At 38.6% G+C, this 288,358-nt stretch overlaps 1 protein-coding gene across 9 annotated transcripts; it reads left to right on the top strand.

The window, feature by feature from the left end:
- The first annotated feature begins 39,449 nt into the window (after nt 1-39,449).
- ATP6V1H (ATPase H+ transporting V1 subunit H) lies at nt 39,450-169,186 on the top strand. 9 transcript variants are annotated; one of them, XM_070631639.1, is made up of 14 exons: nt 39,450-39,877; nt 41,128-41,275; nt 49,602-49,704; nt 57,436-57,525; nt 60,388-60,501; nt 62,941-63,045; nt 66,187-66,240; nt 78,944-79,041; nt 83,887-84,079; nt 99,040-99,218; nt 101,749-101,874; nt 126,373-126,474; nt 139,554-139,667; nt 168,832-169,186. In XM_070631639.1, the coding sequence occupies exons 2-14, from the start codon at nt 41,163-41,165 to the stop codon at nt 168,890-168,892; spliced, it is 1,452 nt and encodes a 483-aa protein (XP_070487740.1). In that variant the 5' UTR covers nt 39,450-39,877; nt 41,128-41,162; the 3' UTR covers nt 168,893-169,186. The 9 variants fall into 9 exon arrangements, 6 of the variants coding, with proteins under 6 accessions (XP_070487740.1, XP_070487739.1, XP_070487742.1 ...); XM_070631638.1 differs by having other exon boundaries at nt 39,487-39,769; XM_070631640.1 differs by having other exon boundaries at nt 39,547-40,041.
- Nucleotides 169,187-288,358: the final 119,172 nt, after the last annotated feature.

Below are 288,358 nucleotides of genomic sequence, written 5' to 3' on the forward strand. Positions count from 1 at the left end.
TCTATCTTTGAGCTCACTAACTCTCTTCTGTAAGGTCTGCTCTATTTCAAATACTTTTTACTTTATTTTTCATTTCATTAATTATGTTCTTCATCTCCAGAATTTTCGTTTGTTTGTTTGTTTGTTTTTTAGAGTTTCAATCTCTTTTGTGAAGTATTCTTTCTCTTCATTAATTTTATTCCTGACCTCTTTGAGCTGTCTTTCTCAGTTTTCTTGTAACTTGAGTTTCTTCATGACAGCTCTTTTGAATTCTCAGTTAGATTGTAATCTTCTGTGACTTAAAGTTTGGTTTCTGGAGAGTTGTCATTTTCTTTCTATTCTGCAGTGTTACTGTAGTTCTCTGTGGTGCTTGATGAGTTGATCCTCTGCTGGCAAATTTGTTATAGTAAACACCTTTCTTCTTTTGGTAAGGCTTTGGGTACTTTGATTCTGAGCTGCTTCTGATTGTTTTTGAGAGCTGCTCTTTTAACTCTCCACTGCCTCTGCAAGGGGCATCATCAGTGCCCTTGTTGTACTGCTTGTGCCTTTGAGGTTGCTGGTGCCTTGCTACTTACAATGTTTGCTGCAGTCTTGGGTGTTGCTGCTGGGGTCACCAGGCTGCAAGCACTCCTGCTTCTCTGAGGTTGCCTGGGTCTCATGTCCCCCACTTGCTCTCAGTGAGCTCTCCACAGGCTCAAGTATTGCTGCCCCATGCACCACCTGCACTTCTGCACCTGGGTTTTCTGGGAGTGCTGGCAGCATCGCTGCTAGGGCCTAGGGACTTGTATGTAGCCCTCACTGCTGGTAGAGCTGGTGTCAGGGGTGCTGCCACTGGGGGCTTGGTCACAGGTTCTGCTGTGGCTCCTAAAGCCTCAGGTTGCAGGTGCCGCCTGCCACTTCAGATGTATAGATGCATGGACCTCTTAGGCATTCTGGTGTGCTGTGCAGGGAGTCCTTTGCTGGTCAATGGATGTCCCACAGGGTTGTAACTTAGAGGGTAGAGACAAAGGGAACAACTCATTCTGCCATGATGCGACATCACCCTCCATCCATTCTTTTAATAACTTTTAAAGTGGATTTGTAGCTAGGGCTTGTGTGGAGGTGTCACATGGAAATGTATAATGAAGCAACGATAATGAGGAAGGTGGGGCTAGGAACAGAAGTGGAGTAGATCAGATATGAGGGCTACTTAGGCAACATGTATGTCTTGGGCAGGGAAACACTCACAGGCTGTCTGCTCTGTTCTTGCAGAGATAATTGGGCCCTCTGCCTTCCTGCTGGTATCGCTAATCAAGAGGTGAGGCTTTATTTGAACATATCCATACATTTATTTAAATTATATCCAAAACTGAACTCTTGATTTTCCCCTCCAAACTTTCTCCTCCTGCAGTCTTTGTCATCTTAGTAAATGGCAACTTGATTATTTTTGTCCAGGTCAAATATGTCGGAGTATCCCTGACTCCTTTCTTTCTTTCATACTCTTTAGTCAAATCCAACTGCTTCTCATATTTGCAGTTATCAACATGTGTTATAGGCTGAACTGGGTCTGCCCAAAATTTGTATGTTGAAGTTTTAACACTGCTACCTCAGAATATGACCTTATTTAGAAATAGGATTATTGCAGATGTAATGAGTTAAGATGAGGTCATGCTGGAGTAGGGTGGGCCTCTAGTCCAGGATGACAGATGTCCTCATATAAAGAGGAAATTTGGACACAGACATGTACACAGAGAGAATGCCATATGAAAATGAAGGCAGAGCTCAGGGTGATACATCTACAGGCTAAGGAATGCCAAAGATTGACAGCAAACCACTAGAATCTGGGAAGAGGCATGGAACAGATTCTCCCCCAGAAGGAATTCGGCCACAAGACTGAGACATAGAACCCTGCCTGAGTTTCCAGCCTGCTTGACCTGCTCTGCAGATTTCAAATCAAGACCAAAACATCAACTTTTACCTGAATTTCCAAACTACTGGCTTTCCCTACAGATTTTAGACTTACCAGCCTCGACAACTGTTTAAGTCAATTCCCTAAAATCAATCAATCTCTCTTGCTCTGTCTTCCACGTATATATCCTATTGGTTCTGGTTCTCTGGGGAACCCTGACTAATACACCTTGGATCTTATCATCTTTCACCTGGACTATTAGAATAGCCCCCTAACTGGTATTTCTACTTCTCCTTTGCCCCATTCTCCATCATAGTCTAGTCTCAATACTGAAGCCAGAATCATCCTTTAAAATGTGGGTCAAATTATGTCACTCTGCAACTCCAAACTTTCTCTTGGCTTCTTATTTCAGAGTAAAATCCAAAGTGCTTATACTAGCCTTCAAGGCACTACATGAATGGTCCCACCCTACCCCTAAGACCTCCTCTTCCTATACAGCTATCCCTGCAATACTGGTTTTCCATAGCACCCATTACCATCTGACATACCGTATACTCACTTGTTTATTTGTATGTTATAAGTAGTAACTTCTTTTTTGTTCATTGCTCTATCAATAGTGCCTATGGCAGTGCTTGACCCTTAGCAAACTGCTCAATAATTATTTGTTGGACAAATGAATTAAAAAACAAATTCAAATATTATTAGTTATAAAAAGGAATGGAATTCTGATATATGATACAACATGGAGGAACCTTGAAAACATTATGCTAAGTGAAAGAAGCCGGACACAAAAGGACAAATATTATATGATTCCATTTATATGAGGTACCCAAAATAGGAAAATTCATACAGATAAGAAGCAGAATAGTGGTTACCAGGGGCTAGGGAGAGGATAATGGGGTGTTATTGTTTAATGGATACAGTGTTTGGGTTGATGAAAAAGTCCTGGAAATGGATAGTGGTGATGCTTCCACAACCTTGTGAATATCTTTAATGCCACTGAATTACGCACTTAAAAATGGCAAATTTTAAATGATTTATATTTTACCACAATTTAAAAAAACACTAAAAACTCTTCAAGGTGTGAGCTGAGAGGAACCTGAGAAAGTGCACCAAGTGGGGAAGGACAGCTGAGTTAATCACTCCTGATTCTGCCACAGAGAATTCTCCTATCTCCTGGGGATTCTCTCACTTTTATTTCTGCTGCCACCAACTAAAAGTGTTTGCAAGATAGACCTTGCTAATCCTCATTCTATTCCCAGAATTTAGTGGAACAAAGTTTGTGATATGGGGAAGCGGAAGCAGAACAGCTGAAGCAGGCACCAGACCAAGAAGGATCTTGTAAGGTGCTCATTTATTCATTCTTTCAACAAACAGTTATTACGTGTCCCTTAAATACCAGGCACTGTCCAAGATGCTCTGGATTCAAAGTGAGTGAGGAAAGAAAATGACCTGTCCTCATACTGTGGTGAATGAGGAAGAGTCTATAAGAGTCTATGTAGACTGAATAGGGCAAGCAAGTCATGGTAAGCATTTTGGATTTTACTTTAAAAGCAGTGAGAAGTCACTGAAAGGTTTTAAGCAAGAGAGCAATAAGATCTGATTCATACATAAATGTGTTTTTGCCTATGTGAGGAAGATTGGCCCTGAGCTAACACCTGTTGCCAATCTTCCTCTTTTTGCTTGAGGAAGATTGATGCTGAGCTAACATTTGTGCCAATTGTCCTCTATTTTATGTGGGATGCTGCCACAGTATGGCTTGACAAGAGGTGCTAGGTCTGCGCCCAGGATCCGAATCTGTGAGCCCTGGGCCACTGAAGAAGAGGGTATGAACTTAACCACTATGCTGCCGAGACAGCCCCTGATTTATAACTTTTAAAGACCCCTTTGACCACTTTGTAATGGAATGAACTGGAAAGGGGGTGAGGGTGGGAATAGTGAAACAGGAGGCTTTGCACTGGTCCAGGTAAGAGAAGATGATGACTTGGACAGGTAATGGGAATAAAACAGAGAGAAATGGACTGATTTGAGATACATCTTAGAATTAATGGGACTTCAGGTGGATTGAATGTACAGTCAGAGAAAAAGGGATCAAAGATAATTCCTAGGTTTTCTGACAAGCAGTTGGGTGGCTTGCTGAAATGAGGAAGACGGGGGAAGGAAATCAGGAATCCTGGTAAACTCATTTTTTAGACGCCTATGAATCATTCAAATGAAGATGTCAAGTAGGCTGTTGTAAAAGAGCCATCAGCTCAGGGTAGAGTTCTGGGTGGGAGTCTAGGAGATGTAAATTTCAGAGTCATTAGCACAAAATGGTATCGAGACCTATTGGAATTGGGTAAGATCCCTAGAAACAGAAGAAAAGATAACAAGATGGAATCAACTTAAGGAGTTTGAACCATGTCCAGATGGGAATGAGGAGCCAATGACAAAATTTAATGAGAGAGTTAACATGATCAGGTTTGTATTTTGGAAAGATCTTTCGGTCCTCTGGCATTACTTGGAGGCAAGCATGACTGGAAAGAGGGGACCAGGGAGAGGCTGTTGCATTAATATTTTGGGACATGATACTGACTTGTTCTAGGAGGGCATTAAATGAGATGGAGATAACTAAATGAACAGAGCAAGAGATAATTTTGAATAGTGTGGACAAAACTTGGGGATTGATTAGTGGTATGAAGTGAGGATAAGAGCAAGGTCAAGGGTTATTCCTCTAAATTTCTATTTCAAAACTGGGTAGATGATGGTACCATTTTACTGAGATAGAGAACTTAGGAGAAGAAGAGTTTGGGGAAAGGTAAAGACATATTGCTAATTTTGAACTGCCTGTTAGACATTTGAATCTAGATGCTTAGTAGACATTTGTATATTCATATCCACATGTGAAGTCATGATGTCACTGCAGGAGTCATCAACCCATAAGCTGTCTCAAAGCCATCGACACAGCCAAGATTAGCCAGGGAGAATGAGTCAAATGGGAAGAGAAAAGGGCCAAGGATGAAAACCTAGGGAATTTCCAATGTTTCAGGGCTAATAAAGGGAGAGGAATTTGCAAAAGAGACTAAAAAAGAGCAGCCAGAGAAACAGAAGGAAAACAAGATAAAAGGGACATTGTCTATTACATTCCAGACACCAGTCATATATGTCATTTATTCCTTTTAATAGCCCTGGATGCAGGTATTAGTCTCATCTTCACTTTACAGAAGACCGTATTGAGACTCAGAAAGGTGAAATAATTTGGCGAGACTCTTATCTAGAAAATAGCAGAACAAGTTTGAAGGAATTTAAGCAAAACCCTGGGCTATCTGATTTCTACCATTTGATCTTTAGTAAAAGGAATGAAGTGTGTATGAGCGTCCACATATGTTAGTATATACATAGAGCATCTCTAGGAGGACACAAAGAAGCTGGTAAGGGCGAAGAGAAAGGAGATGGGTGACTGATGCGACGGAGACTTACTCTCTACACTTACTTACATTGGTGTGCACTTTCATGCTCTGTATTATCATAATAAAGAGTCTGTAATAAAGAGTTTGATGCCATTTTTTTTTACACTTGACTGTTGACAGCTTTCAGTCCCCACTACTCTTGTTCCCCTTCTGCCCCACATCTGGGCAAGCTGCTAAGAAAGCCTAAATACTCTCTCTTTTGGCACCTGTGGGAAGTTCAAACCATGCAAGTCCTGGCCTTTGCAGAGGTGAACCCTCGACTTAGCCCCCACTCTCTTTTCTCTGCTCTCTCAAGCTATTTTTGGACCTGTGTGCCTCCTGCCCTGCTCTCCTCAGCGGGCCTCATGATGTGAATAATAAACTTCTCTATGCTCTCTCTTTTTTTTTTTTGAGGAAGATTAGCCTTGAGCTAACTACTGCCAGTCCTCCTCTTTTTGCTGAGGAAGACTGTCCCTGAGCTAACATCCGTGCCCATCTTCCTCTACTTTATATGTGGGACGCCTACCACAGCATGGCTTTGCGAAACGGTGCCATGTCTGCACCTGGGATCCGAACTAGCGAACCTGGGGCAGCTGAGAAGCAGAATGTGCGAACTTAACCGCTGGGCCACTGGGCCGGCCCCTATGCTCTCTTGATGTATGTGTGGCCTCATTGTTCTGGATACTCAAAACAAATTTTGGGTAGGAGGGGTCCATCCTGCCTATGTTAGGGTGACCACAACAATTATATTGGTTCACAACTGTAAGGCTGTACTAGTCTAATTTTGAATATTCTAATTCAAAAATGTAAATTAACTAAAACATTTTTAAATGGTAAGAATAAAAAGGGTCCATGTGCCAAAGTCTTTAAGATTTCAAGATCTACCTGAGTTTTCTCCACCATCTTTCTTATTTGTTACCTCAGTAAAAAGGCGGAAAAAGAAAACAAAACTAGACTAAAATCTGTGCTTTTTCTTCTGTAATATTCTATATCTCCAGAGGTCAGAAAGGGAATTGTTATTGCACAAAACATCAAAAAATTGAAAAGAAAAACTCAAAACTCATTTTTGAAGCTTTAATGATGTTTTCCTGAGATCTCCAGCTCTATAAAAATTGCATTTGTCCAGACTACTATAATTTTCTTTTATCATGGACGCTTACAATTCAAAAAATTTTGTGTGTATGTAAGTATATATGTATTTACACACATATATATATTTTCATCAGGCAAGCTATTCGTAGGGAATATAGGCAGTACCCTAACAAAATACCCACTATATTTTGCATACTTATTTTTATCGTAAAAGTAATTGACTTTTTTACCCTGATGTACAGACATTTACAAAATGTTCTCATACATGTTAGTTCACTGATCACTGCCCCCTGACCCGCAGCTATTTAATGAGGAAACTGCAGACCAGTGAGATTAGATGATTTCTGTTAGGACTAGTAAGGAGCAGAACTGGGCCACCAACCTGAGGGCTCTGTGCCCAGTTGTGGTTGACTGTGATACTTTCTGACACAAATCCAGGGGACGTGGTCATTATTTACTGATGCCAATGACAGTAATTGATGACAGTGATACTGTTGACACATATTCTCCGAATATCTATGCTAGTTTCTAGTTGTAATTCAGTACCTTCGGCCACATTAATTCTCTTAGACCAAAATTCCAATTTCTCATTCTTCTCACACTCAGCAAGAAATGAGAATTCCAGGACTAGTTATGCTCCCAAACCTCCACTGGAAGTTGAGTTACTGACTAGAACTCTATAGGTACTGGGTCAGTTAATCACATGGCTGCTAGTTCTCCACTTTCCTTAGTAAATTGGTTAGTTCTCTGAGGTCCTAAAAGAATAATACAACTTATATAATAGCCTGATTTATCTAAAACTAAGGAAGAGCATTTTAGGCAGTAACAGAGAAGCCCTGACATTTTAGATAGTTGGGAATACACACCAAAGTGAAGGCTTTAGGAGAATCCGCCTCATAGAATGTCAGACACCTTTGGTAAATTAAATCCATGGAGTCCAGAATATTGTTATTCTGAAATGAAATGCAATATAGTTGAAACTCTGTATAATTTCTGAAGTTTCTATTTAATTATTTTTTCCAAGAAAGCTTTTAATCTGAGTGCAGCAAAGCTTTCCAAAAAGATTGACAGTCTAGTCTAATATAATTGTAAATCATACATTTTTCACTTCATATACAGTTTCTCTTAAGGAGATATAGAACGGATCAACAGGGTTCATATTGTAATATTTCGTCCTAAGGCTTGTCAAGGATTGACGTAGTAACTATGAGAAATGAAAAACCCTTTCATCAAAATCCTAAGAGCTGGTGGAGGCAAATGCAAGTTTGAAAAACACAAGCATGAGAAATGCAGGGGTTGGAGATGCTCACAATAATCAAAATCTCTTTCTTAAGTTGTATATGTATAAAGGTCTCCAACACTGCTGTCATTTGAAACCTAACATTTTCCCTGGGCTCTGTTGCTCTCCTCTGGTGCCTAATGAAATGAAGGCAGAAGGCTGGCAAAGCACAGAGCTGTGGAAAAGCCATGGATAGAGGAAGGGGTGGCCGAGTCAGGAGATGGAGCCCCTCCCACCAGTTTCCTTTGTGGCTTGGGGTAAGTCTGCACTCACCTGGCTGCAGTTTCCTTTTCTGCTTAAAGAGGAATATAGTGAAGGTGGTCCCTAGGGCTTCTAACAGAGCTGACTTCTGGGTTCAATGTGGCGCCCATTCTCTGACACATAATTACTCTCCATTGCCCTTTCTTGAGAACTCCCCAGCTGCCACCCCATACACAAACACACACACACACACACCAACCCCAATCCCAAACTCTGGCCCTACCTTAAAGCAGAGAAGCAGAGCAGAATCCACAGAGAGAGCTCTAGAGCCAGTAGCCTTCCCAAACAGCCACTTAGCAACATCCCCCTGTGACTTCCCCAGCTGCTTAATTAAATTAACCAGCCTCCTAAACAGGTCCCGCCTTGCAGCCTACACAGTGCCTCTGTCCACTCTAACCTGGTCCCCACCCTGCAGATGAATGATCTTTCTAAAAGCAAATGTGATCATGCTACTTCCCTCCCTCTAACCGCTCAGCAGCCCCTCATTTCTCTACAGGACTTAATGTGGTGTATAAGGCCTTCCATGATTTGTCCGTCTGTACTCTTTACTTACCCATCTTTCTCACTATTCCTTTGTACTCAAAGCTCCAATCGTATTAAGGTTCCTTCAGTTCCTAAAATCCTCTTGTTCATTCTCATTCCTGGCATTTTGTATAACTGCTCCCTCTGCCTGAATCACACCCCTTTCCCAATCTGCTCCTCTTCTTTCCCAGGGCAATCTCCTACTTAGCCTTCAAGCCTCACCTGCGATGCCATTTCCTTCGGGAAGCTCCCCCAGGTTGGGTGAGCTGTGTGTTGGCTTCCTCCTATAGCACACCTGTGCTATACTGTGATAGTCTCTTTCTCTATTAGACTCTAAGCCCTGTGAGGGTCAGCACTTTGCCTTATTCAGACCTGTCTCTCAAAAACCTAAAGCCGTACTTTACACTTCACTAGAGACATTATGAGTATTCAATCAATATTGTTAAATGAATGGACTTGGAAATGACATGATCTGGAGCTGAAAATTGTTGAAGCTGGGTAATGGGTACATAGCATTTTATTATGTCATTTTTCTCTGCTTTTATGTATATTTGACTTCTTCTGTAATAAAAAGTTTTTAAAAGACATAATTTTTAACTTCTAAACAGTGTCTCTTATCACTTTTTAAATTGCAATAGACAAGAAATGGTGGGATAGACGCTGCCACAATTCCATGTGCAAGCCTCCAGGGTATGAGGTTATTAAAACAGTTGTTCAGAAAGGGCCTGCTGCAAAAGGGAACGTGAACAGGTCTTCCCTGAGGAGCCTTCACTCCATTTTTCCCCATCGTCCTGGGCCAGATCCACCACTTTCACACTGGTGGAGCGCAAAAATCAACAAACAAGATGACAAGAACAAGGGAAGACATTGTTCTGTCCAAAGTGGGCAATCTGTGACAGGGCTCAGGATGGCTGCACGGGCTTTGTAGCTTTTCCAGCGGTTCCTAATAAACCAGGCTTTGTGGAGCCTCACTGGGCCGTGCGGGGCCCTGTCCTTCTAAGGCTTTCTCCCTGTTCTGGCCTGGCTGCCGGAGAACTTGTTAGCGGTCATTGATTTCCTTGAGTTGGACTCAACTGAATTGGATTGCTTTGCTTTGCATTTTAAAAGGGGTGTTTTTCTTGAGGAAGCTGGAGGTTGGCACTGAATTGAAATTACACATTTGTGGAGCACTCAGGATTCATAACTATCATTAATTTTCTTCAGGGCACGTGAGACATTTGGCTGAAGAAATATTATAACAACGACCTTAGCTTAAAGAGGTCACCCACATGGTGGGAATGAAGTTAAGGAAATAATGCATTTCTTTCTACTAATCAATCAGCTAATCAACATTGACTGTGCCCTTATCATGTGTCCAGTAGGTGTCAGGGCCCACCTGTAGATGGAAATAACAGGTTAACAACTATTGTGGGAGAAACTGGCTACAAACAAGCACGTGAGTTCCGGGGGTTCCCCAGGGCAGCAGCACAGGATTAATGAGAAGCCTGGCCCATGAATATAGATTGTTTTTTTAAAATTCTAAGTATCTGATTTAAAAAAGGCCTAATAAAATTAATGTGACAGGTATTATTGTCTTGATTTTATAAATGACAAAACCAAAACTCAGAGAATTAAACCCAATTTGGACCTGAATTCAAACACCAGTTCTTACCATTCCAAAGACATTGCTTTTATGTCATCATACTGCCTGGTGGCAGTTTGTACTTGGGTACACCAAAAGGATGCACAGAACTGAACTTTCTCAGTTGAGATAAAGGGTGTCTTCAAGCAATCAGACTTTGGTTAGTTACAACCAAGCTTCAAGTTTTACTAGTTTGAAATCCTGCAATGCTTGAATTTCCACCAGATGTCACCATTTACCATTCTTCACTCCCCTCAGGCCGACTTTTACAAAGTGTTAGGAAAGAAGAGCCCATCTTGCTCTTGGGCTCCTCAGAGTGGTTATTGCATCTGGGCATGTGGTGGAGGGCTGTGTGCCAAGAGGAAGCAGCTGAGCTCTGAATCCTGATTCTGTGGCAAGGAATTTGAAAATGTCGTGAGCCCTCTACTGTTCTGATTTCCTAAAACCCAAAGGCATTCTTTTTTTTTTCTCCCCCTTGTGATTTCATGTATCTAAAACACAGCCCATTTCCGATGCACAAGCCAAGCAGAGTTATAACCTGGCCTTTGGCCAGGGCTGCAGAGAAAAAAAAGAGGTTTCGAAGTGAAGGGAGGATGCCAGGAATGCCTCGGCTTCTCTGTAATCAACAATAGAAGCCAGTGCCAGATGGGCTGGGCTTTGGAACAGCCTGGAGTGTGGCTGCTGAGGAGGGGCCAGAAATAGCCCCAAACACCAGGTCTCCCTCCTGCTCGGATTTTATATGTCCCAAATTACATTATTGGGAGTTCATTCTTGTGGACTTATTATTAGCAATCCCTATAGATTTTGTGAGTAGGCACAATATATTAATTCAGTTATATCTAAGCGCAAATGAATTTGAACTTTATTTTTTTCGTAATGGGGACCAGTCCAGAAGGAGAGAATGAGGTGCCTAGGGTATGCCCGGAGATGTTGGGGAAGGGTCTAAGGTGATGGGTAGAGGAGAGAGAGGGAGGCGGACTTCTCCTATCTCTCAACGTGGCCCAGGCTCGTGGACACAGTGCCTGGGAGACCTACGTTTGCTTCCTGTTCCTCACACTCTTCATCTTGCCTACCTCTAGTACTGTAAAGAATGCATGTGAAATAATGATTGGCTCCCAATAGCCTGGACTCCCCCACGGGCCAACAAATGGTGGAAGATGCCTGGCTTTCTTCTCCAAAACTGCAACTCTGGGCAAGGAGAAGCTTACGGATCTTAATGACACTATTAAGTTGTTAAAAATAGTCAGTTTACAGCTAGTTTTAAGAAAAGACAAAAGCAGGAAAAAGGAAACAGTGGTACCTGGCTTTATTTGCTTATCATATGCTTATTTTTCAATCCAGCAAACTTATTCTGCAACACAACTGTCTTCATAATTAAGTGCATGTCCTCCTTGGGTGGTGCTGATGGTAATAAAGCTCTTTCTTCCACTGAAAACCTCAAAAAATATATTCCTCAGAACATGTGATCTCCTGGGCAAATGGCCACAGAAGAAAGTCTTATCTAAATGGGACAAAATCTAACTTGAGAAGCAGAGAGAGCAGATTTATTGTAGAATTGGGAAATGTGGTGTGAAATCGGTAATATCAAATGCTTTGATCATTTCTTTGTAGTAATGTTTTACATATTCTATTTGGTCATATTTTGCTTAACTATTTTTACACAGCCTCGAGCAACCTTTACTTATAACTTAGAGATAAAAATATTCACGTCAGTGTGTCTGGATTATCAGACGACCCACATTGCATCAATCTGGCTTGACTCAAGAGAACAGAAAGGGTCACACAAAAACATTGCAGTCACCCGTGTCCTCTGGGGGAGGTGGATGTATCTGGTGACTCTAGACTCTAGTTACTGTGGGGCCCATGCACAGATCTTTGCTAGATAGGGAATAAACAGAGGTAATGTGTGGATTTATGTCTGGGCTGTGATTATAAAGCTTGTGAGTGATAGATGTAAAAATGCCAGGACTTGAACATCTAGATCAGGCTGCTCCTTTGAGTATTGTAGTTGCTTTGGGAGGCACATAGGCTGGTTCAAAGTTGCAGTCACTCAAAACCTGTGTTGGACAACTCCTTTAATTATCGCACAATCTACAGGATGGCCAGGGCTGATTGACCCAGGGGTAGGTACCAGACCCATAGTGGGCCAGATTCTCTCTCCTGGGCATTGGAAATGAGAACCTGGGGATGTAATGATGGGAGGATGTTTGTTGGTGCTGAACTGTCTTCCTAGCATCTCCTACAGACTCCCGGGCTCAGGTTCCCGAGCTGCCAGGCTTCTGCCTTGCTGCTGTTTTCTTTAATCTTCTAATCACACGCAATTTGAAATGGCATTTACAAAAAGATGTTGAGACTACGCTTATGCTATTTTAGTTCATTTGAAAATGAATCCTTACGATTTTTAGTGTTGAGAATTAAAAATCGTATAAGCAAAAATATTTTTATGGGAAAACACATTTGGTTAGATCATTGATGTCAAATTAAATTACTTATGGAGTCTGCAATTTGGGATTCATTCTTGAATATATTCCAATTGTCACTACCTGATGTAAACTATTATCTTTCAACATATTTGCTTCATCTTAAAATTCCTTTTCTCAGTCATTTTAAATGCAGTAACTGTAAAACCATTCTATAGAAGTTTCTAAAATAAGCTCTTGAATTATACAAGCCTAATCTGAATTGCTTTTACTCACAGAATGGAAAGAAATGGTTCATTCAGAGCCTCTAACAACAACTTTACTATCTAAGGTTCCCAGGAAAGTTCATCTACAACTTTAACTTGCAAGAAGGCAAAACTTTAATGTAAACTTTCTAGGACGTTTGCAGTGATTTGATGGTTTTGTGAGGGCTGCCTTGATTTTGGCAGGAAAGCCAACATAATTTTGTGAGATCTTTTCAACAGTGGAAATGAGACTTTAATATATTTTTTCATAACCATTAATTTAAAATCTGAGAGTTATAAATTTCACGAAAAAAAAAATCAGATGGCACACCAAGGCTGACCAGGACTTTTACAGTGTGTTTTTTAGACTTCCAGACAGGATCTTTTGCCACTTTTAAAGATCTTTCTAAAAGGCCAAGGTCAATTGTGATAACCAGTGAATGTCAGAAGCACATACTAGCAGCTCCCACTGTGGTACATAAATAGAATATGGAAAGCTGTATTTTTGTGTTTATGTTGGCCTCTGAAAACATAATCCAGGGGTGAAAACTCAATCTTTAACGTAAAACTCTGAAAGACAATTATTTAAATATTTAAAAAATTGGCAAACATGACCAAAACCTGTATTTAAAAGTTTTTATGTAAAACTTTGAAGAGTGAGACTGATGTGGATCTTCTTTGTATACTGTTACCTTCAGAGTAGCAAAATCTTTACTTCCCCTGTGGAAAGTGAAGACGCTCACATTGAGGTTTAGTAAGCAAACACTTGGATTTTTTACATGATATGCCCACTGAAGGACTAAAAAAGTCACATTTTTCTCAGAAGGTTCACTTTGTGATAGTTAATGAAAAATAATTAATGACTGAATTCTTTAACTTCAGAGGATTGACTTTTTCAAGTCAATTGGAAAGCACAGCTGTACGTTATATATTCCTTATGTATGTGTATATATTTATACGTATCTTTTAAAGATATACATTCTTTTCTGAAGTATAAAGGATGCTTTACTCTTTTTTTTCTTTTTGGTAGTCATCCGAGTTTTCTAAAAGAAATTAGAGCTCAGGGCTGAGTGGAGGGTGTGGTGGGGCCTGTAAGTCCTGCTCAGTACCTTGGTCTTCTCCACCTCCTCTCCAGCCTCCTTTGCAATTAGATTGGCTTTGTACTTGGCTCTGGTTAATAAATGTGAACATGAGTGGAAGCAATGGGGTTCACCTCCCATGGAGGGGGTTAAGCTTAAGGTACGCCTTTCCTGCTCTCCCTTTCCTGAATATGCCTCCAGAGCGAGCTCAGATTCACAATATGTCAGAGCCACAAGATGGAAGCAACCCTAGTCCTGAGGTCACTGCTTAAAAGAGAATAGCCTGACCTACCTCACACTGTGGCGTGAGTGAAAAATATGCTTTTATTTGCAAGCCGCTGAGATCCTAGGGGTTTATTTGATACTGCAGTGTGAGCTCGCCCTCCTGACTGATACAGATGGGTTGTCTGAAGTGGGCTACCTATACTGAAGACCTAATATTTGGTGTCTGGTGTTTTCGTCAGTCAAGGTGAAACATACTTGTTATTCATGAAAATATCATTTATTTCTTAAATTTTATAAAGATTATATGAGAGATTTTGGTGGTTGATTTTTGCCATTCACTTTTAAATTGATCACCATTTCATTTATTATTTTGAAAGGCATTCGCTGGTATCTCAATGCTTCATCAAGTTTAAAGAGAGTCCAAATTACCTATATAAGCAAAACTCTGAGACAATAACAATACCCTTCATGACAAGCTGAAATACTATTTGACTTTATTTTAGTTTTGCTCTGAGTGTTACACAATAGTCCTGGATTCTGTTAGCTAGTAATTCTGTGACTGAGTAATTGAAGAAGTTTTTTCACCTTTCTAGAGACTGCACCCACAGACTTCTTTACGGTCCCCATCAAAGGAAGACAATGAGCACATAGCTCATTGAGAAGTCAAGTCCCTGAGTCTGGAGCCTGGTGAGCCAGACTACCTTTGGGTTAACAACAGCTATACTCCCTTTGCCCCATCTGGAAATGCCCTGCAATAGGTACTGGAGGATTGCCAATTAACATGTGTGGGCTCACTAAGGAAGATGTAATCATGACAGACTTCCAAATGAGCCTTTTCCAAAAGAGGCTTGTGAACATCTCAAGTGCTAAACTAACTACTACAGAAGTCTTTTCAGAGGGGCTTTGAAAGATAAGGACGAACTTTGTACTTCTCAGTGAACCTTCTCTTTCACAAATGGAGGCAGGATATAATAATTTTTTCTTCTGAATACATTAATATTAAGATATTAGATACCAGAAGCATAATTCCTTTCTTACTAAGATATTCTTCCTTTCTTCTTTCCTCTATTCTTTTTCATCACACAAAAGCTCCATCATCTTTGTAGCTACCCTTTGGGTAGCTCAAGAGACCACACATCTAGAACAGGAGAGCACTTAGAACCTGCATTCTTAGAGGGGCAGTGACATTGGAATGCTATGAAAAATAATTTTGTGGAAACAACTTTCTAGTCTAAGCTTTGACCACTTTTATTACTGAGAAAGAATGCAAACACGTGTATACATACATTACATACGTATCTATATTGATCAATTGATAGATAAATAGGTAGATGTTTGGCTTTTACAGTGTGTCTGTAAAGCTTTCTCTCTTTCATGAAATCCTGCCATTTTTGACAACATGGATGGACCTTGAGTGTGTTATGCTAAGTGAAATAAGTCAGATGGAGAAAGACAAATACCACACGATTTCACTCATATGCTGAAGATAAACAAGCAAATACATAGACACAGAGAACAAGTTGGTTATCAGAGGCGAAGGGGGATGGGAGGAGGGGGAATGAGGTAAAGGGGCACACATGTATGGTGACAGATGGCAACTAGACTTTTGTTGGTGAACATGATACAGTCTATACAGAAGTTGAAATATAATGATGTAGACCTGAAATTTACATAATGTTACAAACCATTGTTACTTCAATAAAAATAAATAAATAAAATGTGTACTGCAAAAAATGCTTTCTCTCAATCTCATGTCTATCACTTAGGAAGAATGACTGGCCCAGGGTGCACCCTGCCTCCCACTTGCACTCTTTGCCCTGAGTGAAAGGAAGTAAAAATCTTTGTAGAGAAAAAAATTCTGAGTGCATGAGTTTGTATGTGTGCGCATGTGCACACATGTGTGTGTAGGTATTAATTTATTTTGTAGTAAATTAGTGGCCCATGTTGGGGTACTTTGGGCAGAATGCACAGGGAAAACACTATTAAGAAGGTGAGCTTCAAATCCAGAAAATTATAGCCTGCTTTCTAAATCACTGTCAGAAGCAATCGAATTAGTGATAAAATCAGTGTCAGAAAAATCTAGGTTCAAAGCACCCTCAGCTGACTTCACATTTGTAACTAACAGTGTTTACAAACTTGTTTTCTCATCTCTAAAATGTGTCTAGTGACATCAATGCTACTGACCTAGTGAAATTGGTTAAGGATCCAAATGGAAAGAAAAACTGAAAGAACTATAACAATAAATACAGGCAAATGTTGTGTTGGTATCATTAGTCTAACCTGCCTGGAGGTTTTTTTTAAACTCTTTGTTTTGAAATAATTATAGACTCACAGGAAGTTCAAAAAAAACAAATGTGCAGGGTGATCGCATGCACTCTTCACTCAGTTTCCCCCAGTGGAAAATTCATAAGACTGGTACAATACCAAAATTAGGAAACTGACATTGATACAACTCAAAGAGTTTATTCAGATTCCACAAGTTTCACATGCAGCTCTATGCAATTTTATCACATGTCTAGGTTTGTGTAACCACCATGGAAATCAGGATAAAGAGCTGTTCCATCACCATAAGGCTCCCTAGTACCACCCGTTTGCAGCTACATCCATCACCCTCTCTCTATCCTAATCTTTGGCACCACTAATCTGTTCTCCATCTCTCTCATTTTATTCCAAGAACGTTATATAAATGGAATCATACACTATGTGACCTTTTGGGACTGGCTTTTTTCTTTCTGAATCATTCCCTTGAGATATATCCAAGGAATAGATATCAATAGTTCATTCCTTTTGTGTATCAATAGTTCACTTCTTTTATTTGCTTCATAGTATTCCACAGCATGGATGTACAACGCTTTGCTTAATCATTCATCTCTTGAAGGACTTTTGGGTTGGTTTGAGTTTTTGGCTGTTATGAATAAAGCTGCTATGAACATTAGCACACAGAGTTTGCGTGAACGTAGGCTTTCATTTCTCTGGGATAAATGCCCAATAGTGAAATTGCTGGGCCATAGGATAGCTGCATGTTTGGTTTTGTAAGAAACCGCCAAATTGTTTCCTGACTGGCTGTAACATTTTGCATTCCTACCAGCAATGTATGGGTGATTTAGTTGCTCTACATCCTTGCCAGCATTGGTTTTGTCACTGTTTTTCATTTAGCCATTCTGATAGGTGTGTAGTGATATTGCAGTGTGCTTTTAATTTTCATTTCCCTAATGGCTATTGATGTTGACCATCTTTTCATGGGTTTGTTTGCCATTTGTATGTGTTCTTTGATGAAATTTCTGTTCATGTTTTTGCCCGTATTCTTAATTGGATTGTTTGTTTTTTACTCTTGAGTTTTGAGAGTTCTTTATGTATTCTAGATACAAAGCTTTTGTCAGCTATGGGTTTGCACATGTTTTTTCAAAGTCTCTATCTTATCTTTTTAAATAGGGTCTTTGGCAGAGCAAAAGTTTTTATTTTTGATGAGGCTCAATTTATCAATTTTTCCTTTATGGATTATGCTTTTGATGTCTAAGAACTCTGTCTAGGCTTAGGTTGCAGAGAGTTTCCGTCATTCTTTTCTAAAAGTTTTATAGTTTTCATATTGCTGTACATTTGAGGCCAGGGTCCATTTTGGTTTAATTTTTGTACGTGGCGTTAGGCTTAGGTTGAGGATTTTGGAGGGTTATATCCTGGGGCCTGGACCTCTAGACACATGGTAGTCCATGTTCTCCCTGTCTGCTTCCCTATGTTCCTAGACATTATTTCACATGTACCTTAAATTTCACCTCTTTCACTTTTTTATTAGGACTTTTTCAGTTGTTTTACTTCATATTGATTATATTCTATCCCTAATTTCTTACTGCCTTACTGATTGAAAGAATGTAATTACATAGATATCCTCTATTATTGACATGTCATACCAATAATATGATAATATGTATGATGATAATATGTTGATATGTTTGTCTTTCTCAATATATTGTCAGTCTGTAGAGAGGGAGGAGCATAACTTTCTCTTTCTCAAAATCAAGTTTAAGGTTTTGCAGATAGCAAGGACTCAATGACATTTGTAGAATTGAAACCAGTTGAGTTCTGTTTTGCTTACATTTTCTAGAAGAGGGATATGTGCATCTATATTCAGATGAAATATGAAAAGATCTTTCAAAAAGACAAAAGTTAATGGAGAGGCCAGTAGCATCCTAAATGGATCACTCCTGACTGCTCACACTGCTGCTGTACAGGTTGGAGCCTGTTTACTGGGGTTAACGTGTTCAGGATGGCGGCTTGCATTGCCCAGCGTCAGCAGTGCCTTCGATTCCAGGATGCTGTGGGAGGGTGTACTGCTGATTCTTAAATACCTTTGCAATTCATTTGCCTATGATTCTGCTTAAAGCATACTCTCAAGACAGTTTCTTTGAAATTATATGTGTGTGCACCTGCTATATATATATATATATATATGTGTATATATATATATGTATATATATATATGTATATATATATATATATATATATGTACACACACACACACAACATATGTATGCTGTTGTTGCTGTCTGTTTCCTCAGAGGAGCCTCCAAATTCTACCTTCTAGAAATCTCTTTTGCGTGTGTTGCCTACATTTAGATTCCCATTAATTAAGGACTTCTGGCCACGATATCCCGTTTCTTTCTAGTTTCCTAAAGACCTAGTGCTTAGGTGATAATAGGGGGTGTGGAATTTCATGTATTATTTGTTCTCGTATCTCTCAAAGCTTAGAAACAAAGCTCAGTACATTTCTACAGAAAAAGCCTCCTAATGACTTGGTTTTTTAAATTTTTCTTTGCCTTGTACCAATTGGTTAAAATGACATCAGGGAAAAGGTAGATCCAGAGAATTAAATAGAGAGACTACAAATAAATAATGATTATTATCAGGATACAAGCTGTGGCACAGGGAGAAATGAAATTTCTGGTGTTACAGTGGTTGGACAGGTTTGCTGTACTATGATTTTAATTCTAAGCTCTGCTCATTATTTGTCAGACATTAACACATGCCCATCCCCCCCACAGCAAATAACCTTTTAAGAGATGGTTCTATTAATAGTTAAGAGGATTTACAGACTTAAACTCTACTTTTTGTAAAGATACACACAACACCGAGCTGCAAAATTGTCACTCTTTGGGGAAATGATGTTATCTAGCTTAGGAAATCTACCTTAGGAAACTATGAATTTAGGAAAAACACCCTTTAACTCCTTAATGTTCTTACGTTTCTGTATTAGCTTAACAATTTTTTTCTCCAGCAACTTTTATATAAAGCAGTCTATAATTTTTCTTTCATTATTATATGGGATGTAATCTTTATATCAGAGAAAAACATTCAAGGGTTATTAGCGATAGCCACAAAAATCTATGTCTAGGTTTTCTGCTTTTTAAAGCATTACCTCCTGAAACAAACAAAAATAAATAAATGGTCATTTGTCTTGGTAAAGGGAAGCTGTTTAGGTTGGAGGAAACTAGACATAGCAGGTAATTATCATCAAGGTTCTAGTTTTTCTCTTGGGGTTGGTTTGAAAACATTTTTGATATATCATCAACAAGATAAAGTGAGCAATGGCAGTAAAGCTTGCTTATGGTTTAATTCTTTCTGGATAAACCCTTTCCTTGTCAAGAAATTATCATGGCTTGTGGAGATTGTCTTACCTTGAGATCATGCACAACCTTGGTGCCGCCTTCATTTTCCATGGTTTGGTGAATGTTTGCATCATATCCCTCAGCCCGAGGCAGGGGCAGAAATTGCTTCCACACAGACGGCTTGGAGCAATGTGTCTGGAGACACTCTGGGCTGTCTTGGGATAGCTGGGGCATGTTTTTACAGTAAGGGCTCCAAATGAGTCCTGTGGCCTGATTTTAACTAGCTCCGGGTCCACTCTATTTCTCTTTGTTTGGCTGATGCTGGGCCGTCTCTCATTCTGCTGAGGACCTCCCTGGAAAGTTATACTAATGGAAGCAAAAGGATTATCTGTTTTCTGGATCAGCAGCTTATCCTCAGATCTTTAGTGTTCTATTCCAGGTAGAGCCTCCTATCCTTAATGTCTAGGTATCTTATGACTGCCCTCTACAGGTAGCAATGTATTCTAATTCAATTTAATCCTAAATCAAAAATGAAAGAAGTTATTCAAGTGATGTATTGCTTGGTATATAATGATAAAAGAAGTAGATTGCTTGGCAAAATTCTGTATTAGTAGTTATGTGATAGGGAATAGTGCTTGACATCTTGGACTACGCAATCGAGAGGCAGATGGTCCCCTAATCTATCTAGGTTTCTTAAAAGGTCATTTTAGCAGCAGTCAGCTTTGTAGCTAGAAACGTATGCTAAACTCATACCCAGACTTAAGCCCGAGGATTATTACACTTTTTATTTATCTCATGCAGAATGAATTAAAGTGTTTTCTTATGAGGTAATTAGTTATCTAATGATAAAGTCAAGAATTGGCTTCTAACATCATACTTCATACTTGTAAAGTGCTTTATAAATATAGGATTATTAAACAGAATGTGAAAAGGTGGAACATAATATCTTTCTCTCAAGAGGTATCTAATACCCAAGTAGCCTCTCCTGGGTCTGAGGGTGCACAGAGGTAAGGGCCCCAGGTGTGTTCCTGGAGACCATGAACTGGAGAAGTTTCCTTTTATAAAATGATACCAGGCACCCCAAATTGATCTACAAAACACACACAAGCCTTATCAACCCTAGCTCCCTTTTTTTGCAGAAATTGACAAGTAGATTCTAAAATTCATGTGAGATTGTGAGGGACCCAGAATATTCAAAACAATCTCATAAAACAAGAACAAAGTTCAAGGATTCACACTTCTCAATTTTAAAACTTACTACAAAGCTACAGTAATTAAGATTGTGGTGCTTGCATAGGACAGACATATAAATCAATGGAAGAGAATTGGGAGTCCAGAAATAAATCCATATATTTATGGTCAGCTGATTTTCAACAAGATGCCAAGGCAATTCAATAGGGGAAGGAGTTGTCTTTTCAGCAAATAGAGCTGGAACAACCGGATAGCCACAGGCATAAAAATTAAGTCGCACGTCTACCTCTTACCACATAGGAAAATTAACTCAAAATGAATCATAGACCTAAATGTAAGAGCCAAAACTTCTAAAACTCTTAGAAGAAGACATGGGGGTAAATGTGACCTTGGATTAGGCAAAACCTTCTTAGATACAATACCAAAAGCAGAAGTGACTAAAGAAAAAATAGGTAAACTGGATTTCATCAAAATTAAAAACTTTTGTTCTTCAAACAACATCATCAAGAAAGTGAAAAGACAACCACTAAACAGGAGAAAATATTATAATCATATATACGTAATAAGGGATTTGTACCCAAAATGTATAAAGAGCTCTTACAACTAAAAACAAAACAAAAAAACTACTAAAAATGAGTGAGATGTCTAAATAGATATTTTCCAAATGGCCAATACAAACGGCCAATAAGCATGTGAAAAGATGCTCAACATCATTAGGGAAAGGCAAATCAAAATCATAATGGGATACCACTTCATACTCAGTAGGTTGGCTTGAATCAAAAGGACAGGCAATAACAAGTGTTAGTGAGTATGTGGAGAAATTGGGACTCTCATACAAAGCTGGTGGAAATGTAAAACATTGCAACCACTTTGGAAAACAGTTTGGCAATTCGTCAAAATGTTCAACATAGAGTTACCATATGATCCAGCAATTCCCTCTTACATATCTATCAAGGTAAGAGAAGTGAAACATCTGTTCACACAAAGACCTGTGCACAAATGTTCAACAACTGGAAAAAATCCACATACTCATCAACTGGTGAATAGATAGACAAAGTGAGGTATATCCATACAATGGAATACTATTCAGCAACAAAATGGAATGAAATTCTGACACATGCTACCACATGGATGAACCTTGAAAGCATTACGCTAAGTGAGAGAAGCCAGTTACAAAAATCCACATATTGTATGATTCCATTTATAAGAAATTGTCCAGAATAGACAAATTTTTAGATACAGAAAGTACATTGGCAGTTGCCTAGGGCAGGAGGGTTTGTGGAGAGATGGAGAATGACTACTAATGAGTAAGACGTTTCTTTTCAGGGTGATGAAAATGTTATGAAACTGATTGCAGTGATGGTTGCACAACCCTGGGAATATACTAAAAATCATTAAATTGTACGTGTTAAATGGGTGAATTGTATAGGATGTGAATTATATCTCAATAAAGCTGCTACATTTTAATAAAAAGAGAGGCAACTTCCTCAAGTGACCAAATGTTTCAGGGCAGGGCAACAAATCTCTTGACAGTTAAAAAAACATGGTCCCCAGAGGCACTTGAGTGAGGAGATGGTTGAACTATTACTGTCTGAGGGTCTAGGGACCTGGTGTTTGGTTCTAGACTCTTAGAATGAAAACAGAAAGGTGGTATTAGTAGCCTCAAATTGACCTGTGTGATTTTTGGAGCTGGAAGGGACTATCAAGATAGTCTCATCCTCCTGCCCATTTTATCATCTTCATTTTGTGAATATGGAAACTTGCGGGAAATGTTAGGTGATACGTCTGAGGGCTACATATAGCAGTTTGCTTGGTTCCAGCCTCCACATCTCCCTATACTAGGGCCAGAGCTACATCCTACTCTGCAAACCAAACTGTTTGTGTTTCCCTTTTTCTTTAGGGATGTCATTTAGGTTCACCAGCCTTTTTCTCTTGCTCCCACTTTCACTTTTGCACCTTCTATTCTGTTGTTAAATCTTGGAGGAAATATTTCATTTGAACATTTGTTAAATTCTCTCTAGCACCTTCCTCATATCTGTAAAGATTCTCTGTTTTGGAAATTTCTTTCTACTTAAAAACTATTTCTATGAATATTCTTTCATCTTCTTAGATTTAATTTTTTAATGACTTTGAGTAAGTCTGCTAATAAGATGTTTTGTACTCAGTGCTGGCAGGATCCTAGAAACATTGTTTTTTCATATTTGAGGGGGGTGTGTGTGTGTGTTTGTGTGTAGTGGCACAGTTGCATTGATTGGCCTTCCCCGGCATTCTATGTAAACCAATTTTCGTGAAGATTACAGTAAGAGGAGTTTGTATGAGAAAATAATTTTACAATTTGCCAAAAGTTCAGTAAAGCACTTATGACAAATACATATATTTATTTTGCATTATTTCAAGTAAAAGGACATTTCCTAAAGGGTCAGTGTAACAGGCAGAACTGAGAGAACTCTGTGTAACAAGCATAAACATCTCAGAGTGTAGTGGCGGAGGTAGGTTAAGGGACCACTAATCTATAAAACTTGGTTACTATGAACCTGATTACTAACTCATGACAGTGATAGAAAACAAATGGATTGACAGCCAATTGAGTAGAGTGTTAATGGAGTCAAAGTATCAAGACACTCAGCCTTGCAAAGCCCAGCTAACATTCTTCTCTTAGGCAAAGGAAGCTGAAGACAGGCAGATCCAGAGAATGAAATCCTTACAGAGGCCCATCTCAGACAGTGAGGGAAGACCAAGACAAGGGAGGTTTCCGTCCAAGACTGCACCAGTAGTCACAGCTCGGATTGTGGATCAAAGCATTTGCTTTACTGATGGGATAGGCGGTCTCTGTTGTGTGTCATGGATCCTTGTTTTTCCTCCACCACTGACTGTTGAAAGTGTTGGTCGTAGAAGCATCTCATAACCGTGGATTGACAGCCTTAAAGACCTGCACGTGGACCAGACCAAAAGGATTGCAAAACACCAAATGACCCTTGGCATTTAGCCAATGCAGTAACTAGAAAAGGCTCTGGGTTGTCTTCTTTTAGAATGAGTACATTTTAAATTTCATGTAGATGTGTTAAGAGTGTGTGTGTGTGTGTGTGTGTGTGTGTGTGTGTAAATGCCAGACTGTCAAGAGGCGAATGTAGTGGACCTCTTTTTTCTTGTCAGCATTCGTGTCTTCTTTTTCTAATAGCAGAACTCTAGTTTTCCTTTTTTTTTTAAAGATTGGCACCTGAGCTAACGTCTGTTGCCAATCTTCGTTGTTTTTTTTTCTTTTTTCTTCTTCTCCCCATAAGCCCCCCAATGCATAGTTGTATATTCCAGTTGTGAGTTGTGAGTGCCTCTGGTTGTGCTGTGTGGGACACCACCTCAGCATGGCCTGATGAGTGGTGCAATGTCTGTGCCCAGGATCCAAACCAGTGAAACTCTGGGCTGCTGAAGCAGAGCCCGCAAACTTAACCACTTGGCCATGGGGCCGGCCCCTCTAGTTTTCTTTAGGGAAATACGTCTATCCCATTCTCAGTCCCTGTGATTTGGATAGAGCTGATTTTGCCTCCAGCTCCAGGTCTGTGAACACAACCCAGGCCTGGCCAATTAGTGAATTCCATCCTTCTCAAAGTCAAGTATGTGTTCGATTAAAGTCAGCCCTAGGACTTTTGCTAAAACTGTTTGAAAAGCCGTGTTTGTTTTCCACTGGGGTTACTAACTGGTAGAATATAAGTCTGGCACCACTGACGTATGTCTTTGCCAATGCTGCCTAAGAATGAAATCAGCTTATTGTGAACAAGAGTCAAAAAGCAGGCAGAGAGAAAGACAGATTTCTGACGTCATTTGAGTAATTCACTGTTCCTGAAGATCTACTCATAGACTCTTCATTTACATGGTTCAATGACTTCTTTAAAAATAAAAAAAATATTATTTTGACAATATTATTACTATTTGCTTAAGCTAGCTTAATCTATTTCCTTTCACTTGCAGAATATACAAAGGGCTTATTATAGTGCCCAGCACATAATAAACTCTTGCTAAATGGTAGCTATTATTATTATTATTTTGGCTATGGTAACTGTATTAGTTACCTGTTGTTGCATAACAAATACTCCAAAATTTAGTGGATTAAGAGAACAACAATTATTATCTGACAGTAACAGGAATCGGCCAGTTTAGCTGCATCCTCTGGCTCAGGGTCTCTCATAAGGCTACCATCAAGATGTTGGTAGGGGCTGCATCTCAAGCTTGACTGGGGAAGGATCTACTTCTCGGCTCACTTGCACAGTTGTTGCCAGGATTTAGTTCTTCAAAAGCTGTGGGACTAAGGACATGAATTCCTCACTGGTTGCTGACTGGAGGCTGCCCTTAGTTCCTGCCACATCAGCCTCTCTCTGGGGCAGCTCACAACCTGACAGCTTTGCTTCATCACAGTGAACAAGTGAGAAGAACCAGAGAGAATGTGAGCAAAACAGAAGTCACAGTCTTTTGTAACCTGATCTCAGAAGTGACAGCCCCTCCCTTTTGCTGTATTCTGTTCCTTAGAAGAAAGTCAGTAGGTCTAGCCCACATTCAAGGAGAGAGGATTACATAAGGGCATGAATTATTGGGAGGTGGGGATCATTAAGAGCCATTTTAGAAGCCGTCTACTACAGTGACCATATTTTTAAAATTTCAAATTGTGGGAGATTTTCCTTATGGGGCCACTGGTGCAGTGTAATAAAGTTAACCTACCTGGAAAATCCTGAAGCTTGGTTGCCATAAGAATTTAGGACACTGGTACAGTGTGGAAGTGAAATCTTGTGTGATTGGTGTTAGACCTGCTTTGGCAATACCAATGCAATCAGAGGCTGTTAGGATAGTTGGTTAGAGTACTTTGTAAAGGCATCATGGTATCACTACTCAGAGCTAGTGTTAGGCCAAAGTGGGTCAGCTTCTTGCAAATGCCTGTTGTATGAAAGACAATGGAAAAACCATTCTTCCATTAAACTAATAATTTATTCAGTGAGCTGCAAAAACTTCTTAAAGTCCTTGTACAACTGAAGGTAGGCTGGTAGCATAATCTTCACTAAGAGGCAGTACTCTTTTCATGATAAATCCTCTTTTACAATAGGATTTCCTTTGACTAGAACTTTATTTCTATGGGCAAATGTAAGTTCAGTTCACAGCTGGAAATAAAAGATTGGAAGTGATGATGTTTATAACATTTCATACGTTTCAGACTTGAGAAATTCCTTTGAAATTTCATAATTTTTCCACCTCTGATCACTTCTAAGTGGTATATGTTTCCCAAACATATAATATGATCCTATTCTAATGAAAAAACTGTGAAAGATATGGGATATTGACTTAATTTGATAAATATATTAATTTTTACTATTGTTTTTCTCCTGTCAATACAGTTTTATCTTATTTCCATTGTGTCATTTGTAAATAGCAAATCTTTAATTATGAAGAAATTACAAAACAGCTCAGAGGACATCTTGCATGTGCTGTAACATATAATTAGGCCAGTTGAGGTCTCTGATAGACGTGTTGAAGAAATAATGTAAGCACCAGGAAGTACCTGCCTCTTCTCTTCTCCCTAATACCAGATAGATATCTGGTAATGCCATGATGCTTGGAAAAAGCCATCCTAAGCAATTTGTGGCACAGCCCCCTTTCTGCTCACTGCCTCCTTCCTGAGTTTGTTTCATGCCTCTGTGCCTCTCTGAAAAGAGGATGCTTCCTGAAACCAGATGAAACCTGCCACATAATGACAGGTCTGAGTCTGGGGAGGTACAGGCAAGGTGATGTGCAGAGCAGGACTGATCACCAGCTTTGCTCAGTTATGCAGAGAAACATGCTCTGCATTTTACTTGCCATGAAGTAAACTATTTCATCTTAAAAATGACAACGTTTTTAAGTGGATCAAGAGTAGAAAGAAGGAAAGGAACTCATTCAGAGTCTAAGAATCATTGTTTGTCTGTTTTGCTTGGAATGCCCTTTGCCTGTTGCTCAATGTGCCTGCCTTGCTTAGGACTAGTACAAGTGTCAGTCCTTAAATGGAGCCCTTTGACTGGTCAGCTCCCTCCTCTCTGTGAGCAGCAGTATCAGCTTCCTCTTCCGGGGGCGTAGAGTAGTTTTTGATGCAGCTCTGTTATTGCACTTGCTGAAATTATCCGACTGCATTTGTGGTCCTCAACTTGACTCTGCGCAACTCCAAAGAAACCCCTTCCAAAGAAAAAGTATTGGGATGCTCAACAAATGTGTCTCCAACTGAATGAGAGACAGGCATTAAATACGCTTGCTCTTGGGGCCACCCGATGGTGTAGCGGTTAAGTGCACGCGTTCCACTTCTTGGCGGCCTGGGGTTTGCCGGCCGGGATCCCGGGCACGGACATGGCACCGCTTAGCAAAAGCCATGCTGTGGTAGGCGTCCCACATATAAAGTAGAGGAAGATGGGCATGGATGTTAGCTCAGGGCCAGTCTTCCTCAGCAAAAAGAGGAGGATTGGCAGTAGTTAGCTCAGGGCTAATCTTCCTCAAAAAAAAAAACAAAACAAAAAGAGGAAAAAAAAAATATTGCTCTTGTGTTTTGTACCTGCTCACAGGGGTTTTAGTCTCTATTGTCAGTGATGTTTATTCATACTTTTGTGTGGTAGTGTGATTGAGTGGCTTCATTTGTGTTGTGTAATAGTCTGCTTGGACTGCCATAACAAAATACCATAGACTGTGGCTTTACCAACACAAATTTATTTTCTCACAGTTCTGGAGGTTAGAAGTCTGAGAATGGGGTGCCAGCATAGTCAGGTTCTGGTGAGAGCTCTTTTCCTGGCTTGCAGACACCCACCTTCTTGCTGTGTCCTCGTATGGTTTTTCCTCGGTGCTTGTGCATGTTGAGAGAGAGGGCTCTCTGTCTCTGGTGTCTCTTCTCATAAGGGTACTAGTCCTCAGGGCCCACTCTCACGACCTCATCTAACCCTAATTACCTTCTACAGGCCCAGTTTCCAACTACCATCACATTGGGCTTTAGGGCTTCAACACATGAATTTTGAGAGCAACACAAACATTCAGATAATAACGTTAAAAGATCAACTAAGGCACATTAAAAATTTCAAGAGTTCAGTTGAGCAAACATCAATCCTAATTGGGCAGCACCAAAATCAAAGTGCTGTGTTGACAGGAGGTGGGGAAGCGGTTTTTTTAGAGCAGATGTGGAAGCAAAGCAAGGAAATTACTTGATTGGCTATAGCTTAAGCAGTCACCTAATTTGGGAAAGGTTAGTTAGCTGTTTGTGATTGTTTTAGTTTCATTTTCTAGGATACAAGTGCATTTGCAGGAATAGATCCTGTGTTACATAGGCGACCAAGGCATTAGAGCCATCTCAGTTTAATGGCCTCCTTAGTTAATTATTTTAAGAGTTACCCTTTTGGGCCATCCTCTCGTACATGAGAGACTGACCAAAAATTTGGCACTAGTGCCACTCTCAGTCACCCTCATGGTTAAGTTGTTCTTGTCTCACTGTGAAAGTCACAGGTCATGATGTCAGGTTTGTTGAAGGTTTCTGCTGTTCATCTCATTATTCATCTTGTTTCTGTTTCTGTGAGCTCAGTGAAGCCATCTGATGTACTGCTGATGGCTATGAACATACATTAAAGACACGTGAGAGACCCTATTTTTAAGTAGAGATAACATAAAACATAATTATTGTTGAAAAGTTCATTTAACTTCTACTTACATATATTTAATTCACTTGTTCTTAACAATTACATTTAGGTTACTTGCGAAAATTTCACAAGACTTTAAACAGCTAACCATCATCTCAAGTTATTTTTCTTGCTGAAATGTTTTGTAACCGCTGTAACATGAGCTTATTTGACTAGTAAACCTAGGTAGAATTAAAGTTATATGTCTGCATCAAATTTAATGTTGATAATTCTGAAGATACGCCTGTTTTAATTAAACCAATGAACTTAGGCTAGCTTTTATTTACCAAGGATTATCCCAGGTCATATGAACTTGAAGAACATTGGGTTAATTTCCATATTTATGAGAGAATATTTAATTTATGTAAGTGCTTATTTTTCTTTCAGCCAGTTAAATAGACCTCTTCTACAAATTAATTTTGTCAATGCCACCTGGAGGTAGAAAAATCACACATCTGTAACATACATACATAGACACACATAAGCATATAGAGAGACAGTTCTAAAATTTTAGCCATGAGACAGGCATGATAATACAAAACTCACTAGTTTAAAAAAGAATAGTTGGATTCAAATTGAGTTTCTGGCAGCTGGAATAAGTTAAGATTACTCACTTAGATGACTAAAGATTTTTACTAATATTTGTGGAGAAAACTTTAAAATTTTTCTCATTTGCTTTTTGTAAGAAAACTTTAAAAGAGGCAATGTGTAATTCACTTTGTCTCTTAGAAGCTTCTGTGTACCAATCAAAGGATGCATTCCATTATTTTGGAGAAGTTTGGGACCCCTTTTTCTCAGGGCATTTTGTAAATGAATAAGCTTATCTAGGTTAAAAGTCCCCCACTGTGGCCACTGTAATTGGCCAATGTAATTGGGTTGGTACACATCCCCTTTGCCTGTTAGAAAACAGTCTGTTTGTGAACCGGTGCGCCTACATCGGTTTGGGCCAATGAGACATTGGGAGAGGATTGTGTGAGATTTCTGAACAAGAGGCTTTTCTGCTTTTAAGACTGAGCCATTGGAAGCCAACTTCTTTTGTCAGATGTAAATGAGGAAGTATGTAGCCTTGATTGCTCTTGGTAGCCATCTTACAACCATGAGGAACCTTTCAGTGAAGATGACAGAGAGGAGATTCAGCAAGAATCTGGGATTTTGATGCCATTGTTGAATGGTTGAATCAACCAACCCTGAAGTTGGCCCTAACTCTGCAGCATTCCTCTTCTGTGAGCTAATAAATTTCCTTAGTATTTAAGCCAGTTTGTGTTACATTATCAGTTACCTGCAGCCTAAATAATATATCGGGGTTCTAATCTACATATTGCTCATGACAAATATCTTTTGAGACTATAGAAATAGTGCCTTTCAGAGTCATTATTGATAGTGAATGTGCACAAAATGTTAGCATGTTGGTAGCTAGGTCCCTGCTGCCATCTGTTCACTGTGGATCAATCCAGATAGGTGATATTGTTTTGTTGTTCTTCATTCATCAATTTCGTAAACAAATTTAGCCGAATGAGAATACCCTGGGATAAGTAAGCTCTGAGGGTTGCCTGAAGAAATATGGCACATTTCCATCCTACATCTCCAAACCTCTAGCTGCAGATATTGAAGAACGTTGTTAGCATGCTCAGTAGTATGAGGTTCCTAAGCCAACCCTGACTAAGGCAGGCAGTATCTGAAGATCCTCCGCTCTATCAGTGTTTGGGAAACAGACATGATCTGGCTTTCCTGGGCTCAGTACCTGGTGTCCCATGATGTGTTCCATGGTGATATTTGCAGCTAATTGAGTGCTGATTGCCCTTGCCCTATCCTTTCTTGGTTTCTATCCTTTCCCTTCCTGCTGCTGAGGTTGCAACATGCCTCATGGCAAGAAGAGGTTGTCAATGGATCATATTGTGATACAATGATCTACTACATGCCTCTTTCCCATAAGTCATCTTTTTCACTCCCCAGTGTTTGACATGGTTTCTGACACATAGTTGATGCTAAATAAGACATTAAATAAACTAAAGGTTGAAATTTTCTTTCCCCCTAACAATATTGTAAGTGCTTTGAGGGCTGAGACCATCCCTTATTCGACATTGCATCCCCAGTGCCTAACATATTCTGACACATAGAAAAATCTCTAAAATATGTGTTGAATAAATGCATGAAATGTGTTTCTGTGTAAACTTTGATAGCAGTATCATATAAAAATATAGAAAAATGCATAAGTTTTAGATTAAGTAACAACTGAATGATACAGATAGTAAGTGTTATAGGTAGGTCATGGGCTTGGCCCTGATTGACGGGTGAAGGTGATTAAGCACAGGAGAGCCAAGAAGGCATTCCTGGTATGGGGAGAGAGGTAGAGTGAAAGAGAGAATACAGAACCCGTCAGGTCTAATAAGCATATGATAACAATTGGACTGTAACACAAAGGAAGTGAAAGGAGATAAGCTTTGTAGGGAGTTGTTGGGCCCATGTTGCAGGAGACATTGAATAGACCGGGAAGTCTGAGTTTTGTTCTACAGGCAACAGGCAGGAATGCCTATTCTTCAGCAGTGTTTGTGTCCTAATCTCCTCTTCTTATAAGGACACCAGTTATATTGGATTAGGACTCACCCTAATGTTCTCACTTTACCTTAATCACCTCTGTAAAGACTTTACCTCCAAATATAGTCACATTCTGAGGTACTAGGGATTGGGACTTCAACATATGAATTTTAATGGCAGACACAGTTCGGCCCATAACAAGAGCCATGTAAGTCAATTTAACATCAGTGGTTTAACTTGTTATTTCTGAGTTTTCAAAGTATTTTCCCACAGAATAAAAATAAATTCAATTCTTTTCTTTTTAATCTCTTCCTCTCAGTATCTGTACTCTTGACAGATTGATATTGTCATTTAGATACTTTCAGATTCAATTTACAAGAAAGGTATGGTAGAATAGGATTTCTTACTATCCCCTCTCAGCTTTACAATTCAATAAGATCAGTGTTTTCAACTATTTGTTAAAATGACAGCTTATTATATCTCTCTTTTATATGTGTAAATCAATATTTTATTATGATCAACATATTTTAAATTGAATTCCTTGATTTTTATCAAGTTTAATTTCTGGTTAATTCGTTAAAATATGAAAATTGCCCATGGTACTCTCACCCATTCTGGTTTATTACTTCCTTTACTTTGACCAAAAATATACATACACAACATGCAGCAGTTTGAATAATTCCTAAATCTACCAACAACATTTGACTCTTTTGTGTAAAATGGCATAAAAAATTCATTTTTATGATATTTTAAAATGTGATATTTAAAAAGTACTTTGAAGATGAAGACACGCATTGGGGCCCTGAGCCCTAGGCCCTTTTCCACCATCAGAGCTAGCAGGATAATTAGAGGAAGTGTGTTGGGGGTGAGTGGGTGAAAGCCCCTGTTTATCTAAATGCCTCAGGAAAAAATTCTGCATGAATAAAGTGAAAAACATCTTGATTTCTGCACTTGGTTTACTTTGAAACCTGGTCTGTGAATAAATACATTTAATCGATGGTAGTGACAAATCATATTCATAAAATTTTAGGGAGATAATAGGCCAGGTAGTAGCTTCTTAAAGCATAAAAGAGATGTTACAAGATTGGTTGTTGGAATTCAGTCTTACCAAGCAAGTTAAATGAGTGGCTCTTTGATCATGTATAAAGACCATTGTTAACTCCAGCCTTTAAAAAATTCTATAAAACTATAATAATCGTCCAGTACTGCCCTGAAACTTCTGCCACCAAGGCCAAGAGTGATCTCCTAGTTACTTACTATTTTGGGCCCTTTTCTGCCCTCCTTTCACTTGATGTGGCTGTGGCATCTGACATGGTAAATCAGTCCCTCTGTTTTGAAACTCTCTCCCCTTAATGTCAGTATCCAATAGATTTTTTTTCCTACCTATCTGGAAACTTCTTTTCATTATTCTTTTCCTTCTTCCTGACTCATAAATAGTATGTCCCCTAGGATTCTCCTTTCAGCTGATTTTGCCTTCAATTCCTACCCTTTCAGCTGTCTGCATTTATTCTCAAGACTTGAACTTCATCTTCCACACTGATGATACTCAAATCATATCTCCTGTCCAGATGTCCATCCTGAACTCTAGAAAGATTGATTTAACTGATTCCTTGCCATGTCCACTTGGTTGTTCCATAGGAATTTCAGACTCAACATGTCCATATTACTGGCGCCAACAGGTCCATTTTATTAAGACTTCCAGGGCAGCTTCCAGAAAATAGAGACCAGTTTTATTCAAATATATTTTGCTAACCTCTTGATGCTGGTAGGCATCAGAGAGAATAGGTTGTGTCCTGCTTTCAAACTGACTTATAGAAAGAAACTTTACATGGATATTATGGATCAACTTCTGGGCATATTACACTATACATTCCAATTTCATCCTATTTCAGCTTCATTCACACAGCAACCCACATCCCATAACTAAGTTATTAACAAAAATGATAAGAAGGGAGGATTTTGATATTTGGTTTTTCAGATATATAGTTAAAATCCTCATCTTTTTCTCTGAAATTCTTGACATCTCATGATTTATGATATTATGTTGTTTAAATTCCAGAATTCTACATCCGTTCTTTGTCTTCAAGGCACCCACCATGACATGAATTGCTAGGGGATTTCCTTCAACATCAGAGGCACTGAAGTATACATTTTATATCTCAATAGTGGAAACTAGTTTCCTCATAAGTGTGGACTAAAAATAATGATGACATGGGAAAATGCAGGATGCTGGAGGAGGAAGAGAGCCATTTTAAGATGAAAGAAACTGAATACATTTTGATGAAAGCTTAGCTTATCATTTACCTCTTGGATTGAAAATAAAGTAGGAAATATTTTTCTGATTTTTTTAAAATAACATAATTCTGTTTCAATTTTTGGGAATTTATTAGCCTATGACCCATTTCTGCTTCTACTTTTTCTATGAAAGCTTTTTCTTTTCGATTTGCTTTCAAAAGGAAACATAGACTTCTGCTTCTGGCCAAGAAAGAATGACTGGATGAATTTACCTTCCCAGCTGAAACAACTAAAAATTCAACTAAGTATACAGAAAAAACAGCACTCAAGATATTGGATGTCAGCAATCAAGGGAATGACAGGAAACAAGTGAAGTGAGCCCTACTGATGACTTAGCTTACTGCTTTGGGGAAGTTTCCAGGCTCTGGCTAAGGGGCAGGAACCCAGGTGGAGACTGGTGGTCTCCTAGATGTGAGGAGATGGAGCAAGGAGTCTGGAGGGGCCAAGGCAAGTAGAGTTCACAGGGCAGAGTACTGGAGAGGAAGAGCTGCACAGTGAGAGAGCTTGGAGAGTTTCAGAGGGTCCCCCTCAAGTGTTCAGCTGAGTATTGATCAGTGAACTCATGTAAGGAGACTAATCAAGGCTGGGGAAAGAACCACCAAAGGATTAGAGAAAATAATCCTTGGAGCTCACAAAGTGCTGGGGATAGCACCTGTTCTCAAAGCCCAGGGTGGGAATATTTACAATTCACAAGGCACTGGCTGTTCCGAACTCAGAAGGGTTTTGCTTCAGTATTGGGAAAATTAACCCTAGATTACACATTGCTTTGGTCCTGCTTAACAAGGTTTAAAAGCAAGACCTAAAAGGATTAAACTGTGGGTAACAAAAGTGTGTCCCAGAACAAAACTCAAAAATATTTATGGGAGTAAAAGAATATCCCAGCACCCAAGAAGGTAAAATTCACCATTTCTGGCATTTAATAAAAAATTACCAGATGTTCAAAGAACCAGGAATATATGACTCATAATAATGAGATAAACCAATCCATTGAAACTGACCCCAAAATGACATTGATGTTTACATTAGTAGAAAAGGACATTAAAAGAGGTATTACAACTGTATTCTATGTATTCAAGAAGCTAGAGGAAAAGTGAAACATATTAAGTAGACACATGGAAGATATAAAAAAAGACTCAAATTGAACTTCTAGAGATGAAAAATTCACTTGATGGGATTACTGGCAGATTAGATGTTGCAAAATAAAACACTAGTACACTTGAAGACATAACAAAAGAAATTATCCAAAATAAAACAGAAATTAAAAAACTGAAAAATCAAATACAGCATCAGTGAGCTATGGGACAACTTCAAGCAGTCAAATGCATGTGAATTCAGAGTCCCCAGTGGAGAGGAGGGGGGGAGGACATAAAAACATTAGAAGAAATAATGACCAAAATTTTTCCACACTTAATGAAAACTATAAATTTTCAGATGCAAGAATCTCAATGAAAGCAAAGCCCAAGAAACATGAAGAAAATGATACCAAGACATGTTGTAATTAAATTGCTCAAATCAATGATAAAGAGAAAATCTTAAAAGTATCCAGAGAAAACAAGGTATTTTAATAAGAGAAGATCAAAGCTAGGAATAATAGCAGATCTCTCATCAGGAACAATGTAACTATAAGACAGTGGAGAAACTAAAAGAGAAAAAGAAAAAATCAACCCAGAATTGAAGTACTGAAAAAAAAAGTACTATCAACTAGAATAATTTACCCAGTGAAAACAGCATTCAAGAATGAAGGCAAAATAAAGCTGTTTTCAGACATACAAAAACTACAAGAATTAATCACCAACAGATCTGAGCCAAAATAAATGTTGAGGGCAGTCCTTCACACAGAAGGAAAATGATAATCAAATTCCCACATCTGGTTATACACAAAGGAATGAAGAACACTGAAAATGGTAACTATGAGGACAGATAGAAGGACTTAAAAAATTATTATTATTATTATTTTTGAGGAAGATTAGCCCTGAGCTAACTACTGCCAATCTTCCTCTTTTTGCTGAGGAAGACTGGCCCTGAGCTAACATCCATACCCATCTTCCTCTATTTTATACGTGGGACACCTACCACAGCATGGCTTTTGCCAAGTGGTGCCATGTCCGCACCTGGGAACCAAACCAGTGAACCCTGGGCTGCCGAGAAGCGGAATGTGCAAACTTAACTGCTGCGCCACCAGGCCAGCCCTAAAAAATTATTTAATTCTCATCAAAAGATGAGAGTTTGTTTCAAGCAAAAATAATAACAATGTATTCTGGGGTTTATAAGTATGTTATGAAGAAAATAGTAAAGATCAGAGTGGAAAGCAGTGAAATAGAAAACAAAAATCAAATGGAAGAAAAAAAATCAATAAAATCAAAAGCTGATTCCTTGAGACTAAGAAAATTGATAAACCTCTAGCCAGAAGGATCAACAGAAAAAGAGAGAAGACACTACTGATGCAAGAAAAATTTAAAATACTCAGGTGTATGAGGAAGATATTCTGGTTTAAACTTGATTTAGACTGAATTTTATTTTAACGAGAGCAGCCTGACTTATGGCCTGACAAGCATACATTGTACATCTGCTTTAAGTCACTGTCCCATAGCAAAGTGTGCATTCTTTGAAGACAGGGATGAATGCTTCCCTTCCTCGGATGTCAATACAAGTACTCTTTTGAAGATAACTTTTTCTTTCCAGGAACCAGGGTCAAGTTGACCTGCTGTGTATGTGCTAAACTGCAGCAAAATATCTCCTCAAGACCTTAGAAAAATGTATCCCTGTCATGCTTGATGTATGTTCTTTGTTGTGAAATGGTATATAATTATGCTGTAAACCATGCTTCTCCAGATTGCTTTCTCCCTTTGTGGAGACTGCCTTCCTAGCTCAAGTAAAATCACCTTCTCTTTCCTACTTATAGAATGGTTATTTGTTATTTGTGTTGATGCTACTAATTACCAACCTCAAGAATGAGAGAGGTAACCTCAGCACTAATTCTACAGATATTAAATAGATAATCGGGACTATTATGAGCAACTTTATGCTGATAAATTAGATGGTTTAGATGAAATGAACAAATTCCTTGAAAGACACAAACGATTAAAGTTTACTTAAGAAAAAATAGATTGCCTAAATAGCCTTATATCTATTAAAGAAATTGAAACTATAATAAAAAACCTCACAGAAAAACTTCAGGACTACGTGACTTTACTGGTGAATTGTGTCTTCAGTTTTCAAAGTAATACATGGTGATTAAAAAGAATGCAGTTATAGAGAATTATTTAAAGTAAAAATCAAAAGTCAGCATATCACATCCCACTCCCCACAGTTATCCATTTTTTGAAAGTACTTTAATGTGTATCATTACAGATTTTTATGTTATGTACACACACACACATATAAAATCTAGTTAAACAACATAAGTGATATTATTATGTACATATTACCTGAGCTTGCTTTTCTCATTTAACACAGTACAAATATCTTCTTGTGTCAGAACTCAAAGCTCTATATAAATTCTTTTTGAATAGCTGCATAATACTTCAATGCATGATATTGTATTACTTTCTCCATTCCTCTGTTGATGGAATAAATTTGGGTTGTGTTACGGACTGAATGTCTGTGTTCCCTCAAAATTTGTACGTGAAAGCCCCAGCGTCCAATGTAACTGTATTTGGAGATAAGGCCTTTAGGGATGTAATTAAAACTAAGTGAGGTCATAAGGGTGGAGCCCTGATTCAACAGGATTACTGTCCTTACAAGAAGAGAAAGGAGAGAGCTCGCCTGAGCATGCTCTCTCTCCACCACGTAAGGACACAGTGAGAAGGTGGCCATTTGCAAGCCTGGAAGAGAGGCTACACCAGGAACTGAAATGGCCAGCACTTTGATCTCAGACTTCCACCCTCCAGAACTGTAAGAAATAAATTTCTGTTGTTTACCACCCAGTCTCTGGTATTTTGTTATGGCAGCCTGAATTGACAAATAGAAATTGCCTTCTGTTTTTGTTTTGCAAGTATAAAAAACATCGCACTGAAATTCCTTGTACATTTGTCTTTGCACACTCATGCTAATAGGTTTATAGCAGATATTCCTGGAAGTCTGATTACTTGGTTATGGAGTGTGCACATTTAATATTTGGGTAGATACTTATGTTATTTTTTTGGCAGCACCTAGCTCTGTATTCAGATGCTCCACAAGGATACCATCCTCTAATAGGAAGGCCACCTCTCCACTACAGCCTAGAATCTGCCTTCCTATTTGGAATGACAGTCAGATAGAGACAGTCATCCACCCACTTTATCCACAGGAGCACTACTGACATTTTCAGCTGGAAAATGCCTTGTGTGTGGTATTGTGATGGTGTCCCTACCCAAAATTTATCATCTTTGGTTCCTGGGCACCAAACGCCAAGTAGCATTCCATCCCTAGTCACTGCAATACCCCCAAAAGTCTCATACAGTTTCAAAGACCCCCGATAGAGTAACTTCCCCACTCCTATAACCTCCAAAACATGTATCAAGTTTAAAAATATTTTAGTTAAAGGGAACAGTTTTGTGACCCATAGGTTTGTCACCAATGAGTTATCTTACTAAGCTATTATTGAGGATAGCATCTGCAACCTTTTTTCGATTCTAATTCCAACTATTTTTTGGTAACTAAGTCCTTCATTGATTTAGGTACAATTTCACATATACTTGGACGCAACCCATGGCGTCAATTTTATTAAAGAAAAATTTCAAATAAATAGAACAATATAAAGAATATCTATGCATCCATTACTCAGGATTAAAAGATGAACATTTTGCAATAGTAGAGCTCTTTCAAAAATTTTACTTTAGAACTATAACATAGATATCATGGAGGGCCCCTTTGTATCTTTACTCAGCCACTTACATTAACCTAGTGTGTATCTTTCCCTCTATATTTGTGATAGGCAGAATAACGGTCCCCCAAAGATGTCCATTATCTAACCTCTGCCATCTGTGAGTATGTCAACTTACATGGCAAAAGGGAACTAAGGTTGCACATATGATTAAGGTGAAGGACCTTGAAATGGGGAGAGTTGCTAGGATTATCCAGGTAGGGCTAATCTAATCACATGAGCCCATAAAATCAGAGCGTCCTTCCGAGTTGTGGTCAGTGAGAGAGATGTGACTATGGAAGAAGGTTCAAAGAGATGTGATGTTGCTGACTTTGAAGATGGCGGAAGGGGGTCACGAGCCAAGGATTTGGGGAGCCTCTGGAAACTGGAGAAGGCAAGGAAATGGATTCTACTCTAGAGCCTTCAAAAGGAACTTAGCCCTGCGAAATAGCCCAGGGAGACCCATGTCAGACTTCTGACCTAGAGAAAGTAAGATAATGAATTTGTCTTGGTTTAAGCCAGAAAATATGTGGTAATTTACAGAAGCAGTAGAAAAACAATACAATATTATATACTGTTACTGTATGTGTTTATTCATAATCAACGTATAATAATGGTTTTGATTTTTAAAACTTGGCCTAAATTTGACATTTGTAGTAGAAATGTATTGGTTATACTTATAAATCCCTTTCAGTCCTGATTAAAACAAACGTTATTATGCCTACTGACCACTAGTTGCCGTGTAGCATTACTCATTATCTTAAGACAAAGACGGTAACCGAGCTTGGACTGGGAAAACGTGGGCTCAAGAAAGGGTTGCCAGATAAACGTACAAGGTGCTTTGTTAAATCTGAATTTTAGATAAACATGAATAGTTTCTTTTAGTATAACTGCAAATATTTCATGGAACACGTTATTTGCTAAATCTGTAAACCCAGGGCAAGGTAACTTTTGTGACCCACGTCTCAGCACCAGTTTCGTACTTAAAATCGGAATAAGAACTCCTGCTTTATTGAGCTGTTAAATCCAAGTGAAAGTCAATCTCTTTATAAGTACTAAACTTTTCAAAACAATGAGGGTTAAGACAAAAGAGTTTGGACCGGGCTCTCTGCCTATGGCTGGGGCCCTGGGCCGCCCCCAGGCGGGGGGCAGGGTTTCGAGATGTGGGGTCCACATGCCAGCCCCGCTCTGCTCTCTTTCCTGAGGGGCCAGCCAGGGCGCGAGCTCTGAGTCCCTAAAGAGAGCCTATATCGTCGGTCGCAAAGACTCCAGCTACCCACTCGGCACACGCCCCTTCTGAGCGCAACGCCCCTCGGCGGGCTGTTTGGGACTCTTCCGGCTTCCGGCTTCCGCCTTCCGGGCGGTCACGTGCCTCTGGTCACGTGACGGGCGCTCCTGTCATTCTGCGGCGGCCCGGCTTCCTTCTGCCTCTGCCGCCCTCAACGTCTCCTCGGTGGGGAAGGTCTTCACTTCCCAGCGCCCGGGTCTCCAGCCGCCGCTTGGGCCTCCGGACCGGGCAGGAGACGCCGACTCGGCTCTGACCAGGCGCCCCAGCCCGGCGGTGGCCCTGACGCTCCGGACCGCCGCAGCTCCCCGCCGCCTCTGGTGCGTTGTAGGGCCCCGAAGGTTCGCGAAGTCAGGCCGCGCTCCGCTTGTGTTGTCTTCGGCACCAGCCCGCGTGAGGCCACGCCTGCGGTTTCTCCAGCTTCCCTGGTGCGTGCCGGTTTCTCGGCGCTCTGCCCCTCCTGCCCTCCTCCGGTTCCGGGTTCCCAGATTCTTCCCTTCGGGCCTCGACTGGGTTTACGAGATTGCAGAGCCTGCCCCGCAGGGGCCAGGACGGGAGAGGGACGGGCAGGGGAGAGGAGGACAGATCGAGGGTATGCTTTCTTCAGGCTTAGGCCACGGCCCTGGCCTGCTGGAGGTTCGAGTTGTTCAGGGACCCAGGTCACTGCCCCGGGACATCTTCATCTACACCGCTGGGGCTGAGCCTGCTTGGTTCCAGGGTTCCAGCTTGGCCCGGACGGAGCCTGTTTCTGCCTGGGCCCTGCCAGTCCGCTTCGCTCTTGTTTGTTTAGGCAGCAAATCCTCAGATGTAGAGATTAAGTTCCAGACTGACGAAGGTCATTGGGATCCTGGGGTAGAATTTTGCGTATGGTTTTTAACTTCTTTGAGGCATAACTTTGAATTTATATTTTGTGAAAAGGAACCTGTATTTTGTGTCGTGATAAAATGAGGCTTAAACTATTATCTGTTAGTTTAGGAGTGAGAATTACTTAAAAGCTCATTATTGTAGGTTCTTGTCTACAGACCAGACTCCCATTGTTGGCTGTACCTAAATTGTAATTGGTATTTGTTTCAAAAATTTCTCCCAAAATTGACTTTGAAAATACTGTGAACTTTGGTTGAAAAAAGAAAGCTCTGTCTTCTTAGAAATTACGGTGTCACTTTGGTTGGGCATTTTAATTTGAGTAATTTTAGAAAGGAGTTTTACATTTTTCATATGTCACTTCAAAATGATGCTGAGTAAATGTAAATAAAATAATTGGTCCGACTTGTCTTATACAGGTTCTTATTTTTTCTCTTTCGGAAGAGGAAAGTTGATTCCAGTTGTATACATTTAAAATACTTTACTATTTTGTATACCTGTTCTATTGAAACATGATTTCTGATGGCAATCTTAAATGGTTACTTTAAAAATCTTACTGCAATATTAGTGCCAATAATTTAAAAACCTTTCCTGGAAAAGTAGAAACCTATAGAGAACATTTTTATGGAGCAGTGCATAATTGAGCAAGATTTGAAACATAGTGATATTGATATTTACTGTTTAGGAGATTTAATATTTGAGTTGAATGCGTGGAGAGATTAAGGCGATAATGATGATATTAATAATAATAATAGTAGTAGTTGTTAAGAAATAATAACACCTGGTATTCTGGTTTTACCTTGCATCAAAATTGAAGATCTGTTGAGTAACATTCAAGACCCTAAAGTTTAGATGACCAAAATGGATATCCGGGGTGCAGTGGATGCTGCTGTTCCAACCAACATCATTGCTGCCAAGGCTGCAGAAGTTCGTGCGAACAAAGTGAACTGGCAGTCCTATCTTCAGTAAGTATTGATTTGCAGTGAATCATGGATAATCATGTGCTTTTGCATCAGACTTTTTCATGGTCATGCTTCTATGAGAGAAATGTGGAAAAAGACTTAAATGTGGAAGAAAACACTTCCTCCTTAGAGTAATTAGCTGTCATAGGATGACAGTGTAGTGTGGCGGAAACAGCTTGGGCTGTGGGCTGTGGGCTTTGGAGGGCAGAAAAGGATAGTGTACAAAGCCTGCCCGACTGGCTCAGTGTGCCTAGATGATCAGCGTGGGGACAGATGGCGTTGCAGAATGGCTCTTACTGCTAGTAGAAAGTGTAGATATTTGAGTTTCAAGACCTGGGTTTGGATTCTGGTTCTTCTTTCTACTAAGTAGGCAAGTCCCTTAACTTCTCTCAGGTTCATTAAAGTAAGTGTGAAGTGAGGATACATATCCCACAGGATTGTTGCTGAAATAATGTATTTAAAGTGTTAGCACAGTTGAATACAAGCAGTCGTATGTTGAATACACTGTGAATAAATTTTAGTTCTTTCTCCTTCCTTCTTCTTGTATCAGGATTTAGCATGCTGGTGTTCTGTATTTATCTGTAAAGTAAGTGTTCACTTATTCTTGACCATATTTTATCATATTGACTGTACTTCCTATTTGTTTATTTTGGTATATTTATAGCAGTGAATTATTAAGGAAATTCAGTTCAGATTTGCATATACATTTTGAAAAACAAATTGAGGATCCTTAGTTTTATATATGGCAGTTTGTTTTAAGAGGAATATGCAGTGCAGAAAAATGCTCCTTTTGTTTCTGTTAATTTAGTCAGTTATCAAACATTCATTGACCACCTTCCAAGTCTGAAGCATTTTTCCAGGCCTTGGGGCTACAAAAATATAAACTCATAATCGAGTAGGAAAGTCAGATGTATAAACAGATCATTTTAATTCAGTATAACTGTGATAGTAGAAAGGTACAGAGAAGGATGAGTGCACAGAAAAAGGCCAGCTGCTCCTACCTCCAGGAAGTTTTTCTGAAGGGGATGTTTCCTGAACTGCGTTTTAAAGGATGAGTGGTATTTAAACATGTGACAAGAAGGGAAAACTTTCCAAGTAGAACAGACTGTGAGCAAAGGCAGGGAATTAAAGACAGCATGCTGGGTGGGGAATAATGCATGTTTTGGAGGCAGCCAGTGGGAGAGCTGAGGCTGGAGAGGCAGCCATGAGCCAGTTGTGAAGGCCCTGGGCGCCAGTGGAAGGAGTTTGAACTTGATCCTATCAGTCAGTGCTTTTACAGATGTTTCTTAAGCTGTGAAACCCGTGGTTCATGTGAAGTCTGGTAAGGAAGCTCAGCAGGTAAAACAGATGAAAATGATATAGTCAAGTGGAGGTAGGAGTGTTTGTCTTGCAACCCTCTTTTGAGACCATTCACCATCCTCTTTAGGATTCTGGGAGCCCAGTTTTTCTTTTTTTTTAAAAACCGCTGTCTTGAGGTATGATTGACATACACAAAGCTGTACCTATTTAAGGTATACAACTTGATGAGTTTGGAAGTAAGTGTACACTCATGAAGCCATCACTACAATCTATGCTGTAAACATATTCGTCACCTCCAAAAGTGTCCTCTCCTTTCTTTATTTTATTTTACTTTATTTTGTGATAAGAACCCTTAATGTAAGGTCTACCCTCTTAGCAAATTTTTAAGCAGACAATACAGTACTGTTAACTATATGCCTTATGACGTGCACTAGCTTTATAGGACTTAATTCATCTTGTCTAACTGAAACTTTAAATCCTCTGACTAACACCTCCTCATTTCTCCCTCCCCCCAACCCCTGGCAACCACTATTGTGCTCTCTGCTTTCATGAGTTTGACTCTTTTAGATTCTTCATATAAGTAGGATCATGTAATGTTTGTTCTTTTGTGTCTGGCTCATTTCACTTAGCAAAATGTCCTCCAGGTTCATCCATGTTGTTGCAAATGGCAAGATTTCCTTCTTTTTTCACGATGAATAATATTCCATTTTATGTAAATATCACATTATCCATTTATCTGTTCACAGATGCTTAGGTTGTTTCCATTTCTTGGCTACTGTGAATAATGCTGCAGTAAGTGTTGGAATGCAGCTGTCTCTTTGAGATTCTGATTTCTTTTCCTTTGGATATATACCCAGAATTGGGATTTCTGGATCATATGGTAGTTCTATTTTTAATTTTTTGAGGAGCCTCCACACTGTTTTCCGTAATGGCTTCACCACTTTACATTCCCACCAACAGTGTGCAAAAAGATTCCCTTTTCTGCACATCCTCACCAACACTTTTTATCTTTTGTTTTTTGATAATAGCCGTCCTAACAGGTGTGAGGTGATATTTCATTGTAGTTTTGATTTGCATTTTCCTCACTATTAGTGATATTGGGCACCTTTTTACATACCTGTCGGCCATTTGTATGTCTGTGGAGAAATGTCTATTCGGATCCTTTGCCCATTTTTAATTGGGTTATTTGTTTTTTGCTGTTGAGTTGTAGGAGTTCCTTATATACTTTGGATATTAATCCTTTATCAGATATATGGTTTCCAGATATTTTCTTCCATACTGTAGGTTGCCTTTTCACCTTGTTGATTGTTCCCCTTGCTGTGCAGAAGCTTTTTAGTTTGATATAATCTCATTTGTCTGATTTTGCTTTTGTTGCCTGTGCTTTGGTATCATATGCAAGAAATCATTGCTAAGGCCAATGTTAAGAAGGTTTCACTGTGTTTTCTTATAAGAGTTTTACACTTTCAGGTCTTATGTTTAAGTCTGTAATCCATTTTGAGTGGATTATCGTGCATGGTATAAGACAAGGGTCCAGTTTCATTGTTTTGCATGTTGTTGTGCAGTTTTCCAAAAGCATTTATTGAAGAGACTATCTTTTCCCCATTGTGTGTTTTTGTCATCCTTTTTGAAGATCAGTTGATGGTATATGTGAGAGTTTGTTTCCGAGCTCAAGGAGCACATTTTTAAAATTACTGTTGTGGGTGTTGGAAACTACTGACGTTTGTAGATGGGAGTTAAATGATCGGTTCCATCTTTTGGTTGGCTTGCTCTGCCGACAGTGTACAGGGGGGATTTGTGGGTAACAAACCTAGAGCTAGGCAGAGGCTGTGGCAGTATTTGAGGATGTCGGAATGGAGACAGTTGGATAGATTTGAGAAAAGTCTTAGTGACTGATTTGCTGTGTGGGGGCAAAGAAGAATCTAGGATGACTTCTGAATTCCCACTTTAAGGGGCTGGATTGTTGTGGGCCCACTGACTCAAGGGCAGAGGAGCAGGGACTTTCTGATGTTTTCTCTGTTCATTTATATCTGTGTAACTGTTTAAATCCCCCGTGAAATTAGGGTTTCGACTCTGTTTCCTAATTTTAGTTCAGAGTGTGTTTAGACTAGAGGACAAGTACTGTCGTGTTTATGAAGCCTAAACCTGTTTATAGTCTAAATGTGGTAACACTGTTATTGATCATAAGGCACTGACTGACTGGAAGAAGCTCTCCAGCATTGGCATTTGGAACATTTGCAGTTACAGGGAGATTTTTAATTCCTTTCTCTTCTGTTCCTCCTGTTCTAGGGCCTCCATACTGCATAAATTGTATTCTTCCTTTTTCCTATTCTGTCCTTTTTTCTGTTGTTCATTGTACCAATTTCTTTTATAAAACCCCTCTACTGTGTAGGTCTGTGCACACATGTTCACCAAATGCTAACTGTGTGCCTGGCGTTGAGCCTGTTGTGGAGACACTAGTGGGTAGGAAATGTGCGTCCCCTAAAAGAGCTAGCAGATTGTTGGAGGCTGGCGTGACACCTGAATTGTCAGTGAATCTTGTATCACATCACATACTGATAAAACCTGTGAAACAGTCCCCCAAGGTCAAAAGGCCATTATACTTTATCCTTCACAAATTAATGTGTTATTATGAAAATACAATATTTTAAGAATCTGTTTATATTTGATTAAACTGTTTTTTAATAACTCATATAGACAGTACATAAATGAACAGGCGTGGCTATATTCCAGTCAAACTGGAATCCAGTAAAACTATATACTGAGGATATAAGAATCGTAAAATAACATCCTTTCTCTTGAGTTTAAAGTTTAATGAGGAAACAAACTTTTAAGTAAAAAATTAAGTAATAAATTGTGGTAAGCATTAAAGTGCAGATATATGCAAAGTTTTTCTCAGATGAGAAAAGGAGGGAGCAAACATTGGGAACATCTTCACAGGACACGTAAGGATACAGGTAGGCGTTGTCCATGCAGAGGAGCTGGGGGCTGTGGTGAAGGAAGCTCCAGGCGGGGAGCTGAGACATGGAAGAACATGCAGTACTTGGGGAGCTTCAGGTAGTTGGGTGTGAGCCACCCCTGCTGCTGCAGGCCAATTTGTGGCACCTTCATTCACCACTTTTGTAGACCAAAAACCGAGGAGTCATCTTGACTCTTCTCTTTCTCTTACAATCCTTATCTAGTCTGTTAACAAGTTCTGTTAAACTCTACATCCAAAATACTTCCCAATCTGTCCACTTCCCTCTGGTTCCACTGCTGCTAACCTACGGCAAGCTATCCTCATCTCTCATAGTCTCTTCTTACAGCCTCTTTCCTGGTGTCTCTGCTTTCACTGTTCCCCCATGGGAGCAGTTCTTTCCATAGCTGCGACAGTCATTTCAAAACTGTAAATCAGATCACACCACCCTGCTCACAACCATCTAGCTACTCTGCCCTTCTGGGTCTTTCTGATACAGCAAGCTTATTGCTACCCCAAGCTCCTTGGACTTACACTGCTGTCTCTCTGCAAATTCTCCCCTTAAATCATTTGGCACATTAACTCGCTTCATTCAGGTGTCTGTGCAGGCAACCTCAGAAAGGCCTTCTCTGTAATCCAACTAAAATATGTCCTTTCCTCTGTTGTCACTTTCTAGCTCCTTACCCAGCTTCAGTTTTTTTGGTAGCATTTACAGTCCTGTCATTATGATGTTATTTTTAAAAAAATCATTTATTTTTATATTTGTGTATTTTCTCTTCTCCCCACTGGAATGCAAGCTCAAAGAGGGGTGTCTCATTCATTCATTGATGTGTCACCTATTCTTAAAGGTCCCTGGCACACAGTAGGTCCCCAATTAATATGGGCTGATTAAATCATGAATGAGTAGAGTACTTTTTGGGAAGTGGTGGAGAGGAGTGTTTGGAAAAGGAAGTAACGTAATACTTGGTAAGTATCATACTATTTCCCATTGTTTTCATTGCAATACTGTGACTTAAGCTTTTCTGTCCTTATTTTAAAGATGAGGAGATAGCTGTTCAGATAGGTTAAGTAATATCTATATGCTCATATAGGTTTTAATTAGTCAATTGATTAAAAAGATTTTTATTGAATGCCTCTGCCTAAGTGCTAGGTAGAACTGCCATTTAAGTCACAGCCTGACCGATATGAAACGAGTAATATGATGAGATGTGTGCTTGAGAAAGCTATCTCGTAGGTAAGAGGGGTGTGGAGGGGGGTTGGATGGGAAACTGGAAAACCTGTTGGTGGATTGTTACTGTAGGACTGAGCTACTCCAGAGGCAGGGAAGTTGAGAGGAGGGTGATATTAGGTGGACGAATTGTTAAGACTGGTGTGTGATTGATTGTGGGCCGTTAGAGAAGAGACCAAAATCCCTAACCTCCTAGATTATGGGACTGTCGAAGGAAGACTCAGAGACAAAAGAATTTAAACAATGAAAGAAAAAGTTACTTGGAACAAACGCAAGGGTGTCAGACTTCAGGAGGAATGGCTTGCCAGGTAAAAAAACACAATTATTTGAATGGAAAAGAAAGCTGCAGAATTCTAAGATTACCAAGTGTAACCTTTGTTGTATGCTTTCTTCATGGTGGAAAAACTGTGACTTTTCCACATGATTATCCTATTTACAAAGGTTATGACATGCTTACTACACTTCTGCATAGCAAAATTTGGGGGTTAAATTGTTTTAGCTAGGGAGTCCAGATTTATGAAAAAAAGATTTCATTTGTTTTGGGATCAGAACCAGACAGAATGACCTTGTTATCCTGGTTTAGCCCTGCGTGCAGAGTGCATTTTCTCCTGACTGGTATGTGAAGTGCTTAGCTGCAGTTGAAACGGGGCAGAGTGTCCATTTTTGCTTCCATTGTCCCATTACCCAGGCTGGGGATGGAGTGTTTGGGGATATACATTAATGATCTCAGTTCTGCTCCTGTGGGGTCTGGAGTGCCTCCATGATCTGTGGGAGGAGAGGACCCCTACACACATGAGAGTGGGGACTGTGGGAGCTAACTTACCAGTGGAGAGGGTAGAAGAGAGCTCTCAGGGAGAACCACAGAGAAGGAGATGAAGAGCACCGCCCACAGAACCTGAGGCACAGGGAAGGAGATGAGGAGTAGGTGAGAGCACCGAAGAGAAGTGGCCTGAAGGGGACGAGAAGAATTTGGAAGCTAAGGAAGAGAGAGAGTGTTAAGAAATGCCTACATTGTCTCTTCCCTCGGAGATCTAGAAAGACAAGTACTGAAAATTCTCCTTTGGGTTGTTAAGGAAGGGATCCTTGGAAAAAGTGTGTGAGAATAGTTTAAAAAAAAAAAAAAGCAATGTTAAAAAAAAAAGCGTATATGAAAACAAAGTTACAGTGCTTAAAACTGTGGAACTGATACAAGATAGAACAGTGGATTACAAAATCCAAAAGTAGATTAGAAGTATCTAGAAAAACTTGGTATGTAGTAATAGTATATATAAAACGCAGAAGGGATAAAGTAAAACGCTGAGATTTTGAATACGTAAAAGTTGAAATCTTCTTTGGAGGAAGGTGGGGTTGTGGGTAGGTGTGGCAGGGAATGTGAAAGTTCAGCTCCCGTGTCTTGGGGAGGGGATGGCTCTGAGTACCTTGCCTTCTCAGCCTCTCCTGTGCGCTCAGGGAAAGCTGTCCTCTTTGGGAATTTGCCTGAACCCTGGCTGGGCTCTTTCCCTTCCATGTCGTGTGTTCCTCACTCCATCTGTGGTCTCTCCTGTGAGCACTTCCTTCATAAATCACCTGTATACCAATCCTCATCTCAAGGCCTGCCACTGGGAACCTGATCCAAGACAGCTCTGAGAAGGGACCATACTTCTGTAATGATGCATAGTGGGAAAGCTGCTTCAGATTCAATGTTTTCCTGGTTTTACCAGCTTCTCACCCAAAGGGGAAGGGGGTGGATGGGGAAGGGCAGCTTCTTAAAATACTGAGTTAAGAAAATATATTGATGCTGTTTGAATGACAAAGCATATTTTTTTCAGTGCATTTTTCAAAGCATGTTTTTATTTTCAACTTTCATTTACTCTGTGCTTATATACACCAAGTGCTTTTTCTTATATTTTTTCTCATAACCACTCAGTGGAATAGGCCAGGTAGTATTATAATTGCCATTTTATTGGTGTGGAAAATAGCTATCAGAGGGATAGTGACCTGTCAAAGTTTCACAACTGGAGTTGAAACTCCTCCTCATGTTAATTCTCATTGTATACTTTTCCCACCATAATGATGGTCTGAAAGAGTTGATGTGTATCCTGAAGTGCTCAGTCTCACACTGTTCTAGTGACAGGTCTTTTCACAAGGAAGGGTCCGACAGGAGGTTTGCTGTGATGGATGAGTCCTTTTTGAGTGGAGCAGTTGGGAAGTCAAGCCAGGTAGAAAGGGAAGGTACAGGTTCAGTTGTGATGATGCTGAATTTGATATGTGAAATTCACACAGGATAGTGTGGGGTGTTTGCTGAGAGGATGGGAGATCAGGATGGAGAGTTTATTTTCTCAGAGAGGGGGTGGATCACATTTTTATGAGTGGAGGGTAAGAATATGCTGGAGAAAATCATCATAGAAATTCATATAAAGTGGGTTTGGTCTTGATGGTTTAGAAAGCCAAGTAAATTGTCTTGGCAGGGGGAATAAAGGAGAGACTTCAGATAGTGCTAAGAGATGACTTTTTATTCAGTGCTTACTTGGGCCAGGCACTGCGCTAACCATCTTATGTGAATTACTTATTTTCTTATGTTCTTATTTTCTTTGTTTTACTTATATGTGAATTATTTAATTTCTTCCTCAGTTCAACCCATTAAAGGCAATATGGTTATTCCCATTTTGGAGATAAATTAACTTAGGTCCAGAGAGGGCGCATGATCAGTGAGTGGTGAAGCTAAGCTTTCACCTCAGGTCCGTCTGATAATAGGACTTGTGTGTCAACCCTAGAGTTGTGTGTCAACTACCACAGAGAGAGGAGAAAGACTGGGAATCTCTATATCACTTCCTCACAGTGGCTGTTCAACTCTTATTCTTACCTTCTAGGGGGCAGATGATTTCTGCTGAGGATTGTGAATTCATTCAAAGGTTTGAAATGAAAAGAAGTCCTGAAGAGAAGCAAGAGATGCTTCAAACTGAAGGCACTCAGGTGATCGATATAAACATATGTCATGAACACCTTCCTGTATCATTAAAAACTCTAGAAAAAATTTTTAATGGCTATGTGATATTCCCTTGTAGGTATGCATCATAAGTTCAGAATCTTTTTTTATTTGAAATCATTTGACTAATTTCCAGTTTTCTTTGTTAATTTTGGATAAAACGTTTTATCGAATGTGTTTATTTCTCCCTCCTTTTCTGCATTTCTGAAAATTCTTTTAGATTAGATTCCTAGAAGGGAAATTACTATTTGAAAGTATATGGTGTTTTTTTTTTTTCATAGATATTAAGATTGTTTTTATTTTAATATTACCAAGAAGCACTGAGATTATTGTAATTCCTCCAAAACATAGAATAAAAACAAGATAAATTACAAACTTAGAAAATGTTACAGAAATTTGGAAAATATAGTCTATATGACATATTACGAATGCCATAAGAATAATTGCATTTACAATAGGCCCACTGACACTGAAAAATGATTGCTATTTATGTGTTTATTAATGATCCACTTAGCTATATAAAATAGGATTGTCCTTTGACATTGCCTCACAGGCAAATTACAGTATATAACTAGTTCATTTTTATCTTCAGCAAAGCCCCAAAAACTAAATGTTCATGAAAAATAAATCAGTTAAAAAATTGAATTACATTTATAAAGTCTATGAGATGTGAGACCAATGTATTTAGCCTACTCAGATTTTCTGGAGACAAAATAATCACTTTTCATGAATAAGAACATTATCCAAAATATTATTTCTGTATTTTTGTGTGGCATATGAAAACATACAACAAAACATAGAGTAAAAACTTCCAGACCTGTACAAACATTTTCATTGAAACTCTCTTGCCAATCTAATTCTTTTTTAAAATTTTTATTTATTTATTCATTTTGGAGAGGAAGGTTGGCCCTAAGCTAACACGTGTTACCAGTCTTCCTTTCTTTGCTTGAGGAAGATTGTTGCTGAGCTAACACCTATGCCCACCTTCCTCTCTTTTATGTGGGATGCCGCCACAGTACCAGGTACACACCTGGGATCTGGGCCTGCGAACCCCAGGCCGCTGAAATGGAGCACACATACTTAACCACTATGCCACCAGGCTGGCCCAGATGATCTAATTCTTTTTTTTTTTTTTTTTATTATTATTTTTTTATTGAGTTATTGATAGGTTACAATCTTGTGAAATTTCAATTGTACATTAATGTGTGTCAGTCATGTTGTAGGTGCACCACTTCACCCTTTGTGCCCACCCCCCACCCCACCTTTCCCCTGGTATCCACTAAACTGTTCTTGGTCCATAGTTTTAAATTCCTCATATGAGTGGAGTCATACACAGATTATCTTTCTCTCGCTGGCTTATTTCACTTAACATAATTCTCTCAAGGTCCATCCATGTTATTGCAAATGGAATGATTTTGTTCTGTTTTGCAGCTGAGTAGTATTCCATTGTATATATATACCACAACTTCTTTATCCATTCGTCTGTTGATGGGCACTTAGGTTGCTTCCACGTCTTGGCTATTGTAAACAGTGCTGCAATAAACATTGGGGTGCACAGGACTTTTGGGATTGCTGACTTCAGGCTCTTTGGATAAATACGCAGTAGTGGGATGGCTGGATCCTATGGTAGTTCTATTTTTAGTTTTTTGAGGAATCTCCATACTGTTTTCCATAGTGGCTGCACCAGTTTGCATTCCCACCAGCAGTGTATGAGGGTTCCTTTTTCTCCGCAACCTCTCCAACATTTGTTGCTATTAGTTTTAGATATTTTTGTCATTCTAACGGGTGTAAGGTGATATCTTAGTGTAGTTTTGATTTGCATTTCCCTGATGATCAGCGATGATGAGCATCTTTTCATGTGCCTATTGGCCATCCGTATATCTTCCTTGGAGAAATGTCTGTTCATGTCTCCAGCCCATTTTTTGATTGGGTTGTTTGATGTTTTGTGGTTGAGTTGTGAGAGTTCTTTATATATTATGGATATTAAGCCTTTGTCAGATGTATGACTTGCAAATATTTTTTCCCAGTTAGTGGGTTGTTTTTTTGTTTCAATCCTATTTTCATTTGCCTTGAAGAAGCTCTTTAATCAGATGAGGTCCCATTTGTTTATTCTTTCTATTGTTTCCCTTCTCTGAGAAGGCATGGTGTCCGAAAAGATCCTTTTAATACTGATGTCAAAGAGTGTACTGCCTACGTTTTCTTCCAGAAGCCTTATGGTTTCAGGTCTCACCTTTAGGTCTTTGATCCATTTTGAGTTTATTTTGGTGAATGGTGAAAAAGAATGGTCGATTTTCATTCTTTTACATGTGGCTTTCCAGTTTGCCCAGCACCATTTGTTGAAAAGACTTTCTTTTCTCCATTGTATGCCCTCAGCTCCTTTGTCAAAGATAAGCTGTCCATAGATGTGTGGTTTTATTTCTGGGCTTTCAATTCTGTTCCATTGATCTGTGCACCTGCTTTTGTACCAGTCCCATGCTGTTTTGATTACTGTAGCTTTGTAGTATGTTTTGAAGTCAGGGATTGTGATGCCTCCCGTTTTGTTCTTTTTTCTCAGGATTGCTTTGGAAATTCGGGGTCTTTTCTTGCCCCATATGAATTTTAGGATTCTTTGTTCTAATTCTGTAAAGAATGTCATTGGGATTCTGATTGGGATGGCGTTGAATCTGTAGATTGCTTTAGGTAGAATGGACATTTTAACTATGTTTATTCTTCCAATCCATGTACATGGAATGTCTTTCCATCTCCTTATGTCGTCATCCAATTCTCTCAGAAATGCCTTGTAATTTTCATTATATAGGTCCTTCACTTCCTTAGTTAAATTTACCCCAAGGTATTTTATTCTTTTTGTTGCGATTGTGAATGGTATTGTATTCTTGAGTTCTTTTTCTGTTGGTTCATTACTGGAGTATAGAAATGCTACTGATTTATGCAAATTGATTTTATACCCTGCAACTTTGCTGTAGTTGTTGATTACTTCTAACAGTTTTCCAATGGATTCTTTGAGATTTTCTATATATAAGATCATGTCGTCTGCAAACAGCGAGAGTTTCACTTCTTCCCTCCCTATTTGGATTCCTTTTATTCCTTTTTCTTGCCTGATTGCTCTGGCCAGGACCTCCAGTACTATGTTAAATAAGAGTGGTGATACAGGGCATCCTTGTGTCGTTCCTGTTTTCAGGGGGATGGGGTTCAGTTTTTGCCCATTGAGTATGATGTTGGCTATGGGTTTGTCGTATATGGCCTTTATTATGTTGAGGTAGTTTCCTTCTATGCCCATTTTGTTCAGAGTTTTTATCATAAATGGCTGTTGGATCTTGTCAAATGCCTTCTCTGCATCTATTGAGATGATGATGTGGTTTTTATTCCTCAGTTTGTTGATGTAGTGTATCACGTTGATTGATTTGCGGATGTTGAACCATCCCTGTGTCCCTGGTATGAATCCCACCTGATCCTGATGTATGATTCTGTTGATGAATTGCTGAATTCTGGTTGCCAAAATTTTGTTGAGAATTTTTGCATCTATGTTCATCAGTGATATTGGCCTGTAGTTCTCTTTTTTCGTGGTGTCCTTGTCAGCGTGATGTTGGCCTCATAGAATGTGTTAGGAAGTGTTCCATCTTCCCTAATTTTTTGGAATAGCTTGAAAAGGATGGGTATTAAATCTTCTCTGAAAGTTTGGTAGAATTCCCCAGGAAAGCCATCTGGTCCTGGGGTGTTATTCTTTGGGATGTTTTTGATTGCTGTTTCAATCTCTTTCCTTGTGATTGGTCTGTTCAAATTGTCTGCCTCTTCTTGAGTGAGCTTTGGGAGACTGTAGGAGTCCAAGAATTTATCCATTTCCTCTAGGTTATCCATTCTGTTGGCATATAGTTTTTTGTAGTATTCTCTTATAATCTGTTGTATTTCTGCAGAGTCTGTTGTTATTTCTCCTCTTTCATTTCTGATTTTGTTTATTTGAGCTTTCTCCCTTTTTTTCTTTGTAAGTCTGGCTAGTGGTTTGTCAATTTTATTTATCTTCTCAAAAAACCAGCTCTTTGTCTCATTGATCCTTTCTACTGCCTTTTTCGTTTCAATAGTATTTATTTCTGCTCTGATTTTTATTATTTCTCTCCTTCTGCTGACTTTGGGCTTCATTTGTTCTTTTTTCTCTAGTTCAGTTAGGTGGAGTTTAAGGTTGCTTATTTGGGATTTTTCTTGTTTGTTAAGATATGCCTGTATTGCGATGAATTTTCCTCTTAATACAGCTTTTGCTGTATCCCATATGAGTTGGTATGGCATGCTATCATTTTCATTTGTTTCCAGGTTTTTTTTTATTTCTTCTTTAATTTCTTCAATGATCCATTGCTTGTTCAGTAGTGTGTTGTTTAGTCTCCACATCTTTGTGCCTTTCTCAACTTTCTTCTTGTAATTAATTTCTAGCCTTATAGCACTATGATCTGAGAAGATGCTTGTTATTATTTCAATTTTTTTCAATTTGTAGAGACTTGCCTTGTTTCCCAACATATGGTCTATCCTAGAGAATGTTCCATGTGCACTTGAGAAGAATGTGTATTCAGCTCCTTCAGGGTGGAGTGATCTATATATGTCTGTTAAGTCCAATTGTTTTAGTTTTTCATTCAGCTCCACTATTTCCTTGTTGATTTTCTGTCTGGATGATCTGTCCATTGATGTGAGTGGGGTGTTGAGGTCCCCTACTATTATTGTGTTGTTTTTAACATCTTCCTTTAGGTCTGTTAATAGTTGCTTTATGAATCTTGGTGCTCCTGTGTTGGGTGCATAGATATTTATAAGCGTTATTTCTTCTTGATGAAGTGTCCCTTTCATCATTATATATTGTCCCTCTGTGTCTCTCTTTCCCTGTCTTATTTTGAAATCCACTTAGTCTGATATGAGAATTGCAACACCTGCCTTTTTTTCCTTGCTATTTGCTTGAAGTATTGTCCTCCACCCCTTCACCCTGAGTCTGTGTTTGTCCTTGGGGCTGAGGTGTGTTTCCTGGAGGCAACAAATTGTTGGATCTTGTTCTTTAATCCATTTTGCCACTCTGTGTCTTTTTATTGGAGAGTTCAATCCATTCACATTGAGAGTGATTATTGATGCATGTGGACTTAATGCTGTCAATCTGTCGCTCATTATCTTGTTTTCCTGTGTTTCTTTTCCTGTGTGCTTTAGACTACCCATTTAATACTGCAATTTCTTATGCTGGGTTTCTTAGATTTTTCCTTATCTATGATATGTGACTCTGTTCTGTACTTTATTTTAGTGTCTACCTTGAAGTTTGTATTTAGAATCTCGTGTATAATATAGTCTATTCTCTGGTGGTCTCTTACTTACTCGACCAGTACTGATTTAGACCCTTTGCTCTTCCCCTCCTAAATAATTATTTTCATTTTTTATTCCAAATCGTCTTATTAATTTGTAGTTAGAGTGCTAAGATCGTCCTTGTTTTGGTAGTTTCCTTATTTTTACCCTAATGCTATAGTTGAATATTTGCTATCCTGTTCTGGTTCTATCCATTGGTCTCCCTAGTCTTTGGCTTGTGTCCCCTTTCTCCCTTTTTTCTTTTTTCAAGTATGAGAGTGTTCTTGAGGATTTCTTGTAATGGAGGGCTTTTAGTTACAAATTCCCTTAACTTTTGTTTGTCTGGAAAAGATTTAATTTCTCCCTCATATCTGAAGGAAATTCTTGCTGGATAGAGTATTCTTGGCTGAAGGTTTTTATCCTTTAAGGCTTTGAATATATCACTCCATTCTCTCCTAGCTTGTAGGGTTTCTGTAGAGAAATCCACTGACAGTCTGATAGGGGCTCCTTTATAGGTTATTCTCTTTTTTTTCCTTACTTCCCTGAGTATTCTTTCCTTATCATTCCTATTTGCCAACTTTACTATTATGTGCCTTGCGGTGGGTCTTTTTACATTGACAAATCTAGGAGATCTAAAACCCTCCTCTACACACATTTCTCCGTTGATCCCTAGATTTGGGAAGTTCTCTTCAATAATTTTGTTAAGCACACTTTCTGCTCCATTTTCCTTTTCCATATTCTCGGGAATTCCTATGATCCTTATGTTCTTACTCCTCATTGAATCCATTATCTCTCGGAGATTTTCCTCATTTTTTTAAATTCTTAGTTCTCTTTCTTCCGCTGTCTGGCGCCATTCAGCCTGTCTGTCCTCGATTATGCTGATTTGCTCCTCTATGTTGTCTACATGGGCATTCAGGGAATCCGTATTCTGTTTTATCTGGTCCATTGTGTTTTTCATCTCAAGTAATTCTGTTTGATTCTTCTTTGTGATTTCAATCTCTTTTGTGAAGTAACTCCAGAACTCGGCTTGTTTCTCTATCTTTCTCTCTACCTCATTGAGTTTTTTGATTATAGCTGCTCTGAATTTATTATCACTTAGTTTACCTAATTCCAAGTCCTCAGGACTTAATTCTGTGTTTTTATTGTTTTCCTTCTGGTCTGGGGCTTTTATAAATTGCTGGATGGTAGAGGAGCGGTTTTTTCTCATGGTGGTAGAATTCAGTTGCAGTTACAGCCTGTCACCACTAGGTGGGGGTCGAGAGCGGCGTGTTAGCTCTCCGCCTTGGGGCAAGATGGCTGCGCCCACTGGCTTTGCTGTGGGGGAGGGGCTGTTACTCACACCCGCTGTCTGGGTTCAGATCAGTTCTGTTCTCTGGTCTCCCAAGGCCCTTGATTTATAGGGTCCCGGTGGACGGAAGCTTTCCCCCCGTCAGCGGGTCTCCACTGAATCAGCGGCAGGAGTCCTGGATGATCCCCTGTTGCACGGCCCCTCCCCCGCTCCTTCCCGACCCGCGCCGCAGCGATCGCAGACTCTAGGGGAGGGAGCGATGTTCTCTCCTACCGTTCCGGCGCCTCCAAAGGTGTAAAGCTAGGTTTATGATCTCCTCCTTCTTGGTATTGTAGGTCTCTAACGAGCTGGCATTATGTTTATTCTTTGAAATTCAGTTCTTCCAATCTTTTGTTGTATTTTGGAGGGGAGAGAATCCTGGGTTAGCTCACCCTGCCATTTTGCTCCACCCTTCTCCAGTATATGATGTTTTTAAAGTTGCTTAACTTTCTTTTAGAAATTTTTTTCCACTTTGTATTCTCATTAGAATAAGATGCAATTCTGCTTTCCATCAGATTTTCTGATATGGGGTCATGATTGGCTAAAAGAGCCCATATACAACTCAATCTGATTCTCAGCAGTCCTGGGAAATTGGGGAAGAAACATTATTGGCTCCAGTTTTTGTTGAATCCCAGAGCGACTGTCACGTAGTTGATAAGTTGTGGAATGGGGACAGCAAAGCCTTGGGATTCCAGTCCGCAGTACTCTTGTTGGTCTAGTGTTCTGCTTCCCAGTAAATGCAGGAAAACAATTCAAAACCGATAATAAGTTTTGATTGTCTGTATAACTTAATTTTTATGTCGTCATGAGTAGTCAAGAGTTGATAGTAGCTAGGTCTATTTGAAAGTAGTAAACATTTTGAAATTGATCACCAAAAGTGATCAAATATCTGATGCAAGTCATAGCATGGTCCTCCCATATTTCATCACTATATTTGTAAAAGGTGTACATTTTCCATAATTGAAATCTGTTGGTTAATAGCGTTTGTATCCTAATTTGTGCAAGAGAAATAATATTTTACTGATATTCCATTAAAATGTTGTATTTGCAGTTGATAACAATAATTAACATTAATTTCATTTTTTTCTAGTGTGCCAAAACATTTATAAACCTGATGACTCATATCTCCAAAGAACAGACAGTTCAGTATATACTAACTATGGTTGATGATATGTTGCAGGTAGGTTTATTCTTTACTTAATACATTTAGTGACTTTTTGTGTCCTACACAGTAACAGCATTTTTGTCAGGTTTCACTTAAAGCATTGCTTCTCTTTAGAGTGTAATAATATATTTTTCTTCATTATGTGGATTGTAATTTGCTAATAGTGATAAAAATGGGAATGTCCACACACAGACTGTTTTCTTTTTATCAGTGTGTCAACTAATCAATCTGTATTTTTTCCACAATACCTCGGAATTCTTTGTTGAACACCAGCAACTTTTGGTGAATCATTTGGGCTTTCTGGATGCTCTGGGTACTGATAGATGATATGGCTCCTTCTGTTTCAGTCATTCAGCAGGTTTCAGAGCCCCTGTGTTCCAGGCCAGTGCCATGCACTTGGGGGTTCACTGCTGAATTTAGGCGAGGTGCTTGCGCTCAAAAGTCTTGTCTCTCTGGGGAACATTTCGCTTATCATCTAAGACTTTTCCAGTTGCATAAAGTTTCTATTTACTGTTAAACGCAGAGGGGCCTCCTTTATTCACAATTTTTTATTTTACACTAGAGTATAATCTAGAGTTAGATTGTTGGTATATAGAGCAGTTCTTGTTGAAACAGGCTGTCTGGCTGCTAAATCCAATGTCTGTCTCCATGTCTTAGGAGACTTGAAGAAAAGTGTCAGTCTGGTTGCTTGGGGGGCATTGTTCTGTCAGTTTACAAGGAAAAACATTTATTCATGGCCTTCTGTGTGCCAAATACAGTGCTAATTATTACTGAGGATACAAAGGTTAGGAAGAATGGTGCTGTCTACTTAGGGGCCATCATATCATTTACAGGAATGTAGTGATTTTGCTGTGTGAGTAAGGATAATATCCTGCCTGGGCTGATGGAAGCCTGTCTGAGAATGATCTTGGTCTTAGCACTTTTTCCTTTAAAAAAGTAAAGTTAAGAAAAATGGGGAGTCTTGTGGTCTGCCTTGATTATCCTAGTTATTATATGGGACTACACCTAGAATGAGGAGGCTATGAGTTGGCATGCAAATCTTGGTTTTATTTATATGTAAACATACACACAATACACACAACACAAATATCCTCAATTTTTATACACACCCACATATCTGTAAATTAAAAACCATGCGTTCACACTCTCTCCAGTGTCATTTCAGCTCAACACCACAGAGTTCATTGTAGTCTCCCTTTTCCATATTTGTAACTGTCTTGTGATAGTGAGATTGTGAGCTCCTCTTAGCCTCTATTTACTTGTTTGTTTTTCCTTATGATACAAAGAAAGTGGTGTCAGCATTGCTGACCCTACAACCATGAACACAGCCCTTTACTCGGAGCTCAGTGTTCATTTGCAGTGCTTGCTCTTCAACTGAGGGGAGCTGGTCAGACCATTATGTTCATGTTTTTCTCAGAGTGCTTATATTATTTTTCTTGAAATACAGTTAGATTCATTTGTTTTGTTTGTATTATACACTAGGTTTTTTTCCTCATCCTTGTTGATTTTATTTTATTATTTTTGATTATGTAAAAGATTAACATCCTTCCAGAAGTCAAAACTATACAGTAAGGTATACTCAGAGAAATTTTAACCCCCATCCGATCCCTTGAACCCTATTTCTACCCACCTCTTATAGATAACCAGTATCATAGATTTGTGGTTTATTCTTCTTGTTTTTCTTTTTGCAAAAATAGGCAGGTTCATGTGTATTTTCTTATTTCCCCCTCTTTTATATAAAATATATACTCTGAGAAGAAGGACTTTATCCACATTCTCTTGAAGATTTGTAACTTGGGTACCTGGGACAATAATGGCTGGAGGTTTGTTTTTAAGCAGGAATTGAAACCGCAACAGACTAGTTGAGGAAGGTGGATTTTAAATTTATTTAAAACATATGAAATAGTTTCTGCTTTTTCTGTATGTAGAGTACTTTGTTCATTTATGCGTTCAACGAGAATAACAGTTTTAACTTTGGAAATAATCCGCCAGTGGAGTTAATGATGGTCAACCTGAATTTTGAGTCCTTGGCTAAAGTTATTATCACAACTGTTTCAATTGTTATTCTAAACTATAATGATTCGTTATGTAAGGAGATGACAGTCTATTCCTCAAACAGGTGACTGTTAGCATAGACCAAAATTAAAACCAGTGTATTTAAAAAGAATTAAATGTTGATATGAAAATTAAAATTATTGTTTATATTGTTGTACTTTTACCAAATATTGCTATTTAGCAACCATATTCACTTAGTGAACCAGAAAGTGGATTTCAGCCAGTGATATGCAGAGAACTTTAGGTGAGAGGTAGAGCTTGCATGATTTGAACTAATAATTAATTGTTCCTCAAATCCTCTATCTACCTGTTAGTGTGATATGCTGTTTTTTTGCTGTCTTTACCTGCCCTGATTTTTCTATCATAATATGCTAGGAGTAACCTTGAACATTTGAGGTTTGTCAAATTTCCTCTTTCCCTTGCTTGCTTGTAAGTAGCTTGATGTGCTTCCTGTTGATCCTTCCTTCCAGAGCTAATGTGTGATCTTTCCGCCCCTCCTGGTATTTTTCAGGCTGAGAAGTGGTGTAACTTAGAGTGTTACATCTTGCAGGGCTGGGATCTGCTATCTTGGTTCGCTTAGTTTAAACTAATCATAATAATTAAAGGTGATTTTATTTTTAAAATACCTATCCCTGCCCCCATCCCCACCCTCTGTCTCATAGTAATAATGACACAGAGACAGATCTCATACACACTGGAAAAAGAAAACATATTGATTGATGCAACATAAAATGAAAGGTTGAGAAGCAGTGCACAATTGTTACATGTTTTAGGAAAATGCATTCCAATTAGTGATATTTCTTTCTTTCTTTTTTTTTTTAGGAAAATCACCAGCGTGTTAGCATTTTCTTTGACTATGCTAAACGTAGCAAGAACACTGCCTGGTCCTACTTTCTGCCAATGTTGAATCGCCAGGATCTCTTTACTGTTCATATGGTAAATTTTGAATTGATCAAATTTCTGATTTAGGGAGGGAACACACCCAGGCCATTTTAGACTTGGTAACCCCCAGTTCCCGGAGGAGTAACTGTTGTGATGTTAACTTTTCAAAGCAGTGTTTTTGGTGTTTAGTAACGTGGGGATTTTGGGAAGTCAGAGGAGGTAGGGTTGCTCTGATACAAAGTCTTACAGAGTATCTGATGAGTTCATCAGCATAAAGCCTTTGGTAAATTCACACATGCAAGCTGCTTTTGATTGTCTATGATAGGATTAACCATATTTTACAATAGAAATTAAATATTGCTTTGAAGCAGCTACTGTGTTTAATTTTTATTTTAATAAGTATTTACTTAATTGCTTTTTAATACCTTAAATAGACTCCTGTCCTGTTTTAAGCTTAGCCTGAAAGGCTATCTTTGGAAGTCTTAACACTGAACAGTTTTTATAGAGTATGAAGAAGGTATGAGAGGATGGTTGAGACAATAAATCTTTGTTCATGCATTTTCTGTTCGCAGTGTGGAGTAGGCTGCATGGGGGGAGCTCCTGAGGCTGCTCATTTCAGTAGATGTCTTTAAATTTTTCAAATCAAAAACCATTGTTAGTGAAACATTTTTGAGTATGTGTGCTCTCTCTCTTTCGCCATATATATCTATATTCATTTATGTACTAGTGTATTCACATAGTGTATATATTTATAAAAAGAGAAATGAAAAACTAAACTGTGTAAAATAAACTCATGAAATAAGCTGTGTTTTAAAACCCAATAATGTATTTTCTTCTTTCAAATTGGAAAGGCTTGTTTTCACTGTCTGGATACATAGTTTAAATGTCTTCCTAATTTTGATGGTTTTGAAATAAAATTGACATATATTAAAGACCAAATATGCAGTTAGGGTAAGACTCATCATTATTAATTGTGTAGCCAAATCTATGTTTTAATTTCCTTATGATTTCAGTTACTTTTGGCTAATCTTTCAAATTTTGAGAGCCAGATTATCATTGGTTTACCATGTGCTGATGAAGAGCTTATGCTAGGAGTGGAAACATCAAGTCTCATGGTCCTTTGTCTTTTCCAGTTTGCTTATGCTTACGTTGCTGATGGTGTTTTCAATCCCTGGTTTCCTTACAGGAATCCTTTCAAGTCATCTGTCTATTTTGTGGAGGTTAGATCAGCTTAAACTAGATAATATATCTGTAAACTCACTTAGATGGGCACATGAAAATGTCCATATATCACAACTCAGTGAGTGAGTCATAGTGCTGCTCTTAGCCCTCCGTGGTGTAGAATTCCAAGTATGCCATGACACTTGAGTGCCTGACATACTGACCTTGAAAGTGTGCCTCTGTCACCTGGCCCAGCTCTATCTAAGTATAAGAACAAACATCAGCCACCAGCACAGGAATTATTTTTGGGTTGGCTAACCTCAGCCTTCTGTATTCTACTTGGATTAATTATTGCTGAATAGTTGGAGGTTTGAACCACTGACTTGCTTTCAGAAAGTACTGAAAGAATAGTAAATTGGGTTTGTTTGTGGAGAAATAGTATTTTATACTATGTATCTTGTGTGTGTGTATATATATTTGTCCAGATTTATTAGGTATAATTGACAAATAAAATTGTAAGGTATTTAAAGTGTACAGTGTGATGATTTGATATATGTATACTTATACTGCCTATTTAATAAAAAAACTCATTAGTTTTACAGCTTGAAGAAAATTGAGAAATCTTTGAGGAGAAAAGGGTATTTGTTCATATCGAGAGAGATGGCTATTTAATAACCAAGATATATTTTATACCAAGATACAGATTTTTAAGTGTGAGAACTGTCAAGGGGCTGGGAGTGAGTGAGGTAGTGGCTGGTAGTTTATTGTGGAGATTGCTCAGAACTCTGGCAAGTAAAAGTCTGCCTCTAAGAAAGATTTTTGTCTTCTTTTGTTTTTTGCTGGTCTTACGATGAATCTCAATCTTACTTTTCTTTCTGTTGAGCAAGATTGTCACTGAGCTAACATCTGTACCAGTCTTCCTCTATTTTATATGTGGGACGCCACCACAGCATGGCTTGAGGAGCAGTGTGTAGGTCTGCGCCTGGGATCTGAACCCGTGCATCCTGGGTTACCAAAGCAGAGTGCATGAACTTAATCACTACACCACCGGGCCAGCCCCCTAATCTTAACTTTTGAAACTCAAAATGATAAGGGAATGTCATGAAATTCTTAAAACACAACTAATTTATCTCACTTTAATTGAAATGTTTAAAAATGCATTTTGACCGTATTTCAAAATATGTCTTGAAAAATGAAATGTAAACTATTATTTTTGGAGGAGTTGAGTGTTAAAAAATCATGCAGTAAAATGATTACAAGTCCTGGTTTTTAAGGTATGTGATGTGATTTTTAGGATCAATGTAGTATTCAAATGTATTTCTTATTTTTCAGGCAGCAAGAATTATTGCCAAGTTAGCAGCTTGGGGAAAAGAATTGATGGAAGGCAGTGACTTAAATTACTATTTCAATTGGATAAAAACTCAACTGAGTTCACAGGTAAAAGACATTTCTTTTAGTGTCTTTGAAACGAATATAACAGCCATGTTCTCTTGAGCTATTTATGGTGATTATGTGAAATTACAAAAAAAGTTACATTAAAGTAATGCCATTTTGCACTTGATAAATAACCAAACTACTTTTAGGTATGATAATGCGCTTCACTTTTTCTCTCTTTGCTGGCTTCAACTCAAACCTTTCTGTCTTTCTGCCATTTGGGATTTTCCATTCATGCTTTTCAGTGGGCAGGGAGTGTCTTCCTTCCATGTGGCTGCCAGGATCACATAGGTTGGAGAATTGAAAGGAACCGCACAACTCCGAAGAGCAGACTCGTGTCAGCCCTACGAGAAAGGGACAGGAGCGCTGCGGCAGGGCACGGAGTGCAGGCAGGCTTCAGTGCTCAGACACTTGGAGGTGTAGCTCCCGTGTCTGCCTTGGGACTCTGAACCACTGAGATTTGTGTGAGAAATTTTGGTTTTGGGGGCTCCAAAAGTTTCCAGTGGGATCTTTTATGCCCTTCTGGTCACATAACCAGACCTCACTTTCTAACCAGTTACACCAATAAACAAAATGGCGTTAGCTGCTGTCAGAGGAGTTTCAAACTGAAAACAGCACATTATAGATTATTGGTCAAGCCATTTATCCTTATTTTGGCCAAGAGTCTGTACCAGGCTTCTAGGTGCCCCTAGGTAAGCCTGGAGCTGCGAGTCCAGCTGTGGGATAACTGTGTCACATAGTGGCTCCTTCTAAGGATTTTGCTGTATCATTGTGGGATTGAACATTTAGGCTTAAGGTTAAATATGAAGCCTGCTTGTTGGTCTTTTTGGTCGCTTTCAGGCCTCTTTAGCTCTGCTTCTCCATGGAGGAAAATAGCTTGCTGGTTTAATGGTTGGAAAGATGGCAAGATTTCTGTTTTTGTCTTCATGGTTCCCTAGAACAGGGCAAAAGACTGGACGTTTATGATAGCCCAGTGGAGTGTTTGTTTCTTTTAGGCTTCCAGTGACTAAGTATTAGGTAGTAAGAGGGAGACTTGGTGGGAATGACCTTCAGAAAAGGAGTGAAGTGAAGGTGGGTGGGAGAAGAGTATTCTGGGGGAGAAAGGGTAGAAGAGACTGAGATTTTGGTGTGGGATGGGGGTGACATGGAGGAATGGGACCAGGAGAAGTAATATTGGTAGTTACTGTGTTGTCAATGTTAGATTACAAATAAATGTCTACTTGAAATACATTTTTGGAAAGTTGTAATTTAGATTTCAGATGACTTTGTTATGTAAATAGATTTTAATTTGAAGCATAAGAGAGACACATGACATTTCTACTTAGATTTATTTTTTTGTCTTATTGCCTGTGTTTGTGGGGGAAGCCTAATTGCCTTTTATATTTGGATAAGGACATTTTGGTGTATCTTGAGCAAAATTATTTTTTTTATCAATAGCATAAATTTTAACACTTTTTGGCTTAGGTTTTAAAAGTATTTTTATAAGTGCCACAAATTTGCATATTTTACTGAGTTTGTGAGATATTTCAGAATCAGGATATCTAGAACATGAAAAACAGGTGTGTGAAGATGAGATTTTAGATTTCTAAATGTGTATCATTTAGGATCAAATGCTTAGTTAAATAGGTAACATTCCCTTTTCTTTTCTGTTTCGAAATTAGTTCTTCCTTTGAACAAATTTCATTCTGCTTTAGTGTTAGCTTTATTGTATAGTGGTAATGAGGCTCTGTTGTAGCTGGATTCATACCGTGAAAATTGGTAGGAAAGATTTTATACTTGTAGTTTGCCACTAACGTTTTGGGTTGTTTCATCTTAGACTTTTCCTCATAGGAATAACATTTATATTGTGCCTCACATGTGATTTGTCGCTTTGGGAATGATTGACTATGGTCGTAACCTTGTCCAGCAGTTGGGGGCAATATTTCTGTCATCACTAGTGAAGGTGAATATTTCAGTGTCTAGAACAGTGGTCATTAGAATTGAGCTTCTTGATGTTAGATAAATGCTCTTAAGGACTTTTCTCTACCTTTCTAGTGCCCTTTTGATCACTGAGTCTTTGGCTTTGTTTAGCTATGGTATGGCATTTCTGCTTTGAGGTTCTTCTGACACAGGATATCTTTTCAGGGTGCCCAGGCCCAGTCTGGCTTTGCTTCTCGGAGTTGGGTCACTGCTTCTGCTGGGCTCTGGATTGCACTGTCTGTCTCGCTGTGGGAAGACACTTTCTTCCATAGCCTTTTATCAGGATTAAATCACAGACTTCTTGTTAAAGAATGAAACAGAGGATTATTTGGGATTTTATTTGCTACTTTGCTTAAACGTCACATGATAGCGCTGTATCTGGAATTTCCGGTCTCCTTTTCTCTGTCATAAATATTTTCTCCCTTAGAAAAAGGACCACAATTCTGTGATTCTAATGAAAATAAACTTTCAAAAGTCCAAGTTAGCTGCAAGTTTGAATCTTTTGTTCTTTGACTTGGAGTGACATTTAGGAGCCTTTTTTGATAGTTAAAGTGTTGTACTTGGGTTATAGGGGCTCATGCCTGACACTTAGATAATAGCTATTGAAAAAAACAGAATAAAAATTTCCTTTCAGAAATTCTTTATCACTTTTCTCTTGCATATTCAGCCTCTGACTTTCTATCTTAAATTTTCTTTGGTCATTTCTATAGAACACGTGAGATTTTGATTTTAATTGTAACTTGTTAGCATTGTTATGGGTAACCAAATTTTAAGTTCCATGTAGTATCTTCCCATCCTCAGGCACCTATTTCAAAAGCTTTGTCGCAGAATATAGTGTAGATGGTTCCATGTAAGACAGTCATCTTATTGGAGAAACAATGCAGTAAGTAAATCCTGAGACTTGGATAGTTGCACCAGCCTCACTTATGAAATGTAACTGGAGCTTAGTATTCAGTTTATTATTGTTCCATTTTTAATAATTTATTGATTAAGATAATATCTGGAAGAGTGTAATGATATTTAGAATATTTCATATCATCCCTATGCTTTTTATTAATTGATGATACTCCATTAAGTAGGATTAGGAAAAAAATTATAAAATTTGCTTAGCTCCCTTTCGTAGGCTGATAAATTAGGATAAAGTTAAAAACAAAACTAAGTAATAAGTTATTTATTTTGTAATAGAAACTGCGTGGTAGCGGTGTTGCTGTTGAAACAGGAACAGTCTCTTCAAGTGATGTAAGTACATTCCTTCTTAATTCACTGGCCTCCTAATACCCTGAAAATAAGTTATTTTGAGTAATAGACCTTTAAAATTTTGGAGATGTTTACAAGTTCCCCAAATGTAAATCCGTGGATTTGGTATCACCTCCAGTGAGGTTAATGGTATTGTACAAACTACGTATGAATAGATGTGGTCCGCAGTGATGACTTTTTCTCTTGGTAGGCATGAGCCTTGCTCTCCCCTGTTGCTCTTCATCCCGGCCACTTTGTCTCAGAGCTGAGAATCAAAGCAAAAGTCTGAATTCAGGTGTACAACTGGAGCAAATAATCACCAAGTTACTCTCTAAGCTTCAGTTTGATAAACTACTATCTGTCTAACAGATACATGAATACTGTGTCAGGCAGTTGAAAACAGTTCGGTTACCTGATGGTGCTAAAACTCATTGCTTGCACTGTGTTGCTCAAGGCTTTATGTGGGGCTACTTGGTGGCCAGAAACACCCCCCTCCCTTTTTTGGTCAGTTTCTCCCCACATTTTTGTCGGACTGAAAGATTAAAGGTTAAAACTAATCATGTCTCCCCAAGTTCCTTTCTTAGATTTATCTTGCCCATTTGAGAATAGTTTAACTTTGTTAAATAGCTCAAGAACTAACAGTAAGTTTGGACAAGTAAAGGTTGTCATGATTGGAGCCAGTTGAGAGAAAGGGAACAAAAAAAGAAATGTAGGTGAGGTGCATCTAGCTTCATTTGTTGGAAATATCTCTGGGAAACTGGAAAGCATAGTTAGAGGATAGTGTCTACAACCTGCCTGCAGCACACCTAAATGAAGCTCTGTAGAATCCATTTAATGTCTGTATTGGTTACCAGTACCTCCATAATCTGCATGGAACATACCTGTCTGTATGCCCTGAATCTAGATGGCAGCAGAACTCATTTTCAAAGCCAAGAGCCAGGCTTCTCTTGAGGCATCGGTTGGAGGAATTGACAAACTGTGTTAGGCTAGAAAATGGCTATTAGTCTTCTGAAATGTAGTCAAAACAAGGCGTGTAGAACTAGATGAGCTATCTTGGGACCCAGTAGGGGAAGGAGGTGGTGGCTTAGGGGTCTAGATACTCAACCATAAGCGGATGTTTAAACTAGGAATGTTTATTTTATGTGACTTGAGTTTCTACCAGTTTGACATTTTGAAAAATTGTTTATTTCTTATATTTGACTTATTGGTAAATTTTTTAAAAGATATTTTCAGAATCATACGTTTTATAAACTTAATTAACTGGTTGTTAAAGTGTTTGTAAGTTATTAAAACTTGCATAATGAGGTGCAAGCTCTGGTGACATGACATTCTTATTTTGCTCCCTTCTGTCCACTGTATTGGAAAAGCGAAACTGATTAATTGAATTGGCGGTGCGTTAGTTAGAGTGGTTTATCTGGTAGACTCATACATACACAATCAAAACAGAATGTGCATCTGGGGTAATTGTGAGTGAGGGACAGATGGCCTTTGGTTTCCCACCCTATTCCCTTTAATGCCCTTCAAACCTGAACATACTTTCTGTCTCTTCCTGAGGGTTGTTACTTTTTCAGATGGCTAATAACTTGGAAAGCAGACTTTAGTAAGTTGAGAGTAGGATGTTTGCCGTCCCTCTGATACTTATATTTTAATAGGGGAATCTGAATTGGTAACTCATATTTATTGAGCACTTACCCTGTGCCTGGCACTGTTTTGCTCTTTTTCCATTTACATCTCCTTGAATATTCACACTCCCTCCTTAACAGCAGTCTTACTATGAGCCATATTTTATGAATAAAAGCAATGAGCCCAAGCAGAAAGGCACACCAGCTTGCCCAAGGTGATACAGCTAATGAGTGGCAAAAACCCCAAAGAAATGAATTGCTTATTAAGAGAATTACTGTTGAGGCAACTGAACTGGGATTGGATCTTTAGGCATTCCCAAAGTTGCATAGCCTACTCAGACTTAGAAATATTGATATTGTATCTTAAAATCCCTAAAGGATTTTAAAACCTAAAGGTTTTCAGAGAGCATAGAAAAGCAGTTTGGTAAACTGCATTACATGGTATTGCCACTGGATGTCAGTATAAAACAAACAAAAGTTTTACACTGCAAACTGAGAAATAAACATGATCCGACAGGCTTAACTTTTAAAATGGCTGTGGAAACATCATAATATGTTATGAGTGGATCATTACAAACATTTTTATTTAAATGACATTACACAAATGGAATTTCCTTAAAATGCATTACATTGTCTGCCTAAATATGAAAATAATAAATGACATCGAGTTATGTGGGTTTACCTTAAACTGTTCCTTTCTTTACTGGCTGTCAAATGTGAATTATCAACCTTCTGTTCTTCTAAGGAAGCTGCACAGCCTTGGAAGTTGATTCTTGTGCTGATGCCCTTTCAAAAAGAGGAATACTGTGCTCTCTCACGAACTTTGGAGGATTTAGAAAGAATCTGGGGATTTTTTGTTTCTTTCTTTGGTTTCTTTTTCCTCTGCTCAGCTTTGTTTTTACATATGTGTAGGGGAACAAGGTGAACTCCTAGCTCTTGCACTTGACCGTGTCCTGTTCTTTGGTTATTTTTGTTGTAGATCCAGTCCAGCATTAGTTATTGCTGGATGAACGTTGTTTCACTGACAGTAAGTAGCTTAAGTTGGCAGGCTCTCCTGTTGCTTATTTTATCTTGCATTTAATGTTCTGGAGCAGTTCTGTCCTATGGAGCTTTCCATGATGATGGAAATGTTCTGTATATCTATACTGTCTGTCCTGGTAGCCATTAGCTACATGTGGCTGTTGAACACTTGCACTTGTGAATTTTCAGTTTTATTTAGTTTTTTCTTTTTTTAAGGATTGGCACCTGGGCTAACAACTGTTGCCGATTTTTTTTTTTTTTCTGCTTTATCTCCCCAAATCCCCCTGTACACAGTTGTATATCTTAGTTGCCGGTCCTTCTAGTTGTGGGATGTGGGATGCCGCCTCAACATGGCCTGATGAGCGGTGCCATGTCCGTGTCCAGGATCCAAACCCTGGGCCCCCACAGCAGAGCGTGCGAACTTAACCACTCAGCCACAGAGCCGGCCCCTTTTTTTTTTTAAAGATTTTATTTTTTTTTCCTTTTTCTCTCCAAAGCCCCCCAGTACATAGCTGTATATTCTTCGTTGTGGGTCCCTCCAGTTGTGGCATGTGGGACGCTGCCCCAGTGTGGCCCGATGAGCAGTGCCATGTCCGCGCCCGGGACCTGAACCAACGAAACACTGGGCCGCCTGCAGTGGAGCGTGCGAACCAAACCACTCGGCCATGGGGCCAGCCCCTTAGTTTTTTTTTATAGGTTTATCGAAATATATTTCATATACCATAAAATCCATCCATTTACAGTTCAGTAGGTTTTAGACTATTTACAGAGCTGTGCAACCATTACCATAATCTAATTTTATACCATTTTTAACACTTCAAAAAGAAACCCTGTACACATTACCAGTCATTCACCATCCCTGCTGCCTGTTCCCAACCTCTGGCAACCACTAATCTATGTTGTCTCAGAATTTGCCTTTTCTGACCATTTCATATGAATGAATCATATAATATGTGGTTGTCCGTGACTGGCTTCTTTCATTTAGCATTTCATTTAGCAAAACATTTCATTAATGTTCTCAAGATTCATCCATGTTTTAGCATTTTAGAATAAAAGAAAAGCGTTAGCCTATTTGGCTTTTTGTCAGATTCCATAAATTATTTTCTGTGACGTTCTAATATCCGTGTTAATATGAGGTTAGTTTTACTGCCTTGGCTTTGTTTTTAATTTAATGCTATAGTTATGTGGCACTTTCCAGTCTTCCAGAAGAAGTGGAATACTTTAATGATTTAGTTCCTTACTACTTTGTGATAAGTACATCAAAAGTGCTGCCCCAGGAGCAGAAATGAGTGGGCTGATATATAATTATATAGTTCAGGCCTGTTATTTAACTGGAGTCTGCTGTAGCTGGTGAGCTGGAAAGTCTGTGAGGACTCAAAAGTAATTCAGTCAATTACATGTCTTTGTGCAAGTTTCAAGAGCATTGCTATTTACCTAAGGTAATTCTTAAATGATTTTTATCGTTCAATTTCCTTTTATCTTTTTATTACAAAATTAGTACATTTTAAACTTTGGAGATCATTAAAATATAGGCACAGAATGAATGTTAAGAAAAGGAGGAAGGATAAGAATCTATTAGTTTTGTTTTTCTGATCAGATTTTTGTAAGGATTGCCTGCAGGTATATTCTGGCAATGCAAAGGAAAATTAAATGATAAATTTCAGTACAAGACTTTCTTTTACAGATCATTTTCAAAGTTTAGCACTGGTAACAATAAGCTACTAACATTATGCATTAGATGTGTTCTTGGAAGTTGTATACAAAGCCATAATTTATAAAGTAAATCCTATTTTCTCAGGTCCACAGTAATTTTCCCTTGTAGTAAAGACTCCCAGTAGTCATGCAATTGAATTATATGACTAAGCAAATTAGATTGAAAGGAATACTTGAAGGAGATTTATAAATTTATAAGTTAATAGTGAAATTACTTTTGTGGTAAGACAAGTCTAAAACTAAATTATCTTAGGTTATTTAGGTATTAATTTAATCTAGGTATTTTATGAGTATTGGCTAGAGGATCTCTTTTAATAAGCCCACTTCAAGAGAATTCTTGGGCTATATGTATTTCAGTTCCTGAATATGAGATAATAATAATAACAATAGTACACCTTACAATTGTTTGTGCTTTATGATTTGAGTTTAGATTTTAGTAGCAGATTTTTTTTTTTTTAATTTGGTAGGGCTGGTGTTATTTTCCTTTATTGATGAGAAAATTTTGAAGAGTTTAAGTGATTTACCAGATAATTTGGCAAAGCTTCTGATTGTAAAAACCTTTCTTCCTTCCTCCCTCTCTTCCTTTCTTTAGTCTTTTTTTCCTTCATGTCATAACTTACATAAAGTACACAAATTTTAAATGTTCAGCTGAATGAATTTATAGTCATGTGTCCTCCTTCTCAATACTTTCCTTCACCTCAACTCCCACAAAGGTTATCATTATTATGGCATCTCTTACCAAAGACTTGTTTTGCCTCATCTTGAACTCCACGTAAGTGGAATCATATACAGTAGGAACGCCTATGTGTCTGAATTCTCTTGCACAGTATTGTGTGAGATTCATTCATACTGCATTTAACAGTAATTCATTCTTTTTATTGCTATGTAGTAATCTAGTAAATGAATATTACCCATTCTCTTATTGGTGGATATTTGGGTTACTTCTAGTTTTTGGCCACTGTTAATAATCTTGCTTGAACATTCTTGTATATAACTTTGGGTGGATATAATCACTTACATCAGGAGCACTGAATTCTAGAATGGAATTCCTGGGTTATAGGGTATACGTAAATTTAGTTTTAGTAGATATTGCCCATCAGTTTTTAAACTGATTTATGTATCCATCAATAAAGTATGAGAATTCCAGTTGTTCAAGTTCTCTAATGCTACTTGGTATTGTCTTGTTATTTTTTAAAGTGAACGTCTATGATGGAAGCAAAAATCACACATACGTTTGTGCACACTCACTTTTTACTTCTATAAGGAAAGATTCATTTGATAGCTGTGAAACGTTAAATGCTTTTGCGACTATTAATCAGCAATCCTCCATTTCATGTAAAACTGGGTTCTGGAATTTATTTTAGTCAATTTTGTGTTTGAAAAGCTCAACTTTGTGCTTCCCTGATATCTCTGTACTGTGCGTTTTCACCGTCTATGGGACAGATGCTCTTTCCTGCAGTGCAGACTTGTTTTTTCAAGCGCCCATGATTCCAAAATTTAGGTGAATTTTATCTTTAGTCTTTCTCATTTAGTTTGTACTTAAATTCCAGCATTGTGGAGATGAATATTGAAAATTTGTAAACATTTTTATAACATTAGTTTTACTTTGGTACAATATCACTGACGTTTTTATGCTTCTCTTTTGTTGCTGACTTTATAATTCCTCAGTTCTTTTTTTCGATGAGGAAGATTGCCCCTGAGCTAACATCTGTGTCAGTCTTCCTCTATTTTTGTATGTGGGATACTGCCACAGTGTGGCTTGATGAGCAGTGTGTAGGTCCATGCCCAGAATCCGAACCTGTGAACCCTGGGCTGAAGTGGAGCGTGTGAACTTAACCACTGTGCCACCAGGCTGGTCCCTGATTTCTCAGTTCTTGAATTCTTTGTATTTCTGCAGAATGTGGATCTCTGAGACCATATTCACCAGGAAAGTGAATTCTTTCAGTTGCGATTTTCCCTGTGATGTGATTATTCCACCATAATGTAGGAGAGTTTGCATTTTCAACAACATTGGAAAATTTATCTAAATGGTATTCTCTTAAATGTGTTGAGGAGTAAAGGTAGTTTTTGTCTACTGGTGAGCTTTGCTGCAATGAGTGTGTATTGTGGCTGGTTCTCAGCCCAGGATGTCTGGCGCACAAAGAACTCTAGCTTGACATGAAGAGAGTGGACTCCTGGTGCCAGTCCAAGATTAATTCACTATTTTAATTTCAACAAATTATATCAGCTTTTTAAGCCTTGGATTCCTCATCTGAAAAAATGGATATCATAATATTTCCCTTTTATTTTTAATTTTAATTTTCTGTTTGAAGGTACTTTGAAAAATACATATTAATAAATTGTCTTTATAAAAAACGTTCTTTTTTTCTTTTTTGACAGTTTTTTGGTTAGTTGTGAGGGTTAAAAGATCCATTTTTATTATTGAAAAAAACAGAAAAACTTTACATCAAAGAACTGTGGTTAAATGACGTTTAAACAAATAGTATTCAGGAAACAATACAAATGAGTCAGACATTGTTTTGTGTGATGTATTTTTGTTGTCAGTCCAAATATAGGTCATTTTTTGTCACCACCTAAATGAATTACTTTAGCAATTTAAATGGAACTATTAATCTGGCTAAATGAGTTCTTTTACTATAAATATTTTCTAGTAAAATAGGATGACATAAGGTGCAGCCAAAATTTATTAGCAATTTATATTAGTTCTCAAATTGAGATGACTTAATTGACTAGTATTTTGTTTTTAATTTATGTAAGATCCATAATTACCAAACAGATTTAGTCTTGGCTTGAAAAAGGAGTAGGATATTAGTGCTATGTTATATGTATTTCTGCAGTATTAAGTATTATCAGTATAAAAATTTTGGTCACACTTTTAATATTGAATCTTATCTATTAGAGCCCCATTCATTTGGAACTAGTGTAACATATTGAAGTTTGTTTGTGTTTCTTTTTGTTCATTCATTCAAGAAATATTTATTGAGTGCCTGATAAGTACAGGGCATGGTGCTGAAAGCATATATCGCTCAACAAGGTAGGCATGACTCCTGCCTGCATAGGGCTGCATTGTGTTGGGGGAGGACAGCATTACACAATTATTACACACTTCTGTTATCTTAGTACACTTGTGGCAACACTTGTAACAGAGAATCACAGTCTTCTGAGTGTACAATGAGAGGATCTCATCTGGGGCCAGGTTCATTCAGGCTTTCCTGAGACAGTGGAGGGATGAGGCCTGCGCCTCAGGTAGAGGGAAGTGTGTGTGGAGAGCCAGGGCAGAGGGGGAATGCAGGCATGGCGAGAGTGGGGAGATGGGACAGGCAGGCAGGCCCAGAGCGTGCAAGGCCTTTGACATCACTTAGGATTTCAAATATTTTTCTTCGCAATGGGAAGTCACTGAAGACTATTGAGAAGAGGAGTCACATGGTAAAGAGCAGCCATGGGAAACACGGTAGTATTTGCATGTGCGTGGCACCTTACTGTGTATTTTGAAATGACCTGATCCATTAAATCCATCTGCCTTCCTTCAGCGTAAGCTCTTTTCCCCTCCATTGCCACATGGCTTGCTTTCTTCCTTCCTCAGGGTTCTGTATTTGTCCTCTCAGCAGTGAGGCCCTCCCCAAAGATCCTGTTTAATAGAGGGCCTTTGTCTCCCTCTCTGCATTTCCTACTTCCCTTTCTTATGTTAATTTTACTGCATGCAACTTGTCAGGCTCTGTTATGCTCTATAATTTACTTGCGCTTTATGTTCATTTCCTCTTCCTGCATTAGACAAAGCTCCCTGATAGTAGGGACTGAGCTCTCTTTTGTTCATAGTTGTGTGCCTGGTGCATGAACTATGTCTTGCACATAGTAGACACTCAATAAATATTCGTTGATGATATTGAGTACAGGTTTGGATAGCCTTTTTGGGAACTAGTTGAGAACTGAGAATAGTTTCTGACAGTGCAGGCAATCTAAGGTGGTAGCTGTCAGGCAGGTTCCTAGCACTGAAAGGACAAATGGGCTGCTTCATCTTTGGTTGGATTCTAATCTAAGTACCATATATTTGAAAATAAAGGGGAGTCCCTTCTGCATACCTGATAATATAACCAACCTAATAAACATTGTTGAATTAAGGAATCCTTAAAAATTGAGGGCACCATGGATTTAAAATCTTTATTTAAGTTGTTGACAATGCGATAGATCACTATGTATAACATTTATTAAATGAAAAAAGAAAATTACGAATGAAAGTTACAGTATAATCTCATTTGTATTTTCCAAAAAAAGACATGGAAAATTTCTGCAGTGTTACACAGAAATCTACTAATAGTGGTTATATCTTAGGAGTGGTACTGAGGGGTGATGAGAGTGGCTTTATTTTATGCTGTTCTATGCTGATTGGGTATTTTGTCATAAATGTGTCCAAAGCATCTCATGTAAAATTCAGGGCAATAAAAATCATGTACCCAAATATTAATAACGCTCCGTGCTACTTGTCAAGTCATACTTCTAGTTTATAACTGTTCTTAACACCCAGAAGCTGATCATAAAGGCACCCTCCTTGAGAGTTCTGAGCATAGGAGTCAGGGAGACTCAGGGAGAGGTCACCTGGGACAGGCAAGGCTCTGGTACAGTTCTGAGGGAAGGCACAGTGATTCTCTTCCTTTTTTGATTCTTTCTTGTGACATTTCTCTTTGGAGGGAGCAATGTTCACCTCAAATACTACCTCATCAGTTTGGTGGTTCTTGCTGTTGTCCTGTAAGACAGACTATTTCTCTGCCTTTCAGTTCTTGTTCATTTTGCCTTTCTTTGAAATTTTGTGAGATTTCAGGATTTTCTATAAGCAATTATACCTATTTCAAGAATACTTTTCAAATGTCATAATGTCTGTTAGTAGAATAGGAAATTCTAGCAAAAAGAAAAAGAAGGCTTGGTGTTTGCATTGTATAATATGGAGGGTAGTAGTACAGTTCTATATTATTATCATGGAAGTCAGTTTAAGAGAAATGATAATATGGAATTTGGGGGGGCTTCCATATCTCTTGTCCTTTTTTTTTTTAAACAATGTCTTGCTAGGCAGAAACAAAAATGACTTTGCTTGGATGAAATATATCTTAAAATTGCAGGTTCTACTTTTTTTCTTCTAAAGCCAAATGGCAAAATAGGAAAAAAATAGGACCAAGTGGAATGTGTCGACGAAAATAGTCTGCAACCAATCTATAAATGAAAATTTGGGTGAGTTTATTCTGAGCTAAAATCTGAGGACCATGGCCCAGGGCCTTTCTTCCTGAAGGAAGTAAAGGGCACCAAAGATGTGAGGTATACAGAGTGGTTATATACCCACAAACAGGGTGCTTTACATATGATTGAAATGTCCCTCCCGCAATAGTCACAAGATTGCCCTGTCGGCACAGTGCTTGATGGACACAGCAGGTAGTGGGTCTGCTATCTCAGAGGGCGTAGCAGGAGGCATGTCTATTTTCTCGAGCTGGGTGGTCACAGGTGAGCGCAGCAGTCAGTTCCTAGCCTAAGGAAAGATGCTTAATCCTTAAGGAAATGCCAATGTTGGGAGGGGGAGGGAAGTTGCGCCTTTATCTCAAGGGCCTTTGTTCTTGCCATAGGGAATGTCTAAAGCAGATATACAGTGCCTGCTCAACGGCCACGGTCAGGCCCTTTTGGAAAAACAAGGTCAGGCTGAATTGGGTTTACACCAAATGGCTTCCTCATATACTCCAGTATATCCTCTTGCTTGCCATTTCTATTTGTCAAATGAATATTCAATTATTTATTTAGCAAACACACATTTTAAAAGTTCTGTTATTTACCAGGGACTCTGCTTAGCTGTTAACATTTTAAAAAGACTCATCTTTTGCTCTCTGGTCTAATGGGGATGATTGATATACACATACACACACAAAGGGCAAGAATAGAGAGTTATATGTGGCACCATGGAAGTGGTTAATTCCATCTGAAGAAATCAGAATATAGTAGTAGATGCAGCAGCAAACATTTGTTGAATATCATATAAGAGGCACCATTGAAAACTCTTTCATACATTAACTAATGAAATTATCCGCACACCCCATGGGATTTGTCGTGTTATCCCCAGTTTGTAGCTCATTCAAGGTTACATAGCTCGTAAATGGCTGAGTGTGGCAGGCTGGTTCCAGAGCCTTTGTTCTTAACCATTATGCTATACTAGGTGCCTTTTTTTCATGGTGGAGGAGTTAACTTTGATCTAAGACTTGGAGCAGGTGAGTCAATTCAGATGGAGAGGAGAATGGGGAAAGAGCTTTCCAGTAACTAGTTGGAGATAGAGGTCTGATTCTCAGGTGAAAGTAACTATTGGAACTGGCAATTTCAGGTTACTGGTAATCCTAGCATTTGCCATGATAGTGGGGTGATAAAATATAAGAGAGCTAAAAATTTGGCAATAATTCTTTCAAGAAACCTTCATGTATTGAGAGGAAGAACAATGTAAGTAAAAGATAAGGAAGTGATACAATTTACTTTGTTTAATTGAAAGCAATAATTGAATTGTTTACCAGTATTACCTTCACTGTGTACTTGGAAAGTAATTTTTGGAGTGGTATTTGGACTGCCTCATAGTCTATAGTAGGAAGGAGTACAGTTTTAGAACCAGAATCTTTTATATGCTCATTTTTTTTTTTGAGGAAGTTTAGCTCTGAGCTAATGTCTGCCGCCAATCTTCCTATTTTTGCTGAGGAAGATTGGCCCTGAGCTAACATCTGTGCCCATCTTCCTCTATTTTATGTGGGACGCCTGCCACAGCATGCCTTGATAAGCAGTGCATAAGTCTGCACTTGGGATCTGAACCGGCGAACCCCGGGTTGCCGAAGCAGAACGTGTGAACTTATCCGCTGCCCCACCAGGCTGGTCCTTATATGTTCATTTTTGATGTGAATCCTGACACTATAAATAACAACAAAGAATCCATATTTGAAATGTTTCATGTATTTCAACATAGTATGGTAAATGGACACAGGAAAAAAAGACAGTGAAACAAGAAATTTTTGCACTGAGAGGGAATTGATAAATGGAAGAGGAGAGAGTGCCCTAAGTTACCTTTTTTTCACTATATGTGGAAACATTAGGCTGTCTCTCTAAACAGCAAAGATGGAATTCCTCTTTCACAAAACATTATTCCCTGCTGACTTAGTTGGAAAAATACTATTTTTTCCCATTATGGAAGATTGTTTTAGAGCTGAAAATTCACTATTTTTTTGTCATTAATTTCTGCTAATGTTTTGAGTTTTCAGGCAAATTACATTACTGGATATATTGTGCTTTTGGGCAACTATGTTCACTACTTTCTAGGTAAAATATGAGATAACCTTTTCTTGATAACTTTTGATTGTCCCACCAGATGTACTTATATCATTGAGTTTGTATTTGAGTGCCTGGAATTTCTTTGAAGTGTTAGATTTTTAACAAATTTTGTTTAAATTAAAATGTAGAGCTTAGTAGCGTCATTTATATTAGGTTTTGTGAATTTGTATAACATCTGTGATTCTCCTTTTTTCTCTTTCTTTTTTTGTTTGCATGTTCTTTAAGGCTAAGGAAATTTCCTCTTGTCTTTGCATTTCTTATAGATGTAAGGCTCATGGTAAATATTTAGAGAAGAGCCCACGCCAGGTGTTGCTACCAGCTTTGCTAAAATGGAGGAGCCTCCTGCCTCCTGGGGATATTATTCCTGCTTATTTCAAGTTTCAGATTTAACCACAATTTCTCTAAGATAGTGCTATTGAACTGATATTTTAAAAAATCAGAGAGTCTTTTTCAAGTGTTTAGTTAGGCTTTTTATATGCTCTATAGTTTTTTTAAAGTTCCCATTTATTGTTAACAAACTGTCTAGCTGTATGCTAAATGAATTATTTTACTAAATCATGACAATACTCCTTCGGGGTGCTTGGGGGTGCTATTCTCATTAAGGATAAGGAAACTGAGTATTGGACAGCTTCAGTAACTTGCCCCAAATCATTAAAATACAGGCCTGTCTCAAAGCATACACTTTTCTCTTTTTAATTTTATTGTTGTTCTTTGACATTTCGGTACTTATGAAGAGCAGTATTCTGTCTATATAATTAGTTTGTTCTTTGATATCTCTAACTGTGTGTGTTAAATAGTCTTGAACTGTGATGTTTAATTTGGCAGAGAAAATCAGCTTCATTTCTAAGAGATAGAAAAGAAGAAATGAAGATTGACTTTTGAAAAAATATTAGGGACTTTTGGATGTTCTGATGATAAGAAACTCTAGTGTAAAAAATCCAGACTTTTCATATATGTGTGATCTCATGGCTTTAAATGCTTTCCAGCTTTAAAACCTTGTGCTTCTTCTCATGTAGAGCTCTCAGTATGTGCAGTGTGTTGCTGGGTGTCTGCAGCTGATGCTTCGGGTCAATGAGTACCGCTTTGCCTGGGTAGAAGCGGATGGGGTAAACTGGTGAGTGCCCTTTTACTTTTCGTGGAAAACGTTTAATAGTATCTCTCCTTGACATTTTCAAAGAAATTAATACATTTAATTACCTAAAAGAAGTATTTCTTTTTTTTATGTCTATTTAACAATGGATTATGCTGACCTTTATAGAAGTATAACTGCCAAATGGAATGTTTCCCCTTTCCCTCACTTCCTCTGTGCTATTATAAGAGGTTAAGGACTCCTAAAAGCCTAATGCTTGATAGAACAAATTCTACATACTCAGAAAAACAATTATAAAAATATCTTGTAGTAAATGCAGGCAAAAATCAACGAGAAAAGGTCTTATCCAGAGAAGAGTGAATATAAACCATTTTTTGTTAAGCTATGTAATTAGCCCATTCTTTGTGGGGTCCTAATTTGCAGGTCCAGAAACTTTGAGGAGCTGCCTTCTCAGGTTAACAAATGTATTTGTACAAACAGCCCCCCAAACCCCAAAACAAAGGAAATCCTCTTTTACTACCAGAAGGCCAATTTATTTATTCATAATGAGTGATCTCACTGCCTTGAAACTAAATACTCTTTTCAGTTAGTGAAGACATCATTTCTTTGTTGGAAAATCTATACAGGAAGCTAGTTTATCAACAGAAGGTTGCTTGGCGAGCAAGGCTTCGCATGAAGAGGACTTGGTTAAATGATCTTGCTGCTGTATCATCAGACCCTATTAGGCTGACACATCCAGCTCCAGGGTAGGGATATTCCTGCCAAAGGGACCAAATAGCTTAGATCTTCTCAGCCAGTATTTGCATGCAATTTCTCTGGGTAGGTTACTTCTGCAAATTGGTGTTCTTAGGAATTTTATTTGAATTGTCATGAATTAATAACCATTAACTCAATAAATTAGTAATCTTGTATTAGTATGCAAAATTTCAATCTGTTTATACTTATTTAACCCTCCATATGTTAGGAAAAATAGTCATCACGATTTGCTATCTGGACCCTTTGTAAAATATATGTTTAGGGGCTGGCCCAGTGGAGCAGCAGTTAAGTGCGCATGTTCCGTTTCGGTGGCCCGGGGTTCCCTGGTTAGGATCCCGGGTGCGGACATGGCACCACTTGGCACGCCATGCTGTGGTAGGCATCCCACATATAAAGTAGAGGAAGATGGGCATGGATGTTAGCTCAGGACCAGTCTTCCTCAGTGAAAAGAGGAGGATTGGCAGCAGTTAGCTCAGGGCTAATCTTCCTCAAAAAAAAAAAAAATATATATATATATATATATTTATTTAGTCATTTTATGAATAGTTAATAGAATTAAGAATAAAGAGATGTTGAAAAACAACCATTAGAAATTTTAATGTTTTTACATAGCAAACCTTTTTGTAGTAAGTGAATTTTGATGCACAAACATCATAAAAGATGAAAGAAAATCATCGCATGTTCTTTTAGCAAAATGGGATGGTCGAGGTTTTTGTTGCAAAATATTGTATTGAAATCTTTCATGTTGAGTGGCTAACCAGCTGAGAATACCGTATTTCCTTTTTGTCCTTAGAAATATATTGCTCACTCATTGATTCTTTAGTTTCAGAAAATACATTTATGATATAGTCATCTGAAGACTCACAGTTGATTTTACTTATGTTACCAGTTTCACCATCGTTATTACAGAATAGAATGCTGTCTATCTCTTTGCTTTCAACTTCTGGTTCATCTAGTAAATCTGAAACACCTTCTTCAGGTAATTGCCATTATGGGTGGAAAATAAAAAGTTCTGAATTCTCAGCTGTGTTCACACTGTGTTGGGAGACTCAGCAGGACACCGGAGACTCAGCATGTAGTTGTTCTCATGGCTGAGATTTATTTCAGAGACAGAGTGGGGGATACACAGCTGGATCATGAGGGCAAAGACACAGGCTGAGTTTAGAGGAATCGGTTTGAGGCTTCTTTATCAATCCATTTGAGCCATCCTTATCATTTAGGAACAGCTTTGTGTCAGTGTAGGGAACTGTTTACTGGTCAAGTTTCCAGAAACCAGCCAAGGGCCAGCTTTGCAAGCAGACCTTTCTAAGGATAGCTGTCACAGGACTGTAATGTTAACTCTCTTCTGCACAGAAATCAAAAGGTAGACTACAAAGATGGTATTTCCAGTCTTTTTACCTTCTTAAAGAATGATGCAATACTTTGGGCAATACAATAAGAAAAGATAATTATTTTACTATTATATTGTCTTCCTAGTAGATTCCATCATTCTCTAATTTGCTTATAATTTTAGTCTTTAGTTTTTTTTAGCATAGTTGGAAATAATGAATGAGTAATGATGGAATAATATCTAGGATGATGAAATAGTGTAATTCTTCAAATTATAGGTAACATAAAATCACTAAGATCCCATGATGTATCTTAGTTTCATAAATGGGTCTAATAGGCCTGTATGGAAATTGTAAAATAAATTGAATTTTATTCTATTATACAAAAAGTAGATTTTTTTTTTGTTCTTTAGAAGACCTGTAAGAGAGAATGAAAGTCATCAAACAGCAGTTTTTACAAGTAGTTATAATTGCTCAAAAAATAAACTCCAATGGGGCCGGCCCCATGGCGGAGTGGTTAAGTTCGCACAGGTGGCCCAGTGTTTCGTCAGTTCGAATCCTGGGCGCGGACATGGTACTGCTCATCAGGCCATGCTGAGGCGGCGTCCCACATGCTACAACTAGAACGACCCACAACTAAGAATATACAACTATGTACCGGGGAGCTTTGGGGAGAAAAAGGAAAAAATAAAATCTTAAAAAAATAAAATAAATAAACTCAAATACTAAAATTTGGCCCCGTGGACCCTAATGCTATACGGAGGCTAACCAAATACTGCTGTTCTAATTACTGGCACTTAGTGTTTTGGAGGACAGTAAGCAATATTAACTATTCAATTTATTCAAATTTGAAACTCTTAAACTTCTCTACAGTGTTCATCAGTGTTGACCACTCCTTCTTTCAAAGCCTTTCTGTCTTGGTTTCAGCAACAGTGTATTGGCTCTGAGCGTTCCTTACCCTCTCTGGTTATTTGAAAATTTTTATTTAAACAGAGATAATTTAATATGAAGAGCTTTTAACTAGGTATAAATGTGTTAACTAGGTTTCTGGAAACAAACAAAAGGACTCTCAAATGTCAGAGAGGTAGCAAGTGCAGTACTACCCTAAAGCTGGGGAGCAAAGGTACGAAAGTTGGAATTACTAAAATTACTAAATTACATGCTTCAAGGAGGGGCTGCGTGAGACTGAAATACAGACCATAGAGGGGGGAGTACTGCTCATCTGGGGCTTGTGTCCCTGAGCTCAGAGGAAGTGTCTCACAGGTCAGGGGCCCAGACCCCTGGTGCTGGTGTCTCTGAGGGTTGCAGTGAAGCTTGTTGCAAAATGAATTCAGCTAATGCCACGGGAAAGAACGGTGCTGCTGGGGCAAAGAAATGTTGCCGGAGTGATGCTTACAGGACCAGGAAGCCAGCAGGAGAAAGTCCCTTCTTCCTCCATCCTTGCAGTCAGCCTCAAGCACCTCCTATTGGCAGAGCCAGCTCGTAAAGCAGAATTGTGGCTTCAAGTCTCAGCCACAGCATCACAAAGCAAAGTGCAGAAGGCTTACCTTAGTACCTGGAACAATCAGAGAGCGAAAGAAAACCAGGTACTAGAATATTCATAGTATAAAATTACATGATTTTACAGCTGTTGAAATAATGGCATCAGTATTAAATAAAAGCAAGTCTTACATAACAACCCAAAATAGAAAAGACTTAAAGGAGAAATCATGAATGAAAAAATTAAAGGTAATTCAGCAAATTTATAACTGTGTATAAATCACAAAAATGGAGAAATGGCACAAATACAAGCCTTCCACTAAGTTAGTAGTTATAGATTGTAAAATTAGATTTAAAAATTTATTTTTATTAATAGACTTTTATTTTTTAGAGCAGTTTTAGGTCTACAGAAAAATTGAAAGTCTAGAGAGTTCCATATACACCTGCCCTGCCATAGTTTCCCTGTTATTAACATCTTACATTAGTGTGGTACATTTTTTTCAATTAATGCACCAATATTGATATAGTCTTATTAATTAAGGTCTGTAGTTTGCATTAGGCTTTACTCTTTGCGTCGTATGTTCTGTGGGTTTTGAGACTCCTCTACCCCTCTGGTAATTTTTAATGGTCTAATTGATGGTTTCTGTCTTCTGTTGTTTGAATGTAGGCATTCCCCGGGGAAATTTCCTCGGTGCTCTTCCTTGGTGTAACCAGTTTTATTTGCATATAGCTTTCCCAGTTTCCTTATCAGTAAAATGGGAGGCTGAACTAGGAGCTTCTCAGGTTCTAACCCCCAAATTCAATGATTGGCTGTGCCAGACTCATTATAGGTTTTTTCCAAACCTATCCTTCTTTTCTCTGAGTTTGTTAAATATCTTTAAAGCTATAACTGATGCTTTTGATCATCCAGACTCAAAATCTTCATATAACATCTGACTTCATCAAGGTGTACATCCATTGTGTGACCAAGTCCTGTTGATTTTACCCTCTTCAGTGTCTGTCAGATTCCTCTTACACTCCCTCTGCCTCATTGCCTGTCTGGTTCCCTTTCTCATTGCTTCCCTGCAGCAAATGCTGCTGCTTGCTGAAGTCCTGTGACTTTTCGCAAGATACTTAAGTGAAACTGTGCTGGAAATGGCCCTTTATGAGTAGGGATCTAGCTTGCTTGTTATTTCTTGTGGAAAAGAAACTGAGAACATAATTCAGAAAGACTTGTTCTATTAGTGTAAAAAGAATAATCAGTTATTTCTTTCTTGTTGCACTGTCATACATGTTAAATGTTTTCTTAACGTGTGTTCCTTTTCAGCATAATGGGAGTTTTGAGTAACAAGTGTGGCTTTCAACTCCAGTATCAAATGATTTTTTCAATATGGCTCCTGGCATTCAGTCCTCAAATGTGTGAACACCTGCGGCGCTATAATATCATTCCCGTTCTGTCTGATATCCTTCAAGAATCTGTCAAAGAGAAAGTGACAAGAATCATTCTTGCAGCATTCCGTGTAAGTGTTTTGTGGAGTTTTTTTTTTTTTTTTTTTTTAATACTATTTTTTTTTTTTTAAGATTTTATTTTTTTTTTCCTTTTTCTCCCCAAAGCCCCCCAGTACATAGTTGTATATTCTTCGTTGTGGGTCCTTCTAGTTGTGTCATGTGGGACGCTGCCTCAGCGTGGTTTGATGAGCAGTGCCATGTCCGCGCCCAGGATTCGAACCAACGAAACACTGGGCCGCCTGCAGCGGAGCGCGCCAACTTAACCACTCGGCCACGGGGCCAGCCCCTTGTGGAGTTTTTTAATGGTGTGTGTGTGTGTGCGCGTGAGGCATTTTCACTGTGGAGTATATTTGAGGGCTTTTTAGCAGGTGAGAAAAAGTTGCTTGTTCACTATGTAGTTATGAAACTGTGAAGTCTTGCTGAACAGAATCAAATATCACTAATCTGTATTTATGGCCTGGGGGAGTAGGACCGGGGGGAGGAAATCATTTAAGTGGATGAAATGTATGATTTACAGAATGTGTGGAAGGAGATATAATTGTATTTCGTTCAGTTAGCGGAAGTCCCTTTTTGTTGTAGTGTGTTCCAAGAGACTGTTACTGAAGTTCTTCTCTTAAGGAGCCCTTATGTTAGTGTAGTGTTGTATTTCAGATTCTGGATCTACTGACTAGCAGTATATTTCTGAGGCAATATAAAGATCTGTAATTATTTTGAGCTGTAAAGTTATTTTATTAGGATATTAGAATTTTGGTGATTATCTAAGTCACCTTCTGCACTTGAACAGATAAGAGAATTGAAGACAGCAGGGGAGCCAAGGTAGAATCTGAATCCTAGGTCTTCTGGCTGTCAGGCAATTGTAACACAGAAAGAATGTGTTGTTAATTGGTTACCCAGAGCCAGTGTATTTGCTGTAACAATTGTCTGTTGATAATTTTGTTGGTTGCCTTAGCATTTAAATGGGCTTCTGAGGGATGGCTTGGCTGACCTGGTGTCTTTGGAGGATGCTGCCCAAGAGCAATAGCAGTGGGCATATCTCATAGAGTGCTCACCACAGCCCTATAACATGGCAGTTATTATTGTTATTGTTAGTATATTGATATCATTAGTATTAGTATTGGTCTTCTCATTTTACAGATGGGGATACTGAGACAGAGAGGCCACATTGCTGGGTAGGTGGTAGACATGCAGATCTTTTATTGGCTTCAGAATCTGCTTTTAACCACAATTTGTTCTTATGCTCCCTTTAAATAAACAACAACAAATCAAAAATACAAAGTAGTACAGATGTATTGCAAAAATTTAAATAGCATAGACATCACATTTGCCAAATATAGATGCTAACATTTTTTGGATTTTTTCTAAGCATTTAGAGATAAATAGGTGTGTAATTTTGTTTTGTATTTAAAAATAAAAATGGCATCATATTATAAATACTGTTTTATAACTTTATTCTTAGCAATATATAATGAGTATGTTTCATTTTCGTATCTGTAGGTCTTCAGTGTTCTTTTTAATGGTTATATTCTACTGTGTTGATGTGAAGTAGTTTATTTAGCCAGTGTCCTATTGATGGGCATGTGAGGTGTTTCCAATTTCTTTTACGTGTGTTTGCCCACTTCAGTGAGTATTTCTGTCAGATGTAGTTCCAGAGATGGAATTGCTGAGTCAAAGAATATACTATTTTGCAAAATATATCTATTTTGTTAGATAATATCAAATCACCTTTCAGAAATGTGCAAGTTTACATTTCCATCAACAGTATATTGGAGGTGCATGTTTTTCTATTCTTTCACTTTCATTTAATAATATCTTTCTTTTAATTACAAAAAATGAGGTGAAAAATGAAATCGTTTTAGATTTGCATTCTGTTACTAATGAATGAAGCTGAGCATTTTTATCAGCCATTTATATGCCTCCTATAAATTGCTTATTCATAGCGCTTATCACGTTTTAAACTTTAAAATTTGATATGTATAAACTCTTTTCTAGATGTTTGTAGTTAATAATAGTAACTAATGTTTATTTAGAGCTTATTCTGTGTCAGGCACTGTTCTAATTGCTTTAAATGTGTTACGAGTTTAATCTCCCAAGAACTCCATGTGATGGGTGTTAGGCCACAAAAGGTTAAGTATTTTGCCAAAATAGCCAGGAAGCAGCAGAGCAGGAATTCAGACTTGGGCGTATGACTCATGGTCTTAATCATTGTGCTAACCTGTCTTTGATACCAAGAATAATAAATATTATAATTGATTGAGTGATTTTCATACATTGCCTTATTTAATCTTCATGATTATCCAATAGTGTCTATTATTATTTTTATTTTAGAGCTGAGGAAACAAAGACTTGGAGAGTAATTCCTTAGTAAGCGATAGGATTGGAATTTCAGTGAGATCTACCTGGCTTCAAAGCCATCCTCTTAACCACTCTGCCATCTCCTTTTTCTCAGTACATTTTCTCAGGAACCTTAAGAGTGGCATTAAAAGGTTGGCAAACTGTGAAAAGGAGAGCCCTAAGTCATGTGAGTGAGGAACTCAGATTCCTTTGCTGAGGATACCAGCTGAAAGGATTCAACTCCATTTTTTTTCTAGCTGCCTAACAACGGTTGAATGAGTAATGAAAGGCACTGAGAAGAGAGGTTCAGAGTAAATTCTGTTGTAAGAGTGGAAAGTGAAATGAAAGTCCAAGTTGCTAGATATGATAAATGCCAGTCAGCTGTTGACCAAATGTTGCTCTATGCATTAGATTTGCTTTTAATTATCCTTATTTACACAAAGTAACATTCTTTTTCATGTAAAAGTTGTTCTGTGGCCCTTGAGAAGGTTACTTTTAGGAAATAGGTAAATGTGGTACCTCCCTATTGCTCTGCTTCGCCATATTGTCTCTGCCATTAGTTTTTCTAGCAAACTGTGCACGTGAGCTGTCAAGGTAAATTTCAGTCTAGTCCAGATAAAGTAATAATCAATTCTTAAATCAAAGTAGCAGATTTAGCAGAGTAGTTGTGTTAATGAGACTCTGCTCTGAAGTATTTTAGTAGCTAAACTGAATGCATTTTTTTCTTCTACTTAAGTGTTTCATTATTTATATTCTTATTCATTTAGTAAGGATGAAAAATTCTAGAAATAGGATCTTCAGACAGTCTCCTTTTATTGCTAGAGCTCAATTTAATTCACAAACCAGTTTGGAGTCACCTTTATATTCCAGGCATTATGCTAATTGTTAGGAAACACAAATGCCTAAGATATAGCTTGACGTTGGAGGGCTTGTATTTCAGTGAAGACAGAATTTGTAAATAAATAATGTCAGTGCAATGAAATGATAAGCAATGTGCAAGAGTAAAAGTAATATGAAAGAGGTGGAGGGTAATAAGAGGGGATTTTAGGAAAAGCTCCAGAGAGGAGAAGGCTTGAAGAGGTTTTTGAAGGATACGTGGGAGTGATTTAGAACTAAGGTGGAGAGAGATTAATAAATGTTAACAAGTGAAGAAAGGACTTTGTAGAATTGTCAGTAATTTGTTCTTGTATGATTGATTATTGCTTCCACCCCCACCCCCTGAGTGAATGTAAAGGGAATAAATGGAGCACGTAAATCTGGCTCTTGAAGATACAGTCTTGGTATTTGTGGCCATTTGCTTTCTGAAGGAACAGACTTGCTCTGTAAAATGGAGCTTTACTTTGCTGATTGTTATTACCATTCTGGGCGATAAGCTTGTGGGGCCAACACAGATCTTTCAGCTATCCTGTTATTAACTCACCCTAACTTGTATTCATAATCACAGACATCACTCACCAAAGCCCAGTGCCTTCCAATAAGACTGTCAGATCTACTTTTCTATTGTGCACTGTGCCTACTCTGATGGAGCATGAATATGAGCTGATTCCTCTTTTAAATTTTATTCACTATGGTTGAATATGTATTACATCTTTTCAACTTGATATTTTTATTTTCTGAAAGCTTAAAGTTCCTCTAGTTTATTTGTCTTTGTCTTGAGTTTCTCTTATCTTTCTGTCTTTCTGTCTTACTGTAATCACAGGAGCCTTTATTTTATTAAAGTCTTCTATTCCAAATTAAGTGCTTATCCTTTAAGAAATGAAAATGGTTTGATCTTCTTATTTGTAAAATAATATGGTCTTATGGTTAAAAAATAAGGTACATAGAAAAATATTAAGAAAAAAGTATAAATTAAACATAATTTTGTTCTTAGATATGGAAGCCTGTTGGTATTCTAATACCTATAATTTATAATCTTTGTTCCCTTTCTGTATGGGGGATCAACTCTGGATGAATTACAGTGGGCACTGAAAAGCTAAATAGTTAGCAGGAGTCTCTGAATTCTTGTCTCTTCACAATTTGGTCAGATCATGCCTGGCATCAGTTACTATCAGGAGTGTGTGCACTCAGGTTGGTAGTGTGTGTGCCTGGCATGCACAGAGGAAGTCCGGTTCACTGTGCTCTTGGGCTGGCCTCTGTGCCTTTGGCAAGTTGCTTAGCCTCTCGATTTGCTCATGTGTCTGATGAGAGTAATATCATCTGTTTTAAGTCCATGATTGGACTTAATATATACTCATATGATAATGCCTTTTAAGAAAATAAATTTGGGCTAAATGAATACTTGGCACATAGTAGGCCATCAGTAAGTATTTGAGACTATATGAGAGACTGAACAAAAATACTGAAATAAAAGTAGAAAAACCTTCTATGGGAGTAGGGTGGTGGTATTGAATTTACTGATATATATATATATATATATATATATATATATATATACATACATTTTTTTTTTTTTCTTTTGGTGAGGAAGATCAGCCCTGAGCTAACTACTGCCAATCCTCCTCTTTTTGCTGAGGAAGACTGGCCCTGAGTTAACATCCATGCTCATCTTCCTCCACTTTATGTGTGGGACGCCTACCACAGCATGGCTTTTGCCAGGCAGTGCCATGTCCACACCCAGGATCCAAACCAGCAAACCCCTGGCTGTGGAAAAGTGGAACATGCTAACTTAACCACTGCACCACTGGGCTGGCCCCTACTGATATATTTTTATTGGTTTCTTTATTGACTGAATTAAATTCCTTTTCAGATTTTTGGCTGCTTTGTTTGGTTCCCATATTTAAAATTATCATGATAAAATTCCATGACAGAATATCTACTTGCTTGGAGCTACATAAATTCTACATTGAGAACGAACTTGCCTCAAAGTCTCTTACATCTAGTTTTCATATGTATGTTAAGATATTGATGTATTAGAAGTTTATTAAAATAATCCATTTAGGGGCCAGTCTGGAGGTGTAGTGGTTAAGTTCTCACTCTCCGCTTCAGTGGCCTGGAGTTTGTAGGTTCAGATTCTGGGTGCAGACCTACATACTGCTCATCAAGCCCTGCTGTGGTGGCATCCCATGTACAAAATAGAGGAAGATTGACACAGATGTTAGCTCAGCAACAATCTTTCTCAAGTAAAAAGAGGAAGATGGTCAACAGATGTTACCTCAGGGCCAGTCTTCCTCACCAAAAAATAAATAAGTAAATAAAATTCATTCAACAAAACGCATTCCAGAAAGCAGTACTACAGAGAGAGTGTCCCTGTTTTCTGTTAGTATGTGGACCTTGTTCTAAATTGGAAGCTGTTCATAAAGTTGGCATGAAAACTCTTTTCAGAAGATAAGAAATATTTTATAATCACTAAACTGTTAGGAAAGGTAATCACTCTTGACTCAATGTCTTTGCAATTAGATTATCCTGTTACTGAACCAGGTTCGTTTTTGCCTGTCGCCCAGAAAGTGAAACACCGAGACGAGGAGATTGCAGCAGAGACAGAGTTTAATCACAAAGCAGCCAAGTGAGGAAACAGGAGAACAAGTCTCAAATCTACCTCCCCGAAAATGGGGACTCAGGGATATTTATGGGGTAAGGGGGCAGAGTGGTCTGCAGTGTGGAGATAGGTGGTTGGAAGTGAGGTTGGAAGCGTAGTCAGACTTTGTGCCCCTTCATAGGACACACGTTCACAAAATGGTAGCGTTAGCATGATCTGAAGGTGGAGTTTTTAGCCTCTCGACATCTAAAAGTCACTTATTGGACATCTGTGTGGGCCCAGTTGATGGGTTGGTGGTCTCAACTGGCCTGAAGTGGACAAGGGGTTCTGGTTCTTGAAAAACAGATCAAACCCCCATTACATGGGGACCCAGGCTCCAGGGAGATGTTATCTATAGGAACTTAGTGGGAGTCGGGTAGCATAGTGCCTAAGCAGCACAGTTAACAGTGGGCGGGTGAACAACTGAAAGCTATAATCAGTAAAAGGAAAAGAAAAAGGAAAAAAAATTAAGTTACAAGCTACTTAATCATCAATGGCTAACTGTTTCCCAGTTTCAATCCTGGGAAGATGTCTTGGATTATTATTGTTTTTTTTCTTTTTTTCTTTTACTTCTGGGAAATAGAAAGCTCAACAGTTGCCTAAGTAATTAACATGAAAGTGAATAGTATCTTTTCAATATATATCAACTGTAGAGGAGGAAGACATTTCCTTTACCCTCTGAGTTCTTCTGGCTGAGCTACATGTTAGATTGACATGAGACAGAATAACAGGAGAAAATCAAACAAAGCTTTATAACATGTGTACATGGGAGAGACTTAGGAGAACTGAGCAACTCGCCTAAATGGTGGAGGCTCTCATCTTAAATACTGTCTTCAGTAAAGACAAAGGAGGATGTTGGGGATGGTGGTTTGGGGCTTCAAAGGGGAGGAAGGCAGTTCACATGGAAATGGAAAAGCAAATGTTTGGTAAGTAGAACTTTGATAAGAGTAGCCTTAGCAAGGATCCTCCCAGTCTACCAGATACCCAGAGTTATCTGTGGCGATAGCTTGTCCTGGGGACTGGCCTTTATTTTAAATTTCTTTTAGGCAGTTAGGGGGAAGGTGAAAGTTTCTTTCAGAGTCTTTTGTTCTTAAAAATCATCAAGGCAAGGCAAAGAGACACATTTTGGGGTGACCAATTCTGATCCCCCACACTACCTACCGTTTTCTCTATGTTAGTTATATTTTTTAAGTTAAAATATCTATTTTCCCAAATGTTGAAGATTGTAAACATTTATCATAAAATTATTTCTTTTGATAATTTGTTAATAAGGTAACTTATTTGTCTGCGGTAAAGTATAAGTGTGGCAAAGAGAGCTTCTACTGAAGTCAGGGTCTTATTTTAGCTGCTCTGTTGTTTCAAAGAATATTTCTCTACACTTTTATCTTTTTTCCTCAATTTTGATCAGCTTACATGGTTTTTTATAAGTATTATTTAGGTAATATATTAAGTGCTGTGAGTTTCTAGGAAGAAATCAGATACTAGTAATTTATAGTGATGGATTGAGATTTAATCTAAGGCTCAGCGTAAGATGCTTTAAGCATGATTTATATCCTTGCTATTCTGAGCTTCCTGCAGACCTTGCTTAGTATTTTGTCCTGCCTAGTTCCTTCTCCGTCCTATTGATTTTCATTTTAGATCATTGTTATGTAAAATAAAAGGATCATTGGATATATTGTTATATAATATATCAATTATATTATAAATATATTGTTATATAATAGAAGAGAGGTGTTAGTTGATATTGGTTGAATCTTACCTTTGAGCTCTTTCCTCCCCCTTAACTCTCTCCCCTCTTTTTCCTTTTCCTCTTTCTCTTCCTTCTTCTCCCCACCTCATTTGTGGATTATCTGTTCACTTATCAATGTATCAGATGTTTACTGATGATCAATTATGTGACAGGCAATGCGTTAGTTACTGAGGGTATGGAAGGATGAATATGACAAGATACTTTTTCACAGGGACTCTGTATTTTATTTAAATTTTTGTCTTTGATGGAGTGACTTCATGAAGTGGTCAGGAAGAATGTTTACAATATGCAAAGCTCAAAAAGTCAGAAGAAGCTTAGAGCCAGACTGAGATTCTTAGTTTTCCTTTTGACCTGATTTGGGAGGTCTCCAGATTGATTATCTACTTTTTATAGAAATTTGAGAAGTACAGTAGTATAGCTCTTTTCTAATTTTCCTTCACTATGTGTATGAGAAAGAGTGTAGGCTCTGGAGTGGACAGATCTGGGTGTGAATTCCAGCACTCAATTGTTGGGAGAGTAGCTTGAACTCTCATAGCTAATTTCTCCATCTGTGAAAGGTGGTTAGTAATACCTAACTCCTTCAAGATTGGGCAAGGATGCAATGAGCTAATAGGTGAAGTGCCTGGGGATAGTAAATATTCAATCTGTATTTATTTCCCTGCCTTTTCTCTCCATAGAATAATAGCAGTTTGCCTCTTAAATCTCCTACCTCTGTAAATTGCATTCTTGCTAAGTTAATTTGAACCTAAGCAAAGATCCAGTGCTGCTCTCTTTGATTCTGAAGAGGCAGCATGAATATTTTATTAATATTTAGCAAGATTTAAAAATCTTGTTCAAACTTTATTAACAGTTTCAATTGTTTACCCACAATGCATGGAAAATATGCTAATTTTTGGACGTGTGTTATCTCATTTGGATTTCAGGTTATTTAAAATAGACCCAATCTCTTGGAAGGAATATTAGTTTTTTGGACTCTCCTGTGCTAAATTTGGGACAATACAATCATTAGGTTGAAAATCAGAAGAGGGCTGAAAACCAGAAGAATGTCTTTTAGATATCCACAACTTTGATGTACAAAACTGAGTTAAAATTGAGCCATTGGTAAGGATATGGTAAAGCCATTTCATTTAAACCATCAAAAGGGGAGAAAAAAGTGTCCTTTATCATTCTGTAATTCCTATAACTTTTAAAAAAGATTTGAGTGACGAAGTTGTTTGAGAATAGTTATATAGGTTTTTTCCTACATCGTGAAACTCAGGAAGGAAATTTTTATGCTGAAGACTTGAGGAAGCTTGCTGAGCTACTGTGAGCTGAAGAAATCTAGCAGCTGCTAATTATTTTTTTTCCATTTGGCTGGATGAATTTTATTTTTGAAAATGTCACTCTCACTTATTCATAACAGGTGCTGAACTCCAGGTCTCTGTAAATGTTATTCTATTGGTTAAACTGATTTGTCAATCTGTAGTTCTTGAAATAAATTAGAATGTTTTGAGGCTGTGACTGAGAAAGACATTGAAGATCATATTTGTTGTCTAGAATTTTACATCTGTTGTGAGTTTTATTTCTCTTTTTGGCTCTGCTTCATCAAGAGCCTACATAATATGTCACGTGATAAGATAAATTATATTTTTATAACTGTGTGGTTTTTAGCAGAAAGGCTTAGAAAGAAATACCGCCAACTTGAATTTGGATTTTTATTAGCTATATTAATCATGATCTTTAATTCACACCCACACACATAGACACACTCAGACATGCACATATGTACATCTTCCTCTGCAGGCTGTTCATAGTCATAACCTTTTCAAAGAGGCCTGCTCTAGTTTGAGTGTATGGGGACTGTTTTGCCCACTGCTTTGGCATAGAAGTATTGCTACCAAGAAATTTTATTCCTAAATCTATCCCTCATTCCTTATTTCAGGAATTTATCTGTCTTGCTCATTAGATACTAGGTGTGGATGAGCTCTGGTAAGACTGAGACATTTTTCATCTTGGGATGAGTCCTTTCATACAGTGCTGCCTCAGAAGTGGTTTGCATGTCAGTGCGTTGCTGGGAACTGTTGGTTAGCAGCCTGCAAGGAAAAGTACAGAAAGTGAGAGTATTTAATTTAGCATTTAATTTAGAAACTTAGAGAAATCTGACAGAATATTGTGTGTCTGTTGAATTTAATAATATAAAATTTGAGCTTGTATTTTGCATGTCTTTAAGTGCATTTTTCCAGAAATTCATTTTAATTGTATCTTATAAAAGTATTTGTTCACAACTGATTGGAAATTTAAAAACAAACAAAACTAGTCTTTGCCACAGATGGTTTGAGAAGCACTCCTTTAATATATATTTTACAAGGGTAGCAGTTTTGGTGAAGGAAAGATCTGAAATATCACTGGATTCCACTTTGTTCTCAGTAAAGTCAAGATCCCTCCACTCCATTACTTGGACAAAGGCCAAAGTGATACTCACACCTGTAATTTTGTTGAAACAAAGATGCTGTTGAGTTTGAGGCTTCAAAGAGTACCAGATTATCTACCAGATTATCTGGGTTTGTTTCTGGCAAATTCAGTTTCTTAAGTTCTTTCATAACCTTTTCATTCTTCATAATGGGATGGAGAGATGAAATTAAAACATGTTTTGAAGGAAAAATAGAGGAGACCTTGATTTGACATAGGGTTGAAGAAAAGGAGAGAATCAAATATGACTAAGTTTTGAAGTGCTCTTATCTTGGAGAATTGAGAGGAGTGGTGGTTTTAGAAGAATACCGTAGAGCTGTTCTATGTTAGTTGTATTGACTGTGTTGAGCGTATAATTGAGAACTTTAGTTATGATGATGTCTTAAATATGAAGTTTAACTCTCCAGTCAACAAATAAATTGTGAAAATAACAAAAGACCATATGAACAAAAGAGCTTTGATGTGTTTCTGAAGTTAGAAGAGATAGTAGTAAGAAAAGTAACTGGAAAAGGTAACAGAGAAAATTTTATAGAATAGTAAGTAAAATCTCACAAAAGCAAAAGAAGAGGGAAGAGTCTCATAAAAGGAGAGGTTGTCAGAATTTAGGGCTCCCCACAGTTTAAGGTCTTCAGTTGAATTCCATTATGGTCAGAGAACATTTTCTATATGGTTTCAATTCTTTGAAATTTGAGGCTTGTTTGATGGCTCCTCTTATGGTCTATCATGCTGAATGTACCATGTGCACTTTTAAAAGAATGTAATGTGTATTTTGCAGTTGTATAGTGTTCTATAAATGTCAGTTAAGTCAGGGTGGTTGATGATGTCATTCAGATCCTCTGTGTACTGATTTTTTGTTTAGTGGTTCTGTCAACTGCCAAGAGAGAAAGTTGTTAAAATCTCCAGCTGTTGTTGTGGATTTGTCCGTTTCTCCCTTCAGTTCTGCAAATTTTTGTTCATGTATTTTGAAGCTCTGTTATTAATACATTTATATGTGTTACATTTTCCTGAGGAACTGACCTTGAATCATTGTGAAATATCCTTCTTTATTATTGGTAACATTCTGTCTTGATAGCTACTTTATTTGAAATTAATGTAGACATGCCAGCTTTCTTATGCTTATGGTTTTCCATCTTTTAGTTTCAACTTATCTGTGTCTTATATTTAAAGTTTGGGTTTTTTTTAGACAAACGTATACTTGGGTCTTGAATTTTTATCTATTCTAATAATCTCTGCCTCTTAACTGGAGTGTTTAGTTCACTGTCGTTTAAAGTAATTATTGGTGTGGTAGGATTTAAGTCTACCATTTTACTGTTTGTTTTCTGTTTGTCTCATCTGTTTTTTGTTCTTCTGTTCCTGCCTTCTCTTAGGTTAATCCTTTTTCAAATTTCATTTTAGTTTTTCTATTGGCTTTTTAACTGTTCTTTTTTGTAGTGTTTTATTTCTTAGAGGTTGTTTCGGTGTTACAAGATGCATACCTAACTGTTTCCATTATTCTTAAAGTTAATATTGTGGGGCTGGCCCTGTGGCCGAGTGGTTAAGTTCACGCGCTCCGCCGCAGGCGGCCCAGTGTTTCATTAGTTCGGATCCTGGGCGCGGACATGGCGCTGCTCATCGAGCCACACTGGGGCAGCGTCTCACATGCCACAACTAGAGGAACCCACAACGAAGAATACACAACTATGTCCCGGGGGGCTTTGGGGAGAAAAAGGAAAAAATAAAATCTTTAAAAAAAAAAAAAAAGTTAATATTGTATTATGTAAAATGTAAGAACCTGCAATCATATAGGTCTGTTTCCCCTTTTTTATGCTAGAGTTATCATATTATTATATAATATTTACATTTGTTATATACACTATAATACAGTGTTTTAACTCTTCTTTTAAACAGTCTTATTTATATTATGGAAATTGAGGGAAAAATAGTCTTTTATATTTATCCAACTATTTACCAAGTCTGCGGTTCTTTCTTTCCTTGAAGATTCAGCTTTTCATTTGGGCAGTGTCATTTCCCATGATGTGCAGAATTTCCTTTAGCCCAGGGGTAAGCAAACTATGGTAGCCCGTAGGCCAAATCCGGCCCACCACCACCTGTCTTTGTAAATAAAGCTTTGTTGGAATGCTGCTGTGCTCATTTGTTTATGTATTTTGTATGGCTGCTTTTGCCCTATAATGGCAGAATTGAATAGCTATGATAAAACTTCAAAGCCTAAAATATTTACTATTTGGATCTTTTTGGAAAAAGTTTGCCACCCCTGCTTTAGCATATCTTCTACTTCATGTCTTCTGGTGACCAATTATCTTAGTTTTCAATATCTAAAAAGTTTTATTTTACTTTTATTCTTTTCTTTTAATTGAGATGTAATTGACATATAACATTATATTAGTTTCACATGTATAAAATAATGATTCGATATTTGTATGTATTGTGAAATGATCACCACCACAAGTCTAGTTAAGGTCCATCCCCATACACAGTTATAAAATTTTCTTTCTTGTGATGAGAACTTTTAATATTTAGCAACTTTCAGATATAGAATACAGTATTATTAACTACAGTCAACATGCTGTACATTACATCCCAGGACTTATTTGTTTCATAAGTGGAAGTTTGTACCTTTTGATCATCCTCAACCATTTTTCCCACTGGCCCCCCTCCCACCTCTGGCAACCTCCAATCTGTTCTCTGTATTTATGAGGTATTTTTAAATTAATTTTTTTTCCAGGTCCCACATATAAGTGAGATCATATGGTATTTGTCTTTCTCTGTCTGACTTATTTCACTTAGCATAATGCTCAAGGTCCGTCCGTATTTTTGCAAATGGCAAGATTTCCTTCTTTTTTATGGCTAAATAATATTTGAGAGAGAGAGTGTGTGTGTGTGTCTGTGTCTGCGTGCACTGGCGCACGTGTGTATCCCATTTTCTTTATCCATTCTTCTCTTGGTGGACAATTAGGTTGTTTCCATTTCTTGGCTATTGTGAATAATGTTGCAATAATCATGGGAGTTCAGATATCTCTTTGGTATCCTGTTTTCACTTCCTTTGGATAAATACCCAGAAATGGAATTGCCGGATCATATGGTAGTTCTACTTTTAATTTTGTGAGGAAACTGCATGTTGTTTTCCATAATGGCTACACCAATTTACATTCCCAGGAACGAAGCACCAGTGTTCCTTTTCTCCACAACCTCACTTATCTTTGTTTTTTGATAATAGCCTTCCTAATAGGTGTGAGGTGATACTTCATTGTGTTTTTAATTTGCATTTCCCTGATGATTAGTGATGTCGAGCTCATTTTCATGTACATGTTGGCCATTTGTATCTTGTCTTTGGAAAAATGTTCATTCCAATCCTTTGCCCATTTTTTAATCAGCTTGTTTGGTTTTTTGTTACTAAGTTTTTTATATATGAGTTCTTTATATATTTTGGATATTAACTGCTTATCAGATATATGGTTTGCAAATATTTTCTCCCATAGGATGCCTTTTCATTTTGTTTATTGTTTCTTTTGCTGTGCAGAAGTGTTTTAGTATGATGTAGTGCTGCTTGTTGATTTTTGCTTTTGTTGCCTGTGCTTTTGGTGTCATATCCATAAAATCGTTGCCGTGACCAATGTCAAGGAGCTTTTTCCTTATGTTTTCTTCTAGGCATTTGACAGTTTCACATCTTATATTTAAATATTTAATCCATTTTGAGTTAATTTTTATGAATGTTGTAAGATAGGGATCCAATTTCATTTTTCTGCATATGTTTATGGAGTTTTCCTAATGCCATTTGTTGAAGAGACTATCGTTTCCCCATTGAGTATTCTTGGCTCGCTTGTCAACTATTAGTTGATGGTATATGTAGGGGTTTGTATTTGGGCTCTCCGTTCTGTTCCATTGGACTGTATCAATTTTATGTCAGTACTATACTGTTTTGATTATTATAGCTTTGTAGTTCATTTTGAAATCAGAAAGTGTAATGTCTCCAGCTTTGTTCTTCTTTCTCAAGATTACTTTGGCTGTTAGAGGTGTTTTGTGGTTCCATGCAAATTTTAGGATTGCTTTTTCTATTTCTATGAAAAATGCCACTGAAATTTTGATAGCGATTGATCTCACTAATTTCCACATGCTAAGCTAAATCTCCTGTGTTTATTTAGCATAATTATTAAGAATATAGCTTGTTTGGAAAAATAAATAAGAAGTCTCAAATTTTGGTGCAGTTCATTTGGAAATAATTGTTATTACAGGATTTTTCCTGGGGGGAGGGGCATTTGACAACTTGGTCAAGGTAGCTTTCTTGAGAGCTTGTTTGTTCTTGTCCTTGGACCTGAGCATGGTCCTTGCTCAGAACTATTGGTTAATTTAATGAGCAGTTTATCTTTATAAATACTTAGATTCCTTGGCTGTTTTCATAAGATGTCTTGAAAATAGAAAAATCACAGAAGAAAGTTAGGGAATTTGCCAGAATGTGAGAAAATTGTTCTGATAATTGTTCAAGCAAGAGAGTTTTTATTGCTGTCCTTTGTGCGCTTATAGGTTGATTGGAGGGAGAAAAAGATGACTGGAAACTAGAGAGAGACTTGAAGAAACATTCTTTCCTAGCATCCCAAGTGCTCTAGGTGGCCAGTGAATGGAGACTTTGCTGTGGTGTGTTCACGAGCAGGGCTGTGAGAAAGGATTGTGATGGATTTAATTGTAAACATGTTCACTATTTTGAGGCTTGTCTGGGTCAATAATTTAAAATGGTTAGTAAGCCAGTAAGTAAGCAAGCAATCAGAAGTACGCTTTCTCAGAAAGAAGCAAGGGTTTACAGTGCAGTCATCCACTTCATGGGGATAGTTAACCTGAGAATAAGAGGAGGAGAAGGGTGTAAAAGGAAGTTCAGAGGTCTGAGAACTTCACATAACAAATTACATAGTTTCTCATTATGTGTTTGTCTAATCCAGAACTTTTTAGAAAAATCAACTGAAAGAGAAACTCGCCAAGAGTATGCTCTGGCTATGATTCAGTGCAAAGTTCTGAAACAGTTGGAGAACTTGGAACAGCAGAAATACGATGATGAAGATATCAGTGAAGATATAAAATTTCTTTTGGAAAAACTTGGTGAGAGTGTCCAGGATCTTAGGTATGTTATTCTTTTTATTTCTCACACAGTGGGTACATTGGGCCTTGTTTGATTTGCCTAGTATTATAAGGAAATCTAAATCTGTTATTAACTATGAACTCAAAAGATTTCGCTAACACATTATGTCTTCTATTACAAATTAGGGAATATGGGAAAACTGGCTCATCACCATGGCAACAGTTGGGCAGAGCTGTGTGTTCTCTCTTCTCTTTTGGAGAGATTCCCACTGTTCTCTGTTGTCTAAAACCTGCCTGGCTGTACTCCCACAGGATGTTGGCACTGCCCGGGAACCCCTTGAGAGTCTCCTTCTGGTTCAGAATCTTTTTAAAGCAGCAGTGGTTGTTAATTTGGGGAGGAAGTTTACCCATATATGGAAAGAGCATTTTTTTTCCTGCTCTTTTGAAGTCTATTGGCATTATTTATTTTTTATATTAAAAATTATGCAAGTGGTATAGATGCAGTGAAGGAAAAAAAAACCCCTTACACACTACAGAGGGGACTCCATGCCACTTTCCCCATCTTCCCTGCTTAGTCTCACCCCTTTCTGGTTTCTTGTGTTTGCTTCCAAAAAAGCTGCCTGGCCCCTCGCCCCCTGTGCATGCACATGCGCCTGCACACACGCACAAAGACACACGAGGTCTGTTTAATAATATCTTGATGATCTTTCCCATTAAAGCATGTGTTTTTTTTTTAATTGCTGATATATTTTTAAAAGAGAGTTACTCTCTAGAAATGGATCTTGCTCTGTGGGTAGATTGGAGTTGAGAGTGAGACTGCCTCTTTGAATTGTTTGGCTACTTTCTCCACATGTGGCCTTGAATAAGCTTCTTGACATTTTAAAGTCTTAGTTTTCCGTTTGGTAAAACAGCAATAAAAATTCTGATGGATTTGTTGTGAGGTTTTAAGTGTCTAGCAAATGTCTTCAGTGTTGGTTGTGTTTTAGATATGTATTTACCACATAATTCAGTGCAGTGTGTAATCCCAAGGTCCAAAAGCTTTTATAGAGGTGAGAGGTATCACCCATATCAGTGGTTTGTAATGGAGTTTTGTGGAGGGAAGCAAATGGTCTTTTTCTCTCTCTAATTTTAAATATGAATAAATTGATTATAATAATAGGCCAGCAATAGGCTTACAGTTTTTAGAAATTCTATTTTATTATGTTTATTTAAAAAATATCTTTAGTTCTTCTGCAATAATGATTTAAGACCCTTTTTAAAAATGAATACGATTAGTGATAGCTTTCTAAAGTATTTAGTCTACGTTAGCCAATTATTATTACTTACTGATTTTTCATGTTTAATTTGGTAACTTGAAAAATACTGCTATTTACATAAAGCTTATAGGGTGATAGGTGCTCTTGAAAAAGATTTGTCTCTTTTTTTGCTGTTACATGTTTAGAATATTAATGTTAAACAATACATGTTTACTTCTTATACTAACTGGCCTTATATTAAAATAAATTACTCTTGATTCAACAGGACACTCGGATCAACTTAACCAGTAATTCCTGGTTATACTAAATTATCAATCAGTATTAAATGGCTACTACTTTTTAAAATTTTTGCTTGAAAGAAAGTCCAAGCATGTCCTGTCACTGTGTTTGTCTACAGGCTAATTACATTAAAAATTTAAAATATGAGGTTTTGACTAATTAAGTTACTTGATACATAGTGAATGATATTTGAATTAAAGTGCATTGCAATTTGCTACATGTACGGGGTTTTTGTTTTTAATTTATAATGAGTTAATTCAGTTAATGAACTCCCTTTACACTGTTGGTAATCACATTTTACAATATTGTACCAATATGTGTGGGGTTTTTTTTCTTTCCTGAGGAAGATGCACACTGAGCTAACATCTGTTGCCTATCTTCCTTTTTTTGCTGAGGAAGATTTGCCGTGAGCTAGCGTCTGTTGCTAGTCTTTCTCTGTTTTGCATGTGAGCTGCTGCCACAGCTTGGCCACTGACAGATGAGTGATGTAGGTTCGTGCCTGGGAACCGAACCTGGGCCGCCAGAGTGGAGCATGCCAAACTTAACCACTAGGCCACTGTGGCTGGTCTCCAATATGTGTTTTTGTTTTTGTCATGCAATATTGTAGTTTATGACATTTATAGTATCATAGTATTAGAATATACTGTTTTGTTTATGTTAAAATAATATACTAATTTACATTAATGTATCTAGTGGTCTGGCAAATATGAGATATTTTAAGTGACACGGTATAAACTCTGCTAGATTATCAGATATTACGTATATAGTAGGGTAAGGATTTTGAAAGCAAGTGCTCCTTTTAATATCTCATAATGAACATTCCGATTTTACAGGCATATTGTCCTTTGTACCCTGAGTAAATTTCACGTGATTTATTAAAGATTTAAGCTGTTTACACTTGTTTAGTGTTCGTTTGTTAATGTGTAAAGGATTTTCAGTCTTTGTAGTTAAATCATTAATGAAGATATTTTATTTTGCTTAATTTTGGAGTATCTTTCAGATTCTTATAAACTGTGAACTCTTTAAAAAATTTTATAGCTCATTTGATGAATACAGTTCAGAACTTAAATCTGGAAGATTGGAATGGAGTCCTGTGCACAAATCTGAGAAATTTTGGAGAGAAAATGCTGTGAGGTTAAATGAGAAGAATTATGAGCTCTTGAAGTAAGTTTTCAGTTCCAGTTTACACTTTAATACCTGTTGTTCCAAATCCTCACAAACATGTTTTCATCGCTGTTTTTAGAATTTTAGGTATTCCGTAGTTTCAGTTTGTATTTTCTTGCTCACTAATGTGGTTGAATACTTTTTCTTGTGCTTATCGGCCTTTTGGATATCATTTTTTTTTCCCAGGAGAAATGCCTGTTCAAGTATACATATTTTTCATTTTATAAGGGTTCTGTATGTATTTTGAATATGAATTCTTTGTCGTATGTATTCATTACAGCCCTTTTCTCCTACTCTGTCACATGCTGTTTTACTCTTTACTTTTAATGTAGCTCAGTTTGTTGATCTTTTCCTTTATGACTAATGCTTTTTTTGTGTCATAATTAAGAAGTTTTTTCCCTATCCAAGGTCATGAAGATATATTTCTGTGTTATCTGCTAGAACCTTTATTGTTGAACATCTTACATTTAGGTCTCCATTCCATCTGGAATTGGTTTTTTGGTAAGGTATAAAGTAGGGGTGAAGGTTCATTCTTTTCATTACTTGGATGTCTAATTGAACCAGCACCATTTATTGAAAGTAACGCATTCCAACTGCTTTGCAGGGTTCCTTTTGTCATAATAGGATGACCAAATATGTGCAAGTGTCACTCTTTCTTTCTTTTTTATTGAGATATAAATCATATATCACACAATTCGCCCATTGAAAGTGTACAAATTGGTGGTTTTTAGTATGTTTGCAAATATGTATAACCATCGACCCAGTCAATTTTAAAACATTTTTGTCACTTGAAAAAGAAACCCTGTATCCGTTAGCTGTCACGTTTCTATCCATTTATCTACCCAGTCCTAAGCAACCACTAATTTGCTTTCTGTCTCTAGAGGTTTGCTTATTAGAAAATTTCATATAAATGGAATCATATAACATTTGTCCTCTTGTGACTGGCTTCTTTCATTTACCATAATGTGTTCAAGTTTCATTCATGTTGTAGCATTTATCAGTACTTTATTCCTTTTTATGGTCAAATAATATTCCAGTATATGGATATATCACATTTTATTCATCTACTCATCAGTTGATAGACATTGGGTTATTATGAAAAATGCCAGTAATAAACATTTGTGTATAAGTTATTGTGTGGACATATGTTTTTATTTCTCTTGCTTGGGTAGATATCTAGGAGTAGAATTGTTGAATCATGTGGTAACTCTATGTTTAACCATTTGAAAAACTGCTAGACTGTTTTCCAAAATGGCTGTAGAATTTTATATTTCCACCAGCAGTGTGTGAGGGTCTGATTCCTCCACATCCTTGTCAACACTTGTTATTGTCTGACTTTTTGGTTCTAGCCATCTTATGAGTGTGAGGTGGTATCTCATGTGGTTTTTATTTTTGTTTCCTTGATGGCTAATGATGTTAAATATCTTTTCATATGCTTATTAGCCATTTTACATCTTTTTTGGAGAAATGTCTGTTTAGATTCTTGGTTCATTTTTCAATTGGATTGTCTTTTTATTATATAGGTGTAAGAGTTTTTTATATATTTTGGTTACAAGTGCCTGATCAGATATATGATTTGCAAATATTATCTCCCAGTTTTTGGGTTATCTTCTCACTTTCTTATAGCGTCCTTTAAAGCAAAAACATTTTAAAATTTTGTTGCAATCCAATTTATTTTTTCTTTGGTTCCCCATGCTTTTGGTGTCATACCTAAGAATCCATTGCCAAAATGAAACCTATGAAGAATTAATCCTATGCGTCCTGTAATATTTTTATCGTTTTAGTATTAGGTCTTTGATCCATTTTGAGTTAATTTTTTATATGATGTGAGGTAAGGGTCGAACTTCATTCTTTTGCATGTGGCTATCCAGTTGTCCCAGTAATATTTGTTGAAAAGACTATTTTTTCCCCATTGAATCATCTTGGCATTCTTTTGAAAATCAGTTGACTGTAGACATGTGGGTTTACTTCTGGATCTTCAGTTCTGTTCTATTGGTCTGTATGACTATTCTGATACCAGTACTACACTGTTTTGATTACTGTTGCATGTTTGGAAATGCAGAAGCATGAGTCTTTCATTTTCTTCTTTTTTTTTTGAGCATATCTTAATTTATTTAATCAGTCCCTTAATGATGGATATTTAATATTGTTGCCACATTTTGCTGTTACAAACAATGTGAGAATCACACATCTTACCATAACTTTTAACATTAATAGACTTTAATTTTTAAAATAATTTTAGGTTTACAGAAGAATTGAGAGGAAAGTACAGAGAGTTCTCATATACCCTCTCTTCCCCTACCAGGCACAGCTTTCCTTATTTTTAATGTCTTTCATTACTGTGGTACATTTGTTACGATTGATGAACCAATATTTATACTTTATTTTTAACTGAAGTCCATAGTTTACATTAGGGTTGATGCTCTCTGTTGTACAGTTGATTGTGTTATAAGTTCTGTGGGTTTTGACAAATGCAAAATGCCACATATCCTCCATTACAGTGTCGTACAGTTTCACTGCCCTAAAAATTCCCTATGTTCTACCTCTATCATTTCTCTCTTCCTCCTCCTTTCTCTGAACTCCTGGCAACCACTGATCTTTTTACTGCCTCTGTAGTTTTTCTTTTTCCAGAATGTCTTATAATTAGAATCAAACAGTATATAACCTTTCAGACTGGCTTCTTTCCCTTAGCAAATGCATGTAGGGTTCCTCTATGTTTTTTTGTGCCTTGATAGCTCATTTCTTTTTATTTCTGAATATCTCATTGTATGGATAGTTTGTTTATCCATTGAAGGACATTTTGGTTGCTTCAAAGTTTTGGCAATTATAAATAAAGTTGCCATAAACATCTGTGTACAGGACATGAGTTTTCAGGTCATTTGAGTAAATACCAAGAGAGCATGATTGCTGATTGTATGGTAACACTATGTTTACTTTTCTAAGAAACTGACAAACTGTCTTCCCAAGTGACTGTATTGTTTTGCATTCCTGCCTGTGATGAATGAGAGTGCCTCTTGCTCTACATCTTTGTTAGCATTTGGTGTTGTCTGTGTTCAGGATTTTGGCCATTCTGATAGGTGTGTAGTGGTATCTCATTGTTGTATTAATTTACAGTTCCCTAATGACATGATGTTGATCATCTTTTCATATGCTTATTTGCCATCTGTCTATCTTCTTTGATGAGGTATCTGTTCAGGTCTTTTAACAATTTTAAATTTAGTTGTATGTTTTATTATTGTTGAGTTTTAAGAGTGCTTTGTATGTTGTAGATAGAAGTCCTTTATCAGATAGGTGCTTTGCAAATATTTTCTCCCTGTCTCTGGGCTTGTCTTTCCATTCTCTTCACATAGAGAGCAGAAGTTTTTAATTTTAATGAAGTGCAGCTTATCAGTGTTTTCTTTCATGGATTGTGCCGTGTTGTTGTATGTAAAAAGTCATCGCCATAACCGAGGTTGCCTAGATTTTCTCCTGTTATTATTTCTGGAAGTTTTATAGTTTTGTGTTTTTCATTTAGATCTATGATTTATTTTGAATTTATTTTTGTGGAGGATGTAAAGTCTGTATCTAGATTTACTTTTTTGCTGTGTGGATATCCAGTTTTTCCAGCACCATTTATTTGAAAAGACTTTGCTCCATTGTATAGCTTTTGCTCCTTTGTCAAAGATTAGTTGCCTGTATTTCTATTGTCTGTTTCTGGGCTCTCAATTCTGTTCCGTTGATCTGTTTGGCTATTCTTTCACCAATACCATACTCTGTTAATTACTGTAGCCTTATAAGTAAGTCTTGAAGTCAGATAGTGTCGGTCCTCTGACTTTGTTCTTCTGCAGTATTGGGTTGACTATTTCAGATCTTTTGTTTCTCCGTATAAACTTCAGAATTAGCTTGTCAATATCCACAAAATAACTTGTTGGGATTTTGGTTGGGATTCCATTGAATCTGTAGATCAAGTTGAGAAGAACTGACAACTTGATAATATTGAGTCTTCCTATTCATGAACATGGAATCTCTCTCCATTTATTTAGTTCTACTTTGATTTCTTTCATCAGAGTTTTGTATTTTTCCTCATATAGATCTATTCTGTTAGATTTATATCTAGATATTTCATTTTTGGGGGGTGCTAAGTAAATGATATTATGTTCTAAATTTCAAGTTCTCTTGTTCATTGCTGGTATATAGGAAAATGATTGACTTTTTGTATGTTAACCATGTATCCTGCAACCTTGCTATAATTGCTTATTAATTCCAGGAGTTTTTTAATTGATTTTTTTGAATTTTCTACTTAGACCATGGTGTCATCTGCAAATAAAGACAGTTTTATTTTTTCTTCCGAATCAATACTCCTTTTATTTTTTTTTCTTGTCTTGTTGCATCAATGAGTACTTCCAATATGATGTTGAAAAAAAGAGGTGAAGGAACATCCTTACCTTGTTTCTGATCTTATCAGGAAAGCTTCTAGTTTATCACCAGTGAATATATTAACTGTTGGTTTTTTGTAAATATTCTTTATGAAGTTGAGTAAGTTCCATCTATTCTTAGTTTGCAGAGAGTTTTTGTCACTGATGGGTGTTGAATTTTGTTGAATGATTCCTCTGTATCTCTTGATAGGATCATGTGATTTTTTATTCTTGGCCTGCTGATGTGATGGGTTACATTCATATATTCTCACATCTTGTACCTGCAATAAATCTGACTTGGTTGTAGTACATAATTCTTTTCATACATTGTTAGATTTGATTTCCTAATATTTTGTTGAGGATTTTTGCACCTGTTTTCATGAGAGAGATTATCTATAATTTTCCTTTCTTGTGATGTCTTTATTTGATTTTGGGTGTTACAGTAATGCTGCCTTTATAGAATGTGTTAGGAAGTGTTCTCCTGCTTCTATTTCCTGGAAGAAATTGTAGAGAATTAGTATCATTTCCTCCTTAAATGTTTCGTATAATTTACTACTGAGACCATCTGGGCCATTTGCTTTCTGTTTTGGAAGGTTATTAATTATTGATCCAATTTCTTTGACAGATATATACCTCTTCAGATGATGTTTCTCCTTGAGTGAGCACCTTGAGGCCCTCCAAATGGCTGGGCTTCTAGGAGTTTTTATCTTTCAAGCTAGTCCTTGCTCAGTTTCCAGCAATTAGTCAATTACCCTTTAAGTGTTTTCTTTTACTTGATGGGTCTAGCAGCCGCCTCTGCTCCCAATGAGCTCTGAGTCTGTATTTGTTTGTCTCTTTAGCTTGTGGGATGGTGGTTTGCACTGGGACCTCAGTTCTCTGTTGGATCTAAAAAGAGGTGTTGATTTTCAGTTTGTTTAGCTTTTTCTTCTTGTGAGGACAAGAGTGATGACTTCTAAGCTCTTTATGTGTTGAATTGGAAACTGGAAGCCTGTTTTTCTTTTTCAAGATGGTTTTGGCTGTTCTGGGTCGCTTGCCATTTCATATGAATTTTAGAATCAACTTGTTAAATTCTACAAAGAAGCCAGTTGGGATTCTATTAGGGATTGTGACAGAAGCTGTAAATCAATTTGGGGAGTATTGCCATCTTAATATTTAGTATTCAGATCCATGAACATGGGGTGCTTTCCTATTTATTTAGATTATGTTTAATTTCTTTTTAGCAGTGTTTTGTGGTTTTCAGAGTATATGTTTTGCATTTTTTGCCACATTTATTTCTAAATATTTTCTTTTCATGCCATTGTAAATGGAACTGTTTTCTTAACTTCATTTTCAATTGTTCATTGCAAGTTTATAGAAATACAATTGATTTTTGTATATTGCTCTTGTATTCTGAAATCTTAGCTCTTTTTATTAGTTTTAATAGTTTTTCTTTAGTGGATTCCTTTTCATTTTCTATATACAAAATCATGTCATCTGTTAATAGAGAGTTGTACGTCTTACTTTCCAATCTGGATGCCTTCTGTTTCTTTTTCTTGCCTAATTACCCTGCCTAGAATCTCTACTATGCAAATTCTTCCTGAATTCTTTATTCTGTTCCGTAATTTACTTGTCTGTTCTAGCTCCAATACTACATTATGTTAATTGCTGTACTTTATAGTAAGTCTTGGTATCTGATAGCATAAGCACTCCAAATTTGTTCCTCCAAGGTGTCTTGGTGCCTTTTGGCTCTGTGGATTTCTGTATGTATTTTAGAATAAACTTGTTAACAGTTCTGGTACAATTTCGGTTGGGATTGAATCTATAGTTCAGTATAGGGGGAATTGGTATTTTTAAAATTTGAGGTTCTCCAATCCATGAACATGGTGTATCCTTCCATTTATATAGGATTTCCTTCAGATAATGTTATGGTCTTACCCATCTTTCATTATATTTTTTCCTATGTATTTGGTTTTTTTGGCATTCCTATAGATTATGCCATTTGAAGTTTTTTGTTTTCTATTTCAGCCTCAGTAGAACTTTTTGTGATGAAAGAAATAGTTTATGTTTGTGCTGTTCAGTACAGTAGGCAGTGGCTAAAGAGCACTTGAAATGTTGCTGGTGCGACAGAGAAACTGAACTTTTAGTTTACAGGCATACCTTGGAGACACTGCCGATTTGGTTTCAGACCTCCGCAATAAAGTGAATATTGCAATAAAGTGAATCATACCAATTTTTTGGTTTCCTAGTGCATCTAAAAGTTATGTTTACACTGTACTGTGTCATTTAAGTGTGCAATAGCATTGTCTCTGAAAAAACAATATACATACCTTAATTAAAAAATACTTTACTGCTAAAAATGCTACTACCATCTGAACCTTCAGTGAGTTGTAATCTTTTTGCCAGTCTAGGGTCTTGCCTTGATATTGATGGCTGCTGACTGATCAGGGTGGTGGTTGCTGGAGGTTGGGGAGGCTGTGGCAATTTCTTAAAATAAGACAGTAATGAAGTTTGCCGTATTGATTGACTCTTCCTGTCACAAACAATTCCTCTGTGGCATGTGATGCTGTTTGATGACATTTTACCTGTGGTAGAACTTTCAAAGTTGGAGTCAATCCTCTCAGACCCTGCCACTGCTTCATCATCAACTAAGTTTATGTAATATTCTAAATCCTTTGTTGTCATTTCAACAATCTTTACAGCATCTTTATCAAGAATAGATTCCATTTCAAGAAGCCTCTTTCTTTGCTCATTCACAGGAGGCAACTCCTCAGCCATTAAATTTTTATTATGAGATTGCACCGTTTCAGTCACATCTTCAGGCTCCACTTCTAATTCTAGTTCTCTTGCTATTTCTACCACATCTGCAGTTACTTCCGTCACTGAAGTCTTGAACCCCTCAAAGTCAATCATGAAGGTTGGAATCAACTTCTTCCAAACTCCTGTTATTGTTGATTTTTTCTTTTTTTTGCAGGGAAGGATTCGCCCTGAGCTAACATCTGTTGTCAATCTTGCTCTTTTTTTTTCTTCTCCTCAAAGTTCCAGTGCATGGTTGTATATCCTGTTTTAATTCCTTCTAGTTCTTCTATATGAGCCACCACCACAGCATGGCAACTGACAGACGGGTGGTGTGGTTCTGTGACCGGGAAACCAACCTGGGCCACTGAAGCAGAGAGAGTGGAACTTTAACCACTAGACCATCAGGGCTGGCTCTGTTGATATTTTGACCTCTTTCCATGAATCACGAATGTTCTTAATGGTATTTATAGTGGTGAATCCTTTCCGGAAGGTTTTCAATTTACTTTGCCCAGATCCATCAGAGCAGTCACTATCTATGGCAGCTGTAGCCTTATGAAATGTATTTCTTAAATAATAAGACTTGAAAGTTGAATTACTCCTTGCTCCATGAGCTTCAGAATGGATGTTGTGTTAGCAGGCATGAAAACAACATCAGTCTCATTGTACATCTCCATCAGAGCTCTTGGGTGACCAGGTATATTGCCAATGAGCAGTCGTATTTTGAAATGAATTTTTTTTCTGGGTGGTAGGTCTCAACAGTGGGCTTAAAATATTCTGTAAATTATGTTATAAGCAGATGTGCTGTCATCTAGCCTTTGTTGTTCCATCTATAGAGCACAGGCAGAGTAGATTTAGCATAATTCTTAAGGGCCTCATGATTTTCAGAATGGTAAATGAACATTGGCTCCAATTTAAAGTCACCGGCTGCATTACTCCCTAACAAGAGAGTCAGCCTGTCCTTTGAAGCCTTGAAGCCAGGCATTGACTTCTCCTCTCTAGCCATTAAAGTCCTAGACAGCATCTTCCAATATCAGGCTGTTTTGTCTACATTGAAAATCTGTTGTTTAGTATAGTCGCCTTCATTAAGTATCTTAGCTAGATCTTCTAGATAACTTGCCTCAGCTTCTACATCAACATTTGCTGCTTTACCTTGCACTTTTATGTTATGGAGACGGCTTCTTTCCTTAAACCCCATGAACCAGGGCCGGCCTGGTGGCGCAGCGGTTAAGTGTGCACACTCCGCTTTGGCGGCCCGGGGTTCGCCAGTTCGGATCCCGGGTGTGGACATGGCACCGCTTGTCAAGCCATGCTGTGGTAGGCGTCCCACATATAAAGTAGAGGAAGATGGGCACTGATGTTAGCTCAGGGCCACGCTTCCTCAGCAAAAAGAGGAGGACTGGCAGTAGTTAGCTCAGGGCTAATCTTCCTCAAAAAAAAAAGAAAGAAAAAACAGACCCATGAACCAACCTCTGCTAGCTTCAAACTTTTCTTCTGCAGCTGCCTCACCTCTCTCACCCTTCATAGAATTGAAGAGAGTTAGGGGCCTTGTTCTGAATTAGGCTTTGACTTAAAGGAATGTTATGGCTCGTTTGGTCTTCTATCTAGACCACTAAAGCTTTCTCTGTATCAGCCATAAGTCTGTTTCACGTTCATATCATTCATGTGTTCACCGGAGTAGCACTTTTAATTTCCTTCAGGAATTTTTCCTTTGCATTTCCAACATGGCTAACTGTTTGGCCTAAAAGGCTTAGCTTTGAGCCTATTTTGGCTTTCAGCATGCCTTCCTTGATAAGCTTAATCATTTCTAGCTTTTGATTTTGATTTAAAGTGATAGATGTGTGACTCTTCCTTTCACTCGAACACTTTAAAGGCCATTGTAGGGTTAGTATTGGCCTATATTTAATATTGCAGTGTCTCAGGGAATAGGAGACCTGAAGATTGGGAGAGAGATGGGGGAATGACTGGTTGGTGGAGCGGTTAGAACATACGCAGCATTCATTGATTAAGTTCACAGTGTTATATGGGCGTGCTTTGTGGCTCCCCCAAACAACTACAATAGTAACATCAAAGATCACAGATCACTATAACAAGTATAATAATGAAAAAGTTTGAAATATTGCGAGAATTATCAAAATGTGACACAGAACATGATGTAATCTACACAGAATTCGAAATATGTTACGATGTACACCTGAAAAGAAAACAACAAAATGTGACACAGAGAGATGAAGTGAGCAAATGCTGTTGGAAAAATGGCACTGATAGACTTGCTCCATGCAGGATTGCCACAAATATAATTTATAAAAAATGCAATATCTGAGAATTGCAATAAAGAGAGGCACAATAAAGCAAAGTGTGCCTGTAATTTAATTTCAGTCAATTTAACTTTAAGTAGCTCATCTGGCTAGTGGTCAGCATTATTGGACAGCAGTGTGAGTCAGCTTTACAGAAATACTGATAGAAACAGTTCTGTGTTGCAAATCAGGTTGCCACTCAACTTCCCTCACTGCCAGCTTGGTATTTGTTTTCTCAAGTTAGTTAACATTTGTTCCTGTGACTTTCCACTTCAGTATCTTTTACTGTTGATAAATTTTCCATATTGTCCTTTCTTCAGGGTTTGTGATTTAAAAAGAAGAAAATCCTTTTACTGTCATTTTTTACAGTGGGAGGATTTTTACTGTCATGTTAATGAAGTATCTAAAAGGAACAGAGGAGATATATACGTGTGTCCAATAAGCATTTTTAGGCAGGTTTATTTCTGTTGTTTAGACTTTATTTTCTATGTATTATAAAAAATGATACATTTGTTTCACTTAAAGTGTGGTAAACCAAAGTGAGTGGTGGATAGGTATTGGCAGGCCTGATGGAGAATAGATGAGGGAGAAAGAGTGGATTATCTTTTCAGCATTGTTTTGCCACTTTGAGTTTTCAACATCAAAAAAAGAGCTCAAATAATGTTTTTTAAATCTAGTCTTTGGAAAAGTTGAATATAATGGAGCATTTTACAAATTATTACTGAAGCATTACGTGTATTTTTATGATGATACACTTCAAGAGCTTTTTGAAGTACATGTTCTGTTTTCTGGCATTAGGTTTTAATTTTTGTGGTTTCCTTCATAGGACTCCGTTTTTCCATTGTGTGACCCTTCATGATTTTTCTGATTAACCAGAAACAATGACATGTAGCGCTTCAGTTTTATTTTGTGCTTCTGTAATGAGAAATTTGAAGTCATTGTTTGTCTTTGGTTTTTATTCTTATAAATTATCTGCATGGGGACAATTGACAGGAGGGACATACTAATGCTACCCTTCAAACTAGCTGATAAAATAGGTACAGATGATCTTTATTTGTCCTATTAAAAAAAAACAGTGTGTACTTGCTGCCTTTTTATTTGTGGAGAACTGCACTTACGTCAGACTCTAACCTATTTTCCAGGTAATTCTAAACTTAGCAAGTGTGTGATATAAGTTCATTTTTTCCTCTATCACTTTTAATAGTATTTAGAAAATACTCCATAATTTTGTATGTTTCAACTTTGCAATAAGTATGTATTTTGAATAAGGAGATATTCTGAAATACAAGAAGCCATGCAGATTGTAATTCAAGAGAAAAGCAAAAGCTCAGGGAGCAAGCAAGTTTATAAAACTGAGGAAAAACATCGTGAAATATATAATAGCAGATTTGTAGAGTGATTATTTAGAATAATAATGGAAATTCTGTTTTGGATTTGAATAGACACTTTCCAAGATTACGTTTCTAGCAAATGTCAGGGTCAGAATTCACATTTGGTCTAACTCCAAATCTGTGACGTGTTTCTGTCTCGATCCCAGGGACTCTGACAGAGTCTGGGCTTGTGGTTAATGTGGTGATGGAGATTCAGATTATGATTGAGGAAGCCCTTGTTGCCTTGACAACTGTATTTGGAGGTGACTTGGAGGGAGCTCTCCCTTTGCTTACCACAAGAATCTCTTTTTTTGAACCTATTCTTTTGAACATTTTTATTGATGATTTGAATATAGAAACAGAAAGCTTGCTTAGCAGATTTACAGATTCTAGGGTAGAAGGTCTGTGATTCAGCATTTCCATAAGTTTCCAAGTGATATTGATATTGCTGGTCTGCAGACATAATTTTGAGTATCAAGGGTCGCAGCCAAGTGGAGAAAGGCTTGGGTCACTGAATATGGTTAAAGGCAGGCATTGGCAAACTTTTCTGTAAAGTCCCAGAATGAAAACATTTTTGGCTTTGTGAGCCATTCAGACTGTCACGTCTACTCACCTGTGTCCTTGTAGTGCCAAAGCAGCCATGGACAATAAGTAAACTAATGAGTGTGGCTGTATTCCAATAAAAGTTTATTTATAAAAGTGGTGGCTGCCAGGTTTGGACTTCAGCTGTAATTTGCTGACCTTTGTTTTAAGGTATTCAGAACAAATATTCTGTTACACTTTTAAGAAATCTTCATTAATGTCATGTTCTTATTATTTCATAAAATAATTTCTTAATAAAATTTCAAAATAATAAAAATGACATCAAAGTAATTTATTTTCTTGAAGTCATAATGGTTTATAACATCGTGAAATTTCAGGTATGCATTATTATTTATCAGTTTCTGTATAGGCTACATCATGCTTACTGTCAATAGTCTAATTTTTATCCATCACCATATATATGTGCCCCTTTACCCCTTTTGCTCACCCCATAACCGCCTTCCCCTCTGGTAACCACTAATCTGTTCTCTTTGTCCATGTGTTTGGTTATCTTCCACATACGAATGAAACCTTGTGGTGTTTGTCTTTCTCTGTCTGGCTTATTTTGCTTAACATAATACCCTCAAGGTCCATCCGTATTGTTGCAAATGGGATGATTTTGTCTTTTTTATGGCTGAGTAGTATTCCATTGTAGATATCTACCACATCTTCTTTATCCATTCATCAGTGGATGGGCACTTGGGTTGCTTCCACATCTTGGCTATTGTGAGTAATGCTTCAGTGAACATAAGGGTGCATAAATCTCTTTGGATTGTTGATTTCAAGTTCTTTGGATAAATACCCAGTAGTGGGACAGCTGGATTGTATGGTATTTCTATTTTTCAATTTTTTGAGACTGTCCCTATTGTTTTCTGTAGTGGCTGCACCAGTTTGCATTCCCATCATCAGTGTATGAGGCTTCCCTTTTCTCCCTATCCTTTCCAACATTTATTAATTTTTGTCTTGGTAATTATAGCCATTCTGACTGGGTAAGGTGATATCTCATTGTAGTTTTGATTTGAATTTCTCTGATAATTAGTGATGTTGAACATCTTTTCATGTGTCTGTTGGCCATCTGTATATCTTCTTTAGAAAAATGTCTGTTCATATTCTCGGCCCATTTTTGATTTGGTGGTTTTTTTTATTGTTGAGTTGTATGAGATCTTTATATATTTTGGATATTAACCCCTTTTCGGATATATGATTTGCAAATATTTTCTCCCAGTTGGTGGGTTGTCTTTTGACTTTGTTCATGATTTCCTTTGCCTTGCAGAAGCTTTTTAGTCTGATATAGCCCCATTTGTTAAATTTTTCTTTTGTTTCCCTTACCTACTCAGACATGGTATTTGAAAAGATGCTGCTAAGACTGAGGTCAAAGAGTGTACTGTCTATATTTTCTTCTAGGCATTTATAGTTTCAGGTCTTACATTCAAGTCTTTAATCCATCTTGAGTTAATTTTTGTGTATGGCAAAAGGCAGTGGTCTACTTTCATTCTTTTGCATGTAGCTGTCCAGTTTTCCCAACACCACTTTTTGAAGAGACTTGCCTTTCTCCATTGTATGTCTGTGGCTCCTTTGTCGAAGATTACCTGACCATAGATGTGTGGTTTTATTTCTGGGCTTTCAATTCTGTTCCATTGATCTGCATGTCTTTTTTCTGCCAGTTGAAGTTTTGTAGCAGCCCCACGTTAAGCAAGTCTATTAGCGCCATTTTTCCAACAGCATTTGTTCACTTCATATCTCTCGGTCATGTTTTGGTAATTCTTATAATATTTCAAAATCCTTTATTATTATTATTATTATTATTATATTTCTTATGGTGATCTGTGATCATGATCTTTGATGTTACTGTTCTTGCTGTTTTAAGTCACCATGATCCGTGTCCATATAAGACGGCAAACTTAATTGATAAATGTTGTGTGTGTTCTGACTGCTCTACCAATCCACTGTGCTGCTATTTCTCTTCTCTCTCCTCTGGCCTCTCTATTCCCTGGGACACAACAAAATTGCAGTTATGCCAATTACTTATCCTACAGTGGCCTTTTAAGTGTTCAAGTGAAAGGAAGAGTCAATTGATGTGGCAAACTTCATTGTTGTCTTATTTTATGAAATTGCCACAGCCACCCCAGCCTTTGGAAACCACCACCCTGATCAGTCAGCAGCCATCATTGTCAAGACAAGATCCTCCACCAGCAAAAAGATATGACTCATTGAAGGCTCAGATGATGGTTATCATTTTTTAGCAATAAAGTTTTTTTTTTAAATTTCAGGTGTTCATCATTTTTCAACTTCTGTATAGACTACTTCCTGTTCACCACCAAAAATCTAGTTTCTATTTGTCACCATACAAATGTCCCCTTTACCCCTTCCACATTCCCCCTTTTCCTCTTCCCCTCTGGTAACCACTAGTCTGTTTACTGTATCTATGTGTTTGTTTGTTCTGTTTTGTTTTTTTTTTGTCTTCCACATACGAGTGAAATCATACAGTATTTGTCTTTCTCATTCTGACTCATTTTACTTAGCATTAATACCCTCAAGTTCCATCCGTATTGACACAAATGGCGAGACTTCATCTTTTTTATGTTTGAGTAGTATTCCGTTTGTGTGTGTGTGTGTGTGTGTGTGTGAGTGTGAGTGTTTACACATATATATACCACATCTTTACCCATCATCTGTCGGTGGGCACTTGGCTATTGTAAATAGTGTTGCAGTGAACATAGGAGTGCATGTATCTAACAAGAAATAATAGGTGTTGGTAAGGATGTAGAGAAAAGAGAATCCTCGTGTACTGTCGGTGGGAATGTAAATTGGCACAGCCACTATAGAAAACAGTATGGAGATTAACCATAAAATTAGAAATAGAACTACTATATGATTTAGCTGTTCCACTTCTGAGTATTTATACAAAGAATATGAAAACAATAAAGTATTTTTTAATTATGGTATGTGCATTGTTTCTTTTTAGAAATAATGCTATTGCACACTTAATAGACTACAGTATAGTGTAAACATAACTTTTATGTGCACTGGGAAACCAGGTTAATGTGACTCACTTAATTGTGATATTACCTTTATTGCAGTGGCCTGGAACCAAACCTGCGGTATCTCCAAAGGATGCCTGTAGTTTGAAATCTTAAAAATATGAACGTATGGGAGATTGAATGTATTTCTTGTTTTTTCTTAGTGGACTTTCATGTGCTTGAATGAACTGCCATCAGGATGCCATTGTGCTTTGTGTGGGCTGCAGTCAGCAGATAGTCGTTCAAATCTAAGTTTAAACATTTGTTGTGTCCTTAGGCCGCTTCTGTAACTTCTCTGGGTGTTATTTCCTCATTTATGGGTTGTTGTGAGGAATGTATTTACACAGAGTTTGAAACATTCATGTGTATAATAAATGCTTATTCCTTTCTCATCTGTTATTTGGAAATGCAGATTTCCTGGTTAGTCTGAAAGATTAAAGGTGTGTAATAACTTCCTAATGAAATGATTCTTTTGTTGACAACAAGATTCTTCATTGGTGCTTCCTGTTACTTAATAAAGGTTAGCTGTTTGATAGGCTGAGAAAGTGATAGAAAAAAGTAGGTAGATTTACATGAAACCACACTCTTAAGGGACTTTACCAAATAAATGCACTCCAGAAACTAAGCAAGCTTCTTAGATTCATGAGATTTTGAACAAAGTAGAGTTTTACTATGTTTTTTTTTTTCTTATTGAGTTCATAATAGTTTACGTCATTGTGAAGTTTCAGTTGTATGTTATTTCTTGGCTGTCACCACTTAGGTGCTCCCTTTCACACCTTGTGTCCACCCCCCACCACCTTCCCCTGGTAACCACTGAACTATTTTCTTTTTCCATGTGTTTGTTTATATTCCACATATAAGTGAAATCATATGGTGTTTGTCGTGCTCAGTCTGGCTTATTTCGCTTCTCATAATACCCTCCAGGTCCATCCATGTTGTTGCAAATGGGATGATTTTGTCTTTTTTATGGCTGAGTAGTATTCCATTGTATATATATATACCACATCTTCTTTATCCAATCATCGGTCGATGGGCACTTGGATTGTTTTCATGTCTTGGCTATTGTGAATAGTGCTACAATGAACATAGGGGTACATATGTTACTTTGGATTGTTGATTTCAAGTTGTTGGGGTAGATACCCAGTAGTGGGGTAGCTAGGTTATATGGCAGTTCTAGTTTTAGTTTTTTGAGGAATCTGCGTGTTGTTTTCCATAGTGGCCACACCAGTTTACATTCCCATCAGCAGTGTATGAGCATTCCTTTTTCTCCACATCCTCTCCAACATTTGTCGTTTTTCTCTTGGTAATTATAACCATTCTGACTGGTGTAAGGTGATATCTCATTGTAGCTTTGATTTGCATTTCCCTAATAATTAGTGATGTTGAACATCTTTTCATCTGTTGGCCATCTACATAGCTGCCTTGGAAAAATGTCAGTTCATATCCTCTGCCCATTTTTTGATTGGGTGGTTTGGTTTTTTTGGTTGAGTTGTATGAGTTCTTTATATACTTTGGAGATCAACCCTTTGTCTGATAAATGACTTGCAAATATTTTCTCCCAGTTGGTGGGTTGTCTTTCTGTTTTGTTCATAGTTTCCTTTGCTTTGCAGAAGATTTTTTGTCTGATGTAGTCTCATTTATTAACTTTTTCTTCTGTTTCCCTTACCTAAGTAGACATGGTATTCGAAAAGATGTGGCTAAAACCAATGTCAAAGAATATACTGCCTATATTTTCTTCTAGGATTTTTATGGTTTCAGACCTTACATTCAAATCTTTACTCCATTTAGAGTTAATTTTTGTGTATGGTGCAAGATAATGGTCTACTTTCATTCTTTTGCATGTAGCTGTCCAGTTTTCCCAGCGCCATTTATTGAAGAGACTTTCCTTTCTCCATTGTGTGTTCGTGGCTCCTTTGTCAAAGATTAACTGACCATAGATGTGTGGTTTTATTTCTGGGCTTTCAATTCTCATCCATTGATCTGTTTGTCTGTTTTTGTGCCAGAACCATGCTGTTTTGATTACTATAGCTTTGTAGTATGTTTTGAAATAAGAGGTTGTGATGCCTCCAGCTTTGTTCTTTTTTCTCAGGATTGCTCAGGGTCTTTTCTTGTGCCATATAAATTTTTGGATTCTTTGTTCTATTTCTGTGAAGAATGTCATTGAGATTCTGATTGGGATTGCATTGAATTTGTAGATTGCTTTAGGTAGTGTAGACATTTTAACTATGTTTATTCTTCCGATGCGTGAACATGGAATATTTTTCCATTTCTTTATGTCTTCTTCAGTTTCTTTCAATAATGTCGTATTGTTTTCAGTGCACAGGTCTTTCACTTCTTTGATTAAGTTGATCCCCAGGTATTTTATTCTTTTTTGTTGTGATTGTAAATAGGATTGTATTCTTGATTTCTTTTTCTTGCTGGTTCATTGTTAGTATATAGGAATGCAACTGGCTTTTTAAAAATTGATTTTGTACCTTGAAACTTTGCTGTATTTGTTGATTATTTCTGATAGTTTTCTGGTGGATTCTTTAGGGTTTTCTGTATATAGAATCATATCATCTGCAAATAGCAAAAGTTTCACTTCTTCCTTTCCTTTTATTTCTTCTTCTTGCCTAATTGCTCTGGCCAATACCTCCAGTTGTATGTTGAATAGGAGTGGCGAGAGTGGGTACCATTGTCTTGTTCCTGTTCTCAGAGGGATGGCTTTCAGTTTTTCACTATTAAGTATGATGTTGGCTGTGGGTTTATCATATATGGCCTTTTTTGTGTTGAGGTACTTTCCTTCACTACCCATTTTGTTGAGAGTTTTTTTTTTTTTTTATCATAAATGGATGTTGGCTCTTGTCAAATGCTTTCTCTATATCTATTGAGATGATCATGTGATTCTTATTCCTCATTCTGTTAATGTGGTGTATCACATTGATTGATTTGCAGATGTTGAACCTCTCCTGTGTCCCTGGAGTAAATCCCACTTGATCGTGGTTTATGATTCTTTTAATGCTATATTAAGTTTACCCATGTTTTGTCGAGGATTTTTTGCATCTAAGTTCATCAGTGATATTGGCCTGTAGTTTTCGTTCTTCATCGTGTCCTTGTCTGGTTTTGGTGTCAGGATAATGTTGGCCTCATAGAATGTGTTAGGAAGTGTTCCATCTTCTTCAGTTTTTCAGAATAGTTCGAGGAGAATGAGTATTAAATCTTCTTTGAATGTTTGGTAGAATTCTCCAGAGACGCCATCTGGTCCTGGACTTTTGTTTTTTGGGATGCTTTTGAATACTGTTTCAATCTCTGTATTTGTGATTGGTCTATTCAGATTGTCTATTTTGTCTTGATTCAATTTTGGGAGGTTGTATGAGTCTAGGCATTCATCCATTTCTTCTAGGTTATCGAATTTGTGGGCATATAGTTTTTCATAGTATTCTCTTATAATCCGTTGTATTTCTGTGGTATCCGTTGTAATTTCTCTTCTTTCATTTCTAATTTTTTTTATTTGAGCCTTCTCTTTTTTTTCTTGATCTGTCTGGCTAAGGTTTGTCAATTTTGTTTATCTTCTCAAAGAACCAGCTCTTTGTTTCATTAATCCCTTCTAGTGTTTTTTTAGTCTCTATTTCACTCTTTCTGCTCTGATTTTTATTATTTCCCTCCTTCTGCTGACTTCAGGCTTTGTCTGTTCTTTTTCTAGCTCTGTTAGGTGTATTTTAAGATTTGAGATTTTTCTTATTTGAGATTTTTCTTGCTTGTTGAGGTGGGCCTGTATTGCTATGAATTTCCCTCTTATGACCACTTTTGCTGTATCCCATAAGAGTTGGTATGTTGTATTTTCATTTTTGTTTGTCTCCAGATATTTTTTAACTTCCCCTTTGATTTCTTCAGTGATCCAGTGGTTGTTGAATAGCATATTGTTTAGTCTCCACATATCTCTGACTTTCCCAGTTTTGTTCTTGTGGTTGATTTCTAACTTCATAGCATTGTGGTCAGAAAAGATGGCTGGGATGATTTCAATCTTCTTAAATTTATGGAGGCTTGCCTTGTTACCCAAAATATGGTCTATCTTTGAGAATGTTCCATGGGCACTTGAGGAGAATGTATATTCTGCTGTTTTTGGATGGAATGCTCTATGCTTGTCTATTAAGTCCATCTGGTCAAGTGTTTCATTTAAAGCTGCTATTTCTTTGTTGGCTTTTTGTCTGGATGATCTGTCCATTGAAGTACGTGTGGTGTTGAGGTCCCCTACTATTATTGTCTTGCTGTTAATTTCTACCTTTAGGTCTGTTAATAATTGCCTTATGTCCTTTGGTACCCTTGTGTTAGGTGCACGTATAGTAGTAAGTGTTATGACCTCTTGGTGGAATGTCCCTTTTATCATTAATATACTGCCCTTCTGTCTCTCATTGTCTTTTTTAACTTGAAGTCTGCTTTTCCTGATAAAAGTATGGCAACACCTGCTTTGTTTTGTTGGCCATTAGCTTAGAGTGTTGTCTTCCATCCCTTCACTCTAAGCCTATATTTGTCTTTGGAGCTGACGTGCATTCCCTGCATCTCAGGGAGCATATTGTTGTGTCTTTTTTTTAAACCAGCCAGCTGCTCTGTGTCTTCTGATTGGAGAATTCAATCCATTTACATTTAGAGTGATTATTCTTATATGAGGGCTTACTGCTGCCATTTTATCTCTTGTTTTCTGGTTGTTCTGTGTTTCCACTGTTTCTTTTCCTTTGTTTTTCTGACTGCCATTTCATTTTGGTGGTTTTCTGAGGGGGATTTCCCCATTTTCTCTCTTTTGTGAATTCTGGCTCTGCACTGATTTTTTGTTTAATAGTTACTGTGAGGATTGTATGAAAGATGTCGGAGATGAGATAGTCCGTTTTCTTATATCCTCTTATGTCCATTAACCTAAGCAGGCTCCTTCCCTCTTCTCTCGCCTTCTGAGTAATTCCTGTTACAAATTGTTCTGTTTTTATTTTGTGAGTTTGCGGCTAAGTTCAAGAGTTTATCATTACTTTTGATTCTTTCTTTCCCTTTCTCTTTTAAGTTGTAATTGAGTCTTTCCCTCCCTGTTGTGGTAGAGAGCTGCAGGTTTCTGATCATGTCTGTTTATTTGTCTCCTTGCTCAGAGCTTTGTAGACCATTGCCTTTTTGTTGCCAGTGTGAGGGTATCTTCAGCTGTTTCTTGTAGGAGATGTCTAGTGGCGATGGGCTCCCTCAGGTTTTGTTTATCTGGGAAAGCTTTTATTGCTCCATTGTATCCGAAGGAAAATTTTATGGGTAGAGTATTCTTGGCTGAAAGTTTTTGTCTTTCAGTATTTTGAATATATCATTCCATTCTCTCCTAGGCTGTAGGATTTCTGCTGAGAAATCCTCTGAAAGCCTGATAGGATTTCCTTTGTAGGTTATTTTCTTCTGCCTTTCTGCTCCTAATATCTTTTCTTTATCATTAACTTTTGCCATTTTAACTATTATATGCCTTGGAGAATGTCTTTTTAGCATTGATGAAGTGTTGGGCATTCTACTAGCTTCATTTATCTGTAAATCTGAAATCATCCCCAGGTTTGGGAATTTCCCAGCAATTATTTCTTTGAACAAGCTCTCTGCTCCTTTCTCCCCTTCTTCTTCTTCTGGAGAAGAATACCTATAATCCTTATGTTGCTTTTCATAATTGAGTCAGATATTTCTCGAAGAATCCTTCTTTTTTTAAATCTTAGTTTTGTCTCCTCCTTCACCTGTAGAATTTCTACGTTTGTATCCTCTGGAAGACTAATTCTTTCCTCTGTGAGATCAGTTCTGATTCTTAATGATTCTGGATTTTTTTTATCTCATTAATTGTGTTTTTCATATCCAGGATTTCTGTTTGATTTTTTTTTTTATAGTTTAAATCTCTTTAGTGAAAAGATTCATTTTATTGCTGAGCTCCTTGAATTGTCTTTCCATGTTTTCTTCTAAGTTGTTGAGTTTCCTTATGGTGGCTATTTTGAATTCTCTGTCATTTAGAGTCTATATTTCTGTGCCTTCAGTTTTGGTGTCTGGAGACTTGTCATTTTCCTTCTTGTATGAATTGTTGCTGCAGTTTCTCATGGTGTTTGATGACCTAATCTGTTGTTGGGGCATTTGTGGTATTCTTAAGATGCAGATTCCACCTGTTACTGCTAGGGGGAAGCAGGAGCAGAGTTTCTGGCCCCACCCCATCTCTTGGAAGCTGTGGGAGTATTATGGGTGCTTGCCCCAGTCTAGGGTGTCTTCAGACACTTATGTGGACTGTCCTTGGCAAGCAGGACTTCCTTGCTGGGCTAGGGCCACTGTTTTGCACTTCAGGGGCACTCTGAGCTCTCCCTCCCCACCAGAAAGTGATCACCAGTGGGCTAAAAGCTGATGCTGCCTCTTCCCACAGCCACCCAGGACACGTTCCCTCTTTGGGGGCTCAACAGCACTATGGCTGCTCGTGCACTGGCCTGGGGAGCATTTGCCCCACCATGTAGATCTGCTGCCGTCTGTTTATGGTTCACAGAGCCGCTGTGCTTGGTGGGTAGAGCTTCCTCTCTGGTACCTGAGCTAGGGCTGCTCCTTGGCACCACAGGGGCTCAGTGGGCTCCCCCTGCCCACCAGGAAAGTGAACCTGAGTGAGCTCAAAGCTGCTGTACCTCTTCCCACAGCCACCCGGGACATGTTCCCTCTTTGGGGCTCAGTAGCACTGTGAGCGCTCACACACGCACCTGGGCAGTCTTTGCCCCAGCATGTAGATCTGCTGCAGTCTCTGTTATGGTCCACTGTGCTTGGCCAGCAGGGCTTCCTCAACGGGACCCAAGCTAGGGCTGCTCCTTGGCATCACAGGGGCATTGTGGGCTCCCCTTCCCCAGGGGGAGAGCAAACACAAGCACGGGCTAAGGGTTACCATTGCCTCCTCCTACAGTCACTCCAGTGTGTGTTCCCACTTTCTGGGCACTTGCACCAGGCTGAAAAGTGTTTGTGTGCATGCACAGGGCTACTAGGGGAGAGCAGGGCATGCTCACCTATCTCTGCCACTTCCCGCGAGGCCAGTCCATCCACCCTCAGATGCATAGCTGCGTGCGTCTCTCAGGTGTCCTCTTGTGCTGTGTGGGCTTCCTCCATTGGTCAGTGAATGTCCATGTAGTTGTAGTTCAAAAGGGAGAGAGACAAAGGGAACAGGTAACTCTGTCATGTTGCTGACGTCACTCCAAGTTTTACTACTCTTAAGCATTTACTTTAATGCAAATGATATGAGCAAAGATAGTTGTGATTCAAGTTGTTTTCTAATAAAGATTTTAAGAAATAAGATTTATATTTTGTGAATGAATAGTTTGTATGTAAACAGATAACCAAATGATTTTAAAACTTTTTTGTTTTAGATATTTTAAACTTAAGTTTTCAACTTAAATTTAAACTTAATTTTAAATTAACAATATTAAAGCATAGTAACTCTTAAGCATCTTGGTAAAATTAGGTAAATTTTTCTTTTAATGTGTGTGTGCGTGTATTGCTAACGCTTTGTATTCTAAGTTGTATCAAATAGCCTGGGCCAAGTCATTCAGGCACTCTTGAAGGCATACAGAAGTAAAGTGAAAAGGTTTCTTCACTGCTGTTCTATCTCATACTCCTTCCTAGCAGTGACCAGAGTCAGCAGGTGATACAGTGTCCAGTGTTCTTTTGTTCATGGACGTACCTGTACCTGCGTCTTTGTATGGTCATGTGTTGTTTAACAATGGGGATAGGTTCTGAGAAGTGCGTTGTTAGGTGATTTCGTCATTGTGCGAACATTATAGACTGTGCTTACACAAACCTAGATAGTGTAGCCTACTGCATACCTAGGCTTATTTGGTATTAATCCGTTGGGACCACCATCATAAATGTAGTCTGTTGTTGAGCAAAGTGTCATTATGCAGCATATGACTGTTGGGAGTTATTTATACATGTCACCACATATGCGTGTCACCATACTAAAGGTTAGTTTGTGACTTATGTTTTTCACTTACTATGGATTGGGGTCTCTTAAAATGACTTAGTCTTTTCTTTTGTATTTAGCCACTTTATTTCACTGAGCCTCAGTTTACTTCTCTGTAAAACAGGATGAACTAATAATCCTAATATTAGGGATTAGATAAAATGGTGGATGTGAAACTGCTTTGTACACAAAGTTATCATTGTTGCAGAGGAAAAAAGCAGGCGCTGCCAGTATGGAAGAAGAAATCAGAGAAAAGCCTAACCTCTTATATGGTTTCCATCCTCTGACCTTTTTCTCTTAGTCTTTTTTTAAGATAGTGTACACTGACATCTTTGTGGAAATATGAAAATATTTCTGTATGGTAGATTCCTAGAAATAGAATTGCTGGGTCAAAAGGTCTGTGTATTTTAAATTCCACTAGGAGCTGTCAAAATTGTTTTTCCCAACTGGCATCACCATTTTACACTTTATTTATTCATGTTTTTCAACTAGTGTTTATTGAGCATCTATTATATGATCAGTATTGTCGTAGATGTTGCAGATATAGCAGCAAATAAAAATTCTTATTCTCATTAAGCTTACATTGTACAGTCATGCACTGCATAATGACGTTTTGGTCAGCAACAGAATGCATATATGATGGTGGTCCCATAAGATTAGTACCATACAGCCTGGATGTGTAGTAGGCTGTGCTGTCCAGGTTTCTGTAAGTACGTTCTATGATGTTCTCACAGTGACAAAATTACCTAGTGATGAATTTTCTAGAACATATCCTTGTTGTTAAGTGATACATGACTGTATTTGGGAAAGAAAGACTAAGCAAATAGTCAAGTAAATATAATATAATGGCTGGTGGTGATTAGTACTGTGAAGAAAAATAGATCAGGAGGAGGGGATAGAGAAATGTTGAGGGAGGTACTATCTTAGGGTGATCAGAGGCTCTTAAGCAATAGGTGACATTTGAGCTGAGAACTGAATAAAATATATTTTCTCGGTATTCTACTGGGTTTGGTTAGCTAATTCTTTAAGGTGTTTATATATCTATGTCTAAGTAAGTGGCTATTGCTGGCATATTAGCAATTTTTTTATATGTTAGTCTTCTACTTGCTCATTTTTAAAAACCACTTAGTCTGATTGGTTATCATAGTTAGGCTCTGGTTGCAGAATGAGTTGAGAAGTTTTCCATCTATTTCTGTGCCCTTGAGCAGTTTAAATAACACAGGAATTACCTATGCCTTGAATGATCTCCATTTGCGCTCATATGGAAGGCAGTCCTTTCCCAGCTGATTGGATTCTGAGCACTGTAGTTCCCCTTTCCCTTCACTCCCAAGGATACGTGCACCCCTATGTAAGACGCCCTCTCTCCCTGGAGGTCCTTGAGGAGGCGGAAATCTGTGGTCATGGCTCCAGGCTCCCAGCAGAGGGGAGCCTTCTCTGCTGTTGGTGGTTGGCTCTTCTTCTCAGAAGTACCCGCTAGACTCCAGCAGTAGTTTTGCTCAGCTTGTATGTTGCTCTGGAAAAACTATTAGGGGGTTAGGGGAGTCAGGATTGTGAATTTTGGCTGCCACCTTCTCAGAAACATTCACTTGCTGTTATGGATTTAGTTATATTTATAAAGTATATGTTCAAATCTTTGTGAGAGTTGGAGCAAGAGAGAGGAGAGATGCATGTGCTCAGTGCTCAGGCTCCATCTTGATCACAGCTGAAAGTAATTTTTCCTAATACTAACAAAAGGCTTACAAATGATTTATTTTCAAAATGTCATTAGCAAAGATCCGCCGGTAGTTGTATATTAAAATAACATTTACCCACATTCTAGTTGTCTTTCTTGAGAGGGAAAGAGAGGAAGTCCCTGATATTTTGAGAATTGTGTGTGGTATACGTTGTGAATCTGAAAGTAACCTGTTTTTTTATATATATATATATATATATATATAAAGGTTTTAAAACTGCTAATGTGTAATCTATTATGTGTGATAGTGAAATCTGTAGAAAATATGATTATATTTATAAACATCTGTGGTCAGGAAGATATCTGTATTATACCTGTGCTCTGTTGTGCCCTGTAGTAGAGTTAGAAATCAATCTCTCTTTGGATTAAATTTATTTCAGAATTTTGACAAAACTTCTGGAGGTGTCAGATGATCCACAAGTCTTAGCTGTTGCTGCTCATGATGTTGGAGAATATGTGCGGCATTATCCACGAGGCAAACGGTGAGAGAAAAGCCATTAATTTCACTTGGGTTTCCTGAAACATTCAACATAGAGTCCTAACTAATGTACTTATCTAAAATAGAGTAGTTTAGCCGAGGAGCTGATGGAGTAAGCAAAATCAAGATTACCATAATACTGAGAATTATGATAAACCTAATTGAAAGTGGGTAGTATAAAAATATAAGTACACTTGTATAATACTATTGTGTTGTAGCCACCAGAGATCACAATAGAAATTTCATGTTCAGGATTTTCTTTGGTTTGTATGATTTAATTCAATAGCCATTTTGTGAGCATTGGTTATTTTTCAACTACTATTTCTAGTTACAGAGGTGAATTAGACATTGCTTTTACGTGGAATGGGCTGGTCAACTTAGTATCTAATGAATTCCTGAAGCAGACTTTAATGAGAAGTCTTTCCTGGTCCATATATGATCTAAATATCCAAAACTATCTGCAAGAGCCTTTAAACTCTTGTAACCATTCCTGCCAACTTATGGTAGTGAGGTAGCATTTTTTAATTTAGTAGCAGTGAAGAACAAGAAAAGAAGGTGATAAAGTGTAGAACTTGACCTATGTATGACTCAAGCATTCTGTTCTAGATACCTTGGTAAAACATCAGAAACAAAATAATTCCTATAATTGACATGAAAGAGTTATCAGTAATTTAAACTGTAATTAAATTTTTTGAGTATTGATTAATCTTTTAAAATGATTATTTCGAATTGTTAGTCTGCAAACTCACTGAAGACCTATTCAGTTTGAGAAATACTCCTATGGAGGGAGATATGGAAATCACTTCACAGAGAGAAAACACTGCCTTTTTTCAAGAAGTTTCAAAGAGAAGGGGAGTTTTCAAGGGACTATGTCATTACGAGAAATAATTTGAAAATATACCTCAAAGGAGAAGTAGGAGATTGCAGAGGCCTTGAGTTACTCGGAGATATACTAGTGAGGGATGTCAGAATAAAGAATGAATATACTGGTCCATGGGTCTATATACACCGCTGGAAGAACAAAGAAAAGGAGTAGCATGGCCAGAGTTTCAGGCAAAAAAAAACCTTTTAGGTAGTGTTTTGTGCTGAGGACTGATTGCAGTGGATGATGCAGTGATCGGTAATCTGAAGAAGGTAAAGCACTGTGTGAGAGATAATCCATAATGGGGGACAGCAGGGAAGAGAGAAAGGAAAGGATGTGGCAGCAGAGCTGGGTTATGTAAAGGCATAAAAGGCTTCTGATTAAGCAGTAGATAATGGTGTAAACAGAGTATTCAGAAGATACATTTGAAACTTTAGCTGGTTCCTGATGTCATTAACAAGTCAGTACTGGGAGAAGGTAAGTTCTTAAATAAGCTTTTCACTTTTATCATTTCAGAATTAAGGTATTTTATCTAGATTTGCTTTTAGCTTCCTTTCCCAGAAGAACTGTAAATAAAGCCCAGCTATATATCTAAGAAGGATTTATCTATCATCGATCTGTCTGTTTTGCATGTTAAATACGTCTTGGATGGGTTAGGGACCTTGGCTATTAGCTATATTTATATGAAAGTAAACTTTGTCTTTGTTTTATATAAAAATCTTCAATTCCTCCATAATAAAATAGGCTCTTTTTTGAATGGTATTAATGTTAGATGGTTCTTGATACTACAGTGTCAAGAACTACAAAGTCCTTAGCTTTTATCCTACTTACAAGTTAGCAAGTATACCTGCCATAGTTCCAGGGATGCTGGTAGAGGCATGAGACTCCTTGGTCAGAGACAAATGATAGTTTGTCACTTATAGGAGTAGCAGTAGCAAGAATATTAGCATTTTGTGCTGGTTCCTCAAGTCTCAATTTCCACAGGAAAACATGAAGAGAGCCAAAATGAGCCCTGTATGGAGTGCAGAAGAAGAACCCTAAACTTAGGGAACTCGAATCTCTCATAATAGGCAGTAAGCATGCCTGCCCTTTGCTCCTAAGCAGACACATCCCTTTGAAAAGGGCATTCAGTGCCTCAATATGAAAAAAGTACAGAAATGTGAGAGAAAAGTCTCCCCACGCAGAAAACCCTCAATTCTGTACTAACTTGCCTTCTGGCAAGTCTACCTATAAATATGTCACTCCACTGGTCACTCTGATTCACCTGGGTGACGCAGGCTGGAATCAAATCTATTCAATCTGTCTCATATGTCATTTAATTAAGGCTACTACCTACAAGACTCCAAGCACCAGTTTAAGCCAGCCTACAGTACTGACCTTATCCATGACCCCCAAGGTCCTGGACCTAACCAGCTGAACAAATGCCATACAGCATCAGGGTCTACTTAGAAATCCAACGGTTTTCCCCTTACATTTCCCCTCAGCCACTCCATGTGGCAGACAAATGTCACTCAGCTGGTGGCATAGACAAATAGGACAATCCCTCCTACAACAAGGACTAGACTCAATTATTTGATCTGAACTGGACTCCTAATGTTTACCATCCATCTGGGAAACCACACTGAAGGCACTGTCAACTTGTTGCCCCCCAAATGGTGAGTATCTCACTTGAGTGGCCCAACAGTTATAAACACTTTCTTTCCAGGGGCACCGTGAGAACCCTTGGTATTGTACTTCTTGTATGAAGGCCAGGCATTAACTTGCTTTGCTCCCCAAAACCACAATAATTTGCACCTTAGGAGTGGTCATAAGAGGCTTTTGAGTATTTAAGGAAACACTACCAGTAGATCGTGCAGCCCTCAGATGTGTGTGGAGATCTCTACAAAAGGAGCTACCTTGCTAATTCAGTGTAGCTTTCCAGAAAGAAGTGTTCAGTGACACCACTTTAACCCTGGAAGATACTCAAGTCAGCTTCAACTCACTGGCCAGCGTTTGTTATGGATGATAGAATTGCCCCAGACTTCCTTCTGCGGCCAAGGAGGAATCTGTACATTCTTTGTGTATCCATCTGTACCTGGATCAATGCCACAATACACAATTAGGACAAAGAAGGTATCTAGAACAGAATGCTTGAGTCATACATAGGTCAAGTTCTACACTTAATCACCTTCTTTTCTTGTTCTTCATTGCTACTAAATTAGAAAATGGCTAACTCACTACCATAAGTTGGCAGGAATGGCTACAAGAGTTTAAAGGCTCTTGCAGATAGTTTTGGATATTTAGATCATATATGGACCAGGAAAGACTTCTCATTAAAGTCTGCTTCAGGAATTCATTAGACACTAAGTTGACCAGCCCATTCCGTGTAAAAGCAAGAAAAGTGAATATTGCCACTTGTGAGACATAGGGATAAAGATTCCCAATCTACTCCGTGGTTGTGTTCAGCCACATAAAAGTATTTCTTTAAATTCAGTTGTAATTTGTGGATGTAGTTTTTAACTATAGTCTTCATTATTTTTTTCCTCTATGAATAAAATAAAAACATTAAGATTTGGAAAAAGTTCAAACTTGCAGTGGGGCTGGTCTGGTGGTGTAGCAGTTAAGTTCACGCACTCTACTTTGGCAGCCCGTGGCCGCTGGTTTGGATCCTGGGCATGGATCTACACACTGCTTATCAAACCAGGCTGTGGCAGGCGTCCCACAGATGAAATAGAGGAAGATGGGTACAGATGTTAGCTCAGGGCCAATCTTCCTCAGGAAAAAGGAGGATTGGCAGCGGATGTTAGCTCAAGGCTAATCTTCCTCCACACACAAACACACACACACGCACACACACAGACAAGTCAAACTTTCAGTGATGTATCCATTTCATCACAATTCAGTCATCCTAAAAAATTATTTTGGTATCTCAAATTTGATGTTGATGTTTGGAACTGGAGATATTTTAAGTGATATTTTTAACCTATTCAATCAAGATAATGACTATATTGCTAAGTTGCTTAAAATAATAGAATCTTTACTGGCATTATCAGTAGAAGTGCTGTCTAATGTATCATATACTGATAAAGCCAGGAATGAACATTTTCTACTATTTAAAGTAAAATTAATGCCAGTAAAGAAATTAAGTTCCTTCCCAAAAGAAAAAAATGGCATGCTTCTGATTGGAAAGGCAGTCTTATACTCCCTATGCCTTTCCTCACGCAGCACTCACTGCTTGCAACTTGATCATATTCATACTTCTATTTCTTTCAACACTGAGAATATTAGTAGGCTTGTTATTGAGTTCCAATTCATTAGTGCAATCTCTTTATCCACGTAGCAGTAACTCTCCCTACTGCACATAACTAGTCGTCTGTCAGTACTGAGTCCAGCAAACTTCTTGTCCAGATTCTGCGCTCCAAAGATAACAAGCGTATCTCCTCCATACATGCACAGTACATAGGCTGATATGTAATGGGCACTACAGATGTCAGTACAGAATCACGCAGGTTAAGTGTACAGACTAAACTTGCCTGCTTAGGTTCAGATCCCAGCTCTGCCACCTAGTAAACTGTGTGATCTTGGGCATGTCACTTAACCTCTCTGTCCCTCAGTTTCCTCATCTGTAAATATGAGGACTAAATGAGTTAATATGTAACGACTTACTTAGAACAGCACATGGCACATGGTAGAAAGCGCTATTTAGGTGTTTGATAAACCAATTAAATGAGTAATTTTGTCCAACTGTTAAGTGAAGTATCTGCTATCCTATATGATAGCAATTACTCCTCTTCACTGTATGTTTTTGATATCATGATTTTTAACATTACTTAATAAAGAAATTTGGCTTTCTCTAAGAACATAATGTTTGTCATCAACTTTGTGGTGGACTTTTTTCTTTTTACAAGTTTCTCGGGAGTAGAATAATTTGTACTCACCATCGCACAGCGGGAGTGTCAGAAGAAAAAAGAGTGTTATCTCTTTCTGAGTTTTGTCCCTTTGTCCATCTCAAACAGTAAAATTTTTCAATTGACAAGATTTCATATCAAAAATGTACTGGAAACCACAGGTGATTGTATTGCTGGTCCAGTGATAACCTTTTAACTAGTAAATATATTTCCTATCATTTTCCTTCGTCACACTCAGATTTGTCTCACCATGCACATTTACATACGATGTTCAAAATGGAGTCCTGTTCAATATAGCTTTACATATTTGTTGTTATTTCAGGACTTCTTGTGCAGTTCAAAGAAACACTTTTGATCCAATAACCTGTTTTTGTGAATTCTGGTGGAGAGCGTAACACAACAGAGATTGTCCCCCCAAACTGCAGATTTAATAGCTATCCTCAATAAATACAAATAACAATGAAATAAACTATCCAGATAAATTTACACTACCAACTCTCCTGGCCAATTCAGTTCTTGTAAAGGACCAATAACCTTTAAGATTGTAATACGATTTCCAAAAAACAAACACAACTTATTCGTCTTACTTTTCAAATATATACTGTGTATGTGAATAAAACTGTTCCATTACTTTGTCCTCAGAAAGCACAAAATCACCATGGACCTGACAGATGCCCAGAAATCACACTTTGATGACTAGTGCCCAACACTCATCCCTGAGGGAATGTGCCCCCTTTGTATACATGACTCTGGCACAAATGGTGTAGTGAGCATTGTTCTAACCATCAAAACATTGCAACAGCAATATCCAAGCCACTTCAAACTTTCATAGGGCTTGTGCAACTGCAAAACCCTCTCTTTTCCTGGAATGCCATAGTGAACATTTATTTTTTGTTTTTTTTAAAAGAGTACAACATCTAAACTGCCTTCCTGTATTTGAAGAATTCCGCACCTTACCAGGCATGTGCTCCCTCCCACTGTAGAAGATAAAAATGTCAGCAGTTCACTTTCCTAATCTCCTTTACATCTAGCCACATGCTCATGGCCTAAGCTCAGCAAATTAGATATACTTGCCGCAGTCTTCCAACAGGAATGAGTGTTGGAGGGAAGCGGGGTAGCAGGCATTCCCTTCAGGCAGCAGCGATGGCCAGGCTCCGTGAGGAGGGTAGGCAGTAGCACCTGGTATCTGGGTGTGAGCAGAGTAAACTCAGGGTCAAGAGCTTAGTCATAACAGCACCCTTGCTGGGCTCGCTTGGTAGCTTGATTTTGGTTGCGATTCAGCCTGGGTAGCCTTTGAGTGTAAGGTTCCCCAGCCTTCCAAGCTATAGTTGCTTTTCAGTGCATTCTTTTGCTGCTTTAATCAGGCATTCATGTTTCTGTTTCTGCAACTAAAAATACTGATGTAAAAGATTCCTCTCTTTTTAATCTGGCAAACCAGTATACTGCCGTTAAAACACAAATGTCCAGTTTTCAGTGCGTCTGTGGTGTTCTGTATGTCTCTCATTGTATAGTGTGTACAGTGATAACCTGTTGGTCTGTTTCCCCCACTAGACTTGAACTCTCAAAAAGAAGAACTGTATCTGACTAGGCATAGTGTTTACTACAAAGTAGAGCATAATAAATGCTGAGAGAAAGAGCTACCAAAAGAACTTATGCTTGTTCTCTTAAAATGCAGACTTTTATATGAGGTAAATATCTTTTTTTGCCCTTGTATAAAGCCTAGCGTAGCACACGCAAATAAAAATTGATAAATTGCTTTGATAATGGCACAAACCTTGTATCAACCAAACTCAATAAATTTCTCTTTTCTAAATTATAGTTATGAAAAGTAACAAATGTTCATTATGGAAAACTTGAAAAATACGGAAAAAACTAATGAAGAAAAAACACCTGTAGTACTGCAACCTTACAACTATAAAAAAATACCAGTTTAATTATTTTCATCTTTGTTCCTCAATATATATATATTTTTTCTTCCAAAACTGTGATCATATGATATTTCCTATTTTGTCTCCTTTTTAAAATTAATTTCTCATGGGTATTTCTCATCTACAAATTTTTAAAAATATAATTTAATGCTACCTATAGAGAAATGTATTCCAGTTTACTCAAGTCTTATTTTGGATATTTGATGTGTTCCCAATTTTTCATTATTATGAAAACAGAATGAAAGTCTTTGCAAACATTTCCGATTGTTTTCTTTTTGCCAGTCCCCTGAAGTAGATTTAATGAGATAAAGTATATAAGTACTTTTGAGAGTTTTAAAACGTCAAATGTGTACCAGTTCAGACTCCTACCAGTGGGAGGTGAGAATAGTGTCTTTGCTGTCCTCTCAGCAGTGCTGTCATTTCTTTTTAACTTCTCACAGGGGAGAAATGGCACCTGATATTTTTAATTTATATTTTGATTACTGACATGATTTATTAGGAATATTAGCTGCTGTATTTAATATAAACATTTTTAAAGTTTGCTGTTTATATTATTATGCTCATAAGATTTTTATCATACGTAAGTTTCTGTTGCTGTATAGTGAAATACATTCACTGGTCCTTAATGTTTTATTGAGCATCTACTATCTCCTAGGCACCATTCTGAGTATTGCCCCATGGAGCTCAGATTTCAGTGAAAACATTTGTGATTTCTTCCACTACTTTTATGCTTAGAAAGATTTTTCCCAGTTTGAAATCTGGTAAATATTCTCATAAGTTATTATTTTTGTTTTTAAAAATGTTAATGGCCTTCTTTCTAATTAGAAGTGGAACAAAATAGACGTGATTTCTGTGCTCATTGCTGTGCTCAAGTGCTTATAGATTCTGAAGGGTATATTGCTACATAGATATAAAAGTATCTACTTTCCTATAAATGGAATCTTACTTGCAGCTTACATTTTTAGCAATATGTCGTGGAATCTTAATGTGTTAAAGTGTGATATAATTTCATTAGCTGTGAATATAGTGCTAAACAATAGAATCTTTATCAGGATATTTTATGTAACTATATTTTGTATTATATTATAGAACTATATTAAGAGGGAAAAAGACCTTTAGAACCAACAAAAATAGTGCTGTGCTTTTTAAGATATTTAAAGTTTACTCTAAAATTACATTTCTCTGTTTCACCAGCTGGTACCATTCCTTAAATGTTCTTACCAGTATTGAGCTTGTTAATCATGTATTATAATATTCCAAGTCTTTAAAGCTTAACATGCTATTGACTCAACTTATTTTGAAATATGTTTAGCAAAGTTTTCCCTATGAGACAATAGCTAATAAAGCACTCGAATCTAGTTCTAAAGTGAATCATCCAAATGGCTTGTCTTTTTAATGATATCTTGTCTTACTTAATATGCCAACTGGGAAGATTCTTTTCTCACTATTTTTTCAAGTATTCATGATTTTGGACATCTGTATAATCTGAAAGTAATTGGCGGGTTCAATTGCTTCTTAAATTTAGAAGACAGGAAGTCGGTTTATTTTATGGCAGAGAGTGTCAGCGCAGTGGAGATTGTCCATTCCTCTTTGAGACCTGATGGAATCTCTGGAGTGGAGGGCAGAAACCTGTATAGTTTGAAAATGAATGCATAATAAATTATTAAAAGCAAAGCTTAAAAATGTTCTTGGTTGGTGATAATATGAGAAAATACTGTCGGGGCAATGGTTTAAAATGTCAAAAACACAACATTCTGGAAGGCTAGGCAGTAATTTGTTGTGAGGATTACATGAAGTAAATATGAAGCACTTAGTATAGTTGTTCAACATGTAGAGAAGTGTTACTATTATTATTATTATAGATGGGCGGTGATCTTTGTTTTTTAAATTGGTCATATTTTACGCACATATGGCAGCTTTCTGAGGTTATACCTCCTCATACACAGTTGATCCTCATTATTTATGGATTCTAGATTTGTGAATTTGCCTTTTTGTTAAAGTTTATTTTCTAAGCACTGCATCACTACTTGTGCTTTTGCAATCATTTGTGGGTATGTTCAGAGCGAAGTTGGAGTCACCTGATGCGCACCACATTCCCAGCTGAGGTCAAATGAGGCAATGCTCTGCCTTCTTGTTTTAGCTCTTGTACTATAAACGTGTTCCTTATGTGATCTATTTAGTGCCGTGTTGTTTGCATTTTTGTGTATTTTATTGGTGAGGTCACTGTTTAAAATGGCCTCCAAGCATAATGCTAAAGTGCTGTTTAGTGTCCTAAGCACAAGAAGGCTGTGATTGCCTTAGGGAGAAGATGTGTGTATTAGATGAGTTTGCTTCAGGCGTGAGTTATAGTGCTGTTGGCTGTGAGTTCAGTGTTAATGAATCAGTAGTATACATTAAATAAGGTGTCTAAACAGAAACACACATAAAACAAGGTTATGTATTGGTTAATGAAAATGTGGCCAGAGGCTGCAGGAACTTAATGCTGTGTTTCCTCTGGGAGTTTCAGTATTCACTAAATCTTTGTTCATGATGACTGTATAAAACATAACTACCGTGAATAATGAGAATCAACTGCATTTCCCTGTATGGGAGGTATCCAGAAGGGGCCCAATAAATAATTCCCCTCTTGCTTGCCTGAATTCCAAAGTTTTTTGAGAAACATGACAACAGAGGTAACAGATGGAGGCCAAAATAGAATCTTTACTGAGAAAGCTGATATTGGAGAATGTGGTGTGTGTCCAGTAGACAGATGGCCTTCCTAATACTGAACCCCAGAACTGGACTAACCCATTAGTCCCAGGTAGCACTGGACCAATGTGGAAGATAAAGGAAGGGGTGGATCTGTGCATACGGGATTCCTGCTTCCAAACTCACCAGTCACAGAAATCCCCTCTGACAGGAGTAAGCCAGGGCAGGGGGAGACAGCAGAGTTACCCTAAACAGCAGGGGTAAGAAGCCAGCCCTGCCAACTCTCTCAAAGTAGCTCATACACCCTAATATCAGATTGGTCAGTTGAATAAGAAGTTTGTGGTGAAATAAGAATGACTTTATATTTGTTCCCCAAAATCCCTGTAAAATTTCTTCAGTGATCATAATCTTTCTGTGCCTCTGGATGAAAACCTAGGTGGGCCTCATTACTTTTCTCCTCACTCTAGATAACAGTCCCATGGTTATTTGAATCACAAAAGGGGTTTAGTCCACCACATTTATGGCCCTTCTCACTACTTTTTCAAAAGTAGGATTTCTCTCCCTACTATCCCTGATGCCTCCACAAGGGAGGGCCTGTGATCATGTCGCTTCCTGGCTCTGCTTCCCTGAGCGCAGCCCCTGAGACCTCAGTCTCCCTGAGGCTGGTGAATGGGGACAAAGGAGGTGATGGGGAGAAGCAGGGTGTTTCTCACTTGCTGTTGGTGGCATTATGTGCTCTACCCTGGTGGATGTGTGAGGCTGCTAATTTCTCTTAAGAGCGCTTTTTGGGGTTCATCGGAGGCACCTTTTCTGGGCCATCCAACTGCAGCACCCGTAGGTTGAGGTGAGCCATTTCTTGTGTTTCATCTGGCTCGTGGTGGCTCTCAAAGTCCTTTGCCCCCCAGGCTCTGGAAATGTAGGCTGATCTGGACACAGCCCCCTCTCCCTTGCTGCTACAGGTTGCTGTGACCTCTCAGGCTTATGCCACGCTCAGCCACCAGGCCACTGCTCTCCCAACTGCAGGGAGTACACACTGTCTCTGTGTTTGGTTCCCTTGACATGGGGTTAGAAGCCATCACCACCTTTTTCTTGTCTATGGGGCAGAGACCTACAGCGTGGCCCAGTGCACTCCACAGAACACTCACAGGTCATCCTTACCCTCCCTGAATCCTTTAATATTTGAAATAGAGGTCCCTAAGGGGATTAGGAATTGTTAGAGTTCTTTGTAAATTCTGCATGCGATGTTCTCTCACAGATTCACTTTGGTGTCTGATTATCTGTTGATTTGGTGTCTTGGTTGAAACTGAGGCAGGAGGAGTTCCATATTATTATCCTGTTATATATATGTATAAATATCAGTTTCAAAAAACTAGCATGGTTACAAAGATGTTAGGGAAACTGATGTTTAGTTAAATAATTCATCAGTTTGGGCAGATCAGTATCTCCTAGTGTGGCAATGGATAATTCTAAGCACATCTGAGAATAAGGCATAGTGGACCTTTGACTTTCTTTTTCCTGAATATTACTACTGATTTGTATAGTTTTCTTTTAAACCTTTATTCTTTCTCATTTCTCCCTATGGCCATCCTAGGCTACTCACAACTCTTAAAAGAGTTAATAATGGAAAGTGCTAAAACAAGTATCTGGCAGATAGTAGGTGCTTTGTAAATGTTTACTATTGTTGTTATTTAGAATTCCAGTAATAGTGTGCTACAACAGTTGAGGGAGAGTTATCCTCAGGCAGTTTTGCTGTAGTAAAGGTCTATCTTTTTTGAAGTCTTACTTATCCTTTAACGATATTTTGACAAAAAGAGAAACTAGATGATAATAGATATTGTTGTTAATATAGTACATATTAATATAATATAATAATGTAATTAATAGATATTTGATGAGTGCCTTCTGTCTTGAGTCCTGGGAACATAGGGTAAGCAAAACTATGCACTATTTGGCCCTCATGGATCTTCTTCTATAGTAATAAAGACAAATTTAATATTTTTAAAATAATTATTCAGATAAAAAATTACAACTCAGGTGAATACAATGAAGGAGAGATACATAATGCCATGGAAGGGGCATATTAGGGGGATTAATGTAATGTGGGTAGAGAGAAGCCTTCCCTAAGGAAGTGACAATTGAGTCAAGATCTGAAAGATGAATAGAAGTTACCTACATGAGGAGGAATGGGAATCTTCTAGGAGAGAAAACCGCATGTGCCATGATCCTGTGGCTGGAGGACCTGAAAGAAGGCCAGTGGAGTCCGAGTGCAGAGAACATGGGCTGTGTGACTGTGCTCTGTGAAGCTGGACAGGGGCTTCCAGTGAGACTGTGAAGGGCCTGGTCAGCCATTGTTTTATGCAGGGAAAGAGCTATTCAGAGTTGGGGAAAGATCACTTTGACTACAGTGAGAGAAATGGATTGAAGGGGAGCGGCCCCTGTATCCTCAGCACCATCATCATCTAAGCAGTAGACATCGGCTTACCATACTGCAGAGACATGGGGTTTATGTCCTTTAGTCTTCACTGCAGCACCATAAATGAGGCGTCCTTGTTATTCTCATTTGGCAGAAAGGAATTTACTTGATTAAATGACTTACCTAATGTAACATATCTGATAAGGAGCAGAGCTGATATATTAGATAAGGTAATGTTTTCAAGCACAGTGCCTGGCTCATAACAAGCTCTCAGTTAATACTTGGTTATAATTATACTGTGCTTGTTTTTACTCAGTTTATTTTTTAAAAAAGATGCTTCAAAAGATAAAGTATAAACAGCTACACAGGTCAAAGCCTCTCTCTCACCCCAGACTCCATCCATCCATCTGCGAGGTTGTCTTCAACCGACAAAAGCCGTCTTGTATTAAGGTGTCACTTGTCACTGACTATGGTAGTGATATCGCCCATCAGACAGTACAGATCAGAGAATCCACACTACTGTGCTGGAGTTGAGACTCCACAGCTCTGTTCACAGCCACACCCTTGCAGAGGAACACAGAGCCTCTTTCCATTCACGAAGCAAATAGCCGTTTTCACTTTACTTTTGCATCTGTAGTAACTGAATTTTTCAGGGTTTTGGAGGGTGCAGTGTTAGTTGTCAGCTACCTCGATGCTCTTGACATAGGAATTTTCTTCTTTGTGTCACTGCCCAGGAGGTCGTGTGGCATATTCCATCATTACAAGAAAAGGCAGATATCTTAAAAATTAATAGTTTTTTTCAGAAAATTAACGTGGTTTCTGTTGGGTACCTTTTAACCCTGTGTTCCTTGCTATCTGCATTCTAGCACTTATGTGTCTCACAGCACGGCAACTGGTGGACTTAATATTAATCTGATATTATTACAGATGTTAGATGGTGTTCAATATACTGATTTTAAGTAAGCCAGAAATACTGGTAATAAAGAAGTTAATACTTGACTGCCTAAAAAACTATCATCTAGAATAGTACAACAGTCTATGAGCTCTCCAGGTAGATAAAATTTGCCTTATTAGGAAATGAGAATAACAATTGGATTTATCATTAGGAATTCAAAAGAGAAAATATTTGAATACTTAAATCTGTGATTTTGAGAAAATGATATAAAAAAGACGTGTTGGTTTACTTACCTATATTGTAACTTTTCTTTTTAAAATCTGTTGGCACTCTGGAAGTTAGGCTTTCTGCTAACAGCATGAGTTTGAAAGTAATTGCAGTATCTTCTTAAAGTGGTTTCTCTTCTGCAGGGTTATTGAACAGCTTGGTGGGAAGCAGCTGGTGATGAACCACATGCACCACGAAGACCAGCAGGTTCGCTACAATGCTCTTCTGGCTGTGCAGAAGCTCATGGTGCACAACTGGTATGTGCCAGCTTTTTCTTGCTGCCCACACAGTGAATTGTGAGATCTCACTTGCCCATTCCAAAAGTTCTTATGTAAATGCTCTGATGAATGATAGTTTTTTAAATCAGTGATTTAGATTAAGTGTCTAGAAATACACTTTAGCAATTCAGAGCAATGACATGATTAAAAAAAAAAACCCAACTGTGTTAATGTTCTGAGGAAATGTGTATTCAAAGTACTAATATCAAAAACAACTTCAAAAGTAACTAAAAGGACTCTTATGACAGAAGTGAATCAGTCTTTTTTGGAGTTGAGTGGAATCCAGTTGGGCTACTGATTAGAGAGAGTACAATTTTGCAAGGTTTAACTATTCAGCATATGATGAACCTGAATTGATGTTACCAGTTCACATGAAATCACTAAAAGCTGATTGATCAATGAATATTCAACTCTCAGATTTCATTCATTATAGCCTTTTGCTTTTGAAATAACCAAAGTCATGTTTTTCTCTCATTGTTTTTATTTTTTAAATAAGAATTATTGACCTTTTTGTGCCCACTTAAAACAAGATAAATTAGAGAGTAACTACTTAGATATAATGGTGAGCCATTGTGTACCTGATAGAACAAACAAGGAGTACCTTTGCCATGACCGTTCTTAGCTATAGGTTGGACGCTCAGTGCTTTCAGCACTCTTCTGAACAGTTCGAATGCCTCTCTATTCCCCACCCTTTGGAAGGATGCTCTGATCTTGGACTGTTTTTTCTAAGGCGTGTGAACAAATATACATTGTCTCTAAATGACAGTAATGCTACCAGTACTTCCAAAGAATTAATTGTGCATTAGAATGCACATTTGAAAGATGTGGGCAGATAGAGTATAGGAGACTAACCAGGAGTGCTGCTCTGGCGTTATATATTAAATATTATGATCTTGCCGCTTAAACACTTTTCTCATAAATACTGACATTTATGCATTCTTTCAGCAACTACTTTTTGAGCACTTACTTTGTTACCCTGTTAGGTTAAGTGCTAGGCTATAGATGATGAAAGTGGGTACAGCTTTACATGGGATGATTAGAGAAGGACTCTCTGAGTAGGGGACAACAGCCAAGCTGAGACAGTAATGATAAGGAACCAATTGTACAGCTCAAGCATTGGGGTAAGCATTTCAGGTAGAAGGAGTGAGAGGGTAAAAGAACATGAAGCGGGAATGAGCCTATCTTCTTTACTTATTTGGATGTGACAATTGAGGGTGCCGGTGCTGTTGGCACCAAGGCCAGGGATGCTGCTACACATCCTACAATGCACAGACAGTGCTTAAAACGAAGAACTGTCCTGCCCAATATGTCAATAGTGCCAAGGTTGAGAAACTCTAATTTGAAGGACGATATGAGGCCAGCATGAAAAAAACACAGGTGAGGAGAGGTTGACAGGGATCCGATCATGTAGGGTCTTGTAGGCTGTTATTTGACTCTTATAAGGTGTGTTGAAAACCATTGAAAGATTTTTAAACAGGGGAATGGCAAGATTTCATTTACATGTTAAAAAGATTGTCTAGGCTACTCTCTGGAGAATGGATTGTACAGGGGTAAGTGTGAAAGCAAGAAAACTGTTTTAGTTAGGTTCTCATTGTGGTCTAGAGTAGAGGTGGTTAGTGGCTTGGACTAGAACAATAAAAGTTGAGATAACAAGTAGGTAGACTTGGAGTAAATTTCAGAGCTAGTGCTGGCAGCACTTGATGGACTGAAAATGTTTCTATTTTTTTCATATCTGCAGTGCAAGAAGTATAGGATCAAAGCAGAAGCACTCAAAAATGGTTTTTATCTATTTAGTAGGAAGAAAAAGCTTTCGTGACTATCAGTAAATATAGAATACTCCACTGGATTTCTCTCCTTGTTTCACTTTACCCTGAGTCACATTTGTCAACATAAGTGAATTATTTAGAATTTTTTTATCTCTTGGTTTATGTCTCTTTCATGAAATTAGTTTAAAGACTGTTGGCATTTAATAGAGTTCAAGGCTGTTGCAACCAGTGAGCTTGTATTTCCCAGATCTTTTTCTCAAGTTTCTGTGAAGCAGTTTTATTTCTCCTTTTTGTTGAAATTAGGGTTGCTGAAGTATAATTCTTGTGTTGTTAAGAAACAATTTCATTTTCATAGTTCTTTCTCCTGAAGAATTTGTTGTTGGGTTTAGTTTTTTTTAATGTATATTTCTGATGTGAAAGAAAAGGTGGATATGAAATAGGATGTTGACCTTTTCCCTTTGTCAGTGGAGAACATTTTTTGGTTGAGAACTTTTCTTGTTCAAAAGATATGCATTGAGGATGAAACATTTAAAATTTGAATTTTTTTCCTTCAATTTAGGAACTTGATTTAGTCTCATAGTATATTTTTCAATGATTACAAAAGGAAAAGTACAAATCTTTATAGCCAGAAACTGGTGTATTTGTTCTTTATCACTGACTAGCTAATGAGATAATATCTTTCCCTTCTCTCTAATTTTGTGCCAAGCTATTTTAACTTTAATCTTTTAATTATGATAAATCTCCTTTGATGGAGAAGCTCAGTGTCAGTATTTTCCTATACTTCCTATTTTATAAAGGAATTTTCATATCAAGAAAGATTAGAATTCACATGTGATCTATTTATTTTGTTGTGACATATATATTTCTATGGCTCTCTGTGCCAGAGAATGAAAATTGCTCAAGTAATAGCTATTTATTTCAACATCAGATTAATATGAGACCAAATAGAATACTATTTGGAAAGTAAATCTTCTGCAAAATTGTTCCCAAATGTAAATGGATTTTGAATCAGTATTGTTATGCAGGTAACCAAGTTGTCTTTATTAAATCATCCTGGCAAAGACTGCCTTTCCACTTATCTAAAATAGAGGCTTTTTTTTTTTTTTAACCTAAAATATGGTACTGGTGTTTTAAAGTTGTTTCACACCAAATAAAAACATGAAAAACAGTTGACTTTGTTTCCTCATAGCATTTGTTTTTTTTTATTTAATTAAAATGAATTTTTATAAATGATGTACTTCAGTACTACACAGTGAAATAAATTAGTTGAAAATAATTAAAACATAATCGTGGCTAAAAGTAGAATAAAAGTCTGCTTGAGTGACAACAGCAGCTAAAGCTTTTCATGACAATTTTGCACGTTATCTGTAGTCATTGTTTTGCTCCTAGGCCCTGCTTTCAGATTTCCAGCAAACTCCTGATGTTCTTTTACTTTTTGACCATACATGATTTTTAGATTTTTGGTATTGCATTATTTCTAGGTTTCTGTTTTTTAGACTAAATCAGAATTTTGGATATAGTGAAGTTAACATTTATTTTTTACGGCAGGGAATATATTTTTTTGTTTTGCGTATAAATTTAAAATTACGTTTTAAGTGTAAATTGGATACTTACGAAATCATAGAACTGGGCTGTCTGTGGATCTTGATTTTGATTCTGCTTTAGGGAATTAAATATTACATTTCTTGATAATGTAAATATGGGTTTATCTCTGGTTTCTGTAACATAGAGTATAGAGTTATATATCGTGTGAAAATACTTAATTCTTTTTCATGGTTTTATGATTGATTTCAAAAATTATTTCCATGAATTGCAGGTCTTAGAGTAGCTAGTGTTTCTCCGCTTCCACTTAACATCTGTATTTACAAGGAATAATGGATTACGAATAACCCTAACTGATGTTGATGGGGAGGGATGGGCAGCAGAATAGAGTTGCTAGGGAGGGCGGGGATGGTTGGCACACACTGGTGTCCCCTCAGTTCAGGAGGCTTCAAGCAGGTCAGTCCTATTCCCAGCCCTTCTAAATGACATGCACAGCTCTCTGATCTCCCTGTACCCACTATGCATTCCAGGCACGTCCCTTGTTCTTTTGGGCAGTGCTGAATTTTTAGATTAATAAATTTGGCAAAATATGTACACAATGACAATTTACTCTAGAGAACTTTTATATATCCCCTCAATTTATACTTGATAATTTAACATCATCAAATGTCATCATTTTTCTCCTACAGAATGATTTTAAATATTATCAGCCTCTAATTCAGAAGCAACAATATGTGCGTATGGACAGCTCAGGACTTCAGGAAAGAGACACTGAATTTTGTAGGTAGAGGATCTCGTGTAGAATTTTCTATTTGTTTCTAAATTCTTTTACAACTTTTTTCAAACAGAATAATAAGTTATAAGAGTGTTACTCTCTCTAGATCTTTTATGTGTAGGTAAATAATATAACAGTGAAGAACTCGCCAAGCCACGGGTGTGAGTGATACTGCTTTGTTCTCTGATGTTTATATCTGTTCAGGATATTTTAGTTATTCTCTAAGTACATAGCCATATATACAGTGATTAAGATGGTTACTTGGGAACTGAATGGAAAAAAACCTTTTTGTAAACTTTAACCTTTCAGGATTAATAATCATGTTACTAAAACATTATATTTAATTTTTAATAAACATGCAACATTTCCAGATTTAAATTTTCAAGAATTAATTTATAAAACTGTGGTCTTTCTTGGGGTGCCTAGAATTTTCCATATTATTCTTATGATATTTTTAGTGGAGGAATCTTTGAAAATGTCTTTAATATTGTATGTAGTCTGTATTTTTCAAAAACAAATATAAATGGTTTAAAAAAATATCAATTCCAGGTAAAGAGGAATTCTTTATAGGTCTTGTGTCATTATCAATGGATCAACTCACAGTCTCCCACTTCTGCTTTGCTAGTTAGAGATGTTTTGAGACTGTACTAGCTTATTGTATTTCTGGACACTATCACTTAATTACAATTGATTTGGAAATGTCAGCATAACATAGATTTTAGAGGGTGTTGCAAAGTACTAGCCTAAATAAGCATTTGGAAGAGGTGGATAATAGGCATTTTGACAGTAAAGAAAATAAAACCACTGATGAATAATAGAGTCTATGTACTTTATAATAAAAAAAAAATCAAATGCCGATTTCACACATAGATGCATGTGACTAAGGTATAAATATCTGTGGATCAAGTTCTTGTTGTGGTTTTGTTTGATTAGGCTCAGCTTCTTAGACAAACAGATGGCTGAATTGGGTTTTGAAGGATCAGGTAAGCATAGACAAAAGAAAAGTCTTGTCTAGTAAGGAGAGGCAGAGAAAAATGAATTGACTTCCTTTGCTTTTAAATGCTTTCTCTTCTTTCCCTTTCGGTGGGTGGGACAGTTACGTTTGTGGTCACTTGAATATTTCATTTCATGGGCTTCTTTTGTGTGTGTGTGTGTGTGTGTGTGTGTGTGTCTGTGTTTCAAATAATCAAATAAACCTCAATAGAATCGAGTATGCAAAAATTAATTGAATAAAGATTAAGCAAACTATATTTACTCATCTAAGAAATTTAATGGTTTTTGAGTTATTTTCTTAGTTTCCTTTTATGTATGTCACCCAGATGTTACATCTTGATAGGGGAAAAAAATCTCAGGGGTACCAGAAATGAATTGACAATTTTTGTCTCCACTGAATATTTGAGGAATTGACTAAAAAAAAAAAAAATCATGATAAGCCTGTCATCTTAAGAAAGACACGTTTTGATGCAGGGATGGTTCAACATCCACAAATCTATCAACGTGATACACCACATTAACAAACTGAAGAATAAAAATCACGTGATCATCTCAATAGATGTAGAGAGAGCGTTTGACAAGATACAGCATCAGTTTATGATAAAAACTCTAGATAAAATGGGTATAGAAGGAAAATACCTCAACATAATAAAGTTCATATATGACAAACGCACAGCAAATATCATTCTCAATGGAGAAAGGCTGAAAGCTATGCCTCTAAGAACAGGAACCAGATAAGGATGCCCACTGTCACCACTCTTTTTTAACATAGTATTGGAAGTCCTAGCCAGAGCAATCAGGCAAGAAAAAGAAATAAAAGGGATCCATATTGGAAAAGAAGAAGTGAAACTGTCACTCTTTGCAGATGACATGATTTTATATATATGGAAAACCCTAAAGAATCCACTAAAAAACTTTGATAAATAATAAATGAATACAGTCACGTCACAGGATACAAAATCAACATACAAAAATCGGTTGTGTTTCTATACACTAACAACAAAGTAGCAGGAAGAGAAATTAAGAATACAATCCCATTTACAATTGCAACAAAAAGAATAAAATACCTAGGAATAAATTTAGCCAAAGAGGTGAAAGATCTGTACAACAAAAACTATAAAACGTTGTTGAAAGAAATCGAAGAAGACACAAAGAAATGGAAAGATGTTCTGGGCTCTTGGACTGGCAGAATTAACATCGTTAAAATGTCCATACTTCCTAAAGCAATCTGTAGATTCAATGCAATCCCTTTCAAAGTTCCAACAACATCTTTCACTGAAATAGAATAAAGAATCCTAAAATTTATGTGGAACAACAAAAGACCCCGAATAGCCAAAGGATTCCTGAGAAAAAAGAACAAAGCTGGAGGTATCACACTCCCTAATTTCAAAATATACTACAAAGCCATAGTAACCAAAACAGCATGGTACTGGCACAAAAACAGACACACAGATCAATGGAACAGAAGCAAGATGCCAGAAATAAACCCACACATTTATGGATGGCTAATATGCAACCAGGGAGCTGAGAGCATACGATGGAGAAAGGAGAGTCTCTTCAATAAATGGTGTTGGGAAAACTGGACAGCCACATGCAAAAGAATGAAAGTAGATCATTACCTTACACCATGCGCAAAAGTCAACTCAAAATAGATTAAAGACTTGGATGTAAGACCAGAAACCATGAAACTTCTAGAAGAAAGCATAGGTAGTACGCTTTTTGGCATAGGTCTGAGCAGCATATTTTCATGTACCACGTCTGACCAGGCAAGGGAAACAAAAGAAAAAATGAACAAATGGGACTACATCAAACTAAAAAGCTTCTGCAGAGCAAAGGAATCCATCAACAAAACGAAAAGACAACCTAACAATTGAGAGAAGATATTTGCAAACCGTCTATCAATAAGGGGTTAATATCCAAAATATACAAAGAACTCATACATCTCAACAACAAAAAAGCCAACAACCCAATTAAAAAATGGGCAAAAGATCTGAACAGACATTTCTCCAAAGAAGATATACAGATGGCCAACAGGCACATGAAAAGATGCTCAACATTATTAGCTATCAGGGAAATGCAAATCAAAACTACAATGAGGTATCACCTCACTCCGGTCAGAATGGCTATAATTAACAAGATGGGAAACAACAAATGTTGGAGAGGATGTGGAGAGAAGGGAATCCTCATACACTGCTGGTGGGAGTGCAAACTTGTGCAGCCACTGTGGCAAGCAATATGGAGTATCCTTGGAAAATTAAGAATAGCTATACCATATGATTCAGCTATCCCACTGCTGGGTTTTTATCCAAAGAACTTGAAAACACAAATTTATAAAGATACATGCACCCCTATATTCATTGTAGCATTATTCACAATAGCCAAAACTTGGAGGCAATCTAGGTGCCCATCAAGGGACGAATGGATAAAGATGATGTGGTATATCTACACAATGGAATACTACTCAGCCATAAGAAATGCTGAAATCTGGCCATTTGTGACAACATGCATGGACCTTGAGGATTTTATGCTAAGTGAAATAAGTCAGAGGGAGAAAGTCAAATACCGTATGATCTCACCCCATAAGTGGAAAATAAAAACGACAAACAAACACATAACAACGGCGATTGGATTGGTGGTTACCATATGGGAAGTGAGGAGTGGGGAGGGCAAAAGGGATGATTAGGCTCATACATAAGGGGATGGACTATAATTAGTTTTTGGGTGGTGATCATAATGTAATCACAGAATTTGAAATATATTATGATGTACATCTGAAAGCTATATAATGTTATAATCCAGTGTTACTGCAATAAAATTAAAAAAATAAAGATAATTGAATTTTAATTAAATTTACATTTTAAAAGAATTATGCAATGATACAGTAGGTACCGACCCTAAATTTAAACCCACTTGTATGAAGTAAATGAAGTTTATCACCAGTCCTTACTTATATTTGTAAAAATGAATTTAGTAAAAAAGTACCAAAATGTTAGTACAAGGGCCAGAGGTTTTCCTAAAATACTGTATATCTTATATGTACACAGCATCAAAGCTCTAGAACACTTCCTTGTACTTCTCATATCTTCAGAAACTTTTTGCCTCACTTTCCTTAAGAGTTAGGTGTTTGCAGATGCCTGAAACAAAAGCAGTTTCTTGGATGACAGTTTTTCCTACCTTGCTAAACCAGAAGTATCTTACGAGAAAACATTTTAGTGTTTGGTTCAAAAACTGTGCTGCTCCATTTGTATCCAGTTAATTTCCCAGTCTAGGGAATGTTTACTTTTATCTCTTGGATTAGCCCTCCCATCTCTAATTTAGGCATGGGCAGGAATACTGAGTAAATACTTGATTATGTGCTGAAATAGATCTGAAGTAGAAAATAAAGGCATAGTGCATAGGTTCAGTGCAGCGTCATGAGGGCTATGACGGAAGTGTGAATAGGTGTCATATGAGCTTGGGAACTATGCCTCATCCACTCTGGGCCTTCAAAAGGGATTTCCTGAAGTGACACTTGGACTAAGTCTTAAGCATCAAGAGGAGTTGGTTGGTGAAGAAGAGGTGAGAGTCTAGGAAGGACTTCTAGGCACAGGCACCCTGTGAGCATGCTGTATGTGGGAGACCGCAGCAGTGTCACCACAACTGAAATTTGGGAGTCTGGGAGTAGCTGAACTAATGCTAAAAGGCTACCTTCCAAGTCATGGTCACTGTCTTAGTGTTTCAGGAAAATGTAATATAATCACAGTAATCTGAATACCAATTTACTTCTTTTAGGATTTTTTTTTCAGTAAGGGATTTAGCTTTCTCAAATAACGTGAACTGTACGTGTTGGCAAGTCCAGAGCTGGTACAGCAGCTCAACAAAGTCATAAAAGAACCAGGATCCTTCAGCCTTCCTGCTCCCCTATCCTTAGGATGTAGTCTTCATCCTTCTGGTTGCAATGGAAAAGAGAAGTGTGAAAAGGAAAGTGTTTTCTTTTTTTTAACTTATTAATTGGGAAGAATTTCAACTACTGAAAAGTTGCAAGAACAATACAGTGAACTAGTATTCTTTCCACCTAGATTCATTAGTTGTTGACATTTTGCCACATTTGTGTGTTCTCTCTCTCTCTCTCAACTATTTGAAACTATGTGGCAGACATTATGACCTTTCAACCCTAAGTACTTCAGCACATATCTCCTAAGAACAGGGAAGTTTTCTTATATAACCATGGTACACGATGCAGTACTATAATATATAACTCATATTCAAATTTCCCTGTCTGTTGTTGTACTGTTGTCTGTAGCAAATGTTTTTTGTCCAATCCAGGATCATACATTGCATTTATTTATCGTGTCTCTTTAGTCTCCTTTAAATAGAACAGTTTTTGATCTTTCTTAACGTTGATATTTTTAAAGACTACAGGCCAGTTCCTTTGTAGAATGTCCCTCAATTTCAGTTCATCTGATGTTTCTTCCTAATTAGATTCAGGATGTTCATTTTTGGCAGGAACACCATGGAAGTGATGTCATGTCCTTCTCAGTGTTTCTGTCAGGAAGCTCTTGAGTCAGTCTGCCCTATTACTGGTGGTGGTAACTTTGATCACCTGCTTAAAGTGATATCCGTTAGGTTTCTCCACTGAAGTGAACTGTTTACCCCTTCATAATGAGTAAGTAGTCTGTGTGGAGGGGTTTTGAGATTGTAAATATTTGATGAGTTTCCCAACAAACTTTCACTCATTTTTTAGCATCCATTGGTGTTTCTTGCCTGAGTCAGTTATTACTATATTATTGATTGATTGATGGATCGATTGAGGAAGATTAGCCCTGAGCTAACATCCGCCCCCAGTCCTCCTCTTTTTGCTGAGGAAGACTGGCCCTGAGCTAACATCTGTGCCCATCTTCCTCTATTTTCTATGTGGGATGCCTGCCACAGCATGACCTAACACGTGGTGCGTCTGTCCGTCTGCACCTGGGATCTGAACCGGGGAACCCCGGGCTGCCAAAGCGGAATGTGCGAACTTAAGTGCTGTGCCACCAGGCCAGCCCCAGTTATTACTATAAAGATGCAAAATATCTTTTGGGATTTTGTTTTTCATTGGTATAGTGCATTTTGAGTCAGCAGTCTCTGTTCATCAGTGCATAGGAAATGGAAGTTTAAGAAGGGATAATACCGCAGTCAGTAATGAATCTTGTCTGGGTTGTGTTGGGATACTAGAGGAGGAAGAGAGAATGGACAGGCATTTTGCATTTCAGAAATTAGCTCTCCTTAGCCAGTAAGAATTTTATTTCCATTTCTTCTTTCCTCCTAGCACCTAAGTACTATTCGATAAGTTTCACTTCAGGTAGTGATCTTGAGAGAAATGTGACTCAATATCAGCTTCCTGTCTCAGTTGTGAGTGTCTTAAAATGACGTGTCTTTGATCTCTTCTGGAGTGTTTTTTATGACAGACGTTATAAAGCTATTAGAAAAATACCTCCTAACCATGCTTTTCGTTAGAAGTTAGTACTAGAGGTTTTATTTGGTAAACCAAGAGTGAGTTTTCTCCAACATTAATATAATTTTAAGAAAGTTAATCATAAGGTATTTAGATTACTGTAGACATTTGCTTTCTTCAGTCATTAGACATATAATTGAATGAGTTGTCTTATTTGATAAGGCAATTATATGTCCATGGTTAGTAAATGTTAGTAAAATAGCGTAATGTTAAATAGTAGTAAATAGTAGTAAAATAGCAAAATGTTAGTAAAATAGCATAATTTTGAGACTCTACTTTTTTCATTTGCCTAAATTTGTTCTGCCTACATAAGAAAATTGTGTGTGTATACATATATACATACACACAGCTATTTTCTAAGATATTTTTTGCATATTCTGCATGTGCAAATATATCCAGTTTATCACGTTTTGACAACCTACAACAATTTTACTATTTTTCTCTCGAGAAGTATGTTAAGTAAGAATATATGTTCCAATTTATTAACTTAAATTTTTGGTAAAACTGAAGGGATAGTAAAAATTTATCCTTAAGTGATAATTAATAAAAAATCTTCGCCATTTTTTTATAGATTGTCAGTAGATCCTACACATTTAAATAGAAGCTGCACAAGAACTAACGTAGGTGATAAATTTATAGAAACAAATTAACCACTAGATGGTTCTACCAGAACAAAACAGGAATGTAATTGGTTCGATCAGTGAAAGAATACCTTAGTAAACTAAGGTCTGAGCAGTTTTTGTGTGTTATTTTCACCAGAAATGGTTTGTTCATGACAAACAAAATCCTGCTCAAGTTTGTTTAAAGGTAAGAAGCTATATTAAAAAGATATCAGGGTAGCTCACAGAATCTAATCCTAGGTGAAGTTCACACAGTTCCACTGAAACTGGGAACCAGAAAGCTGGCAGAAGCAGGGCAGCAACTTTTTCCATCTCCTTTTTCTTTTCTCCACATGGTTTCTCGTGTATGCAGCCTGTCTGCTTAGTTCTTTTCCATAGACTGCCTTTTCTGCTCAAGACCCTGTCATGACAGCAGCAGGCTAAACCTCAGTTTCTTTGTGATTTTCCGGTTGAGCTTTCTACGTTCTGCTGGCTCAGTTTGGGTATGTCCTTCCAAATTCCTGGGCATGGGAAGTTGTCTTGCTTCCTGCTGGGCCTGTTCTTTGGTCACTCATTTCTCCTTTACTTGACGAAAGAGGAACAGAATTTGAGTGGCAGTGAGGAGTTGACTTTTTTGGACACACTCAATTTGATGTCTCTGTATTATATCCAAGGAGAATTCCAAAAGATAGAAATATAGGTTTGGAGTACAGGAGCAAGCTGTAAGCTAGAGTGATAGATCTAAAGTAATCAACAGAGAAAGGTTTGAAGTCATGACAATGGATGAGATGACCCCATAAAAGTATGTGTAGAACAGGGTCTCTTCGCCTAGGAGATGTTTGGATTAACTCCCTGAAATTGTGTGCAAAAATGTGTGTATCATTATTTTCTGTGAGGAGGGACCATCCTTTTCATCAAATTCTTAAAGTGGTCTGTGATCCACGAAAGGTTAGGAACCGCGGTTAGGGAATGAGGCAAAAACATTTAAGGGGCCAACAGGAAAAGAGTAGATTTTGTACAAGGAGGGTGAAGGTGAGTGAAAGACTGATTCTAAGGAGAAATGGCTGGAAAATGAGGAGTAAACCAGGAACATATGCTATTGGGGAAGCAAAAGGAAAGGGGTATATTTCAAGAAGGACTGAGTAAGTGTTAAGCAGTGTAAAATATAGCTGAGAGGATGAGGAAGAGGACTGAAAGTGTAGCTTGGATGTGGCAGCAAAATTCCATTGGTGACCTGGGCCAGGACCCTTCGCAGCCACAGGAGGCAGGTTGCAGCAGGCTGAGGATGGTGAAAAAGTAAGGAAAGTTAGTGCCGTCATCCCCTTCTAGAACCTTCGTTAGGAGAGGGAGAAGAAAGGATAGTGCTTAGTGTGGGGCCTGAGGTAGAGATTGGATTTTTGTTGTCATCATTTGTTTAAATAGACTCCAGAAGAAAGTTGGAGGGAGAGAAATTGAAGATTGAAGAGCCAGGTGATTAATGGAGGGAAGGCCCTGAGGAAGCAGGATGGCGTTGTTATTTAGGGAAAAGTAAGTAGGTAGTGATTGTCTGCTATTAACTGTGTAGACAGACTTCCCTGGCAAATATCCCTTCTATTGATGACATTAAAACTCTGTTGTCTGGACTAGTTTAGCAAATAAATATTCATTGAAATAAATTGGTAAATTGAGGAGGATAGGTATCCAATTTATGCTGAATACGTTTTCCTCATAGCTAAAGATTTAACTTTTTATGTTCCAGACTTTTAATTTGAGGGTGGTGGTGTGGTTAGATAGTGGTTAGGAAGCAATACAGTTCTTTAAAAATGTTCAGAGTATTTCCCACTCTTTATCAATTACTGAATGTGCTAGAGATAGCAGATGGAAGTGGAGTGGAACAATCCTATTCCAGATCATGAGAGGGAAGAGAATTAACATAGAGGCACTAGCCAGCAACATACAGTACCTTTTTCATCTTTATACATCTCTGCAAGATAGATGTTACTGTTCTCATTTTTATAAATATGAAGTCCAGTGCATAAGAGTGGTTAAGTAATTGCCCAAGTTCTCCTATTTATGGGAGTTAGATTTGAATGTGGGTCTGTGTAACCCCAAATTCCACACTATCATACTATTCAGTAAGGCGTACTTGAGGCCTAGTGGCAGTACAGTTGCCCATTACACGTACACAATTTGAGTTCTTCTTAACAAGATGCTTGTGGGGGCTTTGTGCTGGCATTCAGATGGCACTGCTGTGCAGCTCGTCCATCTCCTCCTATCTCTTCTCTGCTTGCTTTCATTGTCAGTATCTGTTGCTTACTGTCCTGATCATTCTTTTTCATTTTTCTCCCCAAGTCCTTGCCCTTTCTGTCTCAATTGCAGCTACCACATCTGCAGTTTGCTGAATGATTTAATTTTTTGAATCTCTTCTCTCCTTTTGTTCCTCCCACACTCTGGCTTTTGTGCAGAAAGGCTGGCTATGTATAGATCTTCCCCAGCAATCAGACGCTTCTTTCCTACAAACAGGAACTGATGGATTGGCCCCAGTAGGCTGATTGCCTGACTTTCCCTTCTTTTTGCTTCATTTAATCACTGCCTGCTGCTCCTGGCTCTTTGTTGATGAAAAGAGAGATCTTTCCACCCCCGTTTCCCAACTTGACTTTAGGTTTACAGTGATGATTCTGTTGCCCCTGAAAGGAAAAGTGACTTACCTCCTAGGTGTTAAGAAAATGAACGTCTAAGGAAACTTAACTCTGCCTAACTCCTTAGCCCTAAGTTAAGCATCTTCCCAAATCTTTTCAGGAATAGACATAATATGAGTTGTAAGTATTTTAATATGGTAAATATAGCTTTCATCATAGCATTCAAGTTTCACAGGTTAAATTAATATTATTTGCTTCTTTTTTGGGTGTCTTGGCTTTTTAAGTCATGTGAGTGATTTCTTTCTCAGTTAATCACTTTGCTGTTAGACCCATTTAATGGTGAAGTCAAGAAAATGAATTATATAACTTACATTAAATATAGTAGTTTAAGATACTAAAAAACATATATTAAACCTGTATTAAATGCCATTAAAATTTTTTTTAAAGTAGCGATTTATAACCTGGCAATTTCAAGACCTGTTTTTTCTTCCTCCAAGTACCTACGTGTATTTGGAATTATCTATGTTTTGTTATTTATCAGCATACATTTAAAAAAAACACCTCTTTGTCATTTGTAATCTCTTTGAAGTAATATTTCTCATACTTCTCTTATGGTCTTTTTTTATGTCTTGGGATTTCAAGAATACAGAAGTTATTTGTTGGATGATAGCAGAATATGTTAGTTGTTTAGGCCTCTGTTCTTTAAGTAATATCCTAAAGTTCCTCTTGGTGGCATGGTAGAATAGTATCTATTCAGAATTCAGTAGCCGTGATTTACTTTAACCTTGTTGCTTTGTTATCTCTGTAGAAATAAAATATTTTGAGTACCTTGGATTTAAAATATTAAATATATACTTTAAGAAAATTGGGACTGTAAGAATAGGCTTCTTATATTGTGACAAATAGAGACAAATTAGTTTCCTGAAATAAATTTTTAAATTGAAACTTTAGAACAAATAATAGAGCCTCCCAATTTGGAGAAAATTGCAAAAAGAAATTATCTTGCCTTAATATTGCGTTAAATTAGATCAAATATGATAAATTATAGGCATATAATCAAGGTTGATTATTGAATATAAAAGAAAATGTATAGCTTTGTCTATAGAACAGAATATTTACTGTCGTCAAAAATGTTGGCATAGCTCTAGAAAAATAGATAATTATTGGAGCAGCTGCTATTACATTTTTTACTTGGATGATCTTTGGCATAGTTTTGAGTATAAGTTGTGGTCTAAAATGTTTAAAACAGAATTTTGATTTACCCTACATTTTGCTAATTAAAAGTTTCACCGTGTGTTTTCTCCATTAATGATTTCTTTTCAGTGGTCAGTGGTCTTCAGATGAACTTCCTCATAGGTTATGCTTTTAGAAATGTCATTAACATTAATTTAAAACACAGAATTCCTTCCAAAGGATAATATAAAAGCAAGTTATCTGTTACATGTAATCTGTTGTATGAACTTAAATCTGCTATATATACTCTTATGTATTAAAATTATAAATAATAGATTTGATTTTGATTCTTAGGTTTTTGGAACCCATATGACCTACCTCCATTGGCATAGATAATTGAAGAAGCTGTGATTATGTTTGGGGTTCATGTTCTTTTAAAAGCCGTTCTTCCTTTAAGAGTTTTAGAAAAGTTATTTGTAATCCTTTGAATATTAATATTTGCTAATTCTTATGTCAGGCATTACCAAAAATTTTTATGTTTTGATGTTTGAAATGTTGAAGAAATTAGAATCATTAAAATAGTTATGCCACTTTTATTGATTTATTAACTGAAAAAATAGCTAGCTGTAGATTTTATCTAAATGAAATTCATTTTAATTTGAAAGCTAGTTTTTGACAGAGTAGGTTGGTGATGATAATTGGTAGGTCCATTAATCATGTATTTTAAAATTCGTATTGGACTTACAAATTTAAACAAAGCTAACTTTACTGGTTATCTTCTTGGGGGAAAAGCTAGACTGTTCATTGAATAGTAAGTATTTAATGCCACTCCTGTACTGTGTGAGTCATGTCGGCCATTCTGTGGTGGAGTGTGGCAAGCACAGGCTTCATTGTAATACTGTGGGAAAGGTCTATGCAGCCAGTGGAGAGTAGGTCCAGTCTAGGCTGGGGAAGGTTCTAGGCAGAGGGGATGTAGCAGCTGTTAACAGATTAGGAGTTAGCCAGTAAAGGAAGAGACGGGGAGCTGGGGGGTGGGGGGTAGATTCCAGTGAGAGAGCTATGTATGCAAACACGTCAAGGGCAGAGAGATCCTGACGCACTTGGGGAACTACCAGTAGTTCCAGACAGCTGGAGTCTGGTTCTGAAGCTAAAAATAAAGTTGGAGACGTAAGCAGTGGCCAGATCATAAAAAACCATCTTTTCCGTGCTGAAGAGTTTGAACTCTTTCCTGAAGACTGGAAAACTTCAGAGGGATAGTAAAAATAATAACAGTGTCATTTTAGGAAGATTATTTTAGAGACAGTGGGGACTAGTGGTTTTGGAGGGGTAAGACTGGAGGAAAAAGTGCCAGTAAGGAGACCTCAGATTCAATCCAGGCCATGCATTATGAGGATGCCCATTTAGTAAGGCAGGATCAGGGGTTAAAGAGGAGAGAATCTGTAAAGCCTGGAGACAAGTTGAATGTGGAGGAAAAATAAAAGACAAGAGGCTGGTGACTCCCAAGGTTTATAATTGATATTGTTAATTACTAAACAAAATCAGACAAACCTAAAACCTCTTATCTCCTTGTATGTAGTGTTACAAATTTGCATAATCTTCTTTATTCTTTAAATAGCTTTGAGACTCATTTCAGGTGATTATGAATTCATGTTGGAAGAACAACTACCCACATGCTTTGTTTTATTTTAGTTTTTGCATATCTTGTGGGGGAAATGATTCTCTAAAGAATAATTTTGTAGGCTAGGAGATCTTTTAAGCTTAATTATAAAGCTGATTTAATTGGCTTTCCGCTACATATCATTAAAACATTGAACTTGCCTTCTAAAATACTGTTTCTTCACTGTGGATTTTGTTGAGCATTCTTGTGTTATAAGCAGACTCTAATTTAAAATAATTTTTAATTTTGTTTGAGCATTCTGGTATTAATGAACTGGCTTAGATTATGAAATACTTGATAGGTTTAACTGCAGACATCTTTGTCTCTCCTGGTATTTCAGTACATTTTCCTGTAGGAGAAAAATGTATCCTTTTTCAGATTCTAACTTCCCTGTAGGATTCTTCAATTAGTTTTCATTTGACAGTTATTGAGCTCATAGAATATGCCAGGCGTTGATCTAAATACTGAAAGAAGATAAATCAGACACCCTCTCTGCTCTCATGCACTTAAAAGTGTTACATTCTAAATATAATTCAAGGAAAAAGAGTCTATAATAAGCCTTAAATGTGGGCTTTGCTTACATCCTATCTTCATAACTAATATAAAATAAACTTTCTTCTTAAAAGTTCTTATAACAACACAGACATTTCTCCCACACTGCACATTGCATAACTAGATTTGTATGTAATGCAGTCATTTAGAGGCATACTCTGCATTGTGCAGATTGCTTTTGGTTGTAACTATTTGCTGACCAGGAACTAGCATTTAAAAGGAAAAGGACAGACTTCTGGTTTCTGGTTCTGCATATTTGTGTATATTTCTATATAAGTGAAATGAATGACAGCAATCATTCAAGGGACGGGAAGAAGGAATTAGGATTATTTGGTTATTATAAGGTACCACACTACCCGTAAAGTGGTATAGTGTTATTTGAAAGTGGATGTGGATTAATTATAAATGTATATTACAAACTCTAGGGCAGCCACTAAAAAAAGTAAAAAAGAGAAGTATAACTGATATGCTAAGAAAGGAGAGAAAATAGAATCATATAAAATGCTCAATTAAAACCATAAAAGGCAGAAAAAATAGAAGACAAAAATAGGAGCAAAAAACAAGGGTAATACATAGAAAACAATAATGAATGTGGTAGATATTAATCTCACTATATCAGTAATCACTCTGAATGTCAATGGTCTTAACTGCAGCAATTAAAAGACAGATTGTCAGAGTGGACCAGAAAACCTGACCCAACTATATGTTTTCTATAAGAAACCCACTTTAAATGTAAAGGCACATATAGATTAAAAGTAAATGGATGGAGAAAAATATCCCATGCTAACAGTAATAAGAAAGGAGAAATAGGTATATTAATTTCAGATAAGGCAGACTTCAAAGTAAGGAAAGTTTATAAGGGATAAAGAAGGACATTACATAACAATAAAGGGGTAAGTTTTCCAAGAAAACGTAACAGTTCTTAACATGTATACACCCAACAACAGAACATCAAACTATGTGAGGCAGGAACTGATATAAGTGTAAGGAGAAAAAGATGAGTCCACTATCATAGTTGGATACTTCAACACCCCTCTCTCAGAAACGGACAGATCCAGCAGGCAGAAAATCAGTAAGGACATAGTTGAACTCAACAACAGCATCAATAAACTGGATATAGTTGATGTCTATAGAGTACTTCATCCAACAACAACAGAATACACATTTCTGTCAAGCTCACATGGAACATTCACCAAGATAAACCACATTCTGGGCCATAAAACCCACCTTAACAAATTTGAAAGAATGGAAATAATGCAATGTCTGCTCTCAGACCACAATGGAATTAAACTAGAAATGGAAAATCCCTAAATATATGGGGATTAAACAACACACTTCTAAATAACATGAGTCAAAGAAGAAATCTCAAGAGAAATTAAAAAATATTTTGACCTAAATGAAAATGAAAACATAACTTACCAAGATTTGTGGGATACAGTGAAAGCAGTGCCTAGAGGGAAATTTGTAGCAGCAAATGCATGTGTTAGAAAAGAAGATAGCTCAAAAATCAATAATGTAAGTTTCTAACTTAGGGAATAGAAGAAGAAGAGCAAATTAAATCCAAAGTAAGCCGAAGAAAGGAAATAATAAAAAATCAAGGAAATTAAAAACAGGAAATCAATAGAGAAAATCAATGAAACCAAAAGCTGATTCTTTGAAAAAAATCAATAATATTGATAAGCCTCTAGCCAGGCTAACTAAGGGAAAAAGAGAAGACACAAATTGCTAATGAAATGAAAGAGGAGACATTACTACTGATCCCATGGAAATTAAAAGGATAATAAAGGAGTGCTATAAACAACTCTCTGCCCACAAATTTGATAACTTGGGTGAAATGGGTTGATTCCTTGAAAGACGCAATTTGCCAAAATGTACACCAGAAAAAATAGACAACCTGAATAGGCCTATATCTTTTAAAGAAATTGAATCAATAATTAATAGCCTTCCAAGCAGAAAGCACCAGGTCCAGATGAGTTTCCTGTTGAATTCTACCAAACATTTAAGGAAGAAATTAGACAAATTCTCTACAATCTCTTTCAGAGGATGGAAGCAGAGGGAATACTTCCTAACTCATTCTCTGAGGCCAGTGTTACCCTAATACCGAAGCCAGACAAAAGACATTACAAGAAAAGTAGAGACAATATATCTGATGAACATAGACACAGAAATCCTCAAGAAAATATTAGCAAATCAAATCCAACAATTATAAAAAGAAATATACTCCACAACCAAGTGAGATTTATCCTAGATCTGAAAGGCTGGTTCAGTATTTGAAAGTCAATTAATGTAACCCACATCAGCAGTTTTAAAAGAATAATCACATGATCATATCAATAGATGCAGAAAAAGCATTCAACAAAATCCGATACCCATTCATGATAAAAGCTCTTGGTAAACTAGGAATAGAGGAGAACTTTCTCAACTTAATAAAGAATATCTATAAAAAGAAACTTACAGCTGGGGCCGGCCTGGTGACAGTGGTTAAGTTCGTGTGCTCCACTTTGGTGGCCCGGGGTTCGTGGGTTTGGATCCCGGGTGCAGACCTACACACCACTCATCAAGCCATGATGTGGTCGTGTCCCACATACAGTATAGAAGAAGATTGGCACAGATATTAGCAACAGTCTTCCTCAAGCAAAAAGAAGATTGGCAACAGGGGTTAGCTCAGGGCCAATCTTCCTTACCAAAAACAAAACAAACCTGTGGCTAACATCATACTTAATGGTGAGAAACTGGAAGGTTTCCCACTAAGATCAAGTACAAAGCAAAGATGTCCCCTGTCACAACTCCTTTTCAACATTGTACTAGAAGTCCTTGCTAATGCAGTAAGCCAAGGAAAGGAAATAAAAGGTATACAGATTGTCTGTCTTTTTTCACAGATGGCATATCGTCTATGTAGAAAATCCTAAAGAACTGAACAAAAAAACCCTCCTGGAACTAATAAGTGATTACAACAAGGCTGCAAGGTACAAGATTAATCCACAAAAGTCAGTCGCTTTCCTGTATACCAATAATGAACAGGTGGCATGTGAAATTAAAAACACAATACCATTTATATTAGCACCCCTAAAAATGAGATTCTTAAGTATAAATCTAACACATTTTTTATGTATAAGATCTATATGAGGAAAACGACTAAACTTTGTTAGTGAAATCAAAGAACTGAATATATGGAGAGAGATTTCACATTCATGGATAGGTAGACTCAATACTGTCAAGATGTCAGTTCTTCTCAATTTGATGTATAAATTCAATGCATTCCTATCAAAATCCCAGCAAATTACTGATACTAAAGTTTATATGGAGAGGCAAAAGACTCAGAATATTGGGGCTGGCCCCATGGCCAAGTGGTTAAGTTCGCGCACTCCGCTGTGGCGGCCCAGGGTTTCGCTGGTTCGGATCCTGGGCGCGGATAGGGCACCGCTCATCAGGCCACGTTGAGGCAGCATCCCACATGCCACAAGTAGAAGGACCCACAACTAAAATATACAGCTATGTACTGGGGGAATTTGGGGAGAAAAAGCAGAAAGAAAAAAAATAGATTGGCAACAGTTGTTAGCTCAGGTGGCAATCTTTAAAAAAAAAGAAAAAAGACACAGAATAGCCAACATAATATTGAAGGAGAAGGAGAGGACTGATACTATTTGACTTCAAGATTTATTATGAAGCTACAGTAACGAAGACTGTGTGATGCTGGTGAAAGAATAGACAAATGGATCAATGGAACTCTAGAATAGAGAACCCAGAAAAATAGATTCCCATAAATATAGTCAACTGATGTTTGACAAAGGAACAAGGCAATAAAGTGGAGTAAAGATAGTCTTTTCAGCAAATTCTACTGGACATCTGCATTACAAAAAATGAATCAGACATAGACCTTAAACCTTTCATAAAAATTAACTCAAAATGAATCTCAGACCTAAATGTAAAAAACACAAAACTATAAAGCTCCTAGAAGATGACATAGGAGAATACCTCAATGACATTGTTGGTGCCTTTTTAGATAACAACACCAAGGCATGATCCATGAAAGAAATAATTGAGAAGTTGGACTTGATTAAAATTTTAAAAATCTACTTTGTGAAAGACAGTGTCAGGAGAGTTGGAAGACAAGCCACAAACTGGGAGAAAATATTTACAGAAGTCAACGTTTGATAAAGCGCTGTTATCCAAAATATGCAGAACTTAACAATAAAAGAACAACCTGCATTAAAAATGGGCAAAAGACCTGAACACACACCTCACTGAAGAAGATATACTGATGGTAAGTATATGAAAAGATGCTCCACCATCATATGTCATCAAGGAAATGAAAATTAAAGCAAAATGAGATAGTACTACACACCTATTAGATTAACCAAAATCTGGAACACTAACAACTCCAAATGCTAACAAAGGTGTGGAGCAGCAGGCACTCTCATTCACTGCTACTTGGAATGCAAATGGTACAGCCACTTTGGAAGACAGTTTGATGGTTTCTTATAAACTAAACATATTCTTACCATATGATCCAGCAATTGCGCACCTTGGTATTTACCCAAAGGGATTGAAAACTTATCTCCACACAAAAACCTGCACGTGAATGTTTATAGCAGCCTTATTCATAATTGCCAAATCTTGGAAGCTACCAGTGATGTCCTTCAGGAAGTGAATAGGTAAACTGTGGTCCATCCAGACAAATGGAATATTATTCAGCACTAAAAAGAAATGAACTATCAAGCCATGAAAAGGCATGGAAAAGGCATGGAGTTACCTTAAATATTACTAAGTGAAAGAAGCCCATCTGAAAAGCTACATACTATGTGATTCCAACTATATGACATCTGGAAGAGGCAAAACTATGGAGACAGTAAAAAGATCAGTTGTTGTGGGGAGGGGGATTAATAGGTGGAGCACAGAGGGTTTTTAGGGCAGTGAAAATACTCTGTGTGATATTATAATGGTGGATATGCAGTCATGCACTGCATAGCAACGTTTTGGTCAGTGACAGACTACATATACAAAAGTGGTCCCATAAGATTATATATATATATAGCCTAGGTGTGTAATAGAGTATGCAATCTAAGTTTAAGTACACTCTGTGATGTTTGCACAGTGACAAAATCACCCAATGACGCATTTCTCAGAATGTATCCCCCGTGTAAAGTGATGAGTGACTGTATGTCATTATAAATTTGTCCACATCCATAGAATGGACAAGACCAAGAGTGAACCCTAAGGTAAACTGTGGCCTTTGGGTGATTATGATGTGTCAGTGTAGGTTCTTTCTTGATAACAAATATACCGCTCTGATCTGAGATGTGGATAATGGGGGAAGCTGTGCATGTGTTAGGGCTGGATATATATGGGAAATCCTTGGTACTTTCCTCTCAATTTTATTGTGAACCTAAAACTGCTCTAAAAAAAAAAAAATCATAAAAAAAAAGATAAAAGGAAAAGGAACACTTGCTGCCAACCCTGACAGTTTGAGTGGCTCAGTGCACTGCATATCATAACCATACATTAGAAAAATGATAAAGAGTGTAGGACACTGCTGATCTAATGATAAAGCTGAATGATTCCTGAATACGAGCTAGAGAAAAAGAAATGCTGGATTTGGCTAGTGATATTTAGATTTTATAGCTAGTTTAAAAAGATTTGATTGTTGGAATTACTGTAGGAAAAAATAACTTTGTTATTGTGAATTTTGCCTGAATTGCTTTTATAATAAACTTTAATGCAATTGCTTTTAAAATGTACGTTTTTGTTTGTTAGGACCAGAACTCACATAAATAGATTCTACCTTTAGAATCACTGACCTCTTTAGTTTTTTGTTTTTTAAAAAAATTCTGTGGATCACTTCTTTAGGCATATTGCTATTCTGTTTATCTTTGAATTTAGATGCTATTATAAAATGAAAGGGCTAGTGATTCTGAAAGCATATTTGAGAAAATAAATTGAGGAGTCACACTGTGGTGTTCTTAAGCTCTTTATTCTCATATCTACACAATAATATATCTTCAGCTAGTGGGATGTAGAATAATGTACTATGAGGCAGTACTATATAGTGATTAAGACTTTGAGTTTTAAAATCAGAAAGACTTGGGTACAAATACCCTCTCTGCCACTAGCTAGTTATCCTAACATTGCAGCATGTTATTTGCCGTTGCTAAACTCCAGTTTCTTGTCTATAAAATGGGGGTTAACTGTAGCTTTTATGGATATTATTATGAAGAGTAAATAAAATGTATGTCACACAGTTAGTGCAGTCCTTAGTAAATAGCAGGCCCCAAAACGTGGTACACGTTGTGATGTTGATCACTAGCTTTCCTAGGCTGAGATTTTAAAGTATTGTGGAAACAATTTGTATGTACTTACTTTTGGAATTTACATGTTTCTGTAAAGTAGGTGCAGGGGAGGGAGGCTGTGATTTTTACACAGTTCATTTGTTTCACAGGAAAATCAGTTCATAAAATTTGCTTTGTGCGTAATATTCAAAATCATGATAAAAGCTGGAGGATTAACTTAATTTATGACTAAACTATAGTGAGTTAGCATTAAAGAAAGCAAGACTATGTAAAATATTTAAAATTTATTTTTCTCTTTACCAAATAGAAGTCTGTATTGTAAAGAAGTATATGCTTATTTTGAAAAATGAATTGTTTTTGTACATTCCGAGAAGAAGATTTCAGTTATGATTTATATTATACCCACTTGTTTTCCAAAATAGGATAGTTACCATTAAGGAAATATAATTATGATTCAGTTGTAGTTTTAGTAATTAATATGGTGAACTCAAGGAAAGATGTAGGATATAAAATTCTAAGTCCATTATAATTTTAGTTATGAAAATTTTACACACTGAAAGGAGACTAGAGAAAATAATACAAAAATGATAGTAACAGTGGGTTTTCTCCTGAGCTTTTTGGCAGCAAAATGTGTTTGTCAGCAGAAAATTCACTTTTTTCCTGGCATTAAATATATAGGTGAAGTCACCATGTGGTTTCTGGTGCTAAATTATATAACTGAAGTTACCATGTGCTTAAATTATATAGGTGAAGGTAGCATGTTGAATGATAGCAGAGTCAGTGTCTTTAACTAGAGTTTTAAAGAGAGGATAAAAATGTTTGACTATTTAAACAACTGTAAATATAGTGAAGGTTTGGCACTTAATTGTAGTACGGTAAAGGCCTTTCTGTTGTTCTAGGAGTTAATACGGGCCAGGTAAATGCTGCCTGGTGCCCTAGCTTCTACCAGCATAGAATCTAGATAGCTAACATCATCTTCAAATCACCTCTTTCGAACCTCAGCTTTCTTGGGAACTGGAGAGCAGTTTTTCAATATTATCATAGATCCTGAAGTGTAGCTCTTTGATGGCTGTTGACAAGAGAATGAAACAGGTATTTCTTAATCACATGTAAACTGATTCTCAGCATGTGACAGGATCTCTTTTGGGAGCTGTTTTGTACTGGGAGTTTTTAAAAGGAGATCGGGTCTTCAGACTGCCCCCTTTCTCAGTTTCAGAGATGTTGGAATCCGAAATGATTTAAGTTATGGATGAACTTAAAGATGAGAAAATATTACAGGTCTCAAATTTTGCTGCTTAAGTCATAGAAGCAAAGATTTAATGTCAAATCCTGTGGATTGCTGGTACAAATTGGGCACTTTTTGAGTGAATTATAAGTTGCATTTTTATTGCTGTGTTGGTCTTCATGTGGAGAGAGAACAACTGACTCAATACTCAGATTAATTTGTTTAAAATAACTTTCTTGAATCCTTTGTTATAGATGCATTATAATCCCTTGAAGTAAAATTCATCATTTTTTTTCTTTTACCTGACAGTAATGTAACCTTCACCTGAAGAAATTATTCACACCCTCTCATTATTTTCTAGTGTATAAAAATAGGAGCAGTATCTGCTTTCTGCACCTTTCTGGGCTCTTACTGGAGGCCAGGCAGCCTGACAGTAGAGAGAGAATAGGATCTGAGCCCTCGCCAGCTTTGCTCACTTTGCTCCTGAGGAAGTTACTGAAGTTTTCCCAGGCCCCATTCCCTCTCCTGTAAGTCGAGTTGATAACACCCACCTCACCGGGAAGCTGTAAAGATAAGAGGATAATGCGTGAGCCTACCTGTCCTCAGTTTCCACCATGGCTTGTAGTGAAGTGTGGAACGTAGCCTCCATTCTGTGTTCCCAGTCCCATATACTTCGTGTAGGACTTCCCTATGGCTAGGGTCACAGAGAATTCAGAGGTAGACCTATGTGAGTCTTGGGAATGTTTTAATTGACTGCATGTTGCCATTTGACATCATGGGAGCAGACTATAGCATTTAACGAGCCAAATTCAAAGGAGTAGATTTTTCCCAAAGCTTTGTATAGGCTAGATCCTCTTTCTATAATACAGTGTCTTCTTCAGTTGAGCCTTGGTTCAGCTCCCTCTGATATTTAGCAACCCACATGCCCATAGCAAACATACCAATTTCAAGTAAGCCTGAGGAGGACATTTGGTTCTTCTTTCCAGGGTCCCATGGTGGGCTCTTCTTCTGTTAGATTTTTGGCATTTTGTGACCTCTACAATACCTCAAGTTAGGCTCACAAAGTTCCATCTGGGGCTCTTGAAGTGCAGGTTCTCAGGTGAACCCTTTACATCTGTATGTGTCCTTGTTCTTCACTTAAATCCTAAATTGCATACACCTTAGTTGGCAGGCAGAGGAAAGGAGGCCCTGAGTTTTCTACAGGCCAGGCACTGAGGTCATGAAGAAGAAGTGATGACTCAGGGCCGCCTTGTATGTAGGAAAAAATGAGAGTATAGTGGAGGATGTTATCCATAATAGACCAGGAAAACAAAGGTGCAGGAGACGGGTGGGGAGGAAGGTATGGTTGTGAGTGTTTTTAAATTCTCTGCCGGAACAGCTCACTGTGGCTCTGTTTTAATTTCCTCCTACTTTGACCCTGCTTCAGCAGTGTCTCTTTGTGAAGAAATTCCCCACCTCTAAGTGTTCACTGTTGTCCCCTCAATATTAGTTAATCTGGTGCGGGAAGTGAACTCCCCTTCCTGTCTCTGAAAGGCGTGGAGCAGGTGGGAGCCTCTGTGTGTGACCCAATCCACCAGGACACTTGCTGGTCACTTAGTGGTTCATAGCACTGAGCTCAGGGATGCTTTACCACATTCTCTCCACTGTTGTCTTAGAAACTTAGACTTTGTACATGGTCCTCGACATCGGCCCATTATTTAAAGAACTGAAGTTTATTATATTTGGAAGGTGGCATGGTGTCTTTGAGTACACTTTTTAAATGTTTTCTAAGGAATAACTCTTGAGGGGGAGGAAAAACAGGTTTCCTGTACCCTTCTGAGTTCTTAGCTGACACCCTGTAATAAAAGACAGATTAACAAGAGAAAAACAGTTTATTAACATGTGTACCTCAGGTACCCATGAGAGATAGCCATGAAAAAATGGGTGACTCAAAGAGGTAGCTTTAGAATTTAGGCTAAAATTCTATCTTAATAGGGAAAAGGGAAGGGGATATAGGCCTCTTAGGGGAGACTAAGTAATTTTTAGGAAAGATGGATTGGCCTTTAGAAGAATAGATGGGAGAAAGGATAGTTTGTGACCAAGTTCTGGGTGTGGTACGGACTTCTAGTCTCTTCTCTTGTGGTAAGAGTCAATCCTTCCTAGTTGATGAAACTCCCAGGGAAGGGATTTATCATAATTGAGTTCTTTTTGGAGGATCTATCTTGAGATAGATAAGGAGTTCAGAGAAAGCTTCTCCCTGCATTTGCCATGTTTTAGGTGCCTACAGCTCAAAACAGTATGCCAAAGTGGCATATTTTGGGGTGGCACGTTCTGCTACCCTTTATATTAAACAGTCTAACATTCCAAATTGGAACATTTGAAGGCTCTCTTGAAATGAAGCATATGTAATTTCAGGCTTAATTCCTTAGGTGTATGTAGGAAAAAAATATATATAATATGGAAATTTTGTGATGAATATTATCTTCCACTCCTCTCCCCCACCCCCAACAAAACAAAACATAACAAAGCTCTCCAGTCACAAATACTCCCTGGTTGCATGCTTCCCCAGAGAGGCAGCATTGATTGTGACTATGAACTCTTGTTTTTTCCTGTCTAATAAAATTTATAGGATGGCTTCCCTTTTGGTCTTTGCATAAATTCGACAGAACTATTTACTTGCTGTTCGTTGCAAATAAGATCCCCGTTGTCTAAAGTATATCAGAGTAGTTCCTAGTTAACACAAGAATATATTATAAGCTTTAATATGACACCCAAAATTAATGAGTCAGTGATAAAAACTTTCCTACAAGGATTTACAAAAAGACCATAAACCATTTTCATGCCATGGGAAATTTCAGTCCATCTCACAGTGTTTTATTTTTTTAAATTTTTAAATTTTTTTTTTTGAGGAAGATTAGCCCTGAGCCAACTACTGCCAATCCTCCTCTTTTTGCTTAGGAAGACTGGCCCTGAGCTAATATCCGTGCCCATCTTCCTCTACTTTATACGTGGGATGCCTACCACAGCATGGCTTTTGCCAAGCGGTGCTGTGTCCGCACCTGGGATCCCGAACCAGTGAACCCTGGGTCACCGAGAAGTGGAACGTGCGAACTTAACTGCTGTGCCACTGAGCCAGCCCCACAGTGTTTTTTAAATTATAGTTCACCTTTGGAAGCCTTTGGGAGCATGCCTGACACCTCACCTACACTAGTTCCCAGAAGTCCCTCTCTTTCTTATTCTGAATGCTTCTTTCTTTTCTCAGTCTTGCTTCATGTCTTTGATAGCTTTGGACTAAGGCTGTGATAGAAAAGGGGAGAGCAGGGCAGTAAAACACTCAGATCGTCCCTGTCCCCTTCTTCTGTACTTCTGTGGAGAAAGGCAGGGTCACACTTACCAGTAGACACTGGTGGTACCCAAAGGTAGTTTCCTGGAGGTGCTCAGACAAGGAGAGGTTGAATGGCCAGTTGAGGAGAGGAGGGGATGACAGTGACCCCGTGTGCCCACTACTCGTCCCAGGCCAGGTGCCTTCACACTCAGTGCCTGCATGAGGCCTTCTGTTAACGTTTTGAAATGTCCTCACCCCACAACTTCTGGAGCCAACACATCCGTGAAGTGGTGGAGCTGGAATGTAAACCAGTGTCTTTATTCCAAAACTATGCTTTTTCCTTTTCTAGGAACCTTTTAATATTCTTTTAAAAAATCTCTTTTTCTTGTCCTTATTAGGTAGTTCAGAAACAAAAGCTTGGGCAAGCCCTTCACAGGAAAATGGAAAAAAAGATTGTTTTCTGTCCTGGAATTAATAGTGATACCTGTATGTAATTTAGAGCTAAGTATACACATATCGTGGGTGCTTGTTCGATTTATTTTCTGAAGGAGAATGTGATCTAAAAAGTTGAGAGACCACTGCTTTAAGCCACAGTTGGCCCATCTAGAAAGTGTGAGTACTGCTTGTGTCCTCTCAGCTCTTGTCATTGTTCTGTGGATTCGGTCCCAGTGCTCAGTAAGTGCTCCGTGACAGGCAGCTCCCGTGCAGGCTTGTGATGGGATGCGGGTTTCAGTGATTTGTTCTCATGTGCTCTCCTGTTCCTCCCTAGGTATAGGCTCTTGTATTCTCGACCATCGAGAAATTTGTTTTCCGTATATCAGTCCGCTTATCGGACTCATACTCAAGTCGATTTTTGAATGTGTTCGATTGCAGAAGTGGTAGCAGCAGTAAACCTGACTTTCAGCTAAACAGGAAAGTTGGCATTGCCTTGTAATTGTGCGCAGAATTACCAGTTTGCCTGTGTAGTGACTCGTTTGTGTAAGGTAAATAGAGTGTTTAAAATTCATACAGTACAGGTACTTTTGAAATTTGGAAAAGATTAGTTTTCTCGGGCTATTTCATTAATTTTTAGATATTAACGTAAGTACAGATGATAGCGTATGTTGTGCTGTGATTTTGAAAGAGATTCTTTGTCATTGAAATTCTAACTTACCTTGTCATGTTATTCCTGTCTTTTAGGGAATATCTTGGCAAACAGCTCCAATCTGAGCAACCCCAGACTGCTGCTGCCCGGAGCTGAGCTGTGCTCGCTGCCCGCACCGCCGACCTTCCCTTCCCCTGCCGTGGAACAGCTGGAGCGGGAATCTCAGTATTTGGGGTCAAGAACAAATAATTTTTCATTTTACTTGTAATTTTCTTCTGTTGTGTAGCTTTTCCCAATGCTGTTTCCCTATAAAAGTGTTACCCATTATGTTGTATAAAAGTAGGTGCTTTCTGTGTCTAAGGAAAATGTTAGTTACATGTACTGCTGGTGATTTCTGTATTTATTGTTCTCTGCAAATGGATACAGTTATTAAAGGAGTCTCACTCCAAATATGTTTTTCTTTTCACTTGTTCCTTACTTGGACTTTAACAAAAATCACCTATTGTCCCAATCAAATTGGGAAAATTGTTGCAAAGTAGTGAATGGTTTCATTTTGTATAACCTTGTAGCTGTAAAGTAGCTATCAGTGACAGTCATTCTGGTGGAAATGCTAGTGCTTTAATTCTCAAGAAGTGCTTTCCTACATGGGAAGCAATACTCCCTTGTCCTCATGTTTTAATTATTATCCCATATATTAAAATGATCTCCAGGCACCTTTTTGCTCTTTAAATCTTTACCTTCAGTTTGCATAATTTATAACAATTACAAAAGCAATCTTTCATTGTTTCTTTTCCAATGTTTTTGATTAAGATTCAGTGATTAGATTCTCCTAAAAACTTAATACCACTTACATGTTCAATTAAACCTTAAAATCTAAGAAGTAGACCTATAAATTTGACAAAATCTAAGTAGTTAACTCTTAGCAGTCCAATCAGGCACACATTTAGTAGGACAAATTCTGTTAAGCATTTTTAAGCACTTAAAACACAGCCTAAATAAAGAGCACAATAATTACAGAATGTTACTCTACCTATGTAAATACAACTTACTCATAATCATCAACATTGTAGGATTGAATAATTTCTTCATTTTCTCTCAACTCATTTTTATGTATTTCTCTTTTAAAATCCTTTTATGTCTCACTGACCATCAGTCTGTTCTCAATTTGTTAGAAATAATTTCACTGAAGGTTGAAATATATTAGAAAAAACTTGGTATAGAATTTAGGTATTGTTTTATTGGATTTCTTGTTGAGGGCGCAATAGGTTCTACAAAGTTTGGCAGGAAACCCAAGTAAATAAACCAATTTCTAAAATATCATCCATTAATCATTTATAATAAAATTCACCTGAGCAGGTGTGCACAGTAATTTTACCGAAGAAACAACTTCCAATTTTCAGATCTTGAGACCCACATTGGCAATCACATTAATGGGAAAATGAAATCGTATCTTGCTTTTTTTCAAAACTCCTTTTTTGGGTCTTGTTGACTGTGATACTTTAAAAGATGTGTGAAAAGGGCCTTCCCATTGGCAGGTAAAATTTGCTCCCACACGTTGCATCTGGCCAGTCACAAATACCAGAGTTATATATGTATTTATATAATATATTCTTTCCTTATATTTAGCCACATCAGAGTAGTTGAGGTTAATTTTCATATAATTAAAATTTAAATAATTTTGCAACTTACAGCTGGCAAATCTTGGGAAGCAAAGAGCCAAGTTTTGATGCTTTTGATTTATTTGATAATTGCTTAGAAGATTCTCTTATTCTCATGCTTTTACCTTTGAAAATAGAGAAGACTCGAGACTAAATTTTGAAACCACTCAAAGTTAGTATGTGTCAAAGTTACTTTTCAAATCTGAACCTTGTGATGAAATCACTTTTTGGTTTGAAATTTCTCTCTTGTTTTGTTGTACAAAATGTTCTGTTCTGGTTCAGAGCTGTGGCTCCTTTAACTTTCTGAACAAGTTTCCAATGGGAGAAATAATTGGAAAGAAGAATGAGCTGCAAAGAATGTTATGTTACTTCAACATTTATGGAAATCTGACACCAAGTTCACATTGTCTTTCAGTTCTTAAAAGAGAAAGAGTGTTGGTTACTCTTCCAAAAATAGTGAAGAAGTGAAAGAAACACTTCTCTGATTGAAGGAATACTGGTTCTAGAAGCTTTACTTTCCAGTAATTATCTATGCCTTTGTCCTTTTCCCCTCTCAAAGAAAGAAACTTGGTTAGAAGAACCAATGTACAAAGATTATTGAATAGCAGTGTACCATTGGTAGAAATAAAATATTTGCAATAATAGCACAGAGGTTGCAGGGGGGAAGAAATGCAATTATACTCTTGTAAGGTTCTTACATGATAACGCATTAATGTAAAGTAGACTATCATAAATTAAGAATGCATGTTTAATTCCCTACAGTAACCACTAAAACAGTAGACTGAAACTAAGTGTAGCTAAAGAACTATTAGTGAAGGTAAAGTTGAATAGTAAAAAGACTTGATTAACCCAAAAGAGGTCAAGAGAGGAGAAACAAAGAAGAGAGAGGACACAACAAATAAACAGCAAGAAAATAGACTCAACCTGACAGTTACTATAACTGCATCCATGGAAGGGGTCTGAGACTCTCTCTGTTATACATCCAGAATTTTAACCCTTCAGCGCTGCCACCTCCAGGAAACCCATTGCTTCCAGTTCCCAACGTTTGGGGAGAGCGGGTGTTCTGGAGGGTGAAGCGGCTTGTTCCTATCTCCTTCCCCCATCTACCCCTTTGCAGGCCGTTAGGAGAGTAGAAAAGCAGAAATCTGTCAGTTACCATTCTTCCCTCAGCTCTGCAGCTTCCAAAATTTTCTTGATGACATCTGCTGTCATCTACTCTTCTGTTCTCTTTTTCCTTGTGGTTTTACTCCTTTTGATTTGTTTTTTGTTTACTCCTTTTTTATCTTTTGTAGCCTTTCTAGTGGGGTCAGGGAGAAAGCAGAGAGAAATGTGTGTTTAGTTCATTGTGTTTAAAAACCTGAAGTCCCCAAAGTGGTATTTTTAATCGAAGTTAGTGTGTAAGGTCAATTTTGGAATAAGCCTAGATTAAATTTGGGAAGAAGGGGGCAGATGTGCCAGGGTGTATGGACTCAGAGTTGGAAGGATTTTAGAGGCTGTCTAATAAAGTATTCTAACAATACTTAACATCTGGAGTTGTGAGAATTAAAATTAGTATGTGTAAAGGATTGAAAATACCATAATCATTATGTGTATTTTATGTAACATGTTGGACAGATGGTATTCTGCCTCTCCTTATTTACACCAGTGACAGGCAACCTGTTTTATTGCAAGCAGCTCTAGTTAGAATGTTTTCTCACTTTCAGCCAGGATCAGTTTCTAGTAATTTTCAAAATTTGGGCCAGGTTCTACCTTTGGAATGACACAGAAAAAGTGATATCCTTAAGAATCTACTTTCTTTTAAAAGGTTTATTCTAAAACAATACTTCTTTATTTTTGTCATTTAAAATGTTTCTATTTGAATGCTCAACATTTGAGGTCTCATTTTAACACAGAAAGGTGAAGCGAGTGTGTTGTGCGGTGTGTTGATCAGCCATGCGGCTGTGACCCTCCTCCCCCTGCAGCCTCGACGTCAGGAGGAACGTCTGGGGAAATGATTGCAGAAGTGAGGTTTTGACTTGATTGGTTGTCACAAACCACTTTAAAACAAGACATTTGCATGTGTTCCATGTGGTCCTCTGAGGGTCTGCACTCTGAAGAGAGTAGCCACGCCCTTAATCGTGCAGAAGGAGTGGAGTAGACTGGGGCTTTGTGCAGAGATGTTGGCTTGCTGGTTCTCTGTGACCCTCTGCACTAGGACATTTGGCTGGACCCGGGATCAGAGCCTGACCCACAGCAGAGCATGAGGTGGCTGGTCACTGTCTCCGGTGGCCCAGACCAGGTGTGGGGCCCAGGGGGATACTCACGGCTGACCCAGACCTCTCTTTTGAGACTTACGCATGTAAGACTTAGATGAAAGTAAGAGGCAGTGAGATGATACAAATGAAAGAGATGCCTAGAGAGATCAAGAGGCAGTAAAAACACTCAGCAAAAATCTATGAGGCAGAGAGGAGAAGCATGGAGAGGTGAGTTGAGTAACAGCCGAGTGGGAGCAGCACGAGGGTAGAAAGGAGCCCAGTCATCAGCCTGGCAGAAGATAGGCGTGGACCAGAGCTGACTGCAGACCTGAGTGCTGCCTGAGCTTCTGTGGAGGCTGTCTCCTACCTTCCCTGCTTCTCAGGGTGTCCTTACCTGTTCCCACTGACCAGGTTAACCTGAGCATTCCTTTGGAAGGAGCCTGAAACACACACTGGAAGACGCACACACTGTCTTTTGTGTGGACTTAATCCACACTAGATGGAGAAGAGGTGCTGCAGTCAGGTTTGCGTGATGGAGGATGGGACAAGTTTGTCTGGGGAAACCAGATTTTTGTCACTTGCAAATGCAAGGATCAGGATGGTTTTTAAGGAGAATGAACTTTGCAGGGTCACAGTAGAAAGAAGTCAAAACTCTTCCTTGCTTTCAAAGGAGGTGTTTTCCCTAGTCAATCCATCCTTCGGTCTACATGTCCATCCATCTATCCATTCACCCAACCTCCATCTGAATCTTATCAAGGTCCTGTTTATTGCTACTGAGACCTAAATGTTTCTGAGAATTTGCAGTGATTGTGGAGATGGACTTATTGGCCTCTGTTCTCAGATTTATGAGGAGGTGGAATTTCTAACTTAACTCCTGAATACAGAGCTTTCTCCCAGTGAATGTTCAGTCTACCATGTCTCATGGAAGACACTGTTGCAGTGGCTTCCAGTTCCCTCTCTCTAAGAACTCTCCCAAACCCCTACCCCAGCAAAGGAGCCTGGCCTCAAGTGGGCCCTCCACATTCCTGTCACCCTGCCCACAGTGACCCAGCTCCTGTGGTAATCCTTCCCGGGGACCCTGGCGTTGAGATTCATTCAGAGATGTCCAGTTAGTCTCTGCAGCGTAATAGACTCAGGGGCTAATTTATTCTGATACAGTAATATTCTTTATTTTAATGTAATTTCACACATACAGAAAAATACCAAGAATAGTACCAAGAGCTCTTTATGTCTCTTCTCAAGTTCATGCTGGCTTGATTATTGATATTTTAAAATACACTGTAATATCTGGTACTGGTGGGTGAGTCTCTGTTGCTTTTTCCTCCAAACACTTCTTAGTTTTTTTGTGGGGTTTTTTGCAGTTTATTTTTCTAGATGAGATTTGAATAATTTCTTCAGGTTTCAGAAGATTCCATTGAGATTTTGATGTAATTTATTTTAATCTATACATTAATTTGGAAAGACTCTTACAGGACTAGCTTTTCCCATCCAAAAAACAGAATCTCTCTCCATTTAGTCAATGTTCCTAAAGTTATTGTAACTTCAACATATAGATCCCACAAATTTTGTTAGTTATTTCTGCCTGTTCTTTTACTTTTGTTGTTGTGAAAAGGATTTTCTCCCATTGTATGTTCTAACCACTATTGTTAGTATATGGGAACATTATTTCTAAATAATGTTTATAAATAATTATCCTGTGTCTAGTAACTTTACCATATTCTTACTAACTTTAACAACCCTTCAGTCTCATATTTTTTTCTGGGTATATAATCACATATCCTACAACTAATGACAATTTTCTTTCCTTCTTTCTAATAGCCGTGCGGGCCCTCTCTGTTCCTGGAGAGATCTAGATTAAGTATAAACTCTCCCTCATACTATCAATTAGATATTATCAAATTTCTTTACCTTTCAGCTTTGTTATCTGTACAGTAGAAAAATGATAGTACCTGCTTCATGGAGTTATCTGGGCTAAAGGAGAAGATGCGTGAGCCTGTGTGTCATAAGCACTTAAAATGCTCCTTATTAGTCATTGGTTGGAACTCACAGGGTGGTGCTACTTAATAGGTATCCTTCGTGGGTCTTAATGGTTAAGATGATGCCCCCAGTGTTTGAGTCTTACGCAAGATTCACCTATTGGTCTGAGACGATTACCATGCTAAGGAGAGAGACATCTGTTCCTGACCTACTCCACGTTTTCCCTCAATCAGTGGCGGATGCTGAATTTTGTCAATGCATTTGTGGCATCTGTTGGTATAATCCCATGGAAATTTGTATTTGACCTATGGATGTGAATCTCCCCAGATCACCCCCAAATTAATCCATGGATTTCTTCATGGTAAGATATCTTTATAGTTCTGGAATAAAAAATGCCATTTGGTCATGGCAAATTATTGTTTCCTTATACCAGTAAATTCCATTCATGTTTTAAAATTCTTAATCTGTTATTTAGCTTAGTAGCAATTCTCCTCAGCTTTGCCTGGCTGCATATTTAATAATTATAACTTCATGTCCTCATCCAAATTGTTGATGAAAGTGTTGACCAAATCATGACCAGCTGTAGAACCTGGAAATAGATTGAAGGAACCCAAAATTCCGTAGAGCCTCAGTTCTATGGTTGATGGCTCCGTATTGTACAGTTCATTAACTGGAAGGCCATAGTGAATAGAATTGGAATTTTTGGTTTATTTGAACAACTTTGGCCTGCAAAGTATTTAGTGTTGAGCAATGAAGTCTGGTCTTACGTAGACCTTACATAGATGTGTTCTTTCAGATGCTCTTGGCTGCAAGCAATAAAAACTTGACTCAAACTATCTTAAAATCAATGACTACATCCCACACGAGAACCCCAGGGAGCTCCCGTTCAGGGCTCACTCAGCTACACCCTCGGCTGTGCGTCTGCTTACTTTGGGCCTACTCCCCAGGCTTCACACCAGACTCTCCAGTAGTCTCATTCTTTTCCTAGAAGCACCTAGCAGACATCCCCTTGCTTCTCATGACCGATGGCAGGACAGTGGAGTTAACTGGGATGACCTTCCTTGCTTTACAGCCCTGCCTTTCCCTAAACAAAACGAGGCTTCCATCACTGTAGGCTTTCAAATAAGACTGTCTAAATAAAAAGCATTCCTTCAAAAACCATTCTCTTAGCATATAAATATTGGAGCCATATTCATATATAAAGATCCCATTTTACAAAAAGCCAGTTTAATAAAATTGTTCTGAGAGTAAGATGTCTGAGTGACTCTTCATATACAAATGATTATGTGGTTTTTATTGGTGCATTTAAATTTTGAAAGTAAGAAATAAGTCCCCTAAACTCCTGCTTGCTTATCTTTTTTCCTACCAAGCTGCTGCTAAATACGTATTACTATCAAGCAATGAATATGATCATATGCTAAGCACCATGCTGAGCCTGAACAGGAAAACTCAAACAAGAAGGCTGGAACTTACTGTCCAAAACTCGTGAAGCTGAAGTATGACATGTTTAGCCTCACAAAATACCAGGCACATACATAGTTTTTTTCTTAACAAAATTACTTCATTCCCCAATGATAAGATATAGGAAAAAGGCCATAAAAGATGACTTTCATGAGTATCAGTTGGCACCTAGGTGGGCTTCCTGCCAGAAGTGCCTTGCTTAGAGCTCAGGGGAGGTGTTAAAACTGGCTCCCAGAGTGGAGCTGGGGGCTGCCGAGTCCACACGTTCTGGGTGAGCCTGGGGCTGCTGTGCTCTGTGCCAACAACCTGTGAAGAAAGTGGGCACGGGGTTTGTCGACAGCTGATGACTACTGGGGCCATTTCTTCATCCTGTACTTTGACATTTGAGGCTGGGTTCAGTGTCAGCAGTGGCTTCCTGAAATGGGCCCCAGCATCAGAAACCTTCCTACTTCACTGTGCCAAAGACCAAGTGGCATATAAAGAAATTCAGAAAGCACAATCATTTTGTGTAAGAAAATTACAGGGAGGATAAATAATATGTGGAAAGTTAAGAATCTCCAAAAAGACAATGCTAAGTATAGATTAAGAGGCACTGACCAAACTTAGCTCTTCAGAGTTGGGGGCACCCACTCAGCTAGAGATGTTAGGTTGGCTTCAGAAATGAAATCATGTTTTTCTTTTTCTGTTTATGCAATATAACATTACTCTCCGCATTTAAATACTATATACACCAGTCTCAAGTTTGGTTTTGTTTTGTGTCAGTACTTGGGTGGATAGTGGGGTGCCTTGAACTTCATGCTCCATGCTGAACTTTCTGTGACTCCCCCGACTATACACATGCATCTGGCGCCTGCTGATTCCTCTCTCTGGAACACTCCTGGGCTCCCAGTCCTGTCCCTCCTTCATTTTTGCAGGACTGTCCCTTCCAAGACAGAGGCTGTAAAAAGCCCATAGTGGTTTCTCTCTCTCTCTTCCCTCACCTTGGCAACCAAAAAGGCTCCATGTTCCAGCCTTTAGAAATGCGAGCTAAAATGGGGGTCTGGAAGAGGACCCAAGGGGACAGGTGGCCTTTAGGGAGATTACAGTCTTTGTGAAAAGAGGCTGTCACATAGGGCAGGTGAAAGGGTCCCTCAGCTGGTTCCCTCCCCCAAAGTGAAGTTAGACAAGGCTGCAAAGTTTATGGGTGCTGGAGGAAGGGAACACTTTCATTTCCCATTTGGATGTCCCCTGAACTGCTCCACTAGCTGATCTGCCATTTTGCTAGGAGACCTGGGAAAAGGGCTTGATGAGAATAGGTGGTAGGCTGGCCAAGTAGAAAGCGGAGCCAGGATCTCCCTCAGGATAAGGGAGTCCAGGCTGTGGAGGCAGGTGAGATAGAGGCTGAAGGTTTGCTGGAGATTACCTCAGTGCTGGAAAAGTAGGTGGACACAAAAGCAGGTAGAGAATTTTGGGGTGATGCCACCAGGTGGGCCAGCTGAAAGACACGTGACATCTTGCAAGAGAGCCCTTATATGAGGGGCTGCTGAGGATTCAACTGTCAGTGGGTGTTGTTGGGGACCCATCCTCACCAGTTCTACAGACGATGAACTGATTTCAGGCAATTATAGTCAATAAAAACATAGCAGCTGTCTCATCCTCACCATGTTCTTGCTTATATAATGGATTAGCAGTTATCACTAACTCAGCAAACTCTATATGAGCAGAATCATGTAGGGAAATACTACTTTTCACCCTTTTCCTCCTCTTTCCAACAACAAAAGGGCAAACATTTGAAAGCGTTGTGTGTGAGAGAGACAGCAGAACATCTCTGCATTCCCACTGCTCCATTGCGCTTAGGAGGAAGAGAGTGCTGGAGAGAAGGGAGGGAAATTTTAATTGACTAGGAGATTGACATGTTGACCAGGTTGTTTCAATAATTAAAAGTAACTTAAAAGTAAAAGAGCATACTGAAAGCCCAGTAAGGGAAATAATTTGAGAGGAAGGGAGACTTTGGTGGAGAAAATTAATGTAGGAACAGTTTCTGGAAAAATAATATCATCTTATGTGTGTATTTCAATAGAGTTCCTCAATGAAACCAATTACTTATCTATCCATCTACTTATCTATATGTTTGTTTATCTGTTTATTCAATGTTCTCCACACTAGATTGTAAGAATCATGAGACTGGAGATCAAGTCAATTTTATTCACTCAAATATATCTAAATCCTGACCAACATCTGTACTAAGTGAAGCTTGACAAATATTTGCTGTATGGATGTTATGGTATTCTCCTCTGGAGCTATCATGTCCCTACTGTTGATCGCTACAGATTATGAAAATGTTAAATAGTTTTGCTAACTTCACTGGAAGTGACAAAAATAGAAACTAAATGTGTTAGGCACTGTGATAGGTACTTTATGTGAATTGGCCCATCTGTACCCCACAAGAATGCTGTGAGGTGGTGTTGGTTTCACTTTACAGACGAGAAAACTACAGCTAAGAGAGGTGAGAATGTAGCAAGTCACAAGGGGCAAAGCCAGGATTTAAACCCAAGTCTATATTTTCTTAACTTTACCCTGTAAAGGATCTTTATATCCAGAGTCTTCATGAATCACTTTCTCACACTTATTGTTCTTATTTTAATGAGACTCATTACATCTTCTACGAAAGACAATACATTTATGGACTTTTGGATTATTTTAGATGATATAGAAAATTGAATATATTCTTTTTTGAGTAACTAATTTATAAAATGTATTTGAAATGTATTTGTGTAAAAAATAAGTATAAAATATATAGAAATATAGTAATAGCAAATGGCATGGTGATCAAATATATGTATCTTTGCTCAAACGAAGTAATAGTTTAAGCAAACAACATGATCTCTTTCATACCCATCAGCCTGGGAAAACATTTAAAGATCTCTCATGTTAATTGGGGTTGGAACTTTTTTTATTGAGGTTATAATAGTTTACAAAGTTGTGAAATTTCAGTTGTACATTATTGTTTGTCCATCGTCAAATAAGTGTGCCCCTTCACCCTTTGTGCCCACCCCCCAGCCCCCTTCCCCCTGGTAACCACTGAACTGTTCTCTTTGTCCATGTGTGTTTATCTTCCACATATTAATGAAATCATATGGTGTTTGTCTTTGTCTGGCTTATTTCACTTAACATAATACCCTCAAGGTCCATCCATGTAGTTCCGAATGGGATGATTTTGTATCTTTTTATGCTGAGTAGTATTCCATTTTATATATGTACTACATATTCTTTATCCAGTTATCAGCCAATGGGCCCTTGGGTTTCTTCCACATCTTCACTATTGTGAATAATGCTGCAATGAACATAGGGGTGTGTAAGTCTCTTTGAATTATTGATTTCAAGTTCTTTGGATAAGTACCCAGTAGTGGGATAACTGGATCATATGGTATTTCTATTTTTAATTTTTTGAGAAATCTCCATACTGTTTTCCGTAGTGTCTGCACCAGTTTGCATTCCCACCAGCAGTGTATGAGGGTTCCCTTTTCTCCACAATCTCTCCAACATTTACTACTTTTTGTCTTGGTGCTTATAGCCATTCTAACAGGTGTAAGGTGATATCTTAGTGTAGTTTTGATTTGCACTTCCCTGATGATTAGTGATGTTGAACATCTTTTCATACGCCTATTGGTCATCTGTATATCTTCTTTGGAGAGAAGTCTGCTCATATCCTGTGCCCATTTTTTGATCAGGTTGTTAGTTTTTGTTTTTGGTTCAGTTGTATGAGTTCTTTGTATATTATGGAGATTAACCCCTTGTTGGATATAGGATTTGCAAATCATTTTCTTCCAATTTGTGGCTTGTCTTTTCGTTTTGATCCTGGTTTCCTTTGCCTTGCAGAAGTTCTTTAGTCTGATGAAGTCCCACTTGTTTATTTTTTTCTTTTGTTTCCCTCGTCCAAGTAGACATGGTGTTTGAAAAGATTCTTTTAAGACTGATGTCAAAGAGTGTACTGCCAATGTATTCTTCTAGGAGTTTTATGGTTTCAGGTCTTACCTTCAAGTGTGTAATCCATTTCGAGGTTGTTTTTGTGTGTGGCAAAAGACAATGGTCTACTTTCATTCTTTTGCTTGTGGCTGTCCAGTTTTCCCAATACCATTTCTTGAAGAGACTTTCCTTTCTCCGTTATATGTTCTTAGCACCTTTGTTGAAGATTAGCTTTCTGTAGATGTGTGGTTTTATTTCTGGGCTTTCAATTCTGTTCCATTTATCTGTGTGTCTGTTTTTCTACCCGTACATGCTGTTTTGATTAATATAGCTTTGTAGTGTATTTTGAAGTCCTGGATTGTGATGCCTCCAGCTTTGTTCTTTTTTCTCAGGATTACCTTAGCTATTTGGGGTCTTTTGTTGGCCCATATGAATTTTAGGATTCTTTATTCTATTTCTGTGAAGAATGTCATTGAGATTCTGATTGGGATTGCATTGAATCTGTAGATTGCTTTAGGTAGTATGGACATTTTGACTATGTTTATTCTTCCAATCCATGTGCATGGAATATGTTTCCATTTCTTTACATCATCATCAATTTCTTACAGTAACGTCTTATAGTTTTCATTAGGTCTTTCACTTCCTTGTTAAATTTATTCCTAGATATTTTATTCTTTTTGTTGTGATTGTAAAGGGGATTGTATACTTGAGTGCTCTTTCTGTTAGCTCATTACTAAAGTATAGAAATTCAACTCATGTTTTGTAAGTTAATTTTGTACCCTGCAACTTTGCTGTAGTTGTTGATTATTTCTAATATTTTTCTGATGGATTCTTTAGGGTTTTCTCTCTATATAAACTCATGTCTTCTGCAAATAGTAAGAGTTTCACTTCTTCATTGTCTATTTGGATTCTTTTTATTTCTTTTTCCTGTCTAATTGCTCTGGCCCAAACCTCCAGTACTATGTTGAATAAGTGGTGAGAGTCGGCACCCTTGTCTTGTTCCTGTTCTCAGAGGGATGGCTTTCAGTTTTTCCCCATTGAGTGTGATGTTGGCCATGAATTTGTCATATATGGCCTTTATTATGTTGAGGTACTTTCCTTCTATACCCATTTTAATGAGACTTTTTTTTTTATCATAAAATGATGTTGGATCTTGTCAAATGCTTTCTCTGCATCTGTTGTGATGATCCTCATTTTGTTAATGTGGTATATCACATTGATTGATTTGCGGATGTTGCACCATCCCTGGTGTCCCTGGTATAAATCTCACTTGATCATAGTGTATGATCTTTTTAATGTATTGCTGTATTTGGTTTGCCAATATTTTGTTGAGGATTTTTACATCAGTGCTCATCAGTGATATTGGCCTATAATTAGCCTTCTTTGTCTTGTCTTTGTCTGGCTTGGGGATCAGGGTGATGTTGGCCTTGCAGAATGTGTTAGGGATGGTTCCATCTTCCTCAATTTTTTGGAATAGTTTGAGAAGAATAGGTGTTAAATCTTCTTTGAATGTTTGGTAGAACTCTCCAGAGAAGCTGTCTGGTCGAGGACTTTTCTTTTTGGGGAGGTTTTTGTTTACTGTTTCAATTTCTTTACTTGTGATTGGTCTATTCAGATTCTCTATTTCCTCTTAATTCAGTTTTGGGAGGTTGTAAGAGTCTTAAGAATTTATCCATTTCTTCTAGAGTGTCCAAACTGTTGGCATATAGTTTTTCAAAGTATTCTCTTATAATCTTTTGTATCTCTGTAGTATCCATTGTAATTTCTCCTCTTTCATTTCTAATTTTATGTATTTGAGCCTCCTCTCTTTTTTTCTTTGTGAGTCTGGCTAAGAATGTGTCAATTTTCTTTATCTTCTCAAAGAATCAGTCTCTTTGTTTCATTGATCCTTTCTACAGTTTTTTGGTTCCAATTTCATTTATTTCTGCTCCAATTTTTATTATTTCCCTCCTTCTACTGACTTTGGGCTTTGTTGGGCTTTGTGTGTTCTTCTTTTTCTAATTCTGTTAGGTGTAGTTTGAGATTGCTTATTTGAGATTTCTCTTTTTGTTAAGGTGGGCCTGTATTGCAATGAATTTCCCTCTTTGGACTGCTTTTGCTGCATCCCATATGAGTTGGTATGTTGTGTTTTCATTTTCATTTGTCTCCATATATTTTTTGGTTTCTGCTTTAATTTCTTCAGTGATCCACTGGTTGTTCAGTACCATGTTGTTTAGTCTCCACATCTTTGTCTCTTTCCCAGCTTTTTTCTTGTAATTGATTTCTAGTTTCATTGCATTATGGTCAGAAAAGATGCTTGATATTATTTCAATCTTCTTAACTTTATTGAGGCTTGTTTTGTTTCCCAACATATGGTCTATCCTTGAGAATGTTCCATGCGCACTTGAGAAGAATGTGTATTTCGCTGTTTTGGGATGGAGAGTTTTTATATATATCTATTAATTCCATCTAGTCTATTGTTTTCATTTAATTCCACTATTTCCTTATTGAATTTCTGTCTGGATGATCTATCCATTGATGTAAGTGGGTTGTTGAGGTCCCCTCTTTTATTATGTTGTTGTTAATATCTCCTTTTAGGTTTGTTAATAGTTGCTTTATGTACTTTGGTGCTCCTGTGTTGGGTACATAAATATTGATATGTGTTATGTCTTCTTGTTGAAATGTCCTATTTATCATTATATACCACTCCTCTTTGTCTCTCTTTCTCTCTTTTATCTTGAAGTCTACTTTGTCTGATATAAATATGGCAACACTTGCTTTCTTTTGTTTGCCATTAGCTTGGGTTATTGTCTTCCATCCTTTCTCTCTGAGCCTGTGTTTGTCTTTGGAGCTGAGATATGTTTTCTGGAGGCTGCATATTGTTGGGTCGTTTTTTTTTTTTTTTAATTTTTTTAAAACATTTTTTTTTTTAAAGATTTTATTTTTTTCCTTTTTCTCCCCAAAGCCCCCAGGTACATAGTTGCATATTCTTAGTTGTGGGTCCTTCTAGTTGTGGCATGTGGGATGCTGCCTCAGCGTGGTTTGATGAGCAGTGCCATGTCCGCACCCAGGATTCGAACTGATGAAACACTGAGCCGCCTGCAGCGGAGCGCGCGAACTTAACCACTCAGCCACGGGGCCAGCCCCTCTTTTTTTTTTTTTTTTAATCCATCTGGCCACTCTGTGTCTTTTGATTGGAAAATACAATCCATTTACATTTAGAGTGATTATTGGTATGTGAGGGCCTAATGCTGCCATTTTATCACTTGTTTTTCAGTTCTTCTGCATTTCCTTTGTTTTTCATCCTGTATATTTTGGACTACCAATTCAGTTAGGTAGTTTTCTATGTTGGTTTTCTTAGTTTTCTCCTTATCATTTGTGTCTCTGTTCTAATTAATTATTTAGTGGTTACCATGATGTTTATATAAAAAAAATCTCATAGATGAGATAGTCTATTTTCTGATTATTTCCTATGACTAAGCTGATTCCATCCCTTTCCTCTACCCCTTCTAAGTTGTTATTGTCACATCTTATTCCAGTTTGTCTTGTGAGTTTGTGGTTAAAATGAAATATTTACTTATTGGTGTTTTACTTATTGGTTAATTTTAATACTTACTTATGGTTATATTTACTTTTGGTGTTTTCCTTCCTTTTATCTTTAATGTTATAATTAATGCTAGCCTGTTCTGATAGAGAGCTGCAATTGTCTCATTTTCTCTACCTATTTATCTCCTTGCTCAAGTCTTTATAATCCCTTTCTTTTTTTTTTTTCCAGGTATGAGGGTCTTCTTGAGGATTTCTTATAGGGGGAGTTTTGTAGTGGTAAGCTCCCTTAGCTTTTGTTTATCTGGGAAAGTTTTTATTTCTCCATCATATCCAAAGGATATTTTCACTGGATAGAGTATTCTTGGCTGTAAGTTTTTGTCTTTCAGAATTTTGAATGTATCATTCCCCTCTCTCCTAGCCTGTAAGGTTTCTGCTGAGAAATCTGCTGAAAGCCTGCTAGGGGTCCCTTTGTAAGTTATTTTCTTCTGCCTTGCTGCTCTAAATATTTTTTCTTTGCCATTCACTTTTGCCCACTTTACTACTATATGCCTTGGACAAGGCATATTTTTACCTTGATATAATTAGAAGATCTATTGGCTTCTTTCACTTGTATTTCCAGCCTTTTCCCCAGGTTTGCAAAGTTGTCAGCAATTATTTCTTTGAACAAGCTTTCTGCTCCATTCTCCTTCTCTTCTCCCTCTTGAATACCTATAATCCTTATGTTGCATTTCCTAATTGAGTTGGATATTTCTCGGAGAATTTCTTCATTTCTTTTTAGTCTTAGTTCTCTCTCTTACTCCATGTGAAACATTTCTGTATTTTTGTTCTCAAGATTGCTGATTCATTGCCTCATAATATCACCTGTATTGTTCGAGGAATCGATATTTTTCTTAATCTCATCCATTGTGTTTTTCATCTCCAATATTTCTGACTGGTTCTTCTTTATAGTTTCAATCTCTTTTGTGAAGAAGTTCCTGATTTCATTGAATTGTCTATCTGTATTTTCTTGTAACTCATTGAGTCTTTTTATTATAGCTATTTTGAATTCTCCATTATTTAGGTTATAGATTTCTGTGCCTTCGGGATTGATTTCTATGTACTTTTCATTTTCCTTCTGAGCTGGAGATTTAATATATTTTTTCATATTTCTTTATGGCATGTATTTGTGCCTCCACATAGTGGTATATGTGGTTGCTGCTTCCACTTGCCATCACTAGATGGCTCTCAAGAGCTGTGTATTTCGAGCCTGCCATGATCCATGGCTCAGCTCACAGCTGCTGCTTTTCTGTATCTGCTGAACTAGAGTGCTGGATGAGGGGAGGGGCACTTTCTTTCACCTGCATGATCCTAGGGGTGTCTCAGTCTGCCCTCTCTGTCTGCTCTCCTGGGATGCTAGCTTGCTGAAGACACCCCCATGATAGTGAGTCACCTCTGTGTGGGGCTTTCCTTAGGGCTGTGTGAGACCTCGGAGAGTGAGAGTGTTCCCAGAGAGGTCTGCCCCCTCCCCTCTTTCCTCTCCAAGCTGCACACAGTCCTTGGGTTGCTGCCATTCTGGATGTAGAAGAGATTTCCTTATGTCCTTCCACTTCCTCTGGGGGGTGCAGTACCTCCACCTTCAGATGTATGGCTGTGTGGGTCTCTCAGACATCTTTTGTGTTGTGTTGATGTCCTCTGTTGTTGTATGAATGTCCTTTTCATTGTATCTTAGAGGGGAGAGTTTATGGGGAGAGCTCACTCTGCCATGTTGCTGATGTCACTCTCCGAATATATTCTTTTTCCTCTTAAAAATAGAGTAGGATTTCTTCTTCTGCCCCTGAAATATTAACTGCTCTGGGAATTAGCTTTTATATTAGTTATCTATTGCCATGTAACAGTATTGCTACAAATGCAGCAGGTTGAAATAACACACATCTATTACCTCACAGTTTCTGTGGGTCAGGAGTCTGGGCACAGTGTAGCTAGGTCTTCTGCTTTAAAGTTTCACAAAGCTGCAGTTGAATGTTGGTCAGGGCAGTGGTCTCATCTGAAGTTTGACTGGGGAAGTATCCAAACTCAGGTCATTTTTTTAAATGTCCAGTTCCTTGCATGCTGCTGATTAGAGTACTTCAATTTCTTGCTGAATTTTGGTCAGAGGTCATCCTCAGCTCCTTGGCATGTGGCCCTCTCCAACTGGGAGCTCACAATATAGCACCTTGTTTCTTCAAAGCTGTCAAGGGAGAGAGTGTTACCTCCAAAGGCAGGCATTACCATCTTATGTGACATCGCATACATGTAATCACATACATCCTGTAAACTTTGCCAAATCCTGTTGCTTAGAAGGAAGTCACAGGTCCTGTCCATGTTCAAGGGGAGAGGATCACACAGGGGCATGAACACTAGGATGTGGGAATCATGGGGGCCATCCTAGAGTGTGTCTCTCATAAACAACTAGAAAATCAAACAAAATATATGAAACAGCTCTTTCAGACATTGGACAAAAGCTGGTGCAGGAGTGTGATCCCTGATAAAAGGAAACAAGGTACATCCCATGATTGTGTTGGCTGACTGCCTGCAGACAGTTTCCAGGCCACAGTGCAGAGACTAGCAATTCTGCTTAGTTGAAGAGAAAGGTCAGCATTGGTAGGGATCAAAGCAGCTAGAATTTGTGGGCAGGATGCAGGAGAGGAGGGACCTACAGAGAGCAAACTCTGAAGATCTAAAGAGGGATCCTTTCAAGTCTTTGTTTGATTACTGGTTTGTGCATGCATGGAGGGCACCTCCCCAAGTGTGACAAGCATTAGGCTAAACCATCCTGGAACTCACACAGGGCTGGGAATAGTCTGTGTTCTCTCCTGCAAGAGGGAGAGAACTTTTTATACGTGGAACATCAGATCGAGTCCTCAGAAGTGTTACACCTTAGTTGTGGGGGTAAATTAGCTCTAGACTAATGGCTGCCTTGGATCTGCCCTAACAAGGCTTATAAGTAAGCTTTGAAAGGATCACTGTTCCTAAGTAACCTGTGTGCCAGCTCCCTTTAAAGGTATACAATGAAATTTAGTACACAGCAACGCAAAAGTCACAATTCCTGGCATCCAATTAAAAAATTACACAGGCCTTGGGTCTGCTCTGTGGCCAAATGGTTAAAGTTACATGCACTCTGCTTTGGCAGCCCTGGTTTGTGGGTTCTGATCCCAGGGTGGACCTGCTCCACTTGTTGGCCATGCTGTGGAGGCATTCCACATATGAAAAATAAAAGAAGATTGGCACAGAAGTTAGCTCAGGACTAATCTTACTCAAGCAAAAAAAAGAGGAAGATTGGCAATGGATGTTAGCTCAGGGTGAAGCTTCCATCACACACACACACACACACACACAAATTATAGGGGCTGGCCCAGTGGCATAGTGGTTAAAGTTGAGTATGGGTTCCACTTCAGCACCCAGGTTTACAGTTTTGGATCCTGGGCATGGTCCTATGTTACTCATCAAGCCATGCTGTGGTGGCATCCTACATACAAAATAGAGGAAGATGGGCACAGATGGTAGCTCAGGGCCACTCTTCTTCAAGCAAAAAGAGGAAGATTGGTAACAGCTGTTACCTCAGGGCCAATCTTCCTCATCAAAAAAAATATATTTTTAAATATATGTATATTTTATATATATATATATATTTATACATACATATGTATATAAAATATTCAAAGAAACAAAAAAATATAACCCACAACCAGGAGAAAATTATTCAATGAAAACAAACCCATAAACAATAAAGTGGGAGTATTAGCAGACAAGGATATTAACACAACTATTACGATATGCTCTAAATGCTCAAGAATATAGAGAAAAACATAAATTCAATGAGGAGAGAGATCAAAGAGACTAAGAAAGACCCAAATGGAACTTATAGGGATAATGAGATAAATACACATTTGACTGGATCAGCAACATGTTAGACACTATAGAAGAAAAGAACAGTGATCCTGAAAGCAGCAATAGAAACTATCCAAAATAAAGCACAGACAGAGGAGACTGAAAAAATAAGTCTCAGTGAGTTGTGATATTATATCAAGTGGTCTAACATATGTGTAATTAAAGTATGAGAAGGAGAGGAGGGAGAGGAGGAACTAAAAAATAAGAAAAAAAATGACCACAAATTTTCCATATTTGATGTAAACTGTAAAACCAGAGATCCAAAAATCTCAATGAACCGCAATTAAAAAAAAATGTAAAGAAAATCTGAATAGCCCTAAACCTACTAAAGAAATTGTAGAATTGCAAAGGTAAGAACATTCTAGCAATGAACAGAAAACTTCATACCCAGGTGACTTCACTGGTGAAATATACCAAAATGTAGAGGAAAAAATACCAATTTTACACCAACTTCTCCAGACAAAAGAAGTGAAAAGAATACTTTCCAACTCATTTTCTGAGGCCAGAATTACTGTGACACCACAACCAGAAAAATCTTTTCAAGTAAAGAAAATTACAGACCAATATCTTTCATGTACATGGATATAAAAGTCATAAACTTTTAGCAAACTGAATCTAACAATATTTTAAAAAAATAGATCATGTCCAGTTGGGGTTTATTGTAGGAATTCAAGGTAGATTTAACATTCAAAATTCAATCAATGTAATTCACTCAATTTACCGACTAAAAGAAGAAAAAAATATGACCATTTCAATATATGCAAGAAATAAGTAGACAAAATGCAATAGTGATTCACTATAAAAACTAGGAATAAAGGGAAAGTTCCTCAAGTTGATAAAGGGGGCTTATTAAAACCTGAAGTCGATATTATGTTAAATGGTGACAAACCGAATGCTTTTCCCCTAAGATTAGGAAAAAGGCAATGATGTCTGTTGTACTCAGCATCGTAACAGAAGTCCAAGTCTGCGCAATATGGCAAGAAAAAAGAGAGCAAGTAGGTTGGAAAGCAAAATGTAAAACTTCATTTATTCAAAGATGATGTCATCATTATATAGAAACTCTGAAAGAGTGTATAAAAACCACTACGACTGGTAAGATCACAAAAAAATGCATTTGTCTATGCTAGCAACCAACAATTGGAAATGGAAATTTAAAATAGCATAAAAATACTTAGAAATTCAACAAAATATGTGTAAGATCTGTACACCAAAAACGATAAAAACCATAAAACATTGCTGAGACAAATAGAAGAAGACAGAATTAATGAAGAGCTAGGCATGATCGTGGAGAAGGAGATGCAGTATGGCTAAGATGTCAATTCTCCCTAATTGAGGCATAAATTAAATACATCCTAATAAAAATATCATCAGGCTGTTTTGCAGAAATTGACAAGCTGATTTTAAAATTTACACAGAAATGCAAAGGATGTGGAAGAGCGGAAACAAGTTTGAAAGAAAGAACCAAGTTGGAGGACTTGACAGTACCTGCTTTAAAGACGATGGTCAACTCCGTGTGGCACTGGCATAAACATAAACATGAGCCAATGGGGCAGAAAGAGTCCAGAATAGAGCTTGACAGAATAAAACTAAACTAATGGTGCCTAATTTGGGAGATTAAAATAAAAACAAACAGAACGAAAATAGTGGACATAATAAAATGTGACTTGCAAGGATCGTGATCTGAGTTTGTGTTCTAAGGTCCTTGCTTTATGCGGGAGGAAGAAAATGATAGCGCTTAACTTTTGAGTTCTATAAGTTAAATATTCATGCAGAAATATTTAGGGTAACCCAAAATAAGAATAAAACCAAGCCATGGCTGTGGAAGTGAGATAGAGATAAGTTGAAATCCCATCTCCACCACTCTGGAGCTTTGGGACTTAGTCTTACATGTGTAATGATACCTAGTTTATAGGCTGCTGAAAGGGTTCAGTGAAATGAAGGTGTGGGAAGAGTTCCCCTCAGAGCCTGGCTCCTGCTCAGTAAATGCTGGTCCTTGCATCAGTTTCCTGGTTTTAGCTGCAGTGTTTTTTGCATAGGCCCAAGGGTGCTTTCTGAGTTGCCAAGGTCCTTCCAGGATTCTTTGGTAAAGGAAAGGAGAGTGCTGGTTCTACCAGCCTTGCACACATTTACTGTCCAGTGGGTGTGTGTGTGTGTGTGTGTGTGCACATGTGCATGTGTGCATGTGCACATTCCTGTCCCTCCGGGTGTGACTGCAGTCTGGCGGGCAGCGATCCATGCTTGTTCTCCATGGAGTGTGCATCACCAACTGTTGATTGGCCTCTATTCCCAGCACCTAACACTATCTCCTACACATAGTAGTCACTTGGTAAATATTGGTGGTTTTTATGAGACGCTTATCTGTAAACCAACCTTTGCTAAGGATTTTGGAGAATTTGAAAATAGGAAAAAAAAGTAAAGTGCACAAAGCGGTTGGATTTCTATTTAAATGGGTTGTAAAAAGGAAAACCTTTAAATAGAGTCAGTGAAAGGTGCCTTGGGTTGCTTAGTAACCCCACACAATTCTATTTATACAGTGTATTGCTCAGGAATTTGTGGTTCCGCTTAGGTCCTTTAGGATGCAGAAAAGTCCCCAAGGATAATGAGTTTACTCAGTGTGAAAAGCCTGACTAATGCAAAGGTTGTTAAAAATCAACATAATAATTAAACATTTTTTCCTTAAGTTCTATTTGGAAACAATTTCATGTTTACAAAAAGTTGCAAAAACAAAAGTAGTACAAAGAATATTTATAGACAGATTCACCCTTTGCTAATATCTTATCCTATTTGTTTCATCATCATTTGCTTACGCTCTCTCTTTCTCTTCACAAACACATACACACAGAAACATACACATTATTTTTCTGAACCATTCGATGGGAAGTTACATACATCATGAACTATTAGCCATAATGTGTATTTCCTAAGAATAGGGATATTCCATTATATAACCAAAGTACAATTATCAACTTAATTAGTGTACATTTATTTTTATATGACTTACTATTCATATTACAATTCTTTTGATTGACTTAATGTCCTTTATAGTAACATTTTCCCCTTCAGTCCAGGTCTAGTTTAGGATTAGGAATTGCATTTTGATGTCATGTGAATGTGTTAATTTCAAAAAAAAAAGCTATGGAGGGAACAAGACAAGTGTTTTTTTAATTTAAAAATTGAATCCATGATAATCAGAGAATTAGGGCACAAAGTTCTGTCTACAATTTGCTGTCTTGACATAAAAAGTGACTAGAATACTAGAAAACAAGTTTGGAGGTGATGGAAAAACAGTGACAAGAGTGATTCCCTATGGCTTCGTAATTAGAACAGTTGTTCCTAAAGGACATATGAACTTTTAAAAATACAGTCCTGGACACCATCCTTAGAAATTCAGATTTAATAGATTTGGTCTAAGGCCCAAGAAACTATTTTTAGTTTTTTGTTTTATTAAAGTTTCCTAGGTGAAAATGATTATCAACAGGTTTGGGAGCACAAGGTGAGATACACTACCTGTGAGCTGGGACCATGGCATCATCCCAGTGGAGGCCCACCTGTATGCGGTGGCTGCAGAGGGCAAGCCTGACTCTCGCCATGGAGCACAAGGGTGACAGCTGAAACACAACCACTGGCTCTGCACAACTTCGATTCCGCTCTTGAAAATCCCCCAGAGTGAGTGATTTGGACCAGCTCTGTGCCAACACAGACCTACTGTGGGTGGGTTTGTGCCATAACCTTTGAACAAGCAGTGCCATCGTGCTAGTGGCTCATGGTTATTCTGAGGATTGAGGGAGGTAATATATGCAAAACACCTGGCTTAGAATTGGTACTCAGTATGTGCTAGGTGAGTTGGATTTTGAATACAGGGTATTTAAAAGATAAATTCTGTACTTACGGCATCTTGAATAATGGCACATAGCCTCAGAGTTCATCACCTCCTTGCCATCACTCATGTCAATGTCTTTGCAATCAATGAAACTGCATACTGTATGTAAGGCAGGGTTCAGAAATAAGATATGTTAAATTAGGAAAAAAATTAGAGTAAACTCATGGGTAGCTGATTCTAATATTTTATATAGAAATGTAAAGCACCAAGAACAGCCAAAACAATTTTGAAAAGGAAAAACAAAGTGGGAGACCTACAGTATCGGATTTAAAGACTCACTCTAAAGATACAGTAGTTGAGTCAGGGTGGTATTGGCATAAGAATAAACATGTAAATCAATGGGATTTAGAAATCTCTATTCCTAGAGAAAGTCCAGAAATAGACCTGCATGATATATATATAATTGATTTGTTGGAGCGCAAAGACAATTCAGTGGAGAAAGGATAGTCTTTTCAACCAGTGTTACTGGAGCAATTGGATATCCATCAGAAAAAATAAACTTGCATCTATACCTTGCACCATATAAAAAGCTGAACTCAAACTGGATCAGACCTAAATGTAATACCTAAAACCAACAAATTTCTAAATGAGTGTTTAAAAATCCAGTTTATTTTTCTCTAACAGCAGGCACTGTGTGCCCCTCATTTGCATTCTTTGCTCCTTCTTGTAGTGTCTCAGAGGGAGCCTGGTCCAGGGCTTATGTCTCTGAATTGGTCCCTGGCTTTCCCTCTGGAGCCTTAGAAATTGGTAAACAAATAGGAGGAAAAGAAGGATGCTTGACACCCAAAATCTTGGGCGCAAGAAGGAAAAATGGCCTAGAAGCACATTAATATGTATAGCTTCTGAATGTGGTCTTGGCCCAAAATAGTGTCATAATCAGTATTTTTTTTATCCTTTAATGCAGAGCATTGCAAAGGAAATTCATTAATGTCATGAGTAAATATTGAGATCAATTCATGATTCGAAGATTCTGTATTAATTTAACACAATCTGATTTGTCGAAAATGACTTTTTCCATTTCTGGAAATACTTTCTGTGTTATCTTTCCCTTTTCAGTATATTTGATTTCTAATTTAAATCTTATCCTCTACTCTCGGTTCTCTCTCTGAAACAGATATTTTATCGTATTCCGTCTTTAAGAGCCAATCTCATTTTTTCCATTTATCTGGAAAACAATGAACACATTTACAGAGGTTGCATTTAGATGAGGCTTTACTTTTCAGCAGACCAAATTAAGTAAGTAGAATCTTGATAGCTATTGGCATTTTCACGTACATAGCATCCTACCTTGACATTATTTGTATATGTCGGTGTCGCAATCCAATGTACACATCAGGATAGATGAGGAGAGGGCTGATGGCCACTCTGAGTTTATTATAACCAGCGTTTCAATGTATACATAGCTTACAGCTGTTAAACATACACAGGTGTTCTGGATGAAGTAATTAGCGAATGCCAAGAATTCTTAGTGATTTCTCAAGGAGCCCTCCCATGGCCTCTGTTTTGATATTATCATGTTATTGCTGTGCTCCTATATTTTAATCTCGGAGCAGACAAGGTCTCTTAGGCAACGGTCCCTCCTGCTCCCGATATTGATATCGTTTCTCCATCTGTGCCCTGGGCGGCCACCCCTGGCTTAGGTTGCCCCCGCCTGGAGGTCTTACCCATCATTGGCTAACTGGCCTTCTCACCTCTGGGTCACAGTTTGTTGGCAAGCTTTTTCCAGTGATTATTAACCCTTCCTGTGTCAGGGGCGGCTACAGTATATGTCAACCTTGTAATGATGATTAATATTATTTATCCCCAAACAATTTTACTCTCACAATCATATGTAAATATCTATTTATTTTGCTACCTTTATCAAAGAAATAGTGGACACAAGCCCCTCCAAGAAAGAATCTCTTAGGTGAATGAGCCTTTTCTTCTTGTAGGTGGGGTGGGCTCGCCTGGAGGAGCCCTGGTTGGTTGGTGTCTGTGAATTGAGGGAATGGAGACAAATATCAATGGGAGTGAATCCAGCCTCATTGTTCAGCTCAGTAAATCTTTATTGAGCAGCTACCCTGCAGATGGCCTGCACTAGACAATGAGTGCACTGTCTTTGAATAGCTCACAGTTCAGTGAGAGATGAGAGCCAGCATTAGGTGAAGATTTACACTGCCTTTGCTAAGGGCCACAGGAAAAGGAAGCGAGGTGCTTCCTCCACATTCCTCCTGTTTCCTGATGTGTAAAGAGCACTCTAGCAGTATAACCTACCTGGCCTCTCTCTCTCTCCAGGAAGGAGAATGATTTAGCTAAGGCTCAATTTGGGAGGAGAAGCTTGGTCTGTGGATTTCAGAACCTTCCTCCATCTTCCCTGGGAGTAAGCTGCCTGCAGAAAATTCTGCCCCTGTTGGGAGGAGTCTGGCTGGTGCCCATCACTGCCATGACTCGTGGGTGAGTCTACCAAGATTTGGGGTTTGGCGTTGTGAAATTTGCTTGCTTGCAACCTCTAACAGCAGCTATATTAGTAATAAAGATGCCACTTGCCCTTATTCTCAATGGGTTCAGGATCAGGTAAGGAAAAGGAGTATCATTTATCAGGGTCCTCAAAGGTCTACAGTAAGAATAGATAGAACAGGAGCACAGAGAAAAGATCCCTAACCTAGCCTAGGGGTTCAGGGAAGACTTTTTGAAGAAAATGATCCTGGAACTGAATGTTGAAGGATTAGTAGAGGTCGTCAGCCAACAAGAGAGGAGAGAGGATGTGAAGACTATTGTTGTCTGAGAGAGCATTATTGCGTAAAGGTATAGAGTCAAGAAGCAGAACCGTGTGAGGAACAAACAATGCAAGATTTCTAGAGGGTGAGGTGGACCAGGAGATGTGTGAGATGAGGCCAGAGAGGTGCATATGTGGAGTTGGCTTTGTTTTCCAATGCAGCTATGGCTGATGAGGATTATTTTAGGCTGGTTACTTTTAATAAAAGCAACTCTGAGGAGCGGAGTTTGCTTGCCCTTTGTTGGGAAACATTTACATTTGTAAGGGAAATCTCCATCTGTAAAGATGCCTCCCTCCCTGTGCCAGGAGGAAGGTGGGATGGCCTTATCTCTGGAAACTCTTAATGGGGAAGGCAAGGACTTAAGTTGTTTACTGTCTGGCAATCTCGTGTAACTGACCACCCCCCCCCCCCAACATCCTCCTTTGTCTTTAGCTGAAGATAATATTTAAGCAGTGGCTTCTGCCATTTACTTAATCTGGTTTGATTCTTATCTAAAAGTTATAGGACCAGCCAATAACCAGAACCTACCAGCACTGATACCATTTTAACAACTCTTTTTGCATATTCTTTCCTTTGTCTTGTAAAGAGATAACTCACATACCTATGCCTTAAATTTAGCCTTACTCTTCACCCATTTTGGCAGCAGCAGCTCCCCATGCCTGTGGGTCCTGTCCCCATGCAGCAGCTCTGACTGTCCATGGGTCCTGTCCCCATGCCAGCAGCAGCAGCAGCAGCAGCGGTGGCAGCAGCAGCTCCTCCTGCCCGTGGGTCCTGTCCCCATGCAGCAGCTCTGACTGCCCATGGGTCCTGTCCCCATGCTATTCCACACTATTCTCTAAGTGAAAGAGCACTACTGCCAGATCTTGAGAGTCCAGGAAATCTTTCTTTCAACTCCTCAGCTCACCGACCCCGCATCATGGCCACCACATGAGACTCATAATCCAAAAAATTCCAGTGGCTTAAATAACTGGGCAGGTATGTCTTGACAGTAAGATGCATCAAACATACTTGAGGACTTTCATGAAGAACATTCCTACTATGAATCAACAGGCCACGTGGCTATCAACTATAGTGCCTTCTGAGTTACATTAATGCTGTGGAGCATGCATGATGAAGAAGGTGAGTCAGCCAGCCTCTGGGATACTGGCATGGTAATATCTAGAGCACTGTGCTCAGGCTTGGGCATTGCATTTTGTGAGAAACAATGGAACACCAGAAAACATCTAGTTGTGTGAGCAGTACTTAAAAGTAAGTTTGTACAAAAAGGCATTGAAGAAATTGGGCTAAGCCGGATCCACTCTGTGTTGTCAGGTGATAGATTTTTGGCTCTATATAAATATAATTTCTATTAGAGTTGTGTAGAATAAAATGTTGCTGAGAGGTAGTAATTCTAAAATTAGCTAAATGTGCTGAGTCCTACTTTGTGGGAAGCACTGTGCTCGTGCTTTAATGCTTCGTCCCATTTAAAGCTTGGAACAGCCCTACTGTGAGGATGTGATTGTTACTTTCCTTTTAGAGATGAGGAAATGGGCGTTGGTCAAGTTAAACGACTTACCGAAGATAATTAGATTTGAACTCAGCTTTAACAACTACTTGGTTGAGATCAGGAAAATCATGGATAGCCACATCTCAGAGGTATTCTAAAGTCAAAACAAGCATCAGATTTTATTAGAGAGCAAGTTTCAAATACTGTAATGCAGCAGAATCCTTTCTAAAATGAGTGGAATCCCAACATTTATCACAGACAAAAGTGGACTTACTGTGTATTAATGTGGAGATAAACCATTGTACTTCCCTCCCTGGACCACCCAGGCTGGCTGAACCTCCCGCAACCTGAAAAATTCTTAGGACTCAACAAAGCTGAATTTGAAAAACTTTTGGATGAGATGATTTTTAATGATCCTGTGGTTTCTTTTGGGGGATGAGAAGTGGTGCAATGGGGCCCAGATATGGAGAAAGCTGAAAAGCAGCTGCAGTGGTCAGAACCCCATGGCCCATGCTGGGGAAGGCTGTTTTTTTTAAACTAAACTTTTAATTTTTAGGTAATTGTGGATTTGTATGCAATTCTAAGAAATAATATAGAGAGATCCTGTGTACTTTGCTCAGTTTTCCCTAAGGGCAACATCTTAAAAAATTATAGTAGAATATCAAAGCCAGGAGATTGATGTGAATAGAGTCTAGAACATTTCCATCACAAAGGGATCTCTCATATTGCTCTTTAGTAGCTACACCCACTTCCTTCCGCTCCCTCCTTAACTCCTGGCAATGACTAATCTGTTCTTCATTCCTATTATTTTGCATTTCAAGAATGTTATGTAATTGGAGTCATACAATATGTAACCTTTTGAGAATAGCTTTTTCCACTTGGTGCAATTTTCTGTAGATCCATCCAGTTTTTTGCATCTATTGCTGGTTTGTTTCTTTAACCATTCACCCATTGAAGGATATCTGGGTTGTTTCCAGTTTTTGGTTATTATGAATAAAGCTGCTATAAACATTGTGCAAACATTTGTGTAAAATACAAGTTTTCATTTCTTTGGGATAAATGTCCAGGAGTGCCATTGGTAGCCAGGTCAAATGTGGTTGCATGTTTAGTTTTTTAGGAAACTGCCAAACTGTTTTCCAGAGCAGCTTTACCATTTTACATACCCACCAGCACTATTGGTACCCTGGTCTTGGATGTCCAGCCTCCAGGACTGTGAGGAATTTCTGTTTTTAGTAAGTCGCCCAGTCTATGGCATTTTGTCATAACGGCCTGAATGGACTGAGACAATTTCTTTTACTCCTTTTCTAATTGGACTTTTTTTTGTTTGTTTTACTGTTGGGTTTTAGAGTTCTTTATATATTCAGATACTAGTCCTTTGTCAGATGTATGGTTTGCATATCTTTTTATCTTCTTAAAGGATCTTTCACAGAGCAAAAGTTTTCAGTTTTGATGAAGTCCAGTTTATCAATTTTTACTTTTATGGATTATGCTTTTAGTGTCAAGTTTAAGAATTCTTTGCCTACACCTAGATTCTGAAGGTTTCTTCTATTTTTTGAAGGGTGGGGTTAAAATACATGTAATGTAAAATTTACCATTAGTGACATTTAGTACATTCATAATGTTTTGCAACCATCACTACTATCTAGTTCCAGGACATTTTCATCACCCCAAAAGGAATCCCACGCCCATTAAGCATTCACTTCCCACTCCTCCCAACCGCTGGTGACCACTGATCTGTTTCCTGTCTCTATGGATTTGCCCATTCTGAATATTTCATAGAGGTGAGATGATACAATATATGGCCTTTTGTGTCTGATTTATTTCACTTGGGTTAATGTTTTCAAGGTTCATCCACATTGTAGCATGTATCAGTACTTCATTCCTTAATGGCTGAATAATATTCAATTGTATGGATATGTCACATTTTTTTAATCTATTCAATTCATGGGCATTTGGGTTGTTTCCACCTTTTATCTATTGTGAATAGTGCTTCTATGAAAATTCTTGTACACGTATTATTTGTACACCTGTTTTTAACTCTTTTCAAGTGCTTGAATGACATATTCAGAGAAATGTCTAAGTCCTCTGCCCATTTTTAAATTGGGTTGTCTCTTTGTTGTTGAGTTGTGAGAGTTCTTTACATATTCCTTATACTGCATGCGTAGACATATGATTTGCAAGTATTTTCTCTTATTCTGTGGATTGTCTTTTCTCTTTCTTGATAGTGTCATGTTGAAATAACTTTCTAGGTCCAAGATGGAGCCGCTCCTTCCCAGGGTTTCACATCAGCAAACTGAAACTTAGATCACTTTCATGTTCCTGTACATGCTCTGCTTGACCGGAAGTGCAGTGTATCCACTCAGCCAATTCTTACACACCAAACCACCTCTGGGCTCTATACTTAGTTCCTGTTCCTTCTCACTCCAAACAAGGCTGACTATGTAACTCCAGCCACTCAGATATTTTCTACTTTTCTCTTCCCTGCTCTTTAATCTTTATCCTGTAAATGCTTTCTGCCCATTTTGAAGTTTTCTGAAAGGAGACTATCCGCTTTATGAAATGTTAAATAAAGTTTGTTTGTATCACCAAAATTATCTTCTTTAATCAATTTTTAACAATCATTTGATACAAAACAGTTTTTAATTTTAGTGAAGTCCAGTTTATTTTTTTTTAATTTGTTTTTTGTGCTTTTGGTATTATATCTAAGAAACCATTGCCAAATTTATGGTCATGAAGATTTGACCCCATGTGTTTTTATTAGTGTCTTAGTTTTAGCCTTTTATTTAGACCTTTCATCCATTTTGAGTTAATTTTTATATATGGTGTGACATAAGGGTCCACCTTCATTCTCTTGCCTGTGGATATCCAGTTGTCCCAGCACCATTTGTTGAAGAGACTGTTCTTTCCCCATTGAATGGTCTTTGTACTCTTGTTGAAAATCAGTTGACCATAGATGTATGGTTTTATTTTTGGACTCAATTCTATTCCATTGAATGATATGTCTGTTCATATGCCGGTACCACACTGTATGATTACTTTCAATATGTAGTAAGTTTTGAAAATGGGAAGTATGAGGACTCCAATGTTGTTCTTATTTTCAAGATTCTTTGGGCTACTTGGGGTTCCTTATAATCTTATGTGAATTTTAGGATTAGCTTTTACTTCTACAAAAGAGGTCATTGGGATTATGGTAGGGATTGTGTTGAATATGTGTATCTGCTTTGGTGAGTATTGCCATTTTAACAAAATTTGTTCTTCCAACTCTTGAACATGAGATGTCTTTCCATTTATTTAGGTCTTCTTTAATTTCTTTCAGCAATGTGTTATACTTTTCAGTGTATGTGTCTTATACCTTCTTGGTTAGATTTATTCCTAAGTATTTTATTCTTTTTGATGATACTGTAAATAGAATTTCTTTTTCAATTTTGTTTTTGGATTGTTCTTGCACATGTATAGAAACACAACTGATTTTCGTGTGTTGATCTTGTAGTCTGTAAATTTGCTGAATTCATTTATTAGCTCTAATTTTTTTTTGTGCATTCTAAAGGATTTTCTATTTATAGTACATCCTCTGTGAATAGAGGTGGTTCTACCTCTTCTTTCCCCATCTTGTTATCTTTTATTTCTTTTTCTTGCCTAATTGCTCTGGCTGGAACTTCTTGTACAATGTTGAGTAGAAGTGGTGAAAGGGAACATCGTTGTCTTGTTCCTGATCTTAAGAGGAAAGCTTTCAGTCTTTATTATTGAGTATGGTCTTAACTGTGGGTTTGTCTCAAATGGCCTTATCATGGTAAAGAAGTTCTTTTCTATTCTTAGTTTGCTAAGTGCTTTTATTATGAAAGGCTGTTTTTTTGAATTAGTCAAATGTCTTTTCTGCATCAATTGAGAAGATCATGTGTTTTTTCCCCCTTCATCCCATTAATGTGGTGTAATACATTTCTTGATTTTATGTGTTGAATCACTCTTGCATTCTGGGGATAAACTTCACATAGTCATGTTATATGATTTTTTCAATATGCTGCTGGATTTAGTTTGCTAGTATTTTCTAGTGGATCATTGCATCTATATTCATAAGGGATATTGGTCATTAGTTTCCCTTTTTTGTGGTGTCTTTGTCTGTCTTTGATATAAGAGCAATATTGGCCTCATACAGTAGGTTAGGAAGTGTTCTCTTGTATATTTTAGAAGAGTTTGAGAAGGATTAGTGTTAATTCTTATTTAAAGTTTTCATAGAAGTCACAAGTGAAGACATCTGGTGTATACTTTTCTTTGTTAGGAGGTTTTTGACTGATTCAACTTCTTTACTTGCTACAAATCTGTTGAAATTTTTAATTTCTTCTTGAGTCAGTTTTGGTAATTTGTGTTATGTCCTTTTCATCTAGGTTATCTCATTTGTTCACCAACAAATGTTCAAAGTATTCTTTAATAATCCTTTTTATTTCTATAGTATCAGTACTAATGTACCCACTTTCATTTCTAATTTTAGTTATTTATATCTCTTCTCTTTTTTCTTAGTCAATTTAGCTAAATTTTTGTCAATTGTGTTGGTCCTCTCAAGGAACCAACTTTTGGTTTTGTTGACTCTTTGTATTGTTTTTCTATACTCAATTTCATTTATTACTGCTCTCATCTTTATTATTTCCTTCCTTCTTCTGGCTCAGCATTTAGTTTGCTCTTTTTTTTTTCCTAATTCTTTAAGGTGTAAAGTTAGGTTATTAGTCTGTGGTCTTTCTTCTTTTTAATGTAGATGTTTTCACCTATAAATTTCCCTCTGATCACTGCTTTTGCTGCATACCATAAAGTTAGTATGTTGTGTTTTAATTTTCATTCATTTCTTAGTATTTTTTAATTCCCTTCTTGATTTCTTCTTTGACTCATTGATTGTTTGAGTGCATTGTTTAATTTCCACTTATTTATGAGTTTTTCAGTTTTCCTCTTGTTATTAATTTCTAGGTCCATTCCATTGTGGTTGGAGAACATGCTTTGTATGATTCCAATCATTTAAGACTTATTGAGACTTTTTTTGGTGACCCAACATATGGTCTATTCGGGAGAATGTCCCATGTGCATTGGAGAAGAATGTTTATTCTGCTGTTGTTGAGTGGAGTGTTTTACAGATGTCTATTATGTCTAGTTGGTTTATAGTGTTGTTTAAGTACTCTGTTTCCTTATTGACCTTCTGTTTAGATGTTTTATGCATTTATTGAAAGTGAGGGATTAAAGTTTCTAACTATTGTTTTAGAACTCTCTATTTCTCCCATCAATTCTGTCAATGGTTGCTTCATGTGTTTTGGGGCTCTATTGTTTGATGTGTATATATTTATAATTAGCAATATATAATGCCCTACTATTCTGTTTTTAAACATTTTTGACTAAAAGTCTATTTTGTCTGATATAAGTACAGCTACCCTAGCTCTCTTTTGGTTGCTATTTGCATGGTAAAAAATAGTACAATTTACATGGAAGAAATGTTTTCCCATCTTTTTACTTTCAACCTCTTTGTGTCTTTGAATTTAAAGTGAGGCTCTTGTAGACAGCATGTGGTTGGGTCATGTTTTTATCCATTCTGCCAATGTCTTTCTTTTAAGTGCAGAGTCTAAATAATTTACACTTAAAGGGATTATTGATAAGGAAGGACTTTGTTCTGACATTTTGTTCTTCTTTTTCTATGAGTCTTGTATCTTTTACTTTCCTCAGTTCCTCCATATGGCCTTCTTTTGTGATTGATTTTTTTTCTAGTATACCATTTTGATTTCCTCCTCATTTCCCTTTTTGTATACTTTACGATTTTTTTCAGTCATTACTCTGAGGATTACAATTAATATCCTAAATTCGTAGATACCAACTTACCTTTAATAGAACAAACATTTGCTCCTATACAGCTCCATCCACCTCCCCTTTATGTTTTGTCACAAATTGTATCTTTATACGTTGAGTGCTAATTAACATACAATTTATAATTATTTTTCTTTGACTTTGTTTTTTAAATTATATAGAGAACAAAAAGAAAAGTTAAAAACCCCAAATACAATAATATTGGCTTTATATTTACCTAGATAGTTACCTTTATTGGTGTTCCTTATTTTTCCATACAAATTTGAGTTAGTGTATAGTGCCCTTTAATTTCGTCTTGAAGGAGTTCTTTTAGTACTGCTTGTGAGGCAATGCTCTTAGTAATGAACTCCCTCAGGTTTTGTTTACCTGAGAATCTTAATTAGTTCTTCATTTTTGAAGGATAATTTTGCCATATATACTGACCATTTTCTTTCAGCACTTTAAATACGTCATTGCATAAACTTCTGGTTTCTGATGAGAAATTTGCTGTTAATCTTATTGAGTATCCCTTGTACATGATAAGGCATGTCTCTTGCTGCTTTTTCTCTTTATATTTGACTTTTGACAATTTATTTATAATGTGTTTCAGTGTGGATCTCTTTGAAGTTATCCTACTTAGAGTTTGTTGATCTCCTCAGTTGTGTGGATTCATGCTTTTCATCAAATTTTGGAAATCTTTGGCTATTATTTCTTCAGATATTCTTTCTGCCCCTTTCTCTCTTTCCTCCACTCTTGGATTCTCATTGTAGGTATGTTGGTCTTCTTGATGGTTTCCCACAGGTCCCTCAGGATCTGTTCATTTATCTTCATTCTTTTTTCTTTCTGCTCCTCAGACTTGATAATTTACTTGTCATACCTTCAAGTCCCTGACTCTTTCTTCTGCTTGCTCACATCCACTGTTGAACTCCTGTAGTAAATTTTTCATTTCAGTTATTATGCTTTTCAGCAGTGGAATTTTTATTTGGTTCCTTTTTATAATTTCTATCTCTTTATTGGTATTCCCTATTTGTTCATACATCATTCTCCTAGTTTTCTTTTGCTGTTTGTCTATAGATTCCTTTGACTCTATCAGAATATTTAAGACAATTGATTTAAAGTCTTCGTCCAGCAAATCCAAAATTTGGGCTTCCTCATGGATGGCGCCTATCAATTTCTTTCTTTCTATTTTTTTCTGTTGCAGGGGTCATAATTTTGTGTTTCTTTTTATGTCTTATAATTTTTGTTGAAAGTTGGAATTTGAGTATTATAATATGGTAGCTATGGATCAGATTCTCCCTCTTCCTCAGCATTTACTCTTCTGCTTGTTGAGGGCTGCAACTGTCCATTTGTTTAGTGGCTTTCCACACTACTTTGGCAAAGACTGCATTCTTTGTCATGTGTGATCACTGAAATCTCTGTTCAGTTATCTTAGTAATCAGCCAGTGACCTGACAGAGTTTTTCTTAAATGCCAAAATAAGCACCCTCTCTCCTTGTTTAGCAGTTCTCTGATTGTTCTAAGTTTTTTTAAAGTTAGGTTTCCTGAGTTCTGAAAAAGTTGATTCTGTTATTTTTGCCAACTTAATGGTAGCTTCAGTGGAGGAATTGAAACTTGGTGCTCCTTCCTCCACTGTTTTTTGTACCTTCCTTATGTTTTTTCTGAAAAACTTAGTTTTACATTTTACATTTAAGTCTGTGATCCATTTTGAGTTAACTTTTGTATAAGATATGAGATGATGAGACTTAGTTGAGGTTCTTTTTAAAAATTTTTATCTATATATGTCTGACTACTCCAGCACTATGTGTTAAAAAGCTGTCTTTCCTCCATTGATTTGTTTTTTACACCTTTGTCCAAAAAAGTTGAGCACATTTGTTGAGCTCTGTTTTTAGGTTTTCTGTTGTGTTCCCTTGGTGTATGTGTCTATCTTTTCTCCAGTACTGCACAGCTTTGATTATTAGTGCTATATAGTAAGTCTTGAAATTGGGTAGACTCATTTTACCCACTTTATTCTTCTTTTTCAAAATTGTTGTAGGTATTCTACTTCTTTTGACTTTCAATCTAAATTGTAGATTAATGTTGTTTACATCTATAAAAAAACTTGCTTGGATTTTGATAGGAATTACTTTAAACCTGTGTATTAATTTGGGAGAATTGATATCTTATGATATTGAGTCTTCCAATTCATGAACATAGTCTATCTCTTGATTCATTTAGGTATCATTTGATTTTTTTCATTATCATTTTGTAGTTTTTAGCATAAAAGTCTTTATATGTTTTGTTATATTTATATCTATGTATTTCACTTTCTTTGAGTGAATGTAAATGATACTATATTTTTTTAATTTTTGACTTCCACATATTCATTGCTGATGTATAGAAATATAGTTAATTTTTACATGTTTGTGTTTTGTCCTGCAACTCTGCTAAAATTACTTAGTAGTTTGAGGAGGATTTTCTTTTGAAGATTTCTTGGAATTTTCTATGGAGACAGTCATGTCATCTGCAAATAAGAGCAGTTTTATTTCTTATTTTCTGATCTGTTTGTTGTTTATTTCCTTTTCTTGTCTTATGCACTGACTAGAATGTCAAGCACCCTATTGAAAAACAGTGATGAGGTGACAGAGCATTCATCCTTGTCTTGTTCCTAATCTTAGGAGAAAACTCATCCAGTCTTTCACCATTAAGTATAATTTAGCTTTAGCTTGTGTGTGTGTGTGTGTTGGTAGATGTGCTTTATCAAGTTAAGGAAGTTTTCCTCTGTTCCTATTTCTGAGAGTTTTTATCATGACTGGATGTTGTGTTTTGTTAAGTAATTTTCCTACGTCTATTGATATGATCATGTGAGTTTTCTTATTTAGCTTGTTAATATGGTGGACTACATTGGATTTTTGAATATTGACCTACATTTGTATCCGTGAGGTATACTCAGTTGATTATGGCATATAAAACTTTTTATACATTGCTGAGTTCTATTTACTAATATTTTGTTAAGATTTTTAACTCCTATTCATGAGGGATACTGGCCTTTAATTTTTGCCCCCCTTTTTTTTTTAACTGTCTTTGTCTGGTTTTGATATTGGGGTAACGCTAGTCTCATAAAATGAAATGTTTCCTCCTCTTCAACTTGCTGGATGAGAGTGTGTAGAATTGGTGGTAACTCTTCTTTAATTGTTTGGTAGAATTCTACACTGAAAAAATTGGAGCCTGGAGAATTCTGTTTTGGGGAGTTTATTATGGATTAAATTTCCTTGATAGTTACAGGGATATTCAAGTTATTTATTTCAAATTGGATGAGTTGTAGTAGTTTGTGTTTTTCAAGGAATTGATCTATTGCATCTAAGTTGTCCATTGTGTGTACAGATTTACTCATAGTATTGCTAATTTTTCTTTTGGTATCTCAAGGGTTTGTAATCATATTCATTGTTTATTTCTGAGAGGTAATTTGTGACTTCTTTCTTTTTTTCTTAGTCAGTTTTGCTATAGGTTCAGTAATTTATCAATATTTTCAATGAAACAGCTCTCTTTTTTGTGATTTTTTCTACTGTTTTTCTTTTGTCAGTTTCATTGATTTCTTCTCTTTATTGTTTCCTTCCTTTTGTTTGCTTGGGTTTATTCTAATGTTCTTTTTCTAGTTTCTTGAGATGAGAGCTTAGACGATTGATTTGAGATTTTCCTCTTTTCTAGTGTAAGCACTTAGTGATATAAACTTATCTCTCAGCAATGTCTTAGCTATGTCCTACAAATTTTGATATGTTTTATTTTCATCTATCTTTTATTTTCCTTGAGATTTTCTCTTTGACCCATGGATTATTGGGAAGTGTGTTGTTCAGTTTCCAAGTGTTTGGAGATTTTTTCTGTAATAGTTCTGTTATTAATTTCTATTTTTCTCTTTGGTTGGAGGACATCAATTCTTTTTAATTTGTTGAGGTTTTATTTATGGCACAGAGTATTGTCTATCTCAGTATATATATATATATATATATATATTTTTTTTTAAAGATTGGCACCTAAGCTAACATCTGTTGCCAATTTTTTTCTTCTTCTTCTCCCCAATGCCCCCCAGTACATAGTTGCATATTCTAGTTCTAGATCCTTCTAGTTGTGCTATGTGGGATGCCACCTCAGCATGGTGTGATGAGTGGTGCCATGTCCGTGCTGGGGATCTGAACTGGCAAAACCCTAGGCCACTGAAGCAGAGCACACAAACTTAACCACTCAGCCATGGGGCTGGCCCCATCGCTATATGTTAAATGAGTAGTTGAAAAGGATGTGTATTCTGCAGTTTTTGGGTGGAGTGCTCTATAAATATTAATTAAATCCTATTGGTTATTGGTTGTCTTGTGTGCTTGTACATCTTTGTCAATTATTTCTAGTTATTCTATCAATTGTTGAGAAAGAGGTGTTAAAGTCTGCAATTAAATTGTGGATTTGTCTATTTTTCCTTTCAGTTCTATCAGCTTTTGTTTCTTATATTTTGCTGCTCTTTTCTTTGGTGCATACAAATTTAGGATTGCTATATCCTCTTTGTGAACTGATCATTTTCTCATTAATAATGTCCTTATGTTTCACCAACAACTCTCTGACACAAACTGCATGTCCTACAATGCAATTCAATTTTTGCACTAATACCCAGACTTAGCACATACCGTACAAGTTAAGGGCTCAGTCCTACTGGACTACCACCAACTGATATACCAGACACAAGTCTTGGGTATCTCCAAGCTATCCACGCTATGCACCACTGGCTACAAATTCAGGGGTACCCATATGCCCCTCAAGTTTGATAACTTGCTAGAAAGACTCACAGAAGTCAGGAAAATTCTATACTTATTATTCCCTTTTGTTATAAAAGATACAATTTGGGAATAGCCAAATAGAAGAGATGCATAGGGCAAGGTCAGGAGTGGGAGGGATGCAGGTGTTTCTGTTCTTGTGGAGTCCAGGTTCCCCACTCTTTCTTACATTGACATGTTCACCAACTGGAAATCTCTCAGAGCCTCATTTCTTGGAGTTTTTATTGAGATTTCATTATGTAGGCGTGACTGATTAAATTATCGACCACGTAATTGTACTAAATCTCCAGCTCCTCTCTGCTCTCTGGAGGCTAAAAGTTTCAACTCTTTAATCATGCGGTTGGTCTTGCTTGCATGGCCAGTCTTCCCTTTGAAACTGTTGAAGGGACCACCATGAACCACCTTGTTAACATAAACTCAGGTGTGGTAGAAAGGGGCTTATCATTATGAATAACGAAAGATGCTCATATCAGGAAATTCTAAGGGTTTTTGAAGCTCTGTGCCAGTTACTGAGGACAAAGATCAAATATATTATTTTATTATACCAGAACCCTCCTCTATCTCTGTTACTTTTATTTGCTCTGAAATATCCTTTATTTGATATTAATATAGCACTCCTGCTTTCTTTTGATTAGTATTTGCATGATATACTTTTTTCATTTTTTGAAAAATTTTCAACCCACCTATATCATTATATTTTAAGTGAGTTTCTTGCAGAAAGAAAATAGTTGAACCATGTTTTTAACTCATTCTGATAACACCTGTCTCTTAATTGGTATATTTAGAACATTTACATTTAATGTAATGATATGTTAGGACTTATGTCTGTCATTTTATTTTTTATTTTTGTTTTTGTTTGTGTTCTTTATGCCTTTTTGCTATCCTATGAGTTACTTGAATATTTTTTAGTATCCAATTTTGATTTATCTATAGTATCTTTCAGTGTATCTATTTGTATAGTTTTTTAATACTTGCCTTAGGTATTGTATATACAAAACTTATTGTAGTCTACTGATGTCTTCATTTTGCCAGTTTGAGTAAAATGTAAAAAACTTACTCCTTTTACATCCCTTTATTTCCTCTCATTTATAATATAGTTATTTCAAATATTTTCTCTACCTGCATTTAGAACTGCATCAGACAGTGTAATAAAGTTTGCTTCAACCACCAAATTCAAGAAGAGAAGGAAAGTCTAATATTTTACTCGTAGTTTTGCTTACCTTGTTCTTGTTTACTCCTGGATCTTCCAAGGTTCCTTCTTTTAAAGTTTCCTTTTTGTTTATATAAAACTTGCTTCAGCCATTCCTTTAAGGGTAGATATGCTGGCAGGAAATTCTCCTTGTTTTCTTTTATTTGAGACTGTCTTGATTTTTCCCTTCATTCTGTAGGATATGTGTATGTATATTCTGTATGTATGTATATATATGTACATATATCCCTTCATTCTGTAGGATACATGTATATACATATATACATATATAATTTATTTTTTACTGGATATGTGATTCTGTGTGGACAGTTCTCTCAGTACTGAAAAATGGTGCCGCTTCCTCCTGGCTTCTATGGTTTGTGATGAGAAATCTGCTGTCACTTGAATAGTTTTGCCTTATGGTTAAAGTTCTCTTACTTTCTTCCTGCTTTCAAGATTTTTATTTTGTCTTTAGTTCTAAGAAGTTTGATTATGATGAGTCTTGATGTAGACTTCTTTGGACTTATCCTTTTTGAGATTCACTAAGCTTTTTGAACTTTTAGGTTTATGTTTTTTGCCAAATTTGGGAAGTTTTTAGCCATTAATTATATTTAGCCATTAGTGTACTTTCTCAGCTCTGCCCTCTATCTCCCCACCTCCAGGACTCCCATGACATGGATGCGAGATCTTTTGTTACAATCCTAAAATTCTCTGAAGCTCTGTTAATTATTTTTCAGTCTGTTTTCTCTCTGTTCATCAGATTGGGTAATATCTATTGTTTTACTTTCCAGTTTACTGATTCTTCCTGTGTCCCCTCCATTCTGCTATGTGAGCTCATCAATTGAGCTTTTTATTTCAGGTGCTGTATTCTTTTTGGTTCTAAAATTTCCATTATTTCTTCTTCATATCTTCTGTTTCTTTGCTGAGACTTTTAATTTATTTTCTAAGAGCTTCTGGGTTTTCATTTGTTTCAAGCATGTTTGTAATTGCTCATTGAAGCATGTTTATGATGGCTACTTTAAAATCTTTATCAGATAATTGTAATATCTCTGTAATCTTGTTGTTGGAATCTATTGATTGTCTTTTTCATTCAGTTTGGGATCTTCCTGGTTCTTGGTATGAAGAATTCTTTTTGCAAATCTTATGAGGCAAAAGAAAACCCAGGGAGCTCACCACTATATTTTCCCTTGAATCCTGAAGTCTCTAGCTGATTTGCTTTCTTCTCTTGACCTTTCAAGTTGTTTTATTTTTATTTTTTAAAATATATATTGGCCAGGATTTTTAGTTGAAGTTAGCAGGAGGAATAGGGAAAAGTACATTTCCTCTATCTTCCCAAAGTGGAAACAGCCTGGGGCAGGGCTTTCGGCTGAATGAAGCAGACAAGAATCAAGCAAGAGCTGGCAACAAACAATCCATTTATAGAAACTCTCATTTTCTAGCAGTAGTGAATCCAGGACAACACAATTCAGGAGTCCAGGGACAAAGCCAAATTTCATAGTATCAACCTGGCAAAAATCTAGAAGTCTGTGGTTAGATTTGTTATGCTCTTTTGATCTTTTTTATTTCTTTGTTTTTCTCTCCAGATCATATCTGTCATTGCCTGGGCCCTATGCCCTGATCAATCCAGGAGTCAGGTTTTCCTGAGGTCTGAGTTGGGAGAGGGAGACACCTCAACAGGAGGCCATGGGGGTGAGAATTCTGAGGGTGAACCTGAATGTTGTCGAGCACATCTTTCTTTTTTGGGATGTATTTTACTTATAGCTTAAGGCCCCTGCCTTCCATCTTGTGCTTTAACAGAGACTGTAAGATACCAGTTGATTTCTCCAGGGAGTAAGCAGCAGAGGAGTGAGTCTCAGAGTCACCCAGTGACCCAGGCATGCTGCCTTGGAGTCTTTATTTTCATCCTCTTTCCAGAGAGTCACTAGCTGCTGAGATTTTTCTCTTTTTCCTGTATCTTTCTCTCCATTTTTCTTGCCATAGTCCTTGTCATCCAAAGCCTGCAATATAGCAGCTGCTTCCTGATGGACCACTTGGATTTAGGTGTATCCATCCTCGATTACCACTTTCATCATGCTGTTCTCTGCTCCAAAACTTTTATTCTCTTTAATTTCCTATCTTTCAAGGCCTCACAAATCTGGCTTTACTTTATCCATAAGAGACCTACATCCTACCATCTCTCAAACATGCCCAAGTCCTTCCCTCCTGCATACCTTTGCTTATGTTTCCTTTGTCTGAAAATGCATTAAGGAAATAAATGAATCATAACTCTTGTTTGAATAGCACTCTACAGGTTTGCGTAGTGCGTGTAACTCTATTATCCCATTCAATCTTTCCAAAAACTTGGAAATTTGACCAAGTATTGATATTATTCTTATTATTCAGTGAGAAAACTGAGACCAGGAAGTTGAGTTAGTGAGCTTTAAAAATATCAAACTCTAGTCCCTACCACAGGTCAGAAATAAGAATCTCTATGAGTGAAGCCTGGGCTGCAGTAGGTCTTAGAGTCTTCCCAGGTAATAGTGAGGTGCAGGCAGCATTTGGGGATCATGGGTAGAATAATTTGCCTCACCTCATTGGACTAGAGAGTAACAGAATTTAGGTCTCTTCTACAGGGATCAATACTTTCATTCAATCTTCCCATCCACTGATCACATTATTTTTTAATTTTCTTCACCACCAAAGTTCTTGAAAGTATAGTTTACATACTAGTGGTTCTCGAAGTGCGATCTCCAGACCAGAGCATCAGCATCAGTTCAGAATTTGTTAGAAATGCAAATTCTTGCACCCTACCTAGACCTACTGAATCAGAAGCTCTGGAGGTGGGCCCAGCAATTTGTGGTAAACAATCTCTCCAGGAAATTCTGATGCATCTCATGTTTGCAGAGCACTGGTTTTACTCAGTCCTCTACCTCCCTAATATATTCTCCTTGGTTCTTATAATTTGTTTTTCTTTCAATACCCTACTGCTGTGATTTTTAACTTCAGCTGGGCAGCTCATGAGAATCTCTGAGACACTTTCAAAAAACCTAATGTCCATTTCTTAGTTCAGAACAATTAAACTAGGATCTCTAGGATTGGGCCTGAGGCATGGATCCTTTTTACACTCCCAGGAGATTACAACATGCAGCCAAGGTTGGGGATTGTTGCTCTACTGCAACTTCTCTCTCAAAAACCACCAGTGACCTTATAACCACAAAAGTCAATTTCTTTTCCCCCATAGCTCCCTCAAGCCCTCTGCGACATAGTGCAGGATCTTTCTTGGCGTAAATTTCTTGCTCAGGATTCTTGATCTAGGCCTTTCTCCTGGCTCTGTCTGTTCCTGGTTCTTCTTCGTCCTTCACCTCAGGACTGTGTTCTGAAGCTCTACTCTCTGTTTCTTCCTTTAGATTTGCCCCAAAACCTTTGTCTTCGACCTCTCTCAAGATTTAGTACCAGTTTTGCTACTACTCTGATGTCAGCAGCTCAGCCTCAACACAAATTGACTTACATTTCATCCGAGTACATCTTTGGCTTCGTTGTGTCTGTTAGTGGCAGCTCATTCTCTCAGTTATAAAGGTTCAAAACCACAGAATCACCTTTTGACCCATTGCTGACATTTCCTTAATTTGTTGTCATACAAATCTTACTTTATAATATCTTGCACATCTTCCAGATACCATGCCATGTGCTGACATTACCAAGATAGACAAGACTTAATCCCTGCCTATGAGGAATTCACCAGGATCTGTCACCTCAGTTTAAAACACAGCTTGTCTTTTTTTTATTCCAATTGCTGCTCTAGTACTTGAAGTCTTATGATTTCTTAATTGGTTAATTGCAGAGGTGACTAATTGACATTCTAATTTATTTTTTTCTTTACTCAAATCAATTCCATATGCTGTAATTAGACGATTTTTTCAAAATCTTTGCTCCTATCATTTTCCACCCTGCTTTTTAATCCTGGCATCCCCAAAGGCCTTCAAAGTATGGTCTCAGTTATCAGTCTAGCCTAGAGTCCGTGCTCCTCTTATGCGGCAGCTTATGAGCTGAATGACACTTAGCCCTGTTCCCTAAACACTGATCCCGTTTTAACCCCCTGATCCTCTGATCTGGGTCTTCTTTTTCTCTGGAATATCCTTTGCCCCCATTCTCTCAAGTCTTACCAAACTTTCAAAGTCTAGGTCAAGTGCAACTTCTGTAGCCTCCCTAGTCCCCCTAGGTGAGTGTGCTCTCTCCTTTGAACCATCAGTACCTATGCCACTCCAGTGTCCTTTCTCTCACTTTGCCTTAAATTACTGTTGTGTGCTGTTTGCTCACTCCCCTTATCCTTGGCCATTAGTAACTGAACATGAGGACCATGTCTTCCTCAAGGCTTGCAAAGGGTCTTGCAATGAGAAGGTGACTGGCCTTCAGTATCTACCAAGATAGCCTGCTAGCATGTCTTCCTCATCTGCAGAGGCTGGAAAGCCAAAATCTATGCTGTCCAGACTTCTTGCTGTATTAACCAAGTCTTTTATTTTCTGTATTTCTGATGCTTTGACAAACTTGCTGACCCTGGAGGGACTACCCCTCCCAGAGATAGCTAATTCCTAGAGATGGTAAACAATCTCTGCCAGAGTGCCTTTTCAAATGCAAATCAACCAGCCCATACCCTCAACCATTTCCTCTATTGGACTCACATTCCCGCCACTATCCACCTGGCTTAATCACCCCCAGATAACTATGGACAGCCCCTATGCCCCAGAGCCTGCTGAAATTATTCAAACTAGCCACTCCTAAGCCTACCTGCCCCACCTCGCCTGTTCTTTCCCTGAGGAAATCACAATAAAGGCTCTTGCCCACAGTTGTTCTCTCTCTCTCTTTCTCCCTCTGCCTTCAACCAACCTTACTGTTTTTTCCTGTGGTGATGAATGGTGTGGTATGCCCCCACCTCTTGAGAACTGTGACTAACAAATTATCTTTTCAATGGCAGCCATTTCCTGGTCTGTTGGACTTCCTATACCTCAAATTTTCTATGAATACACTATGTTTTAAAACACCTGCTGCTAGAGTTCTGGATCAGAGTGCAGATTTACCATTCGATGAAGTCTGGAAGGTGCGGTAGTAGCAGGCCCCATCTGTCTATTTTCTTGGCTCCTCACTGCCAGGGGACATTGGGTGTTTCTGCAGCAGCACCTAAGTCAGGTCTAGGCTCATAAGCTTGCGAGCTGGTCACTGAGAGCAGTGATGGTGATAGGACTGGTTTTGATCCCGGGATTGCAGCTGTGTTGTGTGCTCTTGAATGCAACAAGACCAATGGCAGCTCTCTGACTTCTCATATTCCTGACGGTGACAGAGGTGGTGACAACCTGGCAGTCTTGTTTTAGGAGACATTCCCAAAGGCTCTTCCAAGAGCTTGCTGCTGCTGTCCTTCCAGCAACTTTGTAAGCAACTAATTCCTTCTATTAAATCTCTTTCCTGCAACTTAATTCTGGCTTTTACAAAACTCAATAAATTTTTGTTTTCTCGAGTGTGGTAATAAGAGAAGCTTTAATTCACAGAGGAGCCTTTGTACAGCTATTGATGTCAGCAGTCAGTGGCCAATTGTCAATCAGAAATATGTGTTGTAGGTAATACTCAAAGGCAACAAAGAGGTTCACATTTTGAACAATAACATGTAACTGGGTCCTGAAATCAAGAGTTCATGGTGTAGGGGAGGAAGACATTTCCTCTACCCTCTCTGGGTTCTTCTGGCTGGAGAATGAATTAAATTCACATGAGACACAATAACAGGAGAAAATTAAACACTGCTTTATAACACGTATACATGGGAGAGGCTCAGGCAAACTGTGCAACTCACCGAAATGGCTGAAGCCACCACCTTAAATATCATCTTCAGCTAAAGACAAAGGAGGATCTTGGGGGTGGAGAGGGAGTGATCGTGGGAGATTACCACACAAGCACAGTAAACTAGATGCAGATTTAAGTCCTTGCCTTTAGCACTGATAAAGAGTTTCTAGAGATAATGTCATCCCCCCTTCTTCCTGGTACGGAGAGGAAGACACCTTTACAGATGGAGATTTCCTTTACAATGTAAATGTTTCTTAACAAAGGGTAAGTAAACTCTGCTTTTCAGAGTTGCTTTCTGTCTGCAGTTTATTAAAAGTAACCAGCCCCAAACAATCCTCATGCCAAAGAGACATATCTTGGAGTGGCCAATTCCAGGCCCCAACAATGGTGTAGTCTTGGCTAATATTGGGGTTTGTCTCTGCCATCACCTGTCTAAATGAGTCTACAGAGAGAATAAATGAACAGACTGCATGAACAGGGATGACTTCCTTGGTGCTGTCCAGGGAGAGTGGCTTTGCTAGCTGACCAGACACTAGGCTCTCATTCCAGTCAGCTGACAGGACTTAGAGCCCACTCTAATTTCAGGGGATGCTCTCTGTAGGGTCTGCCTCACTCTCAACCAGATCCTTGCCAGGAGGAAGAGAAATTCTGCTATAGATCATGGAAAACATTTTGAATCAAACTATTGTCTGAAGAAGAGAGTGTACTGGTCAGGCTTCGCAGATGTCTGAGTCCTGGACAGCCACACTCAGCTTTCTAAATTGGTGAATTGGCATTGTGCTTACATGGCACTCTCTGTGGAGCTGAGCATGTGAAAGGCTGATTGGCTTTCAGTGTTTTGGTAAAATCATGGTCCAGGACTGAAAAGTTGAGGAGCAGATCTTGCAATGTGAGTCCCCGAGAGAGGTGCATCTATGAGGGGCCCATCTACCTTGCAAGCACTGCTTCAGGCTGTGACACGTGTGATAAATCTTTACATTATATCCAGAGCCACTATTTGCCAAGCATGTGAAAATTCAGTTGACATCCCAAGTGAAAACTAACCCAAGCATTGAGCTCCAGAAGACACATCATGCATATCCAAGCTTCAAAGGGATATTTGATAAGCATATGAGTAGTGTCTGATGCAGATTTACTCAAATTAAGTTTTATTTAGAGGTGACAACATGATGCTGAGATGGAAATAAATCAAATGATTAAGAACGGAGTTTATGCATCACCACCATAATCCAACAGTAAATCAGTGGAATAGAATAGTTATTTTTAAAAATGTCAGTAAGTTTTTTGATCTATAACACATTAATTCAATTCAAATCAACTAACAGTTATTAAAAAACTACTGTATGCAAGACTGATCTAAACACTTGTTATGTCTGGGGTGTGTGTGTATGTGATTGTGTGTGTGTGGAGTGTGTGTGTGGTGGGTGAATAAAAGAATGTGTGAGAAATGCTACTTTCTGGTTTTGAAGAGTTTATAATATAGGAAGAGAGTTGAATCATAGCTTCAATATAAGGCAAATGCAGTGAATACTATAAGAAAAATTAAAAATATTTCATGTGGGTGCCAGGAATGATATATTGTTTGGTTTGGAGAAACTGAGAAAGGCATTACAGAGAAAATGATGAGATTTGAGGGCTGGGTAGCTTTTCCATGGGACCTTTGCCAAGTCCTCAGCTCACAGTCACCTGGCTTCCTACCACACTCCTCCAATGTAACTGCTCTCAGTTACTTTACTGATGACATCCTTGTTGCTAAATCTAACAGATACTTGTCAGTCCTTATCTAAACAGACTTCACAGAATTGTCATTCTTAACTATTCCCGCATTCTTTGAGTATGATCCATTTTCAGCTTTGACTCTGATCCTAGGGGGATCAGACCTTTCCCCCTACACAGCAGAAACGGAGCCACTGTTCTCAGGTGAGAGCCACCGTTGTGGTCTCGCATAGCACTCTTGGGATCCTCTAGCAAGCATGCATCTATTAAAAATGGCACCTTGAAAAAAATGCGTCAACTAGAAATGGGCATTCCAGAGAAGAGGAGAACAGATTGTCTGGCCAAGGCACCATGGAATCCAGAGAGGAGGACCTAGACTGAGCCAACATGGCAACAGAGGAAAGGTCATCAGCAGTTCGTGGTGAGGAGGAAGCGGAAAGTGGTCTCAGCGTCCTCCTGCATCTTTTTGTAACAGTGGCCTTCACACAGGCCGTGTCTTGGAAGTCACGACTATTCTCCTTTCTCACTTCCTCTTTCTCCTGCTTCACAAAACACAGAAACAATCTGAGATATTGGTATTGGCCAGGCTCTTTTCGTCAAACTTCCATAAATCCGTGTGGGGATTTCTGGCATTTTCTGTCTTAAATATATTTCTGTTAAGAGTAAAGATGACATTAGAAACAGTATTTTGGTCAGTAGTGGGATGTTCTGAGTTCAAATATATTGCAGGGTCAGGCAGTGTGAGAATGCCACTTTTCATTTTGTGACCTCATCTTTCATGCCCTGACCACTGGTGAACAGTGCACCCCTCTTTAGGGAGAGCTCCCTGAGAGCAAGGCTTGCTGGGTGTCGTAAAAGGATTCAATACTTTGAGGCCATGACATTTCATCCTGCTAAACACAAGCTCATGGCAAAGCTCCAGGGTTTATTTGAAGCATCCGTAGAATCAGATATTAAAGATTTGTGAAAAGCATACTGGGAACCATCATCTTCTGCCAAACAAACTCTCTGCGTTCCCATCACTCTCAGGAACCGGACAGACTACTCTCATTGGCCCTTTTCTTGGACTATGTCTCAGTTCCCATTCTGGCATGGTTTCAAGGAAGAGGAGGTGAAAGATTCATGTTTTCTTCTGGCAGATAAATGATCCAAGTTTGCAAAAAAGACACATACAGCAAAGATACATAATTGTTTTATATTTTCACAAAATTTTATTGACTCATGGAAAAAAATATTTTCATTCAAATTTGCCATATCATTAAAGACAGTGAGTACATTGTACATTAACAACAATCACTCAAGCTCCAGACCTACTAGCCACAGAGTAGCCCCTCTTCTTTTTGAGTTTATTTCCAAAGAGAAGATTATCTTCTCTTAAAAGCAGAGCCTTTTAAGCATCAATAGAGACAAAAGTATCCCCCATATCCAGTCAATACTCTGACCTTCAGGAAACTAGTTGAATTTATTTACAGTTAATTCTGGATATGGTTAAAGTCTTGACATGCTGTTATAATTCTGTCGAATTCATTATTCTGAATTTGACCATCTTAAATTATTAACAATTAACAGCATTAACTTATGCTTGTTGACATATTTCTGTGTAACAGCTCCAAAGTATTTTCTCTACATAAGTCATGTCTTTTTAAGGCAGATAGACACAATCAAGAATATTGAAATTTAGTATGAAGCTGTATATTTTAGTTTGTATCAATGGGAAAAATCCTAAAATATTTAATATTCAATTTTGTAGGTTTTGTTTTCACTCCAATTTTATATTAGCTCCATAAACTAGGTGTTTATAAGTTAAAGAAAATAAAGTATAATGAGCAGTCATTTGATAAGTTTGGAAAAGCCTTTTTTTGAAATGCTTTCCCCACATTGAGAAAGAGAATGACTTGGTAACAAATAATTTTGAAAGTCAAGTGATTTTCAAATCTTTGCTTTCAACACAATTGAAACAAGACCTAAGTGTATTGTCAGCCAATAGATAATTTAAAGTAATTTTTTAATGCTAAGTCAGGACGTGCCTTTTTTGAGGGAACATATAAATCAGGTGCAGTTACAAGAATTCAGTTATGGTGCTTTAACAAAGCTCCTGCCTTTCCCATCTGCTCATTTATGAGGACAATGTTCCTTAGCCCTTAGAGCCATATGAATGAAAAGGAGGGAGACAATGAATGCTTACCCTGTTGCATTCTAGCAATCAGTAATCTTCATGCAGAGATACATGAAAACCCAACCTAGCCCCATTCATCTAATGAAAATTTTACTTGTTTATGTTGAATAATTATTAGAATTTGTGAGATATTGATGTGAATAGCCCACTAAGAAGTTGTTTTTCACACTTAGAAAACAAGAGTGCTAGGAAATTAAAAAGGATTTAATACTATCTATTTAATCTGTCATCTGTCTATCTCTACATTGCAGAAAAGTGATCAAGAAAAGATTTTAAGCATAAGAATATATTTAAATAGGGTAAAGTTCTGTAGAGGAAAAGACTGTAAGTATGAATTTGAGAGGAAAAAAGAATGATAGGAATTTTCTGACTGTGAAATTATAGAGCTTTTTTTAAAAAATTCCTTTGGTTTGGAAGCAAAGAAACGTTGTACGTGATGACTCTGGCTTCTGAACACATTCTTTTGCTTCTTCAGTAAAATGTATGCCAAAGAAACCACTTAGGGATTGTTTTATATTCATATGCAGACTGTGTGGACTGACCAGATCCTTCCTGAATTTTAAAGCTAAAAGTTTGGTGCCTAACCTTTCCAATAAAGAGGATGCTGTTTAGGATTCTCTCCTAATAAGATGTAGTTTTGTCTGGATAGACTACATGTTACCCTTTTCATGAGTCATCTTGCCCCACGTTTCTGGCACACAATATTCGTACCAATTTCATGGAATTTACAGAACAAGTCTTATTTTTATCTCTTTTTACAGCAAGAGTAATGAGACTAGATATGAGCATATTCTTAGTTATGGAAATCTTAACTCTATTCTCAACTCTAACTTATATAGTTTATAACAGAAGTTTTAACTTGTAGAGTTAACTTTGTATAATAACCTCAGAGATGCTGCAAATTCTGGAATAAAACTTTATCAGAAAAAGCAACTTGAAATTGAGGTTACTTGGCAAGTGTGAAAACAGAGAAGTGAATGGAATCTGTGGAAAGAGGGGCATGGAGAGGACGGTCGCTGTCCTTTAGGCTTGCTCCACTTAACTCCCAGGGGATGCTGCCTTGTAGGCAGCGTTAAACTGTTCTCCTGCCTTCTGAGGACTTTACACTGTCCCTTGTGCTCAGCCTGGTGCCACAGGATTCCGAGGGGTTCCCAGGCTCCTCCTGAACTCAACATGGAGCTTGCTTCTTTGACATTTCTGTGGCACTCTATTTTTCTGTTCCTCAGCACTGCAAACTAGAAGTGGGTTTGAGTTTCTCTCTGCTCTGAGTCACCTTCTTCAAGGTAAGAGGCATTTTAGCAGCTTGTCTAAGTTTAGAAATAAAAATTAATCTGTACACTTAAAAATGGTTAAGATGGTAAATTTTATATGTATTATCATGATTAGAGAAATAAAAACTAGTTGCTAATCCATTCTTATGTGATACAGTTAATTCCTAGTTGTCTGAGTCAAAGATGCAGAACCTTGACGGAGATTCCTGAAAGCTGGAGAAACCCCACACGACCTGGTCCCCTGGTCTATTTGTGAGGTTATGGTTCTTCCTCACTAAGAATAGGTCAGTGGCTCTCAGCTGGAAAGCCAGCAGCTGCAACGGGCCTTGCAGGTGCAGGGTGCATCAGAATGGCCATAATGTAATGACCATAATGTAGTTTGCCATAATGACAATAATGTAATTTCAAAAGGTCCAATTGAGATGTGTCTTAGTCCATTAGGGCTGCTATAACAAAATATCACAAACTGGGTAACTTATAAACAACAGAAACTTATTGCTCACAGTTCTGGAAGGAAGCTGGAAGCCTGAGATCAGGGAGACAGGACAGTCAAATGAGGGCTCTCTTCTGGGTTGCAGATTGCCAGCCTCTCTCAGTGTCCTCACATGGCGGAGGGTGTGAGGGATCTCTCTGAAGCCTCTTTTTCAAGAGCACTAATCACCTTCCTGAAGGCTCCACCCTCATGACCTAATAACTTCCTAAAAGCTCCACCTCTGAATGCCATCATATTAGGAGTTAAGATTCAACATATGAATTTTGGGAGGACACAAACATTCAGACCATAGAAAGATGGCAGCCTGAGGTAGGACCTTCAGAAATAAACTGATCTGAGGTTTAGTCTTGGCTTGGCAGCTCACAGTCTGTGTAACCTCGGGCAAGTTACTTAACTTTTTTGGATGTTTGTTTTCTCTCCTATGACATAGGTCATATAATAGAACTTGCCTTAGAGGGTGGCCATGAGAATCAAGGAGCACATCGCCATGATAAGTGGACCTTAGTATGATCTCAATACTAGTACCCCTGTGACTGCCCGCGGGTGATATTCCAGCTCCATGTTTGGAAATGAACCAGTTTGCAGTATAGATTGACACTCAGATATCAATGCTGTATATGGAATAAAGATCTGAAAAGAGGAAAATTATAATAAAGATAATATTGTATTAAATTCATCCAGTCATTCATGAAAAGATTTATTGAATGTCTGCTAAACACCAGACTTTGAGAGGGGTTTGCAAGAAGCTTAGGTGCTTTCCCTATTGCTCTGGGGCTGTGGATGTGAGCATAGCGACCCTCTCTGACCTGAGCAGCATCTCAGCTCTTCCCCTCCTCTCTGATTCTCCTTTCCCAGCTTGCGGATCTTTGCTATTAAGTCTGTCTCCATCTGTGCTGCCTAAACCTGTGGTGTATCTGCCGCATTTATTTAAGGCAAATCACCCCATTTAGTAAAGACATAGAATTTAGGATCTAAATCAAGGCTTCTCAATGTTTTGTGGTTTCATAGACCCCTTTAAGAATATTATGAATTTCATGGATCCTCTTCCCAGAAAAATGCAAAGAAAATGCACACATGATTTTATGTACTATTTTGGGGTTTTGCGGAAGCTGAGAGTTTCATGTCCTTGATGTCTGCTGGTCTTGATAATGCATCAGGCAGAAATTTTATTTCCTTAATTTCCAGAACACAAAAGACTATTTAAAATAGAATGTACTAAAAAATACAATACAATTAGACTCATAGAGCATTAGAACAGAAAGTAGTAGGAAAGGTTTCTAGATGCCTTTATTTCAATGATAAAGAAACCGAGGCCCAAACAGAACAGACAATTGCCCAGGTCACTCAGTGAGCTGCGGGTGAAGGATGCAGAGGTTTGAGCTCCTTTCACAGGTCACATATGCCAGCGTAGGCTATGTAGTTTGCACAGCACTCTTGAGGTGGGAACAGCCTGGTCTCTGGTTAGACAGATGCGCTTGGCTTGGCTGTCACTAACTAGGTAACCTGGACTGGTTACTTGCATAATCTTCTCTTATGAGAAATAAGACCAGAAACTAACTAACTACTTCCTTTCCTCCTTCCTTCCTCTTTCCCTCTCTGTTTCTCTTTCTTTCTTTTCTCTTTTTCTCTTTGTGTTTCTTTTTCTTTGTTTCTCTCTGTTTCTGTTTCTTTTTCTTTTCTTCTTTCTCTCTCTCTCTCTCACTTGCTTTCTTGTTTTTCGCTTTCTTTTTCTCTTTCTTTCCTTCTTTCACTTGTCCATAAACTGAATACAATCCTTGTCTGGGTGGTTTCTCGCTGTTGTAGTTTAGACTGACCGGGAGTGGGCACTGAGACAGAGTTTGGGGTGAAAGATATTTATATGGATCGACAGCTATGAAAGGAAGAGAAAGGGGCAGTTTGGACAGAGGAAGAAGGTGGGTTGTGACGCAGGCCCCACCTAGCCCTGCCTACCCACCAGTGAGTCTGGAGCCAACACTACCCAAATGGCGAGGACTTTCTACCTCTGCCTTGCCCAGTCTGTCCTGGGGAGGGCTGTGACGCTGTTGACTTGGCTCTCTGCCGCTGGGCCAGGCCCTAAAAAGGGAGATCTGGACAGTGTCTGCTGACCACACTCCCCAAAGCTGGGCTGCATACTGTCCCTGAAGGAGAACTGGGCAGTCCATCTTGGGTCTGCAACAGACCGCCCTGTGCCACTCAGATCTCCTTTCCCACGTATGTGTAGGGAGCAGAATTCCCTTAAGTCCCTCTTACTGAGGAGGAACTGAGAAGAGGTAAGTTAGGGGAACAGACAGCCCCACTGGTATAGCTGGTCTTGGAGCACAGTTGATAGTCATTGTTCCCTCTTCCATGACCCATCCTAGTTGTTCCTTACTCTCAGAGGCTACCTCTGCTGGCCTCAGTTATATGATCCAGATCCTCATCCCTGGGGTTCCAGGTCCTTTTCAGGCTGGGGTGCTCTTCCTGTCCATTTACAGTCACGACCTGGCAAGAGACACCGGAATATCTCTGTGGAGAGAGCTTGGCTCCCTCCAGGCCCCAGGATCAGCCACTGCTCCCAGTGAACGGCATATATTTGCAAAAGCTGACAAAGTTCCCCATAGCTGCCAGTGAGAATAATGTGACATAGGGGGCCTGAAAGGTTTGGCATCAGAATATCTGGAACATTTGAAGACAAGAGAAAGCCCACGGACTAGTCAGCATCAGAAAGTTCTCCTCATGTACAGTTTTGTTTTGAGAATTACAATAGTAATGGTGCGTGTGTGTGGGAACTCCTGGGAAGGACATGGCTTCTCCCCCAGTCAGGCTTAGTTTAGGACTTGCCTGATTCCCATGGTATGTCTATGTCGTACACCGATAAAATCTCCTACATTTCCTGCAAGCAGTCTCTGTCTCAGTTCAACTTACTCCAGCATCCCAGAAGGGCTACAGCTTTGGAGGGATGTGTTTGGGCTACGTGGTAGATGCTTTCAGTAGCCTCAGAAACCACCTCTCATTCCTGCTTCAGGACACGGGACATGTAATAATTTATTCCAGAGAAGTATAGATGGTTAATGTTATCTCAGGAAAGAAGCTAGAGTAGGTATGAAGAAAAGGTAGCTAGACTTTACTGTGTTTGACTAGAGCTGTCAGTGGGGCCCCTGGAAAGGGTGACCAGGGTGGACTGGCCAGTCTGGATGCTGTTGGCATAGAAAGTGACTGTTAATGTTGGGCAGAGATGACGCCATTCAGGATTCAACTTGATTAAAAAAATATCATAGGACGCAGGATAAAGAACATGCCTCAGCCTTCTTGGGAGTGGAAGGAAAGTGCTGGCCCAGTGGAGAAAGGAAGAGAAGGCAAGAGAAAAGTGAGCTGACATTGACTGTTGGGGTAGGGATAGGGAGTAATTAGTCACACTGTTTTAGAAGGCAATATAGCAGCAAGTTTCAGAGTCTTTAAAATACTTATACCCTTTGATTCTGTAACTCCATTTATCGGCGTCTATTTTAAGGAAATCCTAAGTGATGCTCACAGAGATTCACCATAGCTGTTCATGAAACAGCTATTATAACAGACTGAAAAAAAATCTAAACAGTTCATAGGGAAATTAATACATCAGTCAAGAGACCTCTATGAGCTAGTGTACTACAAAGCCACTGGAAATCAATATTTTGGAGAATTCTTAATGATACAAAGCAACTTCCCATATTAGGTAAAAAAAAAGAATAAAAAATATATTACAATTTTAATTATATGAACTGATATGTGCCTATACACGTACATTTATAGAAAAACAAGTCCAGATTTTGCATTGTATTTAAAATTTGGATCTGCTATGATCACAATTTACTTTTACTTATGTAACCTATGATAGGAAGAAAGAAATGTTGTAAATGATTTTTCATAACTCTAAGAAAATCTAGGGCCGGCCCTGGTGGCCTAATGTTTAAGTTTGGCATGCTGCACTTCAGTGGCCTGGGTTCAGTTCCCGGGTACGGATGTACACCACTCATCTGTCAGTGGCTATGCTGTGACAACAGCTCACATCCAAAAAGAGGAAGATTGGCAGTGGATGTTAGCTTAGGGCAAATCTTCCTCAGCAAAAAAAAAGAAAAAAGAGAAAGAAAATTGATCCATTTTATTCTATTATTTAGGTCATTTAAAATAAAGCTAACAATGTCAAAGTTGAATTAGCTACCACATGTTGGATAAGTAACTTTAAATTTTGATAACTTCCACACAATAAATAAATAAAATTTCTCACAAACAAGTAGAACAGCTATTATAGTCTCAAAACCAAAAGGTTTTATAGCCACTCACCTTTTTGATTAGACAGTAAGCTCACAGCAGTATTTCTTGTAAGGAAGTTACTCCACTTCATTGTGAAAAATGCAAAATAAACACAACTTCAAAGAACCCTCCCCTGACTTGACTTATCTGATGGTTTTTCGCATCTTCAAAGGCTCTGGCTGCACATGTTCTCCAGAGCTCTCTCCTCTAAAATGGGCCGTAATGGCAAGGTCAGTGCATCCTCAAAGTTATAAAGCTCTACCTGAAGTGTTTTTTGGGACTTGTGTTGTTTTGGTTTGTTAAAAGATAAGCTGAGGCATGTTGAACATTTTAAGAATTTATTTGAGCAAAAATAGATTAGAATCAGGCGGCACCAAATTGCAAGTGGTTAGCAGCACTTGGTGGACTGGAGAGGGGAAAGGCTTATATAGAAAAGATGCAGAAGCAAAGAAAGGAAATTATTTGATTGGCTGTAGCTTAAAGTCTAGTTGCTGTTATGATTGGTTGTCCTTAGGTTTGATTTCTTAACCTTGAGGCACCTACAGGCTTACATTTTGGTTTGCTTATACAGGCTGCTAAGGCATTAGAGCCACCTCAGACTAATAGACTATGTTTGATTAAGTTAACAGGATTTAATGAGAGGGCTTTATGCACCTCACATCCTCCCAATTTTATCTACAAAGCGTATTTGGATCAGCGGCTTCTCTTGATCTCCATGCCCAACCCCTTCGCCTGCCCGGCTCCCCCTCCATTTCACTCAAGCATTGTGGCTCCGGTGACCTTGTGAGTCAGTGGGTCTGGGCATGTCGCTTTCTGCTTAGACTCTCCATGCGCCCTGCTCCACTAGCATCCAGTTCCAAAGCTGACCTGGCTGGCAGTTGGCCTCCTTTCCCACCAGTCCCCAGAGCTTCCTTCCAGGTGCTGTCACCTCTTACTTCTCTCCTAGCAACAATTGCTCATTATCCTTGTCTCAGTACCAGATTCCTCAAAGCCAATGGATTTCCTCCAAGAGACCTTTCCCAACTCCAGTCTAATTAGTATTCTCTCATTGTTCCTGTTCACAGGAACCTCTACTTTCCTTCAGTAACTTGATGACAATTTCTAATTTTTTTTGTGTGTGGGCTTTTTGCTTGCCTCTCCCCAAAGCCGTGAGCTCCCTGGAAGCAGAGGGTGCTGACTCACTGTGCTGCACCCCCCTCACATGGTGCCTGGTAACAGCAGATGCTCAATTTGTGTGTTAACAGTTTACACAAGGAGTGGAATAACGTACAGTACAAAAAGCCTACGGGGGGTAGATGATCATCTTGTTCAACCGCATTTATCTCTGGCAGGTTGAATCATGGGTGATTTTAATCTCCTATTTATATATTTATGTTTTAGCCAATTTTTCTGGATTGAGAATTAATTATTTCATAATCAGAGAAAAACCTTATAAAAAGGAAAGCCAACTCAGGAAAGAATGAGGGGAGGGATTCCAGGGCCCAATTCAGTGCAGAACCCCAGGAAGATCTTGGTGATGGTCCCTGGAGAGATGTGGGCTCCAACATGCAGGCGAGGCATGAAAGAGGACAGGCTGTGCTGAGCTCCATCTGTGGCCCTGAAGGCCCTTGGGCTCTGTGAAGAACAGGCAGTATTCAGCTGTTAAATGGCAGAAAGGTTGTGCAATGGAAAATAAGGGACACTTTGGGATTAAATTGGCCTCTTTTTTAAGTAGTCAAGAGGCAGGGGATGAGTTGCTTTCTTCCTTCCACAGGCAGGAGAGCTGGGGAAGTGTGAGATGGGTTAGTGGGATGTCTCCTATAAAGGGAGGTAATTTGCATTGTGGTTCCTGGGGCAAAACAGTATTTGGAGCTGTGGTTTTCCATTAATAACGTGGTATTAATAATGCCTATTTGATAGCATTGTTATGAAGATAAAATGAGATCGTGAATTTGAGTTAAGGGCTTATTAGAGGTCCGACACATGGTTGATGCTCAATTACTGACTCCAGTGACCAGGAATAAATTTGTGGGATCATCTCCTTATAAAGGAGAGGCTTGCCAAGATTGGATGGCCTTCTACAACCATCATGTACAGCTCAGTTTAGAACGAAATTTGGGAGCCGTTATCTTGAAGCACTCCCTGACGATTGAAGACTCAATTGTCTATCCTATACTTTCTCATGACCTAAATTTTCAAGCTGAGTGGTTGTTTTCCTAGTTACCTGCCAATATCTGTGTTTTTAATACCACTCAACAATTACCATTGCCACGCTAATTTAGGTGAATAAAACAGAGATGTATTCTTTTTAAATTTCCATTAATGCAAATAGATTTTTGGAGTTGAATATCATGGCCTGTTTGGTCACTGATTCATGGGTGGACATTGTGAAATGTCATTTCCAATAGCAGGTTTGTTTTTTCTAGAACTTTGACCCACAAGTGAAGTCTCTGCTCTTCCTTTGAGGGAAGGAGACAATGAAAATGACACTTTGTACTCTTGATTGCTTGCTTTTATGTGCACATCAGGACAAATTGAAAGCAGAATGGAAAGCAGCACTTTCCTACAGTTTTCAAAGGTGCATTGCAGATAAATAGCATTTGAATTGTCAAGTTGATATTCACAATAGAGGAAGAAAAACTGTAAGCAGCACAGAAGGAAAACCGTGGCAAAAAGACAAAAGAGCGTGGTGTGGCTGAGCAGTGTCTCTGCTCCGGTCATATTTTCACGTGAAAGACATGAGCACTGACAAAATGGAGGTAAAGACTGCAGATTCTTGGCTAAATCCTTTGTTCCTGGCTTGCGATTTTTGACTAATGCTCTTACAACCCCTTGTTCATCAGTTTTACAAATAAGCAAACTACTCATTGTTTTGTTCTGGGGGAAATTATGCTCAGGGACTGAGTCTGTCTTTGCCAATAGTTTATATAACACAGGTTCACTGTGAGATTTATGATAGTTTCACAAGCCGATAGAACACAGGATAATGTCTCTTAATAAGCCAATAGAGGAATAACATAACATACTCCAAAGCAATGATAGATTAATTACACTATTGTTCCAAGCAGGGAGAGATGAAAGGAGTAAAGACCAAATTCAGTTTAAGGTGTGCCTTTTTATACGGGTAGGCACTGGGGGAGATGGCTTGACCAAACAAGAGCTGATGTACCGCTGCCAGGACAAAATGGAAGTTAAAAGTCGTGGTTGCTAGAACATGTTGCTAGGGAACCATGGTGTGATGTTGTCACCAGGCTGATCTCCTTCACGGGCTGCTGTGCAGTTTGTCACCACTACCAATAAGGGAGTTTCCCTTGACACCTTGGAGCTAATGCCCCAAGGTCTAAGCAGAGTTTATTTAAGTCAGCAAAGTGGTGCCTTGTCCAGACCAAAACTCTTGAAAACTTCTCACAAACTCTGGGTATTCATAGTCTAAACGTCCCCTTGGCCTAGCTGCTTCTCCACATGATCTGGTCAGCCCCCAGCAGTGTTTGTTATCAGCTGGGCCACTGAGTGCTTGTCATTGACAAGAGAAGAGATGATGACAGCCCGACACAACTCATTTCATTCTTATATCAAAACAACATTTTTTGTCTTTATCATAAACAAGTGGATTAAAACAACTTCACTAAGTCATAAGAAAGTGGATTTGAAATCATATCAAACCAATACACAACACTCATAAAGGCAAATTATTTATGTTGGTAAATAATACAAATAAATTAAGGTCAATCCGTAAGCACACATTATATTTTAGTAGTAATGTCTAGCATAAACATAAGGTAGAGCCCCTCACATCCATGCTTGGCCTTGTGGAATGTTTATGAAGAGTCTCTAGAAGCATCATGATCGTCTCTCTTAAACGTACTGGGATGATCCCAGGCCAGCGACAGGGAGGGTTGGAGGGGTGGATGGGGTGTGTCCTGCCAAGTTCTGTAGGTGCCACAGTAATCAAGAGATTAGGGAAAGTTGGGGTGATGTAGAGATGGGGCAGTGTGGGCAGATCACAAAAACCAGAGAATGAAGTCTAAATGAATCTTTAAAATAAAGGACCAGGGAAACACACATAGAAAATTCAGCTTTTGAAGCCAAGAAACAGAATCAGGAACAAGAGACAGTTGGGACCAGGCATTGCCCATGGGATTTGCTATGGGTTCCCAGCAGGGAGGTGAGTGAGTGCAATGGCTGTGCTCAAAAGGCCAGGATGAGGCCAGGGGTCCTTCCTAGGTCACAGCTGCTGGAAGGCAAAAAATTCTGCATGCTCATGATTGGAGTCTTTTTGTCCAGCTCAGTGAGGCTTGCCAGATATCCTCTACTTGCCCTATGTAGGGGTTTCCTCACTGGTGACCATCTTGGATACACTCAGGAGGATTTGTGGGCATCAACGAGGCACCGTAATGTCCAGGAACTAGTGACCCTGCAGGTGGCTAGCATTTGCATTTGTACTGATGCCATTGCATCAACCCCAGGGCTGCAGGAGAGAACCATTTCCCCACCCCCACCCTCATGGTGCATCATGACACTTTTGTCCTTTGCCAAAGTGGTGTGATAATGTCACCAGAATATTCCTCAAGCAGTTCGAAGGAAGTTCAAAAGTGCTTAACACTCCCTCAAGGTTGCTTTTCAGAGCTATGTCGGGAAGAGATACCAGCATCAACTGGCTGGAACCAGATTGAGCCCTGCTACAAGCATAGCACCTGTGCAGATGACCTGAAGGTGACTCGAAAATGTCCTTTTCCTCATCTTAATACTAAAATCTCTGCCCTAGGTGGAGCCTTAGCCTGATTAGTATAACACGCAATGTATGAGGACATGTTTTCAGATTGTGCCTGCACTCGCCTCTACATGTGATGACAAAACTTCTCTTTTAAATATTCATTCCCCATGTGAAATAAAAGGACCTGCTTCTCTTTGTTCAGGGAGCTCCACAACTCTGGAACTGATTCTGCCTGTTCTCCTATTTGCTGCAAATGTACTTTACTTTGTGTGACAACTACTTCTGGTGGAGAGTCTGATTTTGACTTGCCAAGGAGCGAACTCATTTCGGTTTGGTAGCAGTAAGAACCTGGGCTGTGGAGTCGCTCAGCCTGGGTGTGAGTCCTGGCTGTATCACTCACCAGCTCTTTGACCCTGGGCAAGTGACCTAACCTTTCTGTGCTACTGTTTCTGCTTCTGTAAAATGGTGATAATGAGTACCCAACTCATAGGGCTGTTATTAGGAATACATGCAATAATATTTCTATGACCTTGGAATAAAGCTTGTAGAGATGTTAAATAAATCCCATCCAGTAGTGCTTGCTCTCCCTGCTGGGTTTTGGGTTTTCTGAAGTATAAGTAAACACACAACATCATCAATGACAGCTGACACTTTTAGCATGCGTGACACGTGAGAGTCCCGGGCTGAAACCTGAGGAGTTTAACCAGGAGATAAAACTTGTCCTTTTTTCATACAGCCCAAGAATCCAGGATGAATTCGCATCAGCCGCTTTATTCTGTCCCCTGCTTTCAAGCCTGTCTGCCTCTAATCCATGCCAAATCAGTCATTTGTCTCTGTGTTCCGGGGGAACGATCCTCTGCTTCTTCCTGGGATAATTTATTCTAATCGCGTTGGCTTGTTTCGATTCTCTGCTGCTAAGCAACACTCACTCAACTCTTTCCCTTTGTCCTTTTTTGTTCTTCTTGTGCAGCTCAGAACAAGGAGCTGCTTTTGAACCAGGCATGGCACAGTTCACAAAGGCAAATAACAAAAGAGAAGGAGTGAAATGGAGAGTGAAATGGTCCCAGCCTCACACTTGGGAGGCCCTGAGCTTCTGAGGGTCCAGGCAGTAGCCAGCTGAGTCAGGATCAGGAAGACAGTTCCGTTTCTGTAGAGAGAAGCAGCCTTGACGGGTGCTCAGATGTGCAGGCACAGCTGTGACGAGCTGCACTCTCACTTTGGCAATGCTGAGGACTGCCTTAGCCTCTCACCCCCATCTGCTCTGCGCACCTCCTCTCCTCTCTTTGACCTTAGTGTGAGCGGGAGGGAGGGGGGACCAGCACCTTGCTGGCATGCCCTGGGCTAGAAGTTCCTAGAATTTGCCTGGTAGAATGTGAGGTCAAGGTCATTTGATGAGTTTGTAGAAAAGCTTTTCAGCCCAGGAATGGCTGTGGCCTCAACTCAAACAAACGCTGCAAGGCCATCGTTTTACTTCTGGTTCTGCCCAACTTTGAGCCGGCCATCTGGGGGCTGTGCTCTCTGCACAGTTCTCCAACCTGCAGGTGAGCTGCACTGGGCTCCCCTGGGCCCTGCACCTCCTTCCAGAGCATTGATGAGACTGCTTGCTCTATGGAAAGAGGCTGCTTTGAGGTCATGATTGTTCTAATACTTGCTTTCTCTAAAGCATAGAGGGGGACAATATCCAGAGCCACCAAATGGGGCTCACTCACACGTTCTTGGTAATCGGTCAGATGGGTTTGCATTCCCCAGGCCTAAACTTACTCCCAGAGCATCACCTGACCTGTTTCAGTTGTCTGTGAAACAAGAGCCTGCAAACAGCTGCTGTCAGCCAAGCAGAAGGCACTAGTGTTCTCTGCCTTCCTTATAATGCCACTAAAGTGTTAGGAACCAACACAACCCTTTCATTTGCATGGATCTGGTGTCTGTCTCGGTCTCTTTTCTGTTTTTGAACTGCAAACATATTGCTTACCAAATATTGGATACCTACAAAAATATATTTACGTATATTTTAAAGATAGAAATAATATTGCAGTAGTAATAATAATAAAATGAACACCTGGACACCTACCCCCTGTCCCCATCAGTTTAAGGGAAAGCTCCTTACCAACCCTTTGAGGATCCCTGGGCCTCTCTGTAACCCTGCCCCTTCCTTGCCTTCAGGGTAATCATCGTCTTGAATTCTGTGTTTAGCATTTCTTGCTTTTCTTTATGGTGTACTTCAGATATGTCCCTCATCAATATGTTCATTTTTTGCATGTTTTACATTTTATATAAATAGAATCACACTGTAGTCTTCTGCAACATATTTTTAAAATACCAATATTATTTTTATTTTTTTTAAATTTTTAATTTTTTAAATTTTATTGAGGTCACATTGGCTTATAATGTTATGTAAATTTCCAGTGCACATATTATATTTCACGTTCAGTATAAATTGCAGTGTGTTCTCTACCAAAAGTCTAGCTTCCATCCGTTACCATACATATGTACCTGTTTACCTCTTTTGCCCTCACCCTACCTCCTTCCCCTCTGGTAACCACCAATCTAGTTGCCTTATCTATGTGTTTGTTTGTTTTTTATCTTCCACATATAAGTGAAATAATACGGTATTTGTATTTCTCTGTCTGACTTATTTTTCTTAGCATGATATCTTCAAGGTCCATCCATGTTGTCACAAATGGCATGAATTCATTTTTTTATGGCTGAGTAGTATTCCATTGTGTATATATACCACAACTTTTTTATCCATTTGTCCCTTAATGGGCAGCTAGGTTGCTTCTGAGTCTTGGCTGTTGTGAATATTGCTGCACTGAATATAGGGGTGCATATATCTTTTTGCATTATTGATTTCATATTCTTTGGGTAAATATCCCATAGTGGAATAGCTGAGTCATATGATAGTTCTATTTTTATTTTTTTGAGAAATTTCCATACTGTTTTCCATGGTGGCTGCACAAGTTTGCATTACCACTACCAGCATGTGAGGGTTGCCTTTTCTTCACATCTTCTCTAACACTTGTTATGTCTTGTCTTTTTAATAATAGCCATTCTGACAGGTATGAGGTGATGTCTTATTGTAGTTTTGATTTACATTTCCCAAATAACTAGTGATGAACATCTTTTCATGTGCCTGTTGGCCACCTATATACTCTTGGAGAAATGTCTGTTCAGATATTCTGCCCATTTTTTGATTGGGTTGTTCTTTTTTTGTTGTTGAGTTGTATGAGTTCTTTATATATGTTGGCTGTTAACCCCTTATTGGATATATGGTTTACAAATATTTTCTCCCAGTTGGTGGTTATCTTTTCATTTTGTTGGTGGTTTGCTTTGTTTGCTTTGCCATACTGAGGCATTTCAGTTTGAGGTAGTCTCATTTGTTTATTTTTTCTTTTGTTTCCCTTGGCTGGTAAGACATGGTATTTGAAAAGATACTGCTAAGACTGATGTTGAAGAGCATACTGCCTGTATTTTCTTCTTGGGGTTTTATGGTTTCAGGTCTTACATTCAAGTCTTTAATCCATTTTGAGTTAATTTTCGTGCATGGTATAAGGTAATGGTCTACTTTCATTCTTTTGTATGTGGCTGTCCAGTTTTCCCAACACTATTTATTGAAGAGACTTTCCTTTTTCTGTTGTATACTTTTGGCTCCCCTGTCAAAAATTAGCTCTCCATGGATGTGAGGGTTTATTTCTTGGCTCTCGATTCTGTTCCATTGATCCTTGTGTCTGTTTTTCTGCCAGTACCATGCTGTTTTGCCAAAATATCAATATTATTTTTCCAAAGATTTATCCATGTTGATTATTATAGCTGAGTTCCTTTTTTTTTTTTCTACTTCTACCATACAATGATCCATCGGGTGAGAATACAACAATTTACTTATCTGTTCTTGGGTTGACTGTTATTGAGTTTGGCCCCATTTTCTTGCTCCTACAACCAGTGTGACCATGGGCACTTCTGGCACTCTTGTGATAGGGCAACAGTTTCTTCAGGGTGGTAGTTCTCAAACTTTTTGTTCTGGGACCCTTTTACACTCTTAAAAATTATTGATGAAAGGGTTTTTTTTTTTTTAACATGGGTTACATCCATCGATATTTATCATATCAAAAGTTAACAGTGAACAGTTTAAAAAATATTTATTAATTCATTTAAAAATAACTATAATAGGGGCTGGCCCCGTGGCCAAGTGGTTAAGTTCGCATGCTCTGCCGCAGGTGGGCCAGTGTTTCGTTGGTTCAAATCCTGGGCACGGACATGGCACTGCTCATCAAACCACACTGAGGCAGCGTCCCATGTGCCATAACTAGAAGGACCCACAACGAAGAATATACAACTATGTACCGGGGGGCTTTGGGGAGAAAAAGGAAAAAAAAAAAATCTTTTAAAAAAAACCTATAATACACCTGTTACACATTAACATGAATAACACTTTAATGAAAATATCTGTATTTTCCAAAACAAAAAATAAGGAGAAGAGTAGCATCGTTTTACACTTTTACGAATCCTTGAATGTCTATCTTAATAGAAGGCAGCTGGATTCTCATATCAACTTCTGCATTCAGTTTGTTGCAATTTGTTGTTTTGGTTGAAGTACATGAAGAAAATTCAAGCTTTACACAGATATGGAGTCAGAAAAGGGAAAAACATCTTAATAACCTTTTTGGAGAATTGTGGATATTCTTTGGCGTTACACCAAAACTAGACAAGAGGTTGTTTATTAAAGGTTAGTTACATAGTGGAATCTGAAACATTTCAGTGAGACTTTTGTATTCTGTTACATCAAAATCCGCTGCACTTTAAATAGATCTTATACCCAATCATTATTTTCATTTGTCATTTGGAAAATGTTAGTTTGCTGAGTTATGCAGATCTTTCAAATGTTGATACAATTCATTAATTATGCCAAAAAATTATATTAATTTATATCACTCCTAATCTCATTAGAAAAATCTTTAATTATTGGGGAAGTGTGGAGATCATGGAAGCAGATGCAAATTTTCTACAGTTCTAATTTTTACCCGAAAACTCAAATTTGATTACTTGTAACAAATATTGCCAGTTATTATTATTTTTAAGTAAATATAGGCTCACAGGGTGGTTTTTGAAAAGATACCGGCATTCTTCCAAGTAAGATCAGTGTTCCATGAAAGAAAGGCTAGTTCAGTTCATGGCTCCAACAGCTGCACAAAGAGTTTTCCTTAATACAATCATTATACACAGCACAACTGCTTAATGCTTCCTATTTAGTCACATAGACTCTTAACACGACATGTACTCAAGGGCTGAGATTTAATAAAATTAATAATTTTTACTGCTTCATCAATGAAGTGAAACGCTTATGTAAAACTAGCTTTTTATTTTTAGCTGTGAGCACTTGGTGGCAATGAACACAATGACTACTCGCAAAGTTGGTGCCATTGTCTTTAGTTGTGCCTGGCACCTACAATTTACCCCACCATTACTTCTGCACCATCAGTGCAAATGTCCACACCATGAAAAAGGCAAACCAGGTCTTAGTATTGTTATGAAAGTAGTTTTGACCTGGCGGACCACTTGAAAGTGTCTCTAGGGACCCCAGTGTTCAGCAAAGCAGACTTTGAGAACCACTGCTCTCAGGCACAAACTTAGAATTGGAACTGCTGGGCTGTACTGCATGTTTATGTTCAATTTCAAAAACATTGCCAAGTTATTTTCTAGAATGAATGTGCCAATCTATGCTTCCACCAGCAGTGTATGAATTCTGGTTTGTTTAAATCTTCTCTAAACTTGATATGGTCATATTTCTCTTCTTAAATTTTTGCGATTCTAGTGAGTATACTGAGGACTAAATTTTTATTGATTTATTCTTTATTAATAGAATTTTAAAACTTTATTGAAATATATTAAAGAAGACCTCAATAAGTGGAGTAACATGTTAATTGTCTAATTGTGTTCTTGTGTAGAAATGAGCTTACTAGAGTACCAGAACTTTGTGCATATTTTATTATTTAATCTTTACAACAATTTTGTGAGGTAGTTACTTTGCTTTCATTTCACACCTAAGAACTGAAGTTTAGGAAGGTTAAGGAACTTTCTCAGGATCTCATGATGTGAAAAAAAAAAAAAATATATATATATATACACACACACGTATATATTGGTTTCTGTCCCTGGTGCCTGTTAATATTTGGTCTTTGACCCCAGTTCCTGACAGAGAGCTCCTAAAATTCTTGTGATCTCCTGAGTGGTGGGGGTGATAGGAGTGTCTTATACAAAGTCCTAAATCTCTTGGAATTTCCTGAGTGATAGGAGTATCATTTGTTCTAATAACGCAGCTGTTAAAGGACTCCTGGATGGGAACTGGTCACCAAAAACACCAAGCCATGATTAGAAGCCGAGAACTTTCAGCCCAACCTCCTCATCCTCTGGGAAGGGGAGAGAAGCTGGAGATTGAGTTAATAATTGATCATGCATACATGATGGAGCCTTTATAAGAATCCCAAAAGTACGGGGTTCAGAGAGCTTCTAACTTGGTGAACAGATCCACATGCCAGGAGGGTGGCACACCCCAACTCTGTGGGAATAGAAGCTCATTGTTCTTGGTACTCTTTTGGATCTTTCCCTATCTATCTCTTCAACTGGTTGTTCGTCTGTGTTGTTTGTCATATCCTTTATGATATAATATACCAATAAATGTAAGTAAGCATTTCCCTGAGTTCTAGCAAGGGAGAACTAGTGAATTGTTCTAGCAAATTGTTGAACCTGAAAGAGGGAGTCTTGGGAACCTCTGATTTGTAGCCAAGCTGTGTTTGGCATCTGAAGTGGAAGGCAGTCCTGCGGGATTGAACCCTTAATCTGTGGGATCTGGTGCTAACTCTAGGTAGATAGTGTCAGAACTGAATTGAATTGTAGGACACCCAGCTGGTGTCAGAGAAGTGGTTGGTGTGGGAGAAACCCCATATATTTGATGTCAGAAGTGTTGAGTGAGTACAAAAACAATTTTTCCTTTCATAGAGCTTGCTGGGAAAGTGAGCCAATACTGTGCACCAGGCCCATGTGCTCAGTCACTATGCCATACAGATCCTTCTAGGGTTTTATGAGGAAGAAAAGATAAGAGGACCAGAAGCTAGGATTTTTTTTTTAATATAAGGCTGTCACCAATTTCTAACTGAATGTTGGTTGGAATTTATTTGTATTTGGGCTTCCAAATTGTTATAAATCTTTCTGACTTACTTAATGCCCACAGTATTTTATTAGCTGTGCTTCATGAAAAAGTGGTGTTGTACATCCACTTCCTGCATTGGCTGGGTGAGTGTTGTTTGTGGTGTGTGGAAAATCACTCAGATACACTACCAGGCATGCTGGCCCGGAGGTCACAGAAGAGAAGTTCTCGCAGACCAAATTAAAATGCTCGAATTACATGGTTTATTAAATCAATTTAAATCACAGTGAGAAGCAAGGGAAGAGAGAAGGGCCAGTTAGCATGCTATGGACAGGGTGCATGTTTTGAATATTGGGGTTCTTAATACTCATCACTGGGGACCAGCATAGGTGTTACCAATGGGCAGCCAAATGAAGACCTCATGGAACATATCTCTGTGTAATTAAGGAAGTTAACCATTGTATCTAAGAACTGAGCACTTGTGGAGTCTGTTATTTTCCTGAATGCTTTAATCAGCTACACCTGTGCTGTCTAACGGGTTAGCCACTGGTCATGCGTGGCTCCTGAGCACTGGAGCTGTGGCTGGTCAGTATTGAGATGTGCTGTAAGCGTAAAATGTGTACTAATTTCAAAGGTTTAGTATGAAAAACAGAAATCAAAATATCTTAATAATTTGTATATTGATTACATATTGAATTGACAATATTTTGATTGCATTGGATTAAAGTATATTATTAAAAATAGTTTTGTCTGTTTCTTTTTACTTTTTAAAATTTAGCTTTTAGAAAACTTAAAATTACATATGTGACTTGCAGTATATTTCTATTGGAAGGCATTCTTTTAGAAAGTAGCATCATTTAATTGCTTATTAGGTTTTGAAATGCACCTCTTGAAATGCATTAAAAGGGGCCAGGCCAGTGATGCAGTGGTTAAGTTTGCATGTTCCACTTCAGTGGCCCAGGGTTCACTGGTTGGGATCCTGGGTGTGGACCTATGCACCGCTTGTCAAGCCATGCTGTTGCAAGCATCCCACATATAAAGTAGAGTAAGTTGGGCATGGATGTGAGCTCAGGGCCAGTCTTCCTCAGCAAAAAAGAGGAGGATTGGCGGTGGATGTTAGCTCAGGGCTAATCTTCCTCAAAAAAAAAAAAAAAAAGAAGAAGAAGGGGCTGGCCTGGTGACGCAGTGGTTAAGTGCGCTCATTCCGCTTTGGCAACCTGGGGTCCACTGCTTTGGATCCCAGGTATGGACATGGTGCCACCCATCAAGCCATGCTGTGGCAGGCGTATAGTAGAGGAAGATGGGCATGGATGTTAGCTCAGGGCTAGTCTTCCTCAGCAAAAAGAGGAGGATTGGCAGATGCTAGCTCAGGGCTGATTTGCCTCAAAAAAAAAAAAAGCATTAGAAATTCCCCATTTGCTTTTTCAGTCTTTCTTAGCTTACTGAGACTCATTTAAATGAAGTTCTTTGGTCAAGGATGGCCGTTTTTGTGTAAAAAATCCGGTATATTTTCAGATTATAAACTGGTGAGCCCTCTTTTTTAAGGTTAAAGGCTCTGTGCTCTCAATTATTCCAAATCCATCTAGTTTTTCTTTTTTAAAGATTTTATTTTTTTCCTTTTTCTCCCCAAAGCCCCCCTGTACATAGTTGTATATTCTTCGTTGTGGGTCCTCCTAGTTGTGGGATGTGGGACGCTGCCTCAGCGTGGTTTGATGAGCAGTGCCATGTCCGCACCCAGGATTCAAACCAACGAAACACTGGGCCGCCTGCAGCAGAGTGCGTGAACTTAGTCACTCAGCCACAGGGCCAGCCCCTCTAGTTGTTTTTTTTTTTTTTTTTTTTGCCTTCTCTCTAACTTTGCCAATGTGGACTTGCTTAATATAGATAAAATGTAGATGTTTCCTTTGGTGGAGTTTATTTATACAAATGATTTAACTAATTCTCCACTTAATTTCCCTTCCTCAGGCTCTCAAACAAAATGAAAGGGTTGTGGCTTCAACCCTCACTGAAAAAATGGTGTTTGCCATCCAGTGAGGCTAATTCAGGTTTCTTTTGAATCATGTTCAAATTCCTTTTCTTCTGCCTAGAACTTATCTTGAGAAGGGTAAAAGAGAGATGAAAATTTACCACATGATGAATCAATTTGGGAACCATATCACCAAGAACAGAAGAGGCTGCTGATTTATGCTGATGTAATCGGGTATTAGGGTTTCGTTTTAGTCCTCTACTCAAGGCACAATGATCGTTTCCAGTTAAATCTAGGAAGATGTTCTATGCTCAGTAAGGAAGGCCAGTATGGATGAGATGGGCATTTGAAACGTGACCCTCTTTGCCCTTTTACCTCAGTATGCAAGCCATTGTCTTCACAGTTCCTTTGCAGAAGGCTAACTGGAAAGAGAGTGGGTGCTGTCATTCCCACAGGTGGTGGGATGCAGGATGCCAGGACAGAGTTGGTGACAGACCAGCCGTTTGGACGCTTTCAGCTTAACTTTTAGTTGTTGGGACTAAGTTATTCCAACTATATACAGTGATTCCTAACAAGGGTTGATGAGAGGAAGTGCATGTAAAATGTTTCTGTTCATTAAAGGAATCATAGGTTTAACAAGCTCAAAATAGGGGCCAGCCCTGTGGCATAGTGGTTAACTTCTCACAGTCTGCTTAGGCGGCTCAGGGCTCGCTGGTTCTGATCCTGAGCGCAGACCTAAGCACTGCTTATCAAGCCATGCTGTGGCAGGCGTCCCACATATAAAATGGAGGAAGATGGGCATGGATGTTAGCTCAGGGCGAATCTTCCTCAGCAAAAAGAGGAGGATTGGGGGCAGACGTTAGCTCAGGGCTAGTCTTCCTCAAAAAAATTAAAAAGCTCAAAATATACTCACGAAGTTGATCTTATAGGTGATATCCAGCTCTAGGCTATTTGGTATCTAACGGTTAAAGGAAGCTGATAAAGCTACATTAAACCGTCTTATACAGAAAGTCTATAGTCTATAGTCTATAGTCTATAGAGTAAAGATAGCATTTTTTCGTGCAGCTGGTGCTGACAGTCTTGCTAAGAGCTCTCAGCAGGTGAGAGGGAGCCGAAGTGAATTCATTGTCTATCAATGACTATGTCCTGGGCAGGTTAGGTGGTGGCTCATGGGAGCCTTCTAGCCACTCCCGAGACACCATGTCATCTGGTGGGCCCTCTTCCTCCTGTCTCAGGTATTGGCTATCACATCGAGGAAGCGGGATGTTGGAAAATACTGATTGGGAGGAAGAGGACTTGGTGACCTGAGGGAGCTCAATCTGGAGCACTGTTTTAAGGAAGGGCTTGGCCCAAGGGGTCCTGACCGTGTTTGCCTTAAACAAGGCAGAGATGGAGCCAGAGAAACCAAGGGAGTAGGAGCCTTGGAGGCAATATGAAGAAGTGTAGCCGCAAATGGGAAAGATTGTGTCACTGTCCTCTTACATCTGAAATCTGAGATCACTTGTCCTCCAATACCTTGTCACGTTCTCATTTCAAAGATCTTTCCAAAAGAAGATCTATCACATTTCTAAAAGCCATATGGGGCGTTCCAAGTGATTTCACAGTAACAGTGCAACGGACCTTTGTCTGTTTACTCATATTGTCCTCTGAAAAAGCACAGTTTTGTTTCTAATTGTTTCTTTTTCTCTCCTTTTTATTTGTATTTTCACACCCACAGCCTACCACTTTAAAAGGACATTGGGTGAACCGCCCATTATGTAAGTCGTCATCTCCAAGTCAAAGCTCTGTGCCTTGAGTGACTCTGGGTTGGGAGGAGAGAAGAGAAAAAGTCAATCAGTTTCTTATTTGCATACCCAATAGCATCTTGACATGTTAATAAAACAATCTAGAATGACTAATCATTATCCCTTCAAATTACAGGGTATAGAGCTCATAGCTGTAATCATTTATGCCAAATGAAACTGAGGATTAAATGGGGATTTTAGCCATAATTCCATTGTACTGTTCCTCAGGGATATACATTATACTTTAACAAAGCAATAACTTGAGAATTTTGTTATTGCAGTGAATTTTGGCATGGTATTATTGCTTTAGAGAAAATTCAGTTCTAAAAATCTTATTTCCCATTCAACAACTGAAAATATATTCAAACATTTATTCTCAAATTTGGTTATCAACTTTTAATTATTACCGTTGTTAGCCTTCTCCCTAAAAACCTGTGCTTTATATGTACCTCAGTGTCTCTGTCTTGAACTCTCCACCTTGGGAGTCACTTACCCCTTTATTATCTAAACAAAATAATTGAGCCCTTATCTTACATGACTGCAGCAAATTCTGTCCGAAAGTGTGTCTCTGAGCATCCTAGCTTGTGCTTAGGATTTTTCTTGGTTGGTACTTGTTCCCTTTTGCTTCAAGTGACTTCTAGGTGTTGGCCTTCCATCTCTGGCCACACATGACGTCACTGCAAATCTTTCCATCCATTTTATTCCTGCCCCAAATGCTGAAATGGTTCTATCCTCTTAGTCCACAAAACAGAGTGAGTGATCACAAGGCTGGTGTGGAGGCTGGGAGGTGACACAGTGAAATTATAACCCAGAACAGGAGATAACTTACACCTCTCTATCCTCATAGCCAGTGCCTGAACCCTATAGAATCCTTCCCTATGATTGCCCCTTTCCCTCAAGCACCTCCTCAGGGCTAGCAGGAGTGGGTGGCCCTCCTGATTGTGTCTCTCCCCACCCCCCCACAGAACACCAGGGCCCCAAATTACAGGCTGATTACAAATACTTCCTAATTGCAGGCTTGTCAGTGGGAACCTCAAATCTCTTACCTCATAATCATCCCTATAGAGATGCATTTCACTACAATAGAGGTAACTTTTCCCATATTTAACCATAATAAAATGAATTAAGTTGAAAGCATGTGCATTCATATTACTTCACCAAAGTTCAAAACCAGCTTATACCTGTATGAGCAAAATTGCTCATAAAAAATGTCCCTCCAAGGATAAAGTCTTCCCGTGGATAAATTTCTGCTTCTAACCTAGATACATAAATAGCTAGAGTTTTAAAAATAGCACATGTTGAGGGGGTTTTATCTATCTATCTATGTATCTATCTACCTACCTATCCATCCATGTAGCAGAAGCGTATCTCTATCTATATGTAGTAAGGATATACCTCTAATAGTATAAATCTTTGACTGCAGAGTGTCAATACTGTGGGTGCTGTGGAGAGTATCTTTTGTACATGCTGAGGAGTATTGCATAAATCACAGATGACTTGGGATCAAAACTTAAATAGTTAACATTGAAGCTAACTTGGATAGTAGTGATTCAACGATTGCATTTAATGAAACAAACAAAAGAGATGTGAACCAGAAAGCTGGCTACAATCGGCATTCACTAGAGATACTCCAAGTTTTATTAAAAGAAGTAGTATAGTCTGATGGTCAGAGTGTAGACTGGCTGGGTTTAAATCTAGGCGCTAACATTGATTAGCTTCTCAAGCTTAGAAAGTTGACTTAATTTCTCTGAGATTCAGATCCTTCAGCAGAAATGACAATGATGACGATGATCCTGTTGCTGATGGTAATATCTGCCTCTTGTTTGTCGGAGGCTTATGTGAGATAACCCAGGTAAAGCACACAGCACAGTGCCTAGTATGTAGCTCTTATCAGAATACCTCTGGACACTTTTGTTAGCCCACATTTCACATTCATTTCATTCACATTTATTTTTTTTAATTTTTATTTTTTTCGGATGTACATCATATTTCGAATTCTGTATACATTACATCATGTTCACCACCCGAACACTAATTATAGTCCATCCCCTCACAGGTGAGCCTAATTCACATTTCAAGTCCTTCACCTTCTTTAGGAATACATTTCAGTTGAGTCACATGCTTCCTTGTATCACTAATTGAAGACTGCTAAGTTTCACTGAAGTTTTTTTTTTTTTTTGGAGGAAGATTAGCCCTCAGCTAACTACTGCCAGTCCTCCTCTTTTTGCTGAGGAAGCCTGGCTCTGAGCTAACATCCGTGCCCATCTTCATCTAGTTTATACGTGGGACGCCTACCACAGCATGGCTGCCAAGCACTGCCATGTCCGCACCCGGGATCTGAACCAGCGAACCCCGGGCCGCCGAGAAGCGGAAGGTGCGAACTTAACCGCTGCGCCACCGGGCCGGCCCCAGTTTCACTGAAGTTTTAACCTTTCATTTGATAAGCAGACTTTTCCTTGGCTTGAGGACTTCTTGAGCCAGTTTCAATAATTCTTTTTTCCTGTCTTATAGAGCATGTGGTGGCCTTGTTTACGGGGGAAATGTAAGCCACAGTCAATGTCAACATCCTATTTTAAGTTTATCTAAAGCCTCCAGTTTCTGGCTATAAACTGGGAATTTTCTCACTACTAGTCCTCATCTTTTTCATCAACAACCTAAAAGTTGACTTTCTTTTTGAGGCCATTTCGTAAAGAAGCCAAATCTCCCTTCACAAGAGATGCTAAATTTGATGATTTGTGCAGAACAATGGGCAAACATTGAAGTGTACTTATCGGTCAGGTCCATGCTCCTCACCAGCTGCAGATCACGACAATTTAAATCCATGCTCCAAGAAAGATGACAATTCTTCATTTTTGGATACTCATACTTTGGTAATAGTTATAGCTGCAAATCTTGCAACACGAAAGACTGCTATTTATTTATTTACTCATTTTTGCATATCAGATTTCTATGACAGTAAAAGTAGTGTAATTTGCTATTCTCTCTGTCTGCTTATCACATTCTTCTCAGAATCTTGGTGGGAGAATACAAGCACAGAGTGAAGCAGAGATAGAGAGAGAAGGAGAGAGATCTACTTTAAGGAATTGGCTCTTGAATTGTCAGGGCTGCCAAGTTTCAAATTCACAGACTGGCTAGAGTTTCAGGTAAGAGTTGATGTGACAGTCTTGAGTCCAAAGTCTAGAAACTCAGGCAGAATTCCTAAGTTGCAGTCTGGAGACAACATTCCCTCTTTCTCAGGGAACCTCAGTCTTTTCTCTAAAGGTCTTCAACTGATTGGTGAGGCCTACCGACATTGTGGAGGATAATCTGCTTTACTCACAGTCTACTGATTTTAGCATTAATCATAGCTAAAAAAATAGCTCAGATCAACAACTGGATTTGTGTTTGACCAAACTGGGTGCCATAGCCTAGCCAAGTTGACACATAAAATTACTCACCACAGTGAGCAAGTTTTCCTCCATCAGAAGCACTTGGCCAGCCTTTGGCTCAGGATTTGGAGTCCCAAACAGGCAGGGGCCACAAAGACTTCTTTCTGGCGGGGGCAGCAGCATGGGCCGTGCCCACTCCCAGGGATATCAGTGGGGGATTCCAGCGGAGGAACCAGAGCCTGGTGTTGGGAGGCAGCTGGGAATACAGTGGTAACAGAGATGTCTTCACAGGGATAGTTTGTGGTATAATTTTGGGCTTTTTTCTTGGCTGTGTAAACCTAGCCACTGGTTCTCCAGCCCCTGAAAGATAATTTGAACAATAGCTCAATGTCCTTTACTAAATTCCTTTTTTTCCTCTTTGGTGAGGAAGATTGGCCCTGAACTAACATCTGTTGTCAGTCTTCCTCTTTTTGTTTGAGGAAGATTGTCACTGAGCTAATGTTTGTGTCAACCTCCCCCTCTTTTGTATGTAGGACACTGCCACAACATGGCTTGATGAGCAGTGTGTAGGTCCATGCCTGGGATCTGAACCCACAAGGTCCAGGCTGCTGAAGCAGAGTATGAGAACTTAACCACTATGCCACCTGGTAGGCCCCCTAAATTCCTTTTGAAGTAGTCAAAGTTCATATCTATAATTTCCAGCTGATTCAAGAGGTCATATGAAAGTGAGCCTGAAAATTGTCCGGGATATGTTGAACTTGCACCTGTGGGTGTCTGGTGTATTGGCTAAGGCAAGCATTTCAGCAGTGGAGGAAGAACTCACAGAGAGAGACAGAAATGTGAGCTGATGGAAATGCAGCTGGGGGAGCCATGCAGAAGGGACGAATGGGGTCATGGGATAGACAGCCCAGGCCACTGGGAGCAATCTATGATTGAAATGTAAAGGCAGGAGTCTGGTCTCCGATTAGTCTAACCCACGTGGGAATTATAGGCTCTCTTGGCATCCTCTTGATTGAGGACAAACTACCTCTTACATTGAGAGCAAATGCACCCATTTCAACAGAAGGAGTGGAAAGGAAATTCCAGCATGTAGAAACTCATGTGGTACTGGCTCCTGCACAAAGCAGATGCAATTTCTGGCTGAAAAATCAAGATAGAGAGAACTCTCTTAAAATAGTCTAGCTGGATATTTTCAATTTCCTTGAAGCACGCAAGATAATTCTTTCTCCCCACAGATGTGTATTTTTCTTTTGATTGCTCTAGTTGCAATAGTCCTTTAGCTACTTATCTTCAAATCCTCATGTGGCCCTGATATACCAACTATGAGCTTTTCCATCTTTTGTAAGTTTATTATTTTTTCAGATACCACAGAGAGAACGATAGAAGATAACAACAGCGGAATAATTGTAATGCTTTGAATGGCTCATGCTTTGTATTTGCCCATAACTTTGCAATACAATTTACTTGCTCTTCCTCCCAATTTCTGTAGTGAACTTTATTTTTTACATGTGGAGTCAACCAGAGAAAATCTTGATGTTCAGGTCTACATGGTAACATAATCATATGTTAAAATAAAAACTTGTTGACTCTGAGCTTGGCAGACGTTCTTCACCTCTCATGTAGAATTGATAATTGACTTAGGAAGAATTTAGCTTGTTTCTGTCAAATACAATAAATCTCAAGAAACAATAAACAGTGATAACAAGATAAATCAAACTTTTAAAAATGAGGAAATTAGGACTTAAAAATAGTATATCAACAAGGAATCTTTGCAAATGGATAACTGGGCCAGGGGAAAGCGTTTGAACCAGTTACTATGAAAACAAGGGAAACATAACAGCTTTACCAGGCAGTGTTCCGGTCCAGGTGAGGTGAGGGAGCATTACTGCCGTGGCTCCGTCTCAGCAGGTGACGGAAGGCTTGCAGCTGTGGTTTGATGGAGAAGTAGTGAGGGCAGGACTGGGAAGGAAGGAGTGGGAGGAGTTATAGCAGAAGGGTTGAAATACAGACATGGCTGGACAAAGGAGGTGAAGCTGGGAGGGGATTATAGACTGGATTAAGTCAAAGGGATGGGCAGCCTGGAGGTTGTAAAAGGGTAATGAAGTGGGTGTAGAAGAACGAATGGAAGGGTAGTACTGCCAGCGAAGTCAACACAGTCAGAGGGAGGTGGGTTTCAACTTATGGTTTTGAAGGTGCAGCAGTTCCAAGTGATGACAATTCTCAGGCATCTTCATGGTGTGAAGGTGAAGAGGAGGAGGAGCAAAGGGCATGGGCAGTGGGAGGTTAGAGTACTGAGAAGCCAGCTTGTTGGTTGGTTGGCCTCAGGCACACACAAAATATCAGGATGATAGATGGGGTTGGGGTAGAGGGAAGGTTGTGAGCCATGTGTCTCAGTCTTTGGGTGGAACCATAAAGTGGTGTAGCTGAATGGCAGGATCCTAAAAGGAACAAGGCTTTTCACTTGAGGGTGGGAGATTTGTGACTTGGGAGGAATGGGGACAGAGAAGGATCCAGGCAGACTCCTGCCCCCGAGGTTTATGGGGCACAGGGGCACAAGCGGGAATAATTCAAGAGGCTCTTAGTGAGTGTGATCAGGAAGGCTGGGTCTCAGTAGAGACAAGGAGCAGATGGGAGAATATGGATAACAGGTGTCTTGGAATTTATTTGCCATGGAGCAGGTGCTTAGTGGAAAGGTCTTGGGGAGAGGAGAGCAGGGGAAGGTTGAGTTAGGAGTATATAATTCAAGACTTCTGAGACCTTTAGCAAATCTTATGCCCAGTGAATCCCACCAGGAGTCATAACAGTTGCTTATACCTATAGTCTGCCGTGTTGGTTAATTTTATGTTAACTTGGCCAGGCCATGGTACCCAGTTTTTGGTCGAACACCAGTCTAGATGTGACTGTTAAGGTATTTTTTGGATGAGATTAACAATTAAATCAGTAGACTTTCAGTAAAGTAGAATGCCCTCTATAATGTGGGAGGGGCTTATCCAACCAGTTGAAGGCCTTAAAAACAAAGACTGAGGTCCCTGAGGAAGAGAGGATTCTGCCAGCAGACTGCTTTTGGACTCGAGCTGCAACATTAACTCTACCCTTGGTCTACAGCCTGCTGGCCTGTGTTGAAGATTTCAGACTTATCCCCAATGATCGCCTGAGCTGATTCCTTACAGTCTCTCCTCGCTCACACACACACACACACAACAGAGGCGCACACACATACATACATGTCTCTCTCTCTTTCTCTATCTACATGTATATTTAGAAATATCTGTATATATCTATATATACACACATTGGCTCTCTTTCTCTGGGGAACTCTAACTAACAGACATGCTTACTATTTTCATCATTTTTTAAAGTGCTTTTCATTTATTAACTCATCTCACGTTCACAGTGATATGAAACCCTCTGCGATTAGTAGTGAATGGGAGGACACAGGCCTCCCTAGAAGGAGGTAGAAGCATCCTGGTCTGATCTTGCCTTCGATGAATTCCTAGCCTGGGATTTAGGCATCCAAATTAATTAGAAGCATTCAAGTCCCTGAGCAGGAATTAGTTTGTGCATTCAGTTATATACACCTCCATTTCTGGGGGGATACTGAATTCTTTCCTTTGGAAATATGAGAACGTCTCCTAGCATTAAGAGGAACTTAATAATATAAAATAGGATTTGAGAGCTCAGGCAACAATTGTGTTAGAAATCACTAATTCTAGGGACTATTATTAAGCAGTTAAACCAAGCTATTAGAGCACGTTTGTGGAGATCTAAGTATTGCAGGTGAACAGGTGTATATATTTGTGTTTTGTCTACATATATAACTGTAATAAAGAGTTGATTTCCCTACTGCAATAAAAACGAGACAAACAATAGGCCATTTTCTTTTCTAGAAGAAATTATTAATTCATCAGCATATATATTATTTGGAAATACTTAAAAGGCATGAATTCACGTCGACCACAGTGAGTGTGTTGCTTTCTCATTGACATAGGCTTACTAATTGCAAGGTGGTAAAGAGATTTCAACTCCTGTGTCAGCTTTAATTGGTTGGTAAAGGCTGCTTTACCTTTACTGCACTGTACTGTATTGACTGAGCTTTGAGATTGGGACAGCTCGTTCAACCGCCCCAAAATTAATTGAGCAGCTACTACGTGCAAGCAACATGTTAGATATTGAGGATGGGATGGCAGATGAGACCATCCCAGTTCCTGTTCTCAGAGAATTGAGAGACTAGCAAGGAAGTTCATTAATTTAGTAATTCCAATAAAGATGGCAATACTGTGTGAGGACAGGTGTGGGTAGAGTTGAAGCATTCCACCTGGCCTTGTTGGGGGGGATCTTGGACAGCTCCCTACAGGAAGCAATGGTTGAAGATTGAGGGGATGGAGAGGAAATGAACAGATGGTGTCTGCACTGGGCATGGGAGGAGCAATAATATATCATTTCTCTCTATATTTTAACCCATTTAGAAGCAGACTTCTAACTACTTAGGCAAGTTTTGAAGAAGAGTAACATGGTTTGGAGGTGTGTTGTAACTACTATCAGTCAAAATGGAAATCTGGGGTAATAAAAAATTAATAACAGGAGAAACTGGATCACTTGCACACTGCTGGTGGGGACATAAAATGGTAGAGCCACTCTGGAAAACAATTTGGCATCTTCTTAACAAACTAAACATGTAGCTACCATATGACCAATCAGTTGCACTCCTGGGCTTTTATTTCAGAGAAATGAGAACGTATTTTAACACAAGAGCCTGTACACAAATGTTTGTAGCAGTTTTGTTTGTAAATTCCAAAACTGGAATCAGCCTTCAGTAGGTGGATGGATAAATGAGCTGAGGAGTAGTCATACATCATAGAATACTACTCAGCAATGAAAAGGAACAAAATACTGATACATGCAACAACTGGATGAATCTCCAGGGAATTACAGTGAGTGAAAAAAGCCAGTCCCCAAAGTTTACACACTGTATGAGCCCATTTGTATAACATTTTTGAAATGGCAGAGTTTTAGAAATGGAGAACAGATTCATGGTTGTCAGAGGAGTGGAATCGGGTGTGGTTATACAGGACAACATAAGGGATCCTTGTGGAATTGGAACCGTTTAGTATCTTAGCTGTTGATATGGATACACAAACCTACATTGGTGATACAATTGTATAGGACTTATTACACACCCAGCATACAAATAAAATTGAGGAAATCTGAATAAGCTCAGTGGATTCTGTTAATGTGCTACAGTCCAGTACAATTGTTTTGCAGGCTTGTAAAGCGTTACTATTGGAGGAAACTGGGTAATGGGCACAAGCAGTTCTGTATTATTACTTACAACTGTATATGAATGTATAATTCTCTCTCTCTAAAAAAAAGGAAAAGATACAGGATCCAAAACACAACATTCAGCGTCAATAGCCCTCCATGAAGTCCAGAGGAGTGAGGGAAGAGTAGATGGAGGAAAGGAACCCACGAGGGGAAGGTGCAGAGGGAACTCCCTCATGTTGCTGAATACAGGCTCAAAGACAGGGCTTCAGAGAGCTGGGGAACGGCTTGGCCAGGAAAAAGCTCTTTGGAACCACAGGCTAAGGTCATTTGTTAGCTTAGCCAATAAAAAAGTTTTTTTGTTTGTTTTTTTTTCTGGTATGTCAAAAGCTTGATAGTGGCTAATGTTGTTTAAAAAACCCCCTATTCTTTCAAAACTAAGGCACTAGCAATTCTATTGAGCTTTAATATTCACTGAATGAAGAGATAGGCTGTGTTGGGGGTGCCCAAGACCACCCCCAGTTTCCGTGATTCTTTAGGAGGAATCCCAGGCTGCACAGTGATACTCATGGCTGTGACTTACAGGGAAAGGATAGGAATCAAGAACAGCAGAGGGAGAGGCTCAGGGGAAAAAGCCCAGGGGATCAAGCACAAGACATCTGGGTCCTTCATCCGTGGACTCACACACGACACACTTAGTTCCCCTAGGAATGAGACACACAACCTTTGTGAAATGTCTAGAGGGAAGCTCATTCGATGCTCAATGCCCGGAGTTTTTATTGAGGGCTGCCTGGCAAGTACCAAACATCCAGACTTCCAGAAGGAAAACAGATGTCAGCATAAACCACATTGTATGTATACTTGAGGCACAGTGAGCCTCTCTTGTCAGTTAGGGCGGTGGAAACTCTCCCGAAATCCAAATTTCCAGAAAGCAGCTGAAGGTCTTTCCGCCTTGTAAGCCGGTCTTTCAAAGGATAGCAGTCAGGCCTGCTATCTTAACACTTGCCGATATGATCTATATCTGTATCTACATCACTTATAAATCTCCATATTATCTATATGTAATCTCTCCACATATCTATATCTATATCTACGTATCTCAAACCATAACAAGGGTAAGAACATTGAAGTATTATTCAAAGCTGGCGTGACCCTAAAAAGACCGATGTCACAGTGGTGTGTGCAGAGGCTGGGCAGTGGAGCTGGGCCCCGCGGCTCTCCTCCGTCTGCGGGGAGCCGGTGGGAGACCCTCCCCTCTGAGGTGCAGGTGGTGGAGGAGGGTTAGGCTGTGAGGACTGAAGTCCTAACTCGGCCGCTCACTAGCTGTGGGACCTCAGGCAAATTCTGTACCAACTTTGAGCCTCAATTTCTTCACCTCTAAATGCAGACAATCTCTTCCTCAGATTATTGTTGTAAAAATTAAAGGGAAGGAGGCATGTGATGTGGCTGACACATCGCCAGCTCTCAATCAATGCTTGTTCTACCAAGCCTCAGAGTGAACTATGGTCTCCAGGGGAAAGGTTTAAATATTGTAAAATTACAAAAAAACTGATTAGCAAAGCACATTCCTCTAAATAAAAGTTAAATTGTGTGGTATGTAATATGTTTGTGTAACCTGACATTTTTGTGAAAATAGTTATCCTTGCAGCACATTAGCCCTAACACACAGTTAGACCAGTAGGCTATTTATTGGTTATAACTAGCGCATCCCTCCAATACTAAAAGCAGATTACACATATAGACATTCATACAGATTTATTGAAATCTTGGATTATTTTTATGAAAGAAAATTTTACCTAACAATAAATCACGAGATTTAGAAAAGGTTCTTGAAGGTTGCTGGTATATTAAATAAACTTATAAAAATCAATCATTTTTCCCTTTACCAGACTAAACAGTTAGAAATTTAAAAAGGTGTCATTTATCAACCCATCAAAGAATGTGAAGAATCTAGGAATAGAAATAGCAAAAGCTGTGTGAGACCTCTATGCAGGAAACTACACAATGCTTTTCCAATTGACCCAAATCAATGGAGAGACATTCTATAATCGTGGATTGGAAGACTCAGTATTGCTGTGTAAAATCTGTATAATTCTAGTAAAAATCTAGCAGAAAGTTTAAAAAATGTTGACGAACTGATTTTAAGATTTATATGGAAATGCAAAAGACCAAGAATAGCAAAGACACATTTGTAGAAGCAGAGGAGGTGGGATAAGTGGCCGTGTGAGATAGTAGGACACTGTCCAGCTGTGGCAAATAATAAGGGAGACATTGGCGCAGAGGCAGACTCGGACTGAAAATTCAGAGTAGAGGGCCTGGAAGAAGACCACGGCACGTACTGCCAATTGACCTAGGACAGAGTTGGTACTGCAGAGTGGTGGGGAAAGAACAGTCTTTTTAGTAAACGATGCTGGGACAATCGGGTATCCTAAAGGACCTCTGCCACACATCATACCAAAAAGTCAATTCTGAGTGGATTAAAGGCCTAAATGTAAAAAGCAAGCAAAAACATTTAAAAGATAATCTTAGGAGAGAAACTTTATAACCTGGGGCGTAGGGAAAGATTTCATAAAAAGACACAAAATCCACTAGCCCAAAAGAAAAATATTGATAAAATTGAATACATTAAACTTTGGCACGAATTTTATCAGAAGACTCCTTTAAAAAGACTAGATGGGGCCAGCCGGTGGTGCAGGGATTAAGTTCGCACGTTCCCCTTCTGGGCGGCCTGGGGTTCGCTGGTTCGCATCCTGGGTGCGGACATGGCACAGCTTGGCACGCCATGCTGTGGTAGGCATCCCACATATAAAGTAGAGGAAGATGGGCATGCATGTTAGCTCAGGGCCAGGCTTCCTCGCAAAAAGACGAGGATCGGCAGCAGATGTTAGCTTAGGGCTGATCTTCCTTAAAAAAAAAAAAAAAAAAGAGTGAAGAGAAAAGCCACCGAGTAGAAGATATTTGTGACATATGTATCCGAGAAAGAGCTTGTATAAAGAATGTATAATGAGCTTCTGCAAATAAATAGAATGGAAAACCCAAAGGAAAAATGGGCAAAAAACTTGAACAGGTATTTTACCAAAGAGGATATGTTAATAGCTAATAGTGATGAAAAGATAATCAAACTCATTGGTAATCAGGAAAATGCAAATTCAGATCACAATGAGATTCTATTACACACTCACTGGATGGGCAAAGTTAAAACTACTGATAATGCCAAGTCTTGGGGAGAATATGAAGCAACACACTGTCACACACTGCTCGGTGACAGGCTAAATTTACCCAACCACTTTGGAAAATAGTTTGGCATTATTTACTCAAGTTGAATATACCTATACCTAGCACCTAACAAGCTCATTCAACTGCGGAGGACCTGACTGGACAGGACTGGAGATGCGCAGAGTAGGGCTGCTGACGCTGTGTGTGGTCTTGTAGACAAATCCATAATATACTCCAAGGGTCTTCTGGTAAATTTATCCAATGAAATCTTACATGGTTATGAAAATGAACACATCATATGGATGCAACATGGATAAATCTCACAAACACAATATTGGGTGAAACTAGTAAGACACACACTAACTCATGCATACACAAAAGTCATATGGTATGATTCCATCTACGTAACTTTCAAAACCAGGCAAAGTCAGAGTACATTATTTAGGGATATATACAGAGGTGATAAAACTATAAAGACAGCATGAAAACTAATGTTGCAAAAGTCAGTGTAAGAGCAGCCTCCAAGGGAGAAGAGAGCGGTGGTCTGGGAAGGATGTAGGAGGGAGCGGTGACTGTTGGGGCTCTGGGACACAGTTGCTGGGCCTGGGTGGTGGTTACAGAGGAGTCTGCTTTATAGTTATTCTTTAAACTGTAAATCTGTTATGTGCTTTTCTGCATGTATGTCATATTCAAGGACAAAAAGAAAAGAAATAACAGGAAAATGCAGTCTTACTTTTTGGCTTATAATTAACAGTCAATATTATCCTGCCCTAGTCATTTCCCCTCCTTCTTAGGAGCCACAGCACGTTTGATTTCCAAATACTCTTAATTTAAAGCCTGCTGGCAGGTAAAGGGGAAGTGGGAGAAAGCATGCAGTAATCACGCTGGCTTTAGATTATTGGTATTCCCGACAAGTCCTGGAGTGAGTGTGATGCCTGGTGAGTGCGCGTTAAATTCAGAAACTGGCAAGCAGGACCTTGGCTGTCTCACAGGACTTCTTGTCACAGGATGTATTGTTTCTCATCTCTGAACCTGACTGTTACTGCTGACAGAGGAGAGAATTAGGAGCCAAATAGCGTGGTGTCATGCACCAGAGGCAGGACGAGTGTCACAGAGTCTCACAGCATAGATTAGGAAATAGGATTCCTTGGAGAAAGGGGGAGTGTAAATGGACCAAGGGTGATCAAGAAAACAAAGGCCTGCGTCCCCGGACTTCTGTCCTCATCCCACTGTGAGGCAGACCCCAGTGGGTCTTCTGGACCCCACCTGCCTTTCAGTGGAGGACTTACCCTTTTTATGCTACCTTTCTATAGGGCCAGTTCGAGGTCTGTGTATTGCCCCCCCGACAGACTGGGTGCCACCCATTGACATGGGCTATTTGGATCACTAGCTATACAGAATCTGGTGTCCTGGGGTCCAACGGGACATGTAATCTCTTCTGTCGGCAGGAGGAAGCCACTGGTTCTGTGGTGTCTTAGTTCAGACTGCTATAACAGAATACTATAGATTGAGTGGCTTAAACATTTATTTCTCACAGTCTTGGAGGCTGAGAAGTCTGAGATCAGGGTGTCAGCATGGTCAGGTTCTTGGTGAAGCCTGTCCTCCTGATTCACTGACTGCTGCCTTCTCTCTCTGTCTTCACCTGGCAGGGAGGGAGAGCTCAGGTCCCTTTATCTCCTTATAAGGGCACTAACTGCATCATGAGGGCTCCACTGTCACGACCTTGTTACCTCCCAAAGGTCCCACCTTCAATACCATCACACTGGAGTTTAGAGTTTCAACATATGAATTTTGTGGGGGGACACAAACATTCAGCCCATAAAATGTGGGAAGCTGAGCTTGACTGCAGCCCACTCTGTCTGGAAGAAGAGAGAATCCAGGTCCCAGCTAGCTCATGGTCCAGAGTGAGCACTCAGAGTTGCTTTTGACAATTCTGCTCAGTGCACTACAATCATTCTGGCTGGCTTTTTTTTTTCCCCCAAGGAAGATTCACCCTGAGTTAACATCTGTGCCAATCTTCCTCTATTTTTTAGTACGTGGGCTGCCAGCACAGCATGGCTGCTAACAGAGTGGTATAGGTCCGCGCCTGGGAACTGAACCTGGGCTGCCAAAGCCGAATGTACCAAACTTAACCATTAGGCCACTGGGGCTGGCCCTGGTTGGAATTTTTTTTTTTTAAAGATTGGCACCTGAGCTAACGTCTGTTGTCAATCTTATTCTTTTTCTTTTAATTGCAGTCACATTGGTTTATAACATTATATAACTTTCAGATGTACATTGTAATGTATTTCGAATTCTGTGTAGATTACTTCATGTTCACCACTCAAGGACTAATTACAAGCCATCACCACACATGTGCCTAATCATCCCTTTCACCCTCCCCCCCTTACCTCCCCCCTTCCCCTCTGGTAACCACCAATCCAATCTCTGTCTCTATGTGTTTCTTTGTTGAGTTTTTATCTTCTACTTATGAGTGATATTGTATGGTATTTGACTTTCTCCCTCTGACTTATTTCACCTAAGTGAAATAAGCATAATACCCTCAAGTTTCATACATGTTGTCACAAATAGCTGGATTTCATCCTTTCTTATGGCTGAGTAGTATTCCATTGTGTATATATACCACATCTTCTTTATCCATTCGTCCCTTGATGGGCACCTAGGTTGCTTCCAAGTCTTGGCTATTGTGAATAATGCTGCAATGAACATAGGGGTGCATGTATCTTTATGCCTTTGTGTTTTCAAGTTCTTTGGATAAATACCCAACAGAGGAACAGCTGGACCATATGGTAGATCTATTCTTAATTTTCTGAGGAAACACCATACTGTTTTCCATAGTGGCTGCACCAGTTTGCACTCCCACCAGCAGTGTATGAGGGTTCCCTTCTCTCCACATCCTCTCCAACACTTGTTTCCTGTCTTGTTAATTATAGGCGTTCTGACTGGAGTGAGAAGATGTCTCATTGTAGTTTTGATTTGCATTTCCCTGATAGTTGATGACGTTGAACATGTTTTCATGTGCCTGTTGGCCATCATATATCTTTGGAGAAATCTCTGTTCAGATCTTTTGCCCATTTTTCAATTGGGTTGTTGGGTTTTTTCGTTGTTGAGACGTATGAGTTCTTTGTATATTTTGGATATTAACCCCTTATCCGATACGTGGTCTGCAAATATCTTCTCCCAATTGTTAGGTTGTCTTTTTGTTTTGTTGATGGTTTCCTTTGCTGTTCAGATGATTTTTAGTTTGATGTAGTCCCATTCATTTATTTTTTCTTTTGTTTCCCTTGCCCAGTCAGACATGGTACTTGAAAATATGCCGCTAAGACTGATGTCAAAGAGCGTGCTGCCTATGTTTTCTTCTAGAAGTTTCATGGTTTCTGGTCTCACATTCAAGTCTTTAATCCATTTTGAGTTGATTTTGGTGCATTGTGTAAGATAATGGTCTACTTTCATTCTTTTGCATGTGACTGTCCAGTTTCCCAACACCACTTATTGAAGAGACTCTCCTTTCTCCATCGTATGCTCTTGGCTCCCTTGTCAAAAATTAGCTGTCCATACATCTGTGGGTTTATTTCTGGGCTCTTGATTCTGTTCCATTGATCTGCATGTCTGTTTTTGTGCGAGTACCATGCTGTTTTTGTTACTATAGCTTTGTAGTATATTTCAAAATCAGGGAGTGTGATACCTCCAACTTTGCTCTTTTTCATCAAGATTCCTTTGGCTATTTGGGGGTCTTTTGCTGTTCTGTATAAATTTTAGGATTCTTTGTTCTATTTCTGTGAAAAATGTTGTTGGAACTTTGATTGGGATTGCATTGTCTCTGTAGATTGCTTTAGGAAGTATGGACATTTTAACTATGTTAATTCTTCCAGTCCATGAGTCAGAATATCTTTCCATTTCTTTGTGTCTTCTTCAATTTCTTTCAACAAATGTTTTACAGTTTTCAGTGTACAGATCTTTCAGCTCTTTTGTTAAGTTTATTCCTAGGTATTTTATTCTTTTTGTTGTAATTGTAAATGGGATTGTATTCTTAATTTTTCTTTCTTCTACTTCATTGATAGTGTATAGAAATGCAACTGATTTTTGTATGTTGATTTTGTATCCTGTGACTTGACTGTATTCATTTATTATTTGTAAAAGTTTTTTAGTGGATTCTTTAGGGTTTCCTATATATAAAATCATGTCATCTGTAAATAGTGACAGTTTCACTTCTTCTTTTCCAATGTGGATCCCTTTTATTTCTTTTTCTTGCCTGATTGCTCTGGCTAGGACTTCCAATATTATGTTAAATAAGAGTGGTGAAAGTGGGCATCCTTGTCTGGTTCCTGTTCTTAGATGGATAGTTTTAAATTTTTCTCCATTGAGAATGATATTAGCTGTGGGTTTGTCATATATGGTCTTCATTATGTTGAGGTATTTTCCTTCTATAGCCATTTTATTTAGAGTTTTTCTTTTTAATCATAAATGGATGCTGTATGTTGTCAAATGCTTTCTCTGCATCTCTTGAGATGATCACATGATTTTTATTCTTCATTTTGTTAATGTGGTGTATCACATTGATTTATTTGCAGATGTTGAACCATCCCTGCATCCCTGGAATGAAACCCACTTGATCATCATGTGTGACCTTTTTAATGTATTGTATTTGATTTGCTAGTATTTTGTTGAGGATTTTTGCATTGATGTTCATCAGTGATATTGGCCTGTAATTTTCTTTTTTTGTGTTGTCCTTGTCTGTTTTTGATATCAGGATAATGTTGGCTTCGTAGAATGAGTTAGGAAGCCTCCCCTCCTCTTAAATTTTTTGGAAGAGTTTGAGAAGGATGGGTATTAAGTCTTCTTTGAATGTTTGGTAGAATTCACCAGGGAAGCCATCTTGTCCTGGACGTTTATTTTTTGGGAGGTTTTTGATTGCTGTTTCGATCTCCTTACTGGCAATTGGTCTATTCAAATTCTCTATTTTTTCTTGATCCAGTTTTGGAAGGTTGTATGATTCTAAGAATTTATCCATTTCTTCTAGATTATCCAATTTTTGGTGTATAGCTTTTCATAGTATTCTCTTATTATCTTTTGTATTTCTGAGGTGTCCATTGTAATTTCTCGTCTTACATTTCTGATTTTATTTACTTGAGACTTCTGTCTCTTTTTTCTAGGTGAGTCTAGCTAAAGGTTTTCAATTTTGTTTATCTTTTCAAAGAACAAGCTGTTGGTTTCATTAATTTTTCCTATCATTTTTTGGGTCTCTATTTCATTTATTTCTGCTCTGATTTTTATTATTTCCTTCCTTCTACGGCTTTTGGGTTTTGTTTATTGTTCTTTTTCCAGTACCTTTAGGTGCACTGTTAGATTGTTTATTTAGAACTTTTCTTGTCTGTTGAGGTAGCAATCACTGCTTTTGCTGCATCCCATAGATTTTGGCACGTCGTATTTTCATTTTCATTTGTTTCCAGGTATTTTTTTATTTCTCCTTTGATTTCTTCATTGACCCAATTGTTGTTAGTGGCATTTTGTTTAATTTCCACATTTTTCTGGCTTTTCTGATTTTCTTCCTGTAGTTGATTTCTAGTTTCCTTTTCTTTTTTTTCTTCTTCTCCCCAAAGCCCCCCAGTACATAGTTGTATATTCTAATTGTAGGTCCTTCTGGCTCCACTGGGTGGGACACTGCCTTACCATGGCTTGATGAGTGGTGCTAGGTCTGCACCCAGGATCCTAACCAGCGAAACCCTGGGCCCCTGAAGTGGAGTGCATGAACTTAACCACTTGGCCATGGGGCTGACCCCTGGAACTTTTAAGAATGACAAATTTATGAATGAACTTATTGGATCTTAGGTACAGATACATTTAAACAGTAAATGATACCAATATGATATCTAATATGTCTTTTTATTTTTCTACTCAAAACTATACTTTCATCTTTATTTTAGAATATGTATGTACAGGAGATGGGATATAAATATGTACACAGTAATATACACTCAAAATTTATAAAAATTTGACATCATATTGGATTTTTTCCTTTTTAAAAGATTGGCACCTGAGCTAACATCTGTTGCCAATCTTCTTCTTTTTTTTTTTTTCTTCTTCTTCTCCCTAAAGCCCCCAGTGCATAATTGTATATTCTAGTTGTCAGTGTCTCTGGTTGAGCTATGTGGGACGCTGCCTCAGCATGGCCTGATGAGCAGTGCCATGTCCACGCCCAGGATACGAACCAGCGAAATTCTGGGCTGCTGAAGTGAAGCATGCAAACTAACCACTTGGCCACTGGGTCGGCACCATCATATTGGATTTTAAGATTCTACCTGTAAGAGTCATTAAGATTCTACATTAAAGCAGAAAGTCTTCTCAAGTATGGCCTGCTTTGAAATTTAGTGAAACAACAATCTTTTTACTGATCTGGCTTGATGCGAGGTGCAAGACAGGTGAGGGAACTGGTTTAGTGTGCATCACTTGGAAGACCTTCCAGTTATTTGTGATCCAGTGATCTTTGGTTTGCATTTTCTTTCTTTCTTTTTTAATTTGTGGTAAAATATATATAACATAAAATTTACGATTTTAACCCTTTTTAAGTGTACAGTTCAATAGCGTTAGGTACATTCACATTGTTGTGCAACCATCACCCCCACCATCTCCAGAACTTTTTCATCTTCACAAACTGAAACTCTGTCCCCATTAAATAGTAACTCATGATTCTCTGCTCCCACAGCCCCTGATAACCACCAATCTACTTTCTGTCTGTAAAAAATTAACTACTCTAGGAAGCTCATATGAGTGTAATCACAAGGTATTTGCCTTTTTGTGTCTAGTTTATTTCACTGAGCATAACGTCTTCAAGCTTCATCCATGTAGTAGCATGTGTTAGAATTTCTTTCTTTTTTAAAGCTGCATAATATTCCATTGTGTGTGTGTGTGTGTGTGTGTGTGTGTATGTGTGTGTGTGTTTATTTTTTGTTTACCCATTCATCTGTCGATGGACATTTGAGTTGTTTCCACCTTTTGGCTATTGTGAACAATGCTGCTATGAATGTGGATGTACAAACATCTGTTCAAGTCCCTGCTTTAAATCCTTTTGAGTATATACCCAAAAGTGGAATTGCTGGATCATATTGTAATTGTATGTTTAATATTTTTGAGGAACCACCGTACTGTTTTCCACAGCGGCCGCACCATTTTACATTCCCACCAGCAGTGTGGAAGGGTCCCAATTTCTCCCCACCCTCTGTGTGTTTTCTTTTTTAATTTAAACTGTTTTATTGCTTTTTGAACTTTGAGCATTTTGTTGCAAAGGATTTGTGAAGACATGGGGGGCAACATTCTGGAATATACACCTGCAATTCATTTAGTTTTAGGTGGCTTTCTGTTAGGGGCACTTAGGACTATTTCAAGTCACTTCCTCCAGAAACATCTTCAACACACAGAGATCTCTCTCTTGTCTGGGTTCTGATTGTCTTTCTAGTCAATTTCACTCAGTCCAACACTGAATTATATGTTGCCTTTATATACCCTTTAATTCTCTACTTTATCAAATCCAGTTTAGATATTGTCTACTGAGCTATTTAATGATTTTAAATTTTCTTTCTAGAATTTCTATTTGATATCTTTCATATCCATCTGTTCTTAATTGTAATTCCCTGTTTTAATCAAATTTTTATTCTTGTTTTTCAAAATTAATTACTTGAGAATATTAAATATACTTATTTTAAAGTCATTTTTGGCTTGTTCTATTTGCATTTTGTCAGCAGTAAATTTCTGTATTGATTGTTGCATTTGTTGGTTGTCTTTCTTATCAAACCTTTTCTCATGTGCTTTGGAGTTTTGATTTGCAGACTTATCCTGAGTGGGAAATATTTGTTCTTTTAATGTGCTTTCTCTAAGAAACCCTGTGTGGTTGCTTTCTCTTATCCACCAGGAGCCTGATCTAGAAGAAGCTCTTATATTGGCAGCTTAGGGGTTCTTGCTTGAGAGTGATTTGGGGGAGAGCATAGCTCTGGTCATTGCCAAATGAGTGGTTTGGCTTTTTCCGGTGGCCTGGCTCTCTGCACTCCAGTAAACCACTCTATTTGGGTGCAGCCTTAAGCAGTAATTGCTGTGATATTTTCGTGCCCTCTCATGGGGGTGGAATTCTTCTTTCAGCCCTTGGTTTCTCCCGACCAGTCTGGCTGGTCCTCTGTCATGCAGGGATCTCTTGATTCTGGCTCCTCCTGAAGAGATCGCATGCCTGGCACTTCTGCTTGCTTCTAGTTCTGAAGTCCAGCAAACCTGTAGCTTCTGCACCAGTGTCCCAGTGTGCCTGCCCCCACCAATTTGCAGTCTCAGTCCAGAGGACAAATGTGTTCGTGGTGTTTTGAACATGGTTATATCTTTAAAATAGCTTAAAAACTAACCTGGAGGGAAGGGTAGAGGTTGCAATATATTCCCTGATTGTATATTGAACATTGAACATTGTATATTTGAACATGGTTATATCTTTAAACTAACTTAAAAACTAACTTGAAGTGTGGGTGGTAGAGATTATTTTATGAGCCTCAAGTGTTGAGGCTCAACAACCCCTGGTTGTGTATTGTATATACATATGTTTTTAAAGATTGGCCCTGAGATAACATCTGTTGCCAATCCTTTTCTTCTTCTTCTTCTTTGCCCCAAAGCCCCCCAGTACATAGGTGTATATTCTAGTTGTAGGTCCTTCTGGCTCTGCTATATGGGATGCTGCTTCAGCATGGCCTGATGAGCAGTGCTAGGTCCATGCCAGGGATCTGAACTGGCGAAACCCTGGGCCACTGAAGTGGAGCATGTGAACTTAACCACTCGGCCACGGACCAGCCCCATGTATATTGTATTTTAATTTTATTTTCTAAATAGATTATAAGTTATTTCTAGCTCCCCAGATTTTATTCCCTCCAAACACCAGCAAAACACCAAATACCCATTGCTTTCATTTATTTGATTAGTAAATATTTGTTGATTGTTCACTGCACTTGTTAAGGAAATAAATGGATTAGTCCTTTTGCTCAGTAAATACACTGGTTGTATCCAGGTCTAGACGCAGGGGATGAATTCACTGGTTGGTCAGAGAACTTTGGACCATAGATTCCCTGGTTTCTAAGGTTGTTTTTGGCCTGCATGGATGGAGGGTCTGTTTCTTCACCTGGAATCTAGAAATAATGGAATCTAGAAATCTAGCAATTTTAACTCCCCTGGGGGTTTGAGGCATCTTCCTGATGGCTAACTCTTTTCAGGAATGGGGTAAGATAAAATCACAGCAGCCCACCGACAAACTGTTTCTGCTTTTTGTCAGTGGTGCTCAGAGACCTCTCCTTCCTGGAGGTTCCTCTGGACAGGTCCCCCAAGCATCAGCTAACCCATGTGGAGCACTTTCTGTGTCCCAGACTTGGTTCTAAGCACCTTGCGTATATTAAATTATTTAACTCTTACAGTCATCCACTGTGGTAGGTTATGATTCTCATTTCATAGAAGCGGAAGCTGAGGTGAGTAGCCTTCCCAATGTCTGTAGCTAGTAAGTGACAAAGCTCGGAAGCCTGGCTCCCTGGGTGCCATCTCAGCCAGAGCAGGGCCATGGCAATTTTCTCACCTTGGTGGTAAGTGGCCTGAGGGGCTTCTTGCTTTGACACCAGGAATCTCTTCTGCCTCATTCAGAAACCCAGGTCATCATGGACCCAGGTTCATCTGCCGTGATCCTGTGGCTTCTCTTCATACCCCAGCTGGTGGGAGTGGCCCTGGGCTATGGATTAATTCAGTGTCTCTGGGTGTCAGGAGTGGGCTGAGATCCCTCATATACCACATACCTGAGGGCACTTGCCGGGCTCCCAGGCCCTTGAGAGGTTTAGTCTCAGGACTAAACCTTGTCTTTTTTTCCATGAATATTTCCTGCGCTGCAGTCTCAGGAGTTTGGAGGTACAGGGTGGATATTCCCCTCCCAGCTTAGTGATGACAGAGCCCGCGGTTCTCCCTGTGACGCTGGGATTCTCCCTTGAGCGCAAGAGAGCAAATCAGTGATGTTGCACGTCAGAGGTGCCAGAGTCTCTTAGGGTGTGAACACTTTTGAGTGTCCACCACATGCTAGAAACCATGCTGGCACTGTCACCCACGTTACCTCCTCTGCCCCGTCACTTGGTCTATTTTCGCGTGAGTGCTGCTGTCCTGTGCTCTCCAGAGGGTGAGAGTCTAGAGTCTACCAAAGCAGATCCTTTCTTTGAATTCATACAATGACATTTTATCAATTCTTGAGAGAGAGAGAGAGAGCAATTCCAATTATTTCTAATGACGGCGTTTCTGAAGAAAGAGTAAGCTTGTTTATTTCTTCCAGCCTGGAGTGGGTATTTTGCTTATTTTTTCAGGTACATACCTACATGGAAGGAGTTAACCTACTGTGAGTTAGCAACAGTCATATTTCAAAATGGTAAAATGGATTAAATAGGATTAAAAAGATTGTTCAATTTACTTGCTCTCAGGAGCTGAAACAAACCCTGGAACCATCTAGTTTCTCTCTGTCTTCTCATTTCATGGAAGCCAGGGGGAAGGAAATAGGCGAATTAGAGTCATGCTGTTTGTTAGTGGGGACTTTGAAGGGTGATTTCCAGCACTTTCTAGTACATCTCGCCACTTCATTAAGCGGGGCCTGAAGAAGACGGAAGCGTGTGTGCAGAAGAAAGCCCCAGGGCAAAGCAGGCGTTCAGTAAATATTTCTGAAAGGAATGAAACTTAACAAATGAACTAGTGACACCTGAAGGCATTTTACATAAAACAAGATTTTCTTCTGATCGTGGTAATCTGTTCAGTTCTATCAGAAAAACCTTACTGACAGAAGGCTGGTAAATCACCTCCGTTTCTTCTGTCCCCAGCGGGCCCTCCCCGTGGACAGGCTAACAATCCCCCCTCAGGAAATGAGGCTGTGCCTCCCTCGTGGCCTCAGGTGAGTCTGGCTTGTTGTTGGATTGGGGTCACACTGACTGGGATTCGGAGTAGAGCAAATCCATGGTTTCCAGGATTTGCACGTAGTCAGGCATTTCTGAAGAAAGAGACTGCCTTTGAGACAACTAAACATACTCTTTTGAGTGATTTTCTTTTGGTGAGAGTTTTAAAAATTGACTGAGCAGCTAGGATATTGGAGGGTCTTCCAGGCACTTTTGTCTCTGATCAGGGGGCAGCCCCATGTTCCATGCTCCAGGGTCTTCACCTAAGATCATAACTCTACCAGATGGGGCAGCTGCCGCTGCCAAGGAGAAGTTTCTGACGCCAAAAGCCAGGATTCTGCATCTGCTTGGAAATGGAGTCAGAGCCACCAGGGAGCTCCCCTCCGCTGCCCGGGAGCTTCTCCCTGACCTTGAACCTCTGCTGGGCACTGAGCAGATGTGTGGAAGGGAGGAGAAATACAGACAAAAATATGTGTTCTGATTCTATCAAGAACAAATTACTTGACGAAGCTTCAGTTTCCTCACCTGTGAAATGGAGGTAGTAATGCTAATTGCACATGGATTTGAAGTGCTGTGTACCTAAATTCAATGCATTCCCTTGGCTAAAAGTTTCAGTGGAAACAATGGCTAAAAGTGTTCTAGATTTTAAGTTACTTTAGGTTGATATCAGGTACTGATAAAACATAAGACGACTTTAGTTTTAAACAGAATAGCTGTTTGATTGTTTGATGGGATTGTCAAATCTACAAATATTTTCCTTATGAGAAGCAGAAAGATGCAAAGGGAGTAAACTTATAGAAATCCGACTTTGTAAACCTCCCATCTCCTCCTTCTCCAGAAAGTGAAGTTGTGACCAGGAGGGATGGTCGTAACATTATACTCCCTGCCCCTCTCTGTGCGTGGGGCTCTGTAATAGGCCTTCGAGATGCTACCATGAATAGCCCAGGAGCTCTGCTGTGGCAGAGTCAACAGTGAGCAGAAAAATGCCATGCCCAGGGATTTTTACTGTGTGAGCTACAAGAGACAGTAAACAAGACTACATCTGAGGCACAGGTGCTGTGTAACACAGACCACAGCCAGCTCAGGTAGACTCCCGTGATGGTAGAATTAGGTCCTGTGGCTGGTGGGCTCTAAGAGGACTGATGACCCCGTTTCCTGGTGTTCATGCCCGTGTGTAACTTCTCTTTTAAATTGTGGGCCCAACCTGTGATTTGCTTCTAACCAACAGAATATGGCAAAATGAGGGGATGTCACTGCCATGATTATGTTACACAAGAATTTGACTTGTGTCTTGCTAGCAGACTCTCTCCCATGCTGACTTTAATGAAACAAGTTGTCATGTTGTGTGTTGCCCTATAGAGAGGCTCATGTGGCCAGGAGCTGGGGATAGCTTCTAGTGGATAGCCAGCAAGAAAAGGAGGCCCTCTTCCAACAACTTGCAAGGAACTGAATTCTGCTAACAACACAGGAGCTTGGAAGCAGATCCTTTCCCAGGTGAGCCTGGAATGAGACTGTAGCCCCGGCTGATACCTTGATTGCAGCCTGTGAGGGACCCTGAGCCAGAGGACACAGTTAAACTGTGCCTGGATTCCTGTTCACAGAAACTGGGAGCTTACAAATGTGTGCTCTCTTAAGCCACTAAATTTGTGGTAATTTGTTACACAGCCACAGATTGCACACAGGTCTTAAGGGAGTTGGTGGTGGTGGTGGGGATTCTAGGAGGAGAGTTAAAGAAAGAATATGCCAAAGAAGGATTAGTAAATGCAAATAATATGGCCTGAGAGGGCATACGCTTTCAGAAAACAGGGTGAGTTCAGCATGGCTTCCTGTGAAGGTAGTGGGAGCCTTAGGAGATAAGGCTGAGAAGGAGTTGGTGCTGGGTTATAAAAGACCTTCTGCAACATACTGAAGGGCTTGGTCTGTATCCTGGAGATTTTGGAAAACTATCAAAAGGCTTCAGGCTTGGAAGTTTATTTAGGAAAAAAAACCTGACAATGATATAGAAGATAAGTGGAAGTGGGGAGACTTGTTCAGTTGTCTGCTTATGAATGATGTACTATGAGATTCTTGTCACACTTCCTTCCCTATAACTTGGACCTCAGTCTGAGATGATGTTCTGTAGAATTATATATGGATAAAGGGGCACTCTGTAAGTTTTTAAAATAATATCACTGGCAGCAGAACATCATGCAGGGAAAGGAAAACAATATCTGGAGTCAATTTGGTAAAGTTGCCTTGCTATTCCCTCCAAGGTGGAAAATACACAGCATGTTAACCTAGTAGCGGGTTAATTACCAGTAGCTGTTTGGTCTGCCCAAAGGCTCTATGCTGGCACACTGGGTATATGGAATAGTCACAGCGAGTGGAGGCCATGCGATTTGGCTAATGAATGGTCCCCCTCCTGCTGCCATGGCTGACCCACTCATGGGCCACCTTCCAGGCACTGTGTGGCTGAGGATGGAAGCTGATGTCTCCTGGGTGAGTTATCCATCCACCCTGTTCTTGTCTCCTCTGAGGCATTTGCTGTCTGGTGGGCACTGATGAGAGACACAAAGACGCATGCACTTGTGTCCTGAAGTCCCAAAGACCCAGCCTTAGAACTGTGGAACGAGGCACTAACATAAGACGATGTGCCCAGTTGGGTTTTACGATGGATATAGACCATTGACTGCTTCACGTCTTTCATTTTCTTTCTTTTAGACTGGGGGTGTCTATTGTTTTCCTCTTCTGGCTTCACCATTGCACTTTAGGCATATATAGGATGGATACCCTGTCTCTTGAATTCACAGGTCTTCTGATCAAAGGGAGCTTCTCCTGGAGAGCCTTCTCTGCATGTGGACCCAATTCAGATGATGAAGTCCTGGACCTGGAGCTTGAGCCTGAGTTGGTAATGGAATGAAACTTTTAGGTAACTTTGGAAGAGGGATTTACTTGCAATGTGGATCATTAGGGTCTTTAGAAAGACTAGCAGCTTCCACTTTTGTACTTTTGGGAACCCTGAGCTTCCATGCAAGAAAATCAGCTATTCTCACCCATAAAATTTTGAGCAAATAGTTTTGGGATGCTTGCTTTTGAGGGGTTTGGTGTACAGCAATAAACTACTGAAACATGGTGGATCAACAATACCCAGTTCATGATGGGCAGCTATGGTTGTATAGTCACATGATGTCTTATGGGTAGATCTTCACTCTTTACTAGGGCCCAGTAACACATAGGAGCTGCTTTTTGACAGGCAAGTTAATCCTCTGCAGTCTTGTTCCAGAAACCTAAGGATCAATGCTGCAATTCTCTTACTGGGGCTTGCTAAAGATTCCATGTTGTCTCCTAACCTACCGTGGAAACCTCTAGCCCCTTTGGATTTTTCAGGTCATGCCTTTCCTGGAAGCTTGCCCTGAGTCCTGTACCTGCTGCAGAACCCTTTCTAGCTCTTGCAGCCTTTTAGATAGACTGAAGTAGAATTTTCAAGTGCAGTATATGCTGCCTCCAAAATCTGAATCAAGGACTATACCTCTTTCTTAGTGGTAAGGGGCACAGTGTTTTCTCTTTGACTGTGTCCCTAGACCACTGGACCCCTGAAAGCACCGCTGATGGGGAGGGTCTCTTTTTAGAGTTTATCTCTCATGCTATGGAATGCATATTTCTTTCCATTTTACTTGTAGTACTTGCCACTGCTGTGCAACAGGTGCAGCCAGCATGAAGCCACCCATGTAGTGGACCTGTGAAATTCTATGGACTGTCAGATGATCCAGATCCCTTTGACCTATTTGGAGCAGGCCAGGAAAGCTACCATAGAACTTGGCAAGAGAGTGATTGTGTACTGCTAGTATTTCCATGAATGTCAAGCTTTTGGTCCTCTTTAGTGATGAGGATTGAAAAGAATGCATTCATCCCAACCAGAGCTGTGTATATTACTTGTTTGAGTAAATATGTCACATCTGGCCCAAGATCTGTGATGAGGGCTATTGGTTTAGTTCATGGGGGTGTGCCATCATCCATTTTACTCTGTTTGGCTTTTGCAGGGGTCATGTAGGTGAATTGAATGGGGATATGGTGGAGACAACCAACCAGAGTATTGTTTCTGATTTACTATCTTGGTTGGAAGGGGGCATTTTCAACAGCCTCTGTTTGACTCTTCCTATCATAATGGCTTACTCCATTTGCCAGAAAACCATTGTGAGGATTCTGCTAGTTACTAAATATATCCATCTTAATTAGGCACTTGGAGTACAGGGAAGCGACCACTAGGTGGGTCCACAGACCCATTGAATCAATCAACAGTGAGATGTACTTGGGTCCAACTGGCATGTCATTATGGCATTTTATCAACTTTGGTATCTCTGTCAGCTAAATACTTTAACCAAATTCAGGAGCTTTGAAAGGTATGGATATTCCCTTTTCCCCTAGTACTGGAAATCCAGTAAACAATTCTAGGTCCTTTTGGAGAAGACTTAGGAAATTCTCATTGCATAGCCTTGTGGTGACTTGACAGGACTCTTCCTCAGGGACTTTGGGTCTGAGAAGTGGCTCATATCTGGAGCCTTGGTAAGGGATCATGATTTTCCACTGCAGGATTTGACATCATCTATATGAGTCAAATGATACTCCAGTTGGCTTTTGTCTATCTTATATCAAGAAACGCTAGGGTCTATTTGTTGTTCCCATAGATTTTTGCAGATCAAGGCACCTCATTTGCAACTCTGGCCTTGACACCAGTTACAGTCTACCAGGCACCAGTTATGTCTACCTTGGCCACTGATGATTAAATGTTGTCTCTTGGACTCTCTAATCAGGACTCCTACCATCTGCACTGACGTTAGGTAACACACACTCATGGTAGAATCTTTTAATATAAGCCCCAGGCTATGGAGGACTCTGAACTTCTCAAGTACTGATCTTCTCTCACTGGAGCATTTCTTTTTTTTTTTTTTTTTGTAAGAAAGATTGACCCTGAGCTAACATCTATTGCCAGTCTTCCTCTTTTTGCTTGAGGAAGATTGTCCCTGAGCTAACATCTGTGCCAATCTTCCTCCATTTTGTATGTGAGACACCACCACAGCATGGCTTGATGAGTGGTGTGTAGGTCTGTGCCTGGGATCTGAACCCACAAACGCTGGGCTGCCTAAGCAGAGTGCACAGACTTAACCACTCTGCCACTGGGCCAGCCTCTGGAGCATTTCTTAAGTGAAGGGAGTGTTCCTGTGCCCTCCTAGGAGACAAACCCAGTGATGGGTTCTCTGATCTCATGTAACAAAGCTCTTTGAACATGTCCTCTTCCTCAAGCCTTCTCACCCCTTCCTCAATATCCTACAAAGGTGGTTCTGGCATCTTCACCTCATTCTCTGTAGGCCACCTTGAGGTTCACTTTCAAGGAACCATCCCACCAGCTCCATAGGATCAGTGTCGGTCATCCTTGCCAGACTATTAAATCCTGAACCCAAAGAGAATGCTCTCATGTAAATACATTCTCCCTTATCTAACCTCATATCCTCTCCCCTCCCTCCAAAACCCTCAAGACCTATGCCCATACTTGCTCCTCTGGTTCCTTCCAATAGGTATTAGCAACATTTGGCACTTTGTGGTGAGGTGTCTGTTTCCTCTTTGCTCAGGCTATGCTGAAACCTGACCCTCATTGTTTTCCGGAGGCAATTCAGAGAAGCAGAGATAGGCTAATGTCACTTTACATCTACCACATGTGAGGTCTTGGCATGTCTTCAGCTGGGGGAAGCTGCCTTCTAGGCTCTTCTCCAGCAAGGGGAAAGTTGGGGAGGCCTCAGCTGGCCTGGAGGCTTCAGGGGAATTTGAGGCTTCAAGGTCCTCAGGTGCATATCCCCACCTTAGGACTCAGGATCCCACTCCTTCTTTATCAGGGCCCTGACTTTAAGATAAGATATTGGTGCTGCTCGTTCATTTTCCTTTGCAGTCCTACTACCCTCATGATCAAATCTTAAGCCAAATTTCCAGTACAATTTGCTTAGGGATGTGAAGGTGGCATGGAGCATTTCAGCTTTCACAGACTGCTCTCACTTATAGTTGGCTGATGTGAGCCTTTCTTCAAGGCTTCTAGGACAGGAAGGGCTGGAATGAGGGTGAGGCAAGTGAGACCCTCGCCTCTGGTGCAAAATTTAAATTGTTGCTAAAAAATTCAGTAACCAAGATAAGCAATGTTTTAAGGCAATATTTAAAAATTTAAAATCATTGCAAATAATACATGATGAATAAAATATCAAAAATTTATATTGACTGGAATTGAAGTGTATTAAAATATTATTTGTTTTGTTTTACTGACTTTTATGGTGCTCCCTTAAATTTTGAGGCTGCCTCATCCAAATTCCAGCCCAAAAGCAGGTAACAAAAGCAAATCAATTCTACAATATACACAACTACTCCTAAACGATTCAAGTGCTAGGGCTCCTGTCTAGACTAGCGCTTCCTCTTCCACCTCTACCCTTCCAATTATGTTAGTGAGAGTCTCAGTCATTGTCAAGCTCCCATCTGTCAGGAGTTGTCACCACTGACCACCAATGACAGAGTCCTTGTCATCCTCTGACCAGTGAATGATCTAGTTCCAGAAGCCCATCTTCTGCTTTTTGAGTCCACTTCAGTTATCAACTCAGGAGGCCATCCTAGAACGAAGGCTGGAGGGCAGGGAGATTGAGGCAGGGAAAAGTGTACGTTCAACAAAGTGTTCGTTATTGAGCTGGCTATTATTGAAGGCAACTAGCATTCAATCCCCCTGGGATCCGCTGGGCAGGAGGTGAAGGCATTTATCTCAGAATTGAAGGTTTTTCCTGAGGGGCTGAACTCCCTTCAGCTTGCTGCTGCTGAACTAGCTTCCAAGACTTTGGAGAATCTTGAGGCAGAAGAGTAGAGGGCCACTGCAGATTGGGCTGGACGTGGGATGCAGTCACTGCTCAGGGAACTGGCCACTGTAGCTGTGGCTGAAACCCGAGGGGTGTTGAGAGGGTGTGACATGGGCTCATGAAGCACTTGCCCCTTGTGCCTGTGACCCCTTCAGGCTGAGAAGGCTGGGAGGAGGTAGGATGTATGGTCTTCATTTATTGAGAGGTCTGTACTGGAGATATAAGTGTTTGAATGACTATTTAGTTAATAAATACTTATTAAGCTCCTCCTCTGTGCCTCATACTGCTCTAGGCGATTAGGATACATGCTGCCTGCGTAGTGATTACATTCTAGTAACACATGGAATGTCTGAACAAATCCAATAGTATCAGAACACTCAGAAGAGAGAAAGGAGCCCCCAGGAGGAAATCCTGGGGAACGTGAACACTTATTACTAAGGGTGGGAAAGAAGCACTGGAGAAAGAAACAGAAAAGTGTTAGTCAGAGGGCAGGATAGCTTGGCAAACCCCAGGTACAGGGGAGGAAATGTAGGAGTGTGTGTGTGTGTGTGTGTGTGCACCATTGACTGTTCAAGCGCCAAAACACAGGATTACCCATTCGGTTTGGCAGCTGGAAGGTTTCTTGGTGAATTTTTTGAAATAGTTTTATTAGTGGGTACAAGTGCCTGCCTCTAAGAAGAGAACAAGTGACGAGGAAGTGAGAGAGAGGAGTGAGTGAATGGAAAGATATGCCCTTAAGAAACTTGAAAGTGGAGGGGAAAAAAGCAGAGGGTCAAGGGAAACATTTTCAGGAAAGTGGATGATTGGGCTTGTGTAGGTTTGATGGAAGGTTTCTGATGGGAGAGAGAAGTCGCAGATAGGAGACTTCTGGGATGATGATGGGACAGGATCCCAGGGAAGATTAGAGGGGTGAGCTCCATGCCCAGCCATGGAAGTCAGCCTCCCACCTTACGAGGGGAAGGGTCCAGGTGTGGGCACTTTGCTGGGGAGGAACTTTGAAGTTGTTCCTGATTAATGGGACATAGTTTCTCTTCTAAGTAAGGAGCAAAGTCAGATAAAGGATACATGATAGAACTGAGTGTTGTCTGTGGATAAGGCAAATCCTCCCTCCCAGACCTTCTCTTTCTTATCAGTGTTGAGATGTGACTTGCTATCGGTGAGGGGAATGTTTGGATTGTATGACTGGAAAGACGGACTGATATGAAACTGAATGGATTGATGGGTAGTCAAATGGACTAGGGGTTCTTTTTGGATGGATATGAGTTAGTGGGAAGGAGGCAAGTGGTCTTAGGAGGTGGGCAGAGAAAGCAGAGCAGTGACCAATAAAGTCTCAGTGAGTTCCTGCAGCCAGTGAGCACCAAAATGACAAGAAATGAGGGTGAAGTTTATTCCCTCAGGGATATGACATAACTTCAAAACTACTGGATTGGCTATTGTAACTGTTACTCAGATGGAATGGCTGTAGTCATGTGGCTTGTGGGAAAAAGAAAAAAAAAAAATTCCAGAGACTACTCTGGGCCATGCACCATGCTGGGCATATTGTGTGTGTCATCTCATGCAATCTCCACAAACTCTAACAAAGTGTATGTTACTAACCCATTTCTAGATGAGAACATTAACATCTGTATAGTTGGAGTAACTTGCTCATAAGGAACAAAAGTAGGATTCAAATCTTAGTCTCCTAACACCAAACCTTTCCACTGCACACAGACTGCCGGGATGGGATGTCACCCTGTCCAGCTGCCACCATGTTTAGAATTCTTTCCCAGACGACCCCTCCTCTGAATTAAGACCCAGGTTCTCAACTTTGGTTACAACCAAGGAAGCTTCAAGATTCCTAGTGCCCAGGCTGCTCCCCACACCAATGAAATCAGAAACTTTGAAGCTATGACTCTTCTGGAAAAGGTGAGACTTTCTTTGGAACTGGAGGGGTGAGTGTAATTTAGGTGAGCTGAGAGAAGGAAGGAAAATGTTCCAGAGAGCAACACTGTTTGGGTGCACTTCCCTTGCCAGGTCTGGAGACTGATCAGCTACTGGGCATGATGCCAGTACTCTTCCCAAGGGTGTGCAAGCTCTGTGGGTGAGCTCTCCTCAGGGAAGTAACTGAGACCAACTTGGGTTTAGCGTATGGTTCAATCACTTATTGTTTTATTCAGAAAAATATGTTTTATTCAGAAAAATATGCATCTTCATTGAAATGACAAATATTAATCAAGAATACTTCCTGATAAACCTGTGATGTAACAATTGAAGAAAATATAAAAAAACTATCCTAAAGATAGATGTATTGTCAGCCCATCCTATTCATGATACTTAGCTCAAGTTACTCATCAAAGTGAAAATGTCAGCTGCCTCTGCAATACTCTGTTTCCAACTCTGAGACTTTTCTATCCTTTCTTCCCTACCACTTTTAAATTTCTCCAAGAATATCCCAACTTGACTGGTGAAACTTTGGGCTTTTAATCCCTGTGTACTTTCTTGTGGCTATGTGGATTGAATCCCCACTGGAGCTATCTAAACTAATTATCTTGACTCCTGGATTTTTGGGATAGTATCTTTTTAATTAAAGTTTCCTTTGGCAATTAACTTCTTATTCATTCATTCAATCATTTCATTTTTATTTTGTCTCTTTATAAAACCACTTATTGGAGATAAAAGTGATCAAATCTTATCCTTTTTTCCTGCACATTTAAAAATACAATTAAGGAAAATAGAATTTTTCTGTTATCTAATGCAGTAGTTTTCTCACCAAGGAATGGTGTGTGTGTGAGAGAGAGAGAAAGAGACAGAGAGAGTGAGAGAGAGGGATTGGGAGGGAGAGAGACTAAGTTCATAGTGATGAGCAAGGGAACTGGTTAATGTGACAGATTCTACAAAGCCTTTAGTGCTGAGCTGCAGAGCTTGGGCAAGATCTATGGTCTAGATGGGGACAACGTGGCTGATAGCTCAGCCTTCTGCATCTCTGAGACACCATCATCATAGAACCTTAGAGCTCTAAGGTTTTAAAAACCAAGATAATAATTTCAAGACCATTGTATTAGTCAGTTTTTAAACCACGGTAGTAGGCAAAGGCATACGACTTCAACTCCAATCCTTGTTCCTTCCTTATCTCACTTCCTATTTCTTTTCATATCTCTATCTTTTTCTTAGGGGAGTGAGAAACAGCTTCCTATTACCACCCACAAAACAACTTGGAGACATTTGTTGGAGTCTCCTTTGCCCCTATATTTCAACAGACAATAAAGCAGTCCCTATTCTCTTGGACTATTTCAGCTGGCTCATTTTCCTTCCAGTCATGTTTGTCCCTCTCCTTGGGCTCCTTCAAATCTTCAAGTATCAGCTCATTTCTGGATTCCCAAGTCAGGGCACTGCCCAGAACTCTAGGTGTCTCAAAGTCACAAACACTATTGCCTCCTTACTCAACATCTGTGTGCTAAGTGTTCATGGAAAGATGCTGTGATCCACTCGAAAGCCTTGACTACTTCACTAAAAAGGATAGAGGTAAAACAGCACATTTCAGGAAAATATTAGATCAAACAGTGGATGTTTGAAAAAATGCAAACACAGGTGCAGTCTTCTGGGCTCTGTTCTTATCTGGCTTTCTGTGAATTTGGCTGACCTTGGAAGGCAGGATGTGATCAGAATCTCTGCCAGCTTCTCTTGTCCCATCTGCCAGTTTCACTCTGTTCCTTCCACGTGCTTCTGTGTTGCTGCTGGGAGCTCTAACTGAACTAAAGCTCAATTGGAATTAATTTCATTTGGCAATGTTTAGATGGCTAAAGTGGTTCTTCCAACTCCTTTGGTAAAGATGAAAACCGTGTCTGCAGTCTGTTGTAATTAAATGTGGCCTTGGACAAGTCCATTTACCTCTCTGGGCCTCAGTTTTCCTACCAGTAAAAGGAAAAATTTGAACGAATGATCTTTAAATTTCTTCTTCACTTTAAAATGCTTGATTTTATGAAGCTGTTGCTATGTGCTTTCTGCAGTAGCACCCCATGCCCCGAAAAAATTCTGAAGAATCCATAGGCGTTGAAGCATCAAGTCCATGTGACAACTTGAGTTGGGAGTCAGCTTAATAAAAAAAGGGCTTGGAGGAGTTGACAAGGGAAAACCTTTACCTACAGATCTTCCCCTTGGCCCTATTACCTCTCTTTCCCTAACATCTCTGAGTGCAAAACTGTCTATAATCCTAAACTTTAAAAATCTTCTCGGAGAGTGACATCAGCATCATGGTGGAGTGAGTTGTTTCCTTTGCCTCTCACCTCTAAGTTATAACCAGTAGGACATCCACAGACCAACAAAGGACTCTGCATGGCACACCAGAATGCCTGAGAGATCCATACATCTATAAATCTGAAGGTGGGTGGAGTGGACCTTCCAGAGGTGGGGGAAACATGGGAGCAGTGGTGGCAGCTCCTGAGACCAGAGGCTTCAGGAACTGCAGCCATGCCTGTGATCAGAGGCCCCAAGAACTGTGATAGCACCTGTGAATGGGGACCCCAGGAACCCAAGCAGCCCACGGTCCCAGATGTGCCAGGAACTGCTGCTGAGCCTGCAACCAGAGGCTCTGGGAACCATGACAATACCTGTGACCCAGTCGCTCTCTCCCCCAGCAGCAGTGCCTTCAACCTTGGCCCTCCCAGCAGCAGAGACTGCACCTAAGATCCTGGTACTGACAGCAGTGGTGGCAGTGCCCATGAGCTTAGGTTTCAGGAATCATGCCGTGCCTGAGATTAGAGGCTTCAGGAATCCTGGCAGCACTCATGACCCAAGCACCTCTCCCCCTGTTGTGGTGGTGGTGTCACCCACAACCCTGGCCTACCCAGTTGCTGCAGTGACACCTGTGAACCCAATGCTCCTGGAAGTGGTGGTGTCAGCACCCCTAGAAAACCCAAGAGCAGCAGCACATGTGGTGCATAGGGCAGCAGTGCCTGAGCCTGTGGAGAACATGCAGACAACTAGGTAACAACAGCAAAGCCCATGCTCCCAGTAACCCACAGCTGCAGCAGCACCCACAACTTCAGCCTGCTCACCTGTAGCAGTGGTGCCTGCAGACCCAACAAACCTGGGTGTGGTGGAGGTGCCCGTGACCCAGGCTCCCATCCCACTCTCCTCATCCCCCCACTTCAGTGGGGGAACCTCCTATCCATGTCACCCTGGAAGCAGCAGAGGTGCTCGCCAGTCCACTGACCCTTGTGGTGACACCCACAACTGCAGTGAAATTGTAAGAAGCAAGGCACCAGCAACATCAAAATCACAAGTAGCACAAGGAGGGCACTGATGACACCTCTGGCAGGGGAAGTGGAGGATGGAAAGTTCAGGCTCTCAAATACAATCAGAAGCAACTCAGAATCAATGTAACCAAAGCCTTACCCAGATAAGAAAGGTGTTTGTGGAGGCTGGGAAGATGGTGGCATAGGACTCCAAATTCACCTCCTCCCATGGACACACAAATTTACAACTACCCTTGGAACAATTACTCTGAGAGAGAACCAAAAACTAGATAAAAAGAACCCCTACACCAAGGGACAGTGCTGACTGAGTGAAAGAGGCAGATGTTCCTTTCGGAAGAGGAAAACGCCACCATCTAGCCACAGTGCTTCACGGCTGGGTGGAATCTTAAGCCACATGGGGAATCTGCCCCACTTTCCAATGCCTGAAACAATTGTGTGCTGGGGCGGCCCCACCCAACTGCACTACTGAGAGAGCTGACAACAGCCTAGCAGACAGGAGGCCTACAGCAATTAAGCCTCTGAACCTAACAACCAGCCATGCTAGGGGCCTACTCACTTAACAGGCAAACTGCAGCAGGAATGTGCTATTAGACCTTGCAGCCAACTGTCCTGGGGCCTCCTCCACTGATAAAGTGATTGAACGGACTGTTGCAGCCACAAGGAGCTGAGAATTACAACCAGTTGGCCAGGGGACAGCCTAGCCTGCCTGGACATCTGCAGCATGAGCAACCCTTCCATAACAGAAGGACCCACATAGCCCACAGAGGGGACACTCTTGGAACATTTAGAACTGGTGATGGGAGGAAAGTACACTGCTGGGCCTCATAAGGCAGCTCTTACATAAGGCCACTTCTCCAAGATCAGGAGATGTAACTGATCTACCTAATACATAGCTATAAGCACAGAGAAAGAGGCAAAATGAGGAGACAAAGGGATATGTTCCAAACAAGCAAACAGGACAAATCTTCAGAAAAAAATTTAAATGAAACTGAGATAAACAGTCTACCTGATAAAGAGTACAAACCAATAGTCATAAGGATGGTCACTTATCTTGGGAGAAGAATGGATGAATATAATGATAACTTCAACAAAGAATTGGAAAATATAAAAAAGAACCAATCAGAACTGAAGAATACAGTAATGGGAATAAAAATTCACCAGAGGAAATCAATAGCAGAATAGATGATACAGAAGAACGGATCAATGCACTGGACAAAAGACTAGAGGAAATCATCCAAGCTGAACAACATGAAAAAAAACCATTAAAAAGAATGAGACAGTCTAAGGGACCTCTGGGACAACATTAAGTGCACTAACATCCATATTATATGTATCCCAGAAGAAGAAGAGAGAGATAAAAGGGCCGAGAACTCATTTGAAGAAATAATAACTGAAAACTTTCCTAACCTGAGGAAGGAAACAGATATACAGGTATAGGAAGCACAGGGAGCACCAAACAAGAGGAACCCAAAGAGGCCCACATGAAGACACGTTATAATTAACACATCAAGAATTAAAGATAAAGAGAACCCTAAAAGCTGCAAGAGAAAGTCAACAAGTTACATTCAAAGGAAACCCCACAAGGCTATCAGCCGACTTCTCAGCAGAAACCTTACAAGCTAGAAGGGAGTGGAATGATATATTCAAAGTGCTGAAAGGAAAAAACCTGCAGCCAAGAATACTCTACCTGGCAAGGTTATCATTCAGAATGGAAGGAGAGAGAAAGAGTTTCCCAGACAAGCAAACACTAAGGTTGTTTATCACCAACAAACGAGACTTACAAGAAATGCTATAGGGACTTATTTAAGTGGAAAAGAAAGGACCAAAAATAGGAATAAGAAAATTATCAAAAGCAAAACAATAAAATCACTGGTAAAGGAAAATACACAGCGAAGACAGCAGATCAACCATCTATGAAGCTAATATGTAGGTCAAAAGACAAAAGTACTACAATGATCTCTTTCCATGATAAGAGGGTAAGGGATACACATGCACAAAAAAGAGGTTAAATGTGATATGAAAAACTTAAAATGTGGGAGGAGGAGAGTAAAAGAGTAGAGCTTTTAGTAAGAGTTCAAACTTAAGAGACCATCAACTTAATATAGATTGCTATATACATAGGTTATTATATATGAACCTCATTGTAATAACAAACCAGAAACCTGTAATAAATACACAAAAAATTAAGAGAAAGGAACCCAAACATAATACTAAAGAAAGCCATCAAACCAGAAGGGAAGATAGCATGAGAAGAAGAAAGGAACAGAGAAGAACTACCAAAACATCCAGAAAAAAGTAACAAAATCACAATAAGTACATACTTATCAATGGCTACTTTAAATGTCAATGGACTAAATGATCCAGTCAAAAGACAGAGGGTGCATCCGGTCAAGTGGTGAGTGGTTAAGATTGCACTTTCCACTTCTTGGTGGCCCGGGGTTTGCCGGTTCAGATCCTGGGTGCAGACATGGCACTGCTTGGCAAAAGCCATGCTGTGGTAGGCATCCCGTATAAAGTAGAGGAAGATGGGCATGGATGTTAGCTCAGGGCCAGTCTTCCTCAGCAAAAAGAGGAGGATTGGAAGTAGTTAGTTCAGGGCTAATCTTCCTTAAGAAACAAAAAAGACAGAGCGTGGCTGATTGGATTAAACAAAAAGACCTACATATATGTTTCATACAACAGACACACTTCAGACTAAAGACATTCACAAACTGAAAGTGAAGGGATGGAAAAAATATTCCACACAAATGCCAATGAAAAGAAAACTGGAGTAGCAATACTTATATTAGACAAAGTAGACTTTAAAACAAAAACTTTAGCAAGAGACAAAGAAGGGAACCACATAATGATAAAGGGAATAATCCAACTTGCAAATATCCATGTACCCAGCACTGGAGCACCTAAATATATAAAGCAATTATTAACAGACATAAAATGAGAAACAGACAGTAACATAATTAAAGCAGAAGACTTTAACACTCCACTTACATCAATGGATAAATCATCCAAACAAAAGTCAATAAGGAAACATTGGCCATAAATAACACATTAGACCAGATGGACTTAGTAGATATATACAGAATCTTCCGTCCAAAACCCACAGAATACACATTATTCTTGAAAGCACATGGAACATTCTCCAGGATAGATCACATATTAGGTCACAAACAAGTCTCAATAAATTTAACATCTTTCCTGACCACAATGGTACAAAACTAGAAATCAACTACAGGCCGAAAACTGGAAAAGCCACAAATATGTGGAGAGTAAAGAAAACGCTACTGAACAACTATTGGGTCAATGAAAAAATCAAAGGAGAAATCAAAAATACCTGGAGACAGCTAAAAATGAAAATATGACATGCCAAAATGTATGGGATCCAGCGAAAGCAGTTCTAAGAGGAAAGTTTATAGCAATATAGGTCTACCTCAACAAACAGGATCTCAAATATACAATGTAACAATGCACCTAAAGGAACTGGACAAAGAACAAACGAAGCCCCAAATTAGTAGAAGGAAGGAAATAATAAAAATTAGAGCAGAAATAAATGAAATAGACACTAAAAAATAATAAAAATATCAATGAAACTAAGAGCTGGTTCTTTGAAAAGATAAACAAGATTGAGAAACCCTTACCTAGACTCACTAAGAAAAAAAGACAGAAGGCTCAAATAAATAAAATTGGAAATAATAGAGGAGAAACTACAAGGAATATCACAGAAATACAAAGGATTATAAGAGAATATTATGAGAAGCTATATGCCAAAAAATTGTATAACCTGGAAAATATGGATAATTTTTAGAATCACACAACCTCCCAAAACTGAATCAAGAAGAAATAGAGAATCTGAATAGACCAATAACCTGTAAAGAGGTTTTAACAGTATCAAATCCTCCCAAGAAACAGAAGTCCAGGTCCAGACGGCTTCTCTGGTGAAGTCTACCAAACATTCAAAGAAGATTTAACACCAATATTTTTCAAACTCTTCCAAAAAATTGAAGAGGATGGGATGGGATGCTTATGAATTCATTTTATGAGGGGAATGTTACCCTGACACCAAAACCAGACAAGGACAACACAAAAAGGACAATTACAGGCCAATATCGCTGATGAACATAGATGCAAAAATCTTCAACAAAATAGCAAATTGAATACAACAATACTTTAAAAAGATCATATACCACGGCAAGTGGGATTTATTCTAGGGACACAGGGATGGTTCAACATCCACATATTAGTCAATGTAATACAGTATATTAACAAAATGAAGGGGCCAGCCCCATGGCAGAGTGGTTAAGTTTGCATGCTCCACTTTGGCAGCCAAGGGTTTCACTGGTTCAGATCATGGGCACAGATCTAGCACTGCTCATCAAGCCATGCTGAGGTGGTGTCCCACATAGCAGAACTAGAGAGGATCTATGACAACAATATGCAACTATGTACTGGAGGCCTTTGGGGAGAAGAAGGAAAAAAAAGATTGGCAACAGATGTTAACTCAAGGCCAATCTTAAGAAAAACCCAAAAAACAAAATGAAGAATAAAAATCAAATGACCATCTCACTAGATGCAGAGAAAGTATTTGACAAGACTTAACATCCATTTATGATTTAAAAAAAAACCCACGAGTGACGTCAGCGTCGTGGTGGAGTGAGCTTGCCTAAGACTCTCTCTCCTCCAACATACAGCAAAAAGGAGCAACCATATTCCCACAGAAAATATCCTAATAGCACAGGAATCCTTGGAGAATCACAGCAGCCAAACAACAGAGGGCGGAGAAGCTGGACCCCCCGCTCAGAGGAGCTGGAACAGGGTAAGAGAGAATTTGCTCCCTCCCCTAAAGACTGGGATTGCTGCTGTGGGAAGCTCTGTGAGGGAAGGAGTGGGGGAAGGGTTGTGCATCCGTGGGAACACCCAAGACTCCCTAGGGCCCTTGCAGCCTACAGGGAAGCCCTCTAATGGGGTGAAAGCTTTCACGTGGGGTGACCTCATCAAGCCCAGAACCCAGGAGACCAGATAGCAAGAGCTGATCAGGCAACTTGGGACTGCATGCAGAAGAAAGCACCTCCCCAACCAGTGCCATGCTGTGCCATCTCAGCTGAAGGCAGAGGGCTCAGAATGCGTGGCTCTTGACCCCATCCAGTGGCAATAGGCTGTAACTGCAACCAAATAATATCACAATGGGAAAACCCCATTCTTCTAGCATCAGACAGTTCATCAGAACTCTGGACCAGAGGGAAAACAATAAATACCCAGAATTCTGTTCTGAGGACTCAGAAATAAGTAAACTAAATGACAGTGAATTCAGAATAGCTATCATCAAAAAACTCAATGAGGTAAAAGAGAGTATAGAGAAACAATTTATCGAGTTCAGGAGCTACTTCACAAAAGAGATTGAAGCTATAAAGAAGAATAAATCATAAATACTAGAGATGAAAGACTCAATGGAAGAGACAAAACAAATTACGGATTCCCTGAATGCTTGTGTGGACACCATAGTGGAGCAAACCAGCATAATTGAAGATAGACATGTTGAATTGCTCCAGACAGAGGAGGAGAAAGAACTGAGACTAAAAAGAAATGAAGAAAGTCTCTGAGAAATATCTGACTCAATGAGAAATGTAACATAAGAATTATAGGTATCCAAGAAGGTAAAGAGAAGGAGAATGGAGCAGAAAGCATGCTCAAAGAAATAATAGCAGAGAACTTCCCAAATCTAGGGAATGAGAGGGAAATGTATGTGGAGGAAGCTTTCAGATCTCCTGGGTTTTTCACTGTAAAAAGACCTACTGCAAGGCATATAGTAGTAAAACTGGCAAAAATGAAGGGCAAAGAAAGAATACTCAGGGCAGCAAGGCAGAAGAAAATAACCTACAAAGGAACCCCTATAAGACCTTCAGCAGATTTGTCTGCAGAAACCTCACAAGCAAGGAGAGAATGGAATGACATATTCAAAACTTTAAAAGATAAAAATCCTCAACCAAGAATACTCTGTCCAGCAAAAATATCCTTCAGATATGAGGTAGAAATTAAATCTTTCCCAGATAAACAAAAGCTAAGGGACTTCATAGCCACGAGACACCCCCTTAGAAGAAATCCTCAAGAAGGCTCTCATACTTGAAAAAAGGAAAAAAGGGAGAAAGGGGTCACAAAACACAGAGAAAGGAGACAAATAGATAGACAGAATCAGAATAGGATAGCAAATACTTAACTATAGCATTAGGCTAAAGGGAAGGAAAAAAAAACGAAAAACAAAGACAATCCTGTCACTTTAACCAGAATCTCACAACACAAGTTGGAATTAGATATGAGAATAATAACTTAGGAGGGGAGGAGGAAAGGGACTGAATCTGTTTAGACTAAGGAAATAAGAGGCCACCAGAAAATGGACTATATTATGCACGAGATTCTGAGTACAATCTTCAGGGTAGCCACTAAACTGAAAAGCAGAACAGAGACACAAAAAATAAATAAGGAAAAAACTAAGAAACACAGGATAAAAAAACTGCAGAATTCAATGAGTAGACCAAAACACACAAGACGAGAAACAAAGGACATGCAGGAAAACCAGAAAACAAGTGACAGAATAACATTAAACCATCATACATCAATAATCACCCTCAATGTAAATGGATTGAACTCTCCAATAAAAAGACACAGAGTGGCAAGATGGATTAAAGAACAAGATCCAACAATTTGTTGCCTCCAGGAAACACATCTCAGCTCCAATGACAAATACAGGCTCAGAGTGAAGGGGTGGAAGATGATATTCCAAGCTAATGGCAAACAAAAGAAAACAGTTGTCACAATACTTATATCAGACAAAGTAGACTTCAGATAAGGCAGATAAAGAGAGACAAAGAGGGGCAATATGCAATGATCAAAGGGACACTCCATCAAGAAGAAATAATGCTTATAAATATCTATGCACCCAACACAGGAGCACCAAAGTTCATAAAACAAATATTAGCACACCTAAAAGAAGGTATAAAAAATAACATATTAATAGTAGGGGACCTCAACACCCCACTCACATAATTGGAGGGATCATCCAGACAGAAAATCAACAAGGAAACAGTGGAATTAAATGAAAAGCTCAAACAGTTGGACTTAATAGACATATATAGAACACTCTATCCAAAAACAGCAGAACACACATTCTTCTCAAGCATGCACAGAACATTCTCAAGGATAGACCATATGTTGGGAAACAAGGCAAGCCTCTGTAAATTTTAAAAAATTGAAATAAGAACAAGCATCTTCTCTGATCATAATGCTATAAAACTAGAAATTAATTACAACAAAAAAGCTGAGAAAGGGACAAAGATGTGGAGACTAAACAATATGCTATTGAACAAGCAATGGATCATTGAAGAAATTAAAGAAGAAATAAAAAAATATCTGGAGACAAATGAAAATGATAACATGCCATACAAACCCATACGGGATACAGAAAAAGCTGTATTAGGAAGGAAATTCATCGCAATACAGGCACACCTTAACAAACAAGAAAAATCCCAAATAAGCAGTCTCAAATTACACCTAACTGAATCAGAAAAAGAAGAACAAACAAAGCCCAAAGTCAGCAGGAGAGAAATAATAAAAACCAGAGCAGAAATAAATACTATTGAAACAAAAAAGGCAGTAGTAAAGGATCAATGAAACAAAGAACTGGTTCTTTGAGAAGATAAATAAAACTGACAAACCCCCCGCCAGACTTGCAAAGAAAAAAAGGGAGAAAGCTCAAGTAAACAAAATCAGAAATGAAAGAGGAAAAATAACAACAGACTCCACAAAAATACAATGGATTACAAGAGATTACTATGAAAAACTATATGCCAACAAAATGGATAACCTAGAGGCAGTGGATAAATTCTTAGACTCTCACAACCTTCCAAAGCTGAGTCGAGAAGAAACAGACAGTCTGAACAGACCAATCACAAGGAAAGAGATTGAAACAGCAATCAAAAGCATCCCAAAGAATAACACCCTAGGACCAGATGGCTTTCCTGGGGAATTCTACCAAACTTTCAGAGATGATTTAATACCTGTCCTTTTCAAGCTATTCCAAAAAATTAGGGAGGATGGAACACTTCCTAACACATTCTATGAGGCCAACATCACTCTGATACCAAAGCCTGACAAGGACAGCACAAAAAAGGAAAACTAAAGGCCAATATCACTGATGAACATGGATGCAAAAATTCTCAACAAAATTTGGCAACTCAAATTTGGCAATACATCAAAAGGATCATAGATTACAATCAAGTGGGATTCATACCAGGGACACAAGGATGGTTCAATATCTGCAAATCAATGAACGTGATACACCACATCAAAAAATTGAGGAATAAAAACCACATGATCATCTCAATAGATGCAGAGAAAGCATTTGACAAGATCCAACAGCCACTTATGATAAAAACTCTTAACAAAATGAAGATAGAGGGAAATTACCTCAACATAATAAAGACCTTATATGACAAACCCACAGCCAATATCATACTAAATCGGCAAAAACTGAGCACCATCTTCCTGAGAACAAGAATGAGACAAGGATGCCCTCTATTACCACTCTTATTCAACATAGTACTGGATGTCCTGGCCAGAGCAATCAGGCAAGAAAAAGGAATAGAATCCAGGTAGGGAGTGAAGAAGTGAAATTCTCACTGTTTGCAGACGACATGATCTTATATATAGAAAACCCCAAAGAATCTGTTGGAAAACTATTAGAAATAATCAACAACTATAGCAAAGTTGCAGCGAATAAAACCAACTTACATAAATCAGTAGCATTTCTATACTCCAGTAATGAACTAATAGAAAAAGAACTCAAGAACACAATACCATTCACAATTGCAACAAAAAGAATAAAACATCTTGGGGTAAATTTAACCAAGGTAGTGAAAGACCTATACAACGAAAACTACAAGACTTTCCTGAAAGAAATTGATGATGACATAAAGAGATGGAAAGACATTTCATGCACGTGGATTGGAAGAATAAACATAGTTAAAATGTCCATACTACCTAAAGCAATCTACAGATTCAATCCAATCCAATCAGAATCCCAATGGCATTCTTTGCAGAAACAGAAAAAGGAATCTTAAAATTCCTATGGGGCAACAAAAGACCCCGAATTGCTAAAGCAATCCTGAGAAAAAAGAACAAAGCTGGAGGCATCACAATCCCTGACTCCAAAACATACTACAAAGCTACAGTAATCAAAACAGCATGGTACTGGTACAAAAACCGGTGCACAGATCAATGGAACAGAATTGAAAGCCCAGAAATAAAACCACACATCTATGGACAGTTAATCTTCAACAAAAGAGCTGAGGGCATAAATGGAGAAAAGAAATTCTCTTCAACAAATCGCTCTGGGAAAACTGGACAGCCACATGTAAAAGAATGAAAATTGGCCATTCTTTTTCACCATTCACAAAAATAAACTCAAAATGGATCAAAGACCTGAAGGTAAGACCTGAATTCATAAGACTTTTAGAAGAAAATATAGGCAGTACACTCTTTGACATCAGTATTAGAAGGATCTTTTCAGACACCATGTCTTCTTGGACAAGGGAAACAATAGAAAGAATAAACAAATGGGACTTCATCAGACTAAAGAGCTTCTTCAAGGCAAGGGAAAACAGGATTGAAACAAAAAAACACCCCACCAACTGGGAAAAAATATTTGCAAGTCATATATCTGACAAAGGGTTAATCTTCATAATATATAAAGAACTCACACAACTCAACAACAAAAATCAAACAACCTGATCAAAAATGGACAGGGGACATGAACAGGCATTTCTCCAAAGAAGACATATGGATGGCCAATGGCCACATGAAAAGATGCTCATCATCACTGATCATCAGGGAAATGCAAATCAAAACTACACTGAGATATCACCTTACATCTGTTAGAATGGCAAAAATAACCAAAACAAAAAGTAGCAAATGTTGGAGAGGTTGTGGAGAAAAAGGAATGCTCATACACTGCTCGTGGGAATGCAAACTGGTACAGCCACTATGGAAAACAGTATGGAGATTTCTCAAAAAACTAGAAATAGAAATGCCATATGACCCAGCCATCCCACTACTGGGTATCTATGCAAAGAACTTGAAATCAGCAATTCCAAAAGTCCCATGCACCCCTATGTTCATTGCAGCAGTATTTACAATAGCCAAGATGTGGAAGCAACCTAAGTGCCCATTAACTGATGATTGGATAAAGAAGATATGGTGTATATATATACAATGGAATGCTACTCAGCCATAAAAAAGGATAAAATTGTCCCATTCACAACAACATGGATGGACCTTGAGGGTGTTATGTTAAGTGAAATAAGCCAGATAGAGAAAGACAATCTCTGTATTACTCCACTCATATGTGGAAGTTAAACATGCATGTAGACAAAGAGAAAAGATTAGTGGTTACCAGGGGAAAGAGGGGGTAGGGGGTGGGCACAAAGGGGGAAGTGGTGCACCTACAACATGACTGACAAACAATAATGTGCAACTGAAATTTCACAAGGTTGTAAGCTATCATAATCTCAATAAAAAGTTAAAAAAAACCCTCAATAAAATGGGTATGGAAGGAAAGTAATTCTAGATAATAAAGGCCATATATGACAAACCCACAGCCAACATCATACTCAATGGTGAAAAACTGGAAGCAGTTCCTTTAAGAACAGGAACAAGAAAATGATACCCTATCTCATGACTCTTATTCAGCATAGTATTTGAAGTCTTAGCCCTAGCAATTAGGTAAGAAAAAGAGATAAAAGGGATCCAAATTGGAAAGGAAAAACTAAAGCTGTCACTATTTGTTGTTATCATGATTCTATACATACAAAATCTTAACAAATCCACCAAAACACTGTTAGAAATAATTAATGATGATTAATCAATACAGCAAAGTTGCAGGGTACAAAATCAACATACAACAACTGGTTGCTTTTCTTTTTTTTTTAAAGATTGGCATATGTTGCCAATCTTCCTTTTTTTTTTTTCTACTTCTCCTCAAAGCCCCCAGTACATAGTTATATATTCTAGTTGTAAGTCCTCCCGGCTCTGCTCTGTGGGATGTCACCTCAGCATGGCTCGATGTGTGGTGCTAGGTTCATGCCCAGGATCTGAACTGATGAAACCCTGGGCCACAGAAGTGGAGCACTCAAGTTTAACCACTTGGCCACAGGGCCAGCCCCATTTAGTTGTATTTCTACACACTAACAATGAACTATCATAAAGAGAAATCAAGAATACAATCCCATTTCGAATCACAACAAAAAGAATAAAATGCCTAGGAATAAATTTAACTAAGAAGGTGAAAGACCTGTACACCGAAAATCAGAAGACATTGTTGAAAGAAAATGAAGACATAAAGAAATGGAAAAGTATTCCATGCTCATGGATTGGGAGAATAAACATAGTTAACATGTCCATATTACCAAAAGCAATCTACATATTCAATGCAATCCAAATCAGAATCTCAATGACATTTTTCAGAGAAATTGAACAAAAAATCCTAAAATTTGTATGGAACAATAAAAGATCCCAAATAGCAATGGGAATCCTGAGAAAAAAGAACACAGCTGGAGATATCACACTCCCTGATTTCAAAATATACTACAAAGCAATGGTAATCAAAACAGCATGGGAATGGCACAAAAATGAACATCTAGATCAACAGAACAGAATTGAGAGTCCAGAAATAAAATCACACATCTATGGACAGCTAATTTTTGACAAAGGAGCCAAGAACATACAATGGAGAAAGGAAAGTCTCTTCAATAAATGTTGTTGGGTACTGGACAGCCACATGCCAAAGAATGAAAGTAGAGCATTATCTTACACCATACACAAAAATTAACTCAAAATGGATTAAAGGCTTGAATGTAAGATATGAAACCATAAATCTCCCAGAAAAAAATCTAGGCAGTACACTCTTTGACATCAGTCTTAGCAGTATCTTTTTGAATACCATGTCTACTTAGGCAAGGGAAACAAATGGAAAAATAAACAAATAAGACTGCTTCAAACTAAAAACTTTTTGGACCGCAAAGGAAACCATCAATGAAGCAAAAAGGTAACCTACTAGTTGGGAGAAAGTATTTGCAAACCATGTATCTGCTAAGGGATTATTATCCAAAATATATAAAGAACTCATACAACTCAACAACAAAAAACTAATAACCCACTAAAAAACTCGGCAGAAGATCTCAAGAGACATTTTTCCAAAGAAGGTATAGAGATTATGACCAATTGGCACAGGAAAAGATGTTCAACCCCACTAATTATTAGGGAAATGCAAATCAAAACCACAATGAGATATCACCTCATGCCTGTCAGAATGGCTATTATTTATTTATTTATTTATTTACTTACTTAACTTTTTTGGTGAGGAAGATTGGCTTTGAGCTAACGTCTGTTGTCAATCTCCTTCTTTTTGCTTGAGGAAGATTGTTGCTGAGCTAACATCTGTGCTGATCTTCCTCTAGTCTGTATGTGGGATGCCACAACAGCGTGGCTTGATAAGTACTGTGTAGGTTGGCACCTGGGATCCTAATCTTTGAACCCAAGGCCACCAAAGTGGGTCGTGCGAACTTAACCACTACTCCACTGGGCCAGTCCTTATTTATTTACTTTTTAACATTACTAAGTATGTGTATTTTTTAGTGTAAATATATGCATACATTCATACATACAGTGGTTGAATTAGAGTGACTATTATTAAGATGACAAGAAAGAACACATATTAGAAAGGATGTGGAGGAAAGGGAATCTTTGCACACTGCTGGTGAGAATGTAAATTGGTGCAGCCACTATGAGAAGATGTGGTATATTTCTGCAATGAAATACTACTCAGCCATAAAAGAGATGAAATTTTGCCATTTCCAACAACATGGATGGACCTTGAGGGTATTGTGCTAAGCCAAATAAATCAGACAGAGAAAGACAATTACCCTGTGATTTTCACTCATATGTGGAAGGTAAATAAACAAACACATAGGTAAGGAGAACAGATTGGTGGTTACCAGAGGGGAAGGGGGTGGGAGGAGGGTGAAAATAATAAAGGGGCACATGTGTACAGTGACACGTGGAAACTAGACTCTTGGTGGTGAACATGATACAGTCTATACAGAAGCTGAAATATAATGATGTATAGCTGAAATTTATATAGTGTTATAAGCCAATACTACCTCGCTAAAAAAAATTTTCTTCTAAATCACTATTTGCTGATGTTTCCCCTTTTATAGAATCTTGTAATAGAGTTTTGCTGCAAAGTCCTCAAAAGTAGAGTTTAGCTGTTTAAGATTGCTTTGTGGATAGGAGGGATGATGACCAAGGACAGGGTTGACCCAGGGTTCAGGAAGCATCAAGGTGACAAAGAGAGATATCTGAATGCAACACATGAAGTCACTGCCCCTTCTCAAGAACTTAGAAAAGTTTCTCTGAAACAATAGATTGCCTGGAGGCTGAGGCAATGAACCTAGGAGACTTTGCATTATAAGACACCTCCTTATGTGCTCTGCCTTCTGTTACGTACCCTATCTGGTGCAGTGTTTCAACTTGAGAGGGAGGAAGAGCAGCAGATTCCACCTCCCTTAGTGGAGATAGGAATGATCAGCCATCTTCCACCCTTACTTTTCCATCAGAGGCAATAAACAATTTCTTACTATTCCTTCCTTTCCTCCTGCTTCAAAGGGCTTGTGACTTTGTGTTGTAGTATAAAGTGCAGTGTGGTGCTTTGTGAAGTGTTCATGCTCAACTTGCAGGCAGTGACTGGCATTTGAGACAGAATTAAAATCTAGCCTACTACAGTCAATCTGAATAAAATCTCATCATATGTCTTTCAGACTTGATTTTGGACAGTCTGCCGGCTCTCCCCAGGATGCACCTACAGTGGTGGCAGTTCCCTCTGGGAGCATATGAGATGTTTCCTGCCCATCCTGCTGTCTTTAAGGACTTGTTTGTATTACCTCTGTGTCTGTGCAGGGTTGGCCAACTTGGTAGAAAACAGAGTTTTACTTGGTGGCCTGTGATGAGTGACAACTCCACATTTCACTCATTGTTGGGGTGGCGTGGGACAGGGAGGAATGGCCTTGTATTTTGCTGTGGCATCTTGGGAATTTGTGTCATCTGCTTTGTTAGTCTTTTGTTCTGTCTTTCACCATCCAAGGGTGAAACAACATTGAAAGCAGTCTGAAACTGATGGTTCCAGCAGAGGGAAAGGGATGTGATTCAACCCATACATAAAACCTGTTAGCAGGAGAGAACCACATTGACACCTTGTCTTGATTTGGGGAACTGAAGTAAAAACTTAGCAATCCTCCCTTCAGACTTCTAAAAGCTTTCAGAAAGGCATCCAAACTTAAAGCAATGTTTAATGGCTTGCAGACGTGTTATTTCTCACTGCAATTTTGGTGAAAGCTGTTTACTTGATTTATTTTTATTACCAGGAGCATAGAGCTTGGCTGAAGAAAACACAATCAGGACAAAGATATGGAACAGCGAGCTTTGGAGTATCTTAACTTTTCCACAGTCTTTTGATGTTCTTACGGGAATGTCTTGATTGAGAAGGATAAGGTTCTTGGCATCATGAGAATGCAAGCACACCCACACCAGACCAGTGTTAGGTTTTCTTATTGAGTCCTGCCCTGAGCACTTCCAGCTCTGTGCTCTTGGCCAAACAGCAACCACTCTGAGTCCCCAAGGATGATGGCACTTGGTCTGCCTCTTGCTCAGGATTGTCGTACAGGCTGTGATGTCCTATGCTATTTAAGCAAAGCATATTAGTATTATTTTCCTAAGTTATAA

This window comes from Equus przewalskii, chromosome 8, assembly GCF_037783145.1.
Source record: "Equus przewalskii isolate Varuska chromosome 8, EquPr2, whole genome shotgun sequence".
In the NCBI taxonomy this organism is placed as follows: Eukaryota; Metazoa; Chordata; class Mammalia; order Perissodactyla; family Equidae; genus Equus; species Equus przewalskii.

Excerpts from the sequence above, each read along its gene's own strand:
- ATP6V1H (XM_070631639.1), top strand. The coding sequence starts at position 41,163 with ATGACCAAAATGGATATCCGGGGTGCAGTGGATGCTGCTGTTCCAACC. Across the intron at positions 66,241-78,943 it reads GAACAGTCTCTTCAAGTGAT|AGCTCTCAGTATGTGCAGTG; the intron begins GTAAGTACATTC and ends CTTCTCATGTAG. Across the intron at positions 101,875-126,372 it reads AAGAATTATGAGCTCTTGAA|AATTTTGACAAAACTTCTGG; the intron begins GTAAGTTTTCAG and ends AATTTATTTCAG.